The 283,335-nt window shown below is 51.5% G+C and overlaps 5 protein-coding genes across 10 annotated transcripts; 2 read left to right on the top strand and 3 right to left on the bottom strand.

Annotated features, from left to right (window-relative positions):
• Positions 1-8,647: 8,647 nt before the first annotated feature.
• Positions 8,648-33,072, bottom strand: LCAT (lecithin-cholesterol acyltransferase). Its single transcript, XM_038368546.2, has 6 exons — positions 32,861-33,072; positions 23,977-24,133; positions 18,805-18,920; positions 14,606-14,701; positions 13,925-14,149; positions 8,648-10,864 (listed from the first exon to the last, which is right to left on the bottom strand). The coding sequence occupies exons 1-6, from the start codon at positions 33,009-33,011 to the stop codon at positions 10,221-10,223; spliced, it is 1,389 nt and encodes a 462-aa protein (XP_038224474.1). The 5' UTR covers positions 33,012-33,072; the 3' UTR covers positions 8,648-10,220.
• A 10,329-nt stretch (positions 33,073-43,401) lies between these two features.
• Positions 43,402-58,497, bottom strand: LOC119841335 (SNF-related serine/threonine-protein kinase-like). Of its 2 annotated transcripts, XM_043494907.1 has the most exons (7): positions 58,367-58,428; positions 57,810-57,836; positions 55,578-56,211; positions 48,548-48,689; positions 47,852-48,064; positions 47,032-47,169; positions 43,402-46,507 (listed from the first exon to the last, which is right to left on the bottom strand). In XM_043494907.1, exons 3-7 carry the CDS (start codon positions 56,164-56,166, stop codon positions 45,343-45,345), a joined length of 2,247 nt encoding a protein of 748 aa, XP_043350842.1. In that variant the 5' UTR covers positions 56,167-56,211; positions 57,810-57,836; positions 58,367-58,428; the 3' UTR covers positions 43,402-45,342. The 2 variants fall into 2 exon arrangements, with proteins under 2 accessions (XP_043350842.1, XP_038224623.1); XM_038368695.1 differs by lacking the exon at positions 57,810-57,836 and having other exon boundaries at positions 55,578-56,207; positions 58,367-58,497.
• Positions 58,498-85,911: 27,414 nt separating this feature from the next.
• Positions 85,912-104,634, top strand: LOC119841219 (agouti related neuropeptide). Of its 4 annotated transcripts, none has more exons than XM_038368449.2 (4): positions 85,912-86,001; positions 101,677-101,864; positions 103,004-103,098; positions 104,219-104,634. In XM_038368449.2, exons 2-4 carry the CDS (start codon positions 101,690-101,692, stop codon positions 104,408-104,410), a joined length of 462 nt encoding a protein of 153 aa, XP_038224377.1. In that variant the 5' UTR covers positions 85,912-86,001; positions 101,677-101,689; the 3' UTR covers positions 104,411-104,634. The 4 variants fall into 4 exon arrangements, with proteins under 4 accessions (XP_038224377.1, XP_038224376.1, XP_038224378.1 ...); XM_038368448.2 differs by lacking the exon at positions 85,912-86,001 and adding an exon at positions 95,942-95,987; XM_038368450.2 differs by lacking the exon at positions 85,912-86,001 and adding an exon at positions 95,946-95,982.
• A 10,056-nt stretch (positions 104,635-114,690) lies between these two features.
• On the top strand, positions 114,691-208,209 carry ATP6V0D1 (ATPase H+ transporting V0 subunit d1). The gene is made up of 8 exons (XM_038368242.2): positions 114,691-115,099; positions 157,848-158,019; positions 196,265-196,443; positions 198,706-198,785; positions 204,136-204,213; positions 205,423-205,599; positions 206,927-207,004; positions 207,587-208,209. The coding sequence occupies exons 1-8, from the start codon at positions 114,802-114,804 to the stop codon at positions 207,746-207,748; spliced, it is 1,224 nt and encodes a 407-aa protein (XP_038224170.1). The 5' UTR covers positions 114,691-114,801; the 3' UTR covers positions 207,749-208,209.
• An 8,748-nt stretch (positions 208,210-216,957) lies between these two features.
• On the bottom strand, positions 216,958-271,527 carry HSD11B2 (hydroxysteroid 11-beta dehydrogenase 2). 2 transcript variants are annotated; one of them, XM_038368426.2, is made up of 5 exons: positions 271,220-271,527; positions 223,406-223,618; positions 222,690-222,875; positions 220,565-220,702; positions 216,958-217,960 (listed from the first exon to the last, which is right to left on the bottom strand). In XM_038368426.2, exons 1-5 carry the CDS (start codon positions 271,470-271,472, stop codon positions 217,599-217,601), a joined length of 1,152 nt encoding a protein of 383 aa, XP_038224354.1. In that variant the 5' UTR covers positions 271,473-271,527; the 3' UTR covers positions 216,958-217,598. The 2 variants fall into 2 exon arrangements, with proteins under 2 accessions (XP_038224354.1, XP_043350734.1); XM_043494799.1 differs by lacking the exon at positions 271,220-271,527 and adding an exon at positions 268,954-269,041.
• Positions 271,528-283,335: the final 11,808 nt, after the last annotated feature.

The raw sequence follows: 283,335 nt of genomic DNA, 5'->3' as shown, positions 1-283,335 counted from the left end.
ACTATATGATATGATAACACTCTTTCCATCCCACCAGTGCGTCAGCAGGATATTAAACAGCAGCTACTAAAGTTAGATATTTTTAAATTGCAAATCTGGATAATTTGTATCCAAGAGTTTTAAAAGAGCTGGCTGAGGTACTAACTGAACCACTCATGTTGCTTTCCAATAAGTCTTGGAAAATCAGGGAAGTTCCAAAAAACTGGAAGAAAGCTAATGCTGTGCCAATATTTCAAGAGAGTAAATGGGATGACTAGGGTAATTATAGGCCTGTTAGTCTGACATTGATCCTGGGCAATATAATGGAGCAGCTGACACAGGACTCAATTTCACCCTTCCCCCCTTGCTTGCAACACAAAGGAAAGCTCAAGACAACTTTCTTCTGTAGCTAGACACCTGAATCTGAGTGGGGCAGAATGATCTGAAACCCTCTCGACTGGCTGAGGCATAATTGTCCCATAGAAGAGTAAAGTAACTGGAAGGCCGTTGCTGGTAATGGACACATGGTCACAGTATGGTTATGGCCATGGTGGGTTCTCTTAACCAAGAGACCCTGAATCACAGCCCACCAAGGGGTGGGGAGGACTCTGTTCTGCGGTGAGGGCAACACGTTAACCCCCAAATGGAAAATGGGTTCCTTGCATACACACAGCCTGGGATTGGAACACAACACCAGGTGGGGCCTGGCAATGTGGGGGGCACCCTGCATCACCAGAGCCACAGATATATGGCTGGGTTAAGACCTACTTCGCAGAGGGACAAAACTACACTGACCCCCCTCCCAAATGCTCAAGGGGTCACTTCCTACCCCAGGCAAGGGATAAGATAAGAACGCCCCAGAGTGCAGCCACGATGGCTGACACATGCAGGAATGTGGGTTTATTGCCCTCCTCGCTCCCTGGCAGACGAGGGCATGGAGGCAGTGGCAGGACTCCATCCCCTTTTCAAACCCAACGGCTTTGGGGTGGCAAAAGGATGCGGGGCAGCATGAAAACTCCCCATGTGCACTCTGCTGGTGCCATCTAACAGACCAGACCTAAGGGAAGATGTGAAACTGCTCTGGATTGTGTATTGGAAGTTTGATTGATTAGAAACTGTGCTGTAGGAATCATGAAAGTGCATGGTAGGACAGCTACCAAGAGATCGGAAATACCGTGTTTCCAACTCTCATGATTTTGTCATGAGTTTCATGATAATTATTCGCAAAAAGAAAAGGAGTATTTGTGGCACCTTAGAGACTAACAAATTTATTAGAGCATAAGCTTTCGTGAGCTACAGCTCACTTCATCGGATGCATTTGGTGGAAAAAACAGAGGAGAGATTTATATACACACACACAGAGAACATGAAACAATGGGTTTATCATACACACTGTAAGGAGAGTGATCACTTAAGATAAGCCATCACCAACAGCAGGGGGGGGAAGGAGGAAAACCTTTCATGGTGACAAGCAGGTAGGCTAATTCCAGCAGTTAACAAGAATATCAGAGGAACAGTGGGGGGTGGGGTGGGAGGGAGAAATACCATGGGGAAATAGTTTTACTTTGTGTAATGACTCATCCATTCCCAGTCTCTATTCAAGCCTAAGTTAATTGTATCCAGTTTGCAAATTAATTCCAATTCAGCAGTCTCTCGTTGGAGTCTGTTTTTGAAGCTTTTTTGTTGAAGTATAGCCACTCTTAGGTCTGTGATCGAGTGACCAGAGAGATTGAAGTGTTCTCCAACTGGTTTTTGAATGTTATAATTCTTGACGTCTGATTTGTGTCCATTCATTCTTTTACGTAGAGACTGTCCAGTTTGGCCAATGTACATGGCAGAGGGGCATTGCTGGCACATGATGGCATATATCACATTGGTAGATGCACAGGTGAACGAGCCTCTGATGGTGTGGCTGATGTGATTAGGCCCTATGATGGTATCCCCTGAATAGATATGTGGACAGAGTTGGCAACGGGCTTTGTTGCAAGGATAGGTTCCTGGGTTAGTGGTTCTGTTGTGTGGTGTGTGGTTGCTGGTGAGTATTTGCTTCAGATTGGGGGGCTGTCTGTAAGCAAGGACTGGTCTGTCTCCCAAGATCTGAGAGAGCGATGGCTCGTCCTTCAGGATAGGTTGTAGATCCTTGATGATGCGTAGGAGGGGTTTTAGTTGGGGGCTGAAGGTGATGGCTAGTGGCGTTCTGTTGTTTTCTTTGTTGGGCCTGTCCTGTAGTAGGTGACTTCTGGGTACTCTTCTGGCTCTGTCAATCTGTTTCTTCACTTCAGCAGGTGGGTACTGTAGTTGTAGGAATGCATGATAGAGATCTTGTAGGTGTTTGTCTCTGTCTGAGGGGTTGGAGCAAATGCGGTTATATCGTAGCGCTTGGCTGTAGACTCAGGCATTGGCACCCTGACAGCAGGATTGTCTGGCTATGTAGACTCCCTCCTCAGGCCCTTCGTTACCAGCACTCCCAGCTATCTTCGAGACACCACCGATTTCCTGAGGAAACTACAGTCCATTGGTGATCTTCCTAAAAACACCATCCTAGCCACTATGGATGTAGAAGCCCTCTACACCAACATTCCACACAAAGATGGACTACAAGCCGTCAGGAACAGTATCCCCGATACTGTCACGGCTAACCTGGTGGCAGAACTTTGTGACTTTGTCCTGACCCATAACTATTTCACATTTGGTGACAATGTATACCTTCAAATCAGCGGCACTGCGATGGGTACCCGCATGGCCCCACAGTATGCCAACATTTTTATGGCTGACTTAGAACAACGCTTCCTCAGCTCTCGTTCCCTAATGCCCCTACTCTACTTGCGCTACATTGATGACATCTTCATCATCTGGACCCATGGAAAAGAAGCTCTTGAGGAATTCCACCATGATTTCAACAATTTCCATCCCACCATCAACCTCAGCCTGGACCAGTCCACACAAGAGATCCACTTCCTGGACACTACGGTTCTAATAAGCGATGGTCACATAAACACCACCCTATATCGGAAACCTACTGACCGCTATTCCTACCTACATGCCTCTAGCTTTCATCCAGATCATACCACTCGATCCATTGTCTACAGCCAAGCGCTACGATATAACCGCATTTGCTCCAACCCCTCAGACAGAGACAAACACCTACAAGATCTCTATCATGCATTCCTACAACTACAGTACCCACCTGCTGAAGTGAAGAAACAGATTGACAGAGCCAGAAGAGTACCCAGAAGTCACCTACTACAGGACAGGCCCAACAAAGAAAACAACAGAACGCCACTAGCCATCACCTTCAGCCCCCAACTAAAACCCCTCCTACGCATCATCAAGGATCTACAACCTATCCTGAAGGACGAGCCATCGCTCTCTCAGATCTTGGGAGACAGACCAGTCCTTGCTTACAGACAGCCCCCCAATCTGAAGCAAATACTCACCAGCAACCACACACCACACAACAGAACCACTAACCCAGGAACCTATCCTTGCAACAAAGCCCGTTGCCAACTCTGTCCACATATCTATTCAGGGGATACCATCATAGGGCCTAATCACATCAGCCACACCATCAGAGGCTCGTTCACCTGTGCATCTACCAATGTGATATATGCCATCATGTGCCAGCAATGCCCCTCTGCCATGTACATTGGCCAAACTGGACAGTCTCTACGTAAAAGAATGAATGGACACAAATCAGACGTCAAGAATTATAACATTCAAAAACCAGTTGGAGAACACTTCAATCTCTCTGGTCACTCGATCACAGACCTAAGAGTGGCTATACTTCAACAAAAAAGCTTCAAAAACAGACTCCAAGGAGAGACTGCTGAATTGGAATTAATTTGCAAACTGGATACAATTAACTTAGGCTTGAATAGAGACTGGGAATGGATGAGTCATTACACAAAGTAAAACTATTTCCCCATGGTATTTCTCCCTCCCACCCCACCCCCCACTGTTCCTCTGATATTCTTGTTAACTGCTGGAATTAGCCTACCTGCTTGTCACCATGAAAGGTTTTCCTCCTTCCCCCCCCTGCTGTTGGTGATGGCTTATCTTAAGTGATCACTCTCCTTACAGTGTGTATGATAAACCCATTGTTTCATGTTCTCTGTGTGTGTGTATATAAATCTCTCCTCTGTTTTTTCCACCAAATGCATCCGATGAAGTGAGCTGTAGCTCACGAAAGCTTATGCTCTAATAAATTTGTTAGTCTCTAAGGTGCCACAAGTACTCCTTTTCTTTTTGCGAATACAGACTAACACGGCTGCTACTCTGAAACCTATGATAATTATTGTTTTCCTTAAAGCCCCAGCTCCTGGCGTCAAGTGGAGATGTGATGATTCAGCCTTCATTCTTAAAGAAAAAGTAAGTTTCTAGTCCTCGTGGCTGTAGAGAAAGCTTCCAAATATGACCCCAGTGCACCCTAAAGGGTCAAAAAGCAAAAGGCAAATAAAAAGAACTCCCAATCTATTATTTTTACATAATCTCATGATTTTAAAGCCAACCTCGTGATTTTTGGTGAGCCCGACTCATGATTTTTGAATATTTGGCAATACTGGAAATAGGCTGTGGCATCTATGAATAATGTTTTTGTGTTCAAACTTCCCCAGCTCACTGGTTAAAGTGACCCTGCTCAGTTCAGTCTTGAAGGGGGAAGAGATATGACAAAGTGGGAATTTTCTGTAATATTTTTATAAATACTGTGAGTGCCTCAGTTTCCCTCTGTATGTTGCATTGCTACCCAGTCGGTGTATAATGGCTAACACTGCTGTTGGAACAGCACAGGAGGTGTGAGTGTCACCTTGCTGTCTCTGGAATGAAGAGTGTCATTAAAGAACTGGCTCAGTTTGACCCAAATCAACAGAGGCTCCAACAAGACAGAGAGACGCCCCGAGGACTGAATGATCAACACCTAACACAGGAAACCCAGCAGGTGGGACTTGGGAAATGAGCTGGAGAGAAGGGTGTCAGACGGCTGGAATTGGGGTGGCCATTTTGGAGGGACTCGGGAACAAGGACAGAGACTACACCAGAGATGAGTCATCTCTGGCTGGCCATCATGGCTTAGCCAGGATTGACTATGGCTTAACTTCTGCCTCTCTGAGCTAACCCCAGTGCGTTCAGATTCTGTAGCCAGGTGACCAATCGATGGTACCGTGGTTTGGAGAGGCTGCCTGTGTCACTATGAATACTCACTGAGAGCATTGCGCCCTGACGGGACAGCACAGACCTCCCGCAGGAGTCTGGCTAGGCTGGATTTGGTGCAGGGAGCCACGAAGAGAGATGGGGTCGGTCACTGGTGCCAACTGCCTAGTCTCAGAGTCTTCGAGGTCACAGGCTTGCTCAGTGGAACGTTGTGAGACGTTGGGGCCAGGCCCACTACAGGGGCATCCCCAGGAGACTGGTTACAGGCTGGGGCACAGACCAGATCCTGGAACCGCATGACAGGGTAGGCTAAGGAGCTTGGCTGAAGCTAGAAAACCAATTTTCCGCAACCCTGTAAGAAAGGGCTTGCATGTGAAGAGTGGAAGACCCCTCCAGCCTAGAAGAAAGCCCCTAAGGTGTTGATGCTGGACCTTAAAACCCACAATGTTTGGAGTGGGTGAGGGGAAGAGTCACAGCTGCACAGGGAGTTCTGGGCAGGAGAGAGAAAGAGATGGGCAGGCTCATAGCAGTGGGAGCCCAGTTTAGCTGCGGGACCATGAAGGTCAGAGCATGCTGACCTGTGGGGGAGCCGAGGCTCCATGGTTTGGAAGACAAGCCTTGCACTGCAGGAGAAGGACCCTGGATGCCAGAGGACTCTGACCCCAGCTCAAAGAATGCTCGGGAGTGGAGAGAATACTGAGGCAGGGAACAAGTGGGTTTTAGCCCACGAAAGCTTATGCCCAAATAAATTTGTTAGCCTCTAAGGTGCCACAAGGACTCCTCGTTGTTTTTGCTGAGACAGACTAACACGGCTACCCCTCTGAAACCTGTCACCATGCAAGGCACTGAATTTAGCCGTATGAAGTAGAAATCCATCAACTTCATGAAAAAACTTGTGCAGATACAGGCAGACATCATCTTCCTTTCCAAGTGCAAACAGATGGGCATCATACCAAAAGGACTGAAGGTAAAAAATCCATTACAGTCTACGTACCGCACAGATTATGGTGAGAGATTGTGCCCCACACGCTCAAAGAAACTGTGGAACCACCTGATCAACATCCTATACAGCAAACAGGGGAAGATCAAGAATGAGCTCTCAAAACTGGAGACTCTCATAAAAAAAAAACCTTCTACACAAACTTCTTCATGGCTGGACTTTACAAAAACTAGACAAGCCATTTTCAACACACACTTTGCTTCTCTACAGAGGAAAAAGGACACTAAACTATCTAAACTCCTACATGCCACAAAGGGCCACAACAGTGGTTCCCTTAAGTCACCCAACAATATTGTTAATCTATCCAGCTATAATCTTAGCCCGGCAAAAGAGTCTGTCCTATCTCAGGGCCTCTCCTTCTGCCCCACCACCCCCATGAACATGATACAGTTCAGAGGTGACCTAGAATCCTACTTTCGATGTCACCTCCTGAAGGTTGAAACAACAGACTGGACTTCTACATAGAGTGCTTCTGCCGACGTGCATGGGCTGAAATTGTGGAAAAGCGGCATCACTTGCCCCATAACCTCAGCCATGCAGAACACAATGCCATCCACAGCCTCAGAAACAACTCTGACATCATAATCAAAAAGGCTGACAAAGGAAGTGCTGAATAGGTCAGAATATGAACGAGAGGCTGCTAGGCAACTCTCTGACACTACATTCTACAAGGCATTATCCTCTGATCCCACTGAGGGCTACCGAAAGAAACTGCACCATCTGCTCAAAAAACTCCCTAAAGAAGCACAGGAACAAATGTACACAGACACACCCCTAGAGCCCCAACCAGGGGTATTCTATCCGCTACCCAAGATCCATAAACCTGGGAATCCTGGATGCCCCATCATCTCAGGCATTGGCACCCTGACAGCAGGATTGTCTGGTTATGTAGACTCTCTCCTCAGGCCCTACGCTACCAGCACTCCCAGCTATTTTCGAGACACCACTGACTTCCTGAGGAAGCTACAATCCATTGGTGATCTTCCAGAAAACACCATCCTAGCCACTATGCACGTAGAAGCCCTCTACACCAACATTCCACACAAAGATGGACTACAAGCCGTCAGAAACAGTATCCCCAATAATGTCATGGCAAACCTGGTGACTGACCTTTGTGACTTTTGTGACTTTGTCCTCACCCACAACTATTTCACATTTGGGGACAATGTATATGTTCAAGTCAGCGGCACTGCGATGGGTACCCGCATGGCCCCACAGTATGCCAACATTTTTATGGCTGACTTAGAACAATGCTTCCTCAGCACTCATCCCCCTAATGCCCCTACTCTACTTGTGCTACACTGATGTCATCTTCATCATCTGGACCCATGGAAAAGAAGCCCTTGAGGAATTCCACCAGGATTTCAACAATTTCAATCCCATCATCAACCTCAGCCTGGATCAGTCCACACAAGAGATCCACTTCCTAGACACTACAGTGCAAATAAGTGATGATCACATAAACACCACCCTATACCAGAAACCTAGTGACCGCTATACTTACCTACATGCCTCCAGCTTTCATCCACACCACATCACACAATCCATTGTCTACAGTCAAGCTCTAAGATACAACCGCATTTGCTCCAATCCCTCAGACAGAGAAAAACACCTACAGGATCTCTATCAAGCTTCCTTAAAACTACAATACCCACCTGGTGAAGTGAAGAAACAGATTGACAGAGCCCGAAGGGTACCCAGAAGTCACCTACTACAAAGGCCCAACAAAGAAAGTACCAGAATGTCACCTACAGCCCCCAATTAAAACCTCTCCAGTGCATCATCAAGGATCTACAACCTATCCTGAAGGATGATCCCTCACTCTCACAGACTTTGGGAGACAGGCCAGTCCTCACTTACAGACAGCCCCCAACCTTAAGCAAACACTCACCAGTAACTAGATACCACACCATAATAGGACATAACCACATCAGCCACACCATCAGGGGCTCATTCACCTGCACATCTACCAATGTGATATATGCCATCATGTGCCAGCAATGTCCCTCCGCCATGTACATTGGCCAAACTGGACAGTTTCTATGCAAAAGAATAAATGGACACAAATCAGACATCAAGAATTATAACATTCAAAAACCAGTAGCAGAACACTTCATTCTCCCTGGGCACTCAATAACGGACTTAAAAGTGGCAATTCTTCAACAAAAAACTTCAAAAACAGACTCCAGTGAGAAACTGCAGAACTGAAATTAATTTGCAAACTGGACACCATCAAATTTGGCCTGAATAAAGACTGGGAGTGGATGGATCATTACAAAAACTAATTTCCCCCTGCTGATACTCACACCTTCTTGTCAACTATTTGAAATGAGCCACCTTGATTACATTGGCCTCATTAGTTTTCACCCCTTCTTGTCAGCTGTTGAGAATAGTCCACTTCCACCTTAATTGAATTGGCTTGTTAGCACTGACCTCCAACTTGGTAAGGCAACTGTCATCTTTTCATGTGCTGTGTATTTATACCTGCCTCTGTATTTTCCACTCCATGCATCCGATGAAGTGGGTTTTAGCCCATGAAAGCTTATGCCCAAATAAATGTGTTAGTCTCTAAGGTGCCACAAGGACTCCTCGTTGTTTTTGCTGATACAGACTGACACGGCTACCACTCTGAAACCCGTGGAGGTTTAGTGTTTTTGTATAGACCTGTGCATTTCGTGTGCAATTTAGTAAAGACCAAATGGTGAGGGAGTGCTAAGACAGAGGATCTGCACCCCAAGAGTGGGTCTAGAGACCCCCAGTAAAGGCTGTGCCTGGGCTCTGTTCAGACTCCAGCGACTTAAAGCCCACGGGGATTCAGCATTTGGATCCTCTCATCAGTATGCTGAGTGCCCAATGCAAGGCTTTCCTGAGACTCCGACACCTTCGGAGACAGAAACAGGGGCGCCTCTGGCAAAGAGGTGTTTACACAGTGTTCCTCAGTGCCCTGGGGAAGCACGTCAAGGCCGGTGCATGCTCTGTAAGCGCTGGGCTGGGCTGGCTGGAGTGATTCTAGCCTGGCCTCAGAGTGCTTTATGCAGGGGCTAGCCCCCTGCTCCAGTGGATACTTCCAGGGAGGTGCTTCTTTCACAGGCCAGATGCAGCTCTCAGTCTCCTGCAGCAATTCTTCCCACTAGTCCTAGTGATGATGGGCTTGTGATGGCAGCAGTTAGCAAAGGCCCAGCCCCAGAGGTGTGTGCCCGCTGCAGCTGGCAATAAGGGCATGCCTGGAAGTGGAGCACTTTGCACAGTTACTGCAGAGAACAGTGACCATTTGTGCAGTGGAAAATGCTGTCTGAACATCACGAGGGAGAGTTGCTCCCCTTGGTCCCTGTGCACAACCTGGTGGGACCCCAGATGTGGGGCACTAGCCCCTCACTGCAGTCAGCCTCATTCACAGGCCTTAAAGGGCCTGGCACATGCATTCAGTTACCCAGCTGCCTGTGGCTCTCCAGCTTTAGGATGAGGGCAGGATTCATTCTCTTTCAGCTGAACAGCTCAGCTTCTCAGTGAGGCCCCACAAAGGCTCCTGCTTTGCAGTGCCCCTTGGGCGCAGATTTCTTGGGTGCAAATCCAAGCCTGCCTGCTGCAGAGCCCAGCACAGGGACCAAGGGGGCAAAGCTCAGACCTGGCACAGGCTGGGATTGCCCTGTGGCCAAAGTGGCCTGGTGAGCGTGGTGCTCTCTCTCTTGCTAGTGGCCCCTAGACCACCTGAAGATTAATGAGTCTGCTACAGCCTTGGCTAAGAGCCACGTGGCTTTTAGCTCATGCAGTAGAGGCTCATACACTAAACTTCAGAGGTCCCAGGTTCGATCCTGCCTGCCCACAACTGGGGTCTTTCCGCGATACATTAGCAGGCCAGTGATGGCAGTGTCATGGCGACACCTGCCAGCATGATGGAATTAGCTGGCAATGTAGTTAATTACCCATCTGCTAATATGCAAGTAACAAGCCTCTAATGTGTAATTAATCACCATTCACAATACAGAAGCCAGTCAGAGCAGGAGTGGGTGCTGCTTTGCCTTCCACGGGCACTTGGATTTGAACCCTTTGCTGGAGGGCAGCCGGTCAGAAGCAAAGCTGACCCCCGCTGCCTTCAGTTCATTTTGGGGTTCTTAGTGGCCCTCTGACCAGAGAGGTTCTTCCTGGCCCGTGTTGGCTCTGGGCTGGATGGGAAGAGGGTCTTTTGCCCATTCCCTCTCTGCTTCTTCGCACGGACCTGCAAGCTGCCCAGCAGTATCTCATTGATGTAGCTCAGTGTTTGGTTGTTGAAAACCATATTGAGGTGATCCACTCCAGGCAGCTCCACCACATGCACTCGCTGCTTCTGCTGCTTGTCCCATCGGTTGCACAGCTTCATGCTGCGGGTGCTGACAGTGTCATCCCCGTCCCCATAGACCACGTCAACGGGGTCCTCATAGGGGAAGCGCTCGTCATAGATGTAGGTCTCCACTGTTGGGAGGCCCGTGCCGTAGAGGCAGTAGGTCTCCACGCCAGGAGGAGGCAGCCCTTTCAGCAGGTCCTTGGTGTCATTCCACATATACCAGCCATCCTCAAAGTTGACGTCGAGGAAGAAGCGCCAGTAGTCCCGGTACGTGTAGTTGTAGGACGGCGTGGAGATAAAGACGTGTGATTCGGGCCAGGCTATGTTGGTTGGGAACATCCAGGGGCTTGTGGTGGCCATGCGCTGTTCCTCACGCAGCTTGATGTTTGTGACCATTGGGATGCCCTGGTTATCTCCTGCAATTCACACAGGACTCATCAGGAACAGCAGCTCTAGCAAAATTAACAGATGTCCCAAAGCAGTGTACAGACTATACATACAGAGATCATTCATTGCTGAAATGCAGCCACCGCTGGGGGGCAGGAGGGGGACAAGGCTGCTGCTCAACAGATGCACTGTAATTCAGGGCAGGCGGCCAAGAGAAATATTGTTTTGAGGTAAACTATTGGATTATTAGCTAATTCAAATGATGGAACATCCAGCAGCACAACCCTTAGCACCTTGTAGCAATGGGGTCAGTCCTGACTGTGTGGGGAGGACGCCCCCTACAGAGCACCCTGCCCTGCTGCAGCACAGCACCCGGTAGCACTGCACTGGGGCATTGGGGTCAGCACTAACTCTAAGGGGAGAACAACAAGGAGTCCTTGTGGCACCTTAGAGACTAACAAATTTATTTGGGTATAAGCTTTATATATATCTTGTGCTATATGCCATCATGTGCCAGCAATGCCCCTCTGCCATGTACATTGGCCAAACCAGACAGTCTCTATGCAAAAGAATAAATGGACACAAATCTGACATCAAGAATTATAACATTCAAAATCAGTAGAACAACACATCAATCTCCCTGGACACTCATAACAGATTAGAAGCGGCAATTCTTCAACAACAAAAAAACATCAAAAACAGACTTCAGTGAGAAACTGCAGAACTGGAATGAATTTGCAAACTGGACACCATCAAATTAGGCCTGAATAAAGATTGGGAGTGCCTGGGTCATTACAAAAACTAATTTCCCTCTGCTGATACTCACACCTTGTCAGCTGTTTGAAATGGGCCACCTTGATTACATTGAACTCATTACCACTACAAAAGTGATTTTTCCTCCCTTCTTGTCAACTGTTGAGAATATCCCATTTCCATCTTAATTGAATTGGCTCATTAGCACAGATCCCCCACTTGGTAAGGCAACTCCCAGCTTTTCATATACTGTGTATTTATATCTCTCTACTATATTTTCCACTCCATGCATCTGATGAAGTGGGTTTTAGCCCACGAAAGCTTATGCCCAAATAAATTCGTTAGTCTCTAAGGTGCCACAAGGTCTCCTCATTGTTTTTGCTGATAGACTAACACGTCTATGACTCTGAAACCTGTCACTATCTAAGGGGAGAGCGCTCCCTATGAATCACCCACACCACTCCTTACAGCCACAGTCCTTCCCTGCTGGGATCTGTCCCTGCTTCTCTCAGCCCAACCAGAAGTGTGTGTGTTGGGGGTGGGTGGGGATAGGGTTTTGTGCCGCGGGAGTTTCTCAGCGGGTGGTGCTGGGTGTCCGGCAGGAGGGGAAGGGGTCCTAAGCCTGTTTTAGGTTTTCTGAGACGGCTCTGTGTGTGCGTTGCGAGGGGAAGGTGTTTCCAAGGGTGTTGTGCAGGAGAGCCAACTCTCCTGGTTTTACCGCGAGTCTTGCCATATTTGGTGTATTTTGGAAAGACCCTGCTCCTGGAATCCTGTGATTATTCCAGAGAATGTCAGCATCCTTTAAACCGAAAGTAAGTTTCTGACCCTCCTGGCTGTGGAGAAAGGCATGAAAATGTGACTCTAATGCAGTCCTAAAGGCTCAGACACCAGAAGGCAAAGGAAAAGCACCCACGTCTTTTTTCTAAATGTCATGATTTTTAAGCCACTCTCATGACTTGTTGAGGCCCAACTCATGATTTTTGAACTTCTGGGGTTTACAATACTGGGTGAGGGCTCAATGATGTTCTGAATTGGGGAGAGACTTGGTAGGAAGTAGAGGGCTTCTGCATCTCAGGGAAGAAGGTGTGTGTGTGTGGGGGGGGTGTTTTTGAACTCATGGGGGTAGGGCTGGGGGGAGGATTAGAGTGGAGTGGTGTAGTGCATAGGAAATAGTTTAAAGGACCTCCCTGTGTTCTGCAGCAGAAGCCACCAGAGCCCTGCTAGAGCAGCAGTGTATACACAGAGCTAGGCCTTGCATAGTTCATTCTTTGGACCCTAGCTGTGTCTGTTGGTTTCCTCATCTTCTGAATGCAGTATAAAGAGAGTACAGATACAATGGAGGGGGGACTGGGTGTGCTGGCAGGGTTGGGTGTATGGGAATGGAGCCAGTTGGTGAGTGACGGTGGGCATAGGGCTGGTCAAAAAACTCTCAACAAAATGTTTTTTGTTGGGAAATGTCAATTCGTTTCAATGGGGACTCTTTGCAGGAACATATTGGCTGTGACGCAGCTTACATCAGGAGAAGACTCTGGTGCACGATGGAATTTCTGGTGGGGAGGGATCAGCCAATGGGCCAAGTTGTATAACTACAAGTCATCAGGCCAGACAGAGAACAAAACCAGCAGGCTCTGTAGGCCATTGGGGTGGGTGTGCACCTGGGATATAGGAGACACAGGTTCACGTCTCTGCTGTTCCAGGGGAGTGCCCTGATGCAGGGTTAGAGAGTCAGTGTCTCTGGCCCAGGGATTATTTATACAAAGTAGAAAACTTCAACAGGAGAGCCTGAGAGATCCCTGCCCCAGAATAGCCCCTTGCCTGCTGATTAGGAGGAGGGAGAGCTTAGTTCAAGTTCCCCCAAATCAGGCAGAGTGGGGTCTTGAACCTGCGTCTCCTGCATCCTAGTTGAGTGCCCTAAACACCAGGGAAGGGGCTATTCTGGGGTAGGGGAACTGTTTCCCAAGGAGCTGTAAGTGGAGTGAATTGGGAGAAGGGTGTGCGTGGTACCTGCAGGGAATAGCAGGTGGAGCTTCAGTGGGAGTCTTTTTACTGTTCCTTTTCTACGGCAGGCATTTCCTCCCCGCCTGCTCAGAAGTGCTCGTCCCTGGCCAGTGCAGCAACGCTACCCATAGCAAACCTTGGGTGGGCTCCCTGTCACTGGACTTGGGCTCCCTCAGGGGCAGTGCGGTCAGACTCCAGGAGGTTGGTGAGCTCCTGATAGAGCCATTTGCAGCCCCCCGCCCACCCTGTACCACCCTGGGGGCTCTACAACAGATTCCCACCTCCTCACTACTCCATGAAAGGAAGGCAGGAAGTGGACAGTGGGAGCCATCACCCACCGGAGGCCAGGACGAGCATGGACTTGACGGCCCCACCCCAGGGGGCACCGAGGGAGATGAAGCCCGCGATGAACTGGTCTTTCCAGGCCTGGGGCTGCTGCAGCAGGAAGTAGAGGATGTTGAGGTTGCCCATGCTGTGTCCGAGCAGGAAGACCCGTCTCTGGTAGGTGTCGTGCATCTCCTCAATCAGTGCCTTTAGGTTCTGGAAATACTTGGGCTGCTGGTCTGGGGAGAGAGGGGCATTGTGCCATGGGCAGGCCAGCCATGGCCAGCAGGAGCCCAGCTGGGAGCAGGTCCCTAGAACCTGGCGCAATGAGAGACACAGCAACCCAGGCCTGGACCGTCCAGTGGAGGGGCAGAAGAGGAAATGCACTGGGGGACACTCAGACAGCCCCCCCCCCACTAGAGGATCACTCCCTGCAGGGTCCCCCCATGCCCGCACTATATGATCATTCCCTGTGGGATTCCCTCCCCCCACATCTCTCACAGCAGGGCCCCCCCTCCCCTCAAGGGTGTCTCTTTCAGGCTCTCTCACCCTGCTCCCCATCAGGCTTGCTGGCCTGGTCTCCCTCATGGGCACGGGGCTCTCCCTGGGCGCCAAGCTGCCAGTGTGGGTGCCCTTCTGCCTCCCTCCCTGGCTGTCTGGGCTGAAGTAGAAGCTGGTCCCAACCTTGCACTTACTGGGCCCAACCCTCCAGTCGTAGGGGGCAGCCCGTACCGTCTGGTCCCGCACGTAGCCGTTGTTCACCAGATTCTGCACCAGGGTGTGTAGATAACCTAGAGAGAGACAGCCCAGAGATTGGGGAGACCCCGAGAGAGACAGCATGGAGGTTGGGGGGACCCCCAGAGATACAGGGCAAGGATTGTGGGGGTCCAAGGAGGTACAGGGTAGGGGTTGGGAGTCTCTAGAAACATAGAATGGGAGTTGGGGGTAGCCCAGAGAGAGAGAGAGCTGGGGGAGACAGATAGCACTTCCTGGTGCAGACATAGCATGGGAGCTGGGGGTCCTTGGCCACACACTGCTGTCATGATATTCATTTAAATGGTGACATGTAATATATCGTTTGGAATCTAATAACACACTTGTCATTCATACCACTGTGAAATGTGTGTCACAAAACTGTAGGTGAAATTATGGATGCTTTCTGATCTTACCTCTTGGAAACTGTAAAAAGACAAAGCTAGACACAGGTATAGTGTATCACGAGGGTTTCAATAAGGTGAAGAAAACCCTATTCTGGCTAGTCCAGATTTTGAACTCTGTACAGATGCACCAGATGTTGGTTTAGGTGCAATACTAATGCAGTCAAAGGAAACTAACAAAACCACCCCGTTAGGCTATAGGAACTCGGGCAGCTTCTCTTTAACAAGAAGTTCAGGGTCCCAACTGACCACTCCCCATTGGTTTGCTTGCCCAAAACCAAGGGATCCAATTCCAAGCTGCTATGGTGGAGCATGACACTGCAAGAATATGACACATAAAGAGGAAAGAAAACATGGCAGCAGATACCCTGTCCTGCATGCTTGGATTGTGGTGTTGGTGCCAGTGGCCGTGCTGCACTCACATGCCATGAGGCAGGGATGGGGCACTTGCTCCAAACCAGAGGGTGTCCCTTTTTCTCCTACAGGACACGCAGGAGACCAAGCAAATGGTTCTGCAGAGGATCCAGCAGAGGCAGCAGCAATGGCGAGAGCTGTGGAGGCTGGAGCGGAAAAGGCTGCTAATGGAAGAGAGATGCATGGAGCTGGAGGCCAGGCATCTGAGTGAGAAAGCAGAGTTGGAGCAACAGAAACTTGCTGACCAGGCCCAATGCAGGCAGCTCAGACAGAAGAGGAGGAGCAAGTCCCACCTGTGGGACCCAGGAGGAAGGACATAATGGCATGCCTGATCGGGGCTAGCAGACCACCAGATGTGGGTATGATGGACCCATCACTCTTCCTGTAGCCTGAGGCATTCTGGACACTAAAGGTTACTCTGGGATTCTGACTGGGGGAATGTGGGAAGTGATTTTTTTTTAACAATGTGACAGGGTTGAGCCTGAGGGCTCAGGTACAAGCTTACCACGGCCAGACTCAGTGGTCAAGGGGGCAACCCTCACTGGGGAAACTGAGTCAGGGTTGAGTGTGTCTGTGGCAGGATCTGCTAGCAGTGGGGGACCCTGTCATATCTAGGTAAACAGCTGTGGGCTAATGCCCCACTAAGAACAGGGAAGAGTGCTGGGAGTGGTAAGACTCTGGCACAGCTGTGGGCCAGAACACCACTGAAATCAGGGAAACTGAGGCACAGCTGGACAGTTCTGTGGCCCAAAAATTGTAGGCTGCAGTGAGACACTGGCACAGCCGAGGGTAGCCGGGAGCCAGCACTCTCCTGTGAGTAAAGAAGACTCAAGATGGTAAGAGACCTGGTTACACACCTTTAGGGGTGGCAGAACCCTTTACTGGCCTGGGTGACCCAGATGGGGGAGAAGCAACCACCAGGGGGGCATGAATGCTAAGCACAGGAAACATGACCCCCAGTCTGTGGGCTCAGGGGGACTTTGAACCAATGTCTGTGGAGTAGCCAGTGGCTAATCCTATGGGAGGGGTGACAGACTGCTCTGTGTCAGGCCTGAGACACAGTTACCTAACTCACTGTTGTCATAACCTGTACATACAACCTGGTAACACGCTGGTCCTGACACTCAGTATGTGGTGTATGTACGGGGTGTGTACACAGAGTTATAAATGTGTGCTAGAATTATGTTCTTAACGTGTTTGGTAAGCAGTGCATAACCCGGTCTGCCCCAGAGAAAGAAACGTGGATTTGCTCGTCTGGTCATCAGGCAGAGACAATGAAGGTACATTTACATGAAAGGTAAACAAAGCCATCCGGAGAGTTCATGGGGAAAGACCCCTCGATGGGGAATGATAGGAGAGAGGAAAAGCCATTTTAGCGTCCATCACTTGAGGGTCTAAGAGACAGAGCTCTGAAATCACAGAATGTTGGATCCTTCAATCTCTGGGAGCTGAGGCGAGGTGAGAAACCTGCTCAGGCAAAGACTGTCATTTGCTGGAATTACGTTTTAGTCTCAGAAACGTATTTTTGCTTTTGATTGCTTGTAACCCTTTCTGTCTGTATCCCTTCTACTTGGTGTCACTTAACCAGGGCCGGATTAACTCTCCTATGGGCCCAGAGCTATTAGATGTTGTGGGGCCCCTGTATACAAGTCTTTTTTCCTAATTTAAAACAAAATGATCGCAATTATGGCATCGAGGGTATTAACGCTATACTAAACTTGCCTTTAATTAACATAAAGCTGTTCTGTGGTTACATTTCAGTCTTAAAATATGCGGAATATAGTTAAGTTAATTCAAAATAGACTGCTTCTTACCTTAGAACAGCTGTTATATTCGTTTCGTTTTGGGAGGGAGTTTGGGTGCAGGAGGGGGCTCCAGGCTGGGGCAGTGTTGGGGTGCAGGAGAGGGTTAGGGGTGCAGGCTCTGGGAGGGATTCTAGTGCAGGAGGAGGTTCTGACCTGGGGCAGGGAGTTGGGGTGCGGAAGGGAGTGTGGAGTGCAGGCTCCGACCGGGAGGCACTTACCACAGGCGGCTCCCGGCCGGTGGTGCAGCAGGGCTCAGGCAGGCTGCCTGCCTTCCATAGCCCCGCGCCGTTCCCAGAAGCAGCTGGCTGCTGGCACGTCTCTGCATACCCCTGTGGGAAGGGGGACAGCACATCTCTGTGTGCTGCCCACACCCACAAGTGCCTCCCCCGCAGCTCCCATTGGCCAAGAACTGGCCAATGAGAGCTGCGGGGACGGTGCTGGGGTGGAGACAGCGTGCAGAGCTGCCTTCCCTCCTGCCAGGAGCCGTAGAGTCGTGCCAGCAGCCAGCCGCTTCCGGGAGCGGCGTGGGGCCACGGCATGCAGGCAGCCTGCCAGAGCCCTGCTGCACTGGGGCCGCCCTTAGCCCAGAGCTGCAGCCCCTAAAGCCCCTGTGCTAATCCGGCCCTGCACTTAGCCCTATGGCTTTTTGTGTAATGTGCTTGTTTTTCTTTTAATATGAACTGACAGTGCTGTGATTGACTTAAGAGTGTCAGACAATCCCTAGTAAAATGAACGAGCTGCTGTTTACTTCTCTCTAAAGGAGCAGCAAACTTAATTACTTCTCTGAGCACTCTAGGAGCAGGCTGGGCAGTGCAGGGCAGATGGGTTGGGGGAAATTCGGGACTGGCCGGGGTTGGGGGTTCCTTGCAGAAATTAACTGGGTGGTGGAAGCCAGGTGTGACCTGCCGGCTTGTCTGCTGGCTGTGGGTGTCCGGGCTGTGAACCACACGGCAGAGCATTCAAGGCACCCAGAGTTGCAGTGCAGGTGGTGACATAGCCTCTCACTGGTCAGAGTTGAACCCCAAAGCATCACAGGGGACTCTAGCCCTTCACCCAGATTGCATTCCTCCCCATTTCCAGGCTGTGGGCAAGCTCCTGCCTGGCCTGCCCAGTGTCTGGGTCCCTCTAGCCAGAGGCATTGGCTCAGTGCATTCTGGGTCTCCTCACTCCCTGGGATAGTTATGCCTAGTGGCATTGTATGGCCCTCTCCTCTCAGACGCGGGTCACTGCACCATGGGCTTTGCAGAGATCTTGCATCCGCTGGCCCTCAGCTTCCCGCCGCCTGCTCCTGGCTGTGGGGTTGGGCTGTGCAAGGGTCCCAGAGCTGGGACAGACTCAGGGATAAGGGGTAATGGGCCTGGGCTTCAGAGAGCCCTGCAAAGCCAGGCCTCGGCAAATTCTGCAGCAGGCAGGGACCCTTTTCTACTGCTGGGCACCAGCAGCAGGATCAGCACCCTGGGAGCTCCTCCCAGGCCATGAGGACCCCTTGCCTTGGACACCGAAAAGGGCACCCCTCACCTGCCAGCTTGCTCTTGTCCAGGTACTCCACGGAGTAGGTCTTGCCAAAGCCGGGCACGCGGATTTGCACCCCAGGCGCATTGGACATCTTGCTGGTGCTCCGGTTATACACCACTCTGCAGGGACAGGACAGGAGATGGCAGGTGGGTGGCAGATCCACCCGGCCAGGGCGGAAAGGCGAGGCCTCTGGGTGGGGACAGAAATCCAGGCAATCCCCATCCTGCATAGGAAACACCCTGCCTGGGAATTCAGGATGGGAGTTGGGAATAGGGCTTGTTTCTAGGGCCCATCGCTCGCTGCAGGGCACGTGTCAGCCCTGAATAGCCGATGAGGTGGCTGTTAAGATTTTGCATTATTTGTGGGTGTTAAGGCTAGAGGAGCATATTGTGACCAGTCTGTATATCATGGGCCAGAGGATCTCACCTAGGGATACCTGCATCAGTCCCAGCCCTCCCAGGTGAGCTAGAGCAGGTCAGGTGCATTGCAACGGGCACAGATGAGTCCTGGTCAGCTAGAGGCAGAAATCCCTGGTGACAATGCAGGAGACCTGCTGTGTGGGGTTAGGAGATGGGGAAGAGGTGCCCCATAACTTGGCATTTCCTGGCTTTTTAGGGTTTGCAGTGGTGGGAAGGGGGGACCACACTGACCTGGGCTGACCCCTCCGAGGTGGAGGTTTTGTTTTGTTTATGTAGGAGGCTTTTGGGTTGGGGGGGGCAGGGATGCCCTCCGGACTCCCCCTCTGGCATGTGGGGACAAGGAGGGAGCACCCATGTCTGAGGTTGCAGGGAAGAGGGGGTTAATTGCTTGTGCAGAGAGGCCTGGTGAATCCATCACTACCCTTCCCAACTCCAGCACAACAGAGCCTGTGCTCCGAGGCAGGGGAGCCGTCGAGTGCTGATCTCTGACCTGTGCCCGCCAGGCCAGGTCTGGCTCTCAGAGCAGAGGAGTCTGTCCAAGCTGCACAGCGTTAACAGACACTGGAGAGCCCCTGGCCCTGGAACTCAGAATGTCTCAACCCCAGGAACCTTGGCCACCTCTCCCCAGCCGAGCTGAGCTCTGTCCCATGGGCCATCTTCTCACAGCTCGCAACCCTAGAACACAGGGGGCAGCCCTCTTCCCCAAGCGTCGTCTGCGGCTTCAGATCTGCTGGAAACACAGAGCCACGGTCTGGCGATCTCGACTCAGCGGCAGCCTCGCTTTTGCACGGCTAGCAGAGCCCTCAAGTGTACCACAGCTTAACCGATTTGGGGGAGGGAGAAGCCGTCCTCATTAAAACAGCCTGGGAAAGGTGCACTGTGGTGGGAGCCAGGAGACTGTGAGGTCAACTCTCACCGCGGTTTACATTTGCGTGTGTGTCACAGCCCTGATTCTGAGCAACACCTGGGGGGTAGGTACAAGCCAGCCTCCCTCTTGCACAAATGAGGTAACTGGGGGGATCTCTAGTCACTCTGGGAATAGAATCCAGGTCTCTGACAGCTAACCCCAGTCGCAGACTTGTTACCATTCCGAGTGCTGGCGCTAACCACTAGCCCCCACCCCCTCCCAGAGCCAGGAAAAGATCCCAGCCCAGCCTCTATCACCGAGCTAGAGGAGCTGCTGTGACCCGCTAAAACATTGGCTTGTCCAGCTCTGACAGAGAAGGCAGAGAGCTACTCCAGCAAAACCTCCAAGGGCAGCTTGTAGCACCAGTCCCGTTGGAAACAAGGGAAACAGCAGCTATCTGCTAGGGACGCCTCTTCCACTAGCCACATAGTGTCCGTCTTTACTGCGGGCATGAGCACAGACTCACAGATCCCAAGGCCAGAAGGGACCACTTGGGTCATCTAGTCTGACCCCCTGTAGAGCACAAGCCAAAAACTGGCCCAAAATAATTCCTAGAGCAGGTCTTTTAGACAAATATAAAGTCTTGATTTAAAAATTGCCAGTGATGGAGACTCCACCACGCCCCTTGCTAAATTGTTCCAACGGTTAATTTCCCTCACTGTCAAAAATTGGCACCTTATTTCCGGTCTGAATTTGTCTGGCTTCAACTTCCAGCCATCGGATTGAGTTAGATCTTTCTCTGCTACATTGCAGAGCCCATGTTCTTTGTTCCCCACGTAGATACTTATAGACTGTAACCTTCTCTTTGTTAAGCTAAATAGATTAAGCTCTTTGAGTCTATCACAACAAGGCAGGGTTTCTTATATTTTAATCATTCTCATGGCTCTTCTTGGACCCCTCTCCAACTGATCACCATCCTTCTTGAATTGTGGCCACCAGAACTGGACACAGGATCCCAGCAGTGGTCGTATCAGTTCCAAATACAGAGGGAAAATAACCTCTGCTCACACTCAGAATTCCCTTGTTCATGCATCCCAGGATTGCATTAGCTGTTTTGACCACAGCGTCGCACTAGGAGCTCATGTTCAGCTGATCATCCACCACAACTCCCAAATCTTTCTCAGAGTCCCTGCTTCTCAGGATAGAGTCCCCCATCCTGTAAGTGCGGTCTACATTCTTTGCTCCTAGATATATACATTTATATTTAGCCATATTAAAACATAGTGTTTGCTTGCGTTTTAATATGCTAAATTTACTTGTTTACTAAGAGATTCAGATCACTCTGACTGAATGACCTGTCCTAGTCATTATTTACCACTTCCCCGATTTTTGGGTCACCTGCAAACTTGATCAGTGATGATTTTATGTTTTGTTCCAGGCCACTGATAACATTTTAAATAGCATAGGTCCAAGAGCCGATCCCTGCAGGACCCCACTGGAAACATACCCCTTCAATGACAATTCCACATTTACAGTTACGTTTGGAGACCTATCAGTTAGCCAGTTTTTAATCCATGTAATGTGGGCCATGTTAATTTTACATCATTCTAGTTTTTAAATCTTCAATCCTATTTGGTAGCTTTGGTTCCTGTGATGGGGTATATATACCCCACACTGGGCAGCACAGCGCTAATGAGTTCTTGTGAGCTCGAGTGGCCCCACCCCATTACACCTGTTGGAGGGAGGAGCTAAAAAGGGCAAATCCAGCACCGGTGGTGGGAGAGCAGATCTTTGGTCCTCAGCCCCTGGAGTAAGGCAGGAGCTCCTCAGCTGGCCACTGCCCTACAACTCCTCCCTGAAAGAAAGGAGGGCACAATGCTGATCCACTTTTGATAGGCCTATTCTTCCATATTAGCCTGTGAGCCCAATTGGGGCCACAGATTTCCAGAAGGAGCTGAAGAGAGAGCCTTGCCCCCCTTGGGGCAGCTCATGCTTGTCCATGTCTTTTGTCTTTGTTGACAGCCCCAGAACCTGCTGAGCCCCTTCAAACTGCACCAGTGCGGTGAAACACCCGCACAGCGCTGGGCAGAGACTGGAAGAGTGCAAAGCCTGGCCTAGAGTGTGCCATGGGGAAGGAATGCAGAGACAGACCCATTGCAAGGAATGGGAGTAAGGGCAAATAGTGACTAAGATAGGAAAAGCACCGATTGACATTGCTTAATTACGACCTAACTTCCTTAGATGTGCAGTGAAGGAATATTGGTGTTAAGTTTTAGTGGCATGGAAACTGACCGAAAACAAACCAGCCATTTGGGAACTAGAGGGCTATGGGAAAAGGGTCAGATATAGAACATTTCTTAAAAGGCCCATTATAACAAGATAATGGCTTCACTTGCAGATCTCCAGGAAATGAACCTTGCTCCCAGATGGTGTGGTGGAAGCTGGTGAAGAGGCAGTGTATTCTCCATGCAAATTGAGAGTTTGAATCTCTGCTGCATGGGAACAACAGGACCCTGCTTATATCCCTCATGCCCTCAGTCCTCCCGACCCCGCACTGGATGCAGATGGGAGGACACAGAATCAGGGCCTAAAATGGTGTATTGGAAACTCTGTTAAAATTATAAACTATCACTTTACATTCTCAGGGGTTTGCCCCAGCCTGCTTGCAGGCTAGAGGGTACTGTATGGAAGTGTGTGATCGGGGTCTTCAGCAGCCAGACTGCAAAGAGCTGACATAGAGCAATTTGGGCCTCAGCCTTACGGAGCAGCCTGCTTTGTCTCTCTCTGGTTTTGGTGCGTTAGGGTTCTGGAGGCTAAGAAATAAAGCCATGTCTAACTTCAGTTTATATGCTGTGAACATAACACCTACGGAGGTTAAGAAACAATTCAATGACTTGGACTAATCAGAAATCAGTGGTCTGCCTTTGCAAGATTTATAGATTTATAAGAGTCCCAAGCGAAGCCCTTGGGAGCTCTCACGGGCCAGCAGCTTTCCTTAATTCCACTTCCATTTTCCTAGTGCTCGTTTCTAGGCCTCGCCACACCCCGTCTCACTATACAGACCTTCTCCCTGCTCTTTGGGTATTCACAGACTCTCACCATGTCCCTATGAGGAGCCCCCGTCCCAGCCAAGTGGCTGCACTTTGCCCTTCCCCAGAGCCCATCCCTCCCAACTGTGAACCTCCTCTGTTTCCCTCTCCATCGCTCCTACCTGGGGATGGCTTTCTGGGACGGAGGTGCCCAGAAGAGGATGCAGCATTTCAGGCATGGCTTCACCAGGGTTCTACAGAGGGATGGAGCAGAGCTGCTGCTCTTTGGGGTACTGTGTCTCACTGTGGCCCTCCCAGCTCCCCTGTCCCTCCCGGGAGCAGGGCTTTTACCCCAAACACTAGCTGAGTTCTCAGGGGACTCTCCAGATTCCCACCTCTCACCCAGTGCAGCAGAGCTCTTTATTTGCACTTCAACCCCCTCCCATGCTGTTCCCTGCATTCGTGGGGCTCAGTCCCCAGGGCAAGGAGCCTGCGCAGCTTCTGGGCCGAGCAGGCTGCCATGGCCAGGGCTCCCCCCTGGGGCTCTGAGCAGGTATCACGGATCCGTGCTCACAGGACAATCCCAGGAGAATCCTGTCTTGGCTGAGGTAGCTGGGAGTTCGAGGAGGCCCTGGCTGCTGGGTCCCCCGCAGCCCTGACTAGCTGCATCTCAGACCCTCTGGATGGACCTGGCCTGATGCGGCTGCGAGTGTAGAGGGAAGGCAACACTCAATGGTGAGGTGGAAGGCGCTGGGTGGGTGGGCAGTTGAAGAGCTCCCTTTGTCCTCAGTGGGCTATGGGGCCAGCTGGCACAGTACCAGTGAGTTAGGGCTCACAGGAACTCTCCAAGGGGATCTCTGGGGTGGGGTTGGGCAGAAACCTGGTGTTGTCGATCCAGCAGGCGACGCCAAGTGGCAGGAACATGTGCAGGTTGATCCAGAGGGTGAAGTAGTCCTCGGTTTTGCGGTGGCACATCCAGTTCACCACTTTCGGCTTGTCCAGCTTGGCCTCCAGCTGATTCCCCAGGCACGCGGGCACTGTGGGCACCAGAGACAGAGAGGAAACAGCCAGTCAGACCTCAGCACGACAGGTCCTGGGCTCTGCTGCTTGAGGTCTGTCCATAGCAGCCCTATGGCCGGCAGGCCCCAGGGGTGCTCTGAGGGTGGCTCAGGAAGCATAGGCAATGCCAGGAGGGCTGCACCTGCCAGAGCCCATCCCTGCTGCTAGTGTCACCATGGGGCTCCCCTAGGCAGGTGGGGACTGCATGGTGCCAGGCAGGGATGTGTTCAGACCGGGACACCTGTAGGGAGGCAGGGACCACATGGATGCCAGGCAGGGACGCGTTCAGACTGGGACACCTGTAGGGGGGCAGGGACCACATAGGTGCCAGGCAGGGATGCGCTTAGGCTGGGGCTCCCCCCACATGGGCATGCCTGCACAGGGGTTGCACCAATGTAGCTGCCCCCCTGCAGCCCCTCAGTGTAGACACGCCACACTGGTATAATAGTGAGTGACTTACATGGGTGCAGCTCACTCTGGTTTGAAACCCTACGTGGGTGTCTCTCTGGACACAGGTGCAGACCAAAGGCTCTTGCTGCGCTGTGGTGGCTCGCTCCCTCTGGCAGCACTTGGGTGTCACTTCGAGTCTCTCCCGGATGAACCCCAAAACCACTTGACAGGCCAAACATCCCTGGGTCCCCTAAAACACTGGGGGAGGGTCGGGACTAGTAAATCGTTATGGGGACTTCAGAAAAGCCAGTGGCGCAAAGCTGGCAGCAAGAGTGTGATCGGTCAGTGGAGCTGGGGTGCCTGCCAGGGCTAACTGACTCCTCCCCAGTTCAGCCTGGCAGGAGGAAAGCAGCCCAGGGCTAGTGAAGCGGGGGGGCCCTTGGGTGGGGACGGAGGGCTGTTGGCAGAGCTGGGTGGCTGCAGTTGGGGCTGAAGGGCACCAGCAGAGCTGTGGGTGGGCGATCGATCTGTGTGCTGTGCCACCACACCACCTGGCCTCTAGCTATGCTGTCTGGCCTTCGTGAGCCCCAGGCTCGCCAGGACACAATGTCACACAAGATCATTAGATAATTATTAAGGGAATTTGTAACTGGGACTCCAAAGGTTATCACGGAGCTCAAGGGCGGCGGGCTGGGCAGAGTTTCTGCCAGCAGCCTGATGGGGGCATGAGCTGGCAACCCGAGGATCTGTGCCTGGAGATGTAGAAAGGACTGAAGACTCAGGTCCGGAGTTGGGCCCCCGGCGCTCCCAGTCTGTTCAGAGGCTCAGCGCTGAGTCTCGCTGATGGCATGGACTGTCCTAGGACACCAACTCATGCAGCGGGGCTTAGGGTGCTGGGACACCAGGGCCATCTCCCCACAGGGCCAAAGGGAGACCAACCCAGGCACAGGAGGGGACAAGGCAGGAGGCCGCTCTGGCTACAGAGAGAATCTAGCATGGCAGCCATGGTCTCTGTTACAGTGTCACAACTGGGACGAGGGCAGTCAGACCTATTGGTGAGAGCAGGGGTCAGGTACGGGAGGTCAGAGTCTGAGGTGGGTCAGAGGGTGAACTGAGAGTCAGGGATCAGGAGGGTTACCAGGATCAGGCACCAGGTGCAATCCAATAGCAAAGTCGAGGACAAACCAGGGCCAGAAGCCAGCGCACAGGGTCTGGAGTGCAGGCAGGCAGTCTGTGTTACTCAATCAGCTCCCCTTCATGGCTTCCTGGGTTATATACTGGTATCGGCCACTCAGGGGACTGTGAGAGGATGCCACTCCAGTCCCACTGGGTGGCACTTCCCATTGAGCCCTCCTGTGGTACCTTCCCTAAGCTTCCCATGGCAATGTGGAAGTGCCAGAAACCCAGAACCTCTTTGGGTCTCAGTTCTAACCCCACAGGGTCCAGCAATTGAACTCCAAGGCAGGCCCTGCTGATGCTGCTGGAAGCAGGGAGGCTCCATGAGTGAAGCCCAGCCTGGGGGGAAGCGTACCTTTAAAGGGCTCTGGCCAGAGCCAGTTGGAGTGTGCAGAAGCGCATGTGATGCAGTGCGGGACAGCTAGCGCTCAGACACTGCCTATAGCAGAGTTCCGACAAGCACTGCGTGATCACTGAACCCCATGTGGTACCAGCGATAACACAAACCGAGTCGAGACCTTGAGTAGAAGAATGGAGCAGGCCAAAGCCCCCCAGAGCTGAAACAGCTGGAGAAGGTTTAAACCAAGCTTGACTCTATCTGCGGGCAATGGGCCCCAGCAAAGAAGAAGGTAGCCTTATTTCCGACAGCAGCCGGTTCTGAAGCACTGTTAGCTTAGGCAGGGGAGGCTAACTATGACACTGTAGCACAGAAAGGTGAGGCATGGTGCACTCCAAGTCAAAATGAAACCTAGGAGAGATGTTTTTAAACACAGAGAACAAAAAGAAAGTGAATCCAAGAGAAGTCTGTGACTGATCTAAGACTGAAGAGCCAGTCTTGCCATTTGGGGGGGGGGGGGCACTAACTGAGCACCTGATAAGAAACCAGGTCATGATAGGGACCTGTGACAAAAGACTGTCCAATCTCAGATGCAATGTGGACTGTGCTTGCTACACCTATGGCTCAGGCTGAGACCCTGAAGAAAGTAATGATGGCTATTTCCAGTTGAAGTGGGTTTGTCACTACTAGATCCTGTTTAGAAGCACCAGGATGGTGATTCCTAAGGTGTTATAGAAAAATATGCTAAAAAGGATACATGAAGATCATTTAGGGATTGACAACTCTAGGAAAAGGGCCAGAGATGTTTTACACTAGCATCAAATGAACAGTGACGTTGAGGAACCTGTCATATCCAAAAATACAAGCTAAGTCAAGCCAAAGAGCCTAGTTGTGGCATAGGAAAAACTGGCCCCCTGGCGCATGGCAGGAAATGTGTACGTTGGCTGGAAAAAACTTTGTACTTGTCCTAGATGATAATTGTCACTTCCCTAAAACAGCCTTACTAGAAAATATTACAGGTAAGCAGGTGATTGTGCATATCAGATTTATTTTTGCTAGACATGGTATATTTGACATGCTAATGCCTGACAACAGGCTGCGGTTTAGTGGGCATGAATTTTAGCAGTTTGCAGTGAAGTACAGGTTTAGATGTGTAACTGCTAGTCCGCACAGTCCCTAATCCAGGGGTTTAGGTGGAAGATGGTGTCAGAATTGTAAAGTGCCTAGTGAAAAAGGCTGCAGAGTCAGATTTTGACCCATATGTTACATTATGGAAAGACATAGGAAAGACCAAGGAAGCATGGAAGTCATTATGGAAAGACCAAGGAAGCATGGGCTGTCACCTGCTGACATTTTATCCAACAGAAAACTGAAAGCAAGAGTGCCTGCACTGTTAGAAACTGACATCAGAGTCACTGGGGACTTGCAGATGTAGAAAGAGATGCATAAGGCAAAATAAAAAACTCAGCATGATTTTGGGTCACAAGAGCTACTAGCACTTCATGAAAATGTGCTTCTCTATGAAGGGAAACAGCTGTGGGTCCCAAGAGGTTGCCCTGTGGTCATGTGAGGTTGTCACCGCAGACAGACACATACTATGGTGTGTGGACAGGAGGCAGCGACTCCTGCCTAGCAGTTAGGGCCCAAGGTGGCACACCCAATGGCTCATCTCTGATGGCAGCCCCGCCTACTAGATACTGCTCTCGAGGGCAGCGTTGCCTAATGGGTACAGTTCTCAGCAGCAACCCCACCTAGTGGGTTCAGTTCATGGGCAGCAGCTCCACATATGGGTACAGTTCTCAGGTGGGGTAGGGGCACCGGGGCCATCCCACTCCACTGGGTTCTGACCCAGGGCCCTGGGAGGCTGTTGCTCACCACATGGTGCCTTGCATCAGCCTCAGGTCAGCTTCCCTGAGTCACTTCCTACCTAGCCCTGACTGAGCTGTCCAGCTGCCTTTTAAACCTTGCCTCCAACCAGAGCATGCTCAGCAGGGGAGGAGAAACGGGGCCTCTTAAGCCCAGAGCTGCTCCTTACTCCCCTCCTGTCCAGTGAGGGATTAATACATCATGTCACACCTCCCTCCCTCAGAATCAGTGCTGGGGCACGGTCCTGTGGTTCTTGTGCCCACAATCTTTTAAGAAAAAATCTGCATTTTCATGATCCTAACCTACCCAGTGAAGGCTTTCAAAGCTGTACAGCTGCCAGGAGAGGTACCACCACATAATCCTGGGGTTGGTGTCTTTCATGGTGTTCAGCCATTGTAGTGGCACATGGTCGGTCACTAGCCGAAAGGCATTCATTCCCTCACAAGTAGCACCTCAGAGCATCCATGGCCCATTTCACTGCTAGGGCCTCCTTCTCAATGACTGAGTAGGTGGTTTCTCGCGGGAACAACTTCCTGCTGAGGTACACTCTGGGTGTTTTCCACGTCTGTGTTTTGGGGTAGCACTGTGCCTAGGCCCACCTCGGAGGCCTCTGTTTGGAGTGTCAACTTCTTGGTGAAGTCAGGGTGGGTGAGCATGGGTTCTCAACTCAGCTGCTCCTTTAGCTCCTGGGAAGTCCTCTCGCAGGTCACCGACTATGGGGCCTTCCTTGGGCTGATGTTCTTTGCCAGGTCTGTCAAGGGCACTGCGATGGTAGCGAAGTTGGGTATGAAGTGCTGGTAGTACCACACGAGGCCGAGGAAGCGGCATACCTGGTGTTTTGTCACGGGGGGTGGCACATTTCGCCAGAGCCTGCACTTTGTCAATGAGTGGTCTCAACCGCCTCCTCCTACTCAGTAGCCCAAGTAGGTCACCTCTCGCCGGGCCAGCCGGCATTTGGTCGGGTTGGCTGTGAGCCCTGCCTCCTGAAGGGCTTGTAGTATGACTGATACGTGCCTCAGATGGTCTTCCCAGCTCTGCCTGGAGATGATAATGTCGTCAATTCATGCCGTGACATATGACTTGTGTGGGGCAGCCTTATCCCGCACTTGGACAGTGTGGCTGGGCACTCGCCTTCCAAGCGCCTCCTTATAGCCTGGGGTGGTGCCGCAGCATGCTGCCTCAGTTTCCCCTCTCACCTGTCTCCTCAAATGCTCCAACCAGGCCATAGCATTTAAAAATAGACTCCTTCTGGAGCTGGATCTAGTTTATTTAGTCCTCACACAATTAGCCCTTCTAGCCCCTTCAACTGCCAGCTCCATGGTTCAGATAGTTCTCTCTCCTTGAGCTCCGAGCCCTCTGTCCCGGAGCTGGGTCACAGTTCAGCCTCTCTCCCTCCCTGAGCCAGGAGTCCCCATCCCCCATCCCAGAGCTGGGTTTCAATCTCAACAGTCCCTTTTCTCCCCACAGGAGCCAGGCTTGCGTCTTGCAGCAATCACCTGCAGCTGCAGCTTTCCAGGCTTCGATCCAGCATGGCATTCCCAGCCCCCTTGCTCCAGTGTTACCAGCTGCCCCTCCAACTGCCTCTCCCGTACAGCCCCAGGCCTGACCTGAGTTCATCACAGGGCCAAAGTTATTTCCCCACCTGGGGAGCTGGCCTTGTCGCTGGTGGGGCCGAGGCCATGTCCCCTGGTGGGGAGGCAGAAAGATGCAGTGACTTGGGGCCTGCCCTGCCCTAGTGAGTCCCTGGTACTGGCTGGGCAGAAGCACACTACTGACCTTGAACGGCTGCCCCCCTCCCCTGCTGATTGTGTGCAGTGTGTTCGGGACTCTGAGACTGCAGGCAGACTTGCTCAGAGGCTGCACGCCATCCATACGCCTCCCACATGCTGTCCACATGCCATCCACACGCCACTGGCATGTTGCCCAGACATGTCCTACATGGCCTTCACATGCCACCCAGGCACCTCCCAAACATCTCCCACTCACCTTGTATGTTGATCATATGCTTCCAACTTGCCTCCCACATGCTGCTCACACAGGAGCTCAGAATGGTATTTTATCGCATGTCAGTACATGTCAAATACATGGAACATGCCACCCACATGCCAGCCCTTCGGGGAGATGGCAGCGTCCCAGGAGTGGCCTTTCAGACACACAGGACCACAGACTGCGGGCTTTCTTCCCACACCCTGACTGCAGAGACAGGCGGTTCTAGGATGTATCAGGCGAGGCCTTTCCAGGAGAGATAGGGAAGTATTAATGCCCTTGTAGAAGGCACTGGTAAGACCTCATCTTGACTAGTGTGGGCTGGACTGGTCACCTGTGTTCAAGAAAGATGAATTCAAGCTGGAACAGGTGCAGAGAAGAGCTATTAGGATGATCAGGGGAATGCCGGGCCTGTCTTATGAGAGGAGACTGGAAGAGCTCGCCTAGCCTAGCCAAAGGAGGGCTGAGAGGGGCTGGTTTGAAGCTGGAGCTTTGTGAGTGGGATGATATGATGGGGCTGCCTGTGATAGCAGGGACTAGATTCAGTGACCCAGCAGGTCTCTTCCAGTCGGATGTTTTCCCCACTCCAGCTCAAGCCAGTCTCTGCACTGGGACAGCGTGACTCATCAAACACAGCCTCTCCCGGCTGTGCATGGGGTCAGACAAACAGGGCAGAGTCCAGCAGCAGTGTGAGAACAAAGAGCGCAGCAGTTTCCACGAAAAATGCCAGCCCAGCCGAACGGGGTGACATGACCGGGCAGGCCTGTCTGGCTGGCTTCCCTTGTGGAGCATGGGAATGCTCCTTCCAAGCTAGGGGGTGGGCGAGACTTTGGCTAAGAGAGTAAGTGCCGCACATGCAGGGCTGAGTAGGGAGGTGATGTTACCTCTGTATATGACACCAGTGGGACCATTACTGGATTCTGTGTCCAGTGGTTGTCCACACTTCAAAAAGGATGTTGAAAAACTGGCAAGGTTTCAGAGCATAGCCACAAGAATGATCTGAGGTTCGAAAAACCTGCCTGACAGTAAGAGACTTCAAGTATTTCAATCTATCTAACAGAAGGTTAAGAGGTGATTTGATCATGGTCTGTAAGTACCCATGTGGGAAGGCGATTTCTGATCACAGGGGGCTCTTTCAACAAATTCCATTGGCTGGAAACTGAAACTAGACATACTGAGGCTGGAAATAAGGTATAATTAACCACAGGCCCATGGCACTAACAGAGCCCCCAGGGGACAGATGGGATAACATGCTGTCAGTGGCTGCAAGACCTCTTTCCATTTGTACAGCTGCCGTCCCCTTTGTTAGGTCCAGGCCAACTCTTCTGTCACCAGGTGCTGCCCTACACAACTCCTTTCACTTAGCCCCCAGCTCCAGCATGTCACACCAGTGGAGGAAGCAATAGGGCAGATCCAAATTGCCACCACGCTGCCATTCAGACTGAATGTGCCAAATCTATGCGCTCGGCTGTGCTGTCTTTAATCACTGTAACTTCAAACCACTAGAACACAGAGCCAGGACTGGAACCCAGGGGTCCGGAGCCCCAACACTCTGCTGGGGGACAGGGACAGTGCTTTCTATCAAATAACTGTGTAACCCACTGGCAAACTGTGGGACCAGACCCCCTCGGCTCCACCTGAAGTGTACCCCTTTAGTTCACATGCGACAGCTGTGTGGGGGTGTGGCACAGGGAGCGGCTCACAGACAGGGACAGGCAGCGGGTGAGGGACCGGGAGCGGTTCAGGAAGAGGGACAGGCATGGGGGACACCACAGGGAGCAGCTCAGGGACAGGCAGGGAGTGCAGTGCAGTGAAGTGTGGGGAGTGGCTCAGGAAGAGGGACAGGCAGGGGGCACTGTGCAGGGAGTGACTCAGAGACAGGGACAGGCAGGGGGTGCGGCATGGGGAGCGGCTCAGGGACAGGTGGGGGCGCTGTGCAGGGACTGGCTCACGGACAGGGACAGGCAGGGGGCGCGGCACGGGGAGTGACGCAGGGACAGGCAGGGGGCACGGCACGGGGAGTGACGCAGGGACAGGTAGGGGGCGCTGTGCAGGGAGTGACTCAGAGACAGGGACAGGCAGGGGGTGCGGCATGGGGAGCGGCTCAGGGACAGGTGGGGGCGCTGTGCAGGGAGCGAAGCAGAGACAGGCAGGGGACGCGGCACGGGGAGTGACCCAGGGACAGGCAGGGGGCGCTGTGCAGGGAGCGAAGCAGAGACAGGCAGGGGGCGCTGTGCAGGGAGCGACGCAGGGACAGGCAGGGGGCGCTGTGCAGGGAGCGAAGCAGAGACAGGCAGGGGGCGCTGTGCAGGGACTGGCTCACGGACAGGGACAGGCAGGGGGCGCTGTGCAGGGAGCGACGCAGGGACAGGCAGGGGACGCGGCACGGGGAGTGACCCAGGGACAGGCAGGGGGCGCTGTGCAGGGAGCGAAGCAGAGACAGGCAGGGGGCGCTGTGCAGGGAGTGACCCAGGGACAGGCAGGGGGCGCTGTGCAGGGAGCGAAGCAGAGACAGGCAGGGGGCGCGGCACGGGGAGTGACCCAGGGACAGGCAGGGGGCGCTGTGCAGGGAGCGAAGCAGAGACAGGCAGGGGGCGCTGTGCAGGGACTGGCTCACTGACAGGGACAGGCAGGGGGCGCGGCTGAGGACGGGGGACTGATGAATAACTGTGAACAGCAGGAGAGAAAGAAAAGCACAAGGAAGGCCCCGCATCAGCTCTCCGGTCCCCATGCTGGTCCCAGGGCAGAGCCCTGCCTGATCTGTGATGGCAGCACCTGGCAGTGAATGAAGCAATGCTTCCAAAGGATTGTCCTGAGCTGGCCAGGCCAGGCTCCTTGGCCTGCTCCATCACCCCCAAAGCTCTCCGAGCGCTGGGTGCAGGCTGCCCCCAACACGCAAGCAGAGCCCCCAGGGAGTGTCTCCATGCTGCCGTGCCGGGGGTGACCTTACCGAGCACCACGGGCGGGGTGCTGTTGGAGGGTGCTGCTTCTGGCGTGGCGCTGGGAGGGAAGAGCACGTTGAAGAGCCAGAACTGGGCTGTGGGCTGCGGGAGCAGCAGCACCAACACGAGCAGCAGAGCCCTGTAGCCTGCGCGCCCCATGGCAGGTCCAGCTGGGATCCCTTCTGCACCTCCGAGCAAACAGCCTTTTATTTTATCAGCGCACCGGGTCAGGCCAGGAGACGTGGGGGGCGGGGAGAGCTGCAGGGGGACGGCCGGGACGGGGAGGGAGAGCCGAGGGCAGTGACTGTGCTGCACACACCGTCCCCAGTCTCCCGCTGCAGCCAGGGCCCTTGGCTCACCTGGAAACCAGCCCTCGGCCTCCCGAAAGCAGAGACACCCAGAGTGGAGCCCATGTCTCCCCGAGCTGTCCCCCCACCAAGTGCTGGGGACAGCACCCCTCCCCTGACAGCCCGGCCACAGGCCTCCTCCCGCACGGGGTCACGGGTCCTGTGAACACAGCGACTGCAGGCTGGCACGACCGAGCAGAGCCCGGTGTTACCCCACGGGGCAGGGCGCTGGGGCAGCAAGGATCCGGTCTGGCACGGTGCTGCTGTCTCTGGGCCCCGGGTCACTCCCCAGGGGCCCCAGCCTGTGGCCTTTGCACTAACTTGTCCCGCACAGCCCAGGCTCTGGGAGCTCCTCAGGGGCTGTTCTGCAACACAGCACGGCCACACGCGCAGCCAGACCATGCTGCTGCCACCCACGGGGGGCAAGCCCCACGGCTCCCACGGCTGGGGAGTCTGCCCACAACCGGCAGCACTGCTACCGCCCACAGAGGCCAGGCCCCACAGCTGGGGAGTCTGCCCACAGTCAGCAGTGCTGCTCCAGAACGGGGAAGTCAGGGAGGTGTAGAAGACTCGTGTGTATCTCACACACACACACCGAGTCTTCTACACATCCCTTCTACACACCCTCTTCCACACACACCCCTTCTACACCCCCCCTTCTACAGCCAAACCCACCCACCCTTCTACATCCCTTTTCTACACACCCACCCCTTTCTCCGCCTTCTACACACACTCAACACCCTCTTCTACACCCCTGCTTCTACACATGCACACACGCACACAGCCTTCTCCACCCTTTCTACACACACACACTTCTACACTGCTCGTCTACACACAGCCCCTTCTCCACACACGCATCCCCCCTTCTACACCCTTTCTATATACACACACCCCTTCTACAATTGCACACACACACATACAACTCTTCTCCACACACAAACACACACACACACCCTGCCCAAAAATGGATGTTTTTCATTTTGTTCTAAATTTTCTGTAAATTTTTTGGATGAAAAATTTGGACACACGAGATTTTTGAAACAATTCATGTAACATTAGTGGGGCAAACCCATTTTTGTTCCCTTCTTAATGTTTTCTCCCACCCCACAGCAGTGAGGGGAGTAAAGAACAGAGAAGGGGGGCCGGCCCCACCCCCCAAAACAAAATAGTTCAAAACCAGAAAATGGCACCAACATGAAGAATTTCCACAAACATTTGCATTTTGGTCGGAAAGGCGTTTGCTGCTGAACTCCGGTCCCCCGGGAACTGCCTGACAAACACCAGTCCTGAGCAGTAATCAGCAGGCTGGGAGTTGCTGGAACCACCAGTGGATTATGCCTGCGTGGCAGATGTACGGTTTCACGGCTGAGCCTATATATCACATTAGCTTTTGCCTGGAGTGGGTCTGTGCAGTCACATGCAAAAAACAACAACCGATCCCTCCCATGGCCTTGGCATTTCCAGGGTCCAGCCCTTGCTCCTCATTCCCTTCCAGACCAGGAGAGTGCAATTCCCAAGACACCAGCAGGCAAATCATGGCCTGCAGAGCTAAGGTGACCCTTCCCACATAACCTTAACTCTGCCCTGGGCAGCCCTGCCCTGGGGAGTCCCTCAGGGACATCTCAGTATTGAGGGCCCAAAGGTGGGAGCTGCACGCTCTGGTCACCATCAGACTGTGGCTTCATTCCTGTTGGACTTACATAATGGGTCAGCAAAGCCGCACGAGTGGCTGGCGGCCCCACTATCCCCCGGCACACCACGCTGGCGGACCAAGCGCTTGTGAGTGATGGGATCAGGAACTGGTTCTTGGTGCCAGACCCGAGATCTCCACTGGGGCAGCCTCGTGGAGCCAGAGTTGGATCTGGCCACAGATTCTCCCCTCCCTCGGTGCAAAAATCAGGGTTTGAGAAAGTTGAGATTTAAAAAGCAGCTCCGTTTCTCGTAGAGTCCTCATCCAGGAGGGACCATTGTGATCATCTAGGCCAGGGGTCCTCAGACATTTGTCCTGGTGATCCCTTTCACATACCAAGCCTCTGAGGGCGACCCCCCCTAAAAATGAAAACTACTTTTTAATATATTTAACACCATTATAAATGCTGGAGGCGAAGCAGGGTTTGGGGTAGAGGCTGACAGTTTGTGACCCCCCATGTAATCACCTCATAACCCCCTGAGGGGTCTCGACCCCCAGTTTGAGAATCCCGGTCTAGTCATCTGACACCCTGCGTAACTACAGCCTTGCCCCCAACCGGAGGCTGCATCAGATCAGTGTCCTTGGGGTCAGGCACTCAGCCAAACTGTGGGTTCTACATGGGAGAATGAGCCAGCCCGGAACCACCTGTACACAGTTAATTGCCGATGTAGCTGAGCAGCAATTAAGCCAGGAGCAGCTTGGCCTAATAAAGGCTTATGAGGGCTCAGTCTGAAAGCCCCACAGCTGCAGATGGTGGATGTGCCTCAGGGAAGCTGGCTAGGTTGGGGCTGGCTAATGCAGTAGGGTAGGAAGCTAGTCCTTGAGGTGTCTCCCTGGAAAGCAGAGGCTCCTGGAGAGAGGAACAGGGCCTCGGCAGATGATTTGCCCCGGCAAGGTACTGGAGCAGCCCAGCAGAGAACGAACCGGGTACGGGATCTCCTGGGGCAGCGAAAAGTAAGGAGCTGTTGGGGGACAACTAGCGTCTGGCCAGAGACCTGGGCTCCGGGCAGGGATCAAACCTGCAAGTGCCCCCGGGCTGGGGCGGTGAAATGCAAGACTGATTAAGATGGGGGCAGAGAGCTGCTGGTGGGGCAGCTGACTGAAGCTTTCCCTGAGGGTTTTGGGTTGCCCTTGTCTGTTAAATAAAGGGGGCCCTCTGACGAATGAGCTCTTTACTACTAGAAAGGCCACCTTGGACTTGTTTATATCCTGGGTGAGGGGAAACTGAGGCTGGGACTCCCCTGCAGGGCTGTGCCTCACCCTGGGGTGTGTGCCAGGGTGCTCTCCATGCCATTACAGGCCCCAGATTCCACTTCAAGCTCTAACCTGGACCCCACAGCAGCATACCCATTTCATGGCACCTGATGTGGCAGATGTGATTGTGGAGTGGTGGCTTTAAACAGGAACAAAATGTGGCTGCAACCTTGACTGTTAGTCCTCCCCGCAGAGCCTTGGTGCTGACAGGGGCCCTGTCCCCACAGGACTCGTTTATTTCAAACCAGAGCAATAACAACCTCTCTACCCAGCCTAGGTGAGCGAGAACTTGCTGCACCGGCTGGGTTTGCTGCTTGCTTGTTTGTGAGTGTCTCTGTGGGGAGGCAGGGGGCTGAGGAGGGCAGGCAGGGAAAGCTGTCACAGAGGCAATTGCATTTAACTCTGGACCCAGCAAGCTCCATGATCATTATCTCTGGTGCCACAGGTACACCTTTTCTTTTTGCGAATACAGACTAACACGGCTGCTACTCTGAAATCTGGCAGGAGGGAGTCTGTGGTCGGGGCCTGCCCCCTGGCAGTTCTGTCTCCTGCACTCACCAGCGGCCCCTGGTGGTCGCCTGTGCCATTCCTGGGATGGGTGTCTAGACTAGTAACGCAGCTGTGGTTTAGTGGGGTCAGGTACTGCATTAGCCAGCCCCAACCTCAACTTGGGGCCTCAGCCGTGGGTCACAGGGAGGGGAGGGTGATCTCTCCACTGCCCAGCCCAGTCCCACAGAGGGATCTCAAAACCAGGACAGCCCTTGGCCCAGGCTCTGGCTTCAGTGGGGAGCCCCTGTGCAGAGCAGCACCCCGGGGTGGGGTGTCCATGGGTTCTGCACTGCCAAGTAGATGGGTTCCACACAGTGCCATGAGGCTGCTTACAACCAATGAGTGTTGCCCAGTGGCCTGGGGGTAGGTAGCTGGTATGCCCCGGCCAGGCCAGTGCCAGTCAGAGGGGTGGTGGTGGGGTATGTGAGCCGTGGCTATCTGAGCAGGTTTGCAGCCCAAGGGCCAGGGTGACTGGGAAGAAATCAATCTCTGCCCTGTCTCTGGAGTGTGATGCTGGACCTGGTGCAGACCATCTGAGCTACCACAGCCAAGGACTCCTGCCATGGGCAGCGGTGGGCTGGGCTCCAACTTCCTGCCGGTGGGGAAGGACTGGCATTGGCACCCTTTAGCAGAGAGGATGGAAGGGGGAGTTTCTGGGAACAGCAAACACCCCTCCTAGGGCATTTGGGGGAGAGAGTGGGGACTTGCTGTGATCTCCCAGCCCTGCCCTGAGCCATGGTTTATTGCTTGGAGATCACCACCTGTCCCCCACCCCTAAGTTACCTCTCACATCAGTCCCTGGGTTCAGCTACTTCTCACTCTGAGGGCATCTTCACTGCAGACTTAACCCAGGCTCCTGCAGTCTACTGGGCCAAACGGAACCGAATCTGGTCCCATGTGGCGGGGGTAGGGTCCCTCTGTGTGCATGGGCTGGATTTACACTCAAGTGTCAAGATGTTTACGAACATTTTCCAGGTCTAAGAATGTTGGTTCACCAGTTTGAATAGCAGACGGGATACTGATGCCCCCTTTCTCGTGAACAGAGGATGCAATCGTTTATTTTTAATGCAGAGTTGGCTTCATCAAGCAGTTTTGTACTCCCGAGACAGTAATGCCAAAGCAAAACTCTTTTTGATGAATAATTCAATCTGGTTCTTTCCCCACTGCCAGTCCTGTGGATAATCAGGGAGAGCCAGTCAGTCGGGATCTAGGCCAGCCCCAAGCAGTCTAGGAACAGTTCAAACAGAGCAGGCTTGTTGCGTATGCAGAATGGCATCTCTCCTGCAGGCTGCCGCAGGGAATTGGGGAGTCACTGAATGCCTCCAGCACCAGGCAGCTCAGTCACAAAACAACCCACCCATGGAGTGCAGCTCACGGCGCAGGAGATGTCTGGGGAGTGTTAAGAGAGAGCTTGGCATCCAAGTCCTAGGAGAGGCTGTGGGCAAGGCCCCAACCCTGCTCCAGCCTTGTTATGCTGGTAAAGGGGCCAGAGTGGTGGAAAGGGGCCCTGGAAAGCCTGGATTTGACCAGGGGAGGAGTCCCTGGGACAGGCTGTGTGGCAGACAGGTGCAGCTGCCTTCCGAGGCCATTACAGGGGCATGCTGGGATGGGGTGGGGTAGCCGCATGCAGCACTGTGGCCAGCAAGGCAGCCCCAGGAGGCTGCTGGCATCTAGCCAGGTCCTTGGGGCTGTCTGGGGCAGCCCAGGATTGGGGGGGGGGGGGGCAAGGGCCTCCTCTCTGAGGTGCAGCCCCGAATCTCTCTGGGTGCTGAGAAGAGTAAAGCAATGGCTGAGGGGGGTGCTCGCAGATTCCAGCCCCTGCTGAGCATGTCGGGGTTCACCAGGAAGGAGAATGGCAGTCACTGGAGTGGTCCGTAACCGCCTCGCCACGCTCGTTAACCCAGGGCCATCAGTGGCAGCCCCACACTCTGCTGAGTTACCTCTAGCAGACACTGGGCAGGAGAGCCAGTGGCAGTCCCGCCCGCCCTCCGGCTGCAGGGAACCGGCTCTCTCAGCCGGATTGCTCCCTCGCCTCTCCTCTCTGCAGGGTCTCCAGCAGGAGCTTTGCACCAAGTCCCTGGCTCCAGGCACTGGGCGAAGGATGAGCTGGCCAGGCCAGTTACCTGCTGCTGCTGTTTTCTGGCCAGGTGGCGAGTTTAACAAATGCTCTGGATGGACCCCAGGCCTGCAGGGGAGGAAGATCAGGGAAGGCTGCTCCTGAGGTCTTTTTTGAAAAATAAACATCAAGGGGTCAGATGGTTTCTGCTGCTCCTGCCAGTCTCGAGGGGTGAAGCCAGTGCCCTCCGTATCACTCGGTTCCCTGGCCCATGGGAGGGAGGGTGCGTGATCCGCATGATCCGGCTTCAGCCCTCCCTGAGTCCCCGCTTCACTGTAACAGCCGATTTCCCAGGGCTCTCGGAGTGTGCGGCTGGCACTGCCACCTGCCTGTTCTATTCCCTGCAGGAAGACCCGACTCGCAGCCTGGCTCTGCCCCAGCTCCGCTCAGCCCAGCGACCGGTCGGTGACCATCTGCTGCAGAGGCAGGAGCCGGGCAGGGTTGGGTCGGTGGATGGGACCCACATGCGTGGGATCTGCCCTGCCCCGAACTGTGGAGTTTGTCCACGGGAAGGGCTATTTCTTCCCAGCTCTGCAAGGCCTGGTGGACCACGCAGCAGCCTCCCCAGCAGGCATGTGGGAGCTTTGAAGGATCTCTGATAACGGGACGGTGTGGCGAAGAGGGCCAGCTAGTGCAGGCTCTGGCCTGGTCCCCCGCCGGGTCACAGCCCTGGCTTGGGCTGCCAGCGCAGTGTGAGCTGGATGGGTGTTCTCTCACCGCAGCAGGGATGGAGGAGCTGCTGCCACCTGTGTTGTCTGTGTCCCACCCTGCCCGGCTTGGTGGGACTGAGCTTTGCCCAGCTGCCCCCCACCCATCCAAGGGACTGGCTTTTCCTGCTCTCTGAGCAGCTGGAGAAGACACAGGCCCTGCCTTCTTTGCACAAGCACCAGGTCTCGTCCTGGGAGTGCCCCATGTCTCTCGGTTGTCCTGAGAGCCACTGGTCAATCTTAGCATCCCAGCAGTGGGCCTGGCCATGGCCCTTTCCCCAGGGGCTACAGCATGGGACCGCATTCAGGCAGGGTGATGGCGGTGGCTTCTGAGTTGTGGGCATGCAATGGAAGTGAGCTCCAACAGGAACCTTGGGCTGCCTGCAAGTTGCATTTGAGCAGGGGGCCAAGGTGCAGCGTTGCCATGGGGCCAAGTCCTAGGGTGGCTGCATGTGGTCCAGAGGGGAGGCATGTGGGCCAGGTGACTGCAGAGCAGTGGTGTACAGAAAGGTCACCAGACAGGGCAGTTCAGGAAGGAGCTGCTGCAGCGTGGGATAGCAGCGGGAGGACGGTTGGACATCTTATGAACAACCAAACCAGTGTAGCTCCCACTGGCCTGACGCTGGCTGCAAAGCAGGCGATGGGACTGATGTAAGCATGGAGGGATGTGAGGGGGACACAGGCAGGGCCTGCTACAATAGGGGTGGTTCTATGGGCACACTGAGTTGGTATGGGCCATTCCATGTGTGGCTTTTCCTGTCTGCACCAGGAACAGCCTGAAGAAAAGGTGCTTTAGATGGAGTTTGCTAACATGAAGTGAAACAGCATCTACCCACAAGGACCACCTTCCCCCCGCGGGGGACCTGGGCAGCCACACTCACTGCACCAGTGTAACTGGGGAGGGCAGGCCCAAGCTGAGAATCATGCGTCCCTTAGTGTGACGGTGCCCGAGACAGCCTTTCAGGGCAGGCAAGCCATGGGGCTGCTGGAGAGCGGTGCAAAGGGCTGCTGGGAGGTCTGTCCAGGTCTGTCTGGGCATTTTTTGCCTGTTTCTCTGACACTGCCTCTCCCTCAGTGGCCAGAGGGAGGGTTTTGCAATCGGCAGCCGCCCACCCTCCTGCCGCAGGCCTGGGCGTGGCACCACAGCCAGGGAAAGTCGGCAGGAAGCAGCTGCTCGGCCAGGGCAGCGGGCTGGGGTGTTCCTCGAGACCACCGTTGTGCAGCCATCTGGCATTTCTAACAGTTCCCCAAATCCTCTCCTTGCCCCAGGCATTGCTGCCGATGGCCGGGATATTCCAGCCTCTGGCTTCCGGAGCATGATCCGTGCTGCCCGTGTCGGGCTGTGACTCCTGAGCTGTGAATGAAACCTCCCAGCTGGGGCCCATCTGCCTGATAGCTTCCCCGGGACCAGCGTGTAGGCGACTCCAGCTGGCCTGGCCCGCTGCTCTCTGCACGTGGGCTTCATGCTCCCAACAGGACAGGTGGCTACTGTCCATGGGCCCCTGCACCTGGCAACGCGGCACCTGGCTGCATGACCCTCCCAGGGCAATCATGCCTTTGAGAAGGGATAGCAGGCCCTGCCCAGCGCTGTTGGCTCAGAGGGGATGCTTGCCCCTTCCTGGGGGCCAAGAGGCTCTCTCCCCAGGGTCTGGGCCCAGGGGCTTCCTGCCAGCAAGACTCTGCCCAGCTCCATCCAAACTTTTGCCTCCTTGAAACTGCCCCAGGGAGAGGCTGGCACAGGCTGGGGGGGGGGAAACGGGTGAGTCGTGCTCAGGACACCCAGGACGGGGAGTTGCTGTGTCCTGCCCTGGCCGGCAAGACTGAGCTTTGCCCAGGCTCAGCTGGGCCCAGCCCACCTCCCCAAGGGACTGGCTCTTCCTGCAGCTGCCCTGTCTTCTCCCGGCCCAGCCTCTGGCTCTCACTCCAGCTATTTGAGCCAGGCCCCAGCCCCAAGTCTGGCTTGGTTCAGAGACTCCCTGCAGCTCCCCAGGCTGCAGATCCCTGCTTGCTCCCCCAGGCCTCTGGACTGCCAGGCCCTCCCAGCCCCATGAGCTGAGGGGGTCCCCTCCCTGAGCCTCCTTCCTCAGGGGTCTCCCCACAGGGCTGTCCCTGAGAGCCCCAGGCCTGGCCTGAGCCTAGACACACAAACTCAGGCGTTATTACCCGCCAGGTGGGGGAGCTGATCTTGGCAGGAGGGCTGAGGTCCCCTCCCCCTTATAAAGGGCCAGCCAGCCAGGGGAGTGCCCTGCATGGCATGGCAGGGTGTGACACTGACGGGTCATGCTGGGCTTGGTGAGGGGGAGCCCCAAAGGGAACAGCTTCTCCCTGCAGAGGAGCCCTGGCACCTGGCCTGGCAGGGCAATGGGCACCACCAGCTGTGGAGAGATAGGCATCAGCCATTGGCTGGGGCAGGGGGAGATTATAGCAATATTCGGGCTCCTGAAATGATTTCTTCAAGTGTTTGTGCAGCAACAACAAAGCATCAAATTTTTTTGTCCAAAAGGTGGCACCACTAATGGTAGGAAGGACTGGAGGGGGCAGTGCCCTGATCCACTATGGCAGGGGGAGGGTCCTGGGCTGGGGGTGCAGTGGCCTGATGCAGTATGGCATGGGGGGGAGGGTCTTGGGCTGAAGGGGGCAGCGACCTGATGCAGTATGGCATGGGGGCGAGGGGGGAAGTGTCCTGGGCTGGGGGGGGCACAGTGCTCAATCCACTGTGGCATGAGAGGGCAGCACTTTGATTTTAAATTTAATGTAAGAAAATGCAAAACGAAATGAAGCGTACTCTGGCTGTGGCCAGGTGCTGTCCTCGCCCCCCCCCCCATGCCTGGCCCCGCAGGCCCCCTGCTCCAGGGTGCATCCTTAGGCCTGGGCTGTGGTGCAGGCAGCTCTCCCAGTCTGACCCATTCCAGGGAGACTCCCCTTCGCTCCCATCATTCTGCCCTCCCAGCTGGCTGCTGGAGTGCACTGGCCCAGTGCTCCTCCCCCTCCCCTCGGAGGCCAGGGCAAGCCACCCCCAGACTGGGCTGGGAAGGCCAGCAGTCCCCTCCGGACCCCGGCTTGCTGCAAGGGTCTCCCCAACTCTGAGGAGAGCCGAGCTCCACTGCTCCTAGGCCCCAGGCACAACCCCTGCCCCTTTTCCTCTCTCCCAGCACACACCTCTGCCCCTAACCCTTAAAGGGCCCATGATGTCCCAGAACAGGAGTTGACTGGCCCCATCCTCACTACCCCTTAAAGACAACAGACACCCAATGACGCTATGCACACCCCTTTGCCCTTCTAAGGGGAAATCTCCTTCCTCAGCACCTGGATTTCCTGCTTGTTGGTCCTGCCTGAATTTGGGCTCTAAAGCCCTCAGAACAGGGAGTTTCTCTCCTCCTGTCCAGCTCACTTTTGGGAACCTGAAAATAACCTTAGGTGAACAGTGCAGGTGCTGGTACACATGGCCTGGCACAGTAGTTTCCTCAGAGGTTGGGCACTGACCAGACTCTCATGAAATGTGGCACTGGGATTTTTTTTTTTTATAGTTTCTTTTACAGGGAGCTCTGGCAAGCAGCAGTGATGTTTGCTTTCTGCTTAATCTAACTAGGGTCAGTTCTTGGGGCAGAGTCGTTCCCTGGGAACTGCGCCCAGCCTGCATGCTGTTTGTGACCACCTCTGCTCCAAGCCTGCTGTGTACACTGAAAATAGTCAAAGTGCACTAATACTATACCCAGACTCAGCATCACCCATATCTGCTCCAACAAGAAGCCAACCCGCAGAGCCCCTGGCATCTGTTACCACTTGGCAGAAGGCAGCAGTATAAAATAGGACATTAATCGTGGTTGTTTCTGCTCTCCTCTCTCTCTCTCGCTCTGGCAGCCCAGTGAAGGAAACGGAGACGCCGTTTTGAAATCAAGAGCTTATTTTACTGGACCGACTTGCTTTGCTTCCCAATTAGACCCGATCCATTCAGTGCACATTATGCAGAACTCGGCAGTGAGCTCTGGCTTCAGACTCTCGTCACAATTCATTTCTTGCCAGCAAGAAAACAAAGAGATAATAAATAGAAACCTTATCATTGCAGGGGTCTGGAGGGAACAGCTTAGATTGTTTATGTGTGTGCGTGTGCATGACATACCCCTCCCCCCCGCCCCCCTTCCTGCCCTGGTGAGTCCCCAGAGCACGGGACACTTTGCAGACAGAGAAGCTGTAGGCCTCAGTGTGGCCCTTCTGGCTCTAGGGTGGGTGCGTACCAGGGATGGGGAAATGCTCCTGCGGCCATGCATGGCTGGGGCTGGAAGCGCGGCGAGGTGCCCCGGCGGGCAGGGGAGGGGATATAGCAATCTCTATTTAAATTCCATTAAAATAGACTATTTTAAAAAATTATTTCTAATAGTTATAAAAAACACCCCAGGCAGAGCCAGGCGGGCTGAAGCAGTGGCTGGCTCCCTGGGCACTGAGAACTGCCCGACACGCCCCCATGACCAACGGGACGTCAGGCTCTAGGGGGCACACCCTGGCTGTCAGAGAAGGAAGAGGGTGCATCAAGGGCTGGGCAGGCCTCCCCAGCGAGGCGGGGCTTCTCCAGCCTTGTACGACCCCGTGTGCCCAGTGCACGGCCTGCTGGCATCACTGCTACACACTTGGCAGACTTCTTGGGGTGCCACCATTTGGATTCCATCAGCACCTTCTTTCCTTTGCTCACGGAGGCAACCAGCAGGGCTGACCCCGGCTGTGAGCCCTGGAGGCAGCAGTGCGTTGGGGAGGAGGCTGTGCGTGGCGTTAGCACAGCTCCCACCGCTCTGTGGCACTCTGTGCTGGCTTTGGCTTTCCTGCAGACCTTGCTGCCCCCGAGGAGCGGTGGTGATGGAGTCCCTGGCGCAGAGACCAGTGGAATATGGCTGTGCCCTGGGGCTGCTGCGGCCAGTGGAGCAGGTTAGAGCAGCCCTGTGGATCACCCTAATTTGTGCCCCAATCGCTATGGCCCTATCCAAGATATTGGACTGCCCTGCACTCCCCCAGAGCCTCACCAGCATCTGGAGATGGCGCTGGATCAGCTGGAGAGGCATTTCTCAGGGTGCTTTGCAGCCCCTCTGCATCCTTTCAGCCAGCAGATGCGAAGGGGTCCTGATGGAAGCTGAAGTCGGTCCCTGGACTGCTTCTGGTGCATGGCTGCAATGGAGGGGAGGCTGGGTTCCTCCCCTGAACAGGAGCAGCTCAGCTGGCTTGTCTGAGCGTGTTGCTGGTGCCAGTGAAGGAGCCTGGCTGTGCTAGCTCCCCCTGGATGTCCATGCAGCCGAGCAGCTAAGTCCCTATGCGGATCCCAGCCTGCGGCTGCCCTCTGCCAGCTGGTGATGTCGGACCTACCTTTGTGGGGTCTCGGGGGTCAGCATGACGGCAGGAATTTTGCAGGAGCCTTCCTCACTTGCCGCACAGAGCAGCATCCAGGGGAGAGCCCAATGCACCGCTGCAGGGGGGAGCTGACAGCACCGGCAGCTGTCCCGGGTGGGCGAGGGGGAGCTCTCCGTAAGATCGACCAGCCACGCAGCTCCCGCCCGGCCAGCGCACTCGGTCGCCGTCCGAGGGCCCACACGCGTGGCCATGTGAGGAACCAGGTGCTCAACGCGCTCCCAAGGCAGGGCCCCGGGCCGAGGGAAGGGCGAGCTGGCGGGACAGGGCAGGACTGGGTCTCGGAGCCAAGAGAACAGCTGCACTGTGGGAGTGAGAGACCGAGAACGAAAGCAGCATGTTGTTCCCTAGCCCTGCACCTGCCAGCAGCCCCTGGCCTGTGGCCGTGCGCCGCCACTTTCCTTCTCAGGCCCGGGCCCCAGAGTGTGGGCTGTGTCTAGATGACATGGCAGCAGTTGAACTGTCCCAGGGCCAGCAGGCTCTCCTTGGAGCTGGGCCTGATCTTGAAGGCCAGTGCCTTCTCGCACAGCGGGAACTGCAGGAGCCTGTCCTTCAGGTGGGCGCTCTTGTTTTTAGCAGGGTCTAACTTGATCACGTTGTCGGCCGCGGTTTCGCTGCCTGCAGTGCTGCCGCAGTGGGGGCTCTCAGCCAGGCACGCGGGCCTGTGGCAGGAGCCTGTGTCAGGGGGCCCACCAAGTTTCTTGGACTTGTCTTCTGGAACTGGCGTCCCACTTAAAGCGGCTTGGAGGCTCCCAGAGCTCCCAGCAGAGCCGGCGACGGGGCCCTCGCAACTTCCTGGATACAGGACCTTGCCCGCTTGCCCCAGGCTGCCATCATCTTCCATTTCGGTGGAGGTGGTGGTGTCCTCCTCTGACCCCAGGCTGCCTTCAGCCTGGCACCTCTCCAGACCCACTCCCCCACCCTCCCGGAGCTCTATGTCCCCCGCTGCCACTTTCATCCCCCTAGGGAGGGGGCTGGGGGCGCTCTCCCCAACGCTCATGCTGACCTTGTCCGTGGCCTCCCGCGCTGCACCATGGCTTGGCGCCTCTCGGTGCTGCCCCGGCTCGCTCTTGGGACTCGGCGCCCCTCTGAGAGGGGGCAGCTGCCAGCTGCTTCTCGGGCCCTGCTCCAAGAGGCCTGATTTGGTGGCCCCAAGGCTCTTCTCCCCCTTACTGTGGGCTCCAGCCCCACGGCAGAACAAGAGGGAGATCTTGGAGCTCTGGAAATCTCGCATTTGCTCTTGGTTTAAAGAGGAGCTTCTCCTTCCCATTGCGTTGGCCTTCCCCTCCTCCTCCTCCTCCTCTTCCTCTTCCTCCTCGCAGATCTGCTGCAGGGCTGGGGTGCTCTTAGCAATGGGGGCGCCTGCCAGGGCGGGGCTGAGCAGGGCTTGGACCAGCTGCCCATTTCCATGGAGGCCGGGGGCCGTATCGTCTTCCCCCAGGGCAGAAAAGGAAAGGGGCTTGCCATCTCTTTTCTCAGAATCCTCCACGGCAGCCCAGAGCTGGGGGCTGGAGAAAGCTGTCAGCCTATCTGACATCTCTGCGAAGGGCGAGAGGTCCCTGGTGTCGCCCATGGTGCTGAACGGGTCCGACAGGTTGGTACTGAAAGAGATGGGAGTGTGCCCAGGGTCAGGCCCAGGGTGGGAGCTGCCAGCTGGGAATAGCCCCTGTGGCAGGGTCACTAAGTGACCCTGGGCAACCCGCAGCATGGTCCAGAGCAGGGGCGGGACTGCAAGCGAGAGGTGGTGCTGCAGGCCGCTCAGTGTCAGATCGATACTACAGCTACCCAGCCAGGACTCCCAGGCCATGACACAATGCCCCAGGCCATAGACAGGAAAACCTGGGTGTCAGGTACCCCCACACCTGGCTCTGTGCCAGGCCAGATGTCAATCCCTTGCGGACAGGAATCTGGGAGAGTTTAGGCCCCAGGGAAGCGTCACTAGGGCCAGGATTTCATCCCACATCCCAGGACAGCTCCAGTGAAGGGATGTGGTGCCATGCACAGCACTCTGCTGCACAGAACGCCTGCGGGGAACTTGCCGGCGGGTGGCTGTGCTTGTGGCTCCCGGGGGGGGTGTCCCTTGCACTGAGCCATGGCCTGTCCCAGCCGGAGGATGCGGGCTCACCTGTCCTGCACCTGCTGGGCCAGGTTGTAGACTAAATTGAGCTTGTGGCTTTGCTTCTCTTGCTTCTCCCGGAGGATCCGCTCCGCCAGGAGGAAGTACGTGGCAGTGATGTGGTTGTAGTGATCGGCCTCCAGGGCCCTGGGGGGATGCAAGGCCCAGGTGAGAGCCGCACCCCGGAGGAACCCTGCAGGCCACAGCACAGCGCTACCAAAGAGAGGAGTATGAGAGCAGCATGCTGGGTGTGCCCCATGCTGGCTGCTCATGACATGGGGCACAGCCAGAGCACTGAGCTCCAAGCCCCAGGCATGGCCCCCCACCCCTTGGTCTGCAGAGAACCTTTGCCCCCCACCCCTTGATCTGCAGAGAATGGCCTGTCCTGCCCCCCAACCCCTGTGCCCACCCTGCTGCCCTGATCTGCAGGGAACACCCTACCCTCCCCACACGCTCCTGGTCTGCAGGGAACCCCCTGCCATGCCCTCTCTTCGGGCAGAGAACCCTGTATTGCCCCCTGCCCTACAGGAAATGCCCTCTCACATCCAAAAGAGCAGCTGCCCTGGGGGGGGGGGGTATTGCTGGTGCCAGAGGACCTGCTCCTCTCTTGCACAGGATCTCCATCGCTCCGTGCAAGGGCTGGGCTGGGGATAAGTCACTCAGCCAAGCCCTGTGCAGAGCTTCCTGCCCTCTGTCCATGAGGGACGGGGAGGAGATGCCAGGCCCAGGGCACCACACAGACAGGAGCCTGCCCAGAAATAGCCCAGCGGGAGATTGGTGCAGTGACCCTGCTGCACACCTCCCCCACCCCCGCCCAGCTGGCACTCACTCCTGGATGGCATCCCGGTCCGCTATGTTCCCACACGTCATGGCCTGGATGATGATGTCATGTTCCTCCTCGGACACCCGCTTGTGCGACGTCAGGGGCAGCAGGCAGCGGCTGGCTGGGGAGGGATCTACACCCTGCAGCCAGGGGTGCATCTCAATCTGCTCTAGGGAGGCCCGCTGCTTGGGGTCCCGCTGCAGCATCCTGCCGATCAGACTGCCAGAGAGCAGAGGGGGAAGGGTCACAAGCCAGCCCAGGAGCGAACAACCAGGAGACGCTGCCCCAGGCCTGCAGCAGCACCTGCAGTGGAGATGCACAGAGCCACAGGCTCTGAGGCCAGATGGGACCATCAAGTCTGAGCTGGAGAACCCACCCAGTGATCCCTGGGCCAGCCCCTAGTTCCAGGCCTTGTGTGGAAGCTGGGGGTCTTTCTCCAAGAGATGGAGAACGCATCACGCCTCTGGGACAATTGTTCCACTGGTTCCCCTTCCTGGTGAAAATCTGCACCCTCCTTCCCTGCTGAACCTGAGCCCTCAGCTCTCCCTGGCAGAGGGGTGCACTGAGCTGGGCTGTGCAGGGGTGTGAACAGCCTGCCCCATGCCCCCTGCATGCCCTTGTGGATGGTGGCACCCATCTGGTTGGCCCCTGGAGCGCCGGACAGGCCCAGAGGAGAGGGGGGAGGGGACTGGGGGTGCATACTCAGAACACTGCAAGGACATGTGGGGCGGGATGCTGTAGCGGCAGTCCATGATCATGGTCAGTGTCTCGCTGTCGTTGGCCTCCTGGAAGGGCGGCTGGCCGCACACCAGCATGTACAGGATGACACCCAGGCTCCAGACGTCTGCAGAGAGAAGGAGACACACATTGCTCAGCCCACTGCAGCATCAGGCCAGGAGTGTCCAGCTGGGATGGGGTGTGGGATCCAGCAGGGGGGATGGAGCGAGCCACTGGGGCCGAGACAGCCCTGGCACACACCTGTCCAGGTCTACTCCCCTGCAGCCACAGCCCCAGCTCCGCAGCACAAACAGGCGTGAACCAAGCAAGCCCTGGGAGGAAGGAAACTTCCTGGAGACCTGGTGAGGCCTCAGACCTGACCTGCACAGGTGAGTTGTGTGAGGAGCATGTGATGGAGCCAGTGAGGGGCTCCTTGCCCCAGCCCATAGCCTGGTTTGAGCCTGCCCGTTCTCAGCGCTGTCTGCCTCCAGCCAGTATGCACCCCACATAGCACCGGCTGCATTGAGAGTCTGCAGAGAGCCTGAGCCCATCACTCTGATGGGGGGAGCTGCCCCGAGTTCAACTCACAGGGGGATACTGCCTGGGTCTGCAGAGAGCCTGAGCCCATTGTTCCAAGAGGAGGGAGCTGCCCTGAGTGTAACCAACTCAGTGCCACCTGCCTTTTCATCCCCCCTCCCGCTCAGATCATGCATAAACACTGAATAACCCCAGTGCCAGTGTGACACCAGGGGGCACTTCCTGCTGCCTTTCACCAGGAGGAAACTATATCTTCCTGCCCTTTGTTTGCGGCTTCTTGACCAGGTCCTGTTCTATAGAGAGTTATAACCCAGCTTCATGGGAAACTCAGGGCTGGGATAAAGGGGGACAAAGGGCCTGACAGAACTGGGGAAGCGGGGGAACCCAGGTCAGGGATAGCAGGGGGCTGCAGGTGGGGATTGAGGAGACCAGCAGAGCAGTGAGAGGAAAGTCTGCATTTCATCTAACTGCACTGTGCTGCTCCAACCAGCGTGTTTCTGCCCCATGTCACTCCCCCCCCGGACATTAACTGTTACTGAATACTTCCCCAAGGGCTGCCTTGAGGCATGAGTGGGGAGGGCTGCAGGGGGGGAGTCAGAGTCCACCTCCAGCTCCAGCTGAAGTGATTACCGGTTATTTATAGCATGGGGCTGTCTCTCCCAGGGGGCGGGGCAGCTCAGCTGTCCAGGCACCGGGACTTGTGCGTCTGCTCACGCTCAGTGTGTGTGGAATGCTTTCCTGAGCAGGGAGGTTCGCAGCGTGGGTCAGCCGAGGGAATTGCCCTGGGAAAGCCTCCAGGGAGCTGTGGGGCAGGGCAGAGTGTGCGTGCCCCACAGCTGGGAAAAGGGATAAAGGAGCAGGGATTACGGGGGCCACAAGCCCATGTCAGCCACAAAGCCCACATCAGCACCTCTCAGGGCGGTAAGCTGCTCAGCCTCCCGGGGAAAGCGGACTGCATCCCGGAGCGGACAGGGGGGTGAGTGAGGGAAGGGCAGCAGCATCACACACAGACAGGGCCAGGCCCCCAGGGGAACACGGGCTGGATCCTGGCACCCACTACTGGAGCACTGCTCAGGGGCATCTGTGCCACCCAGGCACTGTTTGGTTCTGTGCCAGCCAGGGAGTGGGCTGTGAGAGGGTCGGTGGGGCTGGAGGCTCCGTGCCAGTTGGGGGTGCAGCACTGAACCCTAGAGCTGTGGGGGTGGCTAGAGAGGAGCACAAGGGGTCCACATCCAGCAGTTGGGGAGCTTGCAGGGCTGTTGGGAACTGAAGCTTCCATTGCCATTCAGGGTGCTTGGGAGTGGCGGGGGGTTATTCCTGGGCGATGCAGAGCTGTGTGGAGGGCAGGGCCTGGCTGTTCTGTGGGCAGTGGATTGGGGCTGGCTCTGTCTGTTTCCCCTCTGGACTCCAGCCTGACCCCAGATCTGAGCAGGTCACAGAGACAGGGAAACCACCCAAAGCTGGAACTGGCTGTGCAGTTCTGTGCCAGGGCTTGTCCCCCATCTGTCCCCCCTCCCCCTGGCAGCACTCCCCTTGCTGGCCCAGCAGCACAGACTCCTGCCCCCCTCCACAGACAGGCTGGGGCAGACGGATCCCTATACATCAGCAGAGCTGGGGGGGCAGGACCCAGCCAGGCCCACAGAGCTGTTGGGGGCCTTGCTGGGCTGGGACAGCTGCCCAGCCAGGCTCCTTGGAACAGGAAAGGCTCTTCCTGCCATAACCCTTCGGACTCAGCTCAGCACAGACTGTTCCCGAGCGCTCCCATGCCCTAGTGACCCCACCCCACAGCGGCCCCATAGACAGCACCAGCAGATGTGCCAGGCTCTGCCCATGCCCTGCACCCCTGTGCCCCACAGAGACTTGGGCCAGGACACCTGCCCCCATCTACAACCTGAGCCAGGAGTGCGCTGACAGGGGGTTCTCCAGCAGTGGCTCCAGGGGCCCTGGTCACCCTGTTTCCTTGGGGCGATCACATCATCCCAGAGCATGCCCAGGGCGGCAGTGAATTGGGGTCACTGGCACAGGGATGGTGCAGAGACAGGACTAGAGGGAAAAGCAGCCTGCCCCAGGGGAGGGGGCAGTCAAGGCCAGGTCTTTTTGCAACACTGGGGATGCCCCTGTGACTGCCAGGGCTTCAGCTCACGGAGGCCGGAAGGCTGGGCCAGGCTTTGTGTTACTTCCAGCAAACGGGGACCCAGGTGCACCATGACACAAGGCCCCACCTGGGGGGTGGTGACAGGGCTCCCTTCCCCCACTGGGGCAGCAGCAGGGTCCCTCTGGATGGACACCCTAGCAGCTGGGTGCATTGACATCGGGGGTGGGGCCTGTTGTGCAACTCCTGCTGTTGGGGTGGGGCTGGCGGGGCCCCAGAGCAGTGATACTGGGCATTACTAGCTGGAGCGGTGCCAGGGCAAGGATCTGGACTGCAGGGGAGGAACCCGGCCCCAGGAAGGGCAGGAACCAAGGCTCGGAGTCAGCCCTCGGCAGGCAGTGAGCTCTCGCCCCAGCCTGGCCACCTTGAGCCAGCCACTGCATCAGGGACGCAAGAGCCCCGAACATGCTCCCCTGGGGCACCAGGCTCCCTCAGGCAGGCACTGGGACCAGACCTGTGTCACAGCATGTGTGGGAGGGGACCATCTCCCTCTGCTCCTTCTGGGTGCCACATGCCCCCCTAGGCCACAAGCCAGGGGGTTTAACCCTCCCAGTGCCAGCAAGCCAGCCCCTCACTGGGCTCCACATGCTCGCTGCTTAGTTGTCTTTGGGTACAAACTGCCCCACCCCTCCTGCATGCCCCCACAAACCTGCCCTTTGCCCCGTTGTGCCCACCCTGGCCTCAGCCTCCTCCAACATGCTGCTCCCCAGCCTTGCTGCATCCCCCATCTCCCCCCCCAGCCTCACCATGCCCCTCCCCCCACTCCACCTCCCATCCTGCCCCCTCCCTGCATGGCCATGCTCTGCTCCCCCAACCCAGCTCCCCGCCTGGGGTGGGGCAAGTGTACTGTCAGCTCCAGCCCTGACCCTCTCCCTTGCAGCCCGGGCCCACCTTCCCGTCCAGTGGAGGGGCAGGGAGGCCTGGCACCTCAGCCTCAGCCCAACTCCACCGGACCCTCCCCACCCCAGCCCAGGCCAGGCCCTACGGGCATTCCAGCTAGTGGGGACTTGGAAGGCACCCGTCCGGTGTCACACTGCAACCGTCCTCTTTTGGGCTGTTTTGTCCCCAGCCAGTATGGGGCCAAAACTGGACGTGGTGGCGGACCGGGGAGAGGGGGTGCTAACACCATTTCCAAGAGTGCCCCGCTTCATCCCCACCAGCATGATCCACGTGCGAGGTCAGGCCAGTGGGGGCAGGCAGCACCCTCTTGGAAACGGCATCCCCCATGTATATGAGATCACACTGGGGGTGGCGTCACGGTGGGAGGTGGGGGCCACGCAGTTCCTGGAAGCGCCCGCAAGTCTGGTGTTCCAGGCACCCGCCACCTCTCCAGCCCATCCGCCTCTCCCCATTGAAGAGTGCAAGGGCTCGCTCCTGGTCTTCATGTGCTCCACGGCTGGGCCCAGCATCTCTAAAGGAGCATGAAGACTGGCGGGGGACAGTTCCCGCACCTCAGGCCCTGGGGACTCTCCACCGCCAGGAGGAAACAGAGCTTCCTCAGGGGCCAGCCCCAAGATGTGGAACGAGCTCCCCCAGGGCCATCCCAGACCTCCTGCTCCCACACAGCTGGGCACACAGCTCCAACTGGCCTGCTCCAATATCAGCCCCAACAGTTACAAACAAAGCCCGCCAAGCACGCACAGCTCTCCCCTGGCACACGGAGAGAGAACGAGCCACAAGGGACGATTGGGGTCAGCCATGTCACTTAATGCTGGCCTGGAGAGCGTTCAGACACCATGGGATAAGAGCCTCCGTAGAACTGAACAGAGCGAGCCTCAAAGCCACATGCCCCTCTACCCTCCCCCAGATTCCCCCATAGTTAACAGCACCTTGCCAGGCTGCACCCCACGGCACTTGGGTTCCCTGCATGGCTTTGTGCCAGGGCAGCACGGGCTAAACACACGGGAGCTCCCCCTCCACGCACATATATGCGGTCATCTCCATACTTTGCCAGCAACGATTTTGTTTTCTTCCAGACGGTTGATAAAGGTATAGAACTGTACCGGCCCAAGAACAGATCCCTGGGAGACCCATTCACAATTATGTTTTCAGATCTGTCAGTTAGCCAGTTTTTAGTTAATTTAACATGAGCTACACTGATTTTGAAGAGTGCTAATTGTTTAATCATGTGGAATGAAGTCAAATGCTTCACAGAAGTCCAATTCAGTTATACACACAGTTACCGTATCAACCAAACTTGTGATATCAGCTTCCCCACGATTTAGCCTGGGATCAGTGTCAGGCTAACTGAACTGTAGTTTCCCGGGTCACCATATTTACCCTTTTTAAACATCAGCACAATAGCTTTTCTCCAGTCCTCTGGAACTTCCCCAGCATTCCAAGTTTTGGTGAAAGTGAACATCAATGCATCCGATGAAGTGAGCTGTAGCTCACGAAAGCTTATGCTCAAATAAATATCAGATATCTTCTCAGCTAATGCTTTTTATATTTTTAAATGCAAGTTATCTGGTCTTGCAGGTTTAAAAGGTTTTACTTTAGCAGCTGCTGTGAAACATTCTCCCTAGTTATACTATAACAAAAAATAACTTCATTACCCCTGTGAGCCTGAATACATGACCCAGCTTCTTCCCAAATACAGAACACAAATATTTTCTAAACACTCCTGCTTTTTCTGCATCATTATTGACAACTGTACCATCCCCGACTACTATCCTACCAAGACCACTACCAGGAATTCTGATGTTCCTGATATATTAAACATTTCCTTTTTATTGTCCTTAACCTATTGGCCGTCGATTTTTCATTGATACTTTTAGTTTCCCATATCAATTGTCTGCATTTCTTAACTGCTAATTTATAGTAATTGCATCAACTTTCCCCATATATATATATTATTATTGCGGCTTTCACCTTCAGATTTAAAAAACCCCCAAAAAACAACAGATTAAAAGGGAAGAAGCCTTCTTTCATGATTTTGGGATTGTGGTTTTTGTAGGCATCTAGTAAAATATTTAACAGCTCCCAATTATTGTTCATGTTTGTTCCAATTTTTCCTCTCACTCAGTTTTGCTCAGGATTATTTTCAGGTTGTGGAAACTGGCCATTTCAAGCACTAAGTACATACATCCCTGGAGAGGACTATTTTTTGCTTGAACAGAATAGATTAAATTAGATCGTGATCATTTGCACCTCGGCAACTGCTAATTTTTAATTAAGTGATCAATTCTTTACCTGTCAGAATGAAGTCAGATACAGAACCACCCCATGTTCATTGCAATACCTTTTGAGCCTCTAAAAATCATAGCTGATCATTTTCAAACTCCCAGGATTCCCAATCATCATTCACATTTACATACTTAAATATCTCCTCCTACTCTGTTTTGCTCATGATTGTTTTCAGTTTGGGGAAGTTGGCCCTTTTAAAGAACCAAGTATATATATTCATATTCCTGGACAGGACTATATTCAGTCTGCACCTAGCCAATAACATTAAAGTCATGATTGCTTACACCTAGGCAACCATCAAATTTAATTCTATACTCAATTCATCTGTATGAGGAATGACCCCAAGTTGGTTACAAGAATTGAGTTAGAAAGTCACGTATAATTTTTAGAACCTTTCAAGGATATCTTACTAGTTGCAGCATGAAAGCTCCAGGATGTCTCCTCCTACCCTCCCCAACAATGAAATCCCCCCTCCGATAACACTGTCTTTTTTTCTACACATGGGGGGGGATTTTTAAGGAGTTGCTCATCCTGCTCTCTTGTCTGACTGGTCTCTATAACAGACGTCACCCAGTATCCTGCCTTGAACACATCATTAATACATTGACCCAGTTAATACTTCATCGGATGCATCCGATGAAGTGAGCTGTAGCTCACGAAAGCTTATGCTCAAATAAATGTGTTAGTCTCCAAGGTGCCACAAGTCCTCCTTTTCTTTTTGCGGATACAGACTAACACGGCTGCTACTCTGAAGCAGGGCGTATCCAGTGGCTTTAACATCCCTGTCATGTGACCCCTCCCACAGGGCTGAGTGACACCAATCATAGCCAATCTCAAATTCCTCCCTGCCCATGCTACATTAGTCTCTGCGAAGCTCAAACCCCCCCCTCCCCATGGGATAGCTGCCCCCGCCTCACGGACCTTGGGAGGGGATGTCCATAAACTTGCGCAAGATGCTCAGGTCCCAGGCTGACTGGAGCCTTACACACACATTGGTAATGAGAATGCGGGACATGCACCATGCATCCCCAGCCTCCCATCACCAACCCTCACAGACGTGCCCGCTCAGTGCTCTGGGCTGTGCCAGCCTCACCCAAACAACCTGGCAGGAGCCAGAAGCAGGCAGCCCTGGCCACTTACCTACGGCTGGGGCGTCATACTCGTCCCCCAGCAGGATCTCGGGGGCCGAGTAGGCCAGCGAGCCGCAGCTCGTGGTGAGCATCTTGCCGGGCTGGAAGCGGTTGCTGAAGCCAAAGTCGGTGAGCTTGACCACGCCCTGCTCCCGGAAGAAGACCACATTCTCGGGCTTGAGGTCACGGTGCACCACATGCAGCTTGTGGCAGTAGGAGATAGCGTGGACGATCTGGGCGAAGTAGTGCTTGGCGCGCCCCTCGGCCAGCCCACCTTCGTGCCGCATGATGTGGTCGAACATGTCGCCGCCATCCCCCAGCTCCAGGATGAGGTAGAGCTTGGAGTGGGTGTCGATGACCTCGTACAGCCGCACCACGTTGGGGTGCTGCACCAGCTTCATGCAGCGTACCTCCTGCAACAGCTGCCCTGCAGCGCTCACATCCAGCTTGCTCTTGTCGATCACCTTCACCGCCACCTTCTCCCCCGTGAAGACATGCCGCGCCAGCTTGACCACAGCAAAGTGGCCCTTGCCCAGCGTGCGCTCCAGGTCATACAGGCCGGCGATCTTCCCTTCGTAGCAGCCCTTGGCCCCCTCCATGGCTGCACTGGAGTGTCACAGGGGGCCGGGCATCGGGGAGGCTGGGCACAATAGAGAAACCATTGAGCACAGGAGGCCCCAGGCACACTCCCTGCCCAAACACCACTGAACACAGGGGGCACCCCACTCCCCAAACACTCCACTGAGCACACAGGGCACCAGGCACCCCACTCCCCAAACAGCCCACTGAGCACATGGGGAACCTGGACCTTTCCAGCCCCACACCCATCCATGTGCACAGCCCTTCACCCCCAGAGTGCCCTGAGCAATGGGACCCCACCCCCTTGGCCTACACTTGCACAGACGGAGCCCAGCTCTCCTTCACAGAGACCCTGGCTCTCTCACACACCATGTGTTGCTGACTCTCACAGTGCAAGGAGCTGCCCGGGGTCATAAGAGGTGCCCCGTAGGGAATGAACAGAACATTCCCAGCATCTGGCAGTCAGAGGTTTAGGGACTCCCAGATCATGGGATTGTGCCCCAGACCATCTTGGCTATCAGCCATTGCTGGACTTGTCCTCCATGACCATATCTAATTCTTTTTTGAACCCATTTATACTTCTGGCCTTCACAACATCCCCGGCAAGGAGTCCCACAGGTTGTCTGTGCGATGTGTGCTCATACCCATGGCCTGTGCAGGACAGCATGTGGCCAGGTGCCCCCATGCTGCTGGCATTGGGCTGCTGCCCAGCTCGGACCAGGCCTGAGCTCTTGCTCTGGGTTCCCATGGGGTCACCCCCTGCCCCCAGCTCTGCCCCCAATCCAAGCTCTTTGGAAGCCCCCTAATTCCACCCCAACTATTCTTAATCCTGGGGCCCGCCCGCTCACCTACCCGTCAATGCTCCTTAGTCCTAACCTGTAGCCCCCCCTTATTCCAGCCGTGCCCTCCCCAGGTACGCTCACAACTCTGCTGACACCCCTCAGCCCTGCCAGGCCAAACCTCTCGGTGTGCAGGGCAGACAGGTGTTTTCAGACTGAGGGCTAAAGGCAGCGAGCACCCTGGTGCCAGACTGGTCACGCCAGGTTGCCAACAGCAGGGGCTGGTAGCGTCACGTTAAGTGGGGGCGTTCACAGGGCCAGGGCCTGCACTTGGGAGCCAGGGGCTAGCGGGTGGGGGAAGTGGCCAGTTGCACAGTACCCTGAGCCATCCACACCACAGCTGCTGTCAATGACCATCGCCTGGACACAGCCTGGGTCACTTGGGGTTCTGGGGTCACTGGGAGAGGAAGGGGCACGAGCCTAGCACAGGGTCACCGCACAGCTGCCTCCTGCAGACAGAGGGAAGGGGGCTGTGGAAATCCCTCGCCACAATGGGGCTCTGACCCACCCCCAGCATCACAGTTGCGTGTCAGGGAACTGGGGTTCCCCAGGATGGGTGGGCTGTCGCCTGGGGGCAGTACCCTAGGAACAACGTGTGGGGTAGGGCCTGCTGCCCCCCAAAGACACTAATGCAGATCCGCCACCGCTCCCTGGGCTGGCAGCGTGCCCCTGTTTGTGTGGCGGCTCCCCGGGCACATTGTTTTGGTACTCGCTGCTGGGAGGGGGACTTCCTGGCAGCCGCCAGCAGATTTCCGTGGCCAGCACTGGCTGCGGTGCCGCCTCCCCCATCCCAGGAATAAGGGGGAGGGCAAGGGCACAGCACCCTCCGGGACGGGCTGGGCCCCGGGCCCCTCCAGCCATGGCTCAGCCGCCCAGCACATCACATCGCACAAGCTTAGCCCGGCTGGGTCAGGACTTGGGCAAGAGCCTTGCTAGGAAAACCCGGGTCCTGGGGGGGGGGGGGGGCTGCGATTCCGTGGGGGTGCGGCTCTCTCTGAGCAAGCGCCCAGCCAGCCCCCCAGCGCGCCCGGACACTGCTTCGCACCCCGAGCACAGCCACCAGGAGGGGCCTGGGGCGCTGCCCGGCCTGGCGTCCCCAGGGACCCCGCTCCACTCCTGCGCTCCCTGCGCCGGGGCCGGGCAGGGGCAGCCCGGGGGTGGCGTGGCCCAGCCGGGCACGGCCCCGGGGAGAGGCGCTCTCAGCAGCCGCAGCGCAGCGCAGCGCCCCGGGCGAGCCCGGCCTGGCCGGGTCTGTCTGCACGGGCCGAGCAGGCCCCGGCCCCACCGCGGAGCCCCCAGCGCCGGGGCCGGGCAGCCCCGCGGGGCGCAGCAGCCTCTGCCGGGCGCGGGGCCCGGGCCGCCCCCGCAGCCCCCGACTTACCCGGCTCCCGCTCGGGCTGCGCCCCGCGCCGACGTCAGGAGCCCGGCGGGCGGCGGCGCTTAAAGGGGCCCGGCCCGGGCCGGAGCCGGGCGCTCTGCGGGCTCCTGCGGGCGCCGCTCGGCGGAGTCCCGGGCGGGGCAGGGCGGAGCCGAGCCGAGCCGAGCCGAGCCCAGCCCAGCCCAGCCCGCTGCGGAGCTGCGCAGGGAGCCGGGAGCCGGTGGGTTGTCCCGCGGCACCTGGAGCGGCACCGATCCGGCAGGCCCGGGCGGGCAGCGGCTTCCCCGCCCTGCCCTGCGCCCCGGGGGACCGATCGCGCCCCAGGGGCAGGCAGCTGCTGAGTCACATTCACGAGTGAGACGAAAAGGAGGACGTGTGGCACCTTCGAGACTCACAAATTTATTTGAGTCTAAGCTTTCGTGGGCTACAGCTCCCTTCATCGGATGCAGCTCACGAAAGCTTAGGCTCAAATAAATTTGTGAGTCTCGAAGGTGCCACAAGTCCTCCTGTTCTTTTTGCGAATACAGACTAACGCGGCTGCTACTCTGAAACCATTCACGGGTGAGAGTTTCCCCGAGCAGCCGCCCTGCCCTGTGGGCTTCCAAGCTCCTGGGTACCAGCAGGAGTCTGGAAGCCTGGAGTCTGGCTAGCTGCCCCAGAGTCTCAGACACTGGGAGCCCATCCCAGGACTTTCCGGCTCCCAGCTCCATGACAGGAAGCCCCCAGATGCCCCAAGATTTCTAGACTCCCTGCTGCAGAGCCAGGAGCTGAACCCCAGCTAGAGTTGGGGATCCCTGGGCTTCCAGTTTCCCTGCTGCAGAGCTGGGTGCCTGGAAGTCCTGAGAGTCCAGGCTCCAGCTAGGTCTCCCAGGGCTTCTAGGCTCACAGCTTCACAGCTGGGAACCTGGCAGCCCCCAGGGCCTTCAGGCTCTCAACTCCACAGCCAGGAGCTGGGAAAGAGTGGGGCTGCCCTGGAGCCAAGGCCCCTAGAACCTTGTGGTCCCTGGGGCAGATGACATGGCAGGGCTGCTCTGCAGCCAGCCAGATTCCATTGGGATCCTTCCTGTGATTTGGAAAAAGTTCATTGAACCCAACTTGCTTTCATGAGAAATGTTGGGTTGGACAAGCCAACGTTTTCCAACAAGCATCTGTTCAATCAGAAAACCTCCAAGCAGCTTGAACGATGGATCCAGACAAGGGCAAGCACCACAAACTAGACTGAAATCGCTGAAATGCCACAAGCACCTCTGTGCACAGCAGAATTGCATGGAAAGTTGGGGCTTTTCCAGGTAGCGGATGATGGACTGACACACAACGCGATAGACTGTTCCAGCCACAGGCCTCTCCCAAGGAGACAAATAGCACAGTCCATCTGGAGATGGTTTTCAAGGGTGTGGATACCTTCCCGGAGAACATCACTTGGAAATCAACCCTGGGGTGAAACTGCTACAACAACCACCCAGCAGAGTAGTGATTCCTTTGAAGAAGAAAATTAAAACATATTGACAAGCTTGTGGAGATGGGAGTTTTAAAAAAAGTTACAAGACCAATAGACAGGAACAGCAATATGGTAGCTATTAAGAAACAGGTCTCTTCTGTGTACATATTGACCCCTTCCCCCCCCCCCCCGCAAAGCTCTTCAGTGTTCCATTACCCCTTACCAATAGATGAAGAAGAGATCCTGCCCAGACTCACAAAGTTAAGATGTGTTCCATTTTAGGTGCTAAAGGTGGTTTCAGGCAGGTAAAACTTGCTTAAGAAAGCTCGGGTGACTTTCTAGGCTTGTTCTGGCAGACAGAGATGACTGCAAATGCCATCTCTTGTCCCAGAAGTGTGCCCGAGATGTCGCCACGCAGCTCTGATGGGGCTAGAGGGGTTGGTGTAGATTAGCATTTGGTTGTGCAGACTCTCCTGATCAGGATCATAACCTGATACAGAGTGCACTTGGTGAATCCCACACCAGATAAGAGACGCATGAGACTGCCTGTCAGCTGCGCCGTGTATGACTCCTGACAGGAGAGGGAAGGGTTGAGCAGTTCCGGATGTGCCCTGTGCACACAACGTGCAAGACACACACAGCTCTGGGGGATTTGCTAATGATCTGTCTGAGTTCCCGACACACCTCCTTGCTCAGTGAACCCACAAGGAGACTGATCAATGAAAATGCTAGTTGGTGTTGGGAATTTCAAACAGCTCCAAAAGGAGCCAACTAGTCCTGCCAGGAACCTGTAACTATCACGTGGGATGCAGTGAACATGGATTGGGAGCAGTGTTATTACAAGATGGCCAGTCTGTAGCCTTTGATACTAGGACACTGTTTGTACCAGAGCCAAACTGTGCTCACACAGACAAGGAAAGCCTAGCCATTTTAAATGCACTAAGTCTGACCAGTCCCTCCTGGGACGTGATCTAAGCCACGTGGGCACAAGCCACAGACCTGCAGAGCCCATCTTCCAAAAGCTGTTGTTATCAGCTCCAGATCATCTCCCAAAGCATGTCAGCTACAATCCAAACCATTGCATGTGTGCACAATACAAATGGGTCTGTGATGGTCGGTGCAGACTGTCCATCTGGAGCAGCAGGAATACAACAGACAGTGGTGCTGACTCCCTTGAATATGAAATCCTCACAATACACCAAGAGGAGAAGTTTCATCAAGAATCTGAACATCTAAGCCAAGTAGAATTCCTTCATGTGACAGCCCAGGGGCTTCTGCAGACACAGAGACCTATCTGCACAGATAGTGCACTTCCAGCAAGCCACTGTGTCAGGGTGGCGCTCCAAGAAAGAACGGGGAGTACTTGTGGCACCTTAGAGACTAACAAATTTATTTGAGCATAAGCTTTTGTGGGCTAAAGCCCACTTCGTCAGATGCATGCAGTGGAAAATACAGTAGGAAGATATAAATATACATAGAACATGAAAAAATGGGGGTTGCCATACCAACTCTTAACAGACCAATCGATTAAGTTGGGCTATTATCAGCAGGAGGAAAAAAAAGTTTGTAGTGATAATCAGCATGGCCCATTTCAAACAGTTGACAAGAAGGTATGAGTAACAGTAGGGGGAAATTAGCATGGGGAAATAGTTTTAGTTAGTGTAATGACTCATCTACTCCCAATCTTTATTCAGGCCTAATTTAATGGTGTCCAGTTTGCAGATTAATCCAGTTCTGCTGTTTCTCGTTGGAGTCTGTTTTTGAAGATTTTTGTTGAATAATTGCGACTTTTAGGTCTGTAATTGAGTGTCCAGGGAGCTTGAAGTGTTCTCCAACTGGTTTTTGAATGTTATAATTCTTGACGTCTGATTTGTGTCCATTTATTCTTTTGCATAGAGACTGTCCGGTTTGGCCAAAGAGAAGAAAGCAGAGAAGCCACTTAGTACTGTATTGGTGAATATTGGTCAGCCAGTGAAGAACTCAGTACCAAATGGCACTCCCTAGAAAGGCAGTAGGGTCAAAATGCCTAAAGACACAGGCACTGACTTTTGTTTTTGCCAGTGGATGCTTTCCATCTTTCAGTTTCACTGTGCGCCATGTACATGCTCCTGCCACCTACTTGTGGCTCATGGGTCCTGAACACTGCCTTTTTTTTTTTTTGGATGGGTGCGTGGGCCCCGGAGCACCCACAGAGTTGGCACCTATGCCTAGAGACATGCATCCTGAAATGCTCACCCCAGACGTCGTTGTACTGAAGCAAGGCCACAGAAAGCCCTGTTTTGGCCCAGTATGAGCAGTTAAGTGAAAGATTTCATAAGCCAGTGCAGTCTCTGCAATGAGTTCCTTGCAATTCAGCAATGGGAATTACTCATGATGCACGAAATACGTGATGAAGCTAGGTGTGGACTGCTGTGCAGTGGGAGATCACGTCCCCTGGTGACGGCTGATCGCTGTTCGGATTATTGGGAACAGATCCCTTATGCTACACGCAGCAGCGCCCTGTTCTGCCTGCTGCACGGCTGCTCTTTTCCAGCGTGGATCTCCCGAGGCTCTTTGCCTGTTGGGAAGGTGCATAGATCACATGCTGCCTGCACCACAGTCAGTCTAATGGCAAGGCAGGAGTGGCTCTCCTAACTGCCGAGAAACTGTTTAAAAAGGCACGATAGCGAGCCCTGGACAGCGTTACTGGACTGCAGAAACACCCCCAGAGCAGGCCTGGGCCCGTGCCGTGCAGCTCCTCATGTCACGTGGCACACGCATGGCACAGCAGCTGCAGGAACAAACCAAACCACAGGGACAAGAAACCGCACAGACTAACACGGCTGCTACTCTGAATCCTGGTGAGAGAGGCACCAGAGGACCCCTGGGACAGCTGATGAAGCCAGCATCTAGTGACACAGACAAGTTAGGGGGCAAGGATGTGGGCGCAAAGGGTCACACCAAGGTCATACATGATAGAAACAGAAACACACCAGTACCACTGCAACCATTATCTCCCAAGAACAGCTAAGGAAGAGTTGCCCTGAGGGGATTCCCCACACAGATACAGGATGGTGTGTGCCTGATTTCCGTGCTTTCTGGTATTCAGAGTTTAAGTTTAGCCAACTCCACATTTTGGGGTGGGGCCAGGAAGGGGGGATCCGCCCCCCCAGGGCACAGACGGGGGTGGGGAGCAGAGAGGGGCAGGTGGCCACTTGGGAAAGTTCAGCCTCCTGGAGGTACAAGTCTCCTGGTTTGTAGCCAGGGCTGTTTCTCCGCTGGAGCTTAGCCACGGGGGAAGGTTCTGGCGGAGGAAAGTGAGGTGTCTGTCAGGCAGTAGGGCTAGTACTTGGGGACTTCAGAAATCACTGCAGCGGATATTTGGGAAGCTGGGACCTGGTGCTACTAACAGGTGATGTAAGGGGGATAGACAGCTGGGTATCATCTGCGTGCTGCTGACGCATCAGCTCCTGTTAGCTCATTACCTCACCTGGCTGCTTCAGCGTGGAGGTGCCGGTCCTGGCTTGAGCTGGTTATGTCTGAAGAATAGCATATCCTTCCCAGACTGAGAGCACTTACTGGATACTAAACGAGTGACTTACAGTCATCTATGCGTTAAAGTCAGTTTTAAAACTCTCTTTAAGAAATTTAGCATCCTGTATCAGACTGTTTGGCATAGGTGATCTCCGCTGGCTGAGTGGTGACTCCTGAGTAGATTCGGGTAGTCTGGGGCAAAATCATGATTCATGGTCATTTTTTGCTGTTATTCTTCATAACTGGAAGTTTTGCCATCAACAGGTTCTGGTGAGCGGTGTTCTCTTTCAGAGAAACTCACTGGTTTTCCACCATCTCCTATTGTTTTCAAGAGGTCTGAGGCCCAGTGTTGCTGACTCTCACACTGCAAGTCTCACAATATTTGGGGTTTTTTTTCCCAAGCCCCAGCTCCAGGAGTCAGATGAGAATTTCTACTTGCATTTTGCTTAAAGTGAGTTTCTAGCCTTCAGGTGGCAGAAAATAGCTTGGAAGCATCACCCCAGTGTAACCCTCCAGGATCTGAGACCAGAAGGCCAATGAAAAGAGCCCACTTTTTGTAATTTTTAAAATTTTCGTGATTTTTAAGTCAGACTTACTTTTGGGGTCCAACTTGTGCTTTTGGAGTTTGCAATACTGCTCCCTTAGCAAAGACAGCTGCTGCCTCCATTCCCTTGCTCCGCATAGTGCTTCCTAACAGCATATTAATACCAGCATTGTTATTTATTTGTAGTACCATAGCATCTAGGTGCCCTAGTCACAGACCAGGGCTCCATTGTGCTAGGCGTTGTACAAACACTGGGACCACTTTCTTCCCTGAGGGCAGCTTGGTTTCACTTCTATTGGGAAGATTAGGGGGCAGTGGCCACCTTTTGGAAAGGCGATGTGTGACTTTAGTCTTCTCCCCTAGCAACACCATGAAGGAAAAGAAATGAAGCAAACTGTATTTAACACTTAGTTTGTTCTAATGTGGGACCACCGGCAGTAATATACTGTCATTCTATGACTAGTGCACTGCGGAGCAGAGTTAATGGTACTGGAGTGCATTTACATCCTTCACATGGTTTCTTTAAGGTTACCCAGAACTGAATTCCCTGGTTTTGCAATGCTTGTTTTGGGATAATTACAGCCCCCCTGTAATGTACCTAAGTCAGAGGCATGGGCTCTCGACCTTACCTCCCTGCAAACATAATTTGTCTGGGAACATAGCTGTTGTGTGGGTGAGCAGGATGAAGGCTGGCCTGCAAAAGCAGAGATGTTTGTCGATTGGCAGACTCAAACGCTGCAGAATGGCCTAGCAGGATGAGTGGGACGTGGATGATCTCCCACTGTCATGGCCACCCACACACATGCTAAGTGCCATGCCCTGGCCTAAAGCATGGTTGGGCTGGGAGGCTGGCAGCAGAGAAGTGGCTTTTGGCTAGCTTCTTGTGGCCTTTGCTGAGGAAAGGAGGGCAGGACCCTACGCAGGAAGGCACAGCAAGGAGCGGCTTAACACAGAGCTCCTCGTTCCTAACGTGCGGCAGCTTTGCACCGACGGGAGCTGTGCGGCTGGGCTGGGCTGGAGACGGGGCTGGAACCAGAGCTGAGGGCCGTCAGTGGGTGATCAATTACTGGGGATCAGGGAACAGAAACACCTGCCACCTTAAATGTCTTCAGACCCTTCTGCAGTGGGATCCCCCTGTGGGGCTCTAGGGAAATCCCTTCTGATTGGCTGCACTTCCCCATTTTTCCACTTCCTGAGGAAGAGCAGCCAATCAGAGATGCTCCATGTGCCAAGGGACAGCCTGTCCAGCCAAGCTCCTGCTTTCCCAGTGGATGGGCAAGAGACGCCACCCAGAGCTGCAGCTGGCTGGGAACTGCTGCTCCCCCAGCGCTGAGGTGGCTCCTTGGAATGTGGGAGAAGAGCCTTCCTGTGCTGCCCCCACCATGAGGGAGAGAGATGGGACTCAGGAAAGCCCTCGCCCGCCTAATGCAAATAGTCCCTCGCTGGAGCGCCAGCTACTGGACCTGCTGTGTCCTTGGTGAGTCCCCAAGGCAGGAATTGCTGGGTGGACTCTGGCCTGTGTGTTCTGGGGCCCAGACCATGTGATCTGGCCCTAACACCGTGGGTCGATGAGCAAGAGCCAGGGGTCATTGTCCAGGAATGCAGAATGCCTGCGACTTCCACAGTTTGCCTGCAGCCCAGGGCACGGCTAATTCCTGCTCCGCCCTGCGTGGCCCCAGCGTCCTGGGCTCATTAGGGATGTTTTCGGCCCGTGCTGCGGATGTTCTGTGGGGAGGAGTGGGTTCGGCGAAGACATTAATGCAGTAACGAGGGAGGCGGCCTCTGACTTGCACTGAAAGCTTTTTAATCTGCGGGAGAAACGGCCACTCGATGCACTTCCCCAGCATTGGTAACGAGCTAAATGAGCCTCGGCCTGCTCTCCACAGCCGCTTCCAGGAAGAGCCCCGGACAGGGGACAGCGCCGGCTTTGTCAACACAGCCTGTTTTTCTGACAGCCGGTGGAAGGGGAGGGGAGGCCCGTGGTGACCCCCCGCAGCAACGCTTCCCCATGGTCTCTGCTCCCAGCTGTGTCCCCAGGGCTCCTCGCAGGGCCCTGCTGTGCCGGCACTGCCCTCTGACCCGCTGCCTTCTGCTGCCGCTCGCTCAGCAGCTCCCGGGAGCAGAGCACCAGGTGGGAGCCACCCCCGCTCCAGGCACAGCTGGGAGGTCCCCTGACTCATGCCAGCACCGCAACAGGGCAGCTGAGTGCCAGGGCCAGTTGGCACCATGACATACTCCCCCTGCCCCCAGTACCTTCACGGCCCCATCGCCACCAGCCTCCCTTGGGAGTTCTTCTCTCGGACACCGGCTCCAGGCTGCACTGACTCTCTCATGCCCTCACTCCTGGGGCTTAGAGTGGCCACCTGTCTGGATTTTACCTGGGAAGTTTGGTTTTTGGCTTCTGTGTCTGGTACCATTAAGGATTGCCAGGTGGCCAGGTTTTGACTGGACTTTCTGGTCAAAACCCGGGCACCTGGCAGCCCTAAACAGCAGCTAAACAAAAGTCCGGTTACCACAGAGTGGGGGAAGGCACCAGGTCATTAGCCCATGTCAACCCCTGCTCAGTTGGGGCTACCTCCTACCTACAGGCTGGCTCCTTGAGATGATCCAGCGAGTGACGATCCAGTGAGTGATGTGGGAGAGGAGCTAATGATGGGGCGGGGCCTGGGGGACAAGAGGTGAGGCAGGAGGTGGAGCCTCAGGGGTCCAGTTACCAGCAATGAGAAAGGTGGCAAACCTACTGTTGCTGTGGACCTTAACCTCCCTTACCATCACCTTCTTAGCCTGCTCTCCCTTTGTTCATTGCCTCTCCCTTTTCGGCATCCCTCTGGCCCATCTCCTGCAATGCCCCTCACCCAGCTCTGCTCCCTCTCCCTGCAGCATCCCTGCTTTTCTGCCTCTACCCTGTCCTGTCCAGTCTTTCACCATTCTCTGCCCACTGGAGAACGAGACCTTTAGCGCATGAACCCGACACAACACTGCATAGGACAAATGTGCTCATGTGCCTGCCCAGCTTTGACCCTGTGTGATGTGGCATACATCCCACATTGGCATGCAAGGGGTTAATAGTCTCTAGGGAGGCAGAGCAGGAAGCAGCCCATAGGAGAGGGGGTGCAAGGAACAGCCAATCAGGACTCAGCAGGCGCATATAAGAAGAGCCGCAGGGGAGAGTGGGGCAGTTACTCCCTGGAGCTCAAGGAGGGAGAACTGGGTGCCTGGCAAGCAGAAAGAAGCTAGCACGCTGGCCAGAGCAGTGCTGCTATCAGGGACTAGAGGAGCTAAAGAAGAGCTCCTGCTGGCTGCTGGGAGTTGCAGGCTGAGGCCCTGAGGCAAGGGCGAAGAGGGTGCTGGGGCCACGGGGAAATGGTGGGACAGTTGGACAGCAACACTCACTTCTGGAAGGGGGGAGCACAGATCCCGGCATGGCGTGTCATGAAGAGAATGCCACAGTCCTTGGAGTGACGTGGGTCCAGGAGCAGAAGTGACAGTAGGTGAGGCACCACTGGGAGTGGGCGTACCGACCTGCAGAGCTAATCCCCAAGATGACCAGCAGGAGGTGCCAGTGTGATGAGCGGAGCTGCATGTGGTGGAGAGCATGGGTACGTGATCACCTCTGCTATAAGGGGAGGACTGTGGGGACGATTGCCCATTACAGGAATTTGAGAGACTGAGGGACACTGAAGGTTGAGACAATGGAGCCTGGGTATGCAGAAGCCTTCTTTGCTGAGGGTTCTTGTGCATTCCCAAGCTGGACCCCAGAGCCGGTGCCCCTGCAGGAAGGGGCTGACAAGCAGCAAAGGTGGTGTCAGGCCCTGCTGCTTCAGGTACTCAAAACCCAACAGAGACAATGGGAGGCACAGGGGTTCATGGGGGCTTATGTAGCAGAGCTGGCTGAGCAGCAGCTGTATCTCCTCAAACTCCTGCAGGAAGGGGTCCCTGGAAGCCACAGAGAGCGAGAGGAGAAGCCAAGCCCCAGGATAGGGCCATGTTATGCCTAGGGGCAACACAGACTCCTGAAGAGGGAGTGCCCCTACTGGGATGGGGGATAGAAGCCTCACCCAGAGAGCAGGAAGGAGCGAGAGCCCAAGAGAATCCCACCTGTGAGGAGAACAGAGAGGGGCTGGGCATGTTGGACCTGTGGGCAACTGGGGCACGTGCAGAGGGAGTGCCCTTACATGAGTTGTAGGGTCAAGGCTACCCCAGGGAAGGGGCTGAGCAAGGGAAGGACAATGGGAGTCCCAGGGCCAAAGAGAAGCAAGGGGTTGGTTTTCGGTGCCATGAGGAGGGTGATATAAAAAGGCAGTGCCCCCTTAGGAGATGGCGCTATAGGAAAGGTATTCCTGGGAACTAGGCTAGGTCAAGGACTGCCAAGATAGACATGGCAGTGGTGACTATGGACTGGGCAGGGAGTGGTAAGGAGGTGGTGGATAAGATGACTAGGATGGAGAGGACCCAGGCAGACAAGGGAACCCACCCTGAAGCAGAACAGGCTGCAGTACTACTGAGGAAAATAGAAAGGAGCATAAACTCTGGCAAGTCAAGTGTAAAAGTATAACTAGGCAGGCCAAAAAAGAATTTGAAGAGCAGGTAGCAAAAGACAGAAAAATTAACAGCTATTTTTTTATTTAAGAAAATCAGAAGCAGGAAGCTTACCAAACAGTCAGTGGGGCCACTGGAGGATCGAGGTGCTAAAGGAACACCGAAGGAAGACTGAAGGCCATTACAGAGAAACTAACTGAACGCTTTGCAGCCATCTTCACTGCAGAGATTCCCACACCTGAGCCACTCTTTTTTCAGGGACACATCTGAGGAACTGTCCCAGATTGAAGAGGTTTTGGAACAAACTGATAAATTTAACAGTATTAAGTCACTAGGACCAGATGGTATTCACCTGAGTTCTGGAGGAACTCAAATATGAAATTGCAGAACTATTAACTGTGATAGGGAACCTATTGCTTAAATCAATCTCTGTACCATATGACATGCAGATAGCGGATATAATGCTGATTTAAAAAAAAAAAAAGACTCCAGAGACCATCCTGGAAATTATAGGCCAGTAAATCTAACTTCAGTATCAGGCAAATGGGTTGAAACTATAGTAAAGAACAGAATTATCAGACACACAGATAAACACAATATGCTGGGGAGAGTCAACATGGCTTTTGCAAAGGAAAATCATACCTTACCAATCTAGAATTCTTTGACGGGGGTCAACAAACTCGTGGAGAAGGGCGATCCAGTGGATGTAGAGTACCTGGACTTTCAGAAAGCCTTTGACCAGGTCCCACACCAAAGGCTCTTAAGAAAGTAAACAGTCATGGAATAAGATGGAAGGTCCTTTCATGGATCAGTGTGACGGAGTGGGAATTTTTTGTAATATTTTGTATGACTACTGCATGTGCCTCAGTTTCCCCTATGTGTTGCATGGTGGTGGGAAAAGGTTGTTTACTCTTTTCGGAGACCCAGAGATACAGGTGTGACCAACACCTAGTGTCTGAGGCCTGGGCCCCATGTTCATGGACAGTCTGAGAAGACAATGCAACTAACCACCACAGATGGCCCACCTGTGATGGGTTCGGTCAAAGAGACCCCCTTGGTACTGTCACCTGATGTGCTGAGATTACCTCTGAGCCTGTTTTCCCTGCCAGCTTGGGACTTCAGAACACTGTCTTGTTGAGCCAGACATGCTAGCCTGCTGCAACACAGCCCCAGGGGCTGAAACGCCCCCAAAGCTGCAAACTTTAACCAAAAACTGCTCAGCAGGTTACCTGCCTCCAGCATCCAGACACCCAGCTCCCAATGGGATCCAAACCTCAAATCTATTTTACTCTGTATAAAGCTTTTACAGGGTAAACTCATAAATTGTCCGTCCTCTATAACACTGATACACAGCTGTTTGGTCCCCCAGGTATTACTCACTTATTCTGGGTTTATCAATAAACAAGTGATTTTATTAGGTATAAAAAGTAGGATTTAAGTGGTTCCCAGTAATAATAGAAAGAACAAAGTAAGTTACCAAGCAAAATAAAACAAAACACAACAGTCTCAGCCTTAGGAAACTGATTACAGTTAATCTCACCCTCAGAGATGTTCCAAGAAGCTTCTTTCACAGACTAGACTCCTTCCTAGTCTGGGCCCAATCCTTTCCCCGGTACAGTCCTTGTTAGTTCCAGCAGGCATCTTAGGTGGCAAGCAGGGGCTTTCTCATGACTGGGACCCCCTTTGTCCTGCTCCATCTCCTTTTATAGCTTTGGCACAAGGCGGGAATCCTTTGTCTCTCCGGGATCCCACCCCTCCTTCTAAATAAAAAAGCACCAGGTTTAAGATGGATTCCAGTATCAGGTGTACTGTAAGACCTCATTCTTCATTACCCACAGGCTGGCCCACACTACACAGGCAGGCTTGCAGGTAAACAGAGCCATTTACAGTCAATTGTCCTGGTCAATGGGAGCCATCAGGATTCTAAACCACTATTAATGACCCACACTTTGCATAATTACAATAGGACCTCAGAGTTATACTTCATATTTCTAGCTTCAGATACAAGAATGATACATTCATACAAATAGGAGGAATATTTTCAGTAGGTTATAACCTTTGTAATGGTACCTTACAAGAGACCTTTTGCATGAAGCATATTCCAGTTACATCATACTTTACACTCATAAGCATATTTCCATAAAACATTATGGAGTGCAATATCACACCACCCTTCTGCAGGAAACCAGCCATGTTTGCCCAGGAACAAGAACAAAGGACTGAGGAGGAGCCAGGTAGGGGGGTGTTAAGTGTAGGCTGATGGAAGCTGGAGACTTTTTGAATTGGGACAAGAGGGCTCTTGGCTGAACAAGATGGCCCATGCTGTAACTTTCTGTTCTCTTTGCTAGCCAAGGAATTTTTACTCTGTGTTCCAAACATCTAATAAACCCTACTGCTTTTACAATGTCAGCTGAGAGTCACTGTAGATGTGGAAGGTGAGGCTCCATGGCTCTCTTTGGGTATACAAGTCTCTCTCAGGTCTCCAACTCAGGTGGACTTGCTGAAGGTAGCTCATGGTGTGAAGCAGGGGTGCTGAAGGCTCCAAGGTTCGGTCCAAGGAGGTGGTGAAGTCAAATGGCTAGCCCTAGTCAAAGAGTGAGAGCCTAAGGGTAGTCTGGCACACCTCCAAGGGCTGTTCCAGAGCACCGGGCCTGTGGGTCAGTGACAGAAGTAAACAACCTTTTCCCGCCACCTCATTAACCATGCAGAACATAACAGTTTTCTGTTAAAAAAAACCCCTCTTCTCTTTCCTAGCAGATCGCCAAGTTTTGTTTCTGAATGGCGTCTTCATTTTGTTGGCTTCAGGCGATAGTTTGCTAACGTTACTGCACATGCCACACATTGAAATCTAATTTCTCCATTAACTGCAATGTAAGTAAAACCAAAATCCAAATATTCTTCATATTTTATTGTTTTGGCAGATTTTTTTCCCCTCAGTATTGACTTTAGTCCTTTCAGCGTCTGCTGTTTGTTTCGGAACATGACCATCTTTTGGCAACAAGTACTGCTCCATTTTTTGCCACATAATTTGAAGAAATCTCAAATTCACCAGTGAAATAAGCACTGCACAGGTGTGTGTGGAAGGACAGGATAGGAGATATTGAACTGGAAGGCAGGAAAAATAGTCATTGCTATAAAAAGGACGGAAAGGTAGTTGTTGCTCTGGAAATCATAGACTCATAGAATATCAGGGTTGGAAGGGACCTCAGGAGGTCATCTAGTCCAACCCCCTGCTCAAAGCGGGACCAATCCCCAACTAAATCATCCCAGCTAAATCAAATGATCGTGGGTTCCACCACAAGTTTGTCAGCTGCAATTTTGTGAGCTCCCACTATCAGCCCCAGGTGGCTGCTGGCGCCCCCCTGAACCTTCCTCCACGCAGGGCCAGCTTTAGGCAAAATGGCAGCCTGGGTGAATTTGTATTTTGCCTCCCCCCCAAATCACTCCTGGCCTTCACGGGCTCCCAGGGCTCCCCCCCCCCCCCCGCCCCATCACCTCTGGATCCTGATGCCTCTCCCAGAGTTTAATTTGTATTTGAAAGAGATGCCAGAGGCTAGAGCTCAGCCCTGGCACAAGTTAAGGCAATGCCACCACTAGCAGCAATGCAGAAGTAAGGGTGGCCTGGCATAGGGTGTATTGCCACCTTTCTGTGCTGCTACTGCAGCTTGTGATGCCTGATGCTCGGCATGTGGCTCAAGGCTTCGCACTGTCACATGGGGGCTGCATCTTGCCAGAGCCCACGGCCCTCCTGGCTCACCCAGGGCACCATTTCAGATTTGTGGGGAAGGGGAGAAGAAACTTTAACCATGATTTCAGGGATTCCTTAGGCACATGAAAACTCTAATGTTTTTCCATATAACAACTTAGGAATTAGCTGACAGGAGCACTGTATCTAATTGTTATATTAAGAAAGAAAAAATCTACACAAACTCCAATTAAAGCCACTTTTAAAGTTTATATGTAAATTTAGAACAATCAGGAAACACAGCAACCTTTACACCCTAACTTCTAATCCCATCAAAAAGATATCAAGTGAGTCTGACAGGACCTATTTTCCTTAAATCCATGTCAACTTGCACTAACTACATTACCCTCCTTTAGTTCTTTATTAATTGAGTCCCATATCAGCCACTCCATTATTTTCCCTGGGATTGACAATTAATTATTATTATTATTATGACAATTACCGTGGTTATCCCATTTACCCTTTTTAAAAATAAGCACAATATTAACTTTCTTCCAGTCTTCTGGAGCTTCCCCAGTGCTACAAGACTTACTGACAATCAATATTAATGTCCATCAAGCTCATAAGCCAGCTCTTTTAAAACTCTTGGATACAAATTATCTGGATCTGCTGACTTAAAAATGTCTAACATCAGTAGCTTCTGTTTAACATCTTCCAGAGATACTAATGAAATGGACAAGTGTTATCATTCTGTTTGATGAACACATCATCTGCCTCCCCCCCAAATACAGAACAGAAATATTTATTGAACACTTCTGCCTTTTTCTGCATTATTATTGATAATTCTACCACTTCCATATAGTAATGGACCAATACCATTGTCAGGATTCTTTTTGTTCCTAATATACTTAAAAATTCCCTCCCTATTGTCCTTAACTCTGCTGGCCATAGATTTCTCCTTGTGTCCCTTTGCATCCCTTATCAATTTTCTACAATTCCTAACTTCTGATTTATATTCATTGCTATCAACTTTCCCTTTCTTCTATTTCTTATGTTTTATTGTTTAGAGCTGCCTTCAGTTCCCCTCTTAACAAGATTGGTTTTTTAACCAGCCCAGCCTTCTTCCTCATTTGTGGGATTGTGGCTTTTTGGGGCATCTAGTCAAGTGTTCTTAAACCACTCCCAGTTATCATTCACAGTTTTCTGGTTAAATTCTTCATCACTTCTATGATGTGCAAACTGAATTACAATTCCAATCAGCATTAAAAAGACATGTGGCACTTTTACAAGGCCCAATTTCCCAAAGCTGAAAACAATTATGAGCCAAATCAGCTGGGAGAAAGAATTTAACCAGAAAACTCTGAATGATAATAGGGAATGGTTTGACTAGATGCCCAAAAAGCCACAACCCCTCCATCAAGAAAGTAGGCCACATTGGTTTGCAAAGTGTGTGTCACCATTCGAGTGCCTCCTTGTAGCTGGGCATAGCATAGCAGCTCTCTCCACCTGGTGCACCCGAGGGTCACTCTGGTCTTCCAGCGGTTTGCCTCTTCCTGTGACTTGGCCCTCTGGCTAGGTCACAATTTAAGTCCACTGCTTCCGTGGTAACAAAGTCCAATAATCACAAATAAATAATCCAGTGCCCTTATAATAAGCCTTCAGCTCCAACGCTCCAGGAGCTGCTGTCTTCACACCCTTCTCTCGGGGCTCTCTGTCGTCCTTGCTCCCTTCTCTGGACTCATGCCACCTTGCCAGTGGCGGGTAGGGGAACCCAGGCCCTCCCACTACACTGGGTTCCAGCCCAGTGACCCTATAACCAGCCTCCAAGGCCTGCTCAGTACAACTCCCTGCTTCTGCTTCCCTGGGCTTCTTCCTGCTGTGGCCTTCTCACGCCTGTCCATGGCATCTCCAGCCTTCCCCTTCGTGCAGGGCTCTCCCCTGGAAACTGCCCGCTCTCCTCCCCTGGAAACTGCCCGCTCTCCTGAACAGCTTTTCCCCTCCCATTTTCTTCCCACGGGACCTTACCTACCAGGTCTCTGAGTTTGTTAAAGAATGGCGGGCTGTATCCTGGAAAGCAGTGACTCTAAAAAAGTTTTAGGGCTCCTAGTGGACAAGAAACTCAGCATGAGCTCCTCATATGATTCTACAATCCATCGGGGATCTTCCTGAAAACACCATCCTGGCCACTATGGATTCAGAAGCCCCTTACACCAGCATTCCACACAAAGATGGACTACAAGCCGTCAGGAACAGATCCCCGATAACGTCACGGCAAACCTGGTGGCTGAACTTTTGTCCTCACCCACAACTATTTCATATTTGGGGACAATGTATACCTTCAAATCAGCGGCACTGCGATGGGTACCCGCATGGACCCACAGTATGCCAACATTTTTATGGCTGACTTAGAACAACGCTTCCTCAGCTTTTTTCCCCTAATGCCCCTAATCTACTTGCGCTACATTGATGACATCTTCATCATCTGGACCCATGGAAAAGAAGCCCTTGAGGAATTCCACCAGGATTTCAACAATTTCAACCCCATCATCAACCTCAGCCTGGATCAGTCCACACAAGAGATCCACTTCCTGGACACTATGGTGCTAATAAGCAATGGTCACGTAAACACCACCCTATATCGGAAACCTACTGACCGTTATTCCTACCTACATGCCTCTAGCTTTCACCCAGATCACACCACACGATCCATTGTCTACAGCCAAGCTCTACGATACAACCGCATTTGCTCCAACCCTTCAGACAGAGACAAACACCTACAAGATCTCTATCAAGCATTCTTACAACTACAATACACACCTGCTGAAATGAAGAAACAGATTGACAGAGCCAGAAGAGTACCCAGAAGTCACCTACTACAGGACAGGCCCAACAAAGAAAATAATAGAACGCCACTACCCATCACCTTCAGCCCCCAACTAAAACCTCTCCAACGCATCATCAAGGATCTACAACCTATCCTGAAAGACAACCCATCACTCTCACAGATCTTGGGAGACAGGCCAGTCCTTGCTTACAGACAGTCCCCAAACCTGAAGCAAATACTCACCAGCAACCACACACCACACAACAGAACCACTAACCCAGGAAACTATCCTTGCAACAAAGCCCGTTGCCAACTGTGTCCACATATCTATTCAGGGGACACCATCACAGGGCCTAATCACATCAGCCACATTATCAGAGGCTTGTTCACCTGCACATCTACCAATGTGATATATGCCATCATGTGCCAGCAATGACCCTCTGCCATGTACATTGGTCAAACTGGACAGTCGCTACGTAAAAGAATAAATGGACACAAATCAGACGTCAAGAATTATAACATTCAAAAACCAGTTGGAGAACAATTCAATCTCTTTGGTCACTCGATTACAGACCTAAAAGTTGCAATTCTTCAACAAAAACACTTCAAAAACAGACTCCAACGAGAGACTGCTGAATTGGAATTTATTTGCAAACTGGATACAATTAATTTAGGCTTGAATAGAGACTGGGAGTGGATGGGTCATTACACAAAGTAAAACTATTTCCCCATGTTTATTCCACCTCCCACCCCCCACTGTTCCTCAGACGTTCTTGTCAACTTCTGGAAATGGCCCACCTTGATTATCACTACAAAAGGTTCCCTTTCCCCCCCCCCCCCCCCCCGCTCTCCTGCTGGTAATAGCTCACCTTACCTGATCACTCTCGTTACAGTGTGTATGGTAACACCCATTGTTTCATGTTCTCTATGTATATAAATCTCCCCACTGTATTTTCCACTGCATGCATCCAATGAAGTGAGCTGTAGCTGTAATTCACGAAAGCTTATGCTCAAATAAATTTGTTAGTCTCTAAGGTGCCATAAGTCCTCCTTTTCTTTTTCCAGATACAGACTAACACGGCTGCTACTCTGAAACCCGTCATATGATTCTGTGGCAAAAAGGCCTCATGTGGACATACAACTGTCCATACTGGTCAGACCAAAGGTCCATCTAGCCCAGTATCCTGTCTTCTGACAGTGGCCAATGCCAGGTGCCCCAGAGGGAATGAACAGAACAGGAAATAATCAAGTGATCCATCTGCTGTCGCCCATTCCCAGCTTCTGGCAAACAGAGGCTGGGGACACCATTCCTGCCACCCTGGCTAACAGCCATTGATGGACCAGTGATGGTTGGATCCACCTATTGATGGATCCTTGGATGTATAAACAGGGGAGCAGTCAGTAGGGCTAGGGAGGTCATTTGACCTCTGAATACTGCATTGGTAAGACCCGTACTGGAATACTGTGTCCAGTCTGGGGGTCTGTGTTTTACAAGGATGTTGAAAATAGGAGAGAGTGCAGAAAACAAACACAAAAATCATTCAAGGGCTGGAGAAAATGCCTCAGAGTAAGAGACTTAAAATGTCCAGCAAAGAACTGATTTTTTTCAGGAGCTAAACTGAAAAATTGTGGGGGGGGAAACGGTTTTGATTGAACCGAAACTGGAAAATTTTCTCACCAAAACCAGACCCCCTCCCCTCGGTTTAATTTTGGAAACATCACCACATGGTGCTTAGAAAATGAAATTTACTCAACAGCACAAGCATCTGCCTTGGGTTTTCTTAAAGTTCACCAGACAAGATATTTCAGCTGAAATATTTCAGGCTTGATAAATCGGCATTTTCCAACTAAACTTTCCAACCATCTCTATTAACGTGCTCTGTCTGTTTAGTTTATTACAGAGATAAGCAGTCAGGATGAGCTCCACCCTGATATCTGGTGGTGAGTAGTGGCAGGTTGTGGAAAAGAACTTCGGGGCTGATCTCATTTGCATAGGCACATGCATCTTGCCTAGCATGAGCCCATCATCACTTTGGCTGCTGTGGGATCCCCAGTTTCTCTGTCCTCATCGACATCACGGTCTCCTTTGAGAACAGGACCCCGGCCTTCCGCGAATCCCGAGCTCGTAAGCTGGAAAAATACGCCCCCCTGGCTGACACCCTGAGAGCAAAGGGCTACGAGGTGCAGATGGAATCCCTGATTGTCGGAGCCCTGGGTGCTTGGGAGCCCTGCAACAAGCGTGTGCTGCGGACCTGCAGGACTGGTCGACGGTACACACGGCTCATGCGGCACCTCATAGTCTCGGACACCATCCGATGGTCCAGGGACATCTACATCGAACACATCACCGGCCACTGACAGTACCAGGAGGCATGAGCTGGTACGACATCATGCATCAACCATGGGAAAGGGACTGAGAGACTTTTTTTTTTTTCATTGGACCATATGAACTGGAACCATAAACTCACTGAACATTAAATCCCACCAAATGAGGGTAGATCCATCCTCATCATCGTACCCGCTCATTATACTCCACACCTGAACATAGCCATTATATGGACAACATACCCCCATATCTCAATATCTGTACTTTGACCCGTTAAACTTTTACCCCCAGAGAGATTGCAGATTATGTATTCCTTATGCCACCCGCTCCTAAACTGAACTTCGCACCCCTTGATAATCTGTACCTTATTCCCTGATAACCAGAATCTTCTATGCCTAAACTCTGTACCGTTTCCTTTTTACTTCAACATTATCTTAATAATATTACAGAGATAAGCAGTCAGGATGAGCTCCACCCTGATATCTGGTGGTGAGTAGTGGCAAATTATGGAAAAGAACTTCAGGGGCTGAAGGCACACGCACCCTGCCTAGCATGAGCCCATCATCACTTTGGCTGCTGTGGGATCCCCAGTTTCTCTGTTATTGGGGCAGGAAGAATAAATTGTTATTATCCTGATTATGTGAATCAAGGACAGTGGAACTGTGCTTGGCCTTTTGTTATGATGGAGAGACTCACCATCAACTAAGTAGCACTTGCTAGGCAAGGGACATGGGTTCCAAAATTCAGTGAATGGACAGATAGATAGATGGAGTTTTTGTCCCTACATGCCAATTCTGCTGTTACTGTGGCATATCAGAGCTAATATTGGTTCTATTAGGAGTCTAGTTACAGGCTGCTAAACTGAATTCACTTTGGGCCAATAGTGCACCAGCACTGAGGCTCCCCTACTACAAGCTGAAATCACTGAGTGTTGTGTTAAGTAGTGGGGGGGCCTGAAGATATAGTGCGGAGCAGTTTATGGGATGGCTGGAGTGGCTTGTGGGATGGTGAGTGGAGCGGAGTGGCTGGTGGAATGGAGCAGTTTGTGGGATGGCCCATTTCCACCCAGGTTGGGAGGTAAAGCTCTGCAGATAAACTTTCAAATGCTGCACTAAGCAGGGACAGAGACTTTTGGGTTGTTGGACTTTTGGGACTTTGGGTGACTTTTGGGTTGCTGGACTCAAGAACCAAAGGGAAAGAACATGGCCCAATTTGCTTGGGGTGGGTTTTGCTCATGGGTTGTGTTATGAATCCAGTTGGTGGTGTTTCCCCAACATAATGCCACATTGTTTCTCTCTGTTATTAAAAGACTTTTGCTACACTCAGAGTGTTCTTGCAAGAGGGGAAGTACTGCCTCTTAGAGGTGCCCGCGGAGGTGGTATATATTTGTCCCAGGTGACTGGGTGGGGGCTCGAGCTGGTTTTGCATTGTGTTATTGGAATGGAACCCCTAGATTCTGAACCCAGCCCTTGTTGCTGCTAACTCTGACAGGCAGAAGGGTTACAAATAGACCAAGGGTGGCCAACCAAGGGCTCCAGAGCCACACGTGGCTTTTCAGAAGTGAATATGCAGCTCCTTGTATAGGCCCTGACTCCAGGGCTGGAGCTACAGGTGCCAACTTTCCAATGTGCCAGGGGGTCCTCACTGCTCAACCCCTGGCTCTGCTCCCACTCCACCCCTTCCTGCCCCCTCCCCTGAGCCTGCTATGCCCTCGCTCCTCCCCTTCCTCCTTTCCCCCCAGAGCCTCCTGCACACCAGGGAACAGCTGATCGGAAGGTGCGATTGGGCAGAGAGGGAGGGGGAGGGCTGATCAGGTGAGTGGGGGGGCGGGGGAGTTGATGGGGGGCTGCTGACGTATTACTGTGGCTCTTTGGCAACATACATTGGTAAATTCTGGCTCCTTCTCAGGCTCAGGTTGGCCACTCCTGATATAGACGATTGAGAGATGACAGGTTACTGTGTATAAATACCTTCCCAGGGAGAAAACAGTGGGTACTAAAGGGCTCTTTAATCTAGCAGAGAAAGGCATAAGAAGAACCTATGGCTGGAAGAGAAGGCCAGACAAATTCAAGTTAAAAATAAGGCAAAGATTTTTAACAGTGAGGGTGATTAACCCTTGAAAGAAATCAAACTACCAAGGGAAGCAGTGGATTCTCCATCTCTTGAAGTCTTCAGATCAAGAAGGGATGCCTTCTGGAAGACACTTTAATTGAACACAAGTTATTAGGTTCAATACCTGGGTAACTGGGTGAAATTCTCAGGCCTCTGCTAAACAGCGAGTCAGACTACATGATCTAACGGGCCGCGCTGGTCTGAAATTCTCTGAATCGAGGAAGGTGTGATGTGCGGTGCTGGGTCGGTGTACAGTGACGACACACTGCTGATTCCTGTAGTATTTCTGCAGCGTTGGGTGAGGGGCACTGCAGGAGATGGGCCGGGGGATGCCGAGAAGGGAGAGGTGATGAACGGCAGGAGAGCGGGCTAAGAGGGCGATGCTGAACAATGTTAAGATCCCCAGCCCCAGGAGTGAGGGCATGAGAGAGTCAGTGCAGCCTGGAGCCGGTGTCCAAGAGAAGAACTCCCAAGGGAGGCTGGTGGCGATGGGGCCGTGAAGGTACTGGGGGCAGGGGGAGTATGTCATGGTGCCAACTGGCCCTGGCACTCAGCTGCCCTGTTGCGGTGCTGGCATGAGTCAGGGGACCTCCCAGCTGTGCCTGGAGCGGGGGTGGCTCCCACCTGGTGCTCTGCTCCCGGGAGCTGCTGAGCGAGCGGCAGCAGAAGGCAGCGGGTCAGAGGGCAGTGCCGGCACAGCAGGGCCCTGCGAGGAGCCCTGGGGACACAGCTGGGAGCAGAGACCATGGGGAAGTGTTGCTGCGGGGGATCACCATGGGCCTCCCCTCCCCTTCCACCGGCTGTCAGAAAAACAGGCTGTGTTGACAAAGCCGGTGCTGTCCCCTGTCCGGGGCTCTTCTTGGAAGCGGCTGTGGAGAGCAGGCCGAGGCTCATTTAGCTCGTTACCAATGCTGGGGAAGTGCATCGAGTGGCCGTTTCTCCCGCAGATTAAAAAGCTTTCAGTGCAAGTCAGAGGCCGCCTCCCTCGTTACTGCATTAATGTCTTCGCCGAACCCACTCCTCCCCACAGAACATCCGCAGCACGGGCCGAAAACATCCCTAATGAGCCCAGGACGCTGGGGCCACGCAGGGCGGAGCAGGAATTAGCCGTGCCCTGGGCTGCAGGCAAACTGTGGAAGTCGCAGGCATTCTGCATTCCTGGACAATGACCCCTGGCTCTTGCTCATCGACCCACGGTGTTAGGGCCAGATCACATGGTCTGGGCCCCAGAACACACAGGCCAGAGTCCACCCAGCAATTCCTGCCTTGGGGACTCACCAAGGACACAGCAGGTCCAGTAGCTGGCGCTCCAACAAGGGACTATTTGCACTAGGTGGGCGAGGGCTTTTCAGTGGGCATGTGGGGTTCCTAGAAATCCCTCATCCCTCCTAGGGGCACAGCCCTTAGTCCTCCTACCTACCTCCTGAATCCCGTTTCTTCCCACAAACAACTGCCCCTGGCACATCACCAGGTTGTTACATTGGAGCAGAGTGGCCCATGTCATGATTCTGGGAATCTCTGTCCTTAATCACACAGCGTTTAGTAAGGAAACCAGCCCACACAAACAGGCTTCTACCCCACTAGGGATTTAGCAGGGCTAGCATTGCACCCTTCTAATTGCAGGTAACTGGACCCCTGAGGCCATGCCCCACCTCTTCCCCCAAGGCCTCACCCCTGTCACTCCCTCCTCTCTCCCCCTCTCCCCGTTGCTCACTGGATCATCTCAAGGAGCCTGCCTGGATGTAGGAGGTGGCCCTGGCTGAGCAGGAGCTGGTGCATGTTAATGACCCGGCACCTCCCCCTGCTCCATGGTAACTGGGCTTTTGGGTTGGGTGCCATTTAGAGTTGCTCAGTCCCCAAAACCAGACATCTGGCCAGCTTAGGAACTCAATGCAGCAAACCAAGACGTGCAAGCCGCGATTTCGCACCCTATGGAAGGAATTCAGCTGACTTATTTTTATCAAGATGTAAGCAGAGTCAGGACGAGCTCTACCCTGACATCCGGTGGCGAGTCGTGGTAGGTTGTGGAAAAGAACTTCAGGGGCTGATCTCATTTGCATAGGCACATCCACCCCACCTAGATGGTCACTTTGGCTGCTGTAGGAGCCCCAGTTTCTCTGTTATTGGGGCAGGAAGAATAAACTGTTATTATCCTGATTATGTAAATCAAGGACAGTGGAACTGTACTTGGCCTTTTGTTATGATGGAGGGACTCGCTGTCAACGAAGCAGCACTTGCTAGGCAAGGGTCATGGATTCCAAGGCCTAGTGGATTGAGGGAAGTTGGGGGGTAAGTATTAACATTGGGGGTGGGCTATGGGTGCCCTTCTACCCCCTTTTTATCCACTGTGGAATAGAAGAGCTAGTTTTGATTCTATTAAGAGTCTAGTTATGAGCTGCTGAGCTGAATTCACTTTGGGTCAATGGTGCACCAGTACTGAGGCTCCCCTGCTACAAGCTGAAATCACTGAGTGCTGTGTTAAGTAGTGGGGGGGCCTGAAGATCTATTGTGGAGTAGCTCATGGGATAGCTGGTGGAGTGAACCAATTTGCAGAGTGGCTGGTGGAATGGAGTGGTGGGCAGTCAGATTCTGACCGTGTAATGTGCCCCTTAACCCCCCTGCCCCCACATTTCCACCCAGGCTGGGAGGTAAAACTCTACAGATAAACTTTTGAACTCTGGGGCTGTACTGACCAGGGATAGAGACTTTTGGGTTGTTGGACTTTTGGGACTTTGGGTAACTTTTGGGTTGCTGGACTCAAGAACCAAAGGAAAAAGAACATGGCCCAATTTGCTTGGGGTAGGTTTTTGCTCATGGGTTGCGTTATGAATCCTGTTGGTGGTATTTCCCCAACATAATGCCACATTGTTTCTCTCTGTTATTAAAAGGCTTTTGCTACACTCAGACTCTGTGCTTGCAAGAGGGGAAGTATTGTTTATATTTGTTCCAGGTCACTGCGTGGGGGCTTGAGCTGGTTTTGCATTGTGTTATTGGAACGGAACCCCTAGATACTGAACCTGGCCCTTGTTGCTGCCAACTCTGATGGGCAGAAGGGTTACAAATAGATTCATAGATTTTTAAGGCCCATTTATACCATCTAGACTGACCTCCTGCATGACGCAGGCCAGACAATTTCATCAAGGGATTCCTGCAGTGAGCCCATAGCTTTTAATATATTAAGATCAGATCTTTTAGAAAGGAATATTTCATCTCAATTTTAAAAGATGTCACGTGATGCAGAATTCTCTGTGTCCCAGGTCACTTGGTCTAAAGGTTAATTGCTCTTATTGTTAAAAATTTGCACCTTGTTTCCAATTTGAATGTGTTCTGCATAAGCTTCCAGTCATTGGCTCTCCTTTTGCCTTACCTAGATTTGAGAGCCATCTGTTCTCAGAAATCTCTCTCCAGGTAGGTACTAATAGACTGTGGTCAAGTCATTTCTTAAACTTCTGTTACGTAAGTTGAATGGATAAAATTTCTTGCATCCTGCACCGTAAGGCAGGTTTCCCAGACCTCAGATCATTCTTTCGGGTTTCTCTGAGCCCTTTCTGATTTTTAACATCTTTTTTGAACTGTGGACACCCGAAGTGTATACACTTCAGTAACTGTCTCACCAACGCTGTGTACCAAGGTAACACTACCTCCCTCCTCCTCCTCGATATTCCCATGTGAATACATGCAAAGATTGCGTTTGCCCTCTTAGCTACAGTGTCGCCTTGGGAGTTCATGTTTAGTGCTTCTGCACCATGTCCTTACCGGAGTCACTGTGTTGCAGGATATAGCGCCCCCTCCTGTGTGTGTGTGTGTGTATATACACACACACACACACAATCAATGTGTACGTGACTGAACTACATTCTTTGTTCTTAGTTGTATGACTTTGCATTTGGCTGTATTAAAATCCATGGATTGTGAATAAGCCCAGTTAATCAAATGATCCACATTGCTCTGTAGAACAGACTGATTCATTATCATTATTTACCACTCCATCAGTTTTGATGTCATCTGCAAACGTTACTAGCAGTGATTTTATATTTGCTTCCAAATCATTGATAAAGGTGTTGAATAGCTTTTTAGGGACCCTTCTCAAACCCTCCCCTCCCTGGATGGTGATTCCTATTAAACAGTTACTTTCTAGCTCTCAGTTACCTAATCTCTAATCCATTTCATATGGGCTACATTGATTTTGTGTAGGTCTAATTTTTAAAACCATATTTTAATGGCATTTCTGCATTTTAATCCCCTAAATCGCTTTGAAGAGATCCACCTTACTGGCTCAGTAAAATACTAAGATCAAAGACATATCTTCCTCCTTTGGGATTTGAACTCACTACAGACGCTAGGGAGATGAATGGACCTTAGTGAGAGAGACAAGGTAGGTGAGGAATATATTTTATTGCATTAACTTCTGCTGGTGGTAGATACAAGCTTTCAAACTACACAGAGCTCGTCTTCAGGTCTGGGGAAGGAAGCGAAGTGTTTGAACTGCATACAAGTTGGGACCAATTGTTAAGCAGAAGGGGTAACACGTGGAGGTGGTCACTTGAAATGAAGTGGGCAATTGGGGGTAGATTGTTATACTTAAAGGGCTAAACATGGGCAATCAAGGGTAGCAGGCTGTGGAGCATGTTACAAATTGTTGTCATGAGCCATAAAACCAGCATTTTTGTTAAGTCCACGGCTTTTGGTGTCTAGCAGAGTTATTAACTGATGTTCCCAGGCTCAACTTTTGAAGGTGTTGTGCAGGTTTCCCTTGAAGACAAGTATTGAAAGATCAGATATGGAATGATCACTCTGTGAAAAGTGTCTGTGCACGGGTGGTAGGGTGTTTTTGTCTTTTATCATTTTTCTGTGTGAGTTCATTCAAGACCATAGTAACTGTCTGGTTTCACCCATGTAGTTATTGTTGGGGCAGTTGATGTACTGGATGAGGTACCCCACGTGTTGTGATAAGCATCTGTAAGACCGTGGAACTTGACAGGTGTGTTGTGGGGGATCACTGTAGCAGTGGATATATGTCTTCAGGTTTTGCATCTATTGGACTTAAGAGGGACACTGGTTTTATGGCTCATGACAACTTGTAACATGCCCCACAGCTTGCTACCCTTAACTGTCCACTTCAAACCCTTTATGCATAACAATCTAACCCCCAATTGCCCACTTCATTTCAAGTGACCATCTGCCGTGTGTTACCCCTTCTGCTTAACAATTGGTTCCAACTTGTATTTAGCTCAGACACTCTGCTTCCTTCCCCAGCAGTGGTGGATTAGCGACTGGGCCAATGGGCCCATGCCCAGGGTCCCTGGCCAATTGGGGGGGCCCTTGAAAAATGGGTACCCCTGCACCCTGACCTGGTCTTCCCACCCAGCGCTCCTGCTGAGGAGCAGGGGAAGCCCCCGCACCATGAACCCACTCCCCAGCATGAGCGCTGGGCAAGCGGGTCAGGGCAAGTCCCTGCACCCTAACCCCGCTCCCCAGCAGGAGCGTGGGGGGGGGACTGCAGGCGAAGGGCTGGGGAGCGGCCCCTACTTGCTCTGGCCCAGGGCCCCACAAATGCCTAATCCACCTCTGTTCCCCAGACCTGAAGGAGAGCTCTGTGTAACTCAAACTTGTATGTCTCATCAACTGAAGTTAGTCCAATATAAGATATTACCTCACCCACCTAGTCTCTCTCATATCCTGGGAGCAACATGGCTACAACACTGCAAACCACGTCCCTTAGTAACAGCCTTGGGATCACCTCCCCTTATCACTGTCCTACGTGACCCAGTTGCTTCTGTGCCATTCAAGTGTTCCTTACAGTCCTTCCATGTGCAATTTCTACAGTAGGGTCAGAGGTTGCACAGCCACAAATGCTCTCTGGCTGCTGGGATCCAGCCCCGTGGGGTCTAGGCATTGAGCGAGCAGACTGTTGCTGGGTGTAGGCACCGGGTGAGCAGACTATCACCAGGGCAGGGGTAGTTTTTGCTCATTGCTCAGTGGATATTTTCAGTATCCCCATGCAAAAGAAGCCTTGTGTATCTCCAATCCCTCTTTACAGTGCTCTGGTCAGTCTGTGTCTGGCAGGATCTCAAGGAAATGCTCTTCTCTCTCACTGCAGCTGAACTCACCCATCCCTTCTCTCCACCCAGTTCAGTTTTTACTGCCTCTTCCAGATGCCAACTCCCCTCCAGTGCAGGAACTGGAGCCCTCAGCTGCCTGACCCGAAATGGAGCTGTTACCCACACAGTCAGAATAGCTCTGCTGCTTAATAAAGCTAAGGCACAGTCTTCCTGACACAGGGTTCCCTTTCTTGCCTGCCCAGCTCTTTCAGCATCTCCCCATGCTTGGGGACAGTGCGGGAGCTGTGATGTGACTATATCTTATCAGGAAAGCCTCACAATCCTGTGTGAGGTGCGGGGCAGCTTCTGTGACGAGCTCCACCAGGACCTCCCAAGGAACGAAGGACTGCTTTGGAACCCTTGCCAGCCCTGCCTGTGGGTGCTGGGCAGGTCCACAGCCTGACAGAAGCCCTTCAAGGAAGAGAGGGAGTCCCCCAGTGGACTCGCATCAATTTGTTTGTTTTCAGGTGGCTCCTGCTGGATTCAGCTGAAGGGCTGAGTCTTCCCCGCTGGGACCTGCTCTCTGTCTGCCCAGACACTGAGGACTGAAGGCAGGGTGAGTACACGACACTGTCGTATCAGAAACGGGTGCTGTGGGAGACCATGCCCCGACAGTCCTGCTATCCAAGGGTGCTCCAGTGAGCCAGCAGGACATGGATGGTCACTACTCTCCGGGTGGCTCTGCTTATTCCTGGCCAGCATCCAGTCAGCCTAGCTCATTCATTGCACTGGCTAATTCCCTGTATACTACTCAAATGCTGACCCTTGGTGCTGAAGACATTATTGTACTGTTCACCGCAGTGACAAGCCCCTGGACTCAGTTAACCAGTCTCTTGGTTGGGCTCCAAGTTGCAGTGAGGAGACAAGTAGCAGGGTGGGGATGAGACGGGTCAGGATACCAGGGAGTCAGGGTCAGGCACCAGGTTACAGACAATGGGCAAGTAGCAGAGTTTGGGACAAACCAGAGTCAGGAGCCTGAGTCTAGGGTCCACAGCAAGACAAGGTCTGGAGTAGAAGCAAGCAGCCATGTGCATCATTGTTCAGACAGCTCCTCAGGCTGGCTTCCTGGTTTATACAGCAGTATGAGCCAATCAATGGGTTGCAGGGGGCTACCACTCAAGCACATTCTGGGTGGTACTTCCTGCAGTGCCTAGCTTCACAGGGCCCTCCTGCAGAACCCCAGCCTAAGCTTCCATTGGTGATGTGGAAGTGTCTGTGATGCACAAGACCCATTGTGCCAGGTTCCAGTCCTGCAGGTTCTTACATTGTTCTGCCCATCAGGATGGTGCTGGTACAGACTTGTCTGGGTGAGTCTGGTAGAATTCCCTCAGCACGGCAGGGGCATGGGAAGTAGGTTCCCAAGTGTGCTTCTTGGGGCTGTAGCCTTCCCAGTCCACCAGACAGTACAGACGCCCATTGGGAATTGAGAACAGCAGGCACTTTGTACTCCTTGTTACCCCTTAATTGAGGGAATGGTGTGGTTCGGTCAGGGAAGGGGTTCTTAGCTTAGGGCTTCAGAAGAGAAGCCTGAAAAAACTGGGTGTGTTTGGAGACCAGGGAAGCTGTGGTTTAAAGGTAACCAGGTTGATCTGCTGGTGTATTGGACTTGTAGTCCAATTTCCGGGAGGGCTGACTGCTTGTCAGGAGGTGCTTGTCAGCCCACCACACTCTCTGGCCTACTGTGAACACAGAAGTTTCTTGTCCCTGATGGTCTGCATGCTTCTTATAAGCCTTCTTCACCTCTTCTAGGCTCTGTTGGACCCAGTTGTGGCAGCTGGGTTTGGGGAGGCTGCTGGTAATGCCAGGTGAAAACTGGGCTAGAACCCATAATTAGCGAAGGGGCTCCAACCTGTAGAGGCATGGTCAGTATTATTATATGAAAACTCTGCATATGGCAGAAGCATGGACAAGTTATCTTGGTGCTGATTTCCAAAACACTTCAAGGTCTGCTCCTGTGTTAGGTTCACCCTTTCGGCTTCTCCATCTGTTTGGGGGTGAGGTGTGTGGTGATGGATATGTGGATGTCCAGTAATCTGAATGCTTCATGCCAAAAACGAGAGGTGGACTACAGGCATGGGTCCAAAACTCTATGGTCTGCAAGTCTGTGGAGCTGGACCAGGTTTTGCTCCAGGAGTTGGGCAGTAGTCTCAGCTGGGGGCAGGTGGTTGCAGGGATGAAGTAGGCCATTTTAGTCAGATGATCCATGATTGTTATGACTGTGGTGTGGCCATCAGACAGTGGCAGTTCCACAATGAAGTCTAGGCTGATGGCAGACTCAGCCTAGCTGGGTTCTCCAGGGGTACTAGGCTGCCGAGCATTCTGGTCTGGGGTGACTTGGTACATGCACAGCACTTGCAGGAATCCGTATAAGCTTGGACCTCAGCCTACATGCAGGACCACCAGAAAACACAGGCGACCATGTGGGAGGTCTTCTGGCAGCCAAAGTGACCCAGGAATCATGACACAGCCATAGCTCCTCCAGTCTGGGGCATCAAGATGGACATATGTGTGCTCCATGTGTGTTATACCATCCCACAAAGAAAGGTGCATCTCAGGCCCTAAGGGAACAGACTGTGTTCCTTGGGCAAGTGGGTCTTCTTTCAGGATAGACAGGGTAAGGGAGAGCAGGTCTTGCTGGACTGTGGCATTGACACAATTACCAGGCTTGAGGAGGTAGGGGAGCTTGGAAGAAGGTTCCTTGTTTTCCCAGTAATAATCCCCCTTTAGCAATAGCACGTTGACTTTCCCATTTTGGTTTCCTGTGTGGTAGGTAATTGTAAACTTGAATTGAGAAAAAAACAGGGCCAACTTTATCTGCCTCTAGCTCAGGGCTTGGGCCTTGTGGAGGTACTCAAGGCTTTATGTCAGTGAAAACCTGTACTGGAAGCCAAGCTCCCCCAAGGTGGTGATGCTATTCTTCAAATTCAGTTTTGATGGTGAGCATCTCCTTGTCCAGGATTCCATCATGCATCTCTTCAGTGATGAGATTCCAAAAGTAGAATGCATGAGGGTGCAGAATGGACTGAGGTCACTGTGAGAGTACTGCCCCGCAGCCCAGGCTGGATGCATCTGCTTCCATTACAAATGGGTGAGTCGGGTCAGGATGTGCCAGAATCAGGGCTGTGGTGAAGGTGGCCTTTAGCTGATCAAAAGCGAGCTGGGCTTCAGGCAACCAAATTAATCAAATTGCTTTACGAAGAAAGGAAGACAGCAGGCTGCTTGTTCAGAGAACTGGTGATGAATCACCTATAAAAAATTTACAAAGTCCAGGAAGCTCTGAAGTTCTCAGAAGGTCCAGGGTACTGTTCAGTTCAGGTCCATCTAAATGCCCTTCAGGGAGATGATGTAACCTAAAAATTAAGTGGTGGATAGTGTACGACTCTTGTTTGGTGAACAAACCATGCTTCTGTAGTCTCCCTAGGCCTGACTAGACATGATGACAGTGCTGCTCAGAGTACTCAGAAAACGCCAGTATATCATCAAGGTAGATGATCGTATACTGCTCCAGGATGTCCTTGAACACATCATTTATGAAATGTTGAAATGTTGTGGGGGCATTGGTTACGCCAAGTGGCATTACTATGTATTCAAAGTGCCAATATCAGGTACTAAAAGTGGTCTTTCATTCGTTCCTTGGCCTTATGTGCACTAGATTGTATGCCCCCCAAACAGCTAGTCTAGTGAAGATCCTGGCAGTCCTCAGGCATCCAACAATTCCAGGAGGAGGGGTAGGGGGTACTGATTATGAATAGTCACTTGGTTCAATGCACAATAGTCTAAGCTGAGACATAGTGGCCCGACCTTTTTTCACACACAGAGGAATGGTGCCCCCACTGGGGAGGTAGATCTTCAAATGAAGCCCTTTGACAGATTTTCCTGGTTATACACACATAGTGCCTCCAACTCTGGTTCAGACATGGTGTACATCTGACCACTGGGTGCCTTTGCCCAAACTGTAGGTGTATTGAACAGTCATAGTCCCTGTGTGGAGGTAGTGAATCTGTTTTTCTTTTCTAATACATTCAGGTAGTCTCAGTACCTGTTGAGAAGCCGAGGTTCTGGTCTGGAGCTGCTTCCTTCTGGCTAGTCCCCCTGTCTGGGGTCTCATTTCCGAGCATCTTATCCAGTCCTGGGACCTGTGGTGCAGATCACCAGGTTGTTTGTTGGTTTGTTTGAGGCAAGCTTTCTGGCAATATTTGGAGGGGAAGCTAATGCTCCTCCACCACCAAGAGAAAATAGGTCATGCTGCTCCAACCAAGCAACGCCAAGAATTATTGGGAAGAACGGAGAGTGGATCACATCAAAGCATATTGTTTCCTAGTACCTTCCACTACGGCGTCTAAAGGGATGGTTTCTTCGGTCACTAGTCCTGATGATACGGGTGATCCATCAATCGCCTCCACCAGGTCTGGGATGGTTTTTGGCCAGATTGGAATTGGGAGGGTTTGGACTGCCTTAGACTCTGGGGCTACTGCCAATTTATAGATGCTATCATCCCCATTTACAGGGGGATCTATTACACCTGCCCCAAGACCCACAATCATAGCAGCAACTGGAAATGCGGAAAGACCCCCTGGTTCCTGGGTTGGATTCTGCTTGGGGGTGGTGGTTCCAAAGCATGGAGCTCTGATGATGCCCAGGCTCTACCCCCCCACTGGGACAGGGCTGGTCCATTTTCCAAGCTCTTTTGAGGTGGGCAGGAGGCAAGAGCATGTCCTCATGCTTCCGGAGAGCAGCCTCTGCAGACCATATGTGATGTAGGTCATCAAAGATGGTTGAGAAGGCTTGCAGGAAGGCGTCCCAGTCATGGGGAAGCCCAATCGAATGCTTTGTTGGTGAGAAGGCTGACGACTGCCCCCACCTTAGTTTAGACTATGGGGTATGCTTGAGGGTGGAGTGGGAAGAGCAATCTGCATTAGTTCAGGAGCCCCCAGAATTTCCCCAGAGGACTAGAGAAGGGCAAACATAGCACCTGTCTTTAAAAAGGGGAACAAAGAGGACTGGGGAATTATAGGCCAGTCAGCCTTCTTTCAGTTACTGGATAGATACTGGCATAAATTATTAAACCATCAATTGGCGAGCACCTAAAGGATAATGGGGTTATAAGGAATAGTCAGCATGGATTTGTCAGGAACAAATCATACGGAACCAACCTAATTTCCTTCTTTGATGGGTTTCTAGCCTAGTGGCTAGGGGGAAAGCAGTAGACATGTATAGGCCTTTTGGAAGGGGTGCTCCTGAAATACCATATGGATCATCTAAGGGAATCATTCCTGGACTATAGCAGCAATGGTAGCCAAGGTTCAGGACTCCATTTCCCAGATTGCCTTGGGTTCAGGGCAGAGACAGAACTGGCTAGCAATACTACCAGAACCAATCATGAGCCAGAACTCGGAGATAAATGGGTCTGATTTTACTTTCGGTTTTGGATGTGTTTGGAGCATAGCAAGGAAAGAAGCATCACAGCCAGAGAGGACCCTTCTCTCCTCCACATTCCTACCCCAAGGAAGACTCTGGGTCCTTTTGGGATTTCTGGGACATTGAACAGTGTCATCTTAGCAGAGACCAGAACCTCAGGAGGCTGAGGAGAGTAATAGTCAGGCTACCATGAGCCAGCCTAACTACACATTGGACTCCAGACCAGAGAGCCCCAAGGATGACCTCACAATCCTTGGTGGAAATACTTTGTAAGAACACCCTTGTTTATTTTGATATTTTGTTCTAAGCCCACAAACTTCAGTGCTACACCACTCACCAAAACCCGGGCCTAAGTTTACTATTTGCCTGGACAGGTGCTAGGAGGGAGCACAGCATGGTTGGTACTGGCTGTAAATGTTGGGAGGGGTAGAGTTTATATATTGTTGTTTTTATCTTTTCTTATCCTGATTCTTTTTTCCCCATTGTCCTGTATCCCTGAATTCCCCAGACATAATAAAGCACTGGATACTGTTTTATTACTCTGGAAATTGTGATAGCTGTTTTATTCATGTGTGCTCCGACTGACACTCCTCTCTGACATTGCATGTTAAATATTTTCTCCAGGGACAAGCCCTTTGTGTTCTATGCACTAGGAAGGGATTTCCTTGGGCAGAGGCACCAGGTGCCTTTATATATGAACTCAGGACCCATACCCCTGAGGAGAAAAGGGATAAGGCTGCAGCCATGATTCAGGCCTGGGTTACATGTGATTTTAGTAAGGCTTGTGACACAGTCCCACAAGACATTCTCATAAACAAACTAGGGAAAGTGGTCTGGATGCAATTACTATAAGGTGGGTGCACACTTGGTTGAAAGACTGAGCACAAAGAGTAGTTATCAATCGTTCAGTGTCAGACTGGGAGGGTGTATCTAGTGGGGTCCCACAGGGTCTGTCCTGGGTCTGGTACTATTCAATATTTTCATTAATGACTTGGATAATGGAGTGGAGAGTGTGCTTAAAAAAATTGTGGATGACATCAAGCTGGGAGGAATTGAAAGTACTTTGGAAGACAGGATTAGAATTCAAAATGACTGACAAATGGGAGAAGTGGTCTGAAACCAACAAGATAAAATTCAATACAGACAAACTGGAACTACTGCAGAGAAGGGCTACTAGGATGATCAGAGGAATGGAAAACCTGACTTATGAAAGGAGATTTAAGGATCTTGCAAAAAAGAAAAGGAGTACTTGTGGCACCTTAGAGACTAACAAATTTATTTGAGCATAAGCTTTCGTGAGCTACAGCTCACTTCATCGGATGCATTTGGTGGAAAATACAGTGGGGAGATTTATATACACACACAGAGAACATGAAACAATGGGTTTTATCATACACACTGTAAGGAGAGTGATCACTTAAGATGAGCTATTACCAGTAGGAAGGAGCGGGGAAAGGAGGAAAACCTTTTGTAGTGATAATCAAGGTGGGCCATTTCCAGCAGTTAACAAGAACGTCTGAGGAACAGTGGGGGGAGAAATAACATGGGGAAATAGTTTTACTTTGTGTAATGACTCATCCATTCCCAGTCTCTCTTCAAGCCTAAGTTAATTGTATCCAGTTTGCAAATTAATTCCAATTCAGCAGTCTCTCGTTGAAGTCTGTTTCTGAAGTTTTTTTGTTGAAGGATAGCCACTCTCAGGTCTGTAATCGTGTGACCGGAGAGATTGAAGTGTTCTCAGACTGGTTTTTGAATGTTATAATTCTTGACGTCTGATTTGTGTCCATTTATTCTTTTACGTAGAGACTGTCCAGTTTGACCAATGTACATGGCAGAGGGGCATTGCTGGCACATGATGGCATATATCACATTGGTAGATGCGCAGGTGAATGAGCCTCTTTATAGTGTGGCTGATGTGATTAGGCCCTATGATGGTATCCCCTGAATAGATATGTAGACAGAGTTGGCAACAGTCTTTGTTGCAAGGATAGGTTCCCGGGTTACTGGTTCTGTTGTGTGGTTGCTAGTGAGTATCTGCTTCAGGTTGGGGGGCTGTCTGTAAGCAAGGACCGGGCTGTCTCCCAAGATCTGTGAGAGTGATAGGTCGCTAGTGGCGTTCTGTTATTTTCTTTGTTGGGCCTGTCCTATACTAGGTGACATCTGGGTACTCTTCTGGCTCTGACAATCTGTCAAGCTTATGCTCAAATAAATTTGTTAGTCTCTAAGGTGCCACAAGTATTCCTTTTCTTTTTTTGCAAATATAGACTGACACGGCTGCTACTCTGAAACCTGTTAAGGATCTTGGTTTGTTTAACCCACAAAATTGGAGGGGGAGATACGATTGCTCTCTATAAATACATCACAGGGATAAACACCAGGCAGGAAGATAAGCTATTTAAGTTAAGGGCCAGTGTTGACACAAGAGCAAATGTATATAAACTGGCCACCAACAAATTTAGGCTTGAAATTAGATGAAGGTTTCTAACCATCTGTCAAGGTTCCTTCCCCACTCTAAACTCTAGGGTACAAATGTGAGGACCTGCATGAAAACCTCCTAAGCTTACTTTTACCAGCTTAGGTTAAAACTTCCCCAAGGTACAAACTATTTTACCTTTTGCCCTTGGACTATCACTGCCACCACCAAACCTCTAACCAGTATTATATTATTAGGAAAGAGTCCGTTTGGAAACTTCTTTCCCCCCACAAAATCCTCCCAAATCTTACACCCCCTTTCCTGGGGAAAGTTTGATAAAAATCCTTACCAATTTACATAGGTGACCACAGACCCAGACCCTTGGATCTTAAAAACAATGAAAAAGCATTCAGTTTCTTAGAAGAATTTTAATAAAAGTAAAAAGAATCACCTCTGTAAAATCAGGATGGTAAATACTTTACAGGGTAATTTAGATTCAAAACATAGAGAATCCCTCTAGGCAAAACCTTAAGTTACAAAAAGACACAAAAACAGGAATATCCATTCCATTCAGCACAGCTTATTTTCTCAGCCATTTAAACAAACAGAATCTAACGCATCTCTAGCTAGATTACTTACCAAATTCTAAGACTCCATTCCTGTTCTATCCCCGGCAAGAGCATCAGACAGATAGAGAGAGAGAGGCTTTGTTTTTCCCTCCCCCCAGCTTTTGAAAGTATCTTGTCTCCTCATTGGTCATTTTGGTCAGATGCCAGCGAGGTTATCTTAGCTTCTTAACCCTTTACAGGTGAAAGGGTTTTTCCTCTGGCCAGGAGGGATTTTAAAGGTGTTTACCCTTCCCTTTATATTTATGACACCACCAGAGGAATGAAGCTCTGGAACAGCCTTCCAAGGGGAGTGGTGGGGCAAAAAACCTACCTTGTTTCAAGACTGTGCTTGATACATTTATGGAGGGGATGGGATGATGAGGTTGCCTACCATGGCATATGGCCTACAGTGCGACTGCTTTTAGCAAATATCTCCAACAGCCAGAAATGAACCGCTAGCTGGGGAAGGCTCCGAGTTACTGCAGATAATTTTTCCCAGGTGTCTGGATCTTGCCCGCATGCTCAGGGCCTAACTGATTGCCATATTTGGGATTGGGAAAGAACTTCCCGCTGGTCAGATTGGCAGAGGCCCTGACCATTTTTTGCCTTCCTCTGCAGTGTGGGGCAAGGGTCGCTTGCTGGTCTGAATCTAAAGTAAATGGATTCCCTGTAATTTGAAGTCTTAAAATCAAGATTTGAGGACTTCAGTATCTCAGCCAGAGGTTAGGGGTCTATTATAGGAATGAACAGGTGAGGTTCTGTGGCTTGCAATGTGCAGAAGATCACACTAGCTCAGTGGTTTTCAAACTTTTTGTTCGCGGACCACTTGAAAATTGCTGAGGGTTCACGGACCACTTAATGCTCTTTCCAAATGTTGTTTGTACTGTTAGCTAACTATTGTGAAGTGTTTTGGATAAAAGCTCTATATAAAAAAAACTCAATAATAATTAACTTTTTTTGTTCTACAAATAAAAGCACATAACTCGTCTTTTAATATCAGTAGTCTTACCTGCCACGGCAGCCTCCAAGCTGGGGCTGGGAAGGAGGGGCTCTCTCCCCACCACAGCAGCCACAGAGCTGAGGCTGAGAAGTAGGGTTGTTTCTCCCCGGCAACCACAGCCCTGGAGCTGGGGAAAGTCTCTGGCTGCTGCAGACCTGCACATCCCAAATTCCCCCCACCCCCTCTTCTCACCCCACTGCCCCCTCCCTCCTATTCCCCCCAAGGCCACTACCTCATCTTACATGTGGGTCTTCTCCAGGGTTCAGGTACCTAATTAGCAGAGGTGTTGCCCTTCATTGTTTTGTGTGCGGCACACCTTAGAAGGGACTATTTGCAGACCACCTGAATGGAGCTTGCGGACCACTGGTGGTCCATGGACCACTATTTGAGAACCTCTGCACTAGATAATCCCTTCTGACCTTAAAGTCTAGGAGTCTATGAGTCGAAGTGCCAGATCTCTAGTTGGTGTAAATTGAGGTCTCTCCTTTGGAGTCAATGGGGCCAGTCACCATTGGAGTTAGTGGAGCACCACTGATTATACCAATTGGGGTCTGGCCCTTAGCTCTTTAGATGTTCCTTCACACTGCCATTTTCTGTTGCTCTTTTCTTAACTCCCTCTGGATGACCCTGTATTTCTGGTTAGGTGGTGCCCAGAAACAAATGCAGGATTCCCAACAGGGTCATGGCAGGGATAATGCCTGCCTTTGGCATCATGAGGACCATGCTTCTGAGACTGCAGTATATCCATACATGTAGCAGCTGGTGCTGAGACGGGGCTTGTTTGAATCAATGTGAGTCTGTCGTTGAATTTGGTGCATATGGCAGTGAGGGAGCCAGTCACCCTTCTTGGAGCCAGAGCTTGGCAGGGTGTAGAGAAGCAAATTCTCTCACCCCCGCACCCTCCGGCCCTTCCCTCAGCTGAGGAAGGATATGGACATAGAACTATTTGCAGAGAAGCCCACCTACTTGGTAGGTTAGCACAGTCATGTGGCTGAAGTACTTAATTACAGAAAGCCAATATAAACCCCACTCAACTAGCAGAGGGGAAATCTAGACACAAAGGCACAGCATTTTTCCCAGAGAGATCAGCAGAGCAAAGTACGGTAAGCCCCCAACCATGTTAAAAAGGCTGTGTGGTGCTCTGTCTAGGATTTGTGGCATGTGAGGGTTATGTGTGAAGGTGTATGCAAATTCATGGTGACCGGGCTGTGGGTGTGGTGGTGTTACACTCCTGGGGAGATGGAGTGCAGGTGTGTATATGCATTTCACAGGGGTTTGCATGCCAGTCTCCGACGGTGACTTTACTCAGATGGTCTCTAGTGTGGAGGTTTCCTGGAAGCAGGGCAGGGCTCTGGGAGTTCTAAAGTGAATGGGGTGGGGAAATTCTGCTGGGAATGGAAATGTTACAAGAGAACAGGTGAATTTGCTCTCAGACAGCTGGACTGCAGAGAGCCGGGGGCTCTGTGTCATTCCCACTCCAGTGGTGATTATATGGCTTTTGAAACCATCCCGATGTGCCGCAGCAACGGAGAACTAATTCCATGATACTTGGGTGCAGGGGTCAAAGAAGTGAAAGAGAGTTGGAGTCAGCCCTGCGTGGAACCCTTTAATCCACCCAGGGGCAGCCCAGAGTTCTGCCACCTGAGGGACTTTGGAGTGTTCTCTTTGCAGTGCAGTCATCCCAAAAGGACTGGTCCAGGAGCTGGAACCCATTGTGCCAGGTGCTGCACAGACACACAGGGAAAAGCCAGTTCCTGCCCAAAGAGCTCCTGGTCCAGATCACAACAAGAGGCAACAGGCGACTGAGATGCACCCACAGGTGGCAGATGGGAATGGGAGCTGGAGGGCTTTGCCTAGGCTTGTTTTAAATATGCCAAGGAACTAGACTCCCAATGCTTCCCTGAGGAGACAATTCACCGGCTCAGTACGATGCCCTGGCAGGAAGGTCCTCCCGTATTCGGTGTCTATTTTGTTCACCTTAATTCCATCCCATTTCTTCACCTCACTTCCTGCCATTTTCCTTGGTTCTTCCTTCACTTCCAATCTTAGAAATTCCTCCTTGACCTCTGGCCTGATTTACCCGCTCAGGAAACCGCCCCGTCCCGAGTGCTCTGTTACCCATGCTGCCAACGTTTCCTTGGTTTCCTCTTTAAATAACTCCATTCCAGCCCCATGTCATTACTTTGCTCCCCTAGGAGCTTTCCCCACGTTGTGACACTCAGGCGCAGAGGCAAGCTGAGCCTCATCTGCACCTGCATGGAGAGAAGCAGATGGGAGCCTTTTACCCTGCCTTGCCTCGGAGTACGTGAAACGTGAGAGACCCAGGGACAATGTGAGGGGCTGGCCCTGGGGAATCCTGGACCACAGGAAGGGCAGGGCACAGGGTATGAGGGATGCTGTGGAGGGAAGGCCGCGGGGAATCAGGGACGATCTCAGTGGTGGGCTGTGTGGAATCAAAGATGATGTGAGGGGTGGGACAGGCTGCGGGGAATCACCCCATAGTCTGCCCCATGCCCCATCCACAGCCTGCCCTCTCCCTCTCCCTGCCCAGTCCCAGAGCTTATCCTCTACCCCTCCTTGTCTGGTCCCACAGCCTGCCCCATGCCCCCTCTCCGCCCTGACCCACAGCCTGCCACATCCCCCTCCCTGCCCAGTACCACAGCTTATCCTACATCCCTCCTTGTCTGGTCTCACAGCCTGCCCCATACCCCCTCTCTGCCCTGCTCCATACCCTTCTTTGCCATGCCCCATAGCCTGCCCACTCCCTCTCCCTGCCTTGCCCCACAGCCTGCCCCTGGAAGAGAATATGTCTAATTTATGGGAGTCTGAGGTGTCTCTGAGGGGTCAGCACTGGGCTTGGGGGCTGGGCAATTGCACCATGTGGTCTCCGCTGTCAGGAGGGGGTGCAAGATGGGTAGTGAGAGGGACAAAGGCCGGGAAGCATCACAAGCACTCTCCCTGGCTCCACTCCTCTTGGGGATGGGATGAATGTCCCAATACTGAACCAGCTGTGCCCTCTGGAGAAAAGCAAGGCACTTGTCTGGGAAGGGCAAGAACTCACTTGTGAAACAGCCGAAGTGGGCAAGAACTCTAAGGACTGCCCCAAATGAACCCCCCCCCCCGCAAGGGGGAGGGATACCTCAGTGGTTTGAGCATTGGCCTGATAAACCCAGGGTTGTGAGTTCAATCCTTGAGGGGGCCATTTAGGGATCTGGGGCAAAAATTGGGGATTGGTCCTACTTTGAGCAGTGGGTTGGACTAGATGACCTCCTGAGGTCCCTTCCAACTATGGTATTCTATTCTATTCTATGAAATTTACCGGCACTAGCACAGACCCGATGGGAGGACACCACCTCAACCAAATCCCCTGGGGAGAGGCAACTTTTCACTGTGATGTGGTGCAAACAGGCAGAGAGGAGGCCTGTTACTGGCTGGCCACCCAGTCACTGTGGCTGCTTGAGGAAGGGGTGCTTGTAGCCTGCCCCGCAGTTGCACCTTGGCAGGCAACAACCCCCTTGCGTTTCCTCACTGAGCAAGTGGAGGCTGCCAAGATCAGTTTCCTCACAGAAAGCTACTGCTGGGGGTCTCCCACTGAATGGGGCTGTCAGGTCCTGGGTACAGGACTTGCAGTCCATATCCTAGGTATGGAGCTGAGTCTTTCTCTTCACAGCATCAGGGGAGAGCAGCATGAGACACAGGGAACATCACACGAGACGTCCTAAAAAAGAGGCACTAAGAACCAGAGCGGTCTTTATTGTGAGTGAGTCGAGGTGTCTGCATTTGTCTTATTGACTCAAGTCCATGCCTGGTGACTCCAGTTTATCAGGAAAATGGGGAAGAGAGGGTGCCTAGCCCAAGGCAATTTCAGGGAGAGTGGCCTTAGAAGTGATCACACCAATGGAGTGGCTCTGAGAACTGGATCAGAGGCCTCATAATCCCTCTTCTCCAGCAGGTCTGTTTGCTTGTCCCTTGGAACTTTCTGGCCCACCAGGACAATAGCTTTCCTAATGAGGCAGGCAGTGGACACCAGCAAACATCTCAGATGTATCCTGTGACAACATGGTATGACCAAATGCTCCCCTGTATTCACACCTGACACACTAACCTTTGCATAAAGTATGCCTTGTAAGGTACCCTTTGAAAACTTGTAACTTGCTGGTCAGTATCGTCCCGGGAAAATATGTGTGGCAAGATTATAGGTGAAGCTGTGAGATTCCACTGTTCAGTGTTATTAACCCATGTTGGCAAACAGGTCTGTTGCAAATAAAGGAACATGTGCTCTGCTTAGTATGCATTTAAGCAGTAATCTGAGTCATCAGTGGACAACAAGCTGGATATGAGTCAACAGTGTGCCCTTGTTGCCAAGAAGGCCAATAGCATTTTGGGATGTATAAGGAGGAGCATTGCCAGCAGATCGAGGGACGTGATCGTTCCCTTCTATTTGACATTGGTGAGGCCTCATCTGGAGTACTGTGTCCACTTTTGGGTCCCACACTACAAGAAGGATGTGGAAAAATTGGAAAGAGTCCAGCGGAGGGCAACAAAAATGATTAGGGGACTGGAACACATGAGGAGAGGCTGAGGCTGAGGCAACTGGGATTGTTTAGTCTGCGGAAGAGAAGAATGAGGGGGGATTTGATAGCTGCTTTCAATTACATGCAAGGGGGTTCCAAAGAGGATGGATCTAGACTGCTCTCAGGGGTAGCAGATGACAGAACAAGGAGCAATGGTCTCAAGTTGCAGTGGGGGAGGTTTAGGTTGGATATTAGAAAAAACTTTTTCACTAGGTGGGTGGTGAAACTCTGGAATGCGTTACCTAGGGAGGTGGTGGAATCTCCTTCCGTCAAAGTTTTTAAGGTCAGGCTTGACAAAGCTCTGGCTGGAATGATTTAGTTGGGGATTGGTTCTGCTTTGATGACCTTCCAACCCTGATATTCTATGATTCTATGATCAAGCGGGAAGGGGAGACAAAGGAAGTACAAAGAGGTGAGAACAAAGCTGCAAGGAACATCCTTCCACACAGACCTTTTGTCTCCTGGTTCTCAGCTGAAAATGTTTTTCAAAATGGGGACTGAAACTATAAAAAGGAGGGACCAATACCCCAAGGGACACCCCGCTCTTCCCCTGCCCATTGATTCACTGCACCTAAAGGGATATAAAGGAAGCAGCCATTGGACTAGGGGTGGGGTCCTGCTGTAAGAAGTTTAGTCAGTCATACTGCTGAAAGCAGGTGAAAGAAAACTTTGCTTTGAATTTAACATAGTTTGTTGAGTTAGGCACCAGTAGAGTTTTATCTTTATTTTCTTTATAACCATTTCTGACTTTTATGCCTCATTCCTTGTGCTCACTTAAAATCTCTCTCTCTAATTAACCACTTGTTTTATTATTTTATCTAATCCAGTGTGTTTAAATTTAAGGGTCTGGGAAACTCCATTTGGGGTGGCAAGTTATGTGCATAGTGTTCCTTTTAAAGAAATAATGGACCTAACATAGCTTGTATTGTCCAGGAGAGGGCTGGGTGGTACAGGACATACATTTCTGGAGGAAGATCTAAGACTGGGGTGTATTGGGGTAACCCAGCAGTATAACTAAGACCACTCAGAGCCAGAATGTAACCCAAGTGTGGCTGTCAGGCTGCAGTCACACACAGACACTCAGGGTGTGTGGCTTGCATGCTAGAAGGCTGTTTGTGAGTTGCTATTACAGCAAGGCATTGTGAGGCACCCATGGCTGCAGGAAGGGGTGCCACAACTGCTTAGTAGTCTGGATTGTACCCTGATATGTTACACAGCTGGGTGAGCTGTACATCTTCACAGACACAGCTCAGGTGGCATTGTTCTCTGAGAGGATGAACGATTTCCAATGAAGGGCTCCCCTAAATCTAAGAAATAGAGGGCTTCAGGAGTCCCCTACACCAGTGCTTGTTTTCTCTAGCGAGTCAGGGCTGGGGTGCCCAGGCCCTCTATTTCTTAGATTTGGGGAGCCCTTCACTGGAAACTGTTCATCCTCTCAGAGAACAATGTGGCCTGAGCTGCATCTGTGAAGCTGTGCAGCTCACCCAGGCCAAAAGCTGCCTTCCATCAGCCGCATGTTAATCACAAGGCAGGACTGGCAGGCAGCTGGCAAAGTCACAGAACCTGGAAGTAGCAGCTAGGCCAGGTGCCACCCGCCAGAGTGGACTCCTCTCTAAGCCAGGGCAGGCCTGTCTGGGTATTCAGGCAAACCAGAGAAATGGGATCTTCTCAGCCTGAAAACACCAGCCAGGTTCTTTTTATCTGTCTTCTAGTTCCTGAGCCTTTAGGGGAGTCACTTCATGTTTCCAAGGTTTTCTTTGCAACCAGGAAGGCTGGAAGCTTACTTTTCTTTTCTTTTTTTAATGAAAGCTAAGATTCTCATGCAATCAGCCGACTCCAGCAGCTGGGGCTTTAAGAAATACAACAAATATCATGAGACTCATGATAAAATCAGGAGAGTTGCCACCACTGAGTGCAGGTACCGTATCCAGAGTCCATTCCCGGTGCACTGAGCAATCCAGCTCAGGGTCTTCGCCTTTCGTTCAAGTGAATAAACATGGTGAGCGACTCTAGGCCTTGCCTGTATGCAGCGCAGCCAGCCAGGCAGGCAGGCACCCTCCCTCTCAGTACGGTGTCCACCTGAGATGATCAGTTCAGTGATTAATTTACCAGGGAATGGAGCTTGTGTTTAATCCATGTCCTGTCATTCAGCCTGCAGAGCAGACGTTTTGAACTTCGGCCTTTGTGCCCAGTCCCTGATCCTCCTCCTGTTATGCAGGTTCTGGGGGATCATGCTGAATATGCTGTTGCTGAGTTGGGGAGTGCTGCAGGGAATCCAGGCCATCCTCACCTCCGACCTCAGCAGCAGTCACCTGTCAGAGTTGCGCCCTAGTCTGGATGGGGCAGAGAGGTCCAGCTACCCCAGCCTTCTGCAGAAATTCAAGGAGGCACCAGTGGGGTCCACAGGTGAGTGTTTCCCTCCCGAAGGCTGCCCTGTCTCCCCGATGAGAGCAATGACCAGTGAGCTAATTGGCACATGGCAGTGGCCACAAGCAGTGCTGCCACTTTGTTCCAGTTCACAAGCAGGAGGTCAGACTAGATGATCATGATGGTCCTGTCTGACTGTAAAGTCTATGAGCCTAGGAAAAGAGAAACCATTTAAAGAAATGCAGCCCCGTGTCCTGGGAGAGCCCAGCTTCCCTCGAGGGGCGTGATGTTCAGAACCACACCCAGGGTCTGCTGTGTCAGGAGAAATGGCTCACCCTTCTGTTCCTGCCCCAGCTCACTCACACAAGGCAGGAATACAGTCGGTCCCTGGTTGGCACAGCATCCCTCACAAGCGTAGTCATTTTCATGGCAACATCGCATCCCCTAATTAGCATAGCCACGCCCAGACTTGTAACTTGATACCTGGCTGACTCTGCCAAATTACTGCACGTTATCCTATGAGGTAAATAGAGACCCTCCTGCCCTGCAGGATTCCCCCTGTTCCCCATGCACAGGCATCTACGGGGAAGATTGGGCGATGATGGAGATCCCCTCCTGCTGCAGGATCTTCTCGATCCCCTGTGCACAGGGATCTGCAGGAAGCACCAGGCGGTGATGGAGATCCCCTCCTGCCCTGCAGGATCTCCATCTGAGACTGTGACTGACAATAACTAAGAGTGTAACAATACTGGACTTTTTCTCCCTTGTTTGGATCTGTCACTCCTGAGCCTGGGTTCTGATATGTTGGACAGGAGAAGTGCCACTGGCTCTCAGCTAACACAGGAAGGGCATGATAGAGATCTTGGGGGCTTCTTTCCCATGGGACTCAGCCTGGGGCATTGAGATCTGCAAGCCGCATCCAGTGAAGGTGGTGGGCAGATGGTAGCCGTTGTGTGTGTGTTTAGACTTGTCCCAGATTGGTGAGTCCTTTGCACCTCTGAGGCACATCATTGTTTAGTGACATTTGTGACCATTTAATCTCTCCCTGTCCCCATTCACTCTGGATTGTAGAGAAGTGTGTGTGTGTGTGTGGGGGGGGGGGGTCGGAGTGGAGCTCTGGCTCAGCCAGTCCCCAGGAGCCAATCAGCAGCGTCCTTCACCCTGTCTGTATTCCACAGGGACTTTACCAAGACCTGGGTTTGACAGGATGGCTATGGAGCTCCGTGTAGCTGATGAGGACCTCGTGCAGGAAGCCAGTGTACTGGAGCCAGAGGTAACTTCCTATGACCCCTGGGGGGTTCCTAACATCGTCTCACTGACTAGCTGTATTCTGAGACATGTCACAGATTCACAGATTCTTAGGCCAGGAGGGACCACTGTGATCACCTAGTCTGACTTCCTGCAGAGCACAGGCCAGTGTTCTACCGCTGAGCAATTCACTCCCTGCCACGCTTTTGTGCTCTAGAAGCTGAGATTTCATTGCTACTTTTCATGGTTGTGAAGGAAATCTTATACATGATTCTAGTGTAACAGATGCAGTATTGTCTGCCTGAGTCTGTAGAGAGCCTGAGACAAGCACTGTGTGAGATGCGAATGACACCATTCAGCTCTATGACATGTTCATTCCCAAACCTAAAGATGACAGTTTAAATGTCAGTATTGTTCACTGCTTCACCGCTGATCATTTTAGCAGAAACATCCAGCAAATGACTCCCCACAGTCTCTGTGTGCCCCAAGCCCTAACTATCCCTATCATCCCCGATGCTAAAATCTTCAGCTCTCCCATGCCTGGTAACTGCTGAGGTGCGTTATGGGTTGTCAATACAGAAATCTACGGCACACTGAAAACTAAAATGTGAGGCGAGTATAAAATAAATTGAAATCAATAACAAGATAACCAGTCTGGAAGCTGCTGCATGGATTGGGTCACTATCTGTTTACGTGGTTAATTCATTACAAACCTCACTCTTATCTGAAGCTACCACCGAATGTCACGAGAGTCTGGGGACTTTGCTGCAGAGAACATGGGGCCTGGACTTCAAGGCCAGACTCACCAGGTTTGTGTACCCTTCCCTGGAGACATGGGGACATACCCTGACATTGTAGTTCAGACCCTTTGTAAATGGATATCATCTTCAGGGCACTCTCTTTCCCCAGCGGAGCCAGTTCTGGCATATGCCTGTACACCTGCTCCATGTCCCTTTCTGGAGATCTGATGAAACCCACGTGCAGCACCCCTAAATCAATCCAACTTCAGTGCAAGCACAGCAAATGTTTAAACCTCTGCCCTCACACAGCATGCCGATGGAGGTCCCAAGAGCACACTGAGTGGTTCGCCATTCATGTGCATTGTTGTTCTGTATGAAACCCCTTTTCTTTTGCTCCTCCTGCAGGTGTTGTCTGCTGCACTGGAGGCTCAGGGCCGAGAGGAGCGCTCTCCACGCAGATGTGTTCGCTTGCTGGAATCCTGCCTTGGGCACCAGCTCCCCTGCTGTGATCCTTGTGCCACCTGCTACTGCCGCTTCTTCAATGCCTTTTGCTATTGCAGGAAAATCAATGCCACGTTCCTGTGTGGCAAGAACTAGTTTTGGCTTGTTCCCCGCCACCCCCTTTTTTCGCTCCTTGGATTAGTAACTGGTTTTCCTTACGCCCGTGTGCCCTTTGCAGTTCCAATAAACAATCTGCTAGTAAATAGTGTCACCAAGTTCAGTTGTTCCGCCCCTGGCTTTTTCTTTGTCTCTCACAGGGATATTCTCCTTTAGCAGGAAACAGCAAATATCTTCATGCCCATTAGCAAGAAACATGTTACAGAGACATCCCTGTGTCTGATTTAGGGAGTGCTATCTCAGAGAGGTGACTGCTGGGGAAGGCAGGGACTATCAGTCTTGTGAGAGTGCTGAGAGCCATGTCATCTGTGTTCTGTTTCCACCAGATTGCCTGTGACATGGGAGTCTGTGGAATTTTACAAAGTGCTCTCTCCACATTGGAGGTGGTGCGGCTGGAAAGCAGAAGTGGTTCCTGTTTTGGGGGAGCAGCAATCCTCCATGGCACACAGATGGTCTCATACAATAATGTTTGATAACAGATGACCTCAAGAAAATCCTCACAAGTCCACCACGGTGATGTAGAGCAGACCTGTTGGGCTCATAGACTGTGGCCTTTAAGACTAGAAGGGACCATCATGATAATCTGACCTCCTGCACATTGCAGGCCACAAAACCTCACCCACCCATGCCTGAAATAGACCCCTAACCATAGGCGCCAACTTCCCCTCTTTCCCCTGGGTCCTTGACCCCCCCCCAGCCCCGCTCCCACTCCACCCCTTCCATGAGGTCCCACCTCTTCCCACCCCTTCCCCGCCCCCATTCCAACCCTTTCCCCAAAGTCCCTGCCCCAACTTTGCCCCCTCTCTGGCAATATTCCGACTCCTTCCCCAAATCCCCACCCTGGCCCCGCCTCTTCCCTGAGCGTGCCATGTTCCTGCTTCTCCCCCCCTTCCTCGAGTGCGTTAACACCAGCAAACAGATGTTTGGCAGCAGCCGGAGGGAAGCGCCGGGAGGTAGGCAGGGGAGCGGGGACGCGGCACGCTCAGGGGAAGGGGAGGGGGAGGAGGTGGGGTGGGGGTGAGGGAGCTTGGCTGCTGATAGGTGCAGAGCACCCACTAATTTTTCCCCATGGGTGCTCCAGCCCTGGAGTCGGTGCCTATGCCCCTAACCACTGGTTGAGTTATTGAAGTCCTCACATCATGGTTTAAAGACTTCAAGTTACAGAGAATCCACCATTTACACTAGTTTAAACCTGCAAATGACCTTTTGCAGAGGAAGGCAAAATCCCCCTAGGGTCCCTGCCAATCTGACCTGGGGGAAAATTCCTTCTCAACCCCAAATATGGCGATCAGTTAGACCCTGAGCCTGTGGGCAAGACCCACCAGCCAGACAATTGGGAAAGAATTCTCTGTAGTAACTCAGATCCCTCCCCACCTAGTGTCCAATCACCAGCCATCAGAGATATTTGCTGCTAGCAGTCGCAGATCGGTTACATGCCACTGTAGGCAGTCTCATCATACCATCCCCTCCATAAACTTATCAAGCTCAGTCTTGAAACAAGTTAGTTATTTTGTCTCCACTTCTCCCCTTGGGAGGTTGTTTCAAAACTTCACTCCTCTGATGGTTAGAAACCTTAGCTTAATTTAAAGCCTAAACTTGTTGATGGCTAGTTTATATCCATTTGTTCGTGTGTCAACACTGGTGCTTAACTTAAATAACTTCTTTCTCTCCCTGGTATTTATCCCTCTGAAGTTTTTATATAGAGCAATCATACCTGCCCTCAGCCTTCGTTTGGTTAGGCTAAACAAACCAAGCTCCTTGAGTCTCCTTTCATAAGACAGGTTTTCCATTCCTTGGATCATCCTAGTAGCCCTTCTCTGAACCTGTTCCAGTTTGAATTTATCTTCCTTAAACATGGGAGACCAGAATTGCACACAGTATTCCAGATGAGGTCTCCCCAGTGCCTTGTATAATGGTACTAACATGTCCCTGTCTCTAGTGGAAATACCTTGTCTGATGCATCCTAGGAATGCGTTAGCCTTTTTCATGGTCACAGTGGTGGCTCATAGTCATCCTGTGATCAGCCAATACACCCAGGTCTTTCTTCTCCTCTGTCACTTCCAACTGATAAGTCTCAAGCTTAGAGCAAAAATATTTGCTTTATCAAGTGCCTTACTGAAATCCAGGTAGATTAGATCTACTGCATTTCCTTTGTCTGAAAAAATCAGCTATCTTCTCAGAGGAGATCAGGTTGGTCTGGCACGATCTACCTTTGGTAAAAATATGTTAAATTTTATCCCAGTTATCATTCACCTGGATGCCCCTTCCTACGTTCTCTTTCCAGATTTGTTCCAAGACCCTGCACACAATCAGAGTCAACCTAACAGGCCTGTATTTTCCCTGATCGCTTCCCCCCCTTTCTTAAAAACAGGAATAATATTAGCTCCTTGAGACTTAAACCAGGAGCCATATAACGAATCTACCAACCGGGCTCATTATACAAAGTGAGGATACTGATGTAAGCACCTTTAGATTGGTGTGACTGTGTGCACAGTAGGGGATGGTGCCAATTTAACTACATCGGTTTCTAAAATGTTAAAGTGGTACAAATGCTGTGAGAGATCCCCTCTCCCTCAACTGCTGTTGCATCCAAGACTAATTCTGCCAGGAATAAAGAACTGCTTAGCATGTGTATAATATAAGCCAATGCTGCAAAAGACAAATACTAATGTGCCTAATGTATTCAGGCAAGGACTAATCTAAACTGACAAATGAAAATGAACTTAGTGTTTCTCTCACCCTACTTCCTATTTGTGTACGTCACAAAAAAGTCACAATTGACTTAAGAGAGGCCCAGACCAGGCACACAAGGTGTAGAGCATACTTGTAGGAGCACAGACTGGGCTACAGCACAACAGGGAAGTCAATTTATTATTAATTATTATTATTATTATTATAGCGGGCTGGAGACACTTCGGAAGTACCATTTTCCATTGGAGAATGCAGCTCTGTTGAAACTGAAACGTTCTGTGAAATTGTGTCAATTTCATCGAAATTTTGGAGAAAAAACGGGAGGGAGGGAAATTCTAAAACTGCTGAAACATCCTCTTTGGACATTTTTAAACCAAATGTTTTCATTTTTTGTTTGAAGCAATGAAGCCACATTTTGAAACCTTGAAATAGTTTGTTAAATGGAATTTCCACCTTCTGCACAGCTCTGTTAATTCCCAGTGTCCCAGTAGGACTGCGAGGCTCCCTCGAGGATGGGAGGGCTACTGTAGTAGCGGCTGCACATGCTAACACATGGTCCCTGCCTCAAAGCGCTTACACGCGTGATGGTGACGGACCAGCTGATGCAACACACGCGAAGTGATCAGCGCAAGGGGGGAATGTGACCTCAGTTCCACAGCGCAGGCAGGCGTTTCTCGCGCTTCTTTAATACACAGAGATACACAGAGGGGCAACGCCGGCCTGGGCCTGCACAGCACAGCAGGGCACACACCTCTATCCATAGCAGTGAGAGCGACACCCACCGCCTCAACACCACCACCCCCGCCTCCTCCCCTGCTTCCGCCCCCGCCATCAACCCCCCCAACAGCCCCGCCCCGAGCCACCTCTACCCCGCCCCCCGCCATCAGCCGCCCCGAGCCTGCCTCTACCCCCGCCATCTACCCCCCCCAACAGCCCCGCCCCGAGCCTGCCTCTACCCCGCCCCCCGCCATCAGCCGCCCCGAGCCTGCCTCTACCCCCGCCATCTACCCCCCCCAACAGCCCCGCCCCGAGCCTGCCTCTACCCCGCCCCCCGCCATCAGCCGCCCCGAGCCTGACTCTACCCCCGCCATCTACCCCCCCCAACAGCCCCGCCCCGAGCCTACCTCTACACCCACCAACAGCCCCGCCCCGAGCCTGCGTCTACCCCCGCCCCCCACCATCAGCCCCCCCAGAACCTGCCTCTACCCCCGCCATCTACCCCCCCAACAGCCCCGCCCCGAGCCTGCCTCTACCCCCGCCATCTACCCCCCCCAACAGCCCCGCCCCGAGCCTGCCTCTACCCCGCCCCCCGCCATCAGCCGCCCAGAGCCTGCCTCTACACCCGCCAACAGCCCCGCCCCGAGCCTGCCTCTACCCCCGCCCCCCGCCATCAGCCTCCCCAGAACCTGCCTCTACCCCCGCCATCTACCCCCCCCAACAGCCCCGCCCCGAGCCTGCCTCTACCCCCCCCCCGCCATCAGCCGCCCCGAGCCTGACTCTACCCCCGCCATCTACCCCCCCCAACAGCCCCGCCCCGAGCCTGCCTCTACACCCGCCAACAGCCCCGCCCCGAGCCTGCCTCTACCCCCGCCCCCCACCATCAGCCCCCCCAGAACCTGCCTCTACCCCCGCCATCTACCCCCCCAACAGCCCCGCCCCGAGCCTAGCCTCTACCCCCCCGATCTACCCCACCCCCTCCCCGAGGCCTGCCTCTACCCCGCCCCGCCAGCAGCGCGCCCGGAGCCTGCCTCTACACACCCGCCAACATCCCCGCCCAGAGCCTTGCCTCTACCCCCGTCCCCCCGCCATCAGCCGTCCCCAGAACCTGCCTCTACCCCCGCCATTCTACCCCCGCGCAACAGCCCAGCCCCGAGCCTGCCTCTACACCCGCCAACAACCAGCCCCGCCCCGAGCCTGCCTCTACCCCCGCCCCCCAACAGCCCCGTCCCCGAGCCGGCCTCTACACCCCAACAGCCCACGCCCGGACCTGCCTCTACCCCCGCCCCCCGCCATAGCCCCCCCAGAAACCTGACTCTACCCCCGCCATCTAACCCCCCCAACAGCCCCGCCCCGAGCCCGGCCTCTACACCCGCCAACCAGCCCCCGCCCGAGCCTGCCTCTACTTCCCCCACCCCCCCCAACAGCCCCCCCGAGCCTGCCTCTACCCCCGCCCCCCGCCATCAGCCCCGCCCCGAGCCTGCCTCTACACCCGCCAACAGCCCCGCCCCGAGCCTGCCTCTACCCCCGCCCCCACCATCAACCCCCCCGCCAACAGCCCCGCCCCGAACCCCCCCCAACAGCCCCGACCCGAGCCTGCCTCTACACCCGACAACAGCCCCGCCCCGAACCTGCCTCTACACCCGCCAACAGCCCCGCCCCGAACCTGCCTCTACCCCCGCCCCCCCCCAACAGCCCCGCCCCGAGCCTGCCTCTACCCCCGCCGCCCGCTATCAACCCCCCCCAACAGCCCCGCCCCGAGCCTGCCTCTACCCCCGCCGCCCGCTATCAACCCCCCCAACAGCCCCGCCCCGAGCCTGCCTCTACCCCCGCCGCCCGCTATCAGCCCCGCCCCGAGCCTGCCTCTACACCCGCCAACAGCCCCGCCCCGAGCCTGCCTCTACCCCCGCCCCCACCATCAACCCCCCCGCCAACAGACCCGCCCCGAACCCCCCCAAAAGCCCCGCCCCGAGCCTGCCTCTACCCCCGCCCCCCGCTATCAACCCCCCCGAACCTGCCTCTACCCCCGCCATCTACCCCCCCGCCAACTGCCCCACCCCGAGCCTGCCTCTACCCCCGCCATCAGCCCCCCCCGCCAACAGCCCCGCCCCGAGCCTGCCTCTACCCCCACCATCAACCCCCCCGCCAACAGCCCCGCCCCGAACCTGCCTCTACCCCCACCATCAACCCCCCCCCGCCCGAGCCCCGCCCGGAGCCTGCCTCTAACCCCGCCATCAAGCCCCCCGCCAACAGCCCCACCCCGAGCCTGCCTCTACCCCCACCATCAACCCTCCCGCCAACAGCCCCGCCCCGAACCTGCCTCTAACCCCGCTATCAACCCCCCGCCAACAGCCCCGCCCCGAGCCTGCCTCTACCCCCGCCCCCACCATCAACCCCCCCTCCAACAGCCCCGCCCCGAGCCTGCCTCTACCCCCGCCATCACCCCCCCCGCCAACAGCCCCGACCCGAACCTGCCTCTACCCCCACCATCAACCCCCCCGCCAACAACCCCACCCCGAAACTGCGTCTACCCCCACCATCAACCCCCCCGCTAACAGCCCCGCCCCGAGCCTGCGTCTACCCCCACCATAAACCCCCCCGCCAACAGCCCTGCCCCGTACGTGCCTCTACCCCCGCCATCAACCCCCCCCGCTAACAGCCCCGCCCCGAACCTGCCTCTACTCCCGCCATCAACCCCCCCGCCAACAGCCCCGCCCCGAACCTGCCTCTACGCAGCCATCAACCCCCCCCGCCCGAGCCCCGCCCGGAGCCTGCCTCTAACCCCACCATCAACCCCCCCGCCAACAGCCCCACCCCGAGCCTGCCTCTACCCCCACCATCAACCCCCCCCGCCAACAGCCCCGCCCCGAACCTGCCTCTACCCCCGCCATCAACCCCCCCCGCCAACAACCCCGCCCCGAACCTGCCTCTAACCCCGCTATCAACCCCCCGCCAACAGCCCCCCCCGAGCCTGCCTCTACCCCCGCCATCAACCCCCCCGCCCGAGCCCCGCCCGGAGCCTGCCTCTAACCCCGCCATCAAGCCCCCCGCCAACAGCCCCGCCCCGAACCTGCCTCTACCCCCGCCCCCCGCTATCAACCCCCCCCGAACCTGCCTCTACCCCCGCCATCTACCCCCCCCGCCAACAGCCCCGCCCCGAGCCTGCCTCTACCTCCGCCCCCGCCATCTACCCCCCCAACAGCCCCGCCCCGAGCCTGCCTCTACCACCGCCGCCCGCTATCAACCCCCCCAACAGCCCCGCCCCGAGCCTGCCTCTACCACCGCCGCCCGCTATCAACCCCCCCAACAGCCCCCCCCGAACCTGCCTCTACCCCCGCCATCTACCCCCCCGCCAACTGCCCCGCCCCGAGCCTGCCTCTACCCCCGCCCCCCGCCATCAGCCCCCCCCAGAACCTGCCTCTACCCCCGCCATCTACCCCCCCCAACAGCCCTGCCCCGAGCCTGCCTCTAAACCTGCCAACAGCCCCACCCCGAGCCTGCCTCTACCCCCGCCCCCCCAACAGCCCCGCCCCGAGCCTGCCTCTACCCCCGCCCCCCGCTATCAACCCCCCCTGAACCTGCCTCTACCCCGCCATCTACCCCCCCACCAACAGCCCCGCCCCGAGCCTGCCTCTACCTCCGCCCCCGCCATCAGCCCCCCCCGCCAACAGCCCCGCCCCGAGCCTGCCTCGACACCCGCCCCCCGCCATCTACCCCCCCGCCAACAGCCCCGCCCCGAACCTGCCTCTACCCCCGCCATCAGCCCCCCCGCCAACAGCCCCGCCCCAAGACTGCCTCTAACCCCGCCCCCCACTATCAACCCCCCCGCCAACAGCCCCGCCCCGAACCTGCCTCTACCCCCGCTCCCCGCCATCAGCCCCCCCGCCAACAGCCCCGCCCCGAGCATGCCTCTACCCCCACCATCTACCCCCCCGCCAACAGCCCCTCCCCGAGCCTGCCTCTACTCCCGCCCCCCGCTATCAACCCCCCCCGAACCTGCCTCTACCCCCGCCATCTACCCCCCCGCCAACTGCCCCGCCCCGAGCCTGCCTCTACCCCCGCCATCTACCCCCCCCCGCCAACAGCCCCGCCCCGAACCTGCCTCTACCCCCGCCATCAGCCCCCCCCGCCAACAGCCCCGCCCCGAGCCTGCCTCTACCCCCGCACCCCGCCATCAGCCCCCCCCGCCAACAGCCCCGCCCCGAGCCTGCCTCTACCCCCGCCCCACGCCATCAGCCCCCCCCGCCAACAGCCCCGCCCCGAACCTGCCTCTACCCCCGCCATCTACCCCCCCGCCAACAGCCCCGCTCAGAGCCTGCCTCTACCCCCACCCCCCGCCATCAGCCCCCCCGCCAACAGCCCCTCCCCGAGCCTGCCTCTAACCCCGCCCCCCGCTATCAACCCCCCCGCCAACAGCCCCGCCCCAAACCTGCCTCGACCCCCGCCATCTACCCCCCCCCGCCCAACAGCCCTGCCCCGGGCCTGCCTCTACCCCCGCCATCAACCCCCCTGCCAACAGCCCCGCCCCGAACCTGCCTCTACCCCCGCCATCAACCCCCCCTCCAACAGACCCACCCCGAGCCTGCCTCTACCCCCGCCCCCCGTCAACAGCCCCACCCCGAGCCTGCCTCTACCCCCACCATCAACCCCCCGCCAACAGCCCCGCCCCGAGCCTGCCTCTACCCCCACCATCAACCCCCCCCGCCAACAGCCCCGCCCCGAGCCTGCCTCTACCACCACCATCAACCCCCCCGACAACGGCCCCGCCCCAAGCCTGCCTCTACCCCCAAAATCAAACCCCCCGCCAACAGCCCCCCCCCGCCAACAGCCCCGCCCCAAGCCTGCCTCTAAAGTCAACCCCCGCCAACAGCCACCCCCGCCAACAGCCCCACCACGAACCTGCCTCTACCCCCACCATCACCCCCCCCGCCAACAGCCCCGCCCCGAACCTGCCTCTACCCCCGCCCCCACCATCAACCCCCCCGCCAACAGCCCCGCCCCGAACCTGCCTCTACCCCCACCATCAACCCCCCCGCCAACAGCCCCGCCCCGAACCTGCCTCTATCCCCACCATCAACCCCCCCGCCAACAGCCCCGCCCCGAGCCTGCCTCTACCCCCGCCATCAACCCCCCCGCCAACAACCCCGCCCCGAACCTGCCTCTACCCCCGCCATCAACCCCCCCCGCCCGAGCCCCGCCCGGAGCCTGCCTCTAACCCCGCCATCAAGCCCCCCGCCAACAGCTCCACCCCGAGCCTGCCTCTACCCCCACCATCAACCCCCCCGCCAACAGCCCCGCCCCGAACCTGCCTCTACCCCCACCATCAACCCCCCCGCCAACAGCCACACCCCAAACCTGCCTCTAACCCCGCTATCAACCCCCCGCCAACAGCCCCGCCCCGAGCCTGCCTCTACCCCCGCCCCCACCATCAACCCCCCCTCCAACAGCCCCGCCCCAAGCCTGCCTCTACCCCCGCCATCACCCCCCCGCCAACAGCCCCGACCCGAACCTGCCTCTACCCCCACCATCAACCCCCTCTCCAACAGCGCCACCCCGAACCTGCCTCTATCACCACCATCAACCCCCCCGCTAACAGCCCCGCCCCAAGCCTGCGTCTACCCCCACCATCAACCCCCCCTCCAACAGCCCCGCCCCGAGCCTGCCTCTACCCCCACCATCACCCCCTCCGCCAACAGCCCCGCCCCAAGCCTGCCTCTACCCCCACCATCAACCCCCGCCGCCAACAGCCCCGCCCCGAGCCTGCCTCTACCCCCGCCCCCACCATCACCCCCTCCGCCAACAGCCCCGCCCCAAGCCTGCCTCTACCCCCACCATCAACCCCCCCTCCAACAGCCCCGCCCCGAGCCTGCCTCTACCCCCGCCATCAACCCCCAGCCAACAGCCCCGCCCCGGGCCTGCCTCTAACCCCGCCCCCACCATCAGCCCCCCATCTACAGCCCCGCCCCGAGCCTGCCTCTACCCCCGCCCCCACCATCACCCCCCCCGCCAACAGCCCTGCCCCCAACCTGCCTCTACCCCCGCCATCAACCCCCGCCGCCAACAGCCCCGCCCCGGGCCTGCCTCTAACCCCGCCCCCACCATCAGCCCCCCATCTACAGCCCCGCCCCGAGCCTGCCTCTACCCCCGCCCCCACCATCACCCCCGCCGCCAACAGCCCCGCCCCGAGCCTGCCTCTACCCCCGCCCCCACCCCCGCCGCCAACAGCCCCGCCCCGAGCCTGCCTCTACCCCGCCCCCACCCCCGCCGCCAACAGCCCCGCCCCGGGCCTGCCTCTAACCCCGCCCCCACCATCAGCCCCCCATCTACAGCCCCGCCCCGAGCCTGCCTCTACCCCCGCCCCCACCATCACCCCCTCCGCCAACAGCCCCGCCCCGAGCCTGCCTCTACCCCCGCCCCCACCATCAACCCCCCTCCCAACAGCCCCGCCCCGAGCCTGCCTCTACCCCCGCCCCCACCATCACCCCCTCCGCCAACAGCCCCACCCCAAGCCTGGCTCTACCCCCACCATCAACCCCCCCCCAACAGCCCCGCCCCGGGCCTGCCTCTAACCCCGCCCCCACCATCAGCCCCCCATCTACAGCCCCGCCCCGAGCCTGCCTCTACCCCCGCCCCCACCATCACCCCCTCCGCCAACAGCCCCGCCCCGAGCCTGCCTCTACCCCCGCCCCCACCATCAACCCCCCTCCCAACAGCCCCGCCCCGAGCCTGCCTCTACCCCCGCCCCCACCATCAACCCCCCCCCAACAGCCCCGCCCCGGGCCTGCCTCTAACCCCGCCCCCACCATCAGCCCCCCCATCTACAGCCCCGCCCCGAGCCTGCCTCTACCCCCGCCTCCACCATCATCCCCCCCGCCAACAGCCCCGCCCGGAGCCTGCCTCTACCCCCGCCATCAGCCCCCCCCTCTGGCCAACGACCCCCCTCCCTGGGGGCTGCTCGGCCAATGCTTGTCCCACCTTCCGTGCCAGGCTGGTTGGGGGCGGCCTCGCGCGGAGCATGCCGGGATCTCTTCTTCTCGGCCCTGTCTGTCCCGTGCCGGCCGCGCGCGTCACGTGATTCCCCGCCGCCCGTCCCCCGCTGCCGGGAGCGAGCCGGGTCCGCGGCCGCCGCCATGTCGAGCTTCCCTGAGCTCTACTTCAACGTGGACAGCGGCTACCTGGAGGGGCTGGTGCGCGGCTTCAAGGCCGGCGTGCTGAGCCAGGGCGACTACGTGAACCTGGTGCAGTGCGAGAGCCTGGAGGGTGAGGCCCGGCCCGGCCCCCAAGCCGCTGGGGCTGCGGGGCGGGGTCCAGGGAGGGTGGCCGGGGCCCGGCCGGGGTGTATGCGGGGGGGGCCCGGGCGGGTGGCCGGGGCCCGGGCGGGGTGTATGCGGGGGGGGCCCGGGCGGGGTGTATGCGGGGGGGGCCCGGGCGGGTGGCCGGGGCCCGGGCGGGGTGTATGCGGGGGGGGCCCGGGCGGGGTGTATGCGGGGCGGGGTCCAGGGAGGGTGGCCGGGGCCCGACCTGGGTGTATGCGGGGGGGCCCTGGCGGGGTGTATGCGGGGCGGGGTCCAGGGAGGGTGGCCGGGGCCCGACCTGGGTGTATGCGGGGGGGGCCCTGGCGGGGTGTATGCGGGGCGGGGTCCAGGGAGGGTGGCCGGGCCCCGGGCGGGGTGTATGCGGGGGGGGCCCGGGCGGGGTGTATGCGGGGCGGGGTCCAGGGAGGGTGGCCGCGGCCCGGGCGGGGCGTATGCGGGGGGGGCCCGGGCGGGGTGTATGCGGGGGGGGCCCGGGCCTGGGCTCTTTGCCGGGGGTCGATCCGGGCTGTTCCATCACCCCGCCGCGCTCCCTCCCCGAGCTCCAGCGGAGACGCCGGCCCCGAGAGGGGCGGGGGCGGAGGCTGCTCTGGGCACCGGCTGTTCCCTGGGGCGGGCCCACCCCAGCCTGAAAGGACACGGGCTGCGGGGGGGGGGCAGGAATGGCCTGCACCCTTCAGCAGGGACTGGGGCAGGGAAGGCGGATAAGGCCCTTGCTCTTCACCCTTCGCCTAACCCGAGAGTAAGGGGCATTCACAGAAAGTGAAAGGAGCAGATTTTATAACTCACCAAAGGAAATACCTGCTCGTGCAGTTAGCCGCTTGAACTCGCCAGTAGATATTGGAGACGACAAGCTTAACTGGAGATTAAAAGCATAGGGTATTTACAGTGTGGGGTTTACAAGAGTGCCATGGAGCCGGGCCCATGCTCAGAAGGGGCCCCAGCCTGCTCTGCTTGTACCCCGCCAACCCGCCCACCACTTGCTTCTCTCGGCCTGCCCACTGAGGGCTCCTCTTCGCCCCTGGCCCCACTCGCCGGCTTCTCTCTGCCCCCTGGCCATGTCCCAGTTCACCTCCGTCTCTAGGCAGTCTCTGCTTCCCACCACCTGTGAGGGCCCCCACCTGTCTCCCTGGAGCTGAGCCACCTGGGACAGGTGCAGAAGGTTGGCCAGTTGTGTGGGGGGCTTGACTGAGCCACTCCAGGCAAGTGGGTCCTGAGGGAGCCTGGCCATGGCAGGCCCTGGCCTGGCTGATCGTACCACACCTGAGGGGCCGGAGCAATTCCCTGCCCTGGGACCAGCCCTGGCAGCACTGGCAGCTTAGCATGGCAGACAGTTGCCTCCCAACAGGGCTGGTGAGAGAGGCTGGGAGGCAGGGTGTGGGGGAGTGGGTCTCTGGAGGGCCTGTGGGGGTGCTGCTCGGCTGTGAGGGGGATGGGGAAGATGTGTGTGATGGGGCACTAGGGAGTGGGGTGCTGGGTAGTTGTGGTGGGGCTGTGGGCAGCAGTGTGCTGGACAGGGGTGGTGGTGTCCAGGGCGCTTTGCATTTGTGGCAGGGTCTGGGGGGGCGCTGGGCATCGTGGGTCCGGGAGGGGTCTGGCCATAGGGAATTGGAGAGCTGTTCCAGTGTTGGGTGGGGGGGCTCTGTGGCATGGGCCCACCCCCAAGGGGAAGGGGCATGCTGGCAGCACTGGGCTGGGCGGGCCACTGTGCATCTCGCAACTGCCGGTTTGTAAATAGTGTCCTCACACTGGGCTGGGCGGAGCAGGGCCGCCCCTGCCATGCCCCTGGCCAGCCGCTTGCTCCGGGGACTGACCCCCCTGCACCATGTTCCACTGCCCCCATGGGGGCCCACAAATATGGTGGGTGCTGGGCCCACAAAAGGTTAATCCAGATCTGGATATTTAGATGGCTAATAAGACAATTTAAAGTTTTGGGATTGATGTGAATCTGCATAGTTCAGGGCATGAGCCAACCTCCAAGGGCTTGTCTGCATGGGGAGGTTATTCTGGAATCAGGTAGTGTGAATTCAAAGCACTATCGCTATTCCAGAACTAGGGTACAGTAGTTTATTGCAGTCATTTTCTTAAGTAGACAAGCCCTAACTGGTAGAAATGAAGAAGAATCTTTCTGTGGGAGTAGGTTATCCCACCGCTGCCTTTGGCTGGATGTTTGCACCTTCCTCTGAAGCAGTTAGTTTGGTCGCTGTTGGAGGCAGAATAATGGAGTAGATGGACCACTGGTTGGATACAGTCTGGCAATTCCTATGTTCGTGTGAAGCCCTAAAAGCTGGAAAAGCATTCGCTGAGTTGCTAGTGTGTACTGTTCCTTCTCGGATTGACCTCTTTCTTACTGTCTTGGGTGCTCATTAGGCCTGGTCTCTCAAATATGTCTTCCAACATTTCACACGCTTCCATCCTGTTTCACTCCTAGTCAGTGGGCGCTCTGTGTGGGTGCCTGATTTGAATAAGGTTAATATTAGAACTATTTAATGTAACCTTATTGTGATTTGCTTAGGTTTTAATGTGTTTTTAATTATACGTAATGATAATCTTGTTCTGAATTGCATTTAGCAACCTGAACTACCAGTAATGAGGGTTCTTGTATGTGAATTTACTAGCTTTTAAAAAGGAATCCTGAAAGTTAAAATCAGGCAACTGTATGTTAAAAATGCTCTGAGAATGTGAAGCTTTATACAGTACTAAGTATCGAGCATTTAACACAGAAAGCTGTTTGCTGTATACAAGCTTTCTGTGGCAGCGGAGTTTGTCCTGAAGAGTTTCTGGTACCTTTTCCTGCAGAGAGGTGTGTGGAGGTTTTTCAGGTGACTCTGTGAAAGGGTTCTCGGAAGTGAAGGAGATTTACATACTAAAAGGTACTGGAATCTGGAATCACCTGAGGCACAGTGTACATTTTAATTTTTAATCCCCCTGCAGTGGGGCAGTTGCCCCACACCAGGAAGAGGAAGGGTTAAAGAAAGCCAGAGGGATCCTGTGTAGAACCCTCCCATTAGAGGAGGGCTCACTAAACGAGCCCATCCGGAGGTGGCTTGTTGCAGTGGACAGGCAGGGCCAGCAGAAGCCATATATAAAAGGCTGCTCAACAGAGTAGAAGGCAGTCTCTCCCTTGCCGCCTAGGAGCACCATGGCAAGAGCCGTGCTGGGCAGCGTAGCAGAGCAGAAGAAGCTTCAGTCTGGCAGCGGTCGGCCAGAGGCCCTGGAGAAAGGGCAGATAAGGTGCTAGGGCTGCTTCCACTTGCCCTGAGGGAAATGGCCTACATAGACTGCAGTTTGTCCCTGGGCAAGGGACTAGACTGGTGACTGCAGCAAGCCACTAAGGCAAGTGGCTGGACTATAGACTGCCGGGTCCCCTGAAAGTGGGGGGAGACAGCGGAGTGGGGCATAGTCGGAGGGCTGTACCCAGAAGAGGACGCCGTGATCTGGGGAGCGACGCAGGTCCAAGAGTGGTGGAGACAGCAAAGCGGGAGTAGACACCAAGTAGGCCAGCGAGACACCACCGGAAGAGGGCGCCTTGCGGAAGGACTTGAGATAATTCCAGAACGGCCAGCAGGAGGTGTCACGGTAGATAGTCTCGCTCCACTACACCCCCTTTCTACACAGTCCTTTTCCTTTGTGAAGCTGGAAAGCATCTGGTCAGCTTCACTCTGCTTGGGATGAAGCTGGAGAGGATGACTCAGAAATGAAGAACGTTTGGGGAGATGACCCCTTTTGTGGCAGCCAGGAGTGTTTGGGTGGGTGGGAGAAGGTGGAGAGAGAATGCATCTTCCGTGTATCAATCAGGTTGTTTGGGTAGTGAGTAGGAGTGTGCTGCAAAATTCAGACTCCAAGCAGCTGGAAGCTGATACAACACAGAGATCCTCTGAACAGGGTCTAGGAGCAGCACTCTGAAAGGAATCCCAGCAGCTCAGGAGGGTTGGCATCTTGCTTGGATGATACCCTGTCTGGGGTCTGTGGGGGTGGAGGGGTTGGTATCTCTTGTATTGCTCTTGGCTAGCAGCCCTAGTTGAACTCTTACATCATGGAGTCTTTAAAACGAGATTCAGTATCTTTCTACAAGACCTGCCTTATTCCAGCTTCTGGGGAAAATTCTACAGCCTGCATATCCAGGAAATAAGTTTAGATGATCCAAGTGGTTTCTTCAGGCTTTGGTGTCTGTGAAGTTGGGAAGGAAAAACAGAAGAGAAAAGCTAGGATGGTGCAATAAATGGGACTTTTTGCGTATTTGTCAAATACTTCCCCAGTGTCTGTCCAGTAATTCACATGATTGCTGCCTGTGGCATTCAACAGTTAGCTCTGGGAGATCATGTTTTCTGATGGATTTATACTGCAACAAATGTGGGAGAAACTTGTCAGATGTATGCAATGAATGTTTGTCTGGCCAGCCCACTTGTGAGATACGTTATTGTACAGTGCAGAAGACATGGCCTTGGGCAGGGTGTGGCACACAGGTGTTAGTCTACTAGCCAGAGTAAAAAGTCCTCAGGCTAGTAAGGGTCAGGTAGGTTTTTTCAAACCCTGTTCATAACAGCACGATGCATCTCTTTGGCATATTTTCTTTCTTCCTCTGAGGGGTTCTCTGGGGAACCCATCACTGTACAGCCTCCCTATGCTGTGTGCTCTTTCCCCATGGTATCTCTCACTATTCCTTTTGTCTTCTGTCCCACACCAGAACCATGAAGTTATGCGCTCCCTTCCCTAGAGTTACTCTTGTGTCTCCCTATGCAACCAGGGTTGACAAATGTTGCCAAACCCAAGAGCCAGAGGAATGACCTTACACTGCTTTTTGGCAAGCAAAAGATAGGGGCTCCACTGCTCAAGGGAAGTGCTTGGTTCAGAAGCCCGTTTTAATTCCTTCCCTCTCTCCCCCATTAAAGTGTCTGGGAAAAGGGGGGATGCTGGGATTGTCTGAACCCAACTCAGGATTCTGATCTGTATATCCACTTCCATCTAGTTTGTGTCAGGTAAATCCGAGTCTTCCCTCCCTAGGTCCTGGGTGCTGCAAAGGAGAAAGGAGTATTCATTCTCCCTTTGCCCCTTCCCACCTTGGAGACCTCTGATGCAGGGTGCGTGACTACTACTCTACTCCTCTGGCTGATTTGAGGAGGTTAATCTCCTTCTCCTGGCTTCTGTTTTTAGATATTCTCCATTCTCTGCCTCTGGTCATTGCTTTGCTGAGCAGCAGCATAGAGTGAAATTGACAAGACTTGTTGGTTTCACTGCTTCCTACAGAACTTTGAAAAGCAACAGCCCACAGCTGCCAGGACTGTGGCCAGTTCTATGCATCAGTTGCACTCAGATCGCACTGAAAGATCTTTGTGACTCTAAGAGCTAAAAAAAAACTAACTTTTTTTCTCAAAAATGAAAGCTTTAATTCTGTGGTAGCTGATAACATTTGCAGTGAGAAACTTCCTGTTCACTGCAGGTGAGCATGCTTTTTTTAATCTTCAACAAAGGAACAGATTGTCACATAGGGAGTTCTAGAGCTGGATGGGGGAGGTGGGGGAAGCTAATGTCCTAATATTTAGAGTAAATGGATGACCTGGATAACTATAGGCTTATTAACCTGACATCAGTCCAGGACAAAATCATGGAAAGACTGATGGGATACTTATTCTATCAGCATTTATTTCTTTACTGATTGTAACATGGATTTATGAAAAATGTCATGTCAGATTAACCTGCTGTGTTTTTTTTTTTTTAAAGTTTTCAAGTATGCTAGATAATAGTACTTGTTGATATAATATACCGGGACTTCTATTACGCTTTTGACTTAGTCCCACATGACATCCAATTAAAAATTAGCACCCCCCAAAAATGTAGCACGCTGAATGGATTAAAAACTAGCTAACTGATAACAAGTAATTGTAAATAGGGAATTACCATCCAATGAGAGTGTTTCTAGAGGGGTCCCACAGGGATCTGTATCTGGCCCAATTCAATTCTATATCCAAAGATCCTGTTTTCTTCCCAGGCAACATAAAATTGGTGGAGTAGTAAATAATGAGAAGCCAGTTTAGTTTCATAGAATTGAAGGCCACAAGAGGCCATCACATTATCTTTTTTGACCTGCACACCCCACACCATCAACCTCACTCAGTGCCCCTGTGTTGAGTCCAATAACTTGGGTAGATGAAGGAATCTGAGTCTTCAGGAGGCTAAGTTCTTGTCATAGGCAGAGGAGAGACCAAGATACCACCAAAGCCCGAAGCCTCTGCAGTGTCAGGGAAATAAGGTGAGAGATGCCCATGCAGTTCATGCTCCGTGCTGTGGAAGAAGATGGGTGTGGGGGATGCAAGGGCCTCACCAATCTGATTTGGAGGAAAATTTCTTCCCACCCCTAAATCTGGTGATCAGGTTGACTGAGCCAGACTCACCAGACAGACCTCTTCTCTTTCCACCTCAGAGCACTAGACCACCATGTCCAGCATCCCATCTCCAGCTGTGGCCAGCCCTGATGCTTCAGAGGAAGGCAGGAAAAAACCCAGAACACATCTGACCAATTGTGCTTCAAGGGGGAAAATTCCTTCTTAACCCCTGCAGGGACCTGGCTGAAGCCCTGAAACCTGATACTGGATTAGAGTCAGTGTCTTAAGGCTGAGCTGCAAGTGTTCAGGGCATTGCAGAACTTCTGTTCTCTCTGTGGCCTATGAAGGGAGAGGATAAACAGGGGGATTAATAGATTCAGACTCCAAGGTCAGAAGAGACTACCATGGTCATCCAGTTCAAGGCCCCACACATGTAAATGGTAGGATTTCTTCCAGAAACTGGATTAAAACTTGTCTTTTAGAAAGATATCTAATTTCAGACTCCAACTGATGGAGAGTCCACCACCTCCCTGGCAAACTGTTCCACATTTAATTACTCTTGCTACTAGGAAATTGCATCTTATTTCAAAGCTGAAACATCCCCCACTCTCAGGTTTCTTTTTTTCCCATGTGTATGCGCCTGTACCCAGTGATCAAATCACCTCTCAGCTTTCCCTTCGATAAACTGAATAGATAGGGCCCTTCATTTTCAGTTTTTATTTTGTTAAATTTTTCTTGGGAATTTATCAATGTTTATTACCACAACAACAAAAACAGGTGAAAATCAGTGCAAAAAACTATTAATTTTGTTAGGTAAATATCAGGATGGTTTTTTTTTTTGTGGATGGAAAGATGGGGGGGGAGTATTCAGTAGATTAATGCTTTGAATTCCATTCATCAGTGTGGTTTGCTGCAGAACTAAGACAGAACTCGGAACACAGTGCCACCTCGGAGTTTAAGAAAACAATATCTCTAATCCCTAAATAAAATTTTTTCCTCTGAATAAACAGTTTACTGGTATACTTAGAACTATTAGCCTATAAATATTTACATTTAATAATTGGGCCATACCATTTGCAGTGCACACACTCAACTTCATCCTTTTCTCCTGTTTTTAAAAAACTTTTGAATACTTCCTTGTCTTCTGAACCATGTTCTGATACAGATTTTTGTTTTCTTCCCATTTTATTATGTCAAATCTTTAAACCATTGTCTGCTAACAGCGTGAAATATGTACGTGTTGGATGTGAGATTCATCAGTACGTTCAGATGCGCACAAACTTAAGAGCTTGCCTGTGTGCCTGTTTGTTGGGTGTATCTTCTAGACTAATACAGAGCCTTCTTTCACCAGGCAGCTTTGCATATACACGCAGACTAATGTATTATTGTAATACACATCTTAAGCAGTGTACTGTATTTTCCTAATAAAATAAATTATTTTTTTATATATTGAATGATATAAAGTAGGGTGAAAATTGGAAAAAAAAAATACTACTTTTAGTAAAACCAGGGAATTTTTCGGTAAAAATCGGTTTAAACTGAAAATGAAGGGGCTTACGAACAGACAACTTGTTTTCCAGTCCCTAGGTCATTTGTGTGGCCCTTCTTTGAAAACTCTGCACACTCTTTTTGAAGTGTAGACACTAGAAATGGACACAGTATCCTACTGTCTTATCAGTGCTGTGTGTGGATGCAAGTTCACTTCCCTGATTCTGCTCTATATTCCCCTTTTATACACTGAATAATTGCATTAGCCATTTTTGCTACAGCATTGCAATGACAACTCATGTTGATGATGATCAGTGATGGTCCCCAAGTCCTTGAATCACCACTTTCCAAGTCAGTCCCCTATCCTATATGTATAACCTGTGCTCTTGGCTCCCAGAGGTATTACCTTGTATTTGGTTGCATTAGAACACATTTGTTACGTTTAACTAGGCAATTCAGATCACTAACAGTAGCCTGTCCTCATTATTTACTACCCCACCGATCCATGTCATGTGCGAACCTTATTAGTGAAGATCTTATATTGTATAGATTATTTAACATTTTTATCAGCATTGAACAAAGAATCAATCCCTGGCAGGCCTCGCTTGAAATAGCCCCGCTCGTTCACATCTTCCCATTAATAACTGCCTTTTGAGATCAGTCACCGAGCCAGTCTTTAGTCCTTCTAATGTGCCCTGTTTTTAAAAAAAACAAACACCAAACTTTCAGCAAATTATCAAAATGTTATGTGGTACTAAGTCAAATACCTTGGAGAAATCAAGTATATTGTAGTTGCCTTTATCAGCCGGACTTGTAATCCTGCCCCCACCCTCCCTCCAAAAGCGGGCCTATCTTCTGTGAAACTGTGCTGACTAGCATTTATTATATTTCTAGGCTCTAATTCTTTTGATAGTCTTGAATTAACCATTCCATTATTTTACCTGGAATCAACATCAGGCTAACCAGTCTGTAACTACAGCATACTCCTGATTACCCAAATAGCCTGGGGGACACAGATTTGATTTAGATAATTGACAGGGCAGGAGCCTTCAGCAGTGGAGTGGCCTGCCCTGCAGCCAAGGGCTCGTTGTCCTCCTTGCAGTCGTGACCATGGGTCTCTGCTTTTCCAGGACCGCAGCCTCCCTCCATGCCTTGTGCAGTCTCTCAGTACTTATATGGGGAGAAGGTATCTGACAGTAGGGGCTGTTTAATTTAATAAAAAAAAAAAAGATGTAGTGGTTGAAAGCTGAAGTTAGACAAAATATGGCACATTTTTAACATTGAGGGATATGGTGGATTCTCCCATCAGTTGGAATCCTCTAGAAAGACATCTAGTCTTGATTTAAAATACAGTGTAGCTCAAAGTGGAGTAATAGTTGTGATACAGGAATCACTGGGTGAAATTGTTTGGTTTGTCCCATGCATGAACTCAGACTAGATTCGAAGGCCAGAAGGGACCACAGTGATCATTTAGTCTGATGACCTGTACAACACAGGCCAGAGAATTTCCCAAAATAATTCCTAGAGCAGATCTTTTAGAAAAACATCTATCTTGATTTTAAAATTGCCAGGGATGGAGAATCCACCACATCCCCTGGTAAATTGTTCCAATGCTTAATAACTCACTTTTTTTTGTTAAAAAGCCTTAATTCCTGAATTTGTCTACCTTCAACATCCAGCTAATGGATTGTTGTGCCTTTCTCTGCTAGTTTGAAGATCCCGTTACTAAATAATTGTTCCACAAGTAGATACTTATAAATTGCAATCAAACCACTCTTAAAGTTCTTTGTTAAGCTAAAGAGATTCAAGGAACTCAATCACTACAAAGCAGGTTGTCTAATCCTATAATCATTCCCATGGCTCTTCTTTGAACCTTCTCTAATTTATTAACATCTTTCTTGACTTGTGGGCACCAGAACTGGACACAGCGTTCCAGCAGCATTTGCACCAGTGCTAAATGTAGGGGTAAAATATCCTTTCCACTCCTACTCAGCATTCTTCCCTTTATGCATCCCAGGATCACATTCACTCTTTTGGCCACAGCATCACACTGGGAGCTCATGTTCAGCTCTTTATCCACCACCACTCCCAAATCTTTTTCAGAGTCTCTGCTTCCCAGGATTGTTCCCCTCCTATAAGTTTAGTCCACGATCTTTGTTCCTAGATGTAAACATTCACATTTAGCCATATTTAAACACATGATGAGGTGATCATAATAGTCCCTTCTGGCTTTTACAGTTGTGCGTTATTGTGGTTTCAATCATGTCCATTCCCTCCTGGCCCTCAGAGACTGTGTATGGGCTTTGGAGGCCGGGGTGGCGGAACTGGAGGAGCTAAGGGAGGCAGAGAGGAATGCTGATGAGGCTTTCCGGGATACTGTAGATTTGTCCCACCTCCGGTCAGACAGCCCTGCGCTGTTAAGGAGGATGAAAGGCCCAGAGAAGGAGAGCAGCCAACGGGAGCAGAGGGAAACCTTGCCATAGTTGGGACCCTCCTTCCAGATGATGATGGGGTATTCTCTTGCAGTGAGGTTACCTCTCCGGGGGAAGGAATTCCAGTCATTAGGAAAAGGCAGGTGTTAGTAATGGGAGATTCAATCATTAGAAACATAGATGTCCGGGAGAACCGTATGGTGACTTGCCTGCCTGGTGTGAAGGTTGCAGATCTCTCAAGGCATCTAGATAGACTTATGTGTAGTGCTGGGGAGGAGCCGGTGGTTGTGGTACATGTAGGTACCAATGACGTAGGGAAGGATAGGAGAGACGTCCTTGAGGCCAAGTTTAGGCTGCTAGGAAAGAAATCCAGGACCTTTATGGTGGCATTCTCAGAAATGCTTCCAGTTCCATGCACTGGGCCAGGTAGGTAGGCAGAGCTTCAGAGTCTCAATGCGTGGATGAGATGATGGTGTAGAGGAAAGGTTTAGATTTATTAAGAACTGGGGAAACTTTTGGGATTGGGGGAGCCTATACAGGAAGGATGGGCTCCACCTAAACCAGAATGGATCCAGCCTGCTGGCACTTAGTTTAAAAACTGCTCTGCAACCTTTTTAATGTTAAGAGAGGGGGTGGGGGAAGCAAATTGCTGCAGAGGCGCATGTGGATCGGATGGAGACTTCTTAGAGGAGAGTCTAGTGATAGAGATTCTCTAGGTTTTAGTCAGAAGGAGGGGATGGAAAAGGATAAAGCATGGGCCAGATCAGATGAGAAACATTCACATAAAGAATCTGACACATCAGAAAAGGGCAGAGAAATAAACAGTGACAAGTTTTTAAAGTGCTTATACACAAATGCTAGGAGTCTAGATAATAAGATGGGTGAACTAGAGTGCCTCGTATTAAAGGAGGGTATTGATATAATAGGCGCCACAGAAACCTGGTGGAGTGAGGACAATCAATGGGGGACAATCATTCAATCAAATTAAAATATATCGGAAGGACAGAACAGATTATGCAGGAGTGGCACGATATGTAAAGAAAATGTAGAATCAAATGAAATAAAAATCTTAAATGAATCCCCATGTCCCATAGAATCTCTCTGGATAGTAATTCTGTGTTCTACTAAGAATGTAACAGTAGGGATCTCTTATCGACCACCTAACCAGGACAGCGATAGTGATGATGAAATGCTAAGGGAGATTAGAGAGGCTATCAAAATAAAGAACTTGATAATAGTGGGGGATTTCAGTTATCCCTATAGTGGCTGGGTACATGTTACCTCAGGATAAAATGTAGAGACAAAATTTCTCAATATGACAAAATGACTGCTTCTTGGAGCAACTGGTACAGGAACCCACAAGGGGAGAGGCAACTCTTGATCTAGTCCTGGGTGGAGCGCAGGATCTGGTCCAAGAGGTAACTATAACAGGACTGCTTGGAAATAGTGACCATAATATAACAACATTTAACATTCCTGTGGTGGGAAGACCACCTCAACAGCCCAACACTGGTATTTAATTTCAGAAAGGGGAACTATGCAAAAATTAGGAGGTTAAACAGAAATTAAAAGGTACAGTGACTAGAGTGAAATCCCTGCAAGCTGCATGGACACTTTTCAAAGACACCATAATAGAGGCTCAATTTAAAGTAAACCCCAAATTAAAAAAACACAGTAAAAGAACTAAAAAAGAGCCATGATGGCTCAACAATTAAAAGAATCAGTGAGAGATAAAAAGGCATCTTTTTAAAAAGTGGAAGTCAAATCCTACTGAGGTAAATAGAAAGGAGCATAAACACTGCCAAATTAAATGTAAAAATGTAATAGGAAAAGCCAAAAAGGAGTTTGAAGAACAGCTAACCAAAAACTCAAAAGGTAATAAAATGTTTAAATACATCAGAAGCAGGAAGCCTGCTAAACAACCAGTGGGGCCTGTGGACAATCGAGATACAAAAGGAGCACTTGAAGACTACAAAGTCATTGCAGAGAAACTAAATGAATTCTTTGCTTCAGTCTTCACAGCTGAGGATGTTAGGGAGATTCCCAAACCTGAGCTATCTTTTGTAGGTGACAAATCTGAGGAATTGTCACAGATTGAAGTGTCACTAGAGGAGGTTTTGGAATTAATTGAGGAACTTAACAGTAACAAGTCACTGGGACCAGATGGCATTTACCCAAGAGTTCTGAAAGAACTCAAATGTGAAATTGCGGAACTATTAACTATGGTTTGTAACCTGTCCTTTAAATCAGTTACTGTACCCAGTGACTGGAAGATAGCTAATGTAATGCCAATATTTAAGAAGGGCTCTTGAGTTGATCCTGGCAATTACAGACCTGTAAGTCTAACATCAGTACCGGGCAAATTAGTTGAAACAATAGTAAAGAATAAAATTGTCAGACACATAGAAGAACATAAATTGTTGCGCAAAAGTCAACATGGCTTCTGTAAAGGGAGATCGTGTCTTACTAATCTATTAGAGTTCTTTGAGGGGGTCAACAAACATGTGGACAAGGGAGAGCCAGTGGACATAGCGTACTTAGATTTCCAGAAAGCCTTTGACAAGGTCCTTCACCAAAGGCTCTTATGTAAATTAAGTTGTCATGGGATAAGAGGGAAGATCCTTTCATGGACTGAGAACTGGCTAAAAGACAGGGACCAAAGGGTAGGAATAAATGGTAAATTTTCAAAATGGAGAGGGGTAACTAGCGGTGTTCCCCAAGGGTCAGTCCTAGAACCAATCCTATTTAACTTATTCATAAATGATCTGGAGACAGGGGTAAACAGTGAGGTGGCAAAGTTTGCAGATAATACTAAACTGCTCAAGATAGTTAAGACCAAAGCAGACTGTGAAGAACTTCAAAAAGATCTCACAAAACTAAGTGATTGGGCAACAAAATGGCAAATGAAATTTAATGTGGACAAATGTAAAGTAATGCACATTGGAAAAAATAACCCCAACTATACATATAATATGGTGGGGGCTAATCTAGCTACAACTAATCAGGAGAAAGATCTTGGAGTCATCGTGGATAGTTCTCTGAAGACGTCCACGCAGTGTGCAGCAGCAGTCAAAAAAGCAAACAGAATGTTAGGAATCATTAAAAAAGGGATAGAGAATAAGATGGAGAATATCTTATTGCCCTTCTATAAATCCATGGTACGCCCACATTTTGAATACTGTATACAGATGTGGTCCCCTCAATTTAAAAAAAATATACTGGTATTAGAAAAGGTTCGGAAAAGGGCAACTAAAATGATTAGAGGTTTGGAATGGGTCCCATATGAGGAGAGATTAAAGAGGCTAGGACTTTTCAGATTGGAAAAGAGGAGACTAAGGGGGGATATGGTAGAGGTCTATAAAATCATGAGTAGTGTGGAGAAAGTGAATAAGGAAGAGTTATTTACTTGTTCCCATAATATAAGAACTAGGGGCCACCAATGAAATTAATGGTCAGCAGGTTTAAAACAAATGAAAGGAAGTTCTTCACACAGCACACAGCCAACCTATGGAACTCCTTGCCTGAGGAGGTTGTGAAGACTAGGACTACAACAAACAGGGTTTAAAAGAGAACTGGATAAATTCATGGAGCTTAAATCCATTAATGGCTATTAGCCAGGATGGGTAAGGAATTGTGTCCCTAGCTTCTGTTTGTCAGAGGGTGGAGACGGATGGCAGGAGAGAGATTACTTGATCATTACCTGTTAGATGCCCCAGAGGGAGTGAACCTGGCATTGGCCACTGTTGGTAGACAGGATACTGGACTAGATGCACCTTTGGTTTGACCCAGTATGGCCATTCTTATGTTCTCCCCCATGTGTCTCTTCTAACTAAACCATCCCGGCCTTTTCATTTCCTCTACATGAGGGAGGTTTTCCAGGCTTGTAAAGGGGTTCACTCACTGCAGGAGTGCCTACTAATCTCCAGGCATGGCATCTTTCACTTTGGTGCCCCTGCCGACAGTTGCTCCTTGCTGCGCTGGTCTCTCTTTTAACCCGGCCCTCCAGCCAGGTCACGATCTTAAAGTCCACCCCTTTTGGGGTAATGAAGTTCAACAAATAATTCCAAGACCTTGTGTCAGGTCTCCAGCCCCTGACTCTGGGCTCATGCCACTTTGACAGTGGCTGGTTGGGGAACCCAGGCCCCACTCCTAGGCAGGGTTTCAGCCCAGGGACCCAATAACCAGAAGCCAAGGTTGCACAGCTGAAACAGGCTGTTATGAGCCCAGCATGTGACTGAGCACACACTGACCCATCACTTTTGAAGTTTACATTCTATTTCCTGTGCGTACATTACATAAGGTCGTTCATTGTAACAGGGATGGATACACCGAAGACAATATAGATAATGTTGTTAGTTTCATACAGTGTCTCACATCTTTGATCTTAAGGTTCACTGAACACAGTTGCATACATAATGTAAAGGCAATTAAGGCATGAAAGGGACTTGTCACCTACAAGCTAATTTGGTTATTTCTAACAGGATATAGGTAAACACGCACAATGGTTAGAGACTGCTAGCCTAATTAACATTTCTTTGATATCCCCACACAAGTGAATTGTCCTGATTATAATTGCAATGCCTCTTAAGATGTTTTGGGTCATAAGGCTATGATTTAGTCACAGAAGTCATGGCAATCACGGATTCCATGACTTTACCAGATCTCCGTGACTTCTAGGCCTTCAGGAGGAGGAGGCAGGACTGTGTGCTCCTGCCCTGCAAGTGAGGCTGGCTGGACCCAGGACCCTTTAGCCTCAGCCCCGTGGCTTCTGCTGGGGTCTGCAGCTGGGGCTGCGCATCCTTGCCTGGCTGAGTCCCAGGCTTGGTGGGGGCTGCAGCTGGGACAGTGCGCCTCCTGTTATAGCTTCCCAGGGCTGTGTGCCCCCCTGCTTTGGCAGAGGCTGCAGTTGGACCCACACACCCCTGTCATAGAATCATAGAATATCAGGGCTGGAAGGGACCTCAGAAGGTCTAGTCCAACCCCCTGCTCAAAGCAGAACCAATCCCCAACCAGCCCTGGAGTGTGGGGGGGGTGTGCCCCACGTGGCTGCGCCCCCCGCTGTGGCCACTGGCACTGGGGCTGTGCCCCTGCCATGGCAGGGGCTCAGCCTGTTAGTGTCTCTCCCCCCCCCGGGACTCATTCCTCCCCCCCTACCTAGCCCTGCCCTGCCTTCTCCCCCCCTGGTTATTTTTTTAGTAAAGTAACAGACAGGTCACGGGCTCTGTGAATTTTGGTTTATTGCCCATGACCTGTTTGTGACTTTTACTAAAAATAACAGTGATAAAATCTTCGCCTTATTCATACACAGGTTAGCAGGTTTGCCCCCTCTACCCTCTTTGCTTGGCTACTGTACCTCTGCCCCAGTGTAGAGATGCTGTAGCTAACTGCCTGCTGCTCAGATCACGTTGCCACCTCCAATGTGTTCTGGTTTCCCCACTGGTTCTGCATCTTCACTTCCTAGGCTCTGTGCAGTGCTGTCTTTGCTCATTGCTCATGGCTCTCTCACTTCTGCTTGCACTGTGGTTCTGCCACCTCCCAATCCCCTTCTCCACTTGCTTTTTGTCACACTGACCCGTATGTCTGAAACAGCTTCCTGGGCACACCCTGTGCTCACTTATCCTTCAACTCATGTGACAGGCTGACTTCTGTGATGCCTTTCCGTCTATTCTCCCTTAGTCTCTAAAACAGGTTCCTTACACTCATCTTAATTTAGTGACTCTTCTGGCTCTGCTCCCCGGTGCAATCCTGTAGCCTAGGCTGTGAACCTATGGCAATTGGCTCCAGAGGAAAGCAGCATCAGGAAAGTAAGGGTGAATTTTTAGCTGTCTCTAGTGCTGTAAGTGTGGTGTTTCTTGAGGGAAGTTTTCACTCTGTTTCCTCTTTGCTCCAGCTCTCTGCTCATCTGAGAATGGAGGAGGATCAGCACTAGTTGCCATTCTGGTGAGGGGTCTGACTACAGTTTGGAACTGCTGCTCATAGACAAGGACATTTTTAATTCCCCTTCCTCCTCTGCACTATCGTAGGAAAAGACCTATTCGATTGTGCAGCTGCTTTCATGGCCAGGTCAGCATTGCATCCCTTTCATGAAAAAAAGATAACAGGACACAAAGGGGAAGAGTGAGGGCACATACATACGTCTTCCATATGTGAATAGATATTATTGTACCCCTTCATGAGGCATGAGTTAGTTTTTTCTCTAAGGGTGCTACAGTAGGTAGCTTTTTCTATGCTGAGTGGCTTAAAGTGTCCGGTCTCCATCAAGAAAAGGAGTACTTGTGGCACCTTAGAGACTAACAAATTTATTAGAGCATAAGCTTTCGTGAGCTACAGCTCACTTCATCGGATGCATTTGGTGGAAAAAACAGAGGAGAGATTTATATACACACACACACACACACACACACACACACACACACACACACACACACACACACACACACACACACACACACACACACACACACACACACACACACACACACACACACACACACACACACACACACACACACACACACACACACACACAGAGAGAACATTTTCTCAATATAATAAGAGAGGCTGCAGCCTGTTTCTTGATGTTGATTGTCAGGCATCTCCTATCCCCAAAGTGCATGCACATCTGGTGAGCTTCCTATATGCTATCCTAGTACCTGTGCAGCCTTCTGCAGGTGTGCTGAATCAGAGGCTGTTACAAGATCTGCCTGTAAAAGGCATGTGGGATCCATCATAGTCCGTTTATAATGTTGAGAATATCTTAGTAGAGCTAATTGTGTCTTTCACATTTGGCTAGCTTCAGGACTAATTCTATGGTATCTGCTTCAATATTCTGGTAGTGGGTCAGGTTTTAAATCCCAAGTAAATAGTGCTTTTGGCCCTGTTTGGGGAATGACTCCACAGCTGGATTCACCTTGCTGCTAGGTAATGCTTCCTGATACTTGGCCTAAATTGTTCCTTCCTTATCCTAATCCCTGTGAATCGCACAAAATTCTTCTCTTCTTTGGTGCTTACATCCAGCCTGTATTTGTAGCTTTTTATCCATCTGTTCCCACTTAGCTATTGCTCAGCCAAGCTCTTTAAATGGGAATGGTGCTTCCCTCCATGCTGACTAGTCATAGCATCATACCAACGTAGGGCTGGACGGACCTTGAAGTCCAGGCCAGACCCCTGCGCTGATGCAGGACCAAGTAAACCTGGACCATCCTTAACTGATGTTTGTTCAAACTGTTCTTAAAAACCTCCAATGATGGGTTTCCACAGCCTCCCTTAGAGTTAGATGTTAGGAAAAACTTCCTAACCTAAATCTCCCTGGCTGCAGATTAAACCCATTTCTGCTTCCTTCAGTGAAAATGGAGAACAATTGATCATCGTTGTACTTTATAACAGCCCTTAACATAATTGAAAATTCTGATCAGGTTCCCCCTCAGTTGCCTTTTCTCAAGATGAAACATACCCAGGTTTTTAATCTTTCCTCAGAGATCAGGTTTTCTAACCCTTTTCTCATTTTTGTTGCTCTCTCCAATTTGTCCTTATCTTTCCTAAAGTGTGGTGCCCAGAATTGGGGACACTACTCCAGCTGAGGCTTCATGAGTGTCAAGTAGAGTAGACACAAAAGGGAATTTTCCTAACATGCAATGCTCCTGTTAATCTACCCCAGAATATTAGCCTTTTCACAACTGTATCACATTGCTGATTCCTTTTCAATTTGTGACCCACTGTAACCCCCAGATCCTTTTCAGTAGTGCTACTGCCTAGCTAGTTATTCCCCATTTGTAGTTGTTCAAAATGCATAGTTTGCTTTTTTCCCTTCCTAAGTGGTATATTTTGTACTTTGTTCTCTTTATTGAATTTATCTTGTTGATTTCAGACCAATTCTCAAATTTGTCAAGGTCATTTTGAATTCTAATCCTGTCCTCCAAATTGCTTGCAGTCCTTCCTAGTTTGGTTTAGTCTGCAAATTTTATAAGCACACTCTCCATTCCCTTATCCAAGTTCTTAATAAAAATGCTGAATATACCAGACCTGGGGCTGACCCCTGCAGGATCCCATGGGGTACACCCTCCCAGAATAACAGCAAGGCATTGATAACTGCTCCTTTAGTACAATCTTTCAACCAGTTGTACACCTGCCCTGTAGTAATTTCTTCTAGACCACATTTCCTTAGTTTGCTTATGAGAATGTGATGTGGGACTGTCAAAATGTCACATCTTATCCCCCCACATCCATTAGACTAGTGACCCTGTCAAATTCCAGCTCTCTGGTTTTCCAAGCACTACCTGGATATGATCTTCTTTCTACTCATCCCTGGTGCCTCTCTCTCCTCCTCTATGACTTTAATCCGTTATTAGCCTTTGACTTCTACAAGGAATCCTACAAAAAGTAGAAATGGATAAATTACTAAGGATGAGTACAAAAAACTAATGTAAGCGTGTAGGGACAAAATCAGACTAAGGCAAAAATGTTATACCGACTAAGGGACATAAAAGGTAATAAGAGATTCTATAAATACATTAGGGACAGGGTGGATTTGATTTAAATCAATGATTTAAATCACTAGTCAGGAAGACTATTTAATCATGGATTTCTACATAAAAGTGCATTCTTGTTGGTTGTTATAACTTTAATACATCTATCTCTGAGTTTTGAAGATTATGTAGGTTTCATTTTTAGAAGGTACACACTATACATTTTTAAAGTGATTTATTTTGAAAACTTTTCAGATTAGTTTTACAGCTATATCGGAAAATTAATGATCGTTTGGTTATTTCATTTACCAAAGGTAATTGAAGCAGATAGTTCACCTCCCAAGACTTCATAAATATCTCCAATTCAACAGGTTCATCATTAATATTTGGAGGATTTTCTTGCCATGCTGTATTAGGAGGAGAACATCACCAGACAGACATTTAAATTGTTTTATTTAACTAAAACAACAATGTTATGTGTTCTGGATTTTTTTCTTCAACAGCAAACATAATATTTTAACAAAACAAGCGTGTGAATTTTTGAATTTAAACATTCAAGCTTTTTAAACTCAGGTTTGTTTTTGTTAACTATTTTAGTTAAAAACAATTTTAAATGAAATATTAACACCCCCCCCAATTAAATTGCCTATGTCAGCAGGTCAACATGAGAAACTTAAAATACTGGCTTCTGCATCTAACTCAGTCGTCTTCACCTTCATTTTTTGTTCATAATCTGGAAAAGAAAACCAAGCGTTCTTGCTTTTTCAAGTCCCAAACGATTTCTCAATTTGGAATGAATGAGTCCAAAGGAAGAAAATATTTTTTCTACACCAGCAGAAGAAGCTACTGCTGTTAAAAGTGAGATTATCACTTCAACAGTCTCTGAATCCAAGTGCTTAAGTGACTTCCATCAGTTTACTGGTGTGACTTTAAAACGTCATCAGCAAACATATATTTCTTGAATGGTTCTTATTCCCAAACTGGATCTCTTTTACGGCCTGCTGCCATTATAGGTTTTCCCCTCTAGTGAGAGAATGGTATGGTAGATCTCAAATCCATGAAGGCTACACTCGGAAAGACCTCGACTTCTGGAATATGCTGCTCAAACAGTTTCACTTTTGTTTCTACTGCATGTCCCTCCTTTCTCACATTTATCTCCAGACTTCTTCTCCTTGTCCAGATCTGTTCCACCCCCAACAATCTTCTGTTCATTGAACTTTTTTAAACTTTGCACTTTTAGAGAGAGAGGTAAAGGATTAACTGTGTACACAGATTTGCAGAGGGACAATAGGGTTGAGGTCTGTTGTTTCTCACCTCTTTATTATTTATTTTAAAAACAACATGCTTGTTAACAGCAAAAATATTTCTGGAGACACGCATCCACAGTTTGAGAACCGTAAAACTAAGCGTCTCTGATGGTATCTTCTAGTCTGGGTCCCATTGCATAGATAGAAAGATTATCTTAAATAATCTATACAGATGGCCCCATAAGATTGGGCCCCAATCCATGAACTATTGGAATTCATTTACAAAACTTTTCTTAAACATTACATGAATATATTGTCTCGTACTATAGAATTAGAATTTATAATCCCTATTCTATGATGAGATATCTTTGAGCTATAATGTATCTTAATTAAAACTATCTTTAGATAGGTTTTTTTCCTCAAAAAGCATTTTATAAAAAAAAAAAATCCAATTTTTTTATTAAAAAAAATCGATTTTTTTTTTATCCACCCTGATTGGGAACAAGAGAAAAGCAATGGACCTACATTTTCCTTTGTCTATCGGGGAAAGAGAGCTAATAACAGATTACATCAAGGTGTTTAGTGCCTGTTTTTTGCTTCAGTCTTTAATAAAGCTTAATGGTGACCAGATACTTAACACAATTAACATTAACCACAAGGGGGAAGGAACACAAGCTTAAAATAGGGAAAGAATAGGTTAAAGACTATTTAGATAAGTTAGACATATTAAAGTCATCAGGGCCTGATGAAATTCACCTTAGAGAAGAGTACTTAAGGAACTAACTGAATCAATCTTTGAACCATTAGCAATGATCTTCGGGAACTCCTGGATGACGGACAGGTAAGGTCCTGGAGAACTGGAGAAGGGCAAACATAGTACCTAGCTTTAAAAGGGGGAACACGGGACCTGGGAAATTATGGACTGTCAGCTAAACTTTAATACTCAGAAAGATACTGGAACAAATAATTAAACAATCTATTTGTAAGCACAGCGAGGGTGATGGGGTAATAAATAATAGCCAGCATGGATTTGTCAAAAACAAAGTATAGTTATCAATGGTTTGCTGTCAAACTGGGAGGACATATCTGATGGGATTCTGGAAGGGTCTGTCTTCGGTCTGGTACTAGTCAAAACTTTTATTAATGACTTAGAGTGGAGAGTAGACTTATGAAACTTGCAGATAACACCAAGTTGGGAGATGTTCCAAACACTTTGGAGGATAAAAATAGAATCCAAAAGGACCTTGACAAACTGGAGAATTGGTCTGAAATCAGCAAGGTGATATTCATAGAGACAAGTGCAAAGTTCTGCACTTCGGGGGGTGGTGGTGGTGGAATCAATTGCACAGATACAAACTGAGGAATAACTGGCTAGGCAGTGCCATGTTTGTCGTACCTGGAGCCCTCTGGCGTTCTAGTCAATCACTTTGTCAAAATTTCAGAACAGAATGTGTCGTCACAGTAGCAAACAGGCTGCCTGATCTGTGGGCTCCTTGGTGATGGCATTGGAAATTTGCTTTAGTTCACTGCTGTTAGTAAGATGGTGAAAGGAGGTGGGGGACTTAGTTTCTGCTGTCAGGATTGTGTGCTGTCAGTTTCAAATGCTGTGCCCTCTAGCATTTTCAGATGGGATGTGTGAGCTATTGATCCCATAGTGCCCAGCCTTCTAAAGTAGGCAACAGATCATTGTCTTCTCCTCCTGAGTATTCCCTGCCCTATGTAGACTTGTGTGTCGCGTGCAGGTGCACAGGGTTAATATCACTGCTCTCTGCCCTTCTCACCAGAAAAGTGCAAGTTCTTGTGTCCAACACAAGGTGGCACTTGAACTACTTATCTGGCTCTGCCCAGTTCTCCTATGTGCTTGAACCAAGCATATTGGAGAGACGTTGTGTCCCTTTGGGGATCTTGTCTCAGATAAGGGCGCCTGAATCTGCTGTCAGCCTCTGTTTCGTCAGAGGATTCCCTTCAGGGCTACTAAAAGCTGCTGCTTACAGATTTTGCCTGGAGCAAGAGTGTACAGTGCTCTCTTGGCATGTCCAGTTTTGGCTACTCTAGAACTAAAACCATGTGGCATGATTGCATAGCACAGTCACTGAACTACTGGACTGCCTTCTGCTGTGCTGTACAGAGCTTGTAGAGAAGAAATTTCTTCAGGGAGAACCGCAGAAATTCTCCAACCCTCCTAGAAATCAGTTGCCAACAAAAAAAAAAAATTGTGTTGCTTAGAGCTGCTCTTTTGGAGAGGTAAGGTACACCATATAATCTGTGTTGCAGCTTGAGTGATCTAATGATCCTAAAGCCCAGTGGAGAACCTTTTATAAAACTTGTTTTAAGCAGCATTTCTCTACTTATTCCATATGCAAAGATTTCCTCCCACAATTGCTTCTCACTCACGCCTCTTCATTACCCTTTGCTCACAAAAGAGGGAAAGTTGCAGGCGGAAATGTTGTTCCGGTTGCTGGTGCTCAGCACTGCCCCATCCTCCTCCTACCTATCCAGGTTGAGAGATGCAAATCCCAGAGCTCAAATACTGGCAAGCCAGGGCCTGCCAAGATAAGGTGACCCCTCCCACACAGCCTTAATCCTGCCTCTGTACTCCCTGTCCTGGGGAGTCCCTCAGGGGCATCACAGTACCTTTACCCCTCCTTCAGCCTCTGCCAGCCAGCAGCAGGTGTTGCCTGGCCCACGGCACATGTCCGTGGGCTGTGGTGAATAGGAGGGCTGACTGGGAGTTGTGATGGGCATGGACAGTGGCAGGCTGCGTTGGGGAGAGGTGAATTGTGATATTCCCAGTTCCTGTTGCCATCCCCGGGGGGCAGAGTTAAGGCTGGGTTGTGTGGGGAAATGTCACTCCAACTCGGTGTTTCCTGGATTTGGTATGGGTGTTGAGTCAAGTGCTTGTGCTCGGCGAGGGCACGGGGAGCATGGGTGGTGCTGGGTGCCAGCACCACGAACTTTAGTCGAAAGGGGGGGAAGTAGCCTGTCATTGTAATCCCCTCAGTGGTGCATCTGTCCTCACTAAGTAGTGCCACAGGGCACTACTGAGTACAGGTGCTATTGGTGCCTTCCAGTGGAGTCTGTCACAGCCCTTGCAGGGGCGGCCGGTTTTTAGTGTCCAGAACACTGAATTCAGCAACACTCAAACCTCTGAACCAGGAAGTAGTTAAGATACACCCCATTCCTCAATGTAATATTAACTCTGCCACCCTGGAGCTGGCAGTAGTCACTGCACCTGCCTTTACTGACCCTTTCTCAGTAAGTAGCTGTGAAGAATGACTAAATATGCCATTGTTTGGTTTGGTTTTTGCTCCATATTTGAATTGCAGTACTTATCTGCATGTGCTCCAGCTGTGTCAGGTGTAGCTGTATTGAGTAGTGGAGGGGTTAGCTGGAGCAGGTTGGTCCAACCTCTTGCTGTGATATGATGACGGACTAAGTATGCATAACAATGAGGAGTCCTTGTGGCACCTTAGAGACTAACTAATTTATTTGGGCATAAGCTTTCATGGGCTAAAACCCACTTCGTCAGATGCATGAATGTTCCACCTCCAGTAGGGAGGTATAATTACATAACATATGAAAAGATGGGAGTTGCCTTACCAGGTTGGGGTGTGGAGGGGTCATTGCTAACTAGCCAATTCAATTATGGTGGAAGTGGGCTTTTTCTCAACAGTTGACAAGAAGGGGTGGAAACCACTTTTTTAGTGCTAATGAGGCCAATGTAAACAAGGTGACCCATTTCAAACAGTTGACAAATGGAGACTTTCCAGTTTGGCCAGTGTACATGTGAGAGAGCCATTGCTGGCACATGATGGCATATATCACACTGGTAGATGTGCATTGTTTCCATGCTGAGTTCTCTAGGTTGTCAGAGGATCACTTGGTTTTTCTTGCCTTGGGGATTGTAAGCAGTCTGGCAGCATACATGGCAGTGGGCTCGGGGCTTAGTGAAGGCCATGTCTCAGAAGGAATACAGAAATCCTCAGGGAAAGGCATGGTAACACGGCAAGTCTGGGGAGGTTTGTGTGGAATAAGCTCAGTGTTTAATGGAGGCCAGGTGCAGTAGCTCCTACTTGCCACACTTGACCTAAACATGAGTTTTGCCTTCACAAAGAGGTGTCGCTCTGTCCTGCGGTGCTCGTGTGCCTTGTCCCCAGCATGTTCTGTGACAGCAGTGAGGGCAGAACGCTAGCATGTGTGGTGTTAGTGTGTTGGGGCAGAGTTACTGTGTTGTGGGGATAGTGTTGCCTTAACTCTTCATTTGCTGGTTTTCAGACAGTTGCGCGTAGCGGAAATCGGCGTTCTGGAAGGATGCAAGGCCCCACCAGGCATCTTCACCCCTGCATTAATGAAGATTTTTGGGCAGTTAATTTCCTTGGTTTTTAATGACAGGTTTCAGAGTAGCAGCCGTGTTAGTCTGTATTCGCAAAAAGAAAAGGAGTACTTGTGGCACCTTAGAGACTAACAAATTTATTTGAGCATAAGCTTTAATGCATCCGATGAAGTGAGCTGTAGCTCACAAAAGCTTATGCTCAAATAAATGTTAGTCTCTAAGGTGCCACAAGTACTCCTTTTCTTCTTGGTTTTTAAAAATCTCAGCACCTCCATATTCAATAGTCCATCTCCCGCTCTCCACAGCCTGTAGCTCCTTGGCAATGAGAGAACTAGCCATAGCACGAACTGGCTGCATGTCAGCCCATCAGTGCCCCAGCATCGTCCATATCTCTCTGCCAATCCAGGACACCCCAGTCCTTCCTCCTGCCCGCAAAGGAGGGCACAGGCATTGGTGAGAGACTTGCAGGTCAAGGTGCCTGGCAGAGGGTGCAGAAACAGGGCAGGGACTGACATGGATTCAGCAGGGGCATGTTTTAAGGGGAGACAGCTGATCCCCCCCACCCCCTTTCCTCCGCATGCTCCCCTGTATTGCTCTGACCTCCTCCTTCACCTGGAAGCAACAGCACTGGAGGTAGTGTGAGCATGGTGTCCCTTCCCCACTACTGGAGGCAGATGGGAAAGGAGAGGTCTAGGTTCCTTCCCTGGAGTTCCTTCCCTTGCCTTGGGCAGTAGCAGTATGCATAGGAGAGATGGAGCCATCTCTGTCCTTAGCCACTACCGCTCACTTCCCCTTCCCACAAGATGTCACTTTGAAGGAAAAATGACCAGCTGGTTTTGCTCTGTCAGCACTTTTGAGCACCTGAAGGTCCCTTTGATCCCTTATTGGCTGAGGGATCATAGAAAAATACAATTGGAAACCAAGTTCTTCATCAGCGACCAGCCATCAGACTGGGTTTTCAAAACAATGGCTGGATGGCACATAGGCTGTGCTCTGGCACAGTCACTGAGGGGCCGGCACGGCCCTGGGGGCTTGTCTTCACATACAGCAGCGCTGCTGTAGCACTTTTGCGAAGACACAGCTATTCCAATGGGAGAGGTGGTAGCTCTGTCGATGGGAGAAGCTCTCCTGCTGACGGAGCGCCATCTAAATGGTGGGTTAGCTTGGTGTAACTATGTCGCTGAGCACTGTAGTTATACCAATATAGGTCTGTAGCGTAGATCTGGCCCAGCTGACGACCCTTATTAGTGAAAGGTATCACTCAGTCACTGCACTGCTCCAACCCTCCATTTTCCTGAGCTCTGTCCCCAAAGTTAAGAATCGGAAAAATTTACCTTGAGTAACCTTTTCAATATTGGTTCCCCAAAGGGACAGTGGGTACAGTGCACTGGCTGAGATAATCCTGAGTGGGGGAGATCAGTTTGAGGAGGATCAGAGCTGCAGTTTGAGCCCCAAGTGTGGGCAAAACTGTTACAAAGTCACCTGGTTCTTATAAGTGTCTGATTCTCTTTTTTGGGGAAGGGGGGGCTGTATTTTGGAACCCCCATGCTCACATGGTTCCAAATTTGGACCACTAATTTTACCCCATGCCCCCATGAGTAAATTTTAAGACTGTCTGAGTCAGCATGTGGCTTTTAAAGCTTTTAAAACAGTTGTCTTTTAAACAGTAAACTTCTCAACCTTAACTATATACCTGAGCTGCTTCTCGGCTATAATTTAATGCATTTTATCCAAAATGGTCCCAAGATGTACAAGAACCTTATTTGTAGAATGAATCAGTCGATGCATTTACAACCTGAATTCCAATTAATGTGTGTGATAAATGAAAGTGGGCCGGGGGGGAAGAGCTCCCTTTTATGGACACCCAGCCAGTCAGTAGCTATAAAATCCCTCTTAATAGCTGTGCTCTAATTGCTGTAAAAAGTCTCCCTGCTATGCATAGTTAAAAAGAAGTGAGTGGGCACCTGACCAAAAGAGCCAATGGGATGGCTAGAACTTTTTAAAATTGAAACAAGACTCCCCTTTTGTCTGTCTGTCTGTTCTCAGGGAGAAGTAGACAGGGAGCAGTTATGCTGTGAGAAGTTTGGGCCAGGTATGAAAAATCATCAGTATCATACCTAGAAACTACTCCTCTAAAACCCCAGATATGTAAGTAGATCAGGAAATGTCTAGGAATTAGGTTTATCCCTTTTATTTCTTTATGGCTTGTGGATTCCTTTGTGCTAACCCCAGGTACTTTTGTTTTGCTTGTAACCTTTAAACTGGACCTCCAAGGAAGCTATTCTTGATGTGTAATCCTTGTAGTTGTGTTGTTTGAAATTTAGCAGAAGCCGAAGTTCCCAGATGTATTTTCTGTCTTTTTTATTAATAAAATTTACCTTTTTTAAGAACAGAATTGGATTTTTGTGTCTGAGGTTTGTGCACGTTATTTAATTAGCTGGTGGCAACAGCTGATTTTCCCTTTTTCCCCCCCTTTCTTTCTCAGCTCTTTCCCGGAGAGAGGGTGAAAGGCTTGAAGGTACCCCACAGGAAGGAATTCCCACGTGCGCCTTCCTGGACTCTCAAAGGGGTTCTGCACTTGGGTGGTGGCATCAGCTACCAAACCAAGGTCAGAAAAAGCTGTAACCTTGGGAGTTTAATATAACCCTGGAGTGGCCAGTATTAATTTTTTTTTAGAGTCCTTGCAGGCCCCCATCTTCCGCACTCGAAGTGCCAGGGTGGGGAATCGGCCTTGACAATGTGTGCATGCAGCAAACAGCATATGATAAGAGTTGGGCAATTTAAAAAACACACAAAACCAGCATCAATTAAAAAAAAGCCAAACTAAACCATCAAGCTGCATTTTAAGTTGCATTTTGTGGAGGGTTGGCTCATTCTAAATTTCCTTGGAGTGTAGTTCCAGTGTCGCTCCTAGTGCGGGGTGGGCAAACTTTTTGGCCCAAGGGCACATCTGGGTGGGGAAATTGCATGCAGGGCCATGAATGTAGGGCAGGGGGTTGGGGTCGGGAGGGCGTGCGGTGTGCAGGAAGAGGCTTAGGGCAAGGGGTTGGGGTGCAGAAGAGGTGTGGGGTGTGGCGGGGCTTAGAGAAGGGTTTGGGGTGCAGGGGAGGGTGCAGAGTATGGGAGGGCTCAGGCAAAGGGGTAGGGCTGCAGGAGGCTCGGGGTGCAGGGGGCTCAGGGGTGCAGGGCAGTAGGGAATGCGGGAGGGGGCTCAGGGCAGGGTTCGGGGTGTGGAGTATGGGATGGGGCTCAGGGTGGGGGATTGGGGTGCAGAAGGGGGTACAGAATGCGGGAGGGGGCTCAGGGCAGGAGGTTGGGTTAGGGTTAGTTGGCAAGAGCAAATAGGACAAATGCCTGCTTTTGCCAAAAAGTCAAGACAATCAGAACAGGGCTTAAAAAAGGCCCTGTCCTGGCTAAAATGGGACGTCTGGTCACCCTAGTATTACAGCTTCCTCTGCATCCCTCTCCCCTCTTGCTGTGTGAAAGACCTGTGTAAACAGGGCAGATGTTGAAATGGACTCTGTTGTACACAGCATTGTCAAATGTGAACTGAAAAAGCAGGTGACTACACTTCTCTGGTGTCTCTCTGTTTCAGTGACCCAGCAGGTGGTAAATGTTAGCCAGAAGTGTGCCTTTTTAAAAGCGGAGTGTGGCAAGATCTTTAGGGTATATGTAAACTGCAATAAAATCCTGCAGTACTGAGTCTTGGAGCCTGGTCAGTTGACTTGGGCTTGTGGGTCTTGGGCTGTGGGGCTAAAAATGACAGTGTAGCCATTTTGGAGTTGGGCTGAAGCCTGGGCTCTGAGACCCTGCCAGGGGGTTTCTTATTGTAGTGTAGGCCTACCCAGTCCATCACCCTGTAAAGGTATCTTCACCCTCAGAGCCTGGTAGTTGGCCTACCCCGTCACTTACCCACAAGTGCAGAGAACCCATAACTGGCTAGTGAACAAAGTGCTGCTGGCTATGGGTTGGTTCTGAAAGGCAATTAGTCGTTACATGCCCCCATCTGACAGTGGAGCTAATGAACTAGCAAATGACCTGAAGAAGAGCTCTGCATAAGCTCGGTAGCTTGTCTCTTTCACCAACAGAAGTTGGTCCAAGAATAGATATTACCTTACCTCACCTCGTCTCTCTAGCAAGTGATGATACAAATACAAAGGCCGCACTGTGCAGTGAATGAACATGATGCATTCGAGTTCTAACAAAAGAATGAAGTCAGTCACTTCCCAGAAGTAGGTGCCCCGGAGGGCATCTGTCTGGAGAATGTCCTGCTGCTTTGTGGTCCCCTTAGTGCTTCCTTTTTACTGGAGTGCTGAATCCTGTTATTGTCTAGAGAGCCTGGGGTGACTAATTTTCCCATTGCTGGGGTTTATAGCATCCTGTGGCATTGCACGCTGAGGGCTCTCTACGTCTGAGGGGCAGTGGAAGAGTTAAGCTTCCCCTTTATTCATGTACTTGTGTGCTGCTTCTCTGTGGTTCTGGAGTTCATGAACCTTGTCTGAGGGTTGTTCTGTTCTTGTAACATGCTCAGTGTGGTGCTCCCCAAAGCCCTTCACCTTCTATCCGTAGCTAGCATGTTGGGTTGATCAGAGGTGTAACATGCTTCTGCTCTATGCGGGGGGGGAAAGCTAATATCCGAGTTGTTCCAGCTGCCCCTTCCTTAATTCACATAGTCATCTTCTGCATCTTCCGGATTGGTATCCAGCCAGAGGGCACCAAAAATGGGGGAACTCTGGCTCCTTTTCCACTCAACGTGTCACTGCCAATAAAGCAGTCTTGAAGGAGAGTGGCTGGTGGGAGCTTGGGTTGTTGGGGGTCAGAGAAGCCACTTCCCTGGCGCACATGTGAGCGTGAAAGTGCTTTACCGCAAGAGGAAAATGCTCCAGAGGCGCTAGAGTAGTGATGCTTAGACCTTGAGTTCAGGAGGCAAATTAGCATTCCCTAAACGAGCTACAGGTATGTGAACTAATTGTCATTTATTATTTATGTATTACATAATGGTGGTGGGAGTCTGCTATAGACCACCGGATCAGGGGGATGAGGTGGACGAGGCTTTCTTCCAGCAACTAACAGAAGTTACTAGATCGCAGGCCCTAGTTCTCATGGGAGACTTCAATCACCCTGATATCTGCTGGGAGAGCAATACAGCAGCATACAGATAATCCAGGAAGTTTTTGGAAAGTGTAGGGGACAATTTCCTGGTGCAAGTGCTGGAGGAACCAACTATGGGCTGAGCTCTTCTTGACCTGCTGCTCACAAACTGGGAAGAATTAGTAGGGGAAGCAAAAATGGATGGGAACCTGGGAGGCAGTGACCATGAGATGGTCCTGACACAGGGAAGAAAGGAGAGCAGCAGAATACGGATCCTGGATTTCAGAAAAACAGACTTTGACAACCTCAGGGAACTGATGGGCAGGATCCCCTGGAGAATAACATGAGAGGGGAAAGGAGTCCAGGAGAGCTGGCTGTATTTTAAAGACTCCTTATTGAGGTTACAGGAACAAACCAACCCAATGTGTAGAAAGAATAGTAAATATGGCAGGCGACCAGCTTGGCTTCACAGTGAAATCCTTGCTGATCTTAAACACACAAAAAGAAGCTTACGAGAAGTGGAAGATTGGACTAATGACCAGGGAAGAGTGTAAAAATATTGCTCGGGCATGCAGGAGTGAAATCAGGAAGGCCAAATCACACCTGGAGGTGCAGCTAGCAAGAGATTTTAAGAGTAACAAGGGTTTCTTCAGGTATGTTAGCAACAAGAAGAAAGTCAAGGAAACTGTGGGCCCCTTACTGAATGGGGGAGGCAACCTAGTGACAGAGGATGTGGAAAAAGCTAATGTACTCAATGCTTTTTTTGCCTCTGTCTTCATGAACAAGGTCAGCTCCCAGACTACTGCACTGGGCAGCACAGCATGAGGAGGAGGTGACCAGCCCTCGGTGGAGAAAGAAGTGGTTCGGGACTATTTAGAAAAGCTGAATGAGCACAAGTCCATGGGGCCGGATGTGCTGCATCCGAGAGTGCTAAAGGAGTTGGCAGATGTGATTGCAGAGCCATTGACCATTATCTTTGAAAACTCATGACGATCGGGGGAAGTTGCGGACAACTGGAAAAAGGCTAATGTAGTGCCCATCTTTAAAAAAGGGAAGGAGGAGGATCCTGGGAACTACAGGCCAGTCAGCCTCACCTCAGTCCCTGGAAAAGCATGGAGCAGGTCCTCAAGTAATCAATTTTGAAGCACTTAGAGGAGAGGAAAGTGATCAGGAACAGTCAGCATGGATTCACCAAGGGCAAGTCGTACCTGACTAATCTAATTGCCTTCTATGACAAAACAACTGGCTCTGTGGATGAGCGGAAAGCAGTGGACGTGTTGTTCCTTGACTTAGTCTCCCACAGTACTCTTGCCAGTAAGTTAAAGTAGTATAGGCTGGATGAATGGATGATAAGGTGGATAGAAAACGGGCTAGATCGTCGGGCTCAACGGGTAGTGATCAATGGCTCCATGTCTAGTTGGCAGCCGGTATCAAGTGGAGTGCCCCAAGGGTCGGTCCTGGGGCCGGTTTTGTTCAATATCTTCATTAATGATCTGGAGGATGTTGTGGATTGCACCCTCAGCAAGTTTGCAGATGACACTAAACTGGGAGGAGAGGTAGATACGCTGGAGGGTAGGGATAGGATACAGAGGGCCCTAGACAAATTAGAGGATTGGGCCAAAAGAAATCTGATGAGGTTCAACAAGGACAAGTGCAGAGTCCTGCACTTAGGACGGAAGAATCTCATGCACTGCTACAGGCTGGGCACCGACTGGCTAAGCAGCAGTTCTGCAGAAAAGGACCTGGGGATTACAGTGGACGAGAAGCTGGATACGAGTTAACAGCGTGCCCTTTTTGCCAAGAAGTCAAACAGTGTATTTGGCTGCATTAATAGGAGTGTTGCTAGTAGATCGAGGGAAAAGATTATTCTACTCTATTAGGCATTGGTGAGGCCACATCTGGAGTATTGCGTCCAGTTTTGGGTCTCCCACTACAGAAGGGATCTGGACAAACTGAAGAGTCCAGCAGAGGACAACGAAAATGATTAGGGAGATGGGGCACATGACTTACGAGGAGAGGCTGAGAGAACTGGGCTTGTTTAGTCTGCAGAAGAGAAGAGTGTGTGTGTGTGTGTGTGTGTGTGGGGGGGGGGGGGTTTGATAGCAGCCTTCAACTACCTGAGGGGGGGGGGGGGTTCCAAAGAGGATGGAGCTCAGCAGTTCTCCGTTGCGGCAAATGACAGAACAAGAAGCAATTGTTTCAAGTTGCAGTGGGGGAAGTCTAGGTTCGATATTAGGAAACACTATTTCACTAGGAGGGTGGTGAAGCACTGGAATGGGTTACCTAGGGAGGTGGTGGAATCTCCATCCTTAGAAGTTTTTAAGGTCAGGCTTGACAAAGCCCTGGCTGGGATGATTTAGTTGGGGATCGGTTCTGCGTTGAGCAGGGGGTTGGACTAGATGACCTCCTGAGGTCCCTATGATTCTATGATCACAGAAAATGACTGACCAAGTATTATCGTTTTATCAGCTACAGTTGGCTAATAACATAGTAGAAGCATCCTGATTGGTTAATAATTAAACCACAGTTTTTTAATAGCATGTGCTGCAAAGAGCCACAGGAGACCCATTAAAGAGCTGCTTGCTGCTTGGGAGCCTCAGTCTGAGTATCCCTGGGCTAGAGAAACTCCCTCCTCCAGGAACTAATCAGAGCAGGTTGGCCTAGATTCCTTTTTCTGTTGGGGACAGGCTAAAACCTTACTGCTGAGTCTGGGTCAGAACCAGCTAGGACCAATGTGTGCTGGACATATCTCAACATGGTGCCTCACAGTTTGTATGCCCTTCACTAATATCTTGCGTCATTTCCTCACTGACAGTCAGCCGAATCACGTGGGCAGCGCTTTGGGATGGTATTCAGCGCCTTTTGGAAAATTCTGATGGCTTTTGTACCTCTCACCTCAGGAGAAGGGCTCAAGCATAAGTTCCTGGCTCAAAAAGAGTGGGGAATTAAGCCCAGTTCTGGGCCTGTCTCTTGTAAACCTGGCAGTAAGAGGTGTCTGCTCACAGATGGAGGCAATTCATACGATCTATAGACCTCAAAGAACAGCCTGTGCACTCTAGAGACCTGTAGTCTATAGCTGAGGTGAGCACCAGTTTCACGGTGCAGCTCTCTCCTTTGCCATTCATTGCTCCCACAGAGCTTCTCCAAGATCTTAGCAGTGGCTGCTGCCACCTGCACAGCTCCCTTGCTGGGTCATGATGCAAACAGGAGGAGGATTGGCACTTCCACTATGTTGCAGAACTTGAATTGCTCTTTGGATTTGTGATTTTTGGAGCAAGCCCATTGTAAAACCTGCACTTCCACACATCTTGACAGGGCCCACTTTACCTATGGCCCAGTAGTGAGTTGAGGTTCTCATTCATTTGTATTACGGCAGTGCCTAGGAGCCCTGCTCCAGACCAGAACCATGCTATGCTTGCTGCTGTACAAACACACAAAGATGGTCCCTACCCCAAAGAGCTGATAATCTAAGTCAGATGGCTACACACGGACAGGGGGGAGGGGAATATGCAAAGGAGTGTTGAGGGCTGTGAAGGAAGATAGAGTGGGAACTTTGTAGATATTTGCAAGAAGCTCCTCCCCAGCATGAGGGGAACCACGGGAGAAGGCACAAAAGTGCTTGTTTGAAAACTGAATTGGGCAGTGGAGGCTGGTGTCCTTGTCATGAGCTGATGGGAGGCGGGCGGTGACATCTCAGCAGTGAATGAGAGATGCTAGGTAGGGTGGAGACCGGCTGTGAAGGGCCTTGAAAGTGAAGAGTAGTAGCTTATGTTTGAAGTGTTAGAGAAGAGAGAGTTAGTGGAGGGAATGTGTGGAGACTGGGTGACATGGTCGAAATAGTGGGCTAAGAAAACAGTGGCATAGACTTTACATTGATACCTGGCACAGAGGCCTGGCAGGCCCAGCATCTGGTAAGCTGGATGGTTTGCTGCCGGGATGCAGATCAGAGCGCTGCCTTGCATGCACTCTTCTGACTGGGTGGGTCACAGTCTGGTAGTCTTGGTATAGTCAGATCACCCTCCCCACTCCAGTTTTTGTGTCCCTGAGATGGCAGACCTGATCTAGGAACCTGGCCAAGGGCAAGCTCTGTGCAAGATCCTGACAGGCTTATGCCAGCTGGGAAGCTTCCAAGGGGAAATGGAGGCAGTGGAGAGCTAAGCCAAACTCCAACATGTCCAAATGTGGGGCAGGGAGTTCCCCTCCTGGAATCACTACTTCGGAGTATCCAAAGATGTGGGAAGGCAACACATCGGTGTCGAGTCAGGTCACATTTGGAAGGGTAGCTGCACAACCAGAAGGACTAAACATGTAAATGAAGGTTACATTCTGCAGAAAATGAATGGCATGTGGCCACAACTCTTTCACTGGGCTGGGTATTTAGCAACTTTGCTCTAAAATAGCTGTCTCCTGGTGGGTCCAGGAAGCAATGGTTCAATCTTATGGGAAGGCTGGTAAATCTCTTCCCAGTCTCTTAAACATATTTTTCAAGGTCTCTTTCCACTCTAAAAGTTATGTATCCAGTGAGGAAATTGGCAAGACAACAGCCTGGGCTTCTGCTTGGCTCTTCCATGAAACCGCAGCCTACAATCCTCCCTTAACTTTTATGAAATGTCTAGAAAAAACTAATTCTCTTCCCTCTGAGTTGTGAGGGCCTTGCTAATTCCCAGTAGACTGTTTCAGATGGATGAAAAGGCATGAGAAGACAATTTTGTCCTTACCTGGAAGTTTCTTAAACAGGGACAGTTTGAAGCCCTCAAACACTGACAACTGTTGAGTGAAAATCCAAACAGTGGCCATTATATATGTGGTGGACAGTGCAAGTTGAGAGCATATGGCTGGGTAGCAACTGGGTGCTAAACTTTGACCCAGTGAACTGACTCCATGAGTACCTGTGAATGTGGTGACCCAGTAGTCTCCTTCACACTGATGGGTGACTGACTATGACAAAACCATCCTACAGGTAAGCATAAAATACTTGCTGTAGATTGCAAGTGCCATGTGGCAAGGACTGGTTCCTCTGTTTCCTTACAGTGCTGAGCATGCTGTTGTCACAATTTGTTTTAAATGACATAAATAATTACAGGGTTATACAGTCAAATGTGTAAAAGTTGAGAAATGCTTCGTTGAAAGCAGTCATCATTCAGCCCTCTTGCGTGCATGTTATGGCAGTCTTTAATTATACTCTCTGCATGGGACGATCAGCAAATAAAAGAGCAGGTCTCTGACAAGTTGTTGAACTCTTACAAATGGCAATTTTCTGGCACTTATGGCGCTGCCACAGCTGGACATGCTCAGGGGAAGAGCAAAGGCACTACTCCGACCCAAGTGGATGCCCTGGTCAAAATTCAGGTTCCTCCTCCCCAAACCCTTTAAGGGCTAGAGCCATTCACAGAATGTTGGAACAGTCTGAGCTGGTGAATGCACCTCCTTCCCTTAATCTTATTTTCAGAAATGGCTGAACTGTTTTTTCCCCCTGAAACTTAATTTCTTGAGGCAGAGGCTAAGCGTGGGATACTCCCATCTGAATTGTCGCTTTTTGGCCGTTACAAGCAGCTGAAAAGGAGGGATTATAATGGAAGTGTGAGGAACCCAAAGAACAAGGGGCATTGCCAGTCATCTCCCTAGGTATCCCCCATTTCTCTGCTGCCTTTTTGTGGCAGCTAACATCGGCTAGGATGTTCTTGCTGTTGCTCCTCTGCACGTATTCCCACGAAAATTCATTCCCACTTAGTGTCCCAGAGCCAGAGTTTGGCACACTTGGGACTTGTTCAGCAGTTGGCTCTTGGTTTGATTCACTAGCCATAGTGATGGCAGGGGCAGGTTTTCCCACTGTTTCTTTCTTGGTTGGGTGGTGCAAGCCATTCGACTGAAGTGATTGGTGATCTGCATTATTAAATGACTGGTCTCCTTGGCTGAAAACAGGTGACTGGCCCCTGTGGGTGCAGGAATGCAAGTCGATGCGGGGACCACATATGCCTGTCTGAGGCATCAGTGCCACAGAGTTGGGAGTTAGAAAGCAGAGCTAATCCAGCCTCCGGGAGAGTGCTTAATCTGCTTGGATACTAATTCATAGGCAGTGGAGGAGCCCAGCTGAAACTGATTCCTAGTTTCCAGAGTTATTGGACTGGCTCCCCTCACAGAAATCCATTCCAGTGTTACATAATGTGTTCCCAATTCCAGCTGGCTTTTGCTCCACTGAAACGAGTGCCTCTCTGAGTACCTCCGCACGCCATGCAGAAGTGTCCAAACAAATGGCTAATGGAAGCTTCCTTGCAGCCTTCCAGTTGAGAGGTTGCTTGGCAGAGCTTACTGTTTGTACTGCTCCTTCATCTGTTATCTTGAACAAGATTCAAGCGAAGCTGATACAAATAAAATGCACCTATTGGGAGTTAATCGTGCAGCGGTCCCTGCGTGTCTGTATGCGGTCCGGAAATCACAGCTAATGCCTTACCAAGAAATACACTGACAAACAGACTTGCCTGTTTTGGGTGATCCCCTAGAGATTTTGGGGGGAGCAGTGCATGCTGAGCACCTCTGAGAATTGGGCCACGTATTTCTGTACTTTTAACATGATATTCAGGGGCCTGATTCTAGCTCCCAGGGGGAGAGCACATTGGAGCAGATATTCCGCCACAAGCGCTGCTGTGGGTGTGGCCTTTACTCTGGCCACCAGAGCAGGGCCATAGGTGTAGTTTGACTTCAGTATTTGAGGGGGGGGGCAACTCCAGTCAGGTCAATGGGATCATGTGTGGGAGGCGGCTGCAAATACCACACCTGACTAGGGCTTGCAGTTTGGCAATGTCCCTTAACCCCTTCCCTCCAACTATGGCCGTGAGCAGGGCCTAGTTGTGTGATCTGTCACTGGACTGAGGGATGTGGGGATAGGGGGCAGGTTTCTTACAGGTCCCCGAGGAAAGAACTAAGTATCTGTGTAGGGATCCTTTGAGTTGAAAGGGGTATCAGTCAGCAGCATAGCTAAGCAGTGATAAGGGTCTGGTCCCAGTAGCATCAAAGATGGAGCTAGAGGATGGAATGGTGCTCTGGGCAAGCCCCTGATATTCCCAGTACTAGGAAGGGCATGACGTTCTTGTCTGTTTCTACCACTGAGATTGCTGTGTGAAGCAGCTGGGAGGCTGAGCAGAGGCAACAAGTCCTTTCTGTGGGAAGTGGAAAAGCAGGGTGGTTGTCCAAGACTTGTTAGCTTGTGCCTGAGACGAGGGTTCGCTGACTTGTGAGAAGGAGCTCACTGTGTGAGTTTGGAGCAAGCTAGTTGGGTTCTTCCTGTGGGAAGGTTACCAAGTACTTGAAACCAATTCAGCTTAAAAAACATGAGCTCCTGGAATCTCCCCTCTTCCTTCCCTCCCTTGTGGTACGTTTGCTCTGTGCTCTGCCAAGTGAAACGTAGACGTGCCAAATTAGGCTTCCAGCTTTGCCCAACGATGTCAGGGCCCAAGACAACAGTCACTCGGACTTCAAACCAAGCAAGTGTTGTTCCTGGTGGACCAGCGCCTGGGAGCCAGTGGGGGAAAATGAGGGTGGGGACTGGAGGCAGTTTGCTGGGATGGAGGGAATACTGAGACTGGATGAGAAACTGGGGCCAGGAGATTGGGACTAGGAACCAGGGTGGGGTAGGAGGGAAGGAAACGGATCTACCCCCTGCATCCCAGCTCCTTGTCAGAGGTGGGTCTTCCTGGGCAAAGAAACTGGGACAAAAAGGAGGGAGGCTGGGTGAAGAGCCAGGACAAGGGAACTGGGATACTCCTCCTGAGTGGGGGCTGGAACTGGGCAGGCACAGAGGATGAGAGTGCAGTAAGGGTCAGGGGTGTGGAAAAGAGGACAGTAACAAGGTGGAGGGGCTGCTGCAGAAGAGATCAAGCTTGGAAGTGGGAAGAAGTCTGTGCCCACTGGAGCACACTCCCTTCTAGAGCTTGGAATGGAACACAGTATCCCTGAGTCTCCCCTCTCCTCTGCCGCAGGGGTTTCCCAGATATCTGCTGGTCGCAAAGTGTCTGTCACATCCCATTCTAGGGCTGGCCCTCTAGAGGGTAACAATCGTCTCTTGCTATCAGTCTGTTAGTTCAGGTGGCAGAGGTCTGTTTGGTGGGTCTATAGGTTAACCCTGCTGTTGAACCTTGCGGGGAGGTTGATGGGATGGAATTTGTGGGGTTTTTTTTTCAGTTTTTCTTAAAAACCTAGGAAACTGCACAAACCCCCCTGCATTAAAAGAACAGTAAAGTTGCAAACACAAGCACTCAAAAGTTAGGAGATGCCAGATTGCAAGTTGCCTGTGCTACCTTAATTCAGTCCCCTTGAGCGTGTGCATTGTGACACAATCTAACTACGTTATCACATACTGTTTCCACAGGATCCCTGCCTAATTCAGTGCACAGGATGGAGCTGCTGTAGGGATGAATCAGGGCTGTGTAGTAAAAGGTGGGGTCATCTGTAAGACCCCTGCCTCATTTGGGGCAGAAACTCGGAGGTGTGCAGTCAATGAGGCAGGGGATGCAGGAAGAAAGGAGAGTCTCATTGTTAACTCAATTGAATGATGCCCTGGAGAATTAGATTCTATCCCTGGCTCTGATGCAGATTTCCTGTGTGGTGCTAAGCAAGTCTCTACACTGTAGCTTCCTGTGAAGTGCTTAGCACTAGCAGCTGAAGTCAGCTAGAGCGGGGACCATAATAAGTGGTATATGACACTCGGTACACCAAAAAATCATTTATTTTAAAAAGAAAAGGAGTACTTGTGGCACCTTAGAGACTAACAAATTTATTAGAGCATAAGCTTTCGTGAGCTACAGCTCACTTCATCGGATGCATCCGATGAAGTGAGCTGTAGCTCACGAAAGCTTATGCTCTAATAAATTTGTTAGTCTCTAAGGTGCCACAAGTACTCCTTTTCTTTTTGCGAATACAGACTAACACAGCTGCTACTCTGAAACCTGCATTTATTTTAAGCATCTCAAATTGAGCACCAAAATCAGTGGAAACTTTTGACCTTAATCTGCCTCTGTTTGCCATGTGTAAAGTGGGGATAATTCTGCCCCCTCATCTCAGAGTGGTGTGGTGAAGATAGATTAGTATTTGTGAAGCACTCAGATGCTATAGTGACAAGTGCTGTAGAAAACCCAGGAAGAAATTAATGACCCTTCCAAACAGGGTATGACAAGGGTGCAGTAAATAAGGCCTGGGGCTGCACAGGAACTGTACACTACTATACCACATGCTACACTTACAGCATGTTCCTTACAGAGCAGCTCTTGGCCCCAGAGCCCGCAGGAATGGTACCTGCGGGCATTGGTGTTTGAGCTGATCTCCAGCTGAAACCTAGAACCGACAGGTATCGAAGATAAGAGACCAAGTAGGCCTGCTTCTCTTCTCTCCCCACCCGTGAAGTCCACACAAGGGTCCCTATTGAATATTCTAAACTGTGCATGTGCAGTTACTGTAATTACAGTACAAACTTGGTAAATGCACATAGAATAATAGAAGATCAGGGTTGGAAGAGATCTCAGGAGGTCATTTAGTCCCACCCCCTGCTCGGAGCAGGACCAATCCCCAACTAAATCATCCCAGCCAGGGCTTTGTCAAGCTGGGCCTTAAAAACCTCTAAGGATGGAGATTCCACCACCTCCCTAGGTAACCCATTCCAGTGCTTCACCACCCTCCTAGTGAAATAGTGTTTCCTAATATCGAACCTAGACTTCCCCCACTGCAACTTGAAACAATTGCTTCTTGTTCTGTCATTTGCCGCAACGGAGAACTGCTGAGCTCCATCCTCTTTGGAACCCCCCCCCCCTCAGGTAGTTGAAGGCTGCTATCAAACCCCCCCCCCCACACACACACACTCTTCTCTTCTGCAGACTAAACAAGCCCAGTTCTCTCAGCCTCTCCTCGTAAGTCATGTGCCCCATCTCCCTAATCATTTTCGTTGTCCTCTGCTGGACTCTTCAGTTTGTCCAGATCCCTTCTGTAGTGGGAGACCCAAAACTGGACGCAATACTCCAGATGTGGCCTCACCAATGCCTAATAGAGTAGAATAATCTTTTCCCTCGATCTACTGGCAACACTCCTATTAATGCAGCCAAATATACTGTTTGACTTCTTGGCAAAAAGGGCACGCTGTTAACTCGTATCCAGCTTCTCGTCCACTGTAATCCCCAGGTCCTTTTCTGCAGAACTGCTGCTTAGCCAGTCGGTGCCCAGCCTGTAGCAGTGCATGAGATTCTTCCGTCCTAAGTGCAGGACTCTGCACTTGTCCTTGTTGAACCTCATCAGATTTCTTTTGGCCCAATCCTCCAATTTGTCTAGGTCACTCTGGACCCTATCCCTACCCTCCAGTGTATCTACTTTTCCCCCCAGTTTATTGTCATCTGCGAACTTGATGAGGGTGCAATGCAGCCGATCATCCACATAATTAATAAAGTGGGGGGGAGGGATAGCTCAGTGGTTTGAGCATTGGCCTACTAAACCCAGGGTTAAGAGTTCAATCCTTGAGGGAGCTATTTAGGGTTCTGGGGCAAAAATTGGGGATTGGTCCTGCTTTGAGCAGGGGGTTGGACTAGATGACCTCCTTAGGTCCCTTCTAACCCTGATATTCTATGAAGGTTTTCAGATGTTGACTAAAACTGGCCCCAGGACAGACCCCTTGGGCACTCTGCTTGATACTGGCTGCCAACTAGACATTGAGCCATTGATCACTACCCGTTGAGCCAGCTTTCTATCCACCTTATAGTCCATTCATACAATCCATACTCTTTAAACTTGCTGGCAAGGACACTGTGGGAGACCGTATCAAAAGCTTTGCTAAAATCAAGATATATCACATCCACCACTTTCCCCATATCCATATAGCCAATCATCTCATCATAGAAGGCAATCAGGTTGGTCAGGCATGACTTGCCCTTGGTGAATCCATGTTGACTGTTCCTGATCATCTTCCTCTCCTCCAAGTGCTTCAAAATGGATTCCTTGAGGACTTGCTCTATGATTTTTCCAGGGACTGAGGTGAGTTCCCTGGATCCTCCTTTTTCCCTTTTTTTAAAGATGGGCTCTATATTTGTCTTTTTCCAGTTGTCTGGGACCTCCCCCGATTGCCATGAGTTTTCAAAGGCACATGCTAATGGACAGCTACATTAATAGAAGGGACCATTATCTAGTCTGACCTGTACAGTGCAGAAGCTGGGACTGGACAACAGGGGATGGATCATGTTGTTCAATGCTCTGTTCTGTTCCTTCCTCTGAAGCATCTGGTGTTGCCCACTGCCAGAAGGCAAGTTACTGAGTAGCTAGATCATTGGTGTGACTCAGTTTGGCCATTCTCATGGGTTTGATGCAGACATCATATCTTTAATTTAACATTAGATATCTTTCTAAAAGATTAAATCATGGAGAATCCACCTCATCCCTAGTTAAATTGTACCTTATTTTAGCTGAATTTTTTGTCCACCTTGAGCTTCCAGTCATTGGCTCTTGTTCTGTTTGCTAGCTGAGAGCCCTTCACTGTCAAAAATCTTCTCCCCAGGTAAGTACTTGCAGACTATCGGTCAAGCACCTCTTATCCTTTTCTTGGATAAACTAAATAGACTCATTTAGTAAAATTTACTAGCAGGGACTTCATATTTTCTTCAGTATCTTTATCAATGATGTGGAATAGCACTGGGACAAGAACAGATCCCTGCCAGACCACCACTGGAAATGCTTTCAGTGGATTAGTATTCTCCTTTTAAAATTACTTTGAGCTCCATCAGCTGTTTTTTAATCTGCTTGACGTATGCTCCATTGAATGCTGTCTAGTGATAACTTTACTCTGAATGTTGTGGAGTTGAGTAACTACATGTGCAGTTGGCTGTAACTATGCATACAGGTTAAGGGCACAGTTTAGAAAAATCAGGCCCTTGATGTACTTAGCTCATTTATGAGTCTGTCCAGTGGTGATGGATATGCACCCAACCTTGTACAAAAACTACTCTTATTCTTGGTGTAAAACTGAGTTGTTACACAATTCAGTGGTAGGGCAAGAGTGGCTCAAACACTTCAGATTCCAAGAAATCGGGAAGAGGTTTTTGGATAGCATCTGGTTCAACTAAACTTCCCTTCCTATCCCTTTCCACCTCAAGCCCCTTGAATCCCTAGGAGAATTGACTTGCCTCGCTAATGCTCTGACAAGATGAAGCTGAAGGCAGAAGAACACTACATACTAGGGCAGCTCGTAACCCTTTGAGAAATGAATGATTCTAAATGACTTAACATTTTTCGATTCAGTTACAGCCCATGGAGAAGCATTACAAATCTTACTTGAGCCAGAAGGGTTTATCTTGACAAAGGAGAGAGTTTGTCACATTGGGGTTATCCGATTGCCAGCAATGCAGCTTGCACTGGGTCAGCTGACATTGCAGGGGGAACTGAGGAACAGAACTGGTGTCTGGACTTGGAGTCAACTTGTGCGCTTGCTTTATTGTTCAGATTTTCCTTACTCTCTTGTACTAGGCATTCCCTCCCCAAGGAAACACCTTCTATTCCTCTTCACCAGCTCCATCTCTGACCCTTGACATAAGACTTGACTTTACCATAGTGTATTGTATTACTCAAATCCAGTTGATGACCAGTACCTGCTTGCAAAACCAAACTGACTTTGCTGCCACTTCAGCAGATTTTGAAACTCCCAAGGTAGTGGTCTTGGTTCCAAAATTGGTGTCTTGATCTGTACAAGGCACCATGCACAGAGCAAACACGTGCCTCTTGACAAATGTATTCTTTTCATCATAACTCTGTCTGAGCCACATGAGATCCTGACTTCTTCTTCCTACTAAATCTCACTGAGGCGGGGCCTGCAATGAAGCCTGAGACCAAAGCACTGCTGGGCACAATAAAGCGCTTGCTTTTCAGATGTCTGATGTGCTTGTTGACACAGCTCTAAGAATGAGAGTAGCCCTCAAACTCAGGCAGAGCACCAGCAGGAAGGTCTGTAAACATGGGGGTGCAAATTTAAATGGTTAAGGAGAGCGAGGAAAAATGTGTTTGAGACGTCTGAATTTTTTTCTAGGGTAGAAGAGGAGGGCATTGCTTGAGGAAAACAAAGTTGGGTCTAAGATAAATGGCTGGCCTCTTCCTGGGCTGGGATTTGCACTTGGCAGGAATTACAATGAGCTGAATTACACAATACAAAAGCAGAGTTACCTCTCTGAGCAGCAGGTGTCATTGTGCGCTAGTGTAAGGGGGGAATGCTCAGATCAAAGCACAGTGTTTGCTGGAGCTTTTCCTTTCCATAATCGTTCAAAACAAAAATTTCCTGAATAGTGGTTTCTGTTTTTCAGATTTGAAGCTGCACCTGCAGAGCACGGATTATGGGAACTTCCTGGCCAATGAAGCCTCCCCCCTTACTGTGTCTGTCATAGATGACAAGCTGAAGGAGAAGATGGTGGTGGAGTTTCGTCACATGAGGAACCATGCGTATGAGCCATTGGCAAGTTTCCTGGACTTCATCACGTGAGTACGAGCTGCTCCGAAGCAGACTTTGCTGAGCCTTTCTCCCCTGATGGACATAATGGCTGTAGGCTTGCAAGTTTGAGTGAAACTGCCCTGGGATCCTGCTGACAGCGTCCTCGTCGGCTGCACAGTGTCTTGGGCAGATGTGTATTCAAAAGGCTTCCACTCCAAAGATTCTCCAGGTGTCTCCCCTGCTAACACAACTGCCAAGATCTGCTTCAGTACAGACTGACTTAGTCTTCCTTTTCAAAGTTTTCCATGAGCATTGAGATCTTCTAGTTTAAAATAAACCCCAGGAGCTGCCATGTTAGCAGTGTTTTCCCCAGGAATTGAAATGGGGGGGTGTTCAAATTTACGGGGGGGGGCAGGGCCGATGAGGGGTGAGAACGTGAGGGTGAAGGTGGGCTGTATGGCACCATAGTAAAAACTGAAAAATGTTTCATGACCATTTTATTAGATTTTAAAATCATCACACAAATTGGCTACTCAAGTCTTCTATGAAGCACTACATCTACATCCTTCTTGGTTTTTTGTTATAATTTTGCACAACTCTTTTAATGAACTTCTTGAATACAATGCAATCAATTTTGGTGGCTTCTCGTGTGTCAGATACTTCCCTTCCTTCAATTGATATGCTCATTAGTTCATTCACATGATCAGGCAGAAGGCGACTTCTTTCAGAACACAAAATTCTATTCAATGATGAAAAAGAATGCTCAACTGTAGCTGTTGTGACTGGGAGTAGCAAGAGATGAATTCCTACTTCTTTCAGCCCAGGAAACAGCGTAAAGATCGGGTCAAGCCACTAGCGATGATTTAAAAAAAAAAAAAAAGTTGATGTCAAATCTTCCTTCATTTGTCGTAGGATATTCCACGCTGTTTTCAAATTCTATATTCTATCCCGAGCACATGGCAGTCCCATAGCTGGTAGTGCCTCACTCCACTCAACTGTCGGTGTTTTATAGGACAGGGATCTGTAAAAGCTACGTAGAGGTTGAGTAGAATCTAGAAGTTGCTGTTATAGATTTTTAAGAATCAAGTCTGTGTACTTTTTCAATTATCTTAACAAACACTTCTTTGTCCTCTTCAATTAAGGATTCAATATAAATGCCTTCATTTGTCAACTTCTGGACGGAAGTCTTAGCTTCTTCCAGTACTTTTTCAATGGATAGCTCTGTGATCCAAATGTAGCTTCTATTGCTGGGCAAAGGTCTACTACTGTTGTAGCAGATGCCTGGATGGCATTGTTTAATGATCCAAGTGGTTTCAACAGTAGACTTATGAGACAGAACAGCAATAGTCTTCTCTGAATGTAGTAGCAAAAGTAATCCACCAGCCTCGCTACTTAGATCCATCCCATCTTGGTAGATACTTTCCAAAGCCAGTAATAACGGCTGGAGTAATTTTAAGACAACAGCCAAGGATCACTCATGAGAAAGCCAGAGGGTTTTCCCAGGTTGGATTAATTTGAACTTCAGTCCCAGTGTATCTTCTATATTTTCCAAGATATTCAGTGTTTTTGGACTTTTGCTGAAAAAAGAATAGAAAGAAGACATTAAATGTGTAGCTTTTTAAATGTCTTTTGAAGAGTCTGCAGCTCATACTAGCGCAAGGTGGAGTAGATGGCCTCTGCAGTGTGTATAGGAGAGACTAGGGTTACACTTTTCTCTGAGAAAAGCTTGTGCTCCACTGTTTTCCAGAGAAGTGTGCAGCTCCATCAGATGCGCAAGCAGCCATCTGTTTGGGGTCCAATTGACAAGCATTTAACTCTTCTAAGATGTGGGTTGTCACAGATGCAGCCAATCTGTCTTCTATAACTTGAACATCTAGAAATGCATGTACTGGCCTACCACTGACATCAAGATAATGTACACAATGACTTAATACTTGGTGACCATTTGCATCGGTGCATTCATTATGCAAATTTTTTGAATGTGGTGAGAGAGTTCTTCACTTTTTCAACTGTTGAGTCTTTCACTCTTGCACCACATGCGTCTAGCCAGTTGAGTTTCTTGCAGAAAGATAGCATTTGCTGGTCTTGTTCGGAACCAGTGTTCAACTTCAGGATGAACAAGTGACAATGCATTTAACATTGGCCTCCACTTTGTAGTGTGGGGTATCTCTTGCTTAATTAGAAAGGCCAAGTTTGGTCAAATGAACTGTGTTTTGTGTAACAGCCTCATTAACACTCACTGGTGTTGTTGTCCTTGGTCAGTGGAGACTCGGAGTTCAGAGCTGCTTTCACATGAGTTCACCTCCCAGCTGGGGGGCAAGAAGGCACCTTGCTCGTTCCTCCAGCTGCTCACTGTTCCCTCTGGCCGCTGTTGTTGGTTGTGCCACCGTTCACTCCATTGCTCTGCTGCCAATGGCCCTGTGCCATCATCTTCTGCTGCCACCTGCCACTGTGACCTCTGCGAGTCGGTCTCTTGAGGTTCCACCCAGCTCTGTGATTTCAGCTGAGCTCTCAGTGGGGGAACCTCTCTGCTAGAGCAGACTGGGCCATCTCTTCCTCAGAAACACTGTCCCACAGCAGGACTAAGCACTTAAACCTGATTATCAGTGATTTCAACTGTTATGGTCACTTAACACAACAAAAGACTATATATGGAGCCTAATCAGCTCTGTCTGTAAACAGTGGAGAGGGGCAGGTCAAATGGTACTTGTGACTCAGACAGACCATCAAGCAAAACACCTGCTGCCACCCTTACTCTTGATGCCCTCAATCAACACAGGCCAAGTTCAGTTTTAGTGCCCTTTACTCCTACAATAAGAACAACATTTCATTACCTATCCCCCACCTCCCCGAACCCCGGCATTCAAGTGATTTCTAACCCAACCCCAGCCAAAATCTATCACTTGGGCAACACAGCTCTGTTTGCTGGTTACCTAGGTAGATTAGGTGTGAATGTAAATACAATCTGGTCCTGAAGCCTTTTCCCCCAGCTCATCACCAGTTGTCAGGGAGAGCTCATTTAGACTTTGCTTCCAAATCATAATTTGAAATTATTAGGTTGGCCAACATCACCAAAATGAATGCACTGACACGGTCATAAAAACAATAGCTGTATAAGGAAGCTAGTCTGTTTATACTTTTCAAATCTATTATACTTTTTCAGATGCACGTATTTTATCATACACTTTATATATATGCTTTTAAAGTGTGTGTTCTCTCAATTTCAATTCACATTTCCAAACAATCACTAAATTGGCAAAACTGCAGACAACTAGTTCTCAAAACTGGGGGGGGGGGAAGTTGGGGAAATTGGGGGAGGGTGTAGGGGAATCCCTGCATGCTAGTGTGGTCATACCAAAAAGCAGCCTTGTGTGCGTGGGGGGCATGGATGGCTCTGACCCTTAACAGACAATAAGGCAGAGTACAAGTCTGACTGTTCATTTGCACTAAGGTTAATCAGAGGCCAGCTGCAAAGCTTTAAATAATTCAAGACTCCTTGCAGACCATCCTCCTTCCCCCCCCCCCTTGTATTCTCTCTATCCACTGCCAGTCGTACTAGTCCCCTCCTCACATGTAGATGAAGTGAAATGTATAGCAATTCCACAGTAAACCTGTAGGAAATCTTTGCTGGAAAGTGAGTGCGCTGAAGTGGTGGTTTTTTGCAAGTGATTCGTAGGTTTTAAGACCAGAAGGAGCCATTACGATCTATTCTAAAATCTTCGATATCTCCTCGTGGATGTCTTGCTGTTACCTCAAGCTCCACGTGGCAAAGAGAAAGCTCTTAATCTTCCCCCTCCCCTCTCTACTGCCTTCCTCTATCTCTGGGGACAACACCTATGCACCCAAGCCTGTAACCTGAGTGTCATCTTTGCCTGGATGCAAAGGGAGAGCTCCGAGTCAGTGTCTCTAAATCTTGTCAATTCTTTCTGCATAATGTCCCTAAGATCTGACCTTTCCTCTCTGTCCACATAGCTAAAACTCTTGTCCAGGTTCTCATCTTGCCTCTTGATTACTGCCAGCATCCTCCTCCTCTGGCTTTGACAAATGCACTCTTGCCTTGCTTATATCCATTCAAAATTGTGCTGCAAATGTCATTTTCCTAACCTGTCTCTTTGACCACAACGCCCCTGTATTTGAATCTGCCCACTGGCTCCCACATATCTGTTGCGTCAAACATAGGCTGCTTTTCTTCAGTTTCAAGGCCCTTCACAGTCCATAGCCATTCTACCTGTCGTAGTCTCTTTCTCACGATTGATATGTTGACTCCCACATCATATTGGCCCTGATGCCAACCTCCATCACTCCCTTGTTACATTTTCAGATGAACATCTTGGTGCTTTTTTTAACCTTGCTGCCCCACGTGCTTGGCGAGATCTGCAAAACTAGCTCATTGTTCCATCTACATCTCTCCTTCACCATGAGGCCTACAAGAAACTTGAGCACCACCTGTCACGCTGACCAAGATTGTCTCAGTTTCCTTAGACCAATGGAGGGAGTACATCAGTATTGTCATTGGTCTCCTGTCTTTTTGTACTTAATTGTAAACTTTTGTGGGGAGGGGCTCTCTTTTTGTTCTGTGTCAGTCCAGCACCTAGCGTGATGGGGCCCTCATCCACTACTGGGGCTCCTAAGAGCTACCATGATACAAGTAGTAGTCTAACCACAGGACAGAATTTCATCTTGTGATTCTTTCATAGTCCAGTAATCTCCGGTTGAGCTAGAGGATCTTTTAGAAAGACATCCAATCTTGATTTAAAGACTTCAAATGACAGACTCAGCCATACTCTTGATTTAGTTGTTCCAATGGTGGAATGCCTTCACCATTAAAACCTTGCCCCATATTTCCAGCTTTAATTTGTCTAGCCTCAGCTTCCAGACACTGGATCTTGTTATGCTTTAGTCTGCCTGATTTCAAGAGCTCTCTGCTATTGGGAAAACTTCTCACTATATGGGGGCTGGTAGACAGTGAGCAAGTCATGTCATAAGCCTCTCTTGGGTAAACTAAATTGAACTTCTCTAATTTCACTGTGGAACTGGGTTTTCGTTGAATTGTTCTTGTGGTTCTTCTCTGAACCCTTTGCAGCTTTGGACACCAGCAGTGGATACAGCGGATCAATGGCTATTAGGTAGGATGGGCAAGGATGGTGTGCCTAGCCTCTCTTTACCAGAAGCTGGGAATGGGTGACAGGGGGTGGATCACTGGATGATTCCCTCTTCTGTGGCCTGCGTTGCGCAGGAGGTCAGACTAGATCATAATGGTCCCTTCTGACCTTAATGTCTATGAGTCTGAGTCTAGTAACAGTCTTGGCAATGCTGTATGCCCAGGTAATACCTTCTCCCTGCTCCTTCTCCTGTCTATGCATCATGGTCACAGCAGTTGCCTTAGCATAGCATCATGCTAAAAGCTGATGTTGGCTTCTACCGTGATCCAAGTCCTTTTCAGAGTCGCTGCTTTCCAGCATGCAGCCCCCTCACCCAATAAGTCTGCCCTAGAGTCTTTGTTCCAAGATTTACAAGTCTGCATTTAGCTATAATAAAATACACATTTCTGTACTCCTTTTACCATGTAGTCTGGATTGTGCTGTGTATGTGACCAGTCCTTATTATTTATCACCCAACCAGTCTGTCTACAAGCTATATCAAGAATTTATTTTTTTCCTGAATATTTGATTGGCCACGGCAGAGCCCTGCAAGACTCCCCTTGAAACACCCCCGTTGCCAATTGCTTTTTGAGACATGTCAGCCAGTTTGTAATCCCTTGAATATGTGCTACACTGATTTTATGTAGTGCTAGTTTTTAATCAGTCTTTCTGTGCTAAATCAAAGTATTTCATTACCTTAATAATAACCTTAATAAACCAAACTTATAATCTCTTCAGATACCAAGTTCCTTTGACAAGTTCTATTTTCCATACAATCCTATTGATTGGTACAGATTTCCACTCTTTGATAGTCTTATATCACCCCCTTCATTGTTTTTTACTTGGAGTTGGCTGTCTGATCAATAACTGCTTGGCTTATCCCAATTGTCCCCTTAAAATATTGGAACAATATTGGCTCCTGTCAATTCTCCTGTCCCCAAGAGCTAATCCTAGTTAAGATTTATTAAAATGCATGTGGGCAAGTTCTCTGTGCTTGCTGATTTTCAATAATCTAAATTGAATAGATGCTGTTTATAATTCTCTTTATTGTTGAAGTAGAAAGTACCTTCCCATTATGATACAACATCCAGCTTTTCCAAATACAGGTAATAAATATTTATTGAGCACTTCTGTCTTCTCTGCTTTATTACTGACAACTTACTATCTGTAACTCGGAATTAACCCATACCAGTGTTAAGATTCTTTTCTTTTTTTTTAACCCTATAGGCCAAATATTTTTCACAGAAACCTTTGTATCTTCCTTTATTAAGTGTCTGCTCTTCTTAACTTATAATTTATATTCATTGCCATCAACTGATCTTAGTTTCCATTTTCTGTGGTGCTTTGTAAGTGTGAAAGGGTATGAGGGGTGTATCTCAATTTTTTGGCATCTTGGCAAATGTATTTTAGATTTTAAAGCTGAAATCTAACAAACTAGGTTTGCCAATTTGATAGTGTTATAGCCAATATTAGACTGAATTTAATAGGATAACCCCTTCTTATTGAGTCCAGGGAGCATTAGCTTATTAACTTTAACACTAGGTTCTTTTCAGGTCAACTTTTAACTTGAACAGTATTTCTCAAATCAAAACACTTGGTTATTCTTAAACAATCAATTTATTAATGCACCCAGAACCACATCAACATACTTCACCAATAAAGCTTAGACACAACCAATGTTCTAAGTGTGTACTGATCACACCAATAGCAACTTGCAATCAATTATTCCAGACTGTGACTGCAGCTCAGCAGTTATACCAAGGAACAGTGCAAATCACCAAGATTTCTTACTGTAGTTCGTTATAATAATCAATTCTTTAGTACCTAACACACTTATCATACTTCCAGTATTTCTCCAAGGAGTAAGGATGTATTTGTCTTCAAGGCACTTGTGGGAATATGTGAGCCCTGCTATTTGAATGCATTGGTCCATAAGGACAAATTTAGAATATCAAAAGCAATTGCTTAAAGTTAAGGCTCAAATCTCTCTGGGTCAATTTGCTTGGACTTGTATAGGAGGGAATACATATAGCACGAGTTAAAATCTAAAATATGGTCATGTGAAGTCTCACTAAAGAATGCAGACTCAGCAAGGTAGCCCTCAGTTATATATGTTAACGAAGAAAAGGGGAAATATAGTCTTTGAAATCACAAAAAGAAAAGGAGTACTTGTGGCACCTTGGAGACTAACAAATGTATTAGAGCATAAGCTTTTGTGAGCTACAGTTCACTTCATCGGATTTTGAAATCATAGAATCATAGGACTGGAAGAGACCTCGAGAGGTCATCTAGTCCAGTCCCCTGCACTCAAGGCAGGAGTAAGTATTATCTAGACCATCCCTGGCAGGTATTTATCTAACAAGTCGCTGTGAAATCTCCAATCTGAATAATTACCTGTTGTGTCTTGCTTACAGCACTCCTGCTAATACATCCCAGAATGGTGTGTGTGTGTGTGGTGTTTTTTGCAACAGTGTTACACTGACTCATATTTGGCTTGTGATCCACTATGACCCCCAGATTCCTTTCCGCAGTACTCCTTCCTAGGCAATCATCTCCAATTTTGTATGTGTGCAACTGATTGTTCCTTCCTAAGTGGAGTACTTTGCATTTGTCCTTATTGAATTTCATCCTGTTTACGTCAGACCGTTTCTCCAGTTTGTCCAGATCATTTTGAATTTTAATCCTATCTTCCAAAGCACTTGCAACCCCTCCCAGCTTCTTCTAGCCCTGTTAACCCTGGGGTGAGGGTAGAGTCCTTTTTTTTTCTTTCATATGGCTGGTCCAGGCATCCATCACACTGGGATTCTGCAACTTAGTGGGTTCAGAGTAGCAGCCGTGTTAGTCTGTATTCGCAAAAAGAAAAGGAGTATTTGTGGCACCTTAGAGACTAACAAATTTATTAGAGCATAAAGCTTATGCTCTAATAAATTTGTTAGTCTCTAAGGTGCCACAAGTACTCCTTTTCTTTTAGTGGGTTCAGTCAGTGCTTGGTCATGGGTTGCTGGACAAAGGGCAAGGCTGTCCATGGAGGTCCAGTGAGCTCTGGGGTCCCACATGTTGACCTCAAGTTTATGCATCTTGACTCCACAGCTCTTGGGAGGGGACCACCAGCTGATTTCTGTTGGCTATTTTCCAACTGAGTGCTCAGGTTTCATCTTGCTGCTTCTGTTGGCATCCAGAAGATGGCGTTAGTGTATAACACATTTCTTCAATCCTTGTCTTATTGGAGGCTTTTTATATTAGATTCATTTTAAGGATTGTATTTTTGTATTAGCTTGTGTTGTTAATTTGAATTAAGCAATTTCTTTTAATAAATTAAACTTTATATCCTGGTTTGGTGATTCTTTAACCTTCCTTTTTGTGCTATGCGATGTCTGTCTCTCCTGGAATGCAACAATAATTTGTATTCCTATACAGTCAAAGAATGTATGGAACTTCTCACATTGTTTCAGGCTTACAATAGAACAGTATACGTTACTGACTTAGAGAGAGTTTGTCTGAGTCACAGGGCAGGCAAATGTGCAGCTTCTGATTTGAGGTGAAGGACATGACTGGAGAAAACATGGCATATTACATTTATTTGCCTTATAAATCTATAGTTGGTCACTTGGGGTGAAAATATGTGATTTGCATTTCTTGGGTTAACAAGCAGTGCCTCCAGTCTCACAAGTTATTTCTAGTTGGCTTAACTCGCAGCTTCCCCACCCGTCTCTTGATCTACTCATAGTGGGCTACTTTTGCATTGCAAAGCATAGTGTTGGGTAACTTTTTTGGAGTTCTTTTCAGTTATGTTGGAAGGGTGAAAGAGATTTTATCCATATACAAATTATAAGACTCTTGCCAAGGCAGTTAATATTGAGCCATTTTATTTTCTGTTCTTAGAAAGTGGAACTCCTAATCTTAGCTGATCTTTGGTCCTTAGATAAAGTGTCTCATGATGTGAATAATTTTCCTATTGTCTTTACTTACTAGGTAGATCCTATTTTGGGATAAACAGAGGTGGAAAGCTTTTCTAACTTTTCAGGGCCAGGGGGAATTAATAGTTATTAATCATTCAAGTTCTCTGTACTCCTTACAGCTCTTTTTTGGAAACAACATTTTTTGTGATTGAGGAATTGTGGATTTTCAGGCATCTTACAAAGTGTTTACACAACTCCTGATTTATTTATTAATTTTTTTTTAAATTCACACTTCTGATTAAACTTTTCTTTCCATTTTTTGTTTGGGAAATTTGCTTGTTTTAAAAAATCAAAAAGTATGGATGCACTTAGTAGCAATTGCATAGGTAGGGTTCCAAAATAAGCTTAATATAGTGCATTGATTCTAGCTTTTTCTTTTAGCATGAGGCCTTTCGATCTGAAAAACTCCACTGTTCGTTTTACGCCCTTTGAATTTTCTGTACAGTCTTTCCTTTTCACATACTTCTAAAAGGAAACCCTTTAAAGTGGGCTCTGGCTGACATTTGTTCTTGACAGTCCAATCTTTCATTGTTGACTGTCTTTTTAAAAAAACATTGTCTACGCACAACACAGCAGAGATGGCTCTTGAGAAGATCTGGTGCAATGGGTAGCTGTCTCAAAAACAGGATTTGGGATAATATTGTTGGTCATGACCAGAAGCTTGAGCTGTGCCCCTACAGCAGACTGAGGGCCAGCTCTGTGAAACCTTCTCCATTAGCCACTACATCGGTCAGATTTTTTCCTGCAGCAGAGGAGGGTCTGTGCGCAGTTGCTGAAGGACTGTCCTCCACCAGGACAGGGGTAAGAAATTCAGCTAACTTAAGCAATAAAAAATCTCCAGGAAACTAAAACACAGACTTGGTTGTGACGTAGTTAGGCCTGTACAATGTACCTGTTACAAATCCACAGAAGCAGTGACGTGTAGGTAAGCCACCTAACAAACAATACGTTCCTTCTATTGTCCTTCGTATCAGACACTCCTTACCACTAATGCAACTATTGTACACCATAGACCAAATGCCATAACCTTACCTCTGCCCCACTAGAGGTGCCAGCTTTCCAGCACTGCTGTAACTGCTAACAACCCTCTACCAAGCAAATCTCTCCCCACACAACCAACTACAGCACCAAACATCCACCACTACTGGTGTTGGGGAAAAGTCATGCACTGATTGATGTGGGCAGAGTTAATAGATTCATAGTTTAAGGCCAGAGGAGATCATATGACCTCCTGTCTATCACAAGCCAGAGAATTTTGCCCACTTATCCCTGTATTGAGCCCAATAACTTCACATTTGACTAAAGCCTCTTCCAGAAAGGCATCCCATCTGGATTTGAAGATCTCCTGAGATGCAGAGTGCACCACTTCACTTGGTAGTTTGTTCCAGTGATTGACACCCTCACTGTTAAAAATATCTGACACATTCAAATTAGAAATAAATCTGGTTTAAGGTTGCAGTGCACAGCTAGGGCTGTGACAATGGAAAGAGGTGGAGGAGTAGGGGGATGTCTTGTGGTAGGGTTTAAATATACACTTACCTGCTTCTGTGAGTATCTCAGGTATATTGGGTAGCAACTGGAACCGCTTCATAGCGGAGTTGTGTGCATATATGTGTTACTGGCTGGGATTCTGTTGACACAAAACAAATATAACCGTGTCCTAGTCGCTCATACCTAAGGCTACGATTTAGTCACAGAGGTCACGGCAGTCACGGATTCAGTGACTTTACCAGACCTTCGGAGACTTCTAGGGCTTCAGGAGGAGGAGGCAGGACTGTGTGCCCCTGCCCTGCAAGGGGGGATGGCTGGAACGAGGACCCTGCAGCCCCAGCCCTGCTGCTTCCTCCAGGGGCTGCAGCAAGGGCCATGCGCCTTAGCCCTGCAGTGTCCTGGTCTTGGCGGGGGCAATGTCCCAGCCCAGCCCTGTGGCATACCGAGCTTAGTGGGGGCTCCAGCCAGGGCTGTGCACCCCAGCCCCATGGCTTTCGCCAGGGGCTGCAGCTGGGGCCACATGCCTGCTCGGCGCCCTCCCTTGCAGCTTCCCAGGACCACGTGTCCATCTCCTTTCCCTCCCCTCCCCCTGCTGTGGCTAGGGCTTGTTGAGGGCTGCAGTCGGGGCTGCACACCACTGTCCCAGAGCTGCAGCCAACTCTGGAGCCGGGGCTGTGTGCCCCCTGCTGTGACAATTGGAGCTGGGGTTGTGTCCCCCACCATGGTGTCCCTCCACCCCCAAAACTCTCTTCCTCCACTCTACTTAGCCCAGCCCCCCATTTACTTTTAGTAAAGTAATGTACAGGTCACTGGCTCCGTGAATTTTTGTTGGTTGCCCGTGACCTGTTTGTGACTTTTATTAAAAATAATGGTGATAAAATCTTAGCTTTACTCATACCTAGGTGACCATCAATTGGTCTACTAAAAATCAATGCTCTTCTGTATATGAGAATGAGGTCTAATGTAGAATCACCCCAGGTTGGAAATAGTATTGCTTCAGTTAGAAAACTCACCTGGAATTTGCAGACAGGAAGGAGATTGTACTACTGGTAGCATGAGGTCTCCAATGTGTGACCCTGGCTGAAGGCCCCTGTGATTTGCCATTCACCTTAAGCACAAGAGATGGTGAGGGCCCCCCCCCCTCCCGGAAGCTGGCAGTGGAGTTACTTGCTCTGGCATTTTTCTGTCTGAGTCCCACTTAGGTCAACAGAGAAATCTCAGCATCAGCCATACTTGTCAAACTTGGCAGTGAGAGTGACCTGGTAAACATTCTTCCCTTAGGCCTGTTGTGAGCTGCAGCTGCGTATGCATCCCAGTGCCAGAGGGGGGGTGCTGCAGTGTCCCCTCTCGGGGGCTCAGACAGCACTGGGACAGGCCTGTGTTGTGTAGCTCCCAGTCAGGTGCAGGTGGTGGTATGCTGGCCCCATGTCTGTGCACCTCTGGCTTCTATACTTTGACTAGAGCTGAGCATGGGGATGGCTTTCTCCATGGCGTGGGGCAGCCAGAGAATCATAGAGATGTGGGACTGGAAGGGTCATCTAGTCCAGCCCCCTCCACTGAGCCAGGACTGCTTACACCTAGACCATCCCTGGACTCTCTCCAGTTTGTCCACATCTTTCCTAAAGTGTGGTGCCCAGAGTTTGACACAGTTCTCCAGCTAACGCCTCACTCTTGCCAAGTGGAGCGGGATTATTATTACCTCCTGTGTCCTACTTAGGACACTCCTGTTAATGCACCCCAAAATATTTGTGTTTTTTCAGAGCTGCATCACATTGTTGACTCTTATTCAATTTGCAATCTACTCTAACCCCCAGATCCTCTTCATTAGTACTGCTGCTTGATCGCTTACTCCTCATTCTGTAGTTTCTTTCCGAAGTGTAGTAATTTGCACTTGTCTCTATTCAGTTTCACACATCTTGTTGATTTCAGACCAATTCTCCAGTTTTGTCAAGGTTGTTTGAGTTCTAATCCTGTCCTCCAAAGTGCTTGGTGTCACCCACAAATTTTATAAGCATACTCTCTCTCCACTCAGCTATCCAAGTCCTTAATGAAAATATTGAATAGGATCAGAAGCAGGACTGACTTCCGTGGGATGCCACTACATACGCCCTCCCAGTTTGACAGTGAACCATTAACTGCTCTTTGAGTCTGGCCTTTCAACCAGTTGGGCACCCACCATAGTGATTTAATCTAGACCACGTTTCCCTCGCTTGTGTATGAGAATGTCCTGTTGAGACGGTGTCAAAAGCCTCACTAAAATCAAGATCACATCTGCTGCTTCCCCCATCCACTAAGCCAGTCACCCTGTCACAGAAGGAAATTAGGTTGGTTTGGGTGACTTGTTCTTGATAGATCCATGCTGGCTAAACTGATGTAAGCACCTAAACTAGGTACTTACAAATTGATTGTTTAATAATTTAAGTATCTTTCTAGGTAATGATGTTAGGCTGATTGATCTGTAATTCCCTGGGTCCTCTTTGTTCCTTTTTTAAAGACAAGTTTGCCCTTCTCTAGTCCTCTGGGACCTCACCTATCTTCCATGAGTTCTCGAAGATAATAGATAACTCTTCTGCGGCCTGTTCCTTCCCTCTTTTGACTTTCATTCCACCCTCCCTGCCCCCGTTAATATTGTTTTAAGTATGTGGTCACCATTAATGTTTATAGTGAAGACAAGCAAAATAGGCATTAAACACCTCTACCTTTGTGATTTTGTGAGTTATTAGCTCTCCTTCCCTGCTAAGTAGTTTACCTATACTTCCTTCATCTTTCTCTTGTTCCTGAAGTGTTTATATAACCTTTTTTTGTTGTCTTTTATGTCCCTTGCTAAGTGTAACTCATTTTGTGCCTTTCCCTTTCTGAACTTAGCCTGGTGCAGTCTTGATCTTGCCTGATCATTCCAGATTTTATTTGCCAAAGACAGTACAGCATGTTCCTTTGCCCTGTCATTGGTTTTTTAATAGTTGCTTTGCCAGGGAATGGCTGCTCTAAAACAAACATCTCTCTACAGTGAAAACATTTTACAGTTGGTTGCAAATTGATATGAAGAGCATAAAACCATCTTTCTTGGCCTGTCTCTCTTTAGTGTTAGTTTACTTTTGGTGCCCTCACGCTGGCCTTTGGCGTTGGTAGAAAGTGCTGCCTTAGTAATATTCCCAGACCCTGCCAACTGGGGAGATTGGGAATGAGTTCAGGTGTGAATGCTGCTCCCCTGAGCTGGCCTCCTATTTTACACAGGGTTTTATTCTGTCCTTGTCATCAGGGTATTGGACGGTCTTCCAGTTGTACATTAAGTGAGGTTAGACTCGCCTGTCACACATGTGGCTCATTTTCTCCCTTCCCTAGAGGGAGAATTGTGTACGCACCGGAAGGTTTTGTTTCGGTAGGGTTTTGCTTGGGAGATATTTTTAAATGTACATACTGCTCCGTGTCTGTCGGAGAAAAGCAGTTGGAGATGTGAGCCTGGTACTTACAGTAGAAGATGGGGAGGTTTGAGATGGTCCTTTAGTTCCTGGAGTGGTTTGTTCCCCAGACTCGGACTGTCGTGTCCGACTGCCCTCTGCCCCCCCCCCCCCCAAAAGCGCTGACTCTTGCCTAGACATGTTTTGCCCTGATGGTCATGGTGCCTTAGGAGCAGAGATGTTCACCAAGTTCCTCATTTCGGAGCTTTGATTTCTAAAGAAGACAACCAGCCAAGTTGGGCATATCAGCATAGCCAGCGGAGCTGTGTGTAGTCTGCATGCTGCAAAGCCAGCCAGGGAAGTTGCCATGGGTCTCCTGTATGGACTCAGCACTGTGCAGAAGCACTGGGAGGGGAGAGGCTTCTCAGCAGCAGAACGCTGTAATGTGATCTTGCAGAGGACTTTTCTTATCAGATGATATTAAGCTACTTCGTCAGCGCTAGTGTCCTGTTAACCCAGTGTAAGGGAGAGGGTGCTGCACGCTTCACACCAGCCACTTTTCAGTAAAAGTGGCCCCATCACTCAGCATGTGGCACTTGAGAGTTGATACCTGGTGGGCCTGGCCGAAAGAGCTGGCCATCTGAATAGACCAACGTGGCAAGCAAAGATAACAGGCACTGGGGTGGGTGGGAAGGAGCGAACGTAAGTAATGTTGTGCTGGAAGTGAGTCTTGGGAGCACTGAGCTGAAATAGAGGGGGATGTGACCTGGGGAGAGGTGCAGACAGCATGGGATTGTGGTGAGTGGTGGAAGTGAAGTGAGGAGAGAGCACTTGAGGCACTGGAAGAGGGGCAGGAGCAGCACGAGGCATAAAGATGATGGGAAGAGAAGGCAAAGAGGGAGACATCGGGCCTTTCAAAGTGCAGCTTGTCAATAGGTGATGCCCAACTGTCATGTGTCTTTGAAAATTTATCCCAAAAGGAGAGAGAAGACATGAAGAATGGGCAGCATACAGGGATGAGGTGGGCAGTCTGCAGAACCCCTACTGAGGACGACAGGGTTCGGTTTTGTAATATCCAAAGAGGTGGGGAGAAATGTTGACCCCGTCTCCATTGTTAAAAGCACACAATCAAGGTTAAACTGGAAATGTCCTTGTTCAAGCGTGATTCTAGGCAAAAGGGCCAAACGTTGGGGGTCTCTTAGTGTCATTTCCAAATCCTTGCTTTTGCCCATCCAGCAGTAGTTCTCTTCTCCTCCCACTTAGGGAAGTAGCATTGATTTGTTTGCATCTCAGGAAATGCCCCTCTCAGAGACTTCCACGTGATGGGTGGGCCGTTGGTAGTTGTGATAGCCTTTCAACACATTGCTTGTTGGAAATTTGACTGGTTTTTTTTCCCCTTTTTTCTGACGTGACCACTATAAACTAATTTTATTTTATTTCCTTAGTGAGTGTAGTTTACCATCCTTCTCCGTTACTAGGGAGAAGATGATTTCTGACTTCAGAGATTAACTTTTATACTGTTCTTAGAAGGCTAACTGCAATCTCTGATAAAACTCCTGATAGCGTCACGTCAGGGCAAATTACCTTGTTATAGAACTCTTCTGTGGTCAATAATCTCTTTTTGCAGGGAGTGTCTCTTCCTGATTCTTTTATGCCTTTTGTAATGACTTTCAGACTTGGAGGCACAAGCTGGCTGTCAAAATGCTAGCTCCAACACAAATAGCTGACCGGCTCAGAGTATTTATAGAGTCATGTTGTAGGGCAGCTACCGCAGGTATTAAGTGTACTTGAAGCAGCAAAACCATTTCCTGAATTCAAAAAATATCTATATGGACTTGCGGGATGGAAGTGATTTTAGGCGGTTCTCAATGTTCTGCCGCACTGACTTTATGTAAAGGCTTTGTTCTTTGTATTAGCCTGACAGAACGAACTGTCCTGGGTTTTTTTTTTTTGTTTTTTTTAATGTTCCTTTATAATTTTGGATAGATTCTTTATTTGTTGTTTGTTTGGGATAGCTCCCAAATAGCCAGTTTGAACCTGGTCAGGTTGTCTGTTGGGCTAAAAGCTTTTCTGAAGTGGATTGCACTTAGTGTGTCACTGTAACATAGGGCTGTCATTGATGGATTCCCTCAGATACCACTGATGCTACAGACCCTAAGGTTAACTCTCATGAACTGCCTCTTGCAGTTGCACAGCTTGATGTCTTCATCAAAACGGAGTCACTCGGTGGGGTCAAACTCTCTGTAATACAGGTTCCTTACTTTGTGTCCTCAGTCAATGGAACTGCCATCTCTGCTCGAAACTCCCATTGTGTCTCTTCTGTCAGTGCCTTCCTGATCTCCAGAGAGATGTATATACCTGCCTCCTTGGCAGACCCAGGAGTTGGGGGTGGTGTGGAATCCCCTTGCTCTGGCTGGTCCTACATCCCCCTTTCTTTGGGCCAGGGCATTCTTTCACCTAGGAGCCACACTTAATAAATTAAAGGTATCTGAAAAGGGGTGGGCAATGAGGTGGTTAAATTGTCAAATTATGCAGTCATTTTAGGTTAATTGATTCTGGAGAAGACTGAGGCTAGGTTAAAAGGGCTCCCCTTGCTGGGTTTTAAGAAACACCGAGGGAAGGGACCTGGTGTTGCCGCACAGCTCACAAAGAGCCAGCAGTCTCGCTGTACATGAAAATGGGGTGGAGAATACAGAGAGCATTGCTGCTCCATTCTAGAACCTCACCGGGAAGGCTTTTCGGCTCCAGTCACCGTCCTTCAGGAGGGGATAAAGTAGCAATAGGTAAATGAGATCCCTGGAAGGCTTCTGTGTGAGGGGACAGGATGGTGTCCAAGCTAGCGAGTGGTGCCAAGGAGGGAGGCTGGGAACTTCTGATTGCTCTTTCCCATAATATACGAACAAAGACATTCACTGAAAAGCAGAACATGTTAAGAGAGAATGGGAAACGGTGAGCCCGTGGAACTCCTGGCCACAAAATAGTTGAGGCAGAGCTTAGCTGCATTAAACAATGAAATTGGTAGTAAAATACATAATTAGCTTATAGAGGACTCAGATGAAGACCTAGCACCTCCTCACTGGAGCTGCTACGGAGAAACTTCCGCTCTGGGCAGGCCATGACACATAGCCCACTGAGGTGTTTCTTGCACCCCTTCCTCTGACCGCTGTTGGAGATGAGCTCGGTGGGCCATGGCCTGGGAGTTCTGTGCTTACAGGCCCCTGGTTTCTCTTGTATTTGTGTGTCTTTCCCTTTTCTCTGCCACAGGTGTGTATTGCTGGGGCAGGATCTCCTCCGCACCTGCCAGTTCTCACTCTCGCTCCTACTGCTCTGTTAGCAGCTGCCAGGAGAATGTGTGACTGAAGCCCAGCTGCATGAAACAGCTGGGGGAAGGGGTGGGTTCTAGCCCAGGGAAGCTTATGCCCAAATCCAATGTGTTAGTCTCTAAGGTGCCACGAGGACTCCTCGTTGTTTTTGAACATCCCCGTTACTCCTGTGCAACTTAAGAACAGTAAGTCCTGCCACTGGTGAGTAGGCTTTGAACTGAGCGGCTGCTGGAGCCAAGTGGGCTGCCTCTGGTCAGTGAACGACAGATACTTTCTAAGCCCCACCCCCCGGCATAGACTCCATTTTTGGGCTGGCCTGCCCCCTACCCCACTCCCCAACTTACTTCTGCTCCTCCTCTGTGCTGGGCAGACCTGGGTTCTGCTGCTCAACTTTGAACGTAAGTTAATCTTACAACAGTGCTATTGGATGGAGCAAAAGACTTTCAATGGCAGCCTGGATTAAGGGGTAGTGCTCCCTGTGATGAGCAGACCTTTCTTGACACTACATGGGCTACAAGGCACATCCCAGCCAATGATCGAGAACATGCAGCAAGGGGAAACCACGCTGTCACTAGTGTAAAATGAAGCCCAGATCCAAAATTCTTGGGAGGCTTTCTTAGTGACACCATAGTTAAGGCTGCGTTTAAGTTTTTCCGTTTTTAAAAGAGGGATTTGAATCTTTATTTGGGGATGAAAATGAACATCATTCTAGGAGCTCTGCAGATCTCAGAATAAAAGCTTTACAAGCCACTTTGGCAGAAATGAAGAGACTGATTTAGCTGGCTGAAGTGGGGTGGTTCAGGAGAACTGTGGAAGATGATCCAAGGACTTTGAAGGAAGAAGTAACAATAGTGTGTCAGAACCGTTTGCATACAGCCAATGGTTTGAAAAGGCTTATAGGACCAGCAGTTCTCTGACCATGCCATCCTGAATGGCAGAGACCCCACTCCTTCCACGTCTGTCCAAAGGAAACCACGTTTTCATGGACATTAGGAATGAGCTTCCATATTATGTGCTGGAAATTGTTGTATAACCCAGCTGCCTCTAGAACTGAACGATGACTTAAAGGAGTTATTTCTCCTGATGGGTATGAGAGCAGGCATTCCAGTTTGCTATTATAGTGGCTGTTTAGTTCTTTAAAACGGGGCCATGGAATTTGTTGAGGGTTCACTTCTCTTCCAAGGGTAAGGACTGTATGACAAGTGCATGATGAGAGGAGAGTTTTACACTTTTCACTACCAAACTTTCAGCACACAAATGGAGAATTGGATGGAGAGTATTGGCCTGATCCTTCAGTCAATACACCTACACTGCTTCTTAGAAACGCACAGCATTGGTAGTGTTGTTTTCACGAAGATACAGTGGGCAATAAAATTACATAATTCAGTTCAAAGTAAATTCATTACCTGTGGTAGTTGGTAAATACAGAGCAAAGTATAGTTCAGGTTATTTCTTTAACAAACAACACTCTGCCTTGGTAACGAGCTATTACAGTAGCAAGAACAGGGCTTGGCATGTTAACTGCAAGCCATCTGAGAGCCCAAAGGTGTGCTGCTCTCCCTGGAGTGCCTGCTTACCTCAGCGTCTGGCTCTTGAGATGGGGCAATGCTGCTTCCAACTTTTCTCTGCAAGATCAATTTCTTATGCCAGGAGGTCAGGCTCTTCGACACCTTCCTTTCGTATTTTCTGCTCCTTTAAAGCCACATCACACTAGCTGCTTTTTGGGTTTACATCACTTCAAGCATCTCTTACACTTATTAAACACTGTCCATACATGCTTGTAAAATATTGCAAACATCCCAAGGGCCTGCGTGAGGGTGCCAGCTCAGAGCAGGTCAAATACCTTGCTTTGCCTGGACCACGTTAGAATATCCCAGTTCAGTGCTGGTATAGACTAGAAAGTTTTACCCGCAGAAATTCTGCCAACAGCTCTTTGGGTAAGAGTTGGCTGCCTTGCTGGTGCAGCGTGTCCTCGCAACGCCAGATAACACCAGCAAAAGACATGTGGCACTGTGGGTATGCCTCCCAGTGTTTCAAGCACCACCATCGGGTGCTTTATGTTGTGGGAAATTTTTGTAGCATATTGTGGGATAACACTCTGCTCAGAATTGTGGCTGTTTGGGTTAAAAATCCCCACTTCCCTCTGGTCCATCCCCAAATCTGCTCTTTCATACCAATTTTCTATTTGCCATCTTGCTGTCAAACACAGATGTGAAACGGATCAATTGAGCGCTTGTCTGTTTTAGAGACATGGCGACTGACTTGGGTTTTTTTTTTGTATTTGTGGAACCGCAGCCCCTAGAAATGTACTGAGAACACTGAGTGGATGACGTGGACAGTGAATGAAACTAGCCAGATGCCGCAGGCATTCACTGACCAGCTGCACGGACAGCCACAGTTCTGAGTCAGTGAAACAAGCACGCAGTAGTGGGATCAGATCATGATTCAACCCTGGGATGACTGAGTGGCTGCAGGACTTTCAGATGCAGAAGGCCACGATTTTGGAGTTGTACAGAGCTGCTCCAGCACGGAGACCAAAGTAAGAGCTGCTTTGACAGTGGAGAAATGGGTGACAATTTCACTCTGGAGGCTTGCTAACATGCAGGCAGTTGTCATGCAGGTATGCAAGGCCATTAAGTGTATCCTGCTGCACAGGATTGTAATTCTAGGCAACACGGAGGAAATAAGAGATGGATTCGATTAAATGGACTTCCCTAGCTTGGGGGGTTGGGGAGAAATAGAGGGGACACAACCTGATTCTGCTTCCCTCTTAGTAGTAAACAAAGGGGTGCTTTTCCCATCGTTATGGAAGCATTGGCGATTCGCCGGTTGGGGAAGGTGCATGACTTGCATCTTTAGGAAGATAGGATTGTCTGGCAAGCTGCAAGCAGGGATTTGCCAGACTGGCATATGCATATGAGTGGGGTTGCAAAGCTAGCTGTGATTCTCAGGGACCTAGTCTGCCCTCTGCTTCCCTGGTTCCGGAAGCTGTATACCGGGCACCTGAACAGCAGCAAATAAATATTGCCTCCAGGCTTGTAGAGTATTCCTTGGGCAGATTAAAGGGACAGTATAGATGTTTTATGATGACTAGGCTGTATCTTAGTGAGCCAGATATTCCTAGTGTTGCTGCGTGTTGTGTTTTGCTGTGAGGCCAGCAAGGGAGAGGTGGACAGGCCGTCGCTTCACTTTGAGCAGCCAGACACGAGGCTAATTACTAGCACCAGCTGAGGGGCTGTGTGAATTGAGTTGTGGGCTGGAATCTCTTGAGGCTTTGTTTGTATTCTGCAGAGCCTTTTGAAATACCAGTGCTATGTCTTATCAGATGAATGGTTATATTTCAGTATGCTGCTTCCTGGGAATAGTGTCTCCTAACTGGGATGGCAGGTATTTGTAGCAGTCGTGGGAACTTTAGGGCAGGTAACTTAGAGAGAGAATGTGGGTGAGGTAATATCTTCTATTAGTGAGAGAGACAAGCTTTCAAGCCTCACGGATATAGGCCGTGCGTAATAGAGGCTGGGAGAGGCTAAGCCTCCCCAAACCTCTGCTAATGCTCCCCACCACGGCCCCGGGGCTGGGCTGCGGTGGGGCTCCTCCAGCAGGCTGGGAATTGGGGTGGTTTTAGTCGGCAGGCCGGGACTCCTCGGGGCTCCTCAGGACTCCTCTGACCCTGGCAGGTGGAAGTGGGAGCGTGGCCTCAGTCAGAAGGGGTAGTGCAGGGGCAGGGTGGGCGGGGCTAGCCTCCCCAAATGGGGGCGACGTGGGGGGGGGGAGAAGTCATGTGTTGCCCATGCACACAGAGCTCTTCTTCAGGTCTGGGAAAGTTACTCACAGCAAAATGCAAGGTAGATCAGATTGTTTAGCATGAGTAGTTAGCACATATTGTAAGGGACCATTCAAGGTAGAGTGGCCTGGTAACACCTCTGCAGTCATAAACAAAAAGAGAACTTTTCTTTTTGGGAATACAGACTAACACGGCTGCTACTCTGAAACAAAAAGAGAGGGTTAATGAGTTATAGATTGTAAGCCATAAATACAGCCTCTGTAGGTACCTTCACAGACCGAAAATATACAGATATGCTAGAAAATAGATTTCAGAGCACACCGTATGCCGGCATGGCTAAATATAAAATAAAGGAGATAGTCTGATATATTGCCAGAGCAAATTTAGATATTTGTCCTTTTAAAAGCCTAGCCCTACAGAAGGCTGCCATTTTGCAGAGCAAAGGGGAGTACAAATAAGCACTTATAGAATCCCTTGCATGTCAGCCTGTCTTACTTGTGTAAAAGGATTCAACGTGTCCAGCTATTGACTGAGCCTTTGGATTGTGGCACCTGCCCTGCAATTCTAGGCCTGGACCACTTCTGGAGCAGATACATGATGTGTGTATAAAAGGTCTGCTTTCCAAAAAGTGTGTAAATTTGGGTGGGGGTAGAATGAGGGGCTCAGGTAGCAGTACTCACAAACGCCACCACAAAATAAGCAGTACCCACCTGAGGTCTCGAAGTAAGCTGCAGATGTTCATATGCATATTCTCTGGGTTTTTGGCCTCAACTCCCCTCCTTAACTGGGAGGAAAATAAATTAATAGATTTTTAAGGCCAGAAGAGACCACTCTGATTATCTTTTCTGACCTACCTGATGCTAGCTGGAGAACTCATCCAGCAATGCCTGCGTTGAGTCCCATCATTTGTGATTGAACTTAAGTATATGTAAGTGGTGATACCTCCGCACCGCCATTTATTTGTCACCCAAATGAGCAGCAGCTTGTGCATATCTTCACATGTGTATTAGTGTCATGCCTGACAGCCCCAGTCATGGACCTGGACCCCTTTGTGCTAGGTGCTGTACAAGCACAACAAAGACTGTCCCTGCCCCCAGGAGCTGACTAGTGTAAGATGAGACAACAGATGGAGTACAAGGCTGTAGTCTCTACCAGCAGCCTAACCATTGTGATGTTTTTATAGAAGCCACAGCAAAGGAGACTCAAGGAGGGTTGGGAAGGAAGGATGTTTACAGGAGCACCTCCCGGGTGTAGGGGCAGGATGAGAGAAAGCACGATGGTGCTTGTTTGCAGATGTAACAAGTGGGTGATGGAGACGTGATATGGGCCATCAGAGATGAGCATTGACAGTTGACGGTGGATGAGAGATGATCGTGGGGGACAGATTGTGAAGGGCCTTGAGAACAAAGACAAGCAGCTTATGTTTGATGCGGTAGAGAAGAGGGAGCCAGTGGAGGGGGATGCAAAGAGAGGGGTGACATGGTCCAAGTGATGGGTCAAGAAAGTGATCATTGCAGCAGCATTTTTAATGGATCTGAGCAGGGCACGATGCTGTTTGTCAAGGCTAGAGATGTTGCAGTAATTGAGACGTGAGAGAGTGAGAGCTTGGATGAGAGTGTGGATGGATAAGAGAAGGCTGGATCTTACAGATGTTATGTAGGAAGAATCTGCAAGATTTAGATGCAGCTTTGATGTGGGGACCTCGAAAGCAGTCTGAGTCGAAGATGATGTCCAGCTTGAGAGCTGGAGTCAAAGCAGGATGGTGGCAGTGTCCGCAGAGATCAAGAGAGGAAGGTAGTGGAAGGAGGGCTCCTCTTTTTTTTTTTTTTTTTTTTTTCCTGTCATGTTGTGATCAGCAATGAAATGGTTAATGTTGTTTAAATTCTCATTCAGCATCTGTGTGTGCCCCCACTGAGGTGAACAGGGGTGTCTGCACCTCTCTGAGCGAGCATCTCCGGCTCTTCGTTGTTTAACCACTATGGGAATCTCTCTTGTAATGAAAGCATTGATTTTGGAGTGCTAGGCAGGAGCTTGAAAGAAGTGGTGGTGTGCCATACTGCCACATACACCCCTGCCCTTCTTCCGCCACATGCACCCGGGCCCCAATTTGCACCATGAGTTTAGGATGGTCTCGTTACTCGGGAGTGTGCGGATCATGGCAAACTGGAGCCGAGCGAGCTCTCCCAGCACAGTGCCATCTTGTACAAGCCACAGGAAAGCTATTGTACAAATGTTTGAGGGATTTTCTTGTAATTGTAGTGACTCTTCGTTGTATCCCTCTATCTGTTGAGCCAAGGAACTTAGTTCCCATGAGTCGGCTGTGCCAGTTATACGGAAGCCACATAAAAGCACTAAAATAGCCTGTCTAGACACTAAAACGTCATGCCTTCAGAGCCTTCTTTAGGGTATTTCCAGGGCTACAGCATCTGGGGTGTGGTGTCCTCCCTAGAAAGTGGGGAATTTCTGATCATTTACAGACCTGCAGGCATGAGCCTGGGCTCTGAGGTCGTGTTTTTATGCCCAGAAGCGTGTATGTGTGTAATCGTACACAAAGGTTCAGGTTGCAGGGTAAAATACTGGCATTTCCTGATTTGAGAGTTGAGTTGCTTGGTCAGTCTCAATCTGACCCTTGCGCATATGCTTTATGATCCAGTGTGAACATGTCATTATCAATAGATAAGTATTCCCATCCTTCAGCATGCGGAGTGTGCAGTAGTGGGATCAGCTCCCTTACAAGGCTACATGTGTACAGTCGTCTGTGTTTGGAGGTTTGGGGTTTCCATTGCTTGCTTAGGGTGGTTACAGACTCACATTTTGGGAGTCTCCCAGACAACAAACTAACTCCCATGAGGCAGGTTTGTCTCCTTCCAAGTGCTGAAGTGGTTAGTGACTTGTTCATGGTGTCCTTCAACAAGGAAATGTTGGTAAGTTAGGTGACTCTAGACTGCTCCTGACTGCATCTTGTGCCTTAACAGCAGCCCCAACCTTCCTATGCCCCAGTTGAGCACAGCCTCCAGCTTTTGTTGGATCTTCGTTGGTCGTTTGTCCTCATCATGCCTTCCTGGAGGACCGTGCTTGGGACTGTGGAATATGGCAGCTGTTCCAGTACAGTGTGGCCGAGTTCTCAGAAGATTCGTGAGACACGCAAGTCATCCCGTGTTCTGTCCTTACTCATGCTCTGCAGCCACTTGCAATTATACGTTACCTGGTATCCTGGGGCAGAGAGCAGTTTAAAAAATATCAGCCTGTTGTCCTGACTGGGGAAGAAGCTATATTACCTGATAAGTTTGAGACTGAGCCCTAAGTGGGCTTGGAAGGATTAGATTTTGGGTTGATTTCACCATACACACATCAAAAAGATTTCCATCGACAATAGAATTTTAAATTTGAGAGAAGTAAGAAAAAAGCTGCTTGCAAACTTAGTCAAAATTCGGTGATTTAAGCTTAGACAAATGGGCTAGTGAATTAATAGTAAAAATAGGTATGATTTGCTGACTTAAGGATATTTCCTTTGCATATTTTGATGCGATGTTGACAGGATTTTAATGTTTACAAAACTTTAACTTTTTAAATCTTTTAATCTTTTTGAATGTTTGCTGTCATTAAATTGTCTGACCCACTCGTCGTTTCCTGCTACGGTGAAAATTTAATTGGATAAAAATCTAAGAACTTAATAATAAACATCAATATTATCTGTCGAAGTAAAATAAATCAAACTCTGCCAAGCCTAGCAATAAGTGCTGGGATGTCTTTGGTCACATGTAGTCTCCTCCCTGGGACCAATGCAATATTACGTTCTCCAGTGCCTTTTCCAGTCCATTTGTAAGTGTCCCAAGCCATGGCGCTCTGTCTGGTTCGCTTGGGAGACTGCACAGTCAAATTCACTCCTTGGTTACAAAGCTTTTTCTGATCGTTGCTATATTTTCTTCTTGCTTAGTTTTATCTCTTTACACCACTCTGCTCATCTCAGATAATCCTTCTCTTTTGGACACTTGCATCTTTCAATATTTGTACACAGTTATTTCTTCCTTTCCTCAGCCTAACTGCTGTTTGGCCGAGGTCCAGTTATGGAGTTCTCTCCAATCTCTAAGCAAGTTTCTTTGGCCCAATACCCACATAGCTTTGCTCCTTATTTAGTGATCTCTGACTTACTGACATCTTTGTTTACTAGGTGCAGCCTCAACAGAGGCCAAGAGACAAGGACAATCCTCTCCTTTTCATGATGTGTTCCTTCTGCTGTGAAACACACTAGGTCTTTTCCTTCAGCTGCTGTATGTCATTACAAGCCTGTCTAATCTGCTGCCCTTCCCTACGTCTGATTCAGCATCGCTGCTTTCCAGGTTTCTCCCATGAACTAATAGCTTCGTGCCCCAGTGATCTCTCCAAGTCCTGTTACCTTGCATTCTCCCACCATTTGTTTTCCTGTCCACGTTTACACAGCTTGGACCCTTTGGATCTCTCTCCTCTCTGGCCACAACATAATTTACCTTGCTGATTTTATTGTGCTCTTTATATCTTCCAAAGTTACAAGGTTACTGAAGCTGGGATGCAGTACCAATCCAAAAGGCAGTACCTCAGATGGCTCCTAGGGATAAGTCCCGGTATTTGCATTAGTGCCTGTGGATTGACTGAAACGTGACAGTGTGGCACTCCTGGTGGATTAGCTAGTGTGACACACAGTTTAGTGAAAAGAGCAGTTCTCTGTCACAAACCAGTGCCTACCACTGGAGCAGAGGCTAGCATTTGTCAGCGAGCGGGCGAGGTATGGGTTGATGTGATGAGAAAAGGAGCCATGAATGGATCTCAGCTGGAAGTTGTCTGTTGTGGAATGCACGGGTTCCGATGGCTAGTGAAAAAGTACAAGCTTACTTGCTGGCTTCTCTGTGCTGTAGTTCATCTTTGTGTTGGGGTGGGGGGTGAGCCTCAGAACCTGGACAGCGGAGAGTTGGAGCATTACCAAGCAGACACCTCCTCCAAGGGGCGGTACTGTGTCTGTAACATGGCAGTCACCGCTTGTGTGACTTCTAGGTAGTGAACAGAACTCTCTAGCAGGCTTGGTTCCTGCCGTCAGCTGACGGCTGCGGCTGTTGCGACATGAGCCATGATGCAGTGAAGGAAAAGAACATTCCTTCTGGGCCAGAGGGAGGAAAGACTGTACCCTGCTGGTGCAGGGAGGGATGGAGATGGGGGTGAAAAGGAAGGGGGTGATGGGGCATTGAAGTTCACCCTAGTAGCTGCTTCCTCTCTGTATGTTGAGATGATAGTGTACAGAGAATAGGTTGAACCTTCAAGACAGAACTCCTGGGTTTATTAAGGGATTGCCCTGAAACCAGAAGTGAAGCTGATTTCCAAGGCCATTTGGTCTTCATGCTCCCTCTGCAATGATATTGTGTACCCGAAGGGATAGAGAGTGGGGGCACACACTGCGGTGTTGAATGGGGCACAGAAGTCCTGCTGTGACAGTACACGCAGAATTTCAGTGGTTGGCTAGGCCAGTTCCAGCGGGCAGAACAGCAGTTTGTTAGCTTACTTAGCTGGCTAGCGAGCTGTCTGTCTGCCATGTCAAGAGAGGGTGCGTTTGTTAGAGAGTCAGTATTGCATGTGGCTGGATCACCTTCCTTCTGGGCATTACTTGTTTTTAACTAGGTCTTTTCAGGTGGAGCTAGCCTTGGTGGAGGAGCTGAGGTTCCTGAAACTCCACATACCAGGTCTCCTGGCTGTGGCTTTCCAAAGTGATAAGTTGCTCACTTGGCTGGAACACCGATACATTTTTGTTCTGTTTCTGTAGATTCTTGGCTACCTGCCCAGAAGGTCAAAGTGAAGTGGAGATGAGGCTTACCAGTTAGTGTTCTGCTGTCAACATTCAGTGCAACAGGAGAGCTTTGTCAGCCAAGAACATTTTAAAAATATGTCCCCTTATAATCAAAGCTGTTTGTGAGGTCTGCGAGGCTGAAAAACAAGCTGCTGCCCTGTGATCTGTGGCTTTTGTGAGCACCGCTACAAAACCTACTACTTTTTGCGTAGACTAGGAGCCACTGCGACTTGTCTTCACTGCATCCAGCGGGCTTCCCCAAACCATCTGTCCCTTGCTCTGTGGTCTCCACTACCAGACAACTAAATATTGTCACATTTTATAAGTGCTTGTATATAAATCCTAAAAGTCTAAATACTAAGATGGGTGAACTTGAGTGCCTGGTATTAAATGAGGATATTGATATAATAGCATCACAGAAACATAGGAAATGACAGTCATTGGGACATGGTAATCCAGAGTGCAAATATATCTGAATGACAGAGTAGGTCACACTCGTAGGGGAATGGCACTATATGTGAAAGAAAGCAAAGTCAAACGTAGGGGGAACCCCCCCAAAACCCCGTAAATAACTCAAACTGTTCCATAGAATCTCTATGCATAGAAATACCATCTTTGAATAATAAAATGATAACAGTAGGAATATACTACTGATCTCCTAACCAGGATGGTGATAGTGACTGTGAAATGCTCAGGGAGATTAAAGAGGCTATAAAAATATAAAATTCAATAATAATTGGTGATGTCAGCTATCTCCATATTGACTGGGTACATGTCACCTAAGGACAGGATGCAGATATGAAAATTTCTAGACACCAAGAATGACCACTTCCTGGAGCAGCTAGTCCTGGAACCTCCGGGGGAGACTTAATTCTTGATTTAACCCTAAGCGGAGCACAGGATCTGGTCCCAGAGGTGAAGATAGCTGTACCACTTGATAATAGCAACCATAAAGTAAGTAAATTTAACATTCTTGTTTGGGGGGGGACAACCACCAAAGAAGCCCACTACAGTAGCATTTAACTTCAAAAGGGGGAACTATGCAAAAATGAGAGAGGTAGTTAAATGGAGATTAAAAGGAACAGTCACAAGAGTGAAATACCTACAAGCTGCATGGAAACTTTTAAAAAACATAATAGAGGCTTAAATTAGATGTATATCCCAAATAAAAATATGCCATCATGACTAAATGACTGAGTAAAAGGTGGTTAGAGGCAAAAAGGCATCCTTTTAAAAACTGGGCATCAAATCCTATTGAGGAAAACTGGAGCATAAACGCTGGTAAATCAAGTGCAAAAATACAATTAGGCAGACCAAAAAAGAATTTGAAGAGCAACTAGCAAAAGACACAAAGTAACAGCAAAAAAAGTTGAGTACATGGGAAGCAGGAAGTCTGCCAAAAAATCAGTGGGGCCACCGGATGACCAAGGTGCTAAAGGAGCACTCAAAGACAAGACCATTGCAGAGAAGCTAAATGAATTCTCTGCTTCTGTCTTCACTGCAGAGGATGTGAGGGAGATGCCCACACCTGAGCTGTTTTTTCTAAGTGAGGTACTGTCCCAGATTGAGGTGTCAGTAGAGGTGGTCTTGGTACAAATTGATAAATTAAACAGTAATAAGTCACCAGGACCGCCAGATGGTATTCACCCAAGAGTTCTGAAGGAACTCGGATATGACATTGCAGAACCACTAATTGTGGAATGTAACCTGTCACTTAAATCAGCCTCTGTACCAGATGACACGATACCAATTTTTTAGAAAGCCTCCAGAGGTGATCCTGGCAATTACAGGCCAGTAAGCCTAACTTCAGTACCAGGCAAACTGGTTGAAAAAATAGTAAAGAACAGAATTCTCACACATGTAGATGAACACAATATATTGGAGAAGAGTCAACATGGCTTTTGTAGATGGAAATCATGCCTCACTAATCTTAGAGATCTTTGAGGGGGTCAACAAATATGTGGACAAGGGTGATCCAGTGGATATAGTGTACTTGGACTTTCAGAAAGCCTTTGACAAGGTCTCTCACCAAAAGTTCTTAAGCAAAGTAAGCAGTCATGATATGAGGGAAGGTCCTCTCATGGATCAGAAACTGGTTAAAAGATAAGAAGAAAGGGGTAGGAATAAATGGTCAGCTCTCAGAATGGAGAGAGGTAAATAGCAGGGTACCTGAGGGACCTGTACTAGGAGCAGTACTGTTCAATATCTTCATAAATGATATGGAAAAAGGGGTAAACATTGAAGTGGCAATGTTTGCAGATGGTAGAAAACTACTCAAGATAGGTAAGTCCAAAGCAGACTGCGAAGAGTTACAAAGGGATCTGACAAAACTAGGTGACTGGGCAAGGAAATGGCAGATGAAATTCAGTGTTGGTAAATGCAAAGTAACACACATTGGAAAACAATCCCAACTACACGTACAAAATGATGGGATCTAAATTAGCTGTTACAACTCAAGAAAGATCCTGGAGTCATTGTGAATAGTTCTCTAAAAACATCTGCTCAATGTGCAGCGGCAGCCAAAAAAAACACTATCCATGTTGGGAACCATTAGGAAAGGGATAGATAATGAGACAGAAAATATGATAATGTCTCTGTATAAATCCATGGTACACCCACACCTTGAATTCTAGGTGTAGTTCTGGTCATCCCATGTCATAAAAGGTATACTAGAATTGAGAAAAGTACAGAGAAGGATGACAAAAATGATTAAGGGTATGGAACAGCTTCCATATGACGCAAGATTAAAAAGGGTTTCAGAGTAGCAGCTGTGTTAGTCTGTATTCGCAAAAAAGAAAAGGAGTACTTGTGGCACCTTAGAGACTAACAAATTTATTAGAGCATAAGCTTTCGTGAGCTACAGCTCACTTCATCGGATGCATTTGGTGGAAAAAACAGAGGAGAGATTTATATATACACACAGAGAACATGAAACAATGGGTTTATCATACACACACAAGCTCACGAAAGCTTATGCTCTAATAAATTTGTTAGTCTCTAAGATGCCACCAGTACTCCTTTTCTTTTTGCGAATACAGACTAACATGGCTGCTACTCTGAAAACTGTAAGGAGAGTGATCACTTAAGATGAGCTATTACCAGCAGGAAGGAGGGGGGGAAGGAGGAAAACCTTTTGTGGTGGTAATCAAGGTGGGCCATTTCCAGCAGTTAACAAGAACGTCTGAGGAACAGTGGGGGGTGGGGTGGGGGGAGAAATAACATGGGGAAATAGTTTTACTTTATGTAATGACCCATCCACTCCCAGTCTCTATTCAAGCCTAAGTTAATTGTACCCAGTTTGCAAATTAATTCCAATTCAGCAATCTCTCCTTGGAGTCTGTTTTTGAAGTGTTTTTGTTGAAGGATAGCCACTCTCAGATCTGTAATCGTGTGACCGGAGAGACTGAAGTGTTCTCCGACTGGTTTTTGAATGTTATAATTCTTGACTTCTGATTTGTGTCCATTTATTCTTTTACGTAGAGACTGTCCAGTTTGACCAATGTACATGGCAGAGGGGCATTGCTGGCACATGATGGCATATATCACATTGGTAGATGCGCAGGTGAGCGAGCCTCTGATAGTGTGGCTGATGTGATTAGGCCCTGTGATGGTGTCCCCCGAATAGATATGTGGACGGAGTTGGCAACGGGCTTTGTTGCAAGGATAGGTTCCTGGGTTAGTGGTTCTGTTATGTGGTGTGTGGTTGCTGGTGAGTATTTGCTTCAGGTTGGGGGGCTGTCTGTAAGCAAAGACTGGGCTGTCTCCCAAGATCTGTGAGAGTGATGGGTTGTCTTTCAGGATAGGTTGTAGATCCTTGATGATGCGTTGGAGAGGTTTTAGTTGGGGGCTGAAGGTGATGGCTAGTGGCGTTCTGTTATTTTCTTTGTTGGGCCTGTCCTGTAGTAGGTGACTCCTGGGTACTCTTCTGGCTCTGTCAATCTGTTTCTTCACTTCAGCAGGTGGATATTGTAGTTGTAGGAATGCATGATAGAGATCTTGTAGGTGTTTGTCTCTGTCTGAGGGGTTGGAGCAAATGCGGTTATATCGTAGAGCTTGGCTGTAGACAATGGATCGTGTGGTGTGATCTGGGTGAAAGCTAGAGGCATGTAGGTAGGAATAGCGGTCAGTAGGTTTCCGATATAGGGTGGTGTTTATGTGACCATCACTTATTACTCTCCTTACAGCGTGTATGATAAAATCCATTGTTTCGTGTTCTCTGTGTGTGTATATAAATCTCCCCACTGTATTTTCCACCGAATGCATCTGATGAAGTGAGCTGTAGCTCAAGAAAGCTTATGCTCAAATAAATTTGTGAGTCTCTAAGATGCCACAAGTACTCCTTTTCTTTTTTGAGATTAAAAAAGACAGGGACTTGTCGGTTTGGAAAAGAGACGACTAAGGGGGGGGATATGATAGAAGTCAATAAATCATGAATGTTGTGGAGAAAGTGAATAAGGAAGTGTTGTTTACCCCTTGTAATAAAAGAACCAAGGGTCAGCCAATGAAATTAACAGGCAGCAGGTTTAAAACGTACATAAGGAAGTACTTCACATGATGCACAGTCAACCTGGGGAACTCATTGTCAGGGAAAGTTGTCAAGGCCAAAAGTATAATGGGGTTCAAAAAAGAATTAGATAAGTTCAGGCTATTAGCCAGGATGGTCAAGGATGCAACCCCATGCTGTGGGTGTACTAAAGCCTTTGACTGCCAGCTCCTGAGATTAGATGACAGGATGGATCACTAGATAAATTGCCCTGTTCTGTTCATTCTCCTTGAAGCATGTGGCATTGGCCACTGTCAGAAGACAGGATACTGGGCTAGCTGGACCATTGGTCTGACCCAGTGTGGCTGTTCTTATACATTGATTCTTGCCCTCAGGCATACGTCTGCTCCTTGCAGATTTCTTAGTTTGCAAAATCTGCTATAGACCTAGTAGGGGGGTAAGTTAGGTCCTAATCCTACCTAGTCATCCCCATCAAATTCATCATCCCTGGTAAGTCTGCAACAGGTCCTCTGGACTTTATTCTTTCTCTCCTTCCCAACTTTGCCGCTTTTCTAAAGTTATGGCGCAAAGAAGGCTGGAGAACGAATAGCTGGCTTCAAAGTCTGGCTGGGGGCGTCAAAGACCATGTGACACTCCTAAATTCCTTAGGGTTTCGTGTTCAGTTTCCTCCCAGTGCATGCCAAACCATTTAGAAAAGGGTAAAAAACCTCATCTAGTTCAAATGTTTCCCAGGATGGGAGTTAAGGTTGGTCGACCGTATCAGTAACTGAAGGGTGAAAACCCATCTGAATGCCTTACTGAAATGTACCAACTATATGATTGTGCATATGCCAATGGCCAAGGCAACAAAGGATAAAAGGCCCCGCAGTGGGAAATCTGGAAGGCAGAGGCAGAGGTCTGTGGTTTTTATGGCTGTAGGAGAAAGGTTCTGCTCATCTTACAGTTTTTGGGCAAAAGCCACCATATATGCGTGATGACCGTTCTGAGGGAACTCTGACATGCAGCGACATGCATGCTTCAGTTCATGCCAGGACTCCGGGTTTATTGTATGCAATCATTAGCATGTATAGGGTGTTGCACCTTTTCAACCGCATGTCATTGCAGCAGCATTGAAACCTGTAAGTACAAAGGTCAATTACAACTTATGGCTTCCACCTAGCACCTTTTTTAAGGGATTCATGTTAACACCAGCCATAGTGATAAAAGTCCTGCTGTCCTGCAAGAGAAACAGTGCCATGGCACCATGAGCCTGAATTATTTGTTTGAATTATTCAGTATGTAACATGTGGGCTGAATGTAATTGGTATCTTTGTATAATTCAAGCTGACTTGGGGACTTGTCCTACATAACTGTACAAAAACGTTAGCAGGCTCTGGGGTGGTTTGCTATCGGATATGCTGTCCTCTTGCATCATACCTTCCTCTCCTCTGCACACACAACTCTGGGGGCTGGAGAGGGTGGGAGGGCAGGGTTTGCTGGGCTGACCAAGAGACTCTCTTTCAAGATCAAGGGTCCCTCATGCCAAGTGCAGGAACAGGAAAGAGCCCTTCCAGTTGTTGCTGTGACTCTCCATGGTTTCTGCTGTTTTGGCCCTTTTCTTGTTCCGCTAATGTTGGTGTCTGAGAATTTCCATTTTAGACATCTGACCTGTTCTCAAGGAACTCCAAGAAAATATTTCTGAGTTCAGAAACTAATTACAGGTCTATGGATGCAGATGATCTACAGCTGGCATCTTATGTGCTGCAAGATACAGGGGTGTATTCCTCTGGATGTGCCAGTGACTGACTATCCAGAACTTTGCGCCTGTGGCCAAGCTCCTAGTCTGTTGACAACTGCTTTCCCAGCTGCAGGCAGGCAGACTCCTGTTCTGTGCCACTGGAAACCTCATTATGCCCTCGGCGAGGGTTTGATCCTGACTTCAGAAAGGGAAGCGATTTAAGTGAAGAGTTTGTCAGGTCCCGATTCCTGTTCTTCAGTCGCCCCCCACAACCTTATCCCCTATACAGATTTACCATTGCCAGATACGCTACAGGGTGACATCAGAGTTTAGCTGTTGTCTAATGTAATCTCTCCCATTTCTTGCTGCTTGCCTGCTCCCTGTCTCATTTAGGTCTTCCTAAACCTCTTTTGCTAGCGCTCGATACAGCTTCCTTGGTGTTTACACTAGTCTTTACACTCCCTAATTAACTCCTGGTGCCTGTTACCATTTCTCTGGGGGCGATTTTCTATTTTAACAGCTGTCACCACCTCCCCCTCTTCTGCGGTGGCTTTCCTGGTTCGCGTCACGGTTCTTGGGGAATCCTTCAACCCAGTGGCCCACTTCCCAGCACAAGTGGGAAGATGGGTGTCTTCCCTCCAAGCCCCTGTATTATCCTTGCTGGTTGAGAACCTTGATGTTCCTGAGCTGTTGTTCCTCTTAAGAGGTGCAGCATAACCTGACTTGTTAAAGGGAGTGCTGGAAGGAGCAGTCCCATATGACTAACATGCTGCTCCCATTGTTCTTCACATAATAAAACAGGGGAAGTGATTACCCTCCGGTGGTACCTTTCTAGGTGTGGAGGTGTGAGCACTGATTAGCTCTGTGAAGCCTCTGCGGAATTCTGTAACCTCTGACAGTCTGGTTATGTCTGTGTCTGGCTCTCACCAGACTAGTGGCATTGCCTGCTGGAAAGCCTCTCGTTCCCAAGAGGTGATTTGAGCGTGACCTAGAAATGAAACGTATGCAGATGCTGAAGCATGCAAGGCCCCGAGGAAGTTGTGGGGAGGGAGGTGAGGTGCATAAACAGGCACACCATGTTAGATGGGCATTTGGGGGATCACTGCTACCCTGTCCCTTGGTAAAAGTCAAACCAACCAAACGCCATAGGGCTGGCAGAAGAGGCCGTAGCAGAGGCAAAGGGGGTACTGCTGCTTGGCTGGCTGTGCTCTAACGGGTATACAAGAAGGCCGCTGCATTCTTACCAGACCCCTGCACCGGAAAGCAGGTGCATCCAGGCATGGCTGGGGAAGAGGCTTTTCTGACTGCATCCCAAACATTCGGTCAGTGCGTTCTGGCTTAATTCTCTTGTTTAGTCAGAACTTTGATGGTCACCTGGAACAGGAAACACGAAGATCTCAGCCTCCGGTTTGTTTTATCTGGAATGAGCGAGAGAGAGCTGGAATAAACACAGCCTCGGCTTGCTAGAAAGTGGAACTGCAGCTCATATTTAACCAACGCTATTGCTAAGGCATGTACTCCGAGCTGCCACTGGACGGTTGGCCTCTTCTGGACGGTTGCATTAGGTCCCATACAGTACGTGTCTTCTCTTATCTGGGTTTATGTGGTCCTCCAGGAGAGCTACAGACAAACAAAAGACCAGTTCCTTTACCTTTTGCACTGGTTTTGCCCCAGGGGGTTGATATCCGCACGAGTATTCTAGCAGTGAATGGGAACTGTCAGATATTGAACATTGCCTTGTTTGTGTGAGCTGGCTCCTTATCTCCTCGGCTCTCGCCCTGCATCCTGTTGTACTGGGCATAGATTATAAGCACTTCAGCCTGGAACCTTTCTCCTCTCTCTCTGGGTGAAGTGTCATGCACACCTATGGCTCTTTGTACATATCATAGGACCTGTGGATGCACACATGAAGCTGGTCCCCAGGCTGATTTCACCTGGGACCAGTAGTAATAGGCAGACTTGTGAGTCTGAGACACTCTATTTGGTGTACAACGTTGTGTGATGAATTTCTGTCATCAGAAAGTGGTGCAGGAAATTGGAGTGGGTGACGAGACACTCAAAACTGAGAGTGAGAAAGTAGTGTAGGTGTGTGCTCTCACACTTGTGCTCCTTCCCCAGCAGTGTGTGTGTGTGTGTGTGTGTGTGTGTGTGTGTGTGTGAAGGATGGCCCATCAGCCCAGCTCTGCATTGCCCGGTGCTTGTCGGTGTCCAGCACAATCTGTTTGTTTCTAACAAAGCTAGATCAGAGTGTGGTTCTGGAGCCGTTTGTGTTCACAAGTAGCTGTAGAAGTGTTACCGTTCCCATGTCTGTGGATGGCTTGGGTCTAACTCCTTGTAGGCTGCCCTTGTCATGATGACAGCAGGACTTGAGGTGAGCTAGGGCAGGTCAAGAGCCGTTCAGCATGTAATTGGTAGGTGCTTGTGCTGGCAATATCAGAGTGCTCTATCCTCCTTTCCCCTGCCTGTTCCTAGTTGCAGGTTAAGCTCAGGAGGCTTCTGGCTGAATGGATCTTATGCCTTGTGAGGTTCAGCGTGCTTTGCCTTGCTGTGCGTAGGTGATGCCCTAATGCAGCCTTTGCAGAGTAGGGGCATTGCAGATGGGCACATAACGACCTGTCAGGACTTTTCCTGAAAATCATGGCATACAATCTTGGCTTAAGTTGCATTTGTTAGTAAGCAGACAGTATAGCCTGGAAACTGCTACCTTCGAGCCCCTGCATGGCACTGGTCCTAGCAGTCCATGCTTCAGCCAGGGCTTGGTCTGTGTGTTTAGCACTGGATGAGAGGCCACAAGCCATCAAGATGCATCTCAGTGAATCACGCTCCTGTGTTACAGCTCTGTCTGCTTCTCTTCTGTTACAAACAAGTTGGGGGGAGGGGGCTTCCCTTCAGGTGGCCTTGACCATGTTCTAATCTCCACAGTGGGGAGGGGGCTCTGGTCTAGGGTGCTGTGGAGGCAAGAGAGGGGTTGCCTTTGAGCTTGGAGACTGTTAACAAAGTCATGCAGTTGTGCCGATGTGTAGTCTTGGTAAAGTGAACCAAATCTTAACGGTCACTGAGAGCCCCAGCAAAGTCCTTTGTCATAAGGGGAAGGCAGAGGCAGAAGCACGCGGGGAAGTGGAGGGCAATTGGAGGGGCAGTTACCCACCACATGTGGTATGGTACTTGATCTTGCTTTCTGCTTATTCCCTGAGACACGGCAGCCCCCAGCTTCAGCAGGCCTTGGAAAAACTCGCCCAGCCCCTCCTAGCCAGGCTGAACTAAGTGCTTGAGCAGAGCCAGGCCATGTCCTTCCTGCTTGGTTCCTCAAACCCCATCTCTGTCCTCCCATTCTCGCTCTCCTCAAGTCCCTTCCCCTCAATAATTTACTCTCCGGCCATCCAGAGAACGGCCTGGACCCCTGCTCCCTGTCAGGCTGGGCCTCCATTGCCCTTCTCCACTTACCTCCGGACGCGCTCAGTGTGCCTCCTACACCCGCTCTCAGGAGTCCAGTCTGGACCCACTCCCCTCTGCCTTCTGCCCTCTCTGCTCCCCCAAAACAGCTCTCACCAAGGGCTCTGATGGCTTCTTTCCGGTCAAAAACTTATACTCCTCCTCCTGGACCTACCAGCTTCCTTGGAGACTCTCCACCATGCCCATCCCAGTCTTGTGATCCCTCAGCCTTTGGATCCATCTTCTCCCTGTTCTCCTCTGACCTCGCAGATTGCTTCTTCAGGACCTCGTCATCCTCCCTATTCGCTGAGGTCCATCAGGGCACCATGCTTGGCACCCTCCTCTTCTCCCTTATGGTCCCTGGGTGTCTCTGAGCAATGTTTGCTGATAGACTCCTGCCGTCTCTCAATCGGCCTCTACTTTGCATGTAGAAAAGGAGTACTTGTGGCACCTTAGAGACAAATTTAGAGATTTGTTAGTCTCAAGGTGCCACAAGTACTCCTTTTCTTTTTGCGAATACAGACTAACATGGCTGCTACTCTGAAACCTTACTTTGCATGTGTCTCCCTCAAACTGAAATTTCAGCCTGTCGTCTTGACCTCCTTGTGTATTTCCAGCTCTCAGCTGAAATGCAACATGGCCACAGCTGAGCTGCCGCTCTTCCCCAAAGCCCTTCCCCCTCCCTGCCTCTGTCATGCTGGGCAGCACCAAGCCACACTCTGGCCTTTGCCCACCCTCTAGTCCAGCATCCAGGCAGTGTCTAAATCTCACACGGCTCCTTCTGTATAGGCTGTCAAAGCATCTGTCAAAGCCCTGATCTTGCTTCCTGATTGCTGCAGCTTCCGCCCCTCCAGCCTGTCTTGTCTTTCAAGCTAAAATCTGTGTGTACAGTGCCTAGTGCAAGGCAGCCCCTGTTGGGGTATGGCCTATGGCCTCTGCTGCAGTGTAAATGATTCATGGGTTAAGGACAGAAAAGCACTTTTGGATCATGCAGTCTGAGCTCCTGTAATAATGCAGCCACAGACCCGCACCCGGTGATTTCTCCATCAAACCCTTAAATTCCGATGGAGCTAGAGCAGGTCTTCTGGAAACCTCCAGTCTGGAGTTAAAGGCTGCAAGGTGATGGTGATTGATTAACATGTAATTTTCCTCTTACTGGGCTTTTAATAAGGCTGCCTAGCGTATGTGCTCCCAAGTGAATAGCCACAAGGTACAGGGGCCAGACTTGGCACAGGGCTGCAGGAATGCGCTTGTACAATGCTTCCCCAGATGCAGCAGCTGAACTCAGCCAGAGGGATGAAGACCTGTCGTCCTCATCCCCATCAGTTTCCCTGGCTCCTGCTGACCTTGCTAAGGCAATGCTTTGTACAGCCACAAAAGGAGTCGTCTTCTTCACTGGGGCATGTGACATGAGGGGGTCCCAGTGGCTTGGGAGAAGGAGTGGAGTGGCAGGAAGAGATGTGTAGTTGGCAGGGGTCTAGCTGGAGTGGTCTAAAGTTGGGAGTAAGCTTGGTTCCTCTCCCCCAGACTGGTAGACCTGTGATTGTTGGAAAGAAGGCTCCTCTGCTCCCTGGAGGAGGTGGGTGCACCTGGCAACTTCCTAGAGAGTCTTCAGGTTGACTGAAGAGCCAACAGCAACTGTGATATATTTTCTGTGGGCCAACACGTGCACCCACCTTACTGCCCTTGTGTCCGTATCAGTAACACATTCCCCTCTCCTGTTCTTCATAGTTACAGCTACATGATCGATAACGTCATCCTGCTGATCACCGGAACGCTGCACCAGCGCTCCATCGCAGAGCTGGTGCCCAAGTGCCATCCTCTAGGAAGCTTTGAGCAAATGGAAGCTGTGAACATTGCTCAGACCCCTGCGGAGCTCTACAACGCAATCTTGGTGGACACACCCCTGGGTGAGCAGTGTTTATTCAAAGTGCCTTTCAGCTGGGCTTGGAACCTTGGAATTCATGCACGAGAATGGGCACAAATCCGTGTTTCTGAATCTGGGACTACAAACTGTTCTAGCCACCCAGATAGGTATGGTGGGTTTTTCTGCCTTGTATGTGTTACTTGAACTATCTTGTCCAACTACAACTCAATGATCATAAAGCAACCCCCTTAGTCCCCATCAGCTGCTGCACAAATGGTCTTGTGCAGAAACCTGAAGGTAAAAGGTTGAGGCATGTTAAGAAATGTAACCTTCTTTTAACACTAGTTGTCTTGACTGACACAGGTTATGCAGGGCAGTTTAGCAAATAATCTGAAGTCCCTCTGAGGGAGTGAGATAATTTTACTTAATTTAGCAAGTTTGTAGCATAGATTTACTATTCCCACTGGAACACTGGAGCAGTTTGGTTGGTATGCTGGGCAGTTTTCTATGGGCATCTTTCCCGATAGCTACCACTTCCATTCCTCTCTGCCTTTACTTGTACCAACACAGGCAATAAATACAAGCAGTCGCTTCATAAACCATGAGTGCTGTAAACCAGGAGTTCAGGTTGGCAACTGACTTACCTTATAACGATCTGTAGAATGTGGACTCTAGCAGAAGCGTTACTGTTATGCATCACGGCTTGGCTGGAAGAATAATCAGCAGAGCCTTCTCTCGCCAGCAGTGAGACGTAACTGTAGAGGGGAAAAGTAACTCCAAGTGGGAGATGCCACTAACTTTGTTAAATGTTGGTAATTGCTGTGGTCTGCAGAGCCAGACTTGTCTATGTCCCACTGTGAAACAAGTACTTGAAACTCGTCCCAGTGGTACCTTATCCCAGCAAGAGAGAGACAAGACCTAAAGCCAGCACTGGAGCAGTTTGGGAGGAAATGAGCGAACACTTCCACTGTGCACTGTGGCTGTCTGGGCCCACAGGCCTCATGGGCTAGTGTTGGCAAACAGAGTTAATGGAACATAATCGATGGGGTGATCCATGAGCAGTTCTTCTAGCTGCTCCAGAAAGGATCCAGTTCCCCAACAGACTTAGAGTCCTGATAGCCTAGATTTTCTTAGCTAGGAAAGAAAGTGCTTCCCACAAACACGGCCTGGGACAGTGAGGCAGAGAAATAGTCAATGGGAAAATGACTCATTAGACAAGGAGCCAAGAAATTGAACAAAAACTGAACCAATAGCGAGAGCTCTTGCTCCCATGTATTGAGTGTTCAGATAGGGAAGGGTCACCTGCAGCAAAGCCAAAGCATTTATATGCATTCCCTGAGCATGGGAAACCAGAAAGGGAGCCCTAGCATAAAAGGGGCAGCAAGATGGAAGCAGAATGAAAACCAGGACCCTTAACGCAAATAGCGACCGCAAGTGTAACGGAAGGTACTGCAAACCTTCGTACACGGGATGTCCAATTCCCAAGGCTGAAATGCATTGGTTTAAAAAAGTCTGACCAGCTGTGCAGTGTGTCCATCTCTAGGCTCTGTGTCCAGGGTTTATAGTGAATGAAAATGACCATCTCTTGCTGAGAAACAAGGCGATGTAGAACATTCCTGTAGGCCAGAGTCTTTAATCCAGCTCTTTACCTTCCTAAAAACGTAACATCCACTGCCCCCATGAATGTCCCATCACCATTACAGGCATATGGACTTCCCTCTTGCCCCATTTGATTGCATATGCCTTCTTTTTGTGTACTTCAGCGTTTGTTCACCACCATGTCTGGTGCTGGCCCAGTCCTGGGGAATAGCGTAGCGCTGCCTAACAAACAAGCCACTAACTGCTACTGCCGTCTGACTTGCGCCCGAGTCTGGGACCTAACAGCCTTGCAGCTCAAGGCACCCTAGGAAATTAGATTTCTAAATGGCACTAATGTCACCACCATAAAACTACTGGTTAAGACCCTGCCCCTTCCTGCAGAGCTCTGTGGGACGCCTGGTGGTTCCCTGGCTTTGCAGCACCAGAACTCCCGGGGACTAGAAAAGGCATACCCAGTCTTTTTCAGGAGATTTTGGCTCCCATCTAGGCACCAGGATACAGGCCTGATTATTCCGAGCTCAGTCCCCAATATGAGCGCTTCTGAACATCTAGCTGTAAGGGTCATGCTGGGTGCTGTGCCTTTGGAAACCTGGCCTCCTACACGCCAAGGTCTTACACTCCACTCCCTCTCCAAGGAGCACAGTGTACAACTCGGGCAGCAGGAGCACTCTGCAATGTTGCTCATGGCTTTCTGTGTCTGTTTCAGCTGCCTTCTTCCAGGATTGCATATCCGAGCAGGACCTCGATGAAATGAACATCGAAATCATCCGAAACACGCTGTATAAGGTAAATGTGACCCTCTCTGGGAGGGAAGGAGCTAATGAAATGGCTTCCTGGAGTAACACACATCAGTGACTCGTGCTGTGAGGGGTGGGGCATTGCTGTCTGCCTGGTCGTTTCCTGCCACACAGGGTGAGCGCTCATGGAGCGCTCCCCTGACTGGCTATTTCCAAAGACAGCTTTTCCAGGCTGGGTAAGGAGGGAGTTGTTAGTGTGTTCACTGTATATTGTAAAGCCGGCTAGAAGCATCTCCCCCGGGAAGCAATAATGCAGTTAAAAAGTGACCGAGAACAGGGTCTGTGTCCAAGATGGAATGAAGCAGTGTTCCGGGCTGGGGGGCTGGAGGCTGGTTCATGCAGTGCTATTATATCCAGCTTGCTAGTGCCAGCTGCTTCCAATCTCTGCTGCCATGTCAGCTGGCTGGCAGGGAGGGTATCCTTAAAGTACCCTTTGACCTTGCCCCTCTCTGTTGCATGAGTTGACCTTGCATGAGTTGTGCAGGCTCTGGCAGAGGGCTGCTCCTTGGCTGACAGAGGTGGCCACAGAATCCATGTGAAGAGGAGGCTTGACCTAGCCAACGTGGAGAGACTGGTCCCTTGGGCCTGGCTCCGAGATCATGGACCAGTAACGTGCTTTCTTAAAAAGTGAAGGTTTACTTGGGAAAGGCTTTAGAGCCCAGCCAAGCTGCTGGAACAATGGATACCCCAGCAACGCAGCAGCATAGAGGAAGATGGCATGTGACTCTGAACCCAGAATCCCCCTCCTTGGAGGGCAGAGAGCTCTTTACTCTGAATAAGTTTCCCTTGTGGAGGGTTGGAATAGGCATGGGGGCTGCCAGTGTGGATTGAAGGGCACTGGCAGAGCTGTGTGGGAAGCCCAGAGAGGGAATGGTGTGGGTCCGCATTGAGGGGCACCAGCAGAGCTGTCAGGAGCCCAGAGGGAATGGCTGTGGGTCTGCATTGAGGGGCACCGGCAGAGCTGTGTGGGGAGCCCAGAGAGGGAATGGCTGTGGGTCCGCATTGAGGGGCACCGGCAGAGCTGTGTGGGGAGCCCAGAGGGGGAATAGCTGTGGGGGCTGTGGGTTTGCATTGAGGGGCACCAGCAGAGCTGTATGTGGGGAGCCCAGAGAGGGAATGGCTGTGGGTCCGCATTGAGGGGCACCGACAGAGCTGTGTGGGGAGCCCAGAGAGGGCATGGCTGTGGGTCCGCATTGAGGGGTACCGGCAGAGCTGTGTGTGGGGAGCCCAGAGAGGGAATGGCTGTGGGTCCGCATTGAGGGGCACCGGCAGAGCTGTCGGGAGCCCAGAGGGAATGGCTGTGGGTCTGCATTGAGGGGTAGCGGCAGAGCTGTGTGTGGGGAGCCCTGAGGGGGAGTAGCTGTGGGGGCTGTGGTTTTGCATTGAGGGGCACCGGCAGAATTGTGTGTGGGGAGCCCAGAGAGGGAATAGCTGTGGGGGCTGTGGGTTTGCATTGAGGGGCACCGGCAGAATTGTGTGTGGGGAACCCAGAAAGGGAATGGCTGTGGGTCTGCATTGAGGGGCACCGGCAGAGCTGTGTGGGGAGCCCAGAGAGGGAATAGCTGTGGGGGCTGTGGGTTTGCATTGAGGAGCACCGGCAGAATTGTGTGTGGGGAGCCCAGAGAGGGAATGGCTGTGGGTCTGCATTGAGGGGCACCAGCAGAGCTGTGTGTGGGGAGCCCAGAGAGGGAATGGCTGTGGGTCTGCATTGAGGGGCACCAGCAGAGCTGTGTGTGGGGAGCCCAGAGAGGGAATGGCTGTGGGTCTGCATTGAGCAGCACCGGCAGAGCTGTGTGGGGAGCCCAGAGAGGGAATAGCTGTGGGGGCTGTGGGTCTGCATTGAGGGGCACTGGCAGAGCTGTGTGTGGGGAGCCCAGAGAGGGAATAGCTGTGTGCGTGGCGGATCAGGATTGAGGGGCACCGGCAGAGCTGTGTGTGCAGAGCTAACTGCAGCTCCTACCAGTATGGTCCGGTTCTAGCCAGCACTATCAGGAACTTCTCATTAATATGAAAACCAAGTCCTGTGTTTGTCACGGTGAGTGCTGCCATGAGGCTGTCACTCCATCTTGAGTGTCTGGGTAAAGGGCAGGATACAGATTATATCTCTTCCTTGTTTTCACTACAGCTGGAGTGTGACCTCTGCTTCTGATGGATGGTAGTGAAGGCCAGTTTCAGCATGGAGGCTAGTTAGGGGAAAATCTGCTAAACTGAGCAAATGTGCATAGTGTGTATATGCCTGATGTGTGCAAACAGCTTAGGGCAGTTTATTTGTGTAAAAACACACACATCTCTGCATGTACCCTGGTCCTTTTCAGTGCTCTTTTCTGAACCCCTCTGGTTCTGCAGAAAAAGACCTGGGGGTTAGAGTGGACGAGAAGCTGGATATGAGTCAGCAGTGTGCCCTTGTTGCCAAGAAGGCTAACGGCATATTGGGCTGAATTAGTAGGAGCATTGCCAGCAGATCGAGGGAAGTGATTATTCCCCTCTGTTCGGCACTGGTGAGGCCACATCTGGAGTACTGCATCCAGTTTTGGGCCTTCCACTATGTGGACAAATTGGAAGAGTTCTTCAGAGGGCAACGAAAATAATCAGGAGGCTGGGACACATGACTTACGAGGAGAGGCTGAGGGAATTGGGGTTATTTAGTCTGCAGAAGAGAAGAGTGAGGGGGGATTTGATAGCAGCCTTCAACTACCTGAAGGGGGGTTCCAAAGAGGATGGAGCTCAGCTGTTCTCAGTGGTAGCAGATGACAGAACAAAGAGCAATGGTCTCAAGTTGCAGAGGGGGAGGTCTAGGTTGGATATCAGGAAACACTATTTCACTAGGAGGGTGGTGAAGCCCTGGAATGGGTTACCTAGGGTGGTGATGAAATCTCCATACTTAGAGGTTTTTAAGGCCCGGCTTGACAAAGCCCTGCTTGGGATGATTTAGTCGGGGTTGGTCCCACTTTGAGCAGCGGGTTGGACTAGATGACCTCCTGAGGTCCCTTCCAGCCTTGACAGTCTATTCTAAGATGCTTTTGAAAATTTTACCCTCTGTTAATTCTATTCTGTTCTATCACGGGGCGAGAGGCAAAGTATTGTCATGGATCAAAAACTGTTGAGGAGACAGAAAGCAATGAGTAAGATTGAATGGCTTCACCACCCTCCTAGTGAAATAGTGTTTCCTAATATCCAACCTAGACCTTCCCCACTGCAACTTGAGACCATTACTCCTTGTTCTGTCATCTGCTACCACTGAGAACAGCCGAGCTCCATCCTCTTTGGAACCCCCCTAGTTTCCTCAGCCCATGAACTACTTAAATATGGGCACCCTTGCCACCCTTTGGTTCTCTGAAACAGTGGCTGTTTTAATAGATGTTTATCATGCCCCAGGTTTCCCTAATGCCTGGGATATCAAGGACCTCAGTCAACTGTCAAACATTCTACATCTCCTTATTTTGCTTTTAAACTCCTTCAATTTGTATAGAAATTGTTCTAGCTTTTGGTTTTAACTAATAATACCCAGCTCCTGTAGGGTGATTTTTTTTTTTTTTAAGATGAAGCGTTTGATTTGTATTTAATTCCTTTATAAGACACTCTGCTGATTTTACAGACACTGCCCATGTTTTTCCCTCTTGTGGCTGCTCTAGTATTGGAGGCAATACTCCTCCACACAGGGACCGTCTCTTGCTGTATGTGCATGACAGGACGGAGCCCCTCGAGACCCTTGGGAGGGGGCTGGCTGCTCGCTCTGGGCCCCTGAGCGGGCAGAGGCTGGGGGTTCCCTAGTAGTTCTACCGCACTGGCTAGCAGAAAGCTCTAAAATGCTGCAAGTTTGTCCGGCTCATGTAACTCAGTAGCAGGAAGGATTTTCCTCATCTTTTCTCCCCAGATGTGCTTCCAGGCTGAGGCCAAACATGGAGCAGGGAGCGAGCGCTCTCAGGGAGCTGGTCAGAGAGCTCTGCGTGAGATCTGGGGCTGCCATGGAAGTCCTGGCTTGAGTGTGATAAAAGGCAGAGCTGAAGGCAATGAGTGTTGGGCGGATGCCATCACCCTGGAGCCCAAGCAAGAGCACCCCATTCTGGGGCATGTCGCATTCTTGATTTCTTGGTTGAAAGCCCTTGTGGAAATGAGGGACACATTTGCCCAGAGCAGCAGCTGTGCAGGGCAGCACTCCCCACTGGTGTACCTTTCTCACGCCCTCCCCGCTGAGGTTTCCTGGCACGTTCCAGTTGTGAATATGCAGCGAGGTGACTCCCTGTGAGACAGCATCTTCCTAGGAAAAGTTTTACTTTAACAGCACTTCTCTGGTCTCTCACTGGAGTCTGAAGCGACAGCCTGGTATCTCAGCATGTGTCGAACCCCAGAGGCACTTTAATCTCTCCAGCTGGCATTCCACAATGACACCCCCTCCTCCCCACCCTCCACTGCTCCCTTGGGGAGAGGGGTGCGGGGAGCTTGTCTTGATACAAAGGGTGGGGTGAGGGTGTCTTGCATTTTCTGCTATCAGCCCAAACATAGATGGTACTGCACAGAACCAATGAGCCTACAGTCTGCGCATAGACCAGGCTGGAGTGATTCTCAGCTACAACAATGAGGTTGTGCTTCCTTTTGGTTTTCCTGTGGCCATCAGGCTCTCAGTGGGGACTTCTTAGTAGTGACCCTGTGTAGTACAGCGGAGCTGAATAAGACAGTCCAGCAGTTTACATCACTGGTCCTGCAGGTGGTTGGTGTTGCAGTCCTAGGGCAGGTGTAGCTTTACATCTCTTGAATCTTATCAGACAGCCTGGCCCGTGGGAGGCACAGGGCCTTCAGCAGGAAGTGCCTTCTGACCTGGAAGTGCTATGCTATGAACTATGACGTGTGTTAGCACAAATTCGGGCAGCCTATTACTAGCTAGCTGCGGAGACCAGCGTGAGTCACCTCGCACGAGGAACTCCAGCATACTCTGTGTCATTGCCTATTTGTTTGGTTCATAGACTGGAAGACAAGAAGGGACCAATTAGAGGAGCCATAGATGTATTTACAGCTGTCAGGGCTCCCCTTGGATTTGAACTTGGAACCTCTGGCAATGCAAGTGAGGCCCATGCTGCCAGGCTGCCTAGCCACTTCTGAAATCAAACTGCAGCCTTTCTCCTCTTTAGCCTCCCTCCACTTCCATGGAAGCATGGTCATTGGAGTGGGTAGAGCTTATTGGGGGTTATACCAGATTAGTAGGGGCGTGAGATGTGTGCCAGGATGCAGAGGTCCGACTGGGCTCATGTCTTGAGGCCATTTGACAAGTTTAGAAATACTTGGGGATCACGTGGGCTACGTGTAGCTAAGTCATCCTCTTGTCTGCTTGGCTTTCTGCTCAGGCATACCTGGAATCCTTCTACAAGTTCTGCAAGATCCTGGGAGGCACAACTGCAGAAGCCATGTGTCCAATCCTGGAGGTAGGCTGCAGACGGGACACCCTTGCACATTCTGCACAGTATAATGTAACTGTAATCGCACTGTGCACTGCTCAGCCAGAGCAGATCAGGGCTGCCTATTGACCGCATATAAGTTGGTTTCTAAAACTCCTTTGCACCTCCATGCATGTGGCTAGCTTACGTGGTTGGGGAGCCAGAGAAGCTGTTGCCTGCACTGGGAAGCAGGTGATGTCATCACAGCAGGCCTCACAAAAACCTTCCCACTTTGCCCTCAGCCAGAAATGCGAAAGGCTTGGGAGGTGGCGCATTTTGGCTCAGAGAGGAGCCCACATACGATGCCGGGGACAGAGTAAGTTATGAAGCAGCTGGAAGGGCAAGTGGTGGTATGTGGCTCTCCCCATTCCTGGCAGCCAAGCCCATGAGAGTTCCTTCCACAGGTCTCTGCTCAAGTAGCCCGGCGCATACTTGTCCTTGGGTGCACTCTGCCCCTCAGCCAAAGGGACTGGTGGACAGCTCCTGTGGCCAGAGCTTTCACGCACCTTGTCTCTGTTGCAAACTCCTCGCACTGGAGTGCAACACTGGCCATCTAGTAAGGCTGTCTCCACCAGTTCAGCCTTGTACCCTAGCCTTGTTCACACTAGTGCCGAGGAGCCAGAAGATGCATGAATCTGACCAGTGATTCTGCAGACAGGCTGCACAAATCTGTGCCTGGCTTTAGAAAATCAACCCTGGGGCAGTGACTGCGTGCGGCACAGGAGCGCCCGAGGGCAGTAGGTGGGACAAGCAGTTCATTTGCTAGCACAGAAACCAAACCGATTAGTTGAGACGTGGTCCCCAGGTTTTCAGACCATCCCTCAGTTACTGAGTGCTCATCAGCCCGGCTCTGAAGCCATGTTGCCCAGTATGAACGGTGACTGTCCTCTGCACCTGGCATTCTGCCCCACAAACAGCAGCTGCCTGGGGGGCTTTGGCCCCATGTGCCAGGCTTGTGCCACAGGCTGTGTAGCCTGGCCCTGCTGAGGATGGCAGAACTGTGACTGGTTTGTGCCCTCTCCAGTGCTCTCACATGCCCTAACGAAGCTGGATTTGCTCTTTATCACTGTCCTGGCCTTGCTCCATTCATCAGCCTGCAGCTTGAGCGCTGGATTTGCCAACTCCCAGCTGAAGGTTTGCGCTTTACCCAAGGGGGACGGACACAGCACTGCCTAATGCGACTTGTCTTTCTCTTAGTTTGAAGCTGACAGGAGAGCCTTCATCATCACCATTAACTCGTTCGGCACGGAGCTCTCCAAAGAGGACCGAGCTAAGCTGTTCCCTCACTGCGGAAAGCTCTATCCTGAGGGGCTGGCCCAGCTAGCCAGAGCAGATGACTACGAGCAAGTCAAAACAGTAGCGGACTACTACCCTGTAAGTACCATCGGGGGGGTCACAGGAACTGACTGTGGACCAGGTCGGACTGATCTCTGCAGTTTGATCAGTGAGTTTGTGGCACAACAGCCACAGAGAAGGAGGATGGGGGCGGGATACCCCTGGTGCATTTCAGGATTCGTCTGGCAGGGGCTCTTGTCACAGCAATGCTTCCTTTGGCTGAGAGAGGCCTGGACCAGGCTCCCTCCAGCGTCACTCGGTGCCGTGCTGGTTGCAGGGTGGGATACAAGGTTCTATTTATTTTTTTGCCCCTGCTGAAGAGCCTGAGTCATCCGCTGCATGGGGGCATTCAGACCCAGTTCTGAGCCCCCATGTCTCCATCCGTGCCAAGAGGTGCTGCAAGGCTGTTCTCCCAGACCTGGCTGGGGTCACGGAGCAATGGGGGGCACTTGTGGAGGTGGTGGCTGAAGGGACCCCCTGCCTTATGACTGGACCCTAGCGTTAGAATGCTGTATGGCGAGTGCCTGGAAACCTGCCGGGGACCTGTTCAGATGGCATGAGACTTTGTTGGGAGCCAGGGATGGAGACCCGTCTCCTCTAGAGTGATGCACCGCGGCAGGGATCTGTGCCCAGGGTTTGTCTCAACACACACTGCCCTGGTATACCTGTTGCCTGTTTAACTTGTACCTGTAAACTCTCCAGGAGCCGGGTTTAAACCCGTGAGTGCCCATGCAGAGTAGCCCTGGTTTATTTATAGACTCCAACGCCAGAAGGGACCACTGGGTTCATCTAATCTGACCTCTTGCATAACACAGGCCAGAGACCTGTCCCGAATTAATTCCTGTTGGAACCAGAGCAATGAAATCAGTTTCATATTTACACTTGTCTACACCAGGCCCCAAATCTGCTGTCATTGACACCTGTAGTTTCAGCGCACGCCTGTGTGGACGCTCTCACTCCAGATTAAGTGCCCTATATCTAAATAATGTAAGTGGGTGGTAAATCATCAGTGCTTGCTGCAGAGAATCCTGTCCTTCCTCCAGGAGCCAGCCCAATGCCCTGCTGCTGGCAGCCTGGCAGAGGGACAAGAGTCTGCTTCACTTCTGACTGTGATTTCTTGCCGTCTGTGGTGGAGGCTGCTGTGAGAAATTGCCTGGGATGAAAGGGTTTCTGTCTGGAGCTGGCACTTCGCTCCTCTCTGCAGGGTGGGAAAGAGGCTGACAACCCCCCACAGGCCATGAGGGCTGGCTGATGGATAAGCACTTAGTAGGAAGCCTACTGCTCCAGCAGGACCGGGAGGGATGATGCTGATGCTGTGCTGGGTTCTTGCTTTGATGCGTTCCTTGGCCCCTTCCTCTTGCTGTAGGAATACAAACTGTTGTTTGAAGGAGCCGGCAGCAACCCTGGAGACAAAACCCTGGAGGACCGTTTTTTCGAGCATGAGGTGAGGGAAGGACCCTCTGAGCTGCTGCAGCCCCAGTGCTCAGCGGAAGTCTCCAGAGCGTCTGCAAAGGGATGTCCGGCAGCAGAGTTTGTCACACGGGTGGGGGGACTGGCTCAGACGTTGTGTGTCATGCTTTCCAGGCCTGGCTTGGCAGCTGTGGGGAGCCCTGCTTTTCTTCCCACTCCTTTACTCCCTGCCAGGTGATTCACTGTAGAATCTAGGGAGCACCAATGAAGCTTGCAAAGGGCTCTTGGGGCTTCCCCAGAAAGACAGTGGCAACCCAAACCTGGTGGGTATGTCCCTGTTCTCCTCCCCACACACCACCCCCTGCCCCGGCAGCAATGGCAGCTGGTGCCCAAAGATAGGCTTCTCCTACAGACTCTGCATAGCCACTGAGCCTGCACTGCTGGTTGCAACAGGAGCTCCACTCTGGCTGGGGCCATTTCCCCCCGCCCCCCAGCAAATACCCAGGAGCCCCATTCTCCACAGCTCTGGGCTGCTTTGCTGTGGGGCTGGGAATAGAGGTTTCTGATGGGGGAGGCAGTGTTGCAGGGCACTGACCCATGCTCTTTGCTTTCGAAGGTGAAGCTGAACAAGCTGGCTTTCCTCAACCAGTTCCACTTCGGGGTTTTCTACGCCTTCGTCAAGCTGAAGGAGCAGGAGTGTCGCAACATCGTGTGGATTGCTGAGTGCATTGCTCAGCGGCACCGCGCCAAGATTGACAACTACATCCCCATCTTCTAACCGCCCTCGGCCCTCCTGCTGCTGGGTGGAGCCCAGTGGAACTGCCCATTTTCCCCGCCCCCCTCTCCTCCCAGTACATTCTGAATGGTCACTAGTCCTAGCTCCGGGGATGGCTCCTCTCTGGCACGGGCTCTGATGGAAACTGGATAGTCTGTTGTTCCGGAGCTGCCGTTGTTTGCGTGAGTTGTGTGTGCTGTGCGGGTCCAGTGGGGCCTGGGAGGCAATGTAGCAGGAGGGCTCCAGTCCCTGTATTATAATTGTGCCTGTGTCACTGTACTGATCAGCTGTATGTGCGTACACTGAGCGAGCCAGCACTGATCTCTGAGGGAACTGGCATCTCTCAGCAATTAACTCCTTGCTCTAGAGTGACTCATTAGATATGTGTTGCCTGAGTTTAAATGTCCCCTTTACCAAGGCGAAGACTCGAGCAGTCTAGCTTCAGTAAAGTATTGTCCCCAGAGGCTTCATGTGCGTGTGTTTCTCTTGCCTCCCTTCGTGTGGCAGATGCTGCTGTGTAATTCCTGCCTCATCTTGGGTCTGAATCCTCCGAGGGCAGAAAACCGAGCAGTCCTTGTTCGGAGAGCCGAGGCAGAGGTTCCTGCTGGCTATTGCAGGGCTCTGAGCAGCACGCAGTGACCGCGTCCTTCCCCCCGTCGCCAGGCTGCACTTTCTTCCTGTGGACCTGCTGGTGCTGAGGCAGGCCAGTCACTGAAGGGGGGGACCAGTGAGCAAATGCCTTTGCCCCAGAAAGATTCTTGCTAACCTGCCCTCAACCTGGGAACAGGTCTTGAGTGAGGCTGGCCCTGCAGTGGCTGTGGGGGCAGTACGTGGCTACTGCTGAGTGCAGGTGCTAGCCAGCCTGTCCAACCTCCATGGCTACCTCAGGGTCCCCTCTGCATTGCTCACCTGGACCCACTAGCTGCCCCTCTTCTTCTGGGAGCCCCTGGCCTCTGCCCATTCCTGTGGGCTCTGAGCTGGCTGTCCTGCCAGGCTGGCTGCCTATATCCCAGGAGCAGCCCATTGCCTCCTATACAAACTGCCGAGCCGTCCATCTGCGAGCATGTCCTGGGTGTGCAGTGAGCAGGCCCCACACCCCTTTGCTCCATGGTTAGGAGCACATGTCCCCATAACTGCAGGCTCATTCCCAGATTCTGGGGGCAGGTGAGTGGCTGCTAGCTTGGTTTGCCCAGGCGGTAAGATGGTCATTCAAAGGGTTCCAGAAGGCCATTGAAGATCTGTTGCTCTTTCTGGGCCAGGGGTTTATGGGAAGCTGCCAAACCCCATCCTACCCCTGCTGGGTGTCTGGCATGAACACTGGGGTGTTGGCAGTCAGTGTGGGTAACTGCCTCGGCCTATAATCGCCCTGCGCAGGGAGGCTGGCTTGAAGAGCACACCTGCCTTCAGCGACATGGCTTTTGCAGTCCGTTAATGCAAGTTGAGACAGGGAGTGGGAGACCCGAGGAGCATGGGCTTTGAGCTTCTCCTGCCTTCCCTGCTGCTGGCTTGGGGTCGCTGCTGCTTTGCCCATGGAGGGAGAGAGGGTGACTTCTGGTGCCCTTAGCTGCCACCCACCCACACGTGCTCTCTGCTCAGAGCTCCCTTGGCCTGTGCTGAACTCCACCTTCCTGGCCCCAGAGCACCCTTCTTTTCAGTCTCTGCAGCCCAGGCCCTGCTCTGCTGGGACCTGGAGTCAGGTTCCACTGGGTCTGTTTCCTTGGCTTACAGCCCCTCGCAGATGAAGGTTGCTGGGGATTGCACTGTCCCCAAAGCAGGGTGCTCAGCAGGCATGGGGCGGTCGTGGTTCCTGTCCAGGGCCTGGCCCAGCTGCTTTGCTGTCATGCTCCAAGCTGGCATTAGAAGGCTGTCTATTCTCAGCTGCAGTGCAGCAAGCTTTGTGCTGCTCCTACATGCATGTGTAGGAGACTGGTAAGAACAGCCTGGACACCCTGCTCCGTCATTCTCTGCAGAGTGGTTTGCTGTCCTGGCTCTCCTTCCCTTGTGACAATAAATATCTGCCTAGAGCACCATGCTGCCTTGACTGGTTTCTCACCTGCAGCTCCAGGAGCCCTGCCCGTCTGCAGCAGTGAGACGGCAGCCCTGTGCTGGGATGGCCGGGGCAAGGCCAGCATTCAGAGCCTGCAGTGTGTCACTGAGCCCCTGCTTTCCCCCTGGGGGCTTGAACTGGGCTTTGAGCCACGTGTCAGCTCACTGTGGGGCCATCACAGCCCCTGGCAATCCTTGGGCATGGTCAGTGCTGCTACCAGCTCTCCCCCTGTGGTGCAGACCTGCGTTTATGGGACAGTAGCCTCATATGCCCATGCTGGCTGGGCGAGCGCCTCCCCAGGCCTGGAAGCTGCTGTCAGTGTAGGTGGGGGGTAATCCAAACGGTCCTAGCTGTGGGCCCAGGCTGGGGGGAGCTTGGTTGAAGCCTTCAGCTTCACCAGGGTCTGAATTTGTGTTTGGAGCCATCCAAGGGTGGGTAACCATGCTGCAGCTGCCCAGCCAAGGCAGAACAACTGCTGCTGTTACCCCATGGCACCTGCAGGGGTTAGTGCTGCCTGCACAGATCTGACACCTGGCAACGCAGGCAGGATTATCCCCATTTCACAGCTGAGTGACTTAGATGCATAGATATTAAGGTCGAAGGGACCATTCTGATCATCTAGTCTGACCTCCTGCACACTGCAGGCCACAGAATCTCACCCACCCACTCCTGCGATAAGCCTCTCACCTATGTCTGAGCTTATTGAAGTCCTCAAATCGTGGTTTAAAGACTTCAAAGAGCAGAGAATCCTCCAGCACGTGACCCATGCCCCATGCTACAGAGGAAGGTGAAAAAACCGCCAGGGCCTCTGCCAATCTGCCCTGGAGGAAAACGTGGCGATCAGCTGAACCCTGAGCATGTGGGCAAGGCTCTCCAGCCAGACGCCCAGGGAAGAATTCTCTGTAGTAACTCAGATCCCACCCCATCTAACATCCCATCACAGGCCATTGGGCCTATTTACCATGAATAGTTAAAGATCAATTAATTGCCCATACCACGTTATCCCATCAGACCATCTCCTCCATAAACTTATGCAGTCTAATCTTGAAGCCAGACAGGTCTTTTGCCCCCACTACTCCCCTTGAAAGGCTGACCCAGAACTTCACTCCTCTGGTGGTCTAACTCTCAAACACATTCCTCCTAGACCCCAGCCGTTCCCACCAGCCTGCCCATCCCCTGTCACCAACCTGTCCCACCGCAGGAATCCTGCAGCAGCTGTGGGTCAATCACCAATGCCCAGGCTGTTTCCCACGTCAGTAATGGCCTAGTCCCTTCTCATGGGCTGTGGCCACGCAGGGAGACTGGCACTTGGGGGTGGAGCTCTTGCAGCCTGGGTCAGCACATCAGCCACAAGCCAATCGCCCCCGGCTCTACTCTGGTGTAGCACCATGTCCTGCTGATTCTGTGGGGTCCTCTGGGCTAGGGCTGCCCCCGCTGCTTCTTCTGCCACACTGCATGGGCTGGCTGCTGCTACTGCTGTCACCTGGCGAGGAGCATTCACATCACTTCTGGACAGTCAAGAAGCTGATCCTGTGGGACGGTGCCCTCCTGCGGAGACTGGAGCCAAGTGGGCCCCCAGCCTTCCTCTGCCCACTGCCCTTCCCAGTCCTCAGCTGGTGACCCAGCCCGGTGCTCAGTGAAACACTTCTCTGTGGATCCTCAAAAGGTTGAGTGTAGCCAGTGACTCCCAGCTGGGCTCCTGGCCTCACTGGGGCTCCTGTTTTTATAGGACATGAACGCTATGAAGGAACCACACGGAACTAGACCCGAACAGGCCAGGCCTAGGTCCGGCCACCCGCTGCCGCTCTGGCTGGGTTCTGGTGTCATCTACAACCCAGCTGGAGCTGGCCTGGCAACTGAAGCAAGTGGTACTGTAGAGCTGGCCTAAGAGAAAATCTTAGTGGTGGGTGATGCTCTTATTTTGACTCTCAGCTTTACTTCCACTGTTCCCCTTTGGAGGGGGTGTGTGGGCTGGGGTGCGAGCTGTGCAGTCTTGTTTAATGGGTGTTGGAAGAACGGTGTGGTAATCCTTATTCTTTACTTTGTAAGACTGTGACATGGTTCGCTCACCAGTGGTGCCTCCTGCCAGCAATCGCGGGGATTAGCTCTCTTAGGGGGTGTGCCCTCTCCTGGTGGTGCCTCTCCTGTTGTCATCTCTGCCTGCAGACCCACATCAGTCCAGGGCCCACAGTGTCCTCCTCATGCCTCAGGCTGTGTCACTGTTTTCCGTCTGCTGGGGGAGGATTTTAACTCAGCGGGCGGGACTGGTGAGACAGAGTGGGATAGTGCAGCCAGGTCTGGGCTCTGTTTTAAAAAGGGTGTGGAAAAATTGGAGAGGGTGCAAAAAAAGAGCCACGCAAACGAGTTGTGGTTGGAATAAAATGCCTCGTATGCAGAGCCTTGATGCCGTCAGTAGGTGCAGCTCTGCAAAAGGAAGTTTGATGGGCGTACGGTGCACAACTACCTGCATGTGGCAAAAAGGCTGGGGCCAAACAGGCGCTTTAACGCTAGTGGAGAATGGCAGATGAAGAATCAGTGGCTGGAAACTGGAGCTGGACCCACTGAAATGGGAAATGGCCCAAATGTTGAAGTGGTGATCAGCTGCTGGATGGGGTGGATTTGCCACTTCTTGAAGGCTTCATATCACAGCTGTCTACCTTTCTGGAAGATGCTTTAGCCCAGGGGTCGGCAACTTATAGCACACGTGCCAAAAATGCCACGTGAGCTGATTTTTAATGGCACGCTGCTGCCTGCCGGGTCCCAGCCGCTGGCCCCGCTCAGCCCGCTGCCGAACCCAGGCCGGGACCCCGGCAGGCAGCAGTGTGCCATTAAAAATCCTGCCCGCCCCGGCCTGCTCTTCTTCCCCCCCCCCACTCCTCCGGGGGGGACAGGGTGAAGAAGCTTGGTCCTACCGGATGCTGCTGCAGGGCAGGCAAGCTTCCCCCCTCCTGCTGTGGTGCTGGGGTCCTGCCCCTCCTCCTCTCCCTCCCTGCTGCCAAGATCAGCTGATGGCCCTTGCGAGGGAGGGGGAGAAGCAGAGCCCCGGCACGCTCGCTGCTCTGGGGAGGAGGCGGAGAAGAGGTGGGGACCCTTGGGGAAGGGCGGGGGGGAATCAGGGCATATCCCCTCCAGCCCCCTGCCGTAAGCCGCTCTGGGCAGGGGGCTGGGCACACCCCCTTGACCCTAGCCCACACCCCAGCCCTCTGCCCTGACCCCTGCACCCCCCCACAATCCCAGCCTTTAGTCCAGCACCCCCACACATACTCAGCCCCCCATACCCCATGCCCTGATTCTTGCACCCCCCACAATCTCACCCCCACCCTGAGCACCAAATGGGAGCTCCTGCACCCCCCTCCACATTTGTGCCTGCACCCCTTGCACCAAATGGGAGCTGCCCAGGTAAGCACTCCACACCCAAACCTCCTACCCCAAACCTCCTACCCCAACCCTGAGCCCCCTCCCTCATTCTAGCTCCCGGCCAGACCCTACACCCCAACTCCCAGCCTGCTCCTTCACTCCCCAGCCCTGTGCTCAGCACACTCCCACCCTCAGCTCAGTGCAGAGAGAGAGAGGAAGAGAATGGGCTAGAAACAAGGAGAAGGTAGGTAGCTACTCTGTGGGCAGGGCGGCGATCCCAGACCAGCAGCAGGCTGAGCAGGGCCAGCAGCCAGGACCCTGGCTGGCAGGAGCCGGTGGCCGGAACCCCAGACCGACAGCGGGCAGAGCCGCTCAGTCCACTGCCAGTCTGGGGTCCCGGGCGCCGGCCCCGCTCAGCCTGCTGCCGGTCTGGGGTTCTGGCTGCCGGCCCCGTGCCAGCCGGGGTCCCGGCTGCAGGCCATGCTCAGCCTGCTGCCGGCCTAAGTGAACGAACCCCCAGGCCGGCAGCAGGCTGAGTGGGCCGGCGGCGTGAGATCAGCATTTTAATTTAATTTTAAATGAAGCTTCTTAAACATTTTGAAAACCTTATTTACTTTATATACAACAATAGTTTAGTTAAATAATATATAGACATAGAGAGAGACCTTCTAAAAAACATTAACATGTATTACTATCATGCAAACCTTTAAATTAAAGTGAATAAATGAAGATTTGGCACACCACTTCTGAAAGGTTGCTGACCCCTGACTTAGCCAAACAAGTTACACGTGAGTCAAATGCAAGTTCCTGGGTGGGCTCCAGCCAGGGTGAAATGATAACAGGGCCTGCCTGCGTGCTACAGGTCAGACCAACTGAGTGATCTCTGAGACTGCCATCCAGCTGTGAAAGCGCTAAGCGCTCTGTGCACACGGTGACCTAGCCCTGCCTGATGAGGCAGGGAGGGCCGGGACTGTTTTATGCATGGCAGCGTGGGGCTGCAAGCTTGTCTGCCGATGCAGCCGGCCCAGGCTGGCACATGGCACTAGTGCAGCTGCCTCATGTTTGGCTTGTGCCAAAAAGTAGACAGTTGTGCTTGGGCTGGCATCCTGGGCACTCTGCCACCCTCCCACACCTAGGCTACTGGAGGGCTGGGTGCAGGCTGTGCAGTGAAGGCCGTCTAGGACCTGGTGAGTGGACTCGGTACTGCATGGCCACGCTGAGTTATGGAATGGGCAGTGAGCCAGTCTGGCTTTACTTTAACAGCAGCACCGTGGGGCAGCGCTTAGGGAGGTAATGGGGGGGGGGTGGGGGGGCAGGTGAAATACCTGTTGGCGAGCTGCTCAGGAGGCTGCGAGACCATGCCTGACGCATTAGCAGGGATGATGCTGTTGTGCCAGGGCAGGGAATGAGCAGATCCAAAGCAGCAGGGGGATGCTCATGCAGAGCAGATTGACACAGAGGTGCCCGCGTAGGTTGGGGTGTGGGGACTGAAGGCACCAGGCCATTCTTAAGTTTACCAGCGCAGCTGGCACTAGGCTAGGCAAGCCTACAGCCCAGTAGAAGCCTTTTCTCTCAGGCTTTGTCTCATTTCCCACTGTGAGGCTTACACAGGGCTTTGGGAGGAGGTGCTGTCTGAATCCAGGGTCACAGCTCCAAAGGGGTGACCTACCTGTGCTGACCCTGCTGCGTAATGGCAGCTGGCATGCAGGATGCCATCAGCTGGTGGCCTGGCCTGAGAGGGGGACAATCAGGGGATGCGGCCTAGGGAGGAGCAGGGCTGGTCAGTGGTGGGCATGCCTTCAGAAACCAGGGCGGGGTCATGGGCGCCAGGCACACACACGGGGCAGCAGCTCCTTGGTGCTTGCCTTGTGGTCATGGCCGGGCTGGCGTCATGAGAGCAGGATGTCCATCACTGAGGTCCCTACAGCACCTGTGCCGCTCTGCCAGGAGCACACAGGTGTCAGGACAGGGACATGTTTGCTTCAAGCTTGGAAGCACTTGCCCTGAGGCCTGTTGGGTTCTGGCACTGGGTAAGAGGTGGCCTGAGTGCTTTCCCCCAAGCCTCAGGAACAGGAGAAAGGCAGCAACGGCCCCTCAGAGCTCAGCCAGCCATGGGACTGTTCTGGGCAAAGCGGGCAATCCTGCCCCCCCCGGGGATGTCACTCCAACAAGTAATGTGCATTGAAAGTCCTAGAACCACCCCCCTGCTCCTAAGCTCAAGCATTTAGTGGGTGAGAGCTGGACCCTTCATTGGGGCTGCAGGCCTGGCCCCAGCCACCTGAGTGGGCCCATACCCGGCCAGCCCCCTCCCTCTGTATTCACACATGCTGCAGGCAGGTTTTGAGCACAGGCAAGCACCCCGTTGTAGGCCTTGTATGCCGGCTTAGTTGCACTGGCTGAGAGCCCTGTCCCAAAGTTCCTGTAGCCCAGCTGCAGCGAGTGAATTGCACTGGGTGGGGAGCGAGGGGCATGTGGGGTTACCAGCCTGGCACAGGGGCTCTATTCTTCTGGTGCTCACTTTTCCATGGTTAGCATTGTGGCTAAGCCAAACCAGGCCATGCCTTGCAGAGAGGGTGGGGCGTATAACTGAGGGGGCCAGGCCTGGGGAGAGGAACAAACAAGGCTCTGCCCCATCCCACTGCTGGGCGAGGTTGCAAGTGCGCAGGAGAGCAGAGTGGGGAATGGGGACCATGTCTGCTCTCCTGAGCCATCAGCCTGGCCTGGAGCAATTCAGTTAGAGCATGGAAGGGAGCCAGGGGAGGTGTCCCAGAGCTCCTAGCCCAGCCAGCACCTGTCCCTCAGGTGGCCACATGAGCCGTGTTGCTGGGGGGGCATGGTAACTGCAGGGGTGTGGGGGAGCAGAGTGGGGTTGTCTCGGGACTAGATGCAGAGGGGGGTAGCAGAGGGCCCAGGAGCAGGGGGGTGCTGGTGCTGCCTATTACCGAGTTCGCTAGGCCTCATCCCCCAAGAGGAGGTGAGCTGTGCAGCTCCTCAGTGCAGCTGGGTTGCGTGGAGGGTCGGATGGGAAAGGTGCTGAAGCAGCAGCTTCTCTTCCGTGCCATTGCAGTGGGTACCCGCAGCAGCTGGGGTGGGGGGGGGAGCCATCACCCTGTGCCTCAGGGAGAGGCCCTCGGCTGCCCCGGCGTCCCCCCCTCCTCATAAGCTCCCTATCCTGTCAGTGGGGTGCCCCTCCCCAAGGCCTGTGCATTCCAGGCCCTGGGCTGCCCCTGCCAACAGCACCTGGCCACATGTGCCATCACATGCCAATGCCATGGGCAAGTGTCCTGGAGATGGTTTGGCAGAGCCACCTGTCCTGGCTCCCTGGGTAAATGGGCACTGGCCTGCCTGCCCACGCGGCAACACATTCCACAACAGCCACAACCCTGGATGAACACACTCAGCCCTGCATACTGCCCCCCACCACCACAGAGACCCACAATCACTGTCCTGGAGGGCAGCCCGACAAATGGGTCGATGTGCCAAACCTCAGAACATGAATACAACAATCACGGCGCCAGCCACGCACTAACATCCCCACACACCAATCCTCAAAGAAGCCGAGACTCTCAAACATCCAGAAAACAGCATCTTCAGCCAGTGAGCTGCACCCCTGCAGGGCTGCTTCTGCTAGAGGTACATGCTGCCCCCACCCAAAGACTTTCCTCCCTATGCCAACTCTGGTAGGGCCCAATCCTGCACTGGGTGGGGGATGGAATGAATGACCATTTCCAACGCCTATGGGTGTGGACTTCCCTTGGGAAGCCCCACCGCCTTCCACCAGGAGAGAGCGAGACCTCAGGGGTTTAGCTGAAATACAAATAACTGGTTTATTTAAAAAGTGACAATCACATAATTCATCCTGTGAAAAGATCTGTAGACCATCCGCTCGAGACTTGGCCACCGCAGTCCCAGCTGAAGTCCAGGAGAGCCGGGTCCTGGGCTGGAGTGTGAAGAGCTGCACAGAGAGGCAGACACAGGTTTGGTCCATTGACAGGTAAAGGCCACCATCCTTGAGCCAGTCAAGAGACAGCTGAGAGATTAACACATCCAGCAGCAGCAAAGAAAAATTCACTTAGCTGAGAAAAATCACTCAAGTACGTGACATGGTGGGGGCGGCTGACCCATATGTGATTCCACGTCTCGCCAGCGGCCTTTTCATGAGAGACACCCAGTCAGAAAAATAATACCAACCAAGGTCTCTCGAGCACTTTGATTCTTACACAGTAGGAAATAGATCTACATCGCTTTGATTCAGAGAAAGCAATTTGGTTTCTGAGTGTGCTGATTCACCCTGCCCGGCACACAAGAACAACGCAGCGGCCGTGTCATGCACATGTGCACTCTCGGTTTTACTTAGTTTTGTGCCTAAGACTATAAAGTGAGAAGACTCCCTCCACCCCGTCACTGCTTTACAATATCTCCTGGCTCCCCCCAGCTTGCAGGCAAGGGTCATTCTTGCTTGAGCCCATTCTGATGCTTTGGCTGCAGCGCCCTGGGGAGTTTTTGGTTGATGAAGAATGCTTTAAGGAAGAGGTCTCTGATGACGGAGGGCAGGTAGTGATGGATGAAATAAATGAGCCGCATGCCCCGCCCCGGGTAATAGCGCGGCGCTGGACTGGTAGAGATGAGGGCATCGGCGATGCTGTTCACCACTAAACTCAAATCCTCATTCGCAATCTTCATGAATTTAACAAACTGCTTGTTGATCTCATGGATGTACTCCTCCCCGTAGGCCTGCAGCAGGTCCGTGGGCAGGCTGGCCAGGAGCTGCTCCTTCTTCTCGTGCCAGTAGGCAGGGTCGCAACTCGTACCTAGAATGAACCCAACAGCCTTAAGCCCTAGTCCGTGCTGCCTGGCCGCCCTATCCCAGATGCACGACCTGGGGGAATGCAGAGAGTGCAGCACCTCCCTCCTCCACCCAGGTCGTCCATGGATAGCAAACCTAGGGAACCTTCCCTCCTCCCAGCCGTGGGGTCGAGAAGGGGCCCCGCTGGCCTGTGCTCCTGGCAGGAGGGGGCAGGATCATGCCGTGGTTCTCATCACATAATCCCTTCCAGGGGACCTGCTCTAAGGGCCAGGCTGCCCAGTGAGACACAGTCTGTCAGCAATGAGAACACACCACTGCTCAGGAATGGCCTCCGGTTCTCAGGGGACATCTACACAGCAAAAATACCCTGCGGCCGTGCGGCTCAGAGCCTGGGTCAATTGACTCTGGCTTGCGGGGCTCAAACTACAGGGCTAAAACCAGCAGTGTAGATGCTTGGGCTGAAATCTGGCGAGTGGGGAGAGTCTCAGAGCCTGGGGGTCCAGCCCCAGCCTGAACATCCACAGTGCTTTGTTGAGCCCCGCAAGCCCAAGGCAGTCATCCTGAGCTGAGACTCACTGCTATGGGGTTTTTTTGGCTGTGTAGACGTACCTTCTGCATACAAGTTGGTGACCAGTCCCCGCGGGGTAGGGCCCTACCAAAGTCACGGTCCAGTTTGGTCAACTTTATGGTTATAGGAATTTAAAATTAGTCAATGTCAACGTTTCAATGTATACACCTGAAATTTCACAGTGTTGGAACCATGGAGGTCCTGACCCAAAAGGGGGTCATCATGGGAGTGCCACCCTCACTTCTGCACTGCCTTCAGCCCTCACCCTCAGTCCTGGATTTTCCACTACCTCAGTGTCCCCCGCCTGCTGCCTCGGCACACACCTCACGGCGCCGGATCCTCTGTTGCCACGTAAGGGTTCGTCTACACAGGAACTTTTTTCCGGACTAGGGTGAATTTACAGTAGAACAGCCGCTCCAGAACAACTCCATGTGTGGACTAGCCCACACTCCTCCTTTGTGCAATGCAGTGCAAGGATTTTTAAAAGTAACTAATGGCATCCAGGTTGCAGCCCTACCTCCTGCTCATGTTCCCCCAGGGACATATCTCCCTGCACTTGCTGTCTTTGATCTAGCTGTGAGTTGTGCATTGTAGGGTTTCCAATCTTTCTGTGACACTCCCTGCCCCCCGTTGCTGTTATACAATAACTGTTAAGTAACAGCATCATAATGACAGGGCGAGGCAAACAGCACACGGACAATGTGTGCAGATGATGACACTAAATTGGCAGGAGTTGCTAACATCAGTGAGGCCTGTGAAACCCAATAGCAGGTCCCAGAGAGACGAGACACAGTGCAGCAGGTAAAGTGAGAGTCAGCCTGCAGAAAGCTTGCTAAATAGCTGGGGAAAATAATCCCATGCCTAGATATGCCCTGGGAAACAGAACTGCTGAGACTTGGAGCAAGTAAATTAGACGTGATATTGCAGACCAAAAGCACCACTTCATCCAGCAGCCAGAAGGCTGCTTAGTGCCCTATCAAAACAGAGTGAGGACAAAATCTCTGGTCCAGGGAGACACCACACAGCCAGGGAAGGAGCCGCCAGCAAAGTTAGTTCCACAATATTAAAGTTCCATCTCCCCTGCGGACCACAAGTGACCTGCCCCCCATGTTTGGACTGGCTGGGGTTCGAATAGCAAAATCTGTCCCTGTTGCTTTCCCCGGAAGTGGAGCAGAAAAAGCCCCGTGCAGTTTTGGTCTGAACACGTGTCAATGAAGCCCCTCTCCTTCCAGCTCTGGGGAGTGCCCAGCTGGCAGGTCTCCTCTCACATCAGAGAAACGCTCCTCTCTAAACCTGGGGTACGAACATGCCTGGAACGTGGGGTTCGGTTCTGGGCACTTCAACGGGAGGAGGGTATTGCCAATCTGCAGATAGTTCAGAGCAGAGCAACTGACGTGACCGGGGCCGGAAGGATGGTTAGTGCAGTACCAGAAAAAAGAGTGAGGTGTGGCCAAGGGACAGCTAAGGCCAGATTTTCTAGAGAGGCTCCGCATCGCAACCAGAGCGAGATTTTCTACACAGCTCAGCATCCAGCAGCTGCCGGTGTTCTTACCTGTGGCCTTGAGGGGGACATTTTGACAGTCTCGCCCCTTAGGACAGTGTGGTCTGGGCAATTAGACACAGCACAGCTCAGTACATAGCGCTCCCAAAAGGGAAGCACATGACAGCTAGTTCTGTGACATTAGAGAGTTCAGGGTTCTAGTCTTTGCAGCGCCTGAAGTGATCTTGAGCAATCTCTCAGTTATCTGATCTTTACCAAGACGCGGACGTGGCTGGTCCTTTCCTCCTCTCCTGTGCAGATCGAGGCTTTAATTAACACAGGCTGTGAAATGCTCAGTAAACATTCAGGGGGACAGCTGGCACTGGGTGTCTTCCCACACAGCCGGTTTCCAGGAGCCAGGCATCACTCACAGCAATGAGTATGGGTTGTTCCCTGAGACGCGGGCTGTTGTGAGAAACCCACCCAATACACCACCCTAGGCAGGCCTTACACCACGTGTCCCCCCATCACAGCCCGGCTGGCAGGTGAGGAGCTCTTACCTGTTTTGAAGTAGCCGGGTAGGATCACGCTCACTTTTACCCCCCAGGGCTCCAGCTCGCTTCGGAACGTGTCCATGAGGAGGGTGAGGGCAGCTTTCGAGGCCCCGTACGCTGCTAAACAAGGGTACGGCATGTCGCCTTGGAGAGAAGAAAACACACGGGCCATTGCTGTGGGGACACAACTCTTTGCAAGACAACATAACAGTTACGGGTATCAGAACTCCTGGGTCCCGGTCCTGGGGGGAAGGTGTGGTCCCGCACTTCAACACAGCACAGCTAAGCTCACAGATTGGCACATCCTTTCCAAGAGACACGGGATGAAACTCAGGACTGTCACAGCTCAGACCCGAGTCTGAGTCCTAACCTCACCCCCAGCACTGCATACCCCACTGGACTCTGTCTAGAACAACAGGCAAGTGTCAAGATATCACTTCTCCTCCTTAAAGACCCCCATGACATTGGAGCAAGCGACCTAAAGCCGTGCCACTCGCCCAGGGCGTCAAGCTCTCGGAACAGTTCCGAGAATGGAAAATGAACTTGCCAGCCTCCAGGGGGAGGCGTGTGGCAGCAGGGGTCAGAAATTCGTGGCAAGTAGCACAAGGCTATGGACCTGCCTCCTGGGGGAGAGAACGCCCCCAACGCTTGGAGCTCTGCCTTCAGAACAAGATGCAAAACTCACAATGGCAGCAGGGGAAGAGGGAGCAGCTGACCCTGCCCAGCAAAAATAAAAACATTCAGCAGCTTTCTGGGCACGAAGGAGGCAGCTAGTCCCCTTGCTGGACTCTTCGCTGTGTTTGCTGCTTGGTATGCTGAGATGCTGTGGCCACAGTAGGGTGACCAGGTGTTCTGTTTTCGACCGGAACACCCGCTCGAAAGGGACCCTGGCAGCTCCAGTCAGCACCGCCACCCGTGCCGTTCAAAGTCCCATCGGCGGTGCTGCGGAGCTAAGGCAGGCTAGTTCCTACCAGTCCCGACTCCGCGCTACACCCCAGAAGCAGCCAGCACGTCTGGCTCCTCAATGGGAGGGAACGGGGCCAATGGGAGATGCGGGGGCGGTGCCTGCGGATGAGAGCTGTGTGCAGAGCTGCCTGCCGTGCCTCCACCTGGGAGCCGGACCTGCTGACTGCTTCTGGGGCAAAGCGCAGCGTCAGGACAGGCAGTCATCCTGCCTTAGCGCCCCCGCTGCACTACTGACCGGGAGCTGCCTGAGGTAAACCCTGCCCCAGCCCTGAGCCTCCACAAACCTGAAACCCCCTCCTACACCCCAAACCCCTCATCCCCAGCCCCACCCCAGAGCCTGCACCCACAGAGGGAACCCTTAACTCCCCTGCACCAGCCCAGAGCCCCCTCCACCACCATGGAGCCCCCTCCTGGACCCCAAACCCCTCATCCCCAGTCCCACTCCAGAGCCTGTACCCCGAACAGGAGCCCTCACCCCCTCCCATACCCCAAACTCCTGCCCTAGCCCGGAGCCACCTCCTGCAGCCCAACCCCGTCATCCTCATCCTCATCCCCATCCCAGAGCCCGCACCCCCATTTAGATCCCCCACCCCCACCTGCACACCAACCCCCTGCCCTAGCCTGGTGAAAGTGAGTGAGGGTGGAGGAGAGTGAGCCGCTGAGGGAGGGGGAATGTAGGGAGCGGGGGGCAGGGCCTCAGAGAAGGGGCGGGCTGGGCAAGGGGTGTGGTATTGGGGAAGGGGCAGGGCTAGGGTGCTCAATTTTGTGCAATTAGAAATTTGGTAGCCTAGGCTACAGACGCCAGATAAAAAACATACATTACTGGGGATTGGGGCAAACCTGGCTTGGTATCTACGAGCTGAGGCCAGATGAAAGATACTGGGGCCCTAGTGAGCAGCTCACCATCAAATGCAACCAAACTACAGCTCCTGTGAAACCTCTGTCTGCCAGAAGCTGGGAGTGCACGACAGGGGATGGCTCATTCCCTGATTCCCTGTTCTGTTCATTCCCTATGGGGCACCTGGCTCTGGCCACTATCAGAAGACAGGATACTGGGTTAGATGGACCTTTGGTCTGACTCTATATGGCCGGTCTTATGAGGCACTATGGCCTGGTCCCCACCCAGCCCCACTTCTTCCCCACTGGGTGGGGACCAGGCCTTTACCTGCCGGGCTGCTGACAGTCACAATCCTGCCCCGGGAGGAACGGAGCAGGGGCAGCAGTGCTTTGGTGAGCTCAAGCGTGCCAAAGAAGTTCACATCCATGCAGGTGCGGAATTTGCAGAGCGGGGAGAGCTCGGCGTCAGCAATGGTGTCATCGAAGCCCGCGTTGTTCACCAAACCCCAGAGCCCTGTGGGGAGGGGTGTGGAAAAGGCGAGTGTCAGCGGGATGTAGGCATGGGACCAGCGCGGCCTGACGCTACCCGCCGTTCGACTGCCTGGAAAGCTCATGCCGATTGGGGATGCTTAGGGAACTCAGCTTTACCCTGATGCAGGGATCCACCAGGACCCGTGAGCTATCCCCTCCCACCAGAGAGTGCTCCCCAGGTCAGGAGGTTCAGAGCCAGGCACAGATCGTTTTCCATGCACCTGCAAAGCTGGAGCTGGAGCCCAAGGGTAAGGGGAGAGCTGAGTTGGGAGCATAGCCACTGCCAGGAAGGAGCGGGAGAAACGAACAGCTGTCTCCCACGCGGATCGTGGTGGAAGGCTGTGGGTGCAACCTGAGCAGCGTAACTAGAATATCGGGCAGAAGGGGCTGGTCTGGGGCCCTGCTCCACAGGCTGAGGTCACGCCCTAGCAGGGCCCTGAGTGGGGTTGCTCGTGATGGGCTGCCCCTAGCGGTCTGATGCGGATGGGGGCGCCCGGAAGCCACGGCTCCTACCTGTGCTCATCGTCTGGGGCTGGACAAGCTGCTGGGCTTTCCGGATGTCTTCCGGTTTGGTCAGGTCCATTTGCAGCAGCGTGAGGCTTGGCGAGCAGCTCTTCCGGAGCTCCTTGGCACCAGCGCTGTCCAGGTCCAGCACACTCGCAAACACCTTAAAGCCCATGGAATCCAAGTGGCGTGCGGCCTGCTTTCCAAACCCAGAATCACACCCTGCAAGAGCCAAGAGAAGACTTAGCGAGCAAGGGTGCCAAGCACTGCCCGCTGCCTACAAAATGGCCCAGCTGCAGCCTCCACATCCTGAGCTCCAGCAAACAGGGATGGGCCCACACATATCCTCCCCTCCCCCCAGCTGGGAAGATGCCCTAAAAGAGCAGCCAGGATTATCTCTGGTCGGGGAGTTTGGGGGTGGTGTGAAGCCATGGCAGCTAGCTCAACACCACATCCTCCCCCTACACGTAGAAAACATATCAGGGGCAGGATGGGGGGTAGACTCAAGGCACCGTGACCTGGCCAATCCTCAGCCAACAGGTCCTTCCTTATGGGCCTGCTGCAGACACCGTAACTTATCCCCCACCTCAGCCCCAGCAGGAGTGGGGCGTGTGGAATGGTAGTTAAGCCATCTTGCCCTCTCACTCCCCACCAGGCACAGCTGAGGATCTGGCCCAGAGCAGGACTTGTGCACAGAGACCCTCTGCTGAAGCAGCACCTGTGCTCCTTGCGGGCAGCAGGGCAGGATCCATTTCATGGGGATTTCACAGCAACAACAAAATCTTTCATGAGAACCATTCAAAGGGCTTCAAAAGGCAGGTAAGTCTCATTATGCCTAGTTTGTAGATGGGCACAGGCAGGCCAGGTTGTCATAGGGAGCTGGTGACTGAGGGGCAGAGGTTAAGCAGAACTTCCCATTAACTCCAGCAAAGAATGGCACCAATGGCACCAGAACCCAGGCTCCTGGCTCCCAGTCTGTTCATCCAGCCACTGGACAGCACTGCCTCAAGCACAGCGGCAGCTCCCAGCTGAGTGCCGGCAGCGACCAGGAGCCCAGTTGTGAGATTTGGCAGCCAGCGCGCGGGAGGTATGTTTTTAAACCCACGTACGATGCACCCCAGAGATCCAACTGCTTTCATGAGTCTCAGGTAGGGTGTCTAAATAGAGTTTGTGGTCCTGGATTAACTTGAGAGAAGTAGCACAATTGGAAACACTACTTGAGACATTCCAGATGTGTGTGTGTCACCCGTGGCTTGGAGCACTCCCGGGGCCAGCGAGTGCTGGTACACAGTGCTGGCAAAGCACTCCTGACTGCGAATGCAGCTACATCGGCAACACTGCACTACATATTGGTATAGTACAACTCCGAGCAAAACAAGATATACCCATAAAAGGGCAGCTTTCCCAGTCCAGCTCCATTTACACTCTGGGCTTTTGCCAATCAGGACTCAGACCTCTTCACACCCCAGCCAACACAGCTATTCTGGCAGAAGCCTGCAGTGTAGACTTGACCTTAACTAAGGACTTAAAGTTCAAACAGGACACCAAGCTTTAGTCATTCCCTTTTTAGCCCAAGATGTTAACCAATATTCAGGTCCTTGCTGGTTGTTTTTGTTAACAGGAGACATTGATGATGAGGTCAGGTGTTTCTGTGATGCAAACCTGTTTATTGACAAAGAACATGGAAAGTCCTGTTTGACGTCTGCTGTGTTCAGTGCTAAGAGCATGACCCTGTGAGAAAGCCAAGACAGAGAGTTTTTTGGGCAGTGTGCTTGCTGGAAAAAGGCTTGGATTGTGAACAAGGAAGCTCTTGCAGCCTCCTTGGGTTTCTCTGGGCCCTCTCCTCTTGTCTGCTCTTTGTGTTTAGCTCCACCAAACCATACACAGCCCGTACAGCTCCACCAAACCATACACAGCCCATTGTGTTTACATTAAGATCCCTGGGAAAACCCTCAGATTGCATGGCTCGACTCCTACTCCAGTTTTGCCACATTGACCTGTGATTTGAGTGGTTGCTTCTACTGTCTCAGCTATCACTATATGAAGGGACATTTAACTGCTCTCCCATTTAGTCCACCAGCTTCAAAGTGCATTGTTGCTGCCCACAGATCAAAGACACATTTCCTGGGATCCACCCAACCTCCAGCAAAACAGATTCTTATGGAGAATGCCTAACATGGACCGGACATGTGGAACGGTCTAAAATATACTTATGGTGCCTACTACAGGGTAATACCTGTGCCTCAAGCCCCAGCTCAAAGTCCATGGCACAAACCCAGCAGTGCAGGGGCCTTCTTCCCCATGGGAGCGGTCACAGCCACCCAAACGCAGCGCGCACAGGTGCCAGTCCGGCCGGCCGTCCTCCTCACCTCCCCACATGTGGCTGGGCTGCTTTAGGCTCCACAGCGAGGTTCAGGAACAAACGAGCCCTGGAAACTGGCCTCTCTCCTCCTGCAGCGCAGGCTGAGGTACACTGGTGAGCCAGCACGTGGCGGACGCTGCTCTCCAGGCCGTACCTGGTCTGGGGATAAGCCGAGGACTTCAGCCTCTAGGGCTATCAGCAGGGCACCTGCCACCACATGAACGTCATCCGCTCCAAATGCACACAGCTTTCCCAGAGCCTGCAGTACCAGCCCCAGCCGCCTGCTGCCCTTCCACACCTTCCCACGCCGCCCTGGAGCCAAGCCCTGCTCAGACTCTACCACCTCCCTAATCTTCCCCTCCGATCTCATCACAGACAAGCAGCAAGGGAGGAGGCCCCCATCCCATGAGGACATGACCTTGGCACAGGGATTTATTAGGTCACTCAGCTGCTGTTTTTACCTCACAGAGGAGGAACAAAACACTCATTTATCTCCAAACCCATCACAGAGCACAGCTCTAAAAATAGCCCCATATAAACACCCTAGATCATTCACACTGCCAAGCCGAGAGTGGGAAGGCTCAGGGGCCAGCCGGATGATGCCACTTGTCAGATCTAGCACCCTGTCCTGTCCTGGCTCCTGCTGGCACCGCATCCCCCACTCAGCACTGCTAGACCCATGCATTCAACACTTTGAGACTGGCTACGAAGTCAGGAGGGTTTAAAAATGTGGACATTTGGGATTCTTTTAATTCATCTTCTAGCTTTTCAAGTAACATTTTCACACAGCCACGAGGGCTAAAATATTTCATTTAAAAAAAAAAAGTCAGTGAGACTCCCACCCAATCACCTGACTCCAGAAGCTGGGGTTTTGTGACAGATGCCAAATCTCACAAGACTAGCAATGAAAGTCAGCAATACTTCGCAGCCGACCAAGATCTCCCAATCTCCAACAGCTGGTCTCATGTACCCTGGGCTGAGGTGGGAAAATTGAAGGAGATGGCTCCCAATGTGCGACCGCTGGGAGCACAGAGGGGAATTCTACAGGGTCAGTCAGCACAAGACTTTTCCAGGATACAGAGCAAGATTTATAGTCATCTAACAGTTTGTTCCACGGGCTGAAAATCCTGCAGCAGCAATTAATCTGCAGCCTGGTAATAGGGCAATGCAAGCCCTATGCTACTGGCACCTTGCAACCCACCTTGGGAGGCCTTTCACAGGGAAACCACCCGAAATTAGGGACTGATCTGCCTAAATTTGATCGTTAACAATAATCTCGGTGGAAAACGCTCCTTCCCAGGATATTTTTAGCCTTCTGAAGATTGTTTACAGTTCCAGCCAAAGGGAAGAGAACCTGAAAGTCTCTGCAAAGCATCCAAAGAAAAGGAGGAAAATTGTAGGACAGATAAAAATATTGCAGAAATGCATTCACACATTATTAATTCCACATGTTAACAACATGCCATGGAGGGAATATGGGCAACAAGGATTGAATCTGATTTTGAACAACTCAAGAGAAATACACCAAACGTGTTCAGAGCGCCGGCGTGAACACCAGAGCAAGGTATGGGCAATACTCCATTGTTTTACAGCAAGAGAGTGAATGCGGATTCTGTAATGCTGTGGGTAGTTCCATCGCAGTTACAGAGTTGTTAAGGTTGCAAGACACTTTCCATTCGCGCCCTCTGTTCTTTGTCCTTTGGGGCTGAAACTATCCATTCTTTGTCTCCACCCTAACTGGGGTTTTCTGTAAAACTGGAGCAAAATCATCTGCTAAAAATAGCCACAAATATTTGAGTTAGACGTAACTTTGATTTATTTAGATGCCAGAAAGAAAAGAAGTTCAGAGACGCTGGAAGAGAGAGGGCAATTTTACTTTGCAGCCTTTGGTTTCCTGCCGATTAAAAAAAGTATTGAACCATAAAGGGCCACCCTGCCTCATTCACCAAGCACCACTGACTCTGTACACTGAAACGCTGCAGTTTGGAAAGTACCGACACCAACGGGAGGAACTCTGCCATCGGTACAGGTAATCCAACTCCCCGATAAGCGGGAGCTAGGGCGATAGAAGAATCTTTCTGTTGACCAGCACTGTCTACACTACGCCACTTAGGGATGTGGATTTTTCACACCCCTGGGCGATGTAGCTTAGTGTAGACTAGGCCACAGGCTCCAATCCAACACCACCCACTTAAACACGTGCTTCCGGGTCCTAACGAAGTCAAGGGGATGTCTCAGATGCTTCAGCGAGTGCTGCCATGGCTCAGGGCCAGAATTCTCACACCTAACAAGCTGCAATAACAGCATTAAAGACCGTATCAGAACAAGGCAAACACACAGGTGTCACCTGCCCCGCCCCGCCTTCTCGCTGGGCAGTAGTGGCAAAGGTGCCTTGTGAGGACAAACTCAAGCCACACCTCTCTCGAGGCTCTCTGTGTTTGTCTTTTAGGGGGGGCGGGCAATCTCAGCACAGCAAGTCTCCTGCCCCGTGGCATCTGTGAGGTTTAAACTTTCCCGTCTAGCAATGCATCCCTTCCAGCCGGCTCCCTCCTGGGGAAGTGGCCAGTGCACTCCAGACAGTCGCATTCACGCAGCAGCCTCCTGCCTCCAGAGCCGGAGGGACTGTTACTAAGAGCCCCCCACCCAATCAAACCAGCTGCCATCAGCCCCGGGGCGGGCTATTCCCCTGCCATGCTCCAGTGTCCTGCCCCGCTCATTCTGGTGCTGAAGCTGGTCAAAAAATGCTCCCTTCCATTCGATTGGCCCGGCAAGGTGGGTTGGGTCCCTCTCCTCGCGCTTGGAAATTAGACTTCCGGGAAAAACTCCCCCTCGGGCAGAGCCCAGGCCTGGCCAACGTGTAGCTGACCGGTGACCGCCGAGACCCGTTAGCATGGAAACGCTCAAGCTCCGGCCAGAGTCAGCGTTTAGCACCCTTTCAGCACACTGCATCTCCGAAACACGCACGAGACCTGCTGGAATCGCCGTTGTCTTCAGTTTGATTTGAAAGCCACCAGTCTGCTGCAGAGACCATCAATACAGTCAACAGCCACTGTTTATATAGGGCCTTCAGTGCTGTGCCAGCCACGCAGCAGTGGAGGGAGGAGAGGTTGCCTCAGATGCCCGTCTCATTGCCGCAGGCACCAGGATTCACTCCTCTTGGGCCAAGATGCAGCACCTCCCGCTGGCAGCATGCAGCAGGTTGGCAGGACAGACGGGCGGGTGACTCAGGAGGCTGCAGCCCCCGGGGGTGCGCTGGGACAGATGGCAGCACGGGATGAGGGGCTTGTCCTTTGAACTGGGACCCACCCTTTGCTGAGCATGATTCAGGACCTTTTTTTTCTGGCTTTTCATATCAAGGATGGCTGAAGGCTAACATAGGCCACTCAGCCCCCTGCAGCCTCCCCACCCTGCCCCGCCCCCCGCTGTCCCTTAGCAAAGGCTCTTTCCCAGACAGAACGCCCTGCCTGTAGGAAAATGCAAACCGCAGCACTTCTGGGAGCTGACGGGCATTATGGGAAGCAACTGGCAAGTGAGTCAAGCACAACCAAGCCCCCTGCAGCCCTTTCCCAACAATTCCTTAGCCAGTAGGACTGACACCTGCTCTCCAAGGAGCCCTGGTGCTGCAGAGCAGGGACAGGGTGTCATGGGTGCTGGAGGAGGACGGTGACCGCTCCTTTCCATACACGAGCTCCGGTGCCTCGGGCCGAGCCCCCGGAGACGCAAAGGCTCAGTCTGCAATGGCGAACACCCGGCTAGCCTGGGCAGTTCTGGGCCCCCAACGCACACCCCACACCCCACATCCCCCCTGGGGGCAGAGCAGGCCATGGCGGGATTTATAACGGGATTGCACCAAGGGAGCAGTGCCAGCACAGAGCCCTTGCAGTGTAGACGCACCGCGCTGGGGGAAGGAGGGACTCGCCGTGGTGTGAAAACCTACATGGGTGAGTCTCACTGTGCCTCCGAGCTGGCCTGTGGGAAGGAGGAGATACCAGGTGAGATGCCCAAGAAGAAGAGCAGGAAAGCCTGGAACCACATCCCATCCCTGCCCGCTTCAGACACACGTCCCTCCTCACAGCACCAGAGAAAGCAAAGGCTCCCACTACCCAGGCTGGACCCCCACCGTCCCCAGCATCAGAGCCCCCTCCCCACCTGAGCACCATCTAAGGCTGCCCAGTGCCAGGGAGGACAACGGCCCTGTGTGTCCCGGGGCCCTCTGCAGAGGGAGCTTGGTGGCAGTGTACCCTGGGCACTGGTCAGTCAGGGGAACAATGCTGGAGCCGGGTCCAGGGCCCACTGGCCAGCCGCACGGCTGATTCAGCTGAGCCAGGCAGTCCGTCTCTGACTCTCATGCAGGGGTCAGCGTCTGAGGGAGCTGCCAGGGATCAGGCTGGGCAGGGTATTGCGTGCATGAGTGTGTGCGCGTGGGGGGCGTTCTAACTCCCTTCCCCACGTGGGTATGACCAGGTGTTACCGACCAGCACAGCTTCCTGGGGCAGCTTTGAGCTGCAGCGCGGCTTTGTCTGCTGGATGCCCAGCCTGCCAAAGGAAGTGGGCTAGCACAGGGGGCAGGCCCAGGGAACTGCCCTCACGCATGCAGCTCAAACCAGCCTGGCCCAGCAGAGCGGGCGAGCCCGTAGGGGCGCTGGGAGGTGGCTGGCTGGAGCAGGGCTGAGCCGAGGCCGGTGCGTGGCAGGCAGTGGCGCCTAGCACGCAGCAGCGCCGGGGAAGATTACAGGAGTGCAGAGCAGCAATCCTGTGGGGCTGATTAGAGCTCTGTGCGCCGGCAGGTATCATGTCCCGGGGAGGAGAGAAAGGAATGAAAACAAACCATCCCACCGAGGTACAGTTTGTTCTCAGTGCTGATGGCAGGGCTGATAGCTCCTGGCGGGAGGCTGTGCACCCCAGCCGCTGGCTGGCAACATTAACCATTAACAGGAGTGGGGCCTGGCAAAGGAACACAGCTCGTTATGCAGTCTGCACGCTTCCACGCACACCCCCCCTGCCCCCGCCTCACCCCGGCCCTGCACGCCAAAGGTGTACACGGCGCACACACTCACTCCCGTACTTGTGCAAATAGCATCCCCTCACCAAGACAGCCCCCACACCCTACTCACACCACATGCCAGCTACTGTCACACTGGCCATGGGGTACACACCATCCTCCGCTCCCTAGCCACACACGGAGGGGTTTGCACCAACCCACAGATAGCACCTGCTCTCACCCCCTGCTGGGTACATACCCCCCACACAGCCCATCCACTAACTCCGGCTGTGGGGAACACCCCCCCCACCAGGACTCAACCCACCCTGCTCCCATGCTTTCCAGAGGACACAGAACACATGCCCAGTGAGCCCTCACTCAACTCGCAGCCATGCAGCTCCCTGCCCGTTAACCAGCACTGCTCGCTCCCTGCCTGGGATGGCCAGTGCAGGAGGCAGGGTTAAGGGGCGAGCCTGTTGTACACAGGCGCCCTGCCTCAATCGCTGCCGCAGCCGAAAGCATGCAGATCCCTTCTGGCTTGGGACCCACGAGTGCTGCCCCGATTCTGCCAGAGGCTCCCTGTGCAATGTCAAAAAGGCACCTGGCTTTTCAGGGGTCGCCCCTGCGTTGCCAACCAAAGACGCCTGGGGCCTGATTTTCAGGATGCAGAGTGTTGCATGTGCGCCCCCAGCCATATAGGCACCCAAAACCGGTGGGCACACTTGAAGCATATGTCTCTGTACAGCAGAGAGGGATTATTCTATTTTATAGACGGGGAACGGAGGCAGAGTGCGTGAAGATCTGAGGTGCTCTGCGAGTGCATTTGAGAAACCCGCATGAAAATAAGATACTCCATCTTTAGTGCAGGGGGTTTTTTTGGGGAGGGGGGGCGCATGAAATAGGACTCAGGGCATGCACTGGATGACCCTGGGGAAGGAGGAATACCAAACAGTGGCCGCATTCAGTTAGTGCCAGCGACCTTGTTCGCGGTGCTGTAAAAACGCCAGCCTGTGAGCATGGAATTACAGGTTGTGCCCGAATGCATGCGCCCAGGGGAGCTGAATGAACGTTGCACGGGTGGGTGCAGTGTCTGGTAATTGCGTAGTGTCCATTTAAACAGTGGGAGCACTCTCTGGGCACTCCCTGTGTTCCAGGTTCACAGCCCGACCAGAGCAGCGGGGTATATGGAACTGGCCCTTGCATGTTGTGTGTCATTCAGAACCATGGTGATTAGGACCCCACTGCACCCGCATGGCTCCTTCTTCCTACATGTGTTGTGTGAAGAGCAAAAGACAAATCAGGCAACCTTTGGCACAACTACGTTGGGCAGGGGTGGCCCCCCCAGGTAAGCCAGCAAACCCCACAGGGAGAAGGCAACAGAATAGTGCTTGCGTCAGCACAGCTTCCTCCACTCAGGGAGGTGTGTTACTGTGCCGGCAGAAGAACTCTGCCTGGCGGCTAGGGGTGCGTCACGCTGTTTTTATAATAGAGTGGTGTTGTAGCCATGTTGGCCCAGGATACTAGAAAGACAAGCTGGGTGAGGTAGTATCTTGCCCAGACCTAAAGAAGAGCTCTGTGTAAGCTCAAAAGTTGATCCAATAAAAAGATATTACCTCACCCACCTTGCTCTGTGACGTTTTTAGTGAGGCCTGCAATTTTTCACTTGCATGCAAAATGGCATCGGCCTTGTGGTGTGATCATAGAATATCAAGGTTGGAAGGGACCTCAGGAGGTCATCTAGTCCAACCCCTGCTCAAAGCAGGACCAATCCCCAGCTAAATCACCCCAGCCAGGGCTTTGTCAAGCCAGGCCTTAAAACCATCTAAGGAAGGAGATTCCACCACCTCCCTAAGTAACCCATTCCAGTGTTTCACCATCCTCCTAGTGAAAAAGCTTTTCCTAATATCCAACCTAAACCTCCCCCACTGCAACTTGAGACCATTACTCCTTGTTCTGTCATCTGCTACCACTGAGAACAGTCTAGATCCATCCTCTTTGGAACCACCCTTCAGGTGATTGAAAGCAGCTACCAAATCCCTCCTCATTCTTCTCTTCCGCGGACTAAACAATCCCAGTTCCCTCAGCCTCTCCTCATAAGTCATGTGCTCCATCCCCCTAATCATTTTTGTTGCCCTCTTATAGACGTTTCCCAATTTTTCCACATCCTTCTTGTTGTGTGGGGCCCAAAACTAGACACAGTACTCCAGATGAGGCCTCACCAATGCCAAATAGAGGGGAAAGATCACATCCCTCGCTGTGATGTGGCAGGAATGGTGCATGTGTGGTTATGCTGTACAGAGGACACAATCTTGTTCTACAAAATGGCATCCTCCATGCGTGTGCGGGGGTTGCAGGCACAGCCAGTCCTGCACCGATGGCACGCCACTGCAATCAGGGTTCTCTGCATCCTCACTAAGGGGCCATGCTGGTCTCTGCAGTAGAGCTGTGCCTACATAGGCCTTACTGTCCTTTACTCAGAGTTGTTGTACGTAGTACTTGCTTTCTCCAGTCTCCTTGCACCTTCCCAGTTATCCAGGATTCAAGTCATGGCCAGGGGCCTAAGTGCTGTTCCCCAACCCCTCCTGGACACACCTGCCCTGTGTGGTTTGCCTCTATTCCACTTTCCAAAGAGCCTCTCTCCTGCTTTTTATCTGTTAGTTACAGGGTTACATTTAAAATGCATAATTGAGCTAACTCCTGAGATTTCCCTCTCTGTCACCAGTGGGGCTTTGAGTCAAGGCCTGAGATAAGTTTGAAGGGTTTCAGAAACTAACCTGAGACGCGTGGGCATGACATCCTTGAGAACCAGGGGTTTCACACCGTGGCGAATACGAACTTCTCCATACAGCCAGTGTTTTATAATGGGGGTGAGCCGGCCCTGACTCTTTCACAGAGACCCAGAATCTCCATAAAGGCAGGGATGGAACGTCTAATGTTTGCAAATTGACGGTTTCTCAGAAAGCCAGCTTGTGAGACTCCTGGCAACCCACTGTACCAGCACCGCCTGCCACCCTTACAGTGTTTGTCAAGAGGGTACGGGGGTTTCGAATGGCACCCTGCTCTTAGAGTAGCCAAGCGCTCTCTGAACACTTCAGTTTTGCCAAGCACTTCACATCTCCACTCTGGGGAAGGGCTTTTCCTAGGTAACAGTTTGGCCCCAACCCAGGCCCTGCTGGCCAAGTTCTCCCTGATCATCTGCCCTTTCCAAACCTCTCCATTATGGAGACACGGATGAGCCAAAACTGAAGATCAAGCCACACTGGAAAGGGGAAGCCAAACGCTGATCTTCCTAAATTCTCTTACCCAAAGGTGCCAAGACCTTGACTATGGCATTTCTCAAGGGGCTCCACACTCCCTGTGAATCATGCATTTATTGCAGAGGTTAGATATGATCCGGATTGTGTCACTAGTCAGGGCATCTGCCCCTCTGTTTCCCCTTCAGTGGTCCAGCCAGGGCACCGACTCTCAGGTTTCTGGCTCACCTGGCCCGCACCTCTCTTGGGTAGAGACCTGTGTCTCTCTCCCCCATCTGCCCTGGCTGAACAGATCCTTGCCTTCACTGGGTTACTCCCAGGAGAGTCTGCTTAACCAGTCCTGTTTGCTTTCTCTTCCAAGACTGAGAACAGTGCGATCACCCATGGTTATGAGTCACCACAGATTTTCCTATTTTATTCTTAAGGTAAAAGTACTACTGAGTAAACACTAAAAGCACCTACAACAGTTTTCCTTGTGGACTCAAAGTTCATCACAGCTTCAGCTCAGAACAAGTACTCTCATGAACGTTTAATCCACCTTTTAGACAGTTTGGGGTCATTGCCTGGAGTTGGCAGGAGCAGGTGATGAGTCAACAATGGGACTCTCTTCCCAGGGCATAGCTGCAAAAGGATGGCTTGGAAGTGGGACATTTGCATTCCTGCCCCCAACCCCCGGTATTTCCTAGGAAATCTACTTTACGCTCGTTGGCCCCAAAAGTCCTTGGACATTCCAAACCTTTTCCCCATGGTTGACACAAGCCAGTCTCCTAGAAAAGTTACACACAGGCCCACACTAACACACCAACAATCGCATTTTTAATACAATGGACCCCACAGGTAAAAACCCTAATTCAAGAACGTTTCCCTTTATTGAATTAAGTGTATGTTAATTGCATAAGGTTTGTCCCGGATGGTGTAGGCCATTGTCAGTCTGTCACAGTAACCACAAATAGAACCTTGTTTCCATGAAATGTCATTGAAAAGTTAGATTCTCCTTGGTGTCCTAGAGACCCCCTTTGCCAGTCCTGCAGTCCCGTTACCCAAGCCTTGGGCTCCCCACACACAGCTCTGCCAATGTCCATCAATCCCAACCCCAGCCCCCATCCTGTGTCAGCCTTGAAACGTCAATACCCCTCAATCCCAACCAGCAGTCCCCACTGCTCCTCTGGTCCTCAGGAGGTCTTGATCCAACTGGAACCACACTGTGGTTTTACGACAGGCACAAATGGGAACTAGAATCTGAGGACCCCACCCCCAGCCTTGTTCTAGGGCAGAATGCGACAGAGAAGGGCTGGTGCATTCACTGGGGGTGGGGCGCCACGGAACCCCTTCTCTATTGGAACGCACAGGGCCGTGCGCAGTGACACCTTGCTGCTGCTGGAAGGGGAGAGAGATCGATGCAAGAGACAGAACTTTAACATTTTTGTCAATGAGCTGGGAGAAAACAAAATCATCACTGATAAAGTTCGCAGATGACACAAAGATGTGGGGAGTGGTAAATAACAGACAACAGGTCATGGATACAGAGCGATTTGGATCGCTTGATAACCTGGGCACAAGCAAACACTATGCATTTTAATAGGGCTAAATGTAAATGTGGAATAAAGAATGCTGATCATACTTCTAGGATGGGGGATTCTGTCCTGGGCAGCACTGACTTGGACAGAGACTGCGGGGGTCATGGTGGATAATTAGTTGAACATGAACACCCAGTGCAATGTTGTGGCAAAAAGAGCTGATGTGACCCTGAGATGCACAAACCAGGGAATGGAGAGTAGCAGTAGAGAGGTTATATTACCTCTATTTGGCTGGTACGACCGCTGCTGGACTCCTGTGTCCAATTCTGGTACCCACGATTCAGGAAGGATGTTGATCAATTGGAGAGGGTTCAACGATGAGCCAAGAAAATGATTAAAGGATCAGAAACCTGCCTTATAGTGAGAGACGCAAGGAGCTCAATCTATATAGCTTCACAAAGCGAAGGTTAAGGGGCGACTTGATCACAGTCTATTAGTATCTACCTGGGGAACAAATAGTTAATAGTGGGCTCTTCAGTCCAGCAGAGAAAGCTAACGCAATCCAATGGCTGGCAGTTGAAGCTAGACACATTCAGCCTGGAGGTGAGGCGTACGGTTTTAACAGTGAGCGTAATTAACCACGGGTACAGTGTGCGAAGCGCCATGGCAGATTCTCCATCCCTGGCCATTTTTAAAAGCAGGATTGGAGGTCACTGTACCCAGTGCACAGCCAAAGCCAATGCCTCTCCTGTTTGACCTGCTAGGGCCCCAGCTGGTAGGTGCTGGAGCACAGCTAGCTGGCTCCCAGTGCCAAGCCTGGGACAGGGAAGCCCTGAAGGAGGCCTGCGGAAGGCAGAGCTGTCTGACCCGGGGCAGGGCACTGAGCGGTCTCTTGCAGCTGAGAAGCAGGAGGCAATCTGGCAGCTCCCAGCCCAGCAGCAGGGAGTGTCCCAGCTCAGCAGTCCATGGACATATGGCCCCAATGCTGCTCCAGAGATCTGGTGGTGCCAGGGAAGCCCATGAGGTCAATCTCCATGCTTCTGGCCATAAAGCTCCTCAGCCCTGCCGTTCCCTTGCACTATGGGGACCCAGGGCAGAGGCCAGATCTGCATTACACCACTAGAAACGAGGATCAGTTGGTTTAATCCTGACTGCTTGGCAGTGCAGGCCCCAATCCTGGCTGGAGCCGTTCAGCCCATGCTCCCTGCCAGGGAGAGATCCCAGAACTCCGTGCCAGAGCCTGCCTGCCCGGGGATGGGATTTGCCTGGCGCCCCTGCTTCTACAGCCATCCCGCCAATGTTTCCAGACAGAATGTTCATCGGGGAAAGAACGCCAAGTGGGCGACACCCACATAGTGTGTGAATTCTCGTCAGTTTCACCCAATTGTCAAAGTTTCGATTTGAAACGAATCAATTTTTTAAAAAAATAAAATGGAAGGAAAGTTTGAAATTAGTGTTCAAAACCCTCCACGTCGACAGAATTGCTTCGTTCCTGGCCAAACAAAGTTTTGTTTGACCCCAAACTAATGTTTTTCCAACTCTTTGTTTTGCCAGACATTTCAAGACCTTGCGGGTTAATATTGTTTTGATTTTGGGGACTTGCCAGTTAGTGGCCCAGCTCTCCCCAGCTCGGATGGCGCAGCCAGACGGTCCCACCACTGTACCCACATCTGGGACACTAGCGATAGGCACACACACCAGACCCACAGCTAAGGGACAGAGCAGCCCATTCTCTGGGCCCCAAGATACCCCGGGGACCATGGGCAAGCTCCTCAGCCTAACAAGGAGAACACGGCTCCCAAGGATCTCAGGGATTGGTGCTGGTCCACAGACTGGTCCTAGAGAAACACTGAGCTCCAACACCCGGGAAGGGATCAGCCAAAGCGACTGTGTGCAGTGTGAAAAGAAAAGGAGTACCCGTGGCACCTTAGAGACTAACAAATTTATTAGAGCATAAGCTTTCGTGAGCTACTGCTCACTGTGAATGCTCAGCCCCAGGCCTGGTCTCCACGGCACAATGAAGTCGACTTACGTTAGGTTGATGTCCAGCCACCACAGGAATTATTGGAAGGGCGGAGGTGTGTGTCCTCACCAGGAGCATTTGCTCTGACTTAAGTGGGGCAGCGTGGGGGGCTGACAGCCTGATCTCTCAGCTCCCCATAGAGCTCCCAGCCGCCTGGCACGGAGAGCTCTGTGCGGCGCGGACGGACAATGTAAGTCTACCCAGGGCCAGGCTGCAGCACTGCAAATCCAGCGCCGAGACCAGGGCCCTGGCCACCTGCCCTCCAGGGGCTCTCTCGTCTCTCCATCCCCTCTGCCCTGCGGTTACCAGGGAGCCTGTGTGAGTGTGAACAGGCCCAGCTACCAGAAGCCAGGAGAGATAAGGTGCATTATGTGTTTCCCAATAGCAGGAGAAAACGGCAATAAAGATAAAAGATTTAAAAATAGAAGCACACTGGGCCGTGTCCCGGGGCTCCTGCCTGGCTTTTATTGGCCATTAGCCCTCTTGGTGCCTGACATCCTGCCAGTTCGTTCCCAGCGTTCCCAACGCAGTTAGAGGCCAGCACCCAGGCCCCCTGGCCCATCTGGACTTGCGCTGAGCTGCTCGTGGGAGAGTAACTTAATTTCACAAGCCAAGAAAGTCATTTGTCTCCCCAGGCCCGTGCATAGCACAATGGGCTCCAGCCTGTGAATCCATCTGCAGCCTGCCCAGGACAGCCCTGCTGCTGGGTCACTACTCACAGGAAAAGCCCCTAGAGAGAGAGGAACATTTGCTGACCAAGAGTCAGCCCCTCGCTCCCAGGAGGGCCAGTAACTTGTAGCGGCAAGAGCTACTCACTCACGCTGGGGGGCAGCCTAGAGCGACACCCAGTCCACGCAGCCCCCTGGCAAGTCACATCTAGGTGGGCAGCACTCCACGTAAAGCCTAAAAGAAACACCAGAGAGTCTGAAACCCCATGGGAGGGGGGCCTGGTTTCCTTTGTAAGAGTCATCCCCGTGAAGGCAGAGCCTTCTCTTCTCTGGGTCCTGGGGTCTGCTACACCGTCTCCAGCAGCAGTAGCTAGCGGCAGTCTCTCAATCTCAACCATAAGGCGTTCAGGTGACATCAGTGTCAGACAGGAAAATCCAGATCGGGTAAGAAGGATAGAAAACGCCCATGGCCCATGAACGTGGGTGAACACATGGTCAGCAGTTATCTGAGGGCACCGATGTTTTTAATCAGAAAGACACCCAGGGAAAAAAAAGACAGAAACTGCTCCCTTGTGCCCAGGTAGAAGAGCAGGGCTACAAAGACAGTCATAAGAAAGTCCTGGACAAGCCATCCAAGAGATTCAGAGATTCCCAGGTCAGAAGGGGCCTGACCTCCTGTCTAGCACAGGCCAGAGAACACAGGAGCAGCTGCTAGGCATCCCCATGAAAATGTAAAGCTGCTCTCATCCAAACAGCCTCCCAAGGACTAAATCCTCCAAGCAGCCCATTCCTCAAGCTCCATGGCTTGTTTCGTAGACACCCGACACACATCCAGCCTTCCTGGGGAGAGGCAGAAAGCAGCCATATAGGCAGTTCCTAGGGCACTTGGGACAGTCAGCCTGTCCCGCGTCAGGCACAGGAGTCTCCCTGCATCCAGGATCGCCCCTTTAGGCACGAAGTGCTCCTTTCCCAGGATTTCCCTGCACTCATCCCACAGGGGCAGACGCTTCTCCAAGCACTTTCATGAAACACAATCCCAGGAGACGCTGTCAATCAGTGCCAGACCTGAGCTCCAGCATGACTGCCGTCAGCGGCAGCAGTCCTTGGGAGGCCGAAGCCCATTCTGAACTGCAGCGCAGTGCCAGAGGCCCTCTCCCTGCCCTGCTGTCCCGCACAATGCTCGGTCCCACGTGGTACATGGTCACAGCCAGCCGGCAGTCACCCGGGCGATAGGCCATGAACGCCAACCGGGCAGCAGTGGCCAGGGTGCTTCCTTTGTGCCAGTCTTTGGGCCTGAGCTGATCAGCACCTGCCTTTCCAGCAGCATCAGGCACACAAGGCAGGGAAGGGGACATAGCGGGGGGGCGGGGGGGAAAGAGGGCACCAACAGCAATTTCCATTTGGGCTCCCTTGCAGTTTTTGACTTCACCAGTAAGTGGCATCAGCCCATTTGTCTCTGCTGCTGAAGAAAGAATTGTTGTAGCAAATGACCTGAACGCAGGCGCTTTGGGCTCGTCAGATATTCCTTGTGTGAAACTGGCAACGCCAGTCCTAGCAGGGAACCTGCCGTTAGCCTTTGCCACGAGGAAGGCTGACTCCATATTCCTACTCTTAGTTGCTTACTCCATTTCTTACCCACGACAATATTTTGACTACCATCCCTCGAGTACTTTCCTTAACAGTTTCTTGACTTTGCCAAAAAACTGTCCAAATAAACATCTATCAAATCTCCTTCATCCACTCCTCTGTGGATGGGCTCAATCCATTCTAGGAGATTAGCGAGTCATTATTATCCTTTGCAGAACTTGTGCTGATTCTTCCCCCATTGGATCATGCTCATCTAGGTGTTCTAGAACTTGAGTTTGAATTATTATTTCATCCAGTTCGCCAGGTCCTGACGCAAGACGCCCAGGTCGTCATGCCCTGAATCACTACCGCCTTGCTCAGAAGAACAGCTACAACATTTGCTACCCTTGAGTTCTTGGGTACAGGAGCAGATTTGAAATGTCAGATCTAGCCCACGATGCCGTTGGCTTAGGTGTTATTTGCAATGCTCCGAGACTATAGAAGGCAAAGGCCTTAGTTACAGGCCTCGGTAGTTTAGTGGAGAGTTTGATCCAAACTCTCAGCCCTCCCCCAGACAGAGCTTGAGCTTTCTTAGTTCACGTATTTAATCACTATTAAGCACTTCTGGACACAGCCTTTGCCTCCTCCCGCTCATGCCATGGGGTCAATGTGCCCTGCTGCTTGTCTAAGTCACCAGTAAGAATCTTCCCCTGCTCTCTGGCTGGGGCCCGCTGCCAGTGCGGCAGGACGCAGACGCTGCCTTGGGAACCTGTGCCAAAGCACAGGGACATGGCATTTCCCTGCTGTTTCCAAAAGCCTGGCAGTGGCTGGACACTGAAATAGGTGCCCTTTCCTCCCTTGTTCAGGTATGTGAGAGCTCCCAAGTGCCACGCAGCCCCAGCTGGCCCTCACCATCCGGCAGGGCACCTGCTACCAATGTGCCCTGTCCAGAACAAACCACCCAACCAGAGCCAGAGTTACCTGGGTTTCGCACCGAGACAAAGGAAAACAGCCGGGGAAGGCTCATAGCCGGGGAATTAGAGCAGAAGCTCAGTCCACGGGTGGAGAGGCCCGCCTGTTCGAGGCATCAGCCCGACGTCTGGGCTGGCAGCTCACATGAGCAGCGTGCAGGAGTTCATAGCGGCAGTGGGGATGCTGCGGGAACAGCCCTGCACAGCTGCTGCGCCTCTCCATCGGCTGTGTGGAGGCAGCCACTCAGGGAGGAGGAGGGGCAGGTTCCCAGCTGTTTTGTAGTCCCAGGGCAGGCTGGGATGTGGTCCAAGCGGTGGAGAAAGAGGCTTCCTTACCCTTCAGCTCACGGCCTTGAAAACTGTCAGGAGCCCGCAGTCCCAGAGCATGCAGAGCACAATGCACCCCGCCGTGCGTCCCGCACGGTCGCCCCGGGTGCCTCCCGCCCCTGTCCGCGCCCTCAGAGACACAGCCAGGAAGCAAAGCCGGGCCGGAACACGTATATTTCACACCTAGCGTTACAGCAAGACAGGCCATGGGCGTGACAGCGGTGGACGGACAACGAGCGAGATCGGGGGTGGGGAGGGCGAAGGGCGGGGGCTGGCGGAGCTGCACAGCCAGGCCCGGTCAATAAGCTGCTGAGAGCATCACGGGCACGTTACCTTCTGCAGCACCCCTGCAGCCGGGCCCCACTCAGGAGGCGTTTCCACCAGCATTTGAGCCGCCAGGACCCCATGTGCTTTTCCTTCCAGTTCGAGATTGACAGCACAGCTTAAGCCTCTGCCTCCCCCAGCTGCCCCCCAGGGCACGGGGCCAAGAAAGGGAGCGAGAGGCTTGGTAGCCAGCTCCCCGGGGACCACCTGGCCCAAGGCTCACTACGGATGGGGTGATGGGAACGGCTTCCCCAGCATCAGTCCGAAGGGAGGCGAGTGCTCCAGGGTGAGTCCAAATGTCCCCCAGGCGGTTTCCTAGGGGTCTGGTGACAGCACTCGGTATCCCTGCAGCCCAGGGCCAAACCCTACAGCTGCCTGAATGGGGGCTTAACAGACCAGGTCTCCTCTCAGGCCAGGCTGTCAATTAGTGCCTTACGGTCTCATGGCTGGGGTGCCTGCCCAAGGCCCCGTGATCTAGGCACAGGGGCCTCCCCACCCCCAGGCTGGGGGAAAAACCAGATCAGAGCTCTTTCCGGCTGCCCGCTGAAGTGGTTCCCTCCAATCAGTCCGCAAAGATCCCACAAGGTGAAACTCCTCCACTCCCTCCCTTACCCCAGCCACAAGGGACACAGACTTGTGCTCAGGGCACGCATGCACTGCGGTGCCCCGTCATACATCATTTGCACAAGGAAAGGTTGCACAGATGCTCACTCTTGATTCTTGGCTCCCTGCTGCCGACTACCGGGGCTAGTTAGAAGATCAAATCAAGTCCCAGCCAAGCCCAGCAGCGGCACCCAAGAGCACGGGGGCAGTGTAGCCCCCAGCAGGATGTAGAGCAGGATAGATTCCAAATGCAGGCTAAGCACTAGAATTGCCTCTCAGCTTCATTTACCAAAATCTTTCCCTTTGGAAACGCAGTCTAATTACCCAATCACAGGCTACTTGCCTCATTTAGCACAGACCCTCTTCCTTCTAGGGGTCACGACACACCTCAGTGATGCCAGACGGAGGGATTTCATTTTGTGTATCAGAGTTCCCAAGCCTCATCCAATACGCACAAGAGATTCAGCTGTGCCCCCAGCCGGCTTGGATGGCCGGACCTGCCCAACATGGACACTACACAGAACAGAGCTCTTCCTGGCCTACCCTCGCCCCTTTGGGGCTACCCTTCAAGGAGGGGCAAGAGGACATGCAGCTCCAAGCTGCGCTTTGGAGTGTGCAAAAAGAACAGGAGGACTTGTGGCACCATAGAGATTAACAAATTTATTAGAGCATAAGCTTTCATGGGCTGCATAGAATGGAACATATAGCAGGAAGAAATATATATACACACACATACATACAGATAAGTTGGAAGTGACCATACAAACTGTGAGAGGCTAATTAGTTAAGATAAGCTATTATCAGCAGGAGTGTGGAAGAAGCTCGGATACCTTGGCTTAAGTACTTGAAAAAACATGACACAGCTCTTAAGAGTGTGTGGTTGTGACTGACAGATTCTCCCTGGAGAGCGGACGCAGCGTAAGGAGGCCTGTCCAAGACGCAGATTTGCATTGCTCGCCCCCAACACCCAATTTAACACCACCCCATCTGCAGCACCCTGCAGTGGTAGGAGCCTCTCTCCACTGGAAATACCTTCATTCAAAGACCAGGATGAAGGTTTCTTCAGGAGAACAGAGCGAGGGTTCTTTGATAGTGACCAGCAGGGTTTTCGTGACAGTCGGGAACTCCAAGAAAAAACAGACACTGAGATGTGGAAGATTAAGAGACTTCCAGAAGAGCTGTCCTACAGAGTGAGGGCCATATGAACCCCCAGAGAGCCGCATTCCTTGGGATACGCCATCCACATGGAGAATCCACACAACGCCCAAAGCCGCAGGCGCTCTGTGGGTCTGGCTGTGCACACCCAAACACAGGATGGAATCTCCAGGATGCGTCTTGGCCGACACCGGGAATTGAACCAGAGAACCTCCAGCGCTATAAGCAGAAGCTGTAACAGCTTAAGCTAGAGAGGCAAGGCTCTGCTGCTGGGGGCTGTAACAACTCATCCTCGGGGGATCAGCACAGCCAGAGCACCCCTGCGGGCTACCCGGGCATATGCCATGCGGAGTCACCTGGCACAAGCTGGCAGTGTCTTGAGGGAGTCAGGGTTTTCAGGTGATGAGGCAGTCCGCAAACCCTGCCACAGTGTAAGTGGGGCCAGCTTGGTCAGGCCAGGCAACTGGCACTGCCCCGAATCCCCAAGGAATGTGCAGTGGCAGCTCCCCTGCCCGTGTGGCCTCCACAGAAACAGTGAGGTACAGATTGCAGCTCCTTGCACCCCTTGAGCCTCCTCGGGCCCTCTTGCTTCACTGGTGTATGCAGGGTGACATGCCCCATTTGGTGCTTCTCTCCCAGAGCTCAGAGCTGGTCCCAGGTTCCCAGAAGGAAAGTGGAACAGCTCGGATAGCTGCTACCCTACAACCAACCTCGATGCCTGGTCAAATATGAGACTACAAGTTTGCATGCAGCATCAGAGGGAGATGGGCCGGGAGAGAACAAGCCAGGGCAGAGAGAGACATCACAGGATTTAAAATAAAATCAGAGCGGATAAAAGGAAAGCAGCTGATGTCCTCCGGTGTTAGACAGTGCCTCCAGAAATCCTACTTGCACCAGTAACTCCTGCTGGCTTGCCTGGAAATGCGGACATGTGGATGGTGAAGGGCTGCAGACGCAGGGCACCGGAGGGAGTTGTAAGGAGGTATGTAATAGGCTCTTGTCTTATTTAAGATCTTCAGCAATGTCTTGAAAGCAGGAGCAAACCGAACTAATCCCCAATGACATGCAATTGGCAGAGTCGCAAACACCAGTGAGAGCAGAGAAATGGTGAGTCAAGTGCTGGGAACAGAACAAAAGCAAGATTCATCTTGGGGAAATACAGGTGAAGTGTCCAGGACTAGCGACTCCGGGGAATACGGGCCTGGGAAGCAGCGATGTCTCAAGGGATGACAGCGGAGAGCGCGTTACAGGACAGTGCAGAGGAGCAAAGAGCTGAATGACGGTGACCATGCAGAGGCAACAGCCGGATTCGTGCATCCAAGGGGCAGCGTTCTTTTCTCCGGTGCTGGTGGGCTTGCACCTGCTCTTCTGTTCTCAGAAACTTGTTACCGGCTTCAGACAAACTGAAGGGAGCTCAGAGAAGATAAACGGATTAGTGGGCCTGGAGGGAGTCATTTACCGGGAGGTTTCAGAGTAGCAGCCGTGTTAGTCTGTATTCGCAAAAAGAAAAGGAGTACTTGTGGCACCTTAGAGACTAACATATTTATTAGAGCATAAGCTTTCGTGAGCTACAGCTCACTTCATCGGTTTTTTGAAATGTTTTTTTGAAACATCAGTGTTTCAAGCCCTGCTAGGTTCAGCTGTGCTAAGCAGTAACTGACTGGGGAACTCCTGAGTACCACACACAGGCATATAACCAGGAGTAGAGCCAGCTGTTTGAGGGGGCCTGTGAAGAGGCAGAGCCCCTCCCCCACCCTCAGACCTGCCGCTCAAACAGTTTGAGTTTGCTGGAGTTATGCAATTGCAGACGGGTGGTTATAATGGTTCAGGCCTCACTGATTCTTCCTCCGTACTCCGGGGTGGTGCATCCCGGGAAGACCCCAGGCTGAATTCACTCCTCTCTTGACTTCATCTCTGCCAAGGTTTAAGGTTTCCGATCACTTGCAGAGCTCATCTTTGCCCGCCGAGGGGATGCAGCCATAGTGCTGTTCTGCAATTGCTGGGCTATGTTTGGGCAACGTGGCACATGCCGCACAGCGCTGATGGCACGAAGGCAGCCTGTGGGATGGAGGTTTTAATCGGTGGAGTTGGCGGGGGGGGGGGGGGAGTTTAGTGGTTGCTAGCAGGCCCAGGGCTTGTTTTAAAGATATTTTATTTACTGCCTGTTACACCCATACCTGCTGGCACATAGATTGTGGCATTTCTCGTGTCAGATGGATCTGGGGAGGAATATTACCTAGCCCTGACTTCTGGCAGTGCCGGTGATGTGCCAGGCACTCCCCAGCCAGAAGGAAAGGCACCTGCCATCCATGGAAAGCTGCACAATGGATTTGGCCACTAGGAGCGAACAACTATGTGAGATGGGAGGATAGTGATTGTCTATGGAACAGGGTAGGGCCAGTTTGGCTTAGAGCAGTATCATGTGGATGGGGTGAGTGAGTGAGGAGAAGGAAGCAGCAGGCATTCTCCAACCCAAAGACCCCACCATTACACCCTGACACCCCAATATTCCACTGACAGTCTGGACCCCCCCCTCATCTGGGATGCCACCTGATTTGCTGGGGTCTCACTGAGCCCAACCCACTCCACCAGCTGGGGCTTCCTCACCCTATTTATGCTGTGCCAGGCCCTCAAGCCTTTGCTAGCACGCGCGCGCACACACACACACACGTAAGGCCACACCCAGCTTCAGACACAGACTGAAGTCAGCTGTGTGTGAGAGAGGGTTCCGCTCTCAGGTTCACCCAGCACTCATGTGCACACATCCTTTGGGGATTAAATCCAAAGTAATATTGTCTTGCACTGTATAGAAAGATCTGCACAGCGCAAGCTCTTAAAAATTCACCCTCTTCCTCCATGTGGAGAGAGATATGCACAGCTTCTTACCCCCCCGACCCCAGATATGAATTGCACAAACTGGGTTATGTTATAAATAAGCAATAAGGTTAACTACAAAAGGTAAATTTTAAGTGATTATAAGGGATAGCAAACAAACAGATCAAAGCAGATTACCTTAGTAAATAAACAAAAACCACAAACCCAGTTTAACACACTAGATAGGTAAGATATAAATGAGCAAAGTCTCACCCTGAGTGATAAACAGGCTGGCAGATTCTGGAAAAACCAAGACAACTTGTGCCTTAAGGTTTTCATACACAGGCTAAAAATCCTTCTAGCCTGGGACCAGCACTTCCCAGAGTTCAGTCTTTGTTCCTCAGGTGTTTCCAGGTGTGTTTTAGGAAGAGTGAGGACTACCCATAATGTCATTTTCCCCCTTTTATAGCTTCTCCCTACTTGCTTGAAAGCTCTTCTGCTGTGACCTGGGTTAAACAGTCCCCACCGTGCAGTGCTACCTCTGCGAGGTTTCTCTTGTACACAGTTCCCACAAAAAGAAAAGGAGTACTTGTGGCACCTTAGAGACTAAAACACAGTAACCCTGGTGCTCGTGTGCATTTCCTCCATGAGCCTTCACACACGACAACAGCACGTACAATCCAACGAGATATTACTGTCTCGCAGATCAAGACTTTTAGAATGACACCTCACAAGGCATCCTTTGTACAAAACATATCCTAATTCCATCCTGAATATCGGGGTGTCAGGGTGTAACACCCATATCCCTTCCCAAGCCTGATCGTGATGCATTCCGAAGTGCGCGGTCCTGGCAGGCCAAAGGAGAGCAGCTGGTCTGGTTTTTCAGAGGACAGTCTGCTTGTAAATTCCTAACCAGTTCCTGTGATGTAGCAGAAAGGTGGTTCTGGAGACGCTCAGACAAGAGCTCCACTCTAGAGAAATGCTACCAGACTGCAAACCGAGAGGAGGTTGTCCCTGCTAGGACTGCCCAAGCACCAGAGATGCCGACTCTGGGTGCTCCAGGGCTGGAGTACCCACAGGGGAAGGAAAAAAAAAAAAAAAAAAAAAAAAAAAAGATAGTAGGTGCTCAGCACCCGCCATCCACAGCTGATTGATGGCTTGGGGAAGGGGTTGGGGGGAGAGTGGAGAGCAGTTAGTGGCAGATGGACTCAGGGAGGAGGTGGAGAGAGGGGAGGAAGAGGCTGAGTGAGGGTAGGGCACCCCCAGGGAAAAAATAAATAAGTCGGCGCCTATGCCAAGCACCCAGTGCACCCAGCTCTGCTCCTGTCCCATTGCACGCTAAAGTTCCATTGGGCACCCGCTTCCTAGGGAGACTGCTTGGGTACCTGCTCCCAGCTTCAGGAAGGAGCGTTCCGATACCACCAGGGATTTCCAGCTTACTAAAGGGCCATCTATGCTGTGTGACTGGAGCAGGAGTAACCAGACCCATACTAGCTTTGGGCAACAGTAGCAGTGTAGACCTAGTGGCACGGGTGTTCAGCATGGGTTACCAGAACACGTCCCCAGTGGGCAGGATGGACTGGGGCAGCTAGCCCACCCACCTCATCATGTCTACACTGACTGTTAGCTGCACCAGCTAGATGAAAGCTGGTTTTCCTCCTTTTCAAAGCATTGTACGTATATTGGTCTTCAACACACCGCAGAAATGGAGGCACCCCCATCCACTGGGCCACGGCCGTACAACAAGTCAATTCCAGCAAGATGGGGTTAGAACAGCAGCTTCCAAACCTATCCTCAGCACCCTCACCCACAGCCAGCCTGCTGCAACCAGGAAGGGCCAAACACAGGTTCAGTTACCAGGAAAAAGTCACGTCCTTTATCAGGCCCAGCCCAGAACCTGGCTTTGGAGAGCCTAGAGATCAGAGGCCCCCATGCTTTCCCTGCTACAAGCGATCAGTAAGATGCATTGACGGAGTCACCGCACCTACATTCCCCTCCTCAACATCATTCCCACGTCCTTCATGCCAAACATGTGTGTGCAGAACAGGGGAAACTGAGGTAGCAGTTTTGCAGTAAGCATCCTTGGGTCACCTCAGCATTTTAGCCAGCATGTCACTTGGACTAGCTCTAGGAGACATGGTCGTTAAAGTGCTGCGGGCTGCTGCAGGTCTTGTCTACGCTAGCAATCCCATTGGTGACGCTGGCAGCGGGGAACTACAAGAAACATTCTGGTGCTGGCAAGGCCCTGGATCAGAGTTTGTCCAGCCGCTCTTTGCAGGGGTTCTAAGTGTCAAAGATATTTGCATGGGAACCTGGCCAACTCCCCATGACCCCACAGTTTGTGCGGTTATTTATACAGGCCCATGGAGGTAAAACAATCCCTGATCCACATGGCAGCTCTTTACCCTCTTTTTCTTGGTGCAACCCCGAGTCAGGCCCAGGATCTTTGTCCTTTTCAATGTCCCTCTGCCCCCACTGCAGACTGCTCTGCCAGACACACAGGGGTCCATCTGTGGGACACAGGGGCTGTGGAGAGGTGTCACTCCAGCCCCAGATTCTAATGCCAGGAGTATCCGGGGCAGAGAACCTCTCAGGAGCAAGGCCCTGGTTCATGCAGCAATTAACTTTGCTGGGGACAGGGTAGCAGGGGACTCTACAGAGTCACTAGGGGCCATGGTACATGGGTTAGTAGCTTGGTAACCGACCAATCTCAAAGTGTAACTGTTAATTAGGAATCATCCTCCAGTGGGTCCTGCTGGGGTCTGTTCTTGGCCCAAAGCTATTCAATATCTGTATTAATGCTCTAGAAGAATAGAAGACAATTGCTGACAGAGTATGGAGAGGACAGATTAGTGGGATGGTAGATAAGGACAGGGCAGTTCTACAGAGCCGTCTGGAGCACTTGGGATGCTGGGCACAAATCAGACAGACGCCCAATATGGCCAAATGCAAAAAGACATACAACTAAGAAGAAAAGGACGTAGGTCAGACAGACAGGATGGTTACTCAGAAAAATGTGGTAGGGCTCCTGGAGGATACAAGTGGAACAGAAATTGCCCGTACGACGACAGGGCCAGGGAGAACAAGCCGAGGAATGCTGAGCTGGAGTAGGGAGGTGAAGTCACTTCTCTATATGCACTGGGGAGCCCATGACTGGGCACAGGGTCTAGTTCTTGGGCCCTTTCTGCAAAAAGGACGTTCAAACCCTGCAAGGGATTCAGAGATGAACCAGGTGAACGACTCCGGGTCTGGAAAACCTGCCCGACAGCGAGAGGCGCGAGAAGGCCCATCTCGAATTTAGCCAAGAGAAGGCTCAGAGCCGCAAAGTACCCACAGGGGAGAAGGGACCAGAGAACAGACACTTTGCTCTAGTGGGCAGAGCCAAGAGCCAAGAAGAGCCAAGAGCTGTGAAATGCCAACATCAGCCAAGCTGGAAACAAGGTGCCCCAGTTTCAATTGGGCGTCACTCACTGGTGCTTCAGCTCAGGCAGGAGTTACGGGGCTGGCTTCAGGAATGGCCGAGTGGGATTCTCTACCTGGATCACCCAGCCCGCCCTGCAGCAGGACAGTCATCCTTAAATACAGAGTCTGTGGCGGCCTGCAGTGGTCTGCAAGAGGCTGCTGCTAGCTCTCAGGCAGGGGCAGCAAGTCCACACAGCTTCCACAGGCCTCTCCCCATGCTGGTCCCATGGAGCTCCACAGAGTACTCAGCTGGTCTTCCTGGGGAGTCCCGGCAGCCAGGATCCCCACTGCTGAGGCGGGAGGGGCTGGTCAGTGGGAGAAGGGTGCTGAAGGAGCAGTGGCTACCTGACGTGGGATCCCAGGACTGGTTGGGAACCCCTGGCCCGTAGCCTGTGCAGGGCAGGTCCCGCACGGCTTTACATTGAACTCAAGCAGAGATCCTTACCACGGAGAGCCATCTGCAGAGGCCACCTGTGTGCTGCAGTTCAAAGGCCTCCCACAGCTTTGCCTTGGGTTTCAAGCCGCTCCTGGCTAGCACTCTGAGCTCGGTGGCTAGTGCTCGAAGAGAAGTAGTATCAGAATTCCGCGAGTGAGTTCAAGCGAGCGCGCCGTGACCTTGCAAAGGTCCTTTCCTAGCCCCGGGGAGGCTGAGAAGCTGGTGTTTGTGTTCTTGGTTCTTTAAGTCACCTTCAGACCAGATAGTCTGGTTTGGATTCTTCCCCATTGCCCCGTGGGCCTCCTTGACCTTTACAGAGATTCTCAGATTGGCTGGCTGTGACCAGAGTGCAGGAGGGAAGCCAGGAGCTCCAGCCAATTTCCAAGCCCAGCTCTGCCAATGACTGGCTGCACCTTCCTGTGCCCAAGGGGCCTCGCCACCCTGCAGCCAGGCGGCAGCAGGACCTAGCGGGCGAGCGTCTAGGCAGCTACAGAAGTGACTTCTGTCCTGTTCCACAGCCCAGCAATGGCTTTCGGCTGCTAGGCAAGACCCGACATGGGGGTGGAGGGGTGGGAAGGGGGAGATGGGAGCTTTCTGGGGTCCTCTGCCTCCTGTAGCAGCTCTTTGCAGCAGAGCTGGGAGTCCCAGTAGTCGGCTCTGAAGACTACTGCCAGCGCGGCTCATTCTAATGGGACAGGACACTTGGGTGAATTCTGCCCTGCTGCAGGAACAGGCCAGGTGGAGCGTGCACAGCCACACGGCGCAGCCAGGTATGCTGCTGAGCCAGCCAAGATCCCAGGGGTGCTGCAGGGGAGTCATCAGCACCCCAGGAAACGGAGTCGTGACTGGTGGTAGGGTTTAAACCCACCACCCCCTATGCAGCTCAGCGGTTCTGCCTTCACTAGGTGGCCCTCCACAGCCCACTCACCTAGGAGCTCTGCTATGCTGCTCATGCAGCCATTTCGCTCCTGTGAGGTACCAGGGTCCCCCTGCCCACATCTAGGGGTTCTTTCCATATAGCAGGGCTGTGCTCCCCAGTAGCTACACAGGGACTGGGGCCAGCCCAGGAGCACTCTAGGCCCAGCATAATCAGCCCTATACTACTCCAACAGACGGTGTGCCAGAGCAGGAGATGCCTCCATGGCAGTCAGTGGTACTGGGATTCCAGGTGGTGACAGCCCAGCCAGCCCTCTGCAGGTGGTTGTGAAAGAACAACCCCGGGGCTCCTGTCTAACTAAGGTATCGGCGCATTTACCCGCCACACCCCTAGGAGGCAGGGCAGCACCCGCCTCCCCACTGTGCAGAGGGGAACCGAGGCACCGAGAGATTAAGTGACTGGCCCAAGGTCACACCGGAAGCCTGTGGCGGAGCAGCGATTTGAAGCCCAGTCTGCCAAGTTCCCACACTAGTGCCCTCACTACTAGGCTGTCCTACCCAGGGCCACACTGCCCAGTCAACCCACTGAGGGCTAAACCACATGGGACTATCTGCGCCACGCCCCACTGCTGGCCTGGTTGCAGACACCCTGACATAGGCTTTGTCCTCCAGGTGCTACCAATGTCCCTCCTGGGAGGGGGGGGGACAGGTGTCCTTAGCATCCCCAAACCCTCAGAGTCCTGCAGATCCAATGCTCTTCTGAGTCGCACCTGGGCTTCTCCCAGACGGGGCTCCTGCCAGGAGACTCTAAGCACGCCCAGTGCGGATCGGAGGCGGGGAGGCAGGACCATCCCATACATGTAGAGAGTGAACTATACATATGGGGCAGATAGGGTTTGGAATAAAACAATGAGGCCCTCTAGGGAACCACTGAGAGGTACAGCTGGGATGGAAGGGAAGAGGCGTAGGTGAGTAATGCTCTGCTCTTTTGTTTCCAGGCCCAAATTCAAACCCCACATCAGATCCTAAATGAAACAAAGCGAACACTCTGGTCCCAGGAGCTCCTTTAGGCTGCCGAGAGTCCCCGCAAGGCTTGCCTGGTTTGTGGCAGAGAGAGAAGCTCAGCACCGGAATCGCAAGGGGCTGTGGGGCAGGCCTGCCCTATACCAGCAGTAGTCACCATTAGATTCCCCCTTTAAACCAAGTCTGAGTGAGGGCTCTGCACAGAGGACGCTGTCCCTGGAAGGTGCAGAGGGACTAGGAACACAGCCATATCTGGCTTACAGTAAACACGAAGGGCCTCTTGGTGCTGTCCTCAGAGGCTGGGCGATCTAGTCTGTAAAAGGAAACACACAAAACCCCGCCAGCTGCATTCTTTCCTGGAAACCAAACATGTTCTCTGGGGGTTTGCATCTCGGGCTTCGCTGTTGCCCAGCTCAACGGTTTGCTGATGGCTCAGCGAACAAAGACAGCTGGTATTCTCCTGTGCTGGAGCTTGTTGGGAACCCGCTCCTGGCAAGACCTTGCCAGGAAGGGTCAGACTCAGCTGGAATTTGATGTTTACATCATGCGAGTAAAAAGCTCTGCTGAACTGGGGCCTAAAAATCACCATCTCTGCTCCGGGTAGTTCACCAGCATATGCAAGGACAGGGAAGCTTGGACCCGGCCGCCACAGGCTAATGGCACTCAGCCTAGTACGCAGCAAGGGAATCAGAGAACGCAGGTGCATGGTGGCCTGAACAGAGTCAGATTCCCCCAAGTGCACAGACCAGGTTTCAAGGGTTCAGCACCCGCAGCTGGGGGCCAGCAGCTCCCACTGGGACGTCCCTGCACAGATTCGCAGGAGCTGTCCTGTTGGCTGCTGAACTCCTTTGAAAACAATGCTGCTCCTCCCCATTACGGTGCAGTGGAACCAGGTCAACACTCAAGAGCACCCACTGATTTTGGGTGCCCAGCTTGAGGAACCAGGGTGTCTAAAGCCAACAGCGATGAGACAGACAACCCAGGTCCATGGGCACTTCTGAGGACATTGGCCTTCCAACTCCAATTTGGCACAGCAGGTGTTCAAGGTTTGCTAAGGGTCGGAGGCCTCTCAGAGCTGGGCTAGAATGCCAAGGTGGCAATAGTATCATTCCCCAAAACAGGGATACTTTGTTGGAGGTGCTGATCGTGGGCCACAGTGAACGTTCTACGCACAAACACAAGTCACTGCGTGCAGCCGAAAGCAAACTGCCCAATCCAGGCAAGGAAAGTCTCCGCAGAGGGAGGGAGGAAACCTTGTCATAGTATTTAGAAGAGTGCAAGTAGGTGGATGCCCCTTGGTGCGAATGGACTGGGCGGCTGTGGATTTGACCAGCGAGGGGCTGGGAAGGGAGCCACACTGGGCAAAAAAAGCAGGGCTCCACTGTACTGCCATCAGCTGGAGAGTCCGTCCAGCCTCCCAACCCCTCACCCTGACTGAATAACCAGGCACTCACAGGGGAGAGAGAAACAGTCCTGGGGACAGAGCGAATAGCTGCGCCGCAGGGGGCCTGGCACAGCCCCATCCCAGAGATTCTGGGAGCATCACCAACACGAAAGACAGAGCCCCACTCCTCCCAAGAGGGGAGCTAGGTGGCTACTACCCGGACAATGGAGCCTGGCCTCAGGAGAGCTCAAGGAACCAGAGCTCCCTGCTCAACATGAGCTCTGCTCTTACGCCAGAAGCCCCCACACCTGACCTCCCCCCAGCACAGAACTGGAACCTGGTTCACCAGCACCAGAACCTGGTGTCACAACCGCACATCACTAATAAGTGCAAGCAGCGGAGGAGGGGTAAGCTAGTCAGACAAGGGAAGGAGTACAGGCAGCTTTGTTAGGGATCAACCCGAACCAGACCCCCAGTCCAAACACCCCTGGTGTGGAACTAGATCAGAACCCAGACACGCAATCTGCAGCTTGGGCCTAACACCAGGTTTCACACCTGCTCCGAGAAGCCCCCTTTGACCCACAGGTCCCAGCACGTGCCCACGGACGATGCTGCAGCTTCAGTGCAGCTCCCTCCACGCAGGTTGCTCGTTCAGTGCCTCCCACTCCCAGCAATGGTTTACTCAGCAGCTCGTGAACCATGCTGGGGCTGGCCCAGGTCTGCTGGCTCAGGCTCCTGGGGCTTAAGCTATCAAACTGCAGGTGTAGACAGGCTGCAGCCTGAGCTCAGATGTCTACACTGCAATTAAAGACTCCCACAGCCCTAAGCCCAAGCCAGCAGACACAGGCCAGATGCGGGTGTTGAACTGCACCATAGCCAGTGAGTGTTCACTGACACCTGGGGACACAGCCCAGGAGCTGACCGATCTGCATCCCTGCCAGTGACAGCTTCCTCCCCAGCTAGGCTGGGCTCCGCTGTGCCAGGCTGGGATCTGACAGCTATTGTCTGGTAAAACCCTGGCACCTTTGCCAGCACTACCAGGCAGCGCCCTGCTTGCACTGTGCCTGAGGGAGTAGTACGGGGATGGGCCTGTGACCAGCACACTGCCTAGTGCGGCTCTGCCTGCCAGATTTGCTTTCGGCTTGCAGGGAGCCTGCCCCGTAGCACATACTGCTCCATACAGCCCCTGGCTGTATCCTCCGGAGAGGACACTCCAGACGAAGCAGGTCATCTATACTAGCCCTGCGTGCTGCTCTTGGTGTGTTCCCCCCACTGCCCAGCTCATCCCAGAACAATTCACTCCAATCTACTGCCAATGGACAGCTGCTGCTGCTACAGCAATATGCCAGGTTCCCAAGCAGGCAGCCCCCAGCCCGGGAGAATGTTCTAGTGACGGCAGGCCACAAGGGGATGCAGAGGGGTGACCGATGGCAGGATCCGGCCCAGGCACGACCTGGCAGCTGTTATAGCCAGTGATGGACACAGACCTCACTGTCTCGCTGGCTTGCAGCGTGCTGGGGTGGAGCTATTGCAGGCAGACCTGTTCAGACACTGGGCTGTCTCTGAATAACCTGGTTCTAGCTGAAGGGTTTTCTTTGGAACAAATATTTTTCATTGGGAAACAAAGATCAATGATGCAGAAAGCCCGACAGGTTCATGCAGAGGGCCCGAGGAATTGGATTAGTGGACAGATTCCAGGTGGCAAGGCAGGAGAAAGCACTTTAGGCTAAGAACTGGCCATGCAAGTCACACGGGGACAGGCCAAATTCAGACTCGGGCCCTTCCAGATGGAAGGACCCACCAAAGAAAAATGCGGGCACTTGAGGAGAGGAACCCGACTGAGCCCATGCACGCTGCTGCTGCACCCAGGGCCGAGGAGGTAGCAGCCCAATGGCCTTCAGACATGAGTCATGCAGCATCAGCAGTACCTGCATGCCGTGTGCCATGCTCTGCATCAGCTGTTTAACCCACTGGGCAGCTCCCCGTCCTGTCCATTACAACAGCGCCTGCTGTTGGCTGGACTAACCCCCTCTCTTGGCACACACCTGTACGCCCTCGCCTGCAATTGCCCTGGATGGGCGGTTTATTCCTGGGATTACAGTTTGCCATGGTAAGTGAAACACAGTTCTGCCCTAGTCCCCCAGGGAAGAGGCAAGATTCGGGATTTATATAGGGAAGAATGTCCAGAGGCAACGCTGGTGCTAATGAGACAGCTGGCCTGGGTAAGCAGGTAGGATCAGTGGGGATCGAGACCCCGTGCATATGCTGAACCCTTCAACTATTCTCCTGGCAGATGCTGACCCAGACTGTACCCTTCACTTCACTCATTAAGCTCTCAGGGTCAGCCTGCCTTGGTTCTCACATGCCAGCCGTTTGACTCACCCTCTTCCTATACATCAAGTCATGGTTGGGACCCCCAGTTACTACAAGGCAGCTACTGCAGTCTTGGTGAAGACTAAAGAGCACAGAGCTCCTTACTCCTGGTCCCCCATGTGACAAAGCAGGACTGTTCTTAATGTTTCCTCTGAATATTGTGGGGATGCCTCAGTTTCCCCAGGCAGTTCTTAAGTATCTAGGTGGTGGGATAAGGGTGTATGATCATTGCAGAGCCCTGGAGGGCAGGTGTGTGCAGGGGTCTGCCCTGTTTCCTGGCAACTGATGGCCTGGGCCCCTCCCCTGCAAGGTGAGAGCTAAAGGGTTGAAGACAAAGAGATCAGGTGACCTCCTGGCCCCGGGAAAGGAGGAGGGGGCTGGAGAGAGTTTCAGTTTGGGGCTGGCTGGGGACATGGAGTGAAGTGCAGATGTGGTTGTCTGGCTCACTGCCCCCCAAAATGCACCCGGCAGAGGGATCCTGTTCTCTATACCTACAAGCTCTGGTTTAGACTGTGTTCCTGTCATCTAATAGCCTCTGTTTTACTGGCTGGCTGAGAGTCACGTCTGACTGCAGAGCTCGGGCGGACTCGCTATGGGAAGCGCACGGAAGGGAAAGAGGATGGTGAATGCTCCGAGATCAGACCCAGGAAGGTGGAAGCCATGTGAGCTTTTTGCCCTGGAGACAGTCTGCTCCCAGAGAGGAGACTTCCCCAGAGTCCTGCCTGGCTTTGTAGGGAGCAGCTCCAGAGCATCGCCCGGGGACTCCGTGACACCCCATGCTTCCTCCGACGTGCATCCCTCCACACAGCCTCCTGCAGCCCATGATCAAGAGCCTCCGCCAACACAGAGAAGATTCGGATGCACGTTAGCGCTGGGCAACATGGCCTGTAACTGAACAGATCCTAAAACTGAAGGGCAGAGATATCCCTGCCTCCCCCCAGCCAGAGCCATCCAGGAAAGGCCCCTTCGGGCTCCGGCAGCGAGCCTGTCGCAAGCTTATCCCAGCTCTAAACAATTACTATCCCCCAAGACGCTCAGCATCATCTCCCGTCCCCAGTGCAGCTAGGAGGCAAAGCAGCAGACAACCTGGGCTAAGCCGGAGCCTTACAGACCAACCGCCGGGCCCCGACGTGCACTTTCGGGCCCCAGCAAGCTCGGACTCCCCTCGCTGGCAGCCCTGCAGCAATTGCAGCCTGGGAACAGCTCAGTGGCAGCGAGCCTGGAGGACAGCCAGGCATGGGGCAGAGAGGCAGCGCAGATGCCAGGCACGGAACACCCGGAGGAAGAGGATCTCCAGTGTCAGGTTTGATTCTGGGAAGGGGAAACAGGTGAACAAAAGAGCGTGTGTTTGTGGGGGAGCCGCAGAGCCAGCACCTCCTGGCCGCAACGCGAGTCTGGAACGCTGAGTGATAAATGGGTGAGGTGAACTCAAGCTGGAGAGAACAAATTCTTGGCATGGCCCATGTGGAGGGAGAAGGCACAGAGCAGCACCTCTGTCCTGAGCAGCTGAAACGTAACAGCCACCTGCCAGCAGCACCAGGCCCCAGGATGGGACCAGGAGGTATAGCCAGCATTAGCTCCCTCTCCACAGGCTGAGGTGGGGAGCGTGTTGCAACAAGGCTGGTTCTACATGGGGGCAAGTAGGGTGGTCACCTGGATGCCTGAGGGCAGGGGGCCTAGAGTCCATCTCTAGTGCTGCCCTGTGGCCTCCCCTCCTGGGAGGGACAGGGGAGGCCTGGGGCAACCTTTCCAGAATTAACGCTGTGTCAGAAAAGGGAGTTAAAACAGGGACCGAGAAGGGGAAATGATACAGGGCTGCTATAGCCAATTCTGAAGGGCTGTACAAGGAAAATACCAGTGATAGAGACACTGAGGAAGCACTGAAAGCTACCATCCATCAGAACTGCTGTTGGGGATCAGACCAAGGATCCATCCAGGCTCCTGTCTCCTATAGTGGCTGGCACCCAATGTTTCAAAAGCCGCAAGACCCCCGATGTGGGAAATAATGGAACCAGCAGGAACATTTTGCTCTCCCCACATCTGTTTGTTTTCTTTTAACTCCCATCTAATGCCCTGGTAGTGCATGTTCCCGTTCTGAAGAGCAGGGCCCAGGACTTTATTCCTGCAGAGCAGGTAGGCTCAGTGATATTATGGGGCAGCGAACTCCAGACCGGGCATGGATTGCATGTCCCCCTCATGCTGATGCAAGTGGGGGGGGATTCTAAACTCACCATAAATCTCAGGGTGGGGTGCAGAAGTTCTTTGTTAAATAGGCTGGAGGGTTAAAGACAGCAGGACTGTTTTCTCTTTCCCTAGCAAACAGCCCCAGTGCCTTGGCTGAGGAGTCTCACAGTCTGGTGCACCAGCTCCCTACACTCCTACGGATATTGTTCCTGAGGCAGGGGAACGCCCATAGTGAGTGCTGGAGGCATTGCACAGCACCACCGCTAGCTGACCGGTTGCTATTGGACAGCCCTACAAGGCAGGTCAACTCCACCCCATCCTACAAGCGCAGGACCCTCCCACCCAGCGCCACCCGACGGAAGTGACCTCTCTTCTGCTCTCTTTGCACTCGGATATTCACCTTCTGCAAAAAGAAAAGGAGTACTTGTGGCACCTTAGAGACTAACAAATTTATTAGAGCATAAGCTTTCATGAGCTACAGCTCACTTCATCGGATGCATTTGGTGGAAAAAACAAACAGAGGAGAGATTTATATAAACACACACAGTGCAGTAACCCTGGTTTATATCACATTTTGGCCAAAAAGCAGCATTAATTGTTTTCCTTCCCAGGAATGACCTAGTTGCCAGGCTCAATTTCAGACCTTTCCACCTTCCTGAACTTCTCCTGTATTAGCTGCTCAATATGAGCTCCCCTCTGCCAGGTATGTCACTGCTCCCAGCACCCTCCTGACAACATCTCTTCCCCCACTCCACTGTAATCTCAGACCCACGCTCTAGGCATAAAGCAATTGCTTGAGGGGGAACAGTTACTGTGACCTGCAGGAGATGTCCCAGGTTGTGTCCTTCCTGCCCACAGGAGAAAGACATATGAAGCGCTAAGTTGGCAGCTGTGTTGAAAGAAGAAGAGGTTGGTGGTCTTAAAAAACAATTATTGACCTTACGTAGTATCCGAGAGGCTGCAGATTTATTGGACAGCCAGACAGGCACCACCACCAGGTACAACTGGGGGAAAAATCTGCAGTGAGGAAGCCAGAGAGCATTCGAGATTGGTGGTTATGTCCTCCAGAGGACAGCAGCAGGACAGAGAAGCTGAGCTGTCTTATGACTAAGGAAGAGAGCAGAAGGGACTCAACACAGCTAGAATTACTATGCAGCATGGTGGCCAGGGAAACATCTGAGGCATTAAATCAAGAGGCAGCACAGAACTACAGGGGCCATACCCGAGGATGGCTGCTCAGCCCAAATTGACAACAGGCAATCCGCACTGAGGACTCCACGTTATGACAACTGGACAGCAAGACTGTGCTGTTTTCTGGAGTGAAGCCAAGGGGATCGGGCTGGAAGGGATTCTGAAGGCAGCAGGCCAATACGCACGTTGTCATGCATCACCAGTGGAATCTTGCACCACCACATGGCATCAAGGGACACTTCAGAGATCTCAGAAGAGAATAAGGAAAGGAAAGTCCAAGCAACCTTCTCAAGACTTTCCCGGTCCCATGAGCAAGGAAAAGCAGACAGCAGAGGACACTGGAGGCAAGTCATTGGTAGGTAAGTAGAGGGTGTTGGTTCCATTATGGGGAGAGGGAGCTGTATATGGCCTCCAGCGCACGAGCACAGGAACCAGTCATTAAACTAGCTATGTGAGGGGAAGGTAGCAAGGAGACAACCAGCCCAAACGATCAAACACACAACTCAGGCTCAAGGCACATGAAGGGGATAGGTTCTTTGCCCACATCCTAGCGTTAGGAGCCTGGATAACAAACAGGAGGAATTAGAAACGCTCGCGCACAAGGACAATTCTGACAGTTGGTGTTTCCAAAAGCATTGTGGGGCTCTGCAGGACTGGCATGCTAGAGTCCCTGGCTCCAGCCCATGCAGACGGGGCTGGGTGAGTGGGAAGAGCGAAGCGCTCTTCACCAGAAGGCACATTACACGGCTCAGAGTTATTGGGGACCTGGAAACACGGGATCTTGATGGTGTGTGGATCGGCATTCCAGCAGAGTAGCAGCTGGGAGACTAGAACAGACCCTTCACTTCATCATGCTGGGGTCTCATGCTGCCCGTCAAAAGACTATCTTGAGTTTCTGCAGATCAGATACTTTTCTAATGTTTTTACCCACACCTAGAGAAACGGGGGGGGGGGGGGCTAGAGATGGACAAGTCACCCTTCAATGGCCTACAATCCATCCCTTCCTGGGAGGGGGAGCACAGAGCAATTCAGTATTAGGTCTCATCCTGATGGTTAGACCAATTGATCTTCGGATTAAAAATTAGTGATTGCCTTCGTTATGAATTATTATGAGCTGGCTAGATCAGCTTTGTAACAGCCCCAGGCACCAATATCAGCAAACGAAGCTAAATGTTTGAGCCAAGCTGACCGGGAGGAAAAAGGTCAGTGTGACTGAGAATGGGGAGTTGTTTAAAGGACACTTTCCTAGATGCCAGGAAAGGCACAAATTCAGTCACAAAGTGCTACTTCAGTGAAAGCTACTATGGTGATTGGAGAGAAAAAAGGGGGGTGGGTGTTTTTATATAGATAAATGGAGGAGGGGGGCCATGGCTACAAGTCACACGTGAAGCACTACAGGCAACTGACAAGGATAGCCAGAGATAGCAATTAAACCCCCATGGCAGAGCTAAGGGCAGCAAGGAGGAATTTTTTTGAGAGAGATCCTGGCACAGGAGACAGGCCAGCAGCAAGCATTAATCACCACTTCCAGAGCCCACTCAGGCCTTTCTTTGGGGCACCATCTATTCAGGGCATCAACATTCAGCATAAACCCCACAGCTTCCTTACCAGGCACCTCTCCCCCCCGTCTGCCTAGGAATCCCACTGCCCACCACAGCCCCCAGCCTAATTCCTGCATGTCCCCGCAACCTGAGCGCTCAGCCTTTCTAGGACTCGGGTGCTCAGCAGGCAGGCACTGATCACCCACAGCAGCAGGGTTTAATGGGCACCATCTCCAAAGACGGTTGGCTGAGGGCAGCCTACCCTGCTGCCCATACTGAGGAACTAGAGGAATTTGCACACCGCAGAGGCCTGCTGCTAGATGGAAAAGGAAGAATTGTCAGAATGATGCAGAAAAGATGGAAGGGTCAGAATGATCCACAAATGGATCCAGATGCTAACTAAGCAGGGCCAGGTCTGGGGATGAGCAGTTTCCCTGGGCACCGTCTTCAAGGGACTGCTGCTGCATTGGTTTTTTGTTTTGTTTTTAAAATAATTTTCTGCCCTGGTCTGTGTCCCAATGTTAGGTGATCCCTGAAACCCCTGCTCAGCTGCTGCCTAGCCCTGTAGGCAGCTACAATTCTGCTGCCAGGGTTCCCTAGGCACCTATGTCAGGACACATGCACTGCTTCCTCACTGTTGGCGTTGGGACGCCTATCCTGCGCCCGAGCCATGAGCCAGGTGAACATGGGCATCCCTCCACCTGTCTTCTCCAAGGGCCGGCCTCGTGCAGTAAGCACGCCTAGAGAATGCTTAACTCTGCACAGAACAGCTGCCTCCAGCAGAACCTTCATCCCAGGGGTTCGAGCACTGCCCCAGGGTGGGGGAAAACCCACAATCAGCCCTCCTGTGTCAGAAAGGGTCTCCCCCATCTCAGGAGTCTAATCCCTGAGCGATGGGATACCCTGATGTCCATCTCTCTCGCTGAAGCCATTCCACTTGAATTCAATATTACCTGGACAAGAGAGAGTGGAAGATGCTCTCACCCAGTGGTGAAGGGGGCTCACTTGTGAGGTAGAAGACCCCTGAACATAAGAATGACCATACTGGGTCAGACCAAAGGTGCATCCAGCCCAGTATCCTGTCTGCCGACAGTGGCCAATGCCAGGTGCCCCAGAGGGAGTGAACCTAACAGGTAATGATCAAGTGATCTCTCTCCTGCCATCCGTCTCCCTAGCCTCTGTTTGTCAGAGGGTGGACACCATTCCTTACCCATCCTGGCTAATAGCCATTAATGGACTTAAAAGAGAACTGGATAAATTCATGGAGGTTAAGCCCTGTTATAGTCCTAGCCTTCACAACCTCCTCAGGTAAGGAGTTCCAAAGGTGGACTGTGCGCTGAGTGAAGAACTTCCTTTTATTTGTTTTAAACCTGCTGCCCATTAGTTTCATTTGGCAGCCCCTAGTTCTTATATTATAGGAACAAGTAAATAACTCTTCCTTATTCACTTTCTCCACCCCACTCATGATTATATAGACCTCTATCATATCCCCCCTTAGTCTTCTCTTATCAAAGAGGCTAGGACTTTTCAGCTTGGAATCTCCTCCTATGGGACCCGTTCCAAACCCCTAATCATTTTAGTTGCCCTTTTCTGAACCTTTTCTAATGCCAGTATATCTTTTCTGAGATGAAGGGACCACATCTGTACACAGTATTCAAGATGTGGGGGTACCATAGATTTGTACAAGGGCAATAAAATATTCTCCATCTTATTCTCTATCCCTTTTTAAATGATTCCTAACATCCCATTTGCTTTTTTGACTGCCCTGCACACTGCATGGATGTCTTCAGAGAACTATCCATGATGACTCCAAGATCTTTCTCCTGATTAGTTGTAGCTAAATGATGGTCAAGTCCCTTCTTCTCACCAGGCACAGGAAGGAAATTGAACTGGGGACTCCCAGATTCTGGGGGAGTGGCCTAATCACTAGGCTAAAGGTTATAAGGGAGGCCCCTCCCTGATCTGCCCACCCTCCTCAGCCATTTTGTGCACAATTAGGTGGGTACCTAAGCTAATTTGTGCAAGAACAGCTTAGGTACTAAAGCAGCCTGACTCCTGGTAGGGGATTGTTAGCAGAGGGGAGTACCTCTGAGAAGGACGCCTCTCTCCTTAGCTTTTCCCCTGGGCTAGCTTCAGCAGGGCTTTTGGGGATCCCAATGGAAGGCGCTGTGCTCTCCCCATTCATTGTATAGCGAGCCTGGATGCATAGCTCAGGTTCTGTGCAGAACAGGGGATTTCAAGGCACCTGACACTGCCCATGTCCCTTTGAGGGTCTGGGCCTGCGGGGGAAGCCACATTTCTTTCCAACAGTTACTAAAGAGGATAGTAAACCGCATCTGCCATTATGAAACCAGATAACTTGCACCATGCGTTTTAAAAAGAACCGTGGAGGAGCTGCCTGGACTGTTAGTTTTTAATAATTGTAGGCAAACTGGGGAAGTTCCCGAAAATTAGCTGATTTTATGCCTCTCTTTAAAAAGAGAATTACAGGCCAGATAGCTGTGCCACTATTTCGTTTCCTGGGAGGGATGTCAGGCCGACGTGGGACTGTATCAATAGAGAACTAAAGACAGAAATACAATTAATACAAGTCAACATTGTGTCATGGGAGACATAAAGGTCACTTGACAAGACCTATCTTTTTTATGAGATTACAAGTTTGGTTGATAAAAGCGACTGCAATCACACTATACTTTGATTTCTGTGAGACAATGGATTTAGCATTATGCAACATATGGATTAAAGTACTAGCTAGTTTCTAATCCAGTTAATAAGTCACTTTTAAAAAATAATGCTATCGGATAGATCTGAAAATGTGTTAATGGGACATTTCTAGTGGAACCCTGTTCTTAGACCAATAATATTTCATTCCCTTATCAATAATCAGGAAGAGAATATGAAAATCACTGCTAATGAGCTTTACAGCGGACAAAGATTGATAGGGTGATAAACTATGACAAGGCCAGCTCGTTGACACAAAACAGAGTACATTCAGACATGGATTTTGATATGGCCAAATGCAAGATCACATATCTAGGAATAAAGAATACACACCACACTTAGAGAATCAGCGACTGTATCCGGGAAAGCAGTGGGGCGGGGGGAGAGGAGGGGGACTTGGAGGTCATGGTAGATAAGTGCAATGCTGGCTAAGAGGGCTAATGAAATCCTTGAATGTTCAGTACATAGTTCAGTGGAGCACTTAAACATAGGATTTAAGGAGCCCAATCTATGCAGTTTATCAAAGAAGGTAAAGCAGTAATTTGATCACATTCTATAATTACCTATAGAGGGAGAACAGATCTGACGCTAGAGGGTTGCAATCCAGGAGGCAAAGTGTAACAGGTTCCCGTGGGTGGAAGTTGAAGGCAGCAGAGTTTGGATGGGAAATAAGACCTTTTTAGAACAGTGAGGGTGATTCACCATTGGAACAGATGGGCAGAGCAGGGTCTTTGGCAGGATTGGACGCCTGTCCAAGAGATGTGCTCTAGCTCAGCCACCAGCATTGGGGTGGATGCAACAGAGTCTGCGTGAAATCCTCTGGCTGGGTCAGGCTAAATGAGCCCATTCAAAATGAAACTGTTGGGGCCCAAAGGGACATGAAAATAGAGCTGCTCAGGAATTTTCTGACAGCGGGTTTTTGACGGAAAAAAAACATAGTTTAGACAGTGTGGAAATTCTGTGGGAAAGTGAGATTTCCCCATGTTTTTATTTCTCTCCTCTCTCCAGTGGGTTCCTAAACCAGTGGGCTACAGAACCAGTCTCACACACTCACGCTCTCCCAGATTGTTCTGGAAATACTGAACTAGTCATTGGGCCAGAGAGGAGGACTCTGTAGCCTGGTGTTTAGGGCCCCCTCAGGGAGGCGGGAGACCTAGGGTCCGGTCCCCTGCTCTAATCACCCTTTCATTACTAATCCAGAGTGGAACCGCTTCCACAGGAGAGAATGAGGCAGCTCCACATCAGACTCTCAGACCTGGGCCCCACACACGAGGCTATCCCAGAGCTGGGTCTGTGTTTCTCCAGCCACGAGGGGGTAAGCGAGTCGAAGCCAGAGAGAGAAGCTGCATTTTCTCTCTTGGCTGTTCTTTCCTCTCCCCTTTTGCATGGGTTTGTCTTGCGGGAAATGTGATTGGACTTTAACAACAACAAAACCAACAGCTCCAGCCCGTTTCTACTAACTTCTGATCTTTGCCCCGAGCGGACAGTTATTCCCACCTTCACATCAGCTAAGGGACTGTCAGACAAAGGTTTTTTCCTTCTAAAGACTCTCTCCAGCTAAAGGGAAAAGCAACAAGGGCGGAAGCCTGATTTAACACCTTACATTTCAAAGGCTTTAACTGGGTTGCCTTCTTCTGCATCTTTAATAAAAGGTGAAATGACGTTTAATGCTGCATTTATCATGGGACTAAGCAGGCAGAGATCTCCGTATACCAGCCCCTGAGCTTTGTTTAACACTGTAATGGTGGATAGTGACAGGGTCTTGTTAGCACCAGTTAGTCTTTGGGCCCATATATTCCATCTAAATCCAACAGATCATTAGATCCTCTAACCTCCTGTCTATCACAGGCCAATACATTTCACCCAGGCACCCCTGAACTGAACCAAACCCAGTAATTTGTGATTGGCTAAGGCCTGGTCTAGAAACATCTAGTTTTGACAACTCCAAGAGATGGAAGACCTACCATTTCCCTTGGTTGTTTATTTCACTGGTTACGCTCACCCATTGTTGATGTAGCCAAGGTCAGTTAAAGTTCCGTGTAACCAGATGAATTTGCTCATAGATCCAAGATTTATTGAAAACAAATGAAAGACAGGAAGAAAGCTGTTTTGCCAATATTCAAAAAGGGAAGACAGGATGACCTAGATAGGTAATTGTGAAAAAGGAAGGGGACCGTCTTCACTAATATTGTCACAGCAGTTATACAATTGCGATAAATCTTGTACAAAGTATACCTTGTAAGGTATCATTGGAAAAGTTAGCACTGTTCCACTGATTACAGCTCAGGGTAATGTGTGATCCATCATTGGGTATGAAGATATGAAACTGTATGGTTTCTAAACATACTTGTTAATAAAGATGTGCTCCTGGGTAACACCCACAAGACAGATTTACATTAAGACTAGCCCGTCAGGTGTTGATGGGGCATTAAGCAGAATCAACTCCTTCAGTGGACCCACGGGTGAAATAAAAAATTCAGCTGCTTATGGAGGGGCACTTTCTGTGCCCCCTGCAGCCAGAGGAGCTAGTTCTCCCCGCCAAAGCCTCCGGGCCAGAGGAGCTGGATCTCCTCACATGCCCCAGGGCCAGAGGAGCGGTCATCTCCCATCCCAGGGCCAGAGGAGCTCTGCACCCCCACTGATTTGGGGCAGGGCAGGCCCCTACATCCCCCCCTTGTGCATGCCCGTGAGTGGACCCCTCCCAAAAGGTGCCTCAGAGAGCACAGAGACAATGGAAACCCCATGATTCAGCAAGGCATACAAAGCATGTGTTTGAGCCCGTACTCTGCTATGCACATGGACTGGGGGGTGGTGGTGACAACATCACTTCCTAGCCTGATTCCTGCCCCACATCTCTGGACTGTGATTTCTAACAAGGAGAGCTTTGAATAGTGGACTGAGGACCCCAATATTTTGGGTGAACCAGAAGGATGTATTGCAAGCTAGCAGATTTAACATTACTACTATCATACTGATCTCCAGACTCTGAAATCAACTGGAATATATACGATTCACTTTAAAATGAAAGGTTTATTAATAAAAAGTTATTAAAAGGTTAGTTTACTAGAGGATTGGCATTAGTGTGGTTTTTTGGTGAGATCCTGAAGCCAAATTGCCCCTGGGTGAGTGGGTGGCTCTCTGGGTCTAGAAGAACCAAAGATGTGATGAACTTTGGTTTTAATAGCCTTTCATCATAAAGTCTGGTTGTCTGGGTGGTGCATGAGGGGCGAGGCCCGAGGGAGATTTTCTGTGGCTTCATAATAACTAGTAGTATTTTGGAAGCACATTTGTTCCTGGCTTGGTGAAATTGTATGATCAGACATACCACCAGTTTGGGGAACATGCTGCTGGCAGTGTCCAGTTCTGGTGCCCCCAATTCAGGAAGGATGTTGATGAATTGAAGAGGGTTCAGAGAAAAGCCACAAGAATGATTAAAGGATTAGAAAAGCTGTCTTATAGGTGAGGGACTCAAGGAGCTCAATCTGTTTAGCTTAAAGAGAAGACTAAGGGGTGATCACAGTCTGTAAGTACCTGCATATTGAACAACAGACTCTTCAATTTACAGAGAAAGGTCTAAGCTGATCCAATGACTGGAAGTTGAAGCTAGACACATTAAAACTGGAAATAAGGAGTAATTTTAACACAGAGAGTAGTTAGCCACTGGAAACTACCACGGGTACGGACTGTTGTGTCTTAACCATGGGGAATGTTGGAGAGGTCCAGGAGGATGCGAATGGACGTCTGCCCACCTTCCATCCATGGACAGCAGCAGCTTGGTTATCAGTGCTAATGCTACCGCTGGCACGCAGTGTCCTGGCCGGAATCCAGACAGTGCCAGCTCTAGTATCTGCCTTGGGCTAGAGGAGACTGGAGGTGGCCTTTGGCCAGCACCTCTCTGAGCTGGCTCAGGAATGGCAGTTCGCTTTGAACCCTGCCAGGTGTTTGAGCAGTTCCCGTTTGCCCTCCAATATGCCTGGCTTCACAATCGATCAATACTGAATTCCACCTGCCATCGTTTTGGGTGGGTCCAGACACAGCCTCCATGGCCATCGAGGAGCATTTCAGGCCCAGCCAATCACCTGGGGCTGAGCTCAGGTGTCAAATCAGAGTCTCCACTGGAGCTGCCCCGTCCACACTGCTGTTTTTGGCAGGCTGGCTTGAGCCCACTTAGTGCAAGCCCCTCAGGATAACAGCTCAGCTGCTCCCAGAGCCCTTCCCTGGGCTCCCGGCATCCTGCAGCTTTTTCCTTAGCTTAAAGCATTTGGAGTCTTGCAGGAGTGGTTGTTCCCACGGGCTTCCGTTACCCTGTCCAGAGTGGGAGGATGGATCTCCTCTCTCCCTGCCCCCTTAGTGTCTTTGCAATCAGGGCAAAGAGCTGTGCTCTTTCCCAGGGCAAGAGAGTTAATGCTTCCTTTACCACCACAGGGCATGCCGGTCCCATCCCATCACACTCTTCTCGTTCAGTGCATAAACATCAGTAGCCGGGCTCCCCACCCCATCCAGGGTGGAGGTCTGTGCTCCCCACTTACAAGTTACTGACTAAAAACTGCTAAACATAAGGAAGTGCGACAGCCCCATGAGGGAGTCCCCATCTTCACTCACTTCCCAGAACACACTACAGCTGCCCATGGACATCTGGAACCTGGCTAGGGCCAGGAGCAACTACCTGCCTGCAGCACATCTGCCAGCTCAGTCCTCCCCACCTACATGGATCCTGCTTCTCCACCCTCAAGCAGGTGACCCCCAGTACCCAAACAAACATGCAGGAGGGATGGCCACAGGAACACCTGGAGTGTGCCGCTTCCCACCACAATTGCCCTATCATCCTGGTTTTGACACAAAATCCGTTTTAAAGAAATCTGTCTGTCGAGTGACAGCCCCCCACCCCCAACACATGCCCCAGAGATCAGCAGCACGGCCTAGAGTCTGGCAGATACCCAGCTCAGAGCTGTACCACTTGAGCTGCAAGAGGAACTGCTTTCTGCTTTGTGGACCAGCCAGTAGAAGAGGCTTTCACCACCCGTTCCCATTGGGTTACACAGCTATTATATTCTAAAAATGCTCTATAAACAAGCAGTCCCTCTGTCTATCCACTCCAGTCTGAATCAGCTCACGATGCAGCAACATCGAGCAGCAAAACGCAGATTCTCGTAGCTCTCACACAGCCTGCATCCAGGGTCCAAAAAGTGAAAAACTCCGGTAAATAAACTGTGAATGCAACTTGAACCAGGTACCAGCGCTGCTGCACCCACAGTAGAGAAAATACTGCTGTTACACACTGCATAGGTAACTTGTCCAACTCACTGCCCAACAGGAACCTCCTGCGGATGGTGAGGGAGTGAGGGCAGAAGAGCTGCCAGCTGGAGGCTGGTTGTGTATGCCACACGCTCCTGCAGCTGGCATTGTGCAAGAAGAGAGGAGCCTCACTACGCTGCCTCAGGCTGCCCTGCCCCTAAGGCATGGGGCTGGGGAAGACAAAGGCCCCCACCTCTTCCTGGGGACTGGGTGCCTCTGTCTGAGGGAGTGACACACGCAGAGCATGCCCTGAATTAACTCCCCAGGGAATGGGGCTACTGATTATGCAAACGCTAAATTGATTTGATGCCCGTCCTGCCTGAATGAAGTACTTGGCATCCAGCCCTGCCAAGAGGTCTGGGCCAGGGCACAGCTACTAACTGACCCAGGTCACCAGCTGCACCTGAAACCACAAGGTAATGCCAGCTAACAGCAAACCCTGCAGGCCTGCAGTGTCCTTTCCTTGCCTTCCAGGCAAGAACACCTCGTTCCACTCGCTGACTCACCAGTTATACACGCAGTGCCACACACAGGCCTCACTCGACACGCTCTGCCACATCCCGGGTCAGCACACTGCATCGAGAGCTGGAGTCATTGGCACTTTGGGAATGCCAAGGGACCTGAGAGAGACATGCACATGTGCGGACGCAGGCAAACATCCACGCGCTCAGGAACACGGTACGTGTGCACACGCAGATCACGCGCGGCGGCTTTCAGTAAACACACTTGTTCTTCCTTCCCTAGCATGGCCTGTATCTGCTGCTGCCTTGACCTTCGCTCAGCTGAATCACTCATTCACACCTGCTGCATCTGTCAGCTCTCACCTTGAGCTCTGGAGCTCCCTCTCGAGGCCACTCTCCGGACTGCACTCTGCTCTGCAGCCACCTTCCCGGCTCTATGGCCATGGAAACACCTCCCACCTTCCCACAGCTCCCCAACTGCCAGAGTCATGCTCTGATCCTCCAAGTCTGCCCCAGTGAAGTCCCTCTGGCCTCATCTCCTCCCATAGGCCCTCCTCCACTCCCACCTTCCTCTCTTGGCAAGGCCGTTGCCACTGCAGGACCTCTACTCCATCAAACAGCAGTTGCTGGAGCAAGAGCAAACCCCACTCTTCCTGCAAGGAGATGGGCCTTGCTCCCTTGGGAAGCACCTGCCCAAACGTCCCCCACGTGCCAACATCACACCAGCTCCCGGACCAAGGCTCTCACCCTGTTGGAGAGTATTGGGATTTGCATCAGTCAGTGGGCTCCTTCCAGGAGGGATCAGGATCCAAGAAGCGCTCATGGAGAGCTACCTCGGCCCTCCCTGCCAGCGCCTAGAGAGGGAAGCCCATGGCCATTACAACAGACAGCTTGGCACTCTCCAAGGGCGTGTGTGTGCGCACGCGCACACGCATGTGAATGAATGGCCCCATTTTACAGAACAGGAAATAGAAGCCCTGGAAGATTCACTAATAAAGCTAGTTAAGGGCAGAGCTGGAGCTAGGACCGAGATGCCCAGGCTCCCTTGACCTTGCCCTCCTCACTGGTGCATGCTTTCTCCCATAAAAGGGTACCTCACGGTGTTCATCGGCCCTTTCTCAGCTTCACCGTCAGACCGGTGAGCACAGCCATGTAGTACCAGCAGGCCACCAGGCTTCAGAGAGCAAGAGGAAGTGCCAGAGACTCATTCCCGGCAGCAGCACAGCCCAAGGCTAGCCAGCCGTACAGCCGTGGGGCAGCGTGCCAGCACCACACTGGAGATGCCATCTTCGAGGGACAATTCTCAGGCTCCTGGAGCTTGGGCTGTGGGGCTGTCTCATTGCTGCGGAGACTTCTAGGCTCGGACTGCGCCCAGGCTCAAGGCCCTGCAGGGTGGGAAGGTCTCTGAGCTCGGGCCCAAGCCCAGAAGTCTGCAGAGCAAAGAACCAGCCCCGGAGCCTGAGCCGGCTGGCCCGGGGCAGCCGTGGGGTTTGTCTTTGGGTCGTAGATATACAGTCCTTCAGCCAGAAAAGCACTTCTAAGTGCAAGTCGAAGCTCTGCTGACCCAGCTGAGAGAGCAGGAGCCCGGGACACGGGACAACTGTCTGTTCTGCTAGGCCAGGCAGAGATCGCCAAGTGCAGGAGGAGGTGGAAGGAAGGTGTTATTATGGGGCAGGCAGTGGTAGGCCTTGCCCATGGAGTGGGAACAGTTACAGGCAGGTGCCATGTGATACAAGTGTAACTTACCCTGGGTTCTGGGAGGAACCCCTGGTCTTGAGGCTATAACACCGCCTGCGGGGACCACTCTGATGGCAGAAAAGCCCCAGAGCAGACTCTGAACACACCACCATGTCCTGCTCCAAGGGGCATCCTGCCTCCCTCGGTCCCAGGCACTGCAGCAGCCGATACAGTGGGCTGCATCGCCGTGGCCTTCCAGAAGGTCAGAGCCTCACGACCTAGCCCCATGCAGATCCAGGAGGCCCCACCGCAGGCATCTGAACCACTTTGAGCCTTCAGAACGGAGACTCTTCTGCACAGGCGGGGGGGGGGGGGGCCCTTTCCCCAGGACACAGGAGTCCTGGTGCAGGAACCTAGTGTGAACACGTGCCGTTGACATCACACCATCACACTGACGTGCGCACGCACACACAGAGTCACCCGCCCGGCACTGCGGCCGGGCACGCACCCCAACCAGAGACAAGTTCACCCGGCTCCTGGCACACACAGGCGGCCCAGGAACACAGGTGTCCCAGCTCCAAACGGGCGGATTAAACATTAACCGCCGGGGAGGAGGGAGGCCGGGCTCACTCACCTGTGATGAAGACCACTTTCCCCGCCACAGGGAGCCTTCGCCGCTGGGCCACGCGCCCCAGGGCCAAGCAGCCGGCGGCGGCGAGGGTGGCGCCCAGGGGCAGAGGCAGGCACGCCTGGCACAGGCACTGCAGCAGGGCCAGCAGCCCCAGGTGCAGCAGGGCCCGAGTCAGGAGCAGCTGGGAGCGGGAGAGTCGCAGGAGGAGGCTGCCCGCGAAGAGGGCCCAGAGCGAGCCGTAGACCCAGCGCTCCATGGCTCAGGGCCAGCGGCGCCCGGCACAGGCAGCGGCCAGGCTCGGCACCTACTTATAGCGGGGCCGGGCGGAAGAGGGCGGAGCCGGCCCTGCCCTGCCAATGGGAGCCGGCTCTCCGCGCCCCGGCCGCAGCCAACTTGGGGCAAGAGCGGGCCGGGGGCGCGGAGCAGCCCCCGGGGACCAGCGCCCGGCCGGCCGGCCGCGGCTTTGGAAGACTCAAAGTGAAAGTGCCCCACGTGCGGCCCCGCTGGAGGAGCAGGGGGCCGGCGGGCAGTGCCAGCCCCCGGCTTGGCCTGGGCGACTCCGCGCTGGTGGCTGGCGACCCCGGTGCGCCGTGCCGGGGGGCGCAGTGGGGCAGCCCCTGCGGGGGCCCGGCAGCTCCCCGGCCAAGCGGCCCTTTGCTCTGGCTTCGCCTCTATTTATTTATTTCCTCTTTGGGGAGTGGAAAGTGCCCCATGGCCAGCCCTGGAGGGGCGCCCCCAAGCCAGGGCAAGCACCCCCCCCCCCCGCCCATCTCTGCCACGCTTTCAGCCCTTGGAGTCTGCGGCAACTCCTGGGGGGGGGCGATGATTAGGGACAGCTGGGAGGAGTGGGGGAGGAACAGCTCTAGTTATCCAATGGGGCCAGCTCTCCTGAGTATACTGAGAGTCTCCCGTTACTGGGTGTGCTTCCTAAAGCCCCAGCTCCTGGAGTCAGGTGAGCCCAAGACACTCACTGCCTTCATTCAATACAAAGTAAAGTTAGTAGTCCTCCTGGCTGCAGCTAACCACTTGGAACAGTGACCCAAGTGTCCGTCCCCCTGCGGGCTTATAACCAAGAAGCCAAAGAGAGAGCACCCACCTTTGTTATTTTTGTAAACGGTTGTGATTCTTTGTGGGCTGATTGATGATTCTGCGAAAGGTGGGGTTGGGAATTCGATCTTTTAGGTTTTAATAGGACCCGCATCACTGGAGTAGCCAAGAGCCTCACCAACGTTGATGCATTTATCTTCTCAGCACCCCCGGGGCAGGCCATTACCCCCGAGTCTCAGCTGAGGAACTCAGGCAGGGAGAGGCCAAGGGCCAGATTTTTAAAGCTATTTAGGTGCTTAAAGATGGGCTAATATTCTAGCCCAAAGCAACTTGTCCAAGGTCACCCAAGGACCTGCGCCAGATGTCCTGAGTCCTAGGTGAATACCCTAACCCCTGGATATCCTTCCTCTGGCCCACCGTCTGTTTCACACTGGCTGCTGAGCAGTCATCGGACAGTCGCAGTTGTTCTCTACCCACCCAGTTTGGATTCAGATCAGTGAGTAACCCCCTATGCTCCAGCATTGTGAGCAGTTACCAGGTGTGATCACCTCCCCCACAGGGGTGTTTGCAAAGCGCCCTGGGAGCATTAGCAGAAAGGGTTGTGTGAGGTGAAAGAAAGTTTAATGTTGCTGTTGAATATTTTCCTTGTTGTAAATAATAACACCAAAAAATTGGATCAAGCTATGGCCATGCAAAGACAAAGAACTGTTCATCCCCGAGAGAAGCATGTAGAATCCCTGCCCAGAACCACCCTGGAAACAACAAGAGATTAAAAAAAGAGACCGTGTGCGGCGCGAGCTCCCAGCCAGGTCCCCCAGCCCTTGTCTGGGCTGACCCTTGGGTTGATCAGTAATGCATTCTTACAGGACACATGCATCCATGTCCTTAGTCCAGCCTGCACGGAAGGGACAGATTCCTTTGTCCAAAGTCTCATTATGCACGTTCCTGCTGACGCTGTTGTTGCCCCTTGAAATAGGCTCCCCTCCTGATCCTGCGGAGAGACACTCTGTCCCTCTCCACACTGTTAGTTTTTACAGCCAAGTTTCCCCTGTGCGCCTTCTGTCCATTAATGGAGCTTCATTCCTGGTGTTCTGCAGCAGGAAGGCAACGAAAGGGTTAAGCACAGTCCTACCTCTTGTGTGCTCTACCTGTCCTCACACCAGGGAACCTGCCCAGATTTCAGGCTTCAGGTGAGGATAAGACCTTTGTCCTGTGGCAGTGCTATCTCTACCCTCCTGCAGCCTGTGCTCTCTTCCCCCTCATGGGGCCCCTAAATCCATATGGGGGCATCTTGGCTGATCCCGGGGGCATCTATGTCCATGACACTCACGAGGTGGAACCCCACACAGCGAGGCTGGAGTAACGCCTGCCGCTCTGCTGGTGGCCCAGAGCTGCACAGCTATGCTCTGATAACGACCCGTGTGGGCATTGCCACTCTGGTCTGCAGAGAGCCCTGCCTACTGCTGGAAAGGCCAGAGATCAAGGGAAAGGGCATTTCAGCTCCAGTGGATACTCTCATTTATGAGGCCCAAGCCCCAGTGCTGGCGCAGCTTGGGGGGCTGGGGTAAAGGTAACATCCCCTGCACCTTTCAAAGTCTGATTTTGCCTCCTGTTGCCACCCACCTCTCCACCAGGCTGGTGCAGCGGGGTTTCCCAGGGTCCGGTCAGGGTGGCTTTGGGGGCCCCTCAGGCAACCAAGCACACAAGCAGGGCCCTAGTCCATTAATAGGCCAAAAAACTGGGTTATTTCCCTGCTCCTGTGTTGTGATTAGGTGTGAGTACAGGGCAGGACGTCAGCAGACCTGGATTCTATTCCTGGCTGCTGCTGACTGACATGCTGGGCAACCTTGCGCAAGCCACTTCCCCTGGCTGTGCGATGGGGGTAATGACCCTGACCTGCTCCCAGGGATGTCACAACTGTCAACAGCTGTTTGTTCAGGGCTTGGAACAGGCAACCCGCTGCATCAGTGCCAAGTGTTATTGAAGAGTTTTAGCACCCACTGGTGAGCTGGGCCGGGGCCCTGTTGCGCCAGGCTCTGTGCAGACACGCAGGAGACATCACACAGTCCTTGCCCTAGCAGCTCATAGTGCAGAAAAAGCAGGAAAGGAACTGCCAAGGAGGCCACACAGCTGGGGAAGGGGCTGGTGGGCAGCATTAGTAGTGTGCCTGTGATGATAACATGATGCCCAGCCCGTGGCTGAGTGAGCAGAGTTGTTCGTTAGTTTGGCTGGGGCAGGTGGGGATGTAACAAGGGGGGCTGGGAGCAGGCAGGGAGGTGAGTGTGGTGGGGAAGGGAGCGTGAGGAGGAAGGCAGAGAGAGGACAGGGCAGCAAAAAGCCAGCGCTGTGAATTTGAGCAGAGCTTATCAACTGTGGGTAGGTGTCTGCTCTCAGGAGGCAGCTGTGAGGGGGATTCCACGGGCCAGAAGCCACCTCAGAAGCTCCCCCCCGATGGTCCCAGCAGGTGAGTTGGAGCTGGGCTGCGTGGGGAAGAGAGCCAGGTATCCAGTGGTCTCTGAGGTCAGGCAGACAGGAGTGGCTTAGTCCGTGAAGGAGGTGGGGGTTCAGGTGAGGCTGAGCAGGCTGTAGAGGGGGCTGGAAGGGCACTGGGGGTCTGAATGATGAAAACGAAGCATGACAAAACTGACCCATTTTGGGTATCCACAGACAAATGGCTGAGTTAACCTAAATGCCCCACTTTTGCCTCAGACTTTCTTCTTCGCATCCAAACGCCCTGGCTCTGGCCCGCACACCATCATCTGCGCCGGTGGAACCTGGCCAGCTGAGTGATGGCGTTCCGCCGTCGGGCTGGGCAGGGCACTGAGAAGGGGCCGAGTCCGTGTGATGAACAGCGCGGCAAGTCGGGAGCTCCCCACCCACACTCTGTGAGATGGTGGGTCAAAGTCCCATTTTGTTTCCTTATTTATTACACAAGGTAATTGCTTCTGCCTCGTTCACTTAATAAAGCCCTTTTTTTAATATCTCACTGAGTCAGTACTCGGTGATCCTTTGTGCTTCTCTGCTCTGGATCACCAACTGTCTCCTGCAACAAGCCTGACCCGTGGCGCCCTCTGCATGTATTTGTCTGGGAGGCAGAGTCACTCCTGTGTGCCAATCTCCAAATCGCACTCGGTTCAAGGAGCTCTGCCAAGGCTCTGCCAATTGGTTCATGTCACTGCCAGCTTACCAGAGTTGCCAGTTCCCTTGCTGGAGGGCAGTGAGTGGGCACAGGCAGTGGGGGAAGGGAGCAGCAGCAGGCAGGGCCAGACGTGCTGGCACAGCCTAAGAACCTGGCCTGTAGAAGAGATGAAGAATGACGTTTGCATCCTTCTCAGGAGAGCTGCTTGGCATGTTACAAAAACAAACCCCATTGCACTGGGGGAAAAACACATTTCACAACCCCAGCAGCAGCTCGGCAGGAGCTGCAATGTCAAACTGGCCTGGGTGGTTTTTCCTGGGCGTGGTGCTGGAACCCAAGGTCCCAGTTCACAGCCTTTCCATTTCAACAAAGACAATACAGGAAATGCCAGCATGGTGGGGGAGGGGCGAGGAGGGGGCATGTTCTCAAACAGCATACGACAGGCATTCCCCAAGAGGAATTCAGGCATTTTCTGGAGGTGGACTTGGGCATGGATGAGATGCAAAGCTTTCCCGCTCCCACCCCGCACATGGCACATAGCACTCAGATAGGCCCATTCAAATCAAAGACATTTCCTCAGGTCACCAGGCTACTGGTCACTCAGAAGGTGAATAGCCAGGCATCTGCCAGGGGTCACTGTGATGGGCTGAATGGGCTTCATGAGTTGGCCCAGACCAGGGGAGTTGGACAAGTGGAACGTGGTGGGTTCCATGGGACATTCTGAGCTGACCCAGGTCCGGGGTACTGGGCTGGCTAGAAATAGGCCACGCTGCGGCAAGGTGGGTTGAGTGTTTTGGGCTGGACTGGTGGGTGGATCAGGACTGGTGTTGCTATCTGTCCCAAGTTTGCAGGCTAGGCTTTAAGTTCAGGAGACTCCCATTTCCAGGACCTCCAGAACATCCAAAATCCTTCTCTTCCAGCTCTCTGAGGGAAAAAGTGTAGTGAGGAAGAAATAGACCCATTCCTCCCTGGGATCTGCCTGAGAGGAAGTACGCTAAGGGCTGCATTAAGGAGGCTGTGTTGGTGAGTATCTGAGTGTCTGTTGTGGGGACAGTTTGATCGAGTACTTGATTGGTTGTTTGAAAAGTGTGAATTGGGAGTGCTTTGTTCCAGGTGAGCCTTGAGTGGGCCTGACTGTTATAAAAAGCCAGCCAGCTGCGAACCAGCTGAGCAGCGAACAGCAGAGAAGCTAACAGAGGGAGTTTGCCTGGGGAGAGCCCACTGAGGCTTACATCTTGCCGGCTTCTCTGAGTAGTTATTACAACTCCCGAGGAAGCTTGTAGAAGGAAGGTAATATGGATGGGGAGTGTTCAGCTGTTGTGACCTGCCACGTTTGTCTTTCTTCCACAGGACAGAAGCAACTTTGTCTGTACAAAGTGCAAGCTGGTCTCCATATTGGAAGAGAACGTTCAAGGTCTGGAGCAACAGGTATCGACCCTACATTGCATAAGAGAAACTGAAGATTTCCTGGACAGACGTCAGGATATGCTTCTATGGACACAACGTTTTGAAGATTCAGAGCAGGCTGCAATGTGCGGACAGGAAGACAGTGAAGAAATTTGGCAGCATGTGACCTCCAGAAGAAGAAGGGGGAGCATCCATGTACCAGCAACGCAGATACAGGTAAGTAACCGTTTTCATGTTCTCTCCACAGGTACTAATGCAGAGAGTGGACTAGATGATACATCTGAGGGAAGGGAACAGAAGGAGACTCCGCCGATTGGAAGGCATGAGATGCACTGTCCTAGGGTTGGGGGTTCCATGACCACTGCTCCCAAGAGAAGGAGGCGGGTGGTGGTGGTTGGGGACTCTCTCCTCAGGGGGACTGAGTCATCTATCTGCCGCCCCGACCGGGAAAACTGAGAAGTCTGCTGCTTGCCAGGAGCTAGGATTCACGATGTGACGGAGAGACTGCCGAGACTCATCAAGCCCTCGGATCGCTACCCCTTCCTGCTTCTCCACGTGGGCACCAATGATACTGCCAAGAATGACCTTGAGCAGATCACTGCAGACCACGTGGCTCTGGGAAGAAGGATAAAGGAGTTTGAGGTGCAAGTGGTGTTCTTGTCCATCCTCCCCGTAGAAGGAAAAGGCCTGGGTAGGGACCGTTGAATTGTGGAAGTCAACGAATGGCTATGCAGGTGGTGTCGGAGAGAAGGCTTTGGATTCGTTGACCATGGGATGGTGTTCCAAGAAGGAGGAGTGCTAGGCAGAGATGGGCTCCACCTACGAAGAGAGGGAAGAGCATCTTCACAAGCAGGCTGGCTAACCTAGAGAGAAGGGCTTTAAACTAGGTTCAGCGGGGGAAGGAGACCAAGCCCTGAAGTAAGTGGGGAAGTGGGATACCAGGAGGAAGCATGAGCTGGAGCGAGCGAGAGGGGAGGGCTCCTGCCACATACTGAGAAAGGGGGACGATCAGCGAGTTATCTCAACTGCCTATGCACAAATGCAAGAAGCCTGGGAAAGAAGCAGGGAGACCTGGAAGTCCTAGCACAGTCAAGGAATTATGATATGATTGGAATAACAGAGACTTGGTGGGATAATTCACATGACTGGAGTACTGTCATGGATGGATATAAACTGTTCAGGAAGAATAGGAAGGGCAGAAAAGGTGAGGGAGTTGCATTGTATGTAAGGGAGCAGTATGACTGCTCAGAGCTCCGCTATGAAACTGCAGAAAAACCTGAGAGTCTCTGGATTAAGTTTAGAAGTGTGAGCAACAAGGGTGATGTCGTGGTGAGAGTCTGCTATAGACCACCGGGCCAGGGGGATGAGATGGATGAGGCTTTCTTCCGGCAACTAACAGAAGTTACTAGATCTCAGGTCCTGGTTCTCATGGGGGACTTCAATCACCCTGATAGCTGCTAGGAGAGCAATACAGCAGTGCACAGACAATCCAGGAAGTTTTTGGAAAGTGTAGGGGACAATTTCCTGGTGCAAGTGCTGGAGGAACCAACTAGGGGCAGAGCTCTTTTTGACCTGCTGCTCATAAACCGGGAAGAATTAGTAGGGGAAGCAAAAGTGGAGGGAACCTGGGAGGCAGTGACCATCAGATGGTCGAGTTCAGGATCCTGACACAGGGAAGAAAGGAGAGCAGCAGAATACGCACCCTGGACTTCAGAAAAGCAGACTTTGACTCCCTCAGGGAACTGGTGGGCAGGATCCCCTGGGAGAATAACATGAGAGGGAAAGGAGTACAGGAGAGCTGGCTGTATTTTAAAGAATCCTTATTGAGGTTACAGGGACAAACCATCCCAATGTGTAGAAAGAATAGTAAGTATGGCAGGTGACCAGCTTGGCTTCACAGTGAAATCCTTGCTGATCTTAAACACAAAAAAAGAAGCTTACAAGAATTGGAAGATTGGACAAATGACGAGGGAAGAGTATAAAAATATTGCTCAGGCATGCAGGAGTGAAATCAGGAAGGCCAAATCACATCTGGAGTTGCAGCTAGCAAGAGATGTTAAGAGTAACAAGAAGGGTTTCTTCAGGTATGTTAGCAACAAGAAGAAAGTCAAGGGAAGTTTGGACCTCTTACTGAATGAGGGAGGCAACCTAGTGACAGAGGATGTGGAAAAAGCTAATGTACTCAATGCTTTTTTTGCCTCTGTCTTCACGAACATGGTCAGCTCCCAGACTACTGCACTGGGCAGCACAGCATGGGGAGGAGGTGACCAGCCCTGTGTGGAGAAAGAAGTGGTTTGGGGCTATTTAGAAAAGCTGGACGAGCACAAGTCCATGGGGCCGGACGCACTGCATCTGAGAGTGCTAAAGGAGTTGGCGGATGTGATTGCAGAGCCATTGGCCATTATCTTTGAAAACTCATGGCAATCGGGGGAAGTACTGTGTCCAGTTTTGGGTCCCACACGACAAGAAGGATGTGGAAAAATTGGAAAGCATCCAGCGGAGGGCAACTAAAATGATTAGGGGACTGGAACACATGACTTATGAGGAGAGGCTGAGGGAGCTGGGATTGTTTAGTCTGCGGAAGAGAAGAATGAGGGGGGATTTGGTAGCTGCTTTCAACTACCTGAAAGAGAGTTTCAAAGAGGATGGATCTAGACTGTTCTCAGTGGTAGCAGATGACAGAACAAGGAGTAATGGTCTCAAGTTGCAGTGGGGGAGGTTTAGGTTGGATATTAGGAAAATCTTTTTCACTAGGAGAGTGGTTAAACACTGGAATGCGTTACCTAGGGAGGTGGTGGAATCTCCTTCCTTAGAAGTTTTTAAGGTCAGGCTTGATGAAGCCCTGTCTGGGATGATTTAGTTGGGGATTGGTCCTGCTTTGAGTAGGGGGTTGGACTAGATGACCTCCTGAGGTCCCTTCCAGCCCTGATATTCTATGAGTCTATGATTCTCCCTGTGCACAGACAGGTCCCTATAGCCTCAGGGTACGGTGTATAGAAAATTGTGTTAGAATTCTGCTCTATCACTTTAAATTCTCTGGGGTTTTGCAGGTCCTGCTTGCAGGTGGAGGGCTCTGTAGGGCAGCATGCGACTTGGGCCAGACACCCTAGAGTGAGGAGGGGTGAGTTGTGCCTCTGCCTGCCTTAGGGAGCAGCCTGCTTCATCTCTCTCTGGTTTTGAAATATTGGGTGTTATCATTTTGGATTCTTTGAAATAAAGTTATGTTACGTGGCAACCTTCCCGCAAGAGTATTTATGTTTTTATCTAAGGGGTGTGTGTGTGTGTGCGCGCACACACTGTGAAACATGACACAGGGAAGGTACACAGAGCTAAGAGCCCAGCGACCATGAGTTTAAGTCATCTCTTCAGCTGTTACTATTTCTGGGTAGGTCACACCCCTTAATATTATGGAAAGCTTATGATCTCCCTATTCGGCAGACATGTATCAGCCTCTCTCCCCCTCCCCAATTTTACACACACTGTAAGATGAAGTCAGTTGGGAAGAGACCCCAGATCTCTAATATTGCAAGGGTAAGTATAATCCACCCCACAGAGCTGCCTGTACTTGGCCAACCTATTATTAACTGCTACTCTAACTCCTCGACAATACTCCCCTCCCAGCACAGGGAACAGAACAAAGGATTTTGGATACCGAAGGTTCTACTGTTGCTGGCTAGTAAATAGTGGTGTGATTCACTCATCAAGTGTGTATTATAGCCCTCTTGTGAAATTGGTCCACATAGAGGATAACAGCCTACTTCTGTTAGGAGCTGCTCTTTTAGCTCCTTTAGTAGGGGACTGTGCTGTGGATCTGAGAGGCTTAAGTTCAAACCTTCATGCTGATTCACGTGGGAAATGGAGTCTGCGCTCCTGCAGTTGAAGCCTGTCTTACTGTATATGTGCATGGAAGCCGAACTAAGGTTGCATGGGTAGCATTAAGTCTGGCATTTTCTAATGCCCGAGTACTTGACTTTGCACCCTTAATGTTCTTTTCAGGTCTTTTTCAGCATGCATTAGCTAGCTAGCTATGAGCCCTCTCCTATGCTAACACTTCCTGGCAATCCAGCTGCCTCAGAGCATTGCTATTGGGGTACAGAGCCCATTCCCTGGCGCTCACCCCTTTGAATCCAGCCATGCTCAGTAGAAACTAAAACTTGCTCCCAGCTAGTGGATATTTTAATGTCCTCTTCCCATCTGAAGACATGCCTGCACTGGGAGAGTAAAAGCCATTAGATCCCAAGTGGATCTGGTTACCCTCTGAGGTAAAACTCTAGCCCCCTGGGAATGGCCCAAACAGACTGTTTGCCTACAAGAGAAGCAAAGCTAAAAAGTGACTGAAAGCCCAGTGGTACTCTCACAGCCACTAAAATAACCGTCTGTCTGTGGGGGGCATTTCCTCTCTGCTACAGCATCCCACTGCAGGGGGAAAAGCACACGCAGCCCATTGCCTGGAGATACTAGGGATTAGAGCAACAAAGGGACTTAGGTGCCTAAGTCCAAAATGTGGATCTTCAAAACCCTGTTCAGCTGCCACCAAGCCCCACCGGCTTCTAAATCCCTGCTGGTGAAGTCCCCTGGGAAGCTGCTTTTCTGCCAGTGCCCATTTACAAAGCTGCCTCAATCCTGACCCGGCTCAGCACCCTGGCTCACACCTAAGCCCTGGCAAGATTCTGAAACTAGGTGTTCCTCTGCCTTCCTCACCCGCAGGGCCTGATCCAGTAGGTGGGTGCTTGGAGCACACCTATCCAGAGTGCTCCATTGTCACCATCTGGACAGCACTCTCAACTCTGAAGCACTGGCCAGGTAGACAGGAGAAGGCCTGCAAACTTTTGAATCTCATTTCCTGTTTAGCAAGCATGGCGAGCTGCAGGTGAGTGCAGAGCTCATCAGCAGAGGTGACCATGATGGAGTCCCAAAATCGCAAAAGAGCTCCAGCATGGACCAAACGGGAGGTACGGGATCTGATCGCTGTATGGGGAGAGGAATTCTTGCTATCAGAACTCCGTTCCAGTTTTCAAAATGCCAAAACATTTGTAAAAATCTTCCAGGGCATGAAGGACAGAGGCCATAATAGGGACCCGCAGCAGTGCCGCGTGAAACTTAAGGAGCTGAGGCAAGCCTACCAGAAAACCAGAGAGGTGAACGGCCGCTCCAGGTCAGAGCCCCAAATATGCCGCTTCTATGATGAGCTGCATGCCATTTTAGGGGGTTCAGCCACCACTACCCCAACCCTGTGCTTTGACTCCATCAATAGAGTGGGAGGCAACATGGAAGCAGGTTTTGGGGGTGAGGAAGATGATAGCTCACAGCAAGCAAGCAGAGAAACCAGTTTTCCCAACAGCCAGGGACTATTTCTCACCCTGGACCTGGAGCCAAAACCCCCCGAACCCACCCAAAGCTGCCTCCCAGACCCACCAGGTGGAGAAGGGACCTCGGGTGAGTGTACCTTTTTAAATAGTATACATGGTTTAAAAGCAAGTGTGTTTAATGATTAATTTGCCCTGGCATTCGCGGCCAGTACAGCTCCTGGAAAAGTCTGTTAACATGTCTGGGGATGGAGAGGAAATCCTCCAGGGACATCTCCATGAAGCTCTCCTGGAGGTACTCCCAAAGCCTTTGCAAAAGGTTTCTGGGGAGGGCAGCCTTATTCCATCCACCATGGTAGGACACTTTACCACGCCAGGCCAGTAGCACGTAGTTGGGAATCATTGCAAAACAAAGCATTGCAGTGTATGTTTGCTGGCATTCAAACAACATCCATTCTTTATCTCTCTGTATTATCCTCAGGAGAGTGATATCATTCATGGTCACCTAGTTGAAATAGGGTGCTTTTCTTAAGGGGACATTCAGAGGTGCCCGTTCCTGCTGGGCTGTTTGCCTGTGTCTGAACAGAAATGTTCCCCGCTGTTAGCCACGGGGAGCGGGGAGGGGTGAGGGGTTAGCCACACAGTGGGGGAAGGCAAAATGTGACCTTGGAACAAAAGCACATGTGCTACGTATGTAATGTTAACAGCAAGGTTTACTGTGAAAGAGTGTACCCATTGTTCTATAAAATGTGTCTTTTTAAATACCACTGTCCCTTTTTTTTCTCCACCAGCTGCACGTGTTTCAAGGATCACAGGATCTTCTCCTTCCCAGAGTCTAGCAAAGATTAGAAGGCAAAAAAACCGCAGTCGTGATGAATGTTCTCTGACCTCATGCTTTCCTCCCACACTGACAGAGCACAGACGAACATGTGGAGGCAGACAATGTCAGAGTGCAGGAAAGCACAAAATGACTGGGAGGAGAGGTGGCGGGCTGAAGAGAGTAAGTGGAGGGCTGAAGAGAGGGCTGAAGCTGAAAGGTGGCGGCAGCATGATGAGAGGAGGCAGGATTCAATGCTGAGGTTGCTGGAGGATCAAACTAATATGCTCCAGCATATGGTTGAGCTGCAGGAAAGGCAGCTGGAGCACAGACCGCCGCTACAGCCCCTGTGTAACCAACCACTCTCCTCCCCACTCTCCTCCCCATAGCCTCCTCACCCAGA

This window comes from Dermochelys coriacea, chromosome 12 (assembly GCF_009764565.3).
Source record: "Dermochelys coriacea isolate rDerCor1 chromosome 12, rDerCor1.pri.v4, whole genome shotgun sequence".
Lineage (NCBI taxonomy): Eukaryota > Metazoa > Chordata > Testudines > Dermochelyidae > Dermochelys > Dermochelys coriacea.
Note: the sequence above shows the minus strand (reverse complement) of the source record. Positions and strands in the feature narration are given on the sequence as shown.

Bases quoted from the DNA above. Each gene is read 5' to 3' on its own strand.
- LCAT (XM_038368546.2), bottom strand. From the start codon at position 33,011: ATGGGGCGCGCAGGCTACAGGGCTCTGCTGCTCGTGTTGGTGCTGCTG. The intron at 24,134-32,860 runs GTAAGGTCACCC...TGGTGCCCACAG, and splicing joins CACCCCGCCCGTGGTGCTCG to TGCCCGCGTGCCTGGGGAAT. The intron at 14,702-18,804 runs GTGAGGGGTGCC...GTCTCTCTCTAG, and splicing joins GGACAAGAGCAAGCTGGCAG to GTTATCTACACACCCTGGTG.
- LOC119841335 (XM_038368695.1), bottom strand. From the start codon at position 56,166: ATGGAGGGGGCCAAGGGCTGCTACGAAGGGAAGATCGCCGGCCTGTAT. The intron at 48,690-55,577 runs GTAAGTGGCCAG...TTCTCTCTGCAG, and splicing joins GTATGACGCCCCAGCCGTAG to ACGTCTGGAGCCTGGGTGTC. The intron at 48,065-48,547 runs GTATGCACCCCC...GCTCTCTGGCAG, and splicing joins ATGTCCTTGCAGTGTTCTGA to TCTGATCGGCAGGATGCTGC.
- LOC119841219 (XM_038368447.2), top strand. From the start codon at position 98,927: ATGTATCCTGTGACAACATG. The intron at 98,947-101,676 runs GTATGACCAAAT...CCTGTTATGCAG, and splicing joins ATGTATCCTGTGACAACATG to GTTCTGGGGGATCATGCTGA. The intron at 103,099-104,218 runs GTAACTTCCTAT...CTCCTCCTGCAG, and splicing joins CCAGTGTACTGGAGCCAGAG to GTGTTGTCTGCTGCACTGGA.
- ATP6V0D1 (XM_038368242.2), top strand. From the start codon at position 114,802: ATGCTTGTCCCACCTTCCGTGCCAGGCTGGTTGGGGGCGGCCTCGCGC. The intron at 196,444-198,705 runs GTGAGCAGTGTT...TGTCTGTTTCAG, and splicing joins CTTGGTGGACACACCCCTGG to CTGCCTTCTTCCAGGATTGC. The intron at 204,214-205,422 runs GTAGGCTGCAGA...TCTTTCTCTTAG, and splicing joins CCATGTGTCCAATCCTGGAG to TTTGAAGCTGACAGGAGAGC.
- HSD11B2 (XM_038368426.2), bottom strand. From the start codon at position 271,472: ATGGAGCGCTGGGTCTACGGCTCGCTCTGGGCCCTCTTCGCGGGCAGC. The intron at 222,876-223,405 runs GTAGGAGCCGTG...CCCTCCCCACAG, and splicing joins GCCCCAGACGATGAGCACAG to GGCTCTGGGGTTTGGTGAAC. The intron at 217,961-220,564 runs GTAAGAGCTCCT...GGTTCATTCTAG, and splicing joins ACCCGGCTACTTCAAAACAG to GTACGAGTTGCGACCCTGCC.